This window comes from Gopherus flavomarginatus, chromosome 3 (genome assembly GCF_025201925.1).
Source record: "Gopherus flavomarginatus isolate rGopFla2 chromosome 3, rGopFla2.mat.asm, whole genome shotgun sequence".
Lineage (NCBI taxonomy): Eukaryota > Metazoa > Chordata > Testudines > Testudinidae > Gopherus > Gopherus flavomarginatus.
In genome coordinates this window covers 240,859,944-241,068,008 of record NC_066619.1, presented here as the reverse complement: position 1 = coordinate 241,068,008, position 208,065 = coordinate 240,859,944, and the positions used below count along the sequence as shown (strand labels likewise).

Below are 208,065 nucleotides of genomic sequence, written 5' to 3'. Positions count from 1 at the left end.
TAGAGACAACTGTGAGCATATCTCAAATGATAACCAGAGCAAAGTTTTTCAAGCATATAAGGGGATGGGATGGAATGGGGAGGGGGTGGTGAGAGAAGAAAAAAAAAAGGGGGGGGGGATTGCTTTACTTCATCACTGAAACAATTCCTCATCCTGGATTTTCTCCTGCTATTTCCTTCACCCAGTACCTCATTTTCTTTGCGATATTGCAGATTTGTCCTCCCAATACAGTTCTGTTCAGATGCCAGTGTGTCCTTTCTTTCCGCTCTCCCCTCCCATGCAGTTAGTAACTATGGTACTTGACTCAGTGCCAGCTTAGATGCTGGTAGCAAGGAAATGTGTTGATCTGGATGGGGAAGGAGAAGTGACCCAATATTAAGCAGACATTCATAACTTGAGGTCCCTATGAATTTGAATCCTTTGTAAGGAACATTTTTCTATCCTTGGGTAACTATCAGAGTTGAATATAAGGTTATGCTGTACCAGATTAGTGTAACTGCAGCCAGGGCTGAACCCTAGGAATCTCTTACTGTTTGGGTGTTTAACATAGTGACTTTGTAAAGACTAAATTGTAGTTAAGTTTTTTATAACTGAACATCTCTATATTCAGGGCCCTGTGCATTCATGACTCTGGCATTGCTATACAATCTACATCTGCTGCAGATTTGTACGGCACATTTACACTTAGTATAAAAATATATAGGCATTATGGCTACAAATAGTTTCCAAATGTAAATTGATGCCTTGTCGTCTTCCTTAGTCTGCAAGCAGACAGCTTAAAACAACTATGAAGTCTGAACAGTCCCATTTATCTCAATAGGTGTTAATGCTGTAACATAGTGACTATCTAAAAGTCAGCTAAATTTCATTGAACAGCATTTTATCAGCAACATCTAGTTAATGTAGTTTATCAATTGTTCTTGGATGTTGTTGGTGAACAAGAAATTCCAGTTTCTTCTTGCCCCTCACAAATTTTAAAATAGCCTCTGACCTTATTCGGAGGCAAAGAAAAGTTTCCTTTTCTATTGCCAATAGCTTCAACTCTCTCTCCTGGGTGCCAAAAGTTCCATTTATATCCCATCTAGTTGCCAAAACCCCCACAACTTAAGTTCTCAATACGACAAACTGATATATATTGGGGAAATTAAAACTTACGGATAATATAAAATTGATTTAATATAAAAGGGACACTACTGATGTTGCTTCATTTTCTGACTTACTTGGATTTGCTACAAATTTCCAGTCCCAGAGTACTGCCCAAACTTAGGGGCCTTATATCAGAATTTAGATCTAGCTTGACACACAATGCATGGAGCCTTGACTATAATCAGTCAGGCAGTATTTATTTATGGAATTAGGTACACAACTTTTTTCTTTCAAGTAAATTAGGATTGGGAGCCAAAAAGAGACTTATCTTGAAACAACAGATCTGCATTATGTGATGTGGATAATGGAAACACATAAACTATGCAAAATTAACCTTCATAAATCAGCTGGAAGTCAGTCCTGGCACGTGAGAGAGTACAGATCACTTCTTTAATGGAAAACAAATATGATTTCAAGTAAAAGCACTTGTTTACTGTGGTGGCTGTATACCATTAATGTGAGGAGGTCATTTTTCAGAGCAAGGGGAGGCTTAACTGTGTGCATACCCATTGCTTGCTTGCTTCCTATGGAAGCAACAAACAGAGCCCGGCTTATTGTTGGAGACAGGCCCAGGAAGAGCCAGTATTAAATACTTTCACTGCTAAAATATTTTAACACCTGTTCAAGGGGGACAAATGAGACCAGGAGTACTTTTGCTATATTTTGAATAGCTAGGTGGTTGTGATGTTAGAGTGGAAGGGCCTCTGAAACAAACATTTAGTTCTCAGCAAGCTGGGGTATAAAGCTATCCTGTACTAACAGTTGCTTACTCTGCTTTGAGTTACTTTGGGTATGTCTACATCTACAATTTTGCAGCGCTGGTTGTTACAGCTGTATTAGTACAGCTGTATAGGGCCAGCGCTGCAGAGTGGCCACACTTACAGCAACCAGCGCTGCAAGTGGTGTTAGATGTGGCCACACTGCAGCGCTGTTGGGCGGCTTCAAGGGGGGTTCGGGGAACGCAAGAGCAAACCGGGGAAGGAGACCAGCTTGCCCGCGGTTTGCTCTCGCGTTCCCCGAACCCCCGAGCAAGCAGGTCTCCTTCCCTGCGGTTTGCAGGGGGGTTCGGGGAACGCGAGAGCAAACCGGGGAAGGAGAGCAGCTTCGCCGCGGTTTGCTCTCGCGTTCCCCGAACCACCCTGCAAACCGCAAGGAAGGAGACCTGCTTGTACGGGGGTTTGGGGAACGCGAGAGCAAACCGGGAAAGGAGACCAGCTTCACCGCGGTTTGCTCTCGCGTTCCCCGAACCACCCTGCAAACCGCAGGGAAGGAGACCTGCTTGCACGGGGGTTCGGGGAACGCGAGAGCAAACCGGGGAAGGAGACCAGCTTCGCCGCGGTTTGCTCTCGCGTTCCCCGAACCCCCCTGCAAACGGCAGGGAAGGAGACCTGCTTGGTCGGGGTTCGGGGAACGCGAGAGCAAACGGGAAGGAGACCAGCTTGATTACCAGAGGCTTCCTCAGGTATGCTGGGATACCTGCTTATTCCACGGAGGTCAAGAAAAGCGCTGGTAAGTGTCTACACTTGATCACCAGCGCTGGATCCTCTACACCCGAGACAAAACGGGAGTACGGCCAGCGCTGCAAACAGGGAGTTGCAGCGCTGGTGATGCCCTGCAGATGTGTACACCTCCTAAGTTGCAGCGCTGTAACCCCCTCACCAGCGCTGCAACTTTGTGATGTAGACAAGCCCTTTGAGTTTCAAAGCAGCGTAGCTCCAAGTACCATAAGGAACTGTTAGTACAGGATAGCTTTATACCCCAGCTTGCTAAGAACTAAACATTTGGCTTTCTCTACACAAAGACTCTTAATGGATGTGATCATGGATGGTTTTGCAGAACATGTGAGAGCAATTGGCTAAGCAGAGGCTAGTTAAGAATTTTCATTTTTCCTTGCTTTTTACTGCAGCACAACAGTAAAACATGAAGTAAAGCTTTTCTGGGGAGAGCACAGAGATGTTTTCATTGTTAATAGCCTAATCTTCCAACAGAAAAGGGTTTATCATTTGTTAGTCTTCAATTAGATTGCTGATCCATATTAAACAAAACATATACTATGATTGTTACTGTTATAGCTTCATCAGCTGATATCATTAAATGTGCAAGCTATGTGTTGCTTCTCATTTGGGTATTTCAACTAAAAGTTGCTGAAGTTGCCTACAGAGCATTAACTTTTCAGATTTGTTACCAATGGACCAATTGTTGCAACTTATTTGCACTGTACTGTGATGTTCCCTCTTCTTACTCTTACCTGCTGGTGGGCAGCATGAAAAATAGCCAGCCAATTGCTTATGAGGCTGAACCATTCACTGAAAATGTAAGTTGAAATACCTAACTCTCAGATGAGGAAATGTATTATGAAAGTGCTGTATTATCCCTCTTAAAATTTGCAACAACTGCTGGTGCTGAAGGAGGCTGTTGTCATAGGAATGCTGATTTCAACTGTTGAAGAATCCCACTTGTCAGATAACTTAAAAAAAAAAAAAGTAAAGAATACTGGAGGAGGTTTGTTACTGAGCATTTAACTTCCTGTAAAGACGAAGTGGGAGTGGGAGTGGGCTGGAATGAAGCATCAGTGTTTTTTGTCTTGAGAATAAAAACTACACAACACTTTTGTACACAAATGATTTTTTAAATAAATACACATTTTAAAAGATGTTGATTTTTCACTGGGAATGCTTAACAATAAATGCATGTTTCCCTGAAAACAGTTTTCATCTGATTGCTGGTAACACTTCTTCCTCAATCTGAGATGGACTGGGAGGCAGTGCACCACTTAAAGAGGGAGAATGAAGTTCAAGGCAACTTTGATGTTGAACAAGAAATGTGTAAGCCTTTAAGAAAGATAAGTTAGTGTAATGAGGTGAAACCAGGATTAGGAAAAATGTGTGTACACTGCAGGTAGGACCTGATGAAGCCTAGAATACTATAGCTGTGGTAACTAAGTTTTTGACTTTCCTGCAACCATTCCATTAAAAACAGTGATGGCACATTGTTCTGGAGGAAGGATATAGCTAACTTGTCAAAAAAAAAGTTTCTGGGCTTTTTTCAGACTACTACTAATCTGTGATTTAGTTGTACATCATCTTATAGGTGGGTTGTTCAGTTTGGGTAACCTGTATTCAGTTCTTTACATGGAAAAATGTGACAGGCCCTCTACTAGCTACAACCATCCTCTACCTGCAGATGTTAGAGATGAAGGGCTGGCTGCTTCATCTTCCAGCTGTACAAAAGATCTGATGTACTTTTTTACTTTTCCAGTAAAAAAAACAAAAACTTTGTGAATTAACTCATATGTAACTGCAATGATATCAAGGAGTAAAACAGCCAGCCAATCACAAAAATAAAATAGAGCTCTTCCCCTCCCACCAAGTCAGTTCTGCATCACTGGTATACAAAGGCTAACCTAGTGCTAATGAACTCATGTATCTTGATTGTTCACATAGGTTTCTCTATCTGTCAGCCTGCTGTTCCTTTGTTACAGTGCCAAAAGTTAAGATAAACGGGTTTGGTCTTGTAAATTATTTCAAGATTCTGCACCAAGGGCTTGAGTTACTGTAGTTCTGGATTGGTAAAGTAATATTCTAGGAGTCTAATTCAAGTATTTAGTGCAAACAAGGTGGCTATACTGTCATATTTTGGTGTCTGAACAGGGTAGTAAAGCTGGCATGGAAGGGAAGAGTTTTGTTCCTTGTTGAGTGAAATGTCTGTTACACATCCAATCACACAGTTGCGGGTATTTAGCCATAGCTCTTGCCAGATGTGCTGTAAAGCACACTTCCGGGGTCACTGCTAATGCAAGATGCATAGTCTCACTATTGGAGCCGGATCCAAATTAAGTCATCTTTTATCCACTGGCTGTACCTACAGAGGATGATGGCATCGTTATGCAGAGAGGTGGAAGGATAAGGGGACACCATGACAACTATTCAACTCCTTCCCCCTTGAAGGAGCAAACAGAATCCGTCCCAGCCCTGTTGGAGGAAGAACAAGGGTAACATTTTTAAAAGCACCTCAGAAATACAGGATCTGAACTACATTTTCAAAAACAACATAGGCACTTGAGTCTGAAAGGCAATGGGACATGAGCTTTTGAAAAACTTATCCCAAGCCATTCTCATACAGCGACATCTCTCCCCCATCACTTCAAGCTAGACTGGTGTGGGCAAACTTATTGACTTGAGGGCCACAGCAGGGTTCTGAAACTGTATGAAGGGCTGGATAGGGAAGGCTGTGCCATTCCTGACTACTCCAGTCAGAATCCCTGACCCATCCAACCCCCCCGCTCCTTATCCTCTGACCACTCTGTCCTGGGATGTGGCCCACAGGCCCTAGTTTGTCCACCTCTGAGCTAGACCAATAATTTCCATTTAGGACACCATTCCCAAGCCAAGTACTGGTCCAGGCATTATGTAAGGAAGCCCTTTGAAATGAAAGTGAGTGCTTAGACCCAAAGTTTGCTGGAGATTGGAGAAGGATACTCTTTCTCCTTTTTATTATGCAGCATTCTGGAAATTGGCTCTGTCAGAGCACATGGATGCCATAGAACGGCCATACTGAGTCAGACCAAAGGTCCATCTAGCCCAGTATCCTGTCTTCCAATAGTGGCCAATGCCTGATGTCCCGGAGGGAATGAACATGTAATCATCAAGTGATCTCTCCCTCATTCCCAGTTTCTGGCAACAGAGGCTTGGGCCACCTGTCCATAGTTGTTCCTCACAGATCTACTGCAAACATAGTCAACAAGCTGCTCTTGTCATTTGCCTCTACTGCTGATCTGCTCCACATTGGCTGTTCTTTGGTCCTCAGAAAGTTATGCCCATCCTCAATGAAAATTACAAGAACAAAACTATTTAATTTACTGAAGTAGGCCACAGCTAATAATAATAATAATTGGAGGTATACCTATCTCCTAGAACTGGAAGGGACCTTGAAAGGTCATCAAGTCCAGCCCCCTGCCTTCACTAGCCTGACCAAGTACTGATTTTTGCCCCAGATCCCTGCGTGGCCTCCTGAAGGATTGAACTCTCAACCTGGGTTTAGCAGGCCAATGCTCAAACCACTGAGCTAGAAAGTCTCAGTACACAGCTGCTGTGTGATCATCAGTATGTTCAAAAACTGGGTATCGAGGTTTATATATAAGATCATAAACATATTCACATAAGTTATACTTACTGCTTTTTAATGTAAACTGGAAAACGTAGATATGTTGAACTTTGTACCTATACAATAGTCATGGCAAAATGATGGCTTATTATAAAGTAGAAATGCAGAAAAAATATCAAACACCTACTGGAGGTTAAGCTGTTGATGAATATAGCAAACAATAGAAAGGGATAACGCCAATATCATATGGAAACAAATGTCAATTTTTGTAAAGGATCACATCCTATTACAAAATTCAATGCGTCTACTCTATCAAAGCACTTCAAAATATACCCAAAGATTACTAAGGGAAAGTTACAAGTATTTTGTTTGCTAGAGTCCTCTCTTCTCCCAGCAGTATGGCTTTGCTGACCAGAAGCAAAGAGGCAAAAAAACATTTACCAAGGCTAATCTATAAATACTGATCCTCCCATTCTAATACAGAATAATAGATAAGAGAACAAATGTTAAGCCAAAAGCCTGAAGTGGAGGATGGATGAGGACTATGAGAGAATCATTACCAGTGAGTAATCTTCTAGTGTGATACATCCCTCTTCATCCATCCTCCCCAACAGCAGTAAGTACAGGTAGTGAATGAGCCAGACAAGATGGGCTTACCTTACCTTTGCACTGGGATTACTTCCCAGTCAAACAATGTCAACAAATCAGGATGAATCCAACTGATAATGCCATATTGAAAGTGTGAAAAGATAATAGGGCTATCAAATTAAGTTTGAGTTCTGTGCCCTGAAGTTGGCATGTGTCACGGAAAATGACATCTAGCAATTTTGGAGGTAGTGGTTTGGCCTGGTCATAGACTAATGGGGCACTAATCTAAACTTCTGTGGTCATGGTGGTCTTTGTTACATACTTTGAAGCAAACAAAACATAACTTTTTTAAAACTCCAAATGCGAGAGAGAAAATTTCATAACTCAACTGAATCCAGGCAGACACAGTTCCTGTGCTGTAATAGAGACTGGAACACAGAGTGAAAGAAACAACAGGTTAAATATGAAACTCCAATTGCATCGCTGGAATAAAACTCAAGGAGGCACCAACTAACCAACTTTGTCTTGAAAAAAACCAAAACAAATGACAAAACCAAAACTCCCAGCGGTAAAGGGCATTTGCAATTCCTGCACTCTACAAGCTCTTGTACCTGCTCTTGGAAAAAATCTATTTTAAGATAACTTACTGTCTCTTGCCAAGTGAGTGTACCTAGAGGTGGGTAGGGTGGTTCCCAGATTCTAGACTACATCCCTGGGACAACACCTTTGCCCCTGACTAAACCCAACCTCCTCCCCCTGCCCAGTGGAGAGGCAGGAGTTAACCCCTGGAATGAATACTGCCAACAACAACAAAGCAACACCTTTATCAGAGATGGGGCAAGACTGTCAGTATGAGGGCTGATTCCAGAAGAGCCCTAATGGCAGTTATACATACCATAGTACAGTGTACGTAGTGTCCAACATCTATATATACAGATGAATGCTCTATGACCTGGGAATCCAACCTCCAGTGTCTCAGTCCTGGACAAAAGTACTTTCCATCTCCACCATAGTCTCCGCTGTGAGCTCAGAGTGAGGAGTTCTTGTTGCTGGGTTTGTCTCAGCTTCCCAGTTGTGTTCTGTGGCTGTCATCCCTACTGTTCTCTGCCTGTTGCTTTTTCTCTTGTAGCACAAAGTGAAACTCCACACAGCCCCAATAGCTTTTTCCAGGCATCATCCCTCTGCCAACTGACTGGCCAAAAGCCAAGCAAGTGGTCACGATCCAAGTCTTTGTTTTGGAGTAACATTCCTCCCCTCTAGTGGTCAGCCTACCATGAGTTGCTTGTCTTTGTTCGGGAGTGACAGTCCTTCTCTCCACTGCAGAACATGCAGTCAATACTGGACCCAATAACAGTGAGAGGTGGGCTGGTGCTAGGAACCTAGTGGGAACATGCCCTCCCCACCAATCAGGGCTTTTCAGGAAGGCTTCACAGATCCTATCTAAGGTAGTTTGTAGTTTCAGAAGCTAGGAGGTTCTATTTTCCCTTGGAAACAAAGGATAGCTCCAACTTGACACTTGCTTGGTGTTCTGGTCTCTGCAAAAGAAGGGAACAAAGAATTACTTGGACATTGGTTTCCAGTCCTCTTTCTTTACTTTTGATTCTTAACAATGTAGGGCTGGAAGGGACTTTGACCACTGCACTGAGGAAGGACAAAGTAAACCTAGACCATCCCAGACAGGTGTTTGTCTAACCTATTCTTAAAAACCTCCAGTGACAGGAATGCTACAACCTCCCTTGGAAGCCTATTCTAGAAGTTAACTACCATTATAGTTAGAAAGTTTTTCTAGCATCTGACCTAAATCTCCCTTGCTGCAGATTAAGCCCATTACTTCTTGTCAGACCTTTAGTGGACATGGAGAACAACTGGTCACAATCCTCTTTATAACAGCCCTTAATATATTTAAAGACTTATCAGGTCCTCCCTAAGTCGTATTTTCTCAATGCTAAACATGCCCCCCCTTTTTTTTTTAAACCTTTCCTCATAGGTCAGATTTTCTAAACTTATCATTTTTATTGCTTTCCTCTGGACTCTCCCATTTATTCACATCTTTCTTCACGTGTGGTGCACAAAATTAGACACAATATTCCAGTATTGTCAGAGCCCAATAAAGCAGGACAATTATCTCCTATATCTTACATGTGACACTCCTGCTAATACACCCCAGAATTCTACAAGCCTTTTTTTGCAATGGCATCACTCTGATTCACGTTCAATTTGTGAGCTGTTATAACTCCCATATCCTTTTAGCAGTACTACCACCTACCCAGTTATTCCTGATTTTGTTGTTGTGCATTTGATTTTTTTCCTTCCTCCAGGCAAAGTACTACACTTATGTTTACTGAATACCATCTCATCCCTTTCAGACCAATTCTCTAATTTGTCAAGGTCATTTTGAATTCTAAATCTGTCCCCTCCAAAGTGGTTGCAACCTCTCGATTCCATTATCCAAGACATTAATGAAAATATTGAATAGTACTGGACCCAGGCCCCCTACATGCATCCACACCAGTTTGACAGCAAACCATTGATTACTCTTTGAGTACGGTCTTTCAACCAGTTTGCATCCATTTTATAGTAATTTAATCTAGACTGCATTTTCTGGACTGTGTCAAAAGCCTTACTCAAAATCAAGATATATTATGGTTTCTGCTTCCTCCCATCCACTTGGCCAGTAATCCTGTCAAAGAAGTAAATTAAGTTAGTTTGGCATGATTTGTTCTTGACAAGTCCATGCTGGGGATTACTTATTACCTCGTTACCCTGTAGATTCTTACAATCTTGTTTAATAATTTATTCCCGTATCTTTACAGGTGTTGAAGGTAGGCTGACTGGTCTATAATTCCCCAGTCCTCTCCCCCAACAACTTTTAAAGATAGATACTATGTTTGCCCATCTCCAGTCCTCCATAGTTCCTGAAGACAACTGCTATCAGTTCCAAGACTGCTTCAGCTGGTCCCATAAGTATTCTAAGATAGGGTCTGATGAAATTTATCAACTTGATAAAACCAGTTTATCTGAATACGTTTAACCTCTTCTTTCCCTATTTTGGCTTGCATTCCTTCCTGCTTGTTACTACCATTAGGGCTGTCAATTAATCGCAGTTAACTCATGCAATTAACTAAAAAAATTAATCGTGATTAATTGCACTGTTAAACAGTAGAATACCAATTGAAATTTACAAAATATTTTTGGATGTTTTTCTACTTTTTCAAATATATTGATTTCAATTACAACACAGAATACAAAGTATACAGTGCTCACTTTATATTATTTTTTATTGCAAATATTTGCACTGTAAAAACAATAAAAGAAATAGCATTTTTCAATTCACCTCATACAAGCACTGAAGTGCAATCTCTATCATGAAAGTGCAACTTACAAATGTAGAATTATGTACAAAAAAACCCTGCATTCCAAAATAAAACAATGTAAAATTTTAGTGCCTACGAGTCCAATCAGTCTACTTCCTGTTCAGCCAATCGCTCAAACAAGTTTGTTTACATTTGCAGAAGATAATTGCTGCCTGCTTATTGTTTACAATATCACCTGAAAGTGAGAACAGGCGTTTGCATGGCACTGTTGTAGTCAGCGTTGCAAGATATTTATGTGCCAGATGTACTTAAGATTCAGATGTTCCTTGATGCTTCAACCACCATTCCAGAGGACATGCATTCATGCTGATGACAGGTTCTGCTCGATAACAATCCAAAGCATTGTGGACCGACACATGTTCATTTTTATCATAATGAGTCAGATGCCACCAGCAGAAGGTTGATTTTCTTTTTTTGGTGGTTTAGATCCTGTAGTTTCTGCACTGGAGTGTTGCTCTTTTAAAACTTCTGAAAGCATGCTCCACACCTCATCCCTCTCAGATTTTGGAAGGCATGTCAGATTCTTAAATCTTGGGTCGAGTGCTGTAACTATCTTTAGAAATTTCACATGGGTATCTTCTTTGCATTTTGTCAAATTTGCAGTGAAAGTGTTCTTAAAATGAACAACATGTGAGACTGCTATAACGTGAAATAGATAGCAGAATGCAGGTAAAACCAAGCAGGAGACATACAATTCTCCCGAAGGAGTTCAGTCACAAATTTAATTAATGCATTGTTTTTTTAAAACAAGCATCATCAGCACGGAAACATGAAGAGACATATGAATCTTTAGCACATCTGGCATGTAAATATTCCTATTCTGTGTTGTAATTGAAATCAATATATTTGAAAATGTAGAAAACATCCAAAATTTAAATAAATGGTATTCTTTTATTATTTAACAGTGTGATTAATCACGATTCATTTTTTAATCACTTGACAGCCCTAGTTACCATTAATTGTGTTGATTCCCTGGTCACCATTAACCTTTTAAGTGATGGCTGAAGCAAATCAGGCATTGAATACCCCAGCCTTCTTGATGTCATCCATTTATTAGCTCTCCTTCCCCTTTAACTAGTGCACCCACACTTTCCTTTATCTTTCTCTTGCTCCTAATGTATTTAAAGGACCTCTTATTGCCTTTTATGGCCCTTGATAGCTGTAACTCATTTTGTGCCTTAGCCTTTCTGTCTTTGTCCCTATACACTTTTGCTTTTCTTTTGTACTCCTCTGTAGCAATGCATCCAAGCTTCCACTTTTTGTAGGATTCCTTTTTCATTTTCAGGGTACTAAAGAGCTCCTGATGGAGACATATTGGCTTCTTCCTGGATTTCCTTTTCACTGGGCTTGTTTTCAGTTGTGCCTTTGTCTCCTTGAGAAATGGCAGAGCTGAAGCATAGACTTGGAAATAATTGACTGAGGCACCTTTCTTGAATCAGACAAGAAGAAAAAGAAGCAGCAGCCTCAAGAAGCAAGAATGGACGTGGGGCTTCTTTGGAATGGCAATGGAAAAAAGTATCTCAAGTGTGGGAATAGCAAAAGAAATTGGCTGTGTCCTGCTGTGACAGTCAGCAATCATCTTGGAGAAAGCTTTGGTTAGGTACTTGCAGTGCTCGGGTTCCTCTGAGAGGCTGAAAGAAATTATTGCAGACTTTGGCTCTCCTGGGGATACAGCAGGCTATGTCATCTTCATCTTAAGGCAAAACTGCAAAGGTAATTCACTGAAATGATAAAATAATTTTCTTAATTTGCTACATTCTTCCAGAGTGTCTTTGGCCTTGCAAACTGGCTTGCCATTGGGTCATCTTACAAATTACCAGTTTCCCTGAAGTACTTAGAAACTCTGTTCATGCTTGTATAGAATAAAGTTCTTAGGCAGTCGTCAATCAGGGTATATGCTATAGGACTGTAATCCTAACCAATAGGCTAGACAACTTTGACATAATGCATGGATGGGCAAAGTCCAAATCTACACTGTTGGGCTCTGTGACTGGGATGGAGGACTCCTTTTCCAAGGAAGACTTGAAGTAGGGAATAGGTTCCAGAAGCTACAAAGTCCAGACTGACCTGAATGAGGAGGCAGAAATAGGAATGAGAACAAGACATCTCAGCCTGAAGTGCCCTTGTGAGAAGTCCAAAATTGAAATCCGTTAGAAATGCAGAGTCCAGCTACAACAAAGGGAAGACTCCCTCAAGCAGAGGGGAGGAGCTGAAATGAGGCTCAAAGTTAGAATCCTCCCCTTCCTCCATCTTACTCAAGAGACTAAACTAAAGCTGAGGAAAAAGACAAAGGGGAAAGCAGCTATCCCCAGGAACTTAACTCCCTATGACCAAGAGACTGAGTACTGCTCATCGGACAGTACGTAACTGCTTGTGACAGGGAGTGAAGTGTTTTGTTTTATTAAACACTTTGGTAACATCCGTAGCGTGACCTACTGGAAAGGAAACTTGGGGGACACCAGGACCTAAAATGCAAGGTAGAATAGTTTAAACTTGCAGAAGAGCCAGAAAAAGAGAGACACTGTTCTTCTAAATGTATAGCAGGAAACTGGGCAGAAGGAGACAGTAGTCAGAAGCTGTGCAGTGAAGCAGAGACAGAGTAGCTTCAGGGATAATACTGGTTTCCTTATTCAAATCAAATTCCTTGTTCATTGTTTTGAGGATAGAGACTCCGTTCCCCAGATAGAATCCTTGCAATTAGACTCATGGTACAGCAGCACCAGAAGTTATGTGCACCTGCAGAATTAGGTCATACAGAGTGAGAGAGGGTAGACAGAGGAATTGTTCTAGAACTAGAGGGACAGTGGTGTATCTCCCTGAATAGCCTGCGTGAGAGTCCCTCACCTCAATAGGTCCTTCTGGAATCCAATTTGAGTGACATAGTACCAGGCTACACAATCACAAAAGAAAACCAAGCCCTGCTCTACGTACTTCCCATCTTTTGTTTTTGGAAGCACCATGCTTCCGCAGCTTAGGTTTCTGTACCCTGAGCAGAATCTCTGTCCCTGTCCAGCAAGGGGGTGCCCTACCTCTCTCCCACTCCCTAAGCACACTCCTTCTGGTGCTGCATGATGTTGCTATGAACTGAATATGCTCTTGACCTACTGCAAAACAAAGACAAATTGGACATGGAGTCATCTTCAGAGAAAAAGGATAATTTGGAACAACCTCCTGTATTACTAGACTAACTTGATCAGCCCAGTAGCTGACTATAAAGTCTTCCCACTAGGTAAAAAGCGTCCTAGACTACCACATTTTCAAATGAGTTGGTGTTGCCAGATGAAAATTTAAATTGACCTGTTTGCATGACTGAGGATAATTTTTAAGGGTCTGGATGACTGAAAGGAACAAATGAGGGAATGTTTCCTAGCCACCCCCAAACCCTAAAGAATCATCCAATTAGCAGATAATACCCACTTGGGGTTTAGCCAGTTTCCTAAGATTCAATACATTAGTCAAATGTAAACACTTAGTTGCCTTACTTTAGGATTCCTGAAAACCACCACTGAAATCTAAAGCAACATCATAGTAAAAAGGGAAATTACTACTTGTGACTTTAACCACAGACGCTATCTCAGAACAACTTAACAATTTTTGTACTCTTCAGCTAGTCTATTTAAACATTCAGTAGAGGATATAGAGGGGAACGTACACATTATAAATTTAACATTTTGTTTTTCTAAAAGTTGATCTATAAAGGGCTAAAATCCGTACTGACACTGCCAAAATAAATAAGACCTTTCATATGTTCAGGAATCTGCACATGTACAAACAACAAAAAAACACAACCAATCCCAAATCAGCTTTGCATGATAACATCTGCTTTAGCCTTTGGTCAAGAAAAAGGAAAATTTACTTTTGAAAAGATTACATGTGTGCAAAAGAGGGAATTTTTTTTGTAAGCGGGAGTAAAATAAAATAGAGTTTCTCATGGGCTTTGTCTTTCAACCTTAACTCAGAGTCACTACGGTGTTTTTTATCCAACTCAAGATACACAAAGTATTTCAAACATCACAAGAACTGCAAACACAATGAGTGAAATATGGCAGTTACTTAGTGCACATCAACACTATCAGTCATCTAATGAAGTATTAACATTACTAATGAGGTGAATTAGCAACAATCTGGCATAAAGTGAAAGTGGTTTTTGATGCCTGTGGCAAAAGGTGTGAGATAGAAGTGTACGCACATCTGCATTTGTAGATACATGATATGGTTTCCTTTGGGACACTGATACTCAGACCTCAGTGCTTCAGGAGCCAAATTAGCAATTAACATTACCCAAAAGAGCCACGGTACCGTGAATTCATTGTTTCATTCACACACATATTATTCTCTCAGCAAAATGACTGACCAAATATTTTATCAACTACAGTTGGTTAACAATATAATAAAAGGGTTCAGAGTAGTAGCCGTATTAGTCTGTATTCGCAAAAAGAACAGGAGTACTTGTGGCACCTTACAGACTAACAAATTTATTGTAGCATAAGCTTTTGTGGGCTACCGCTCACTTCATCGGATGCATATAGTGGAAAATACAGAAGGAAGATATATATGTATATATATACACACACACACACACACACACACACACACACACACACACACACACACACAGAGGGAACATGAAACAATGGGTGTTATCATACACATTATAAGGAGATTTATCAGTTAAGGTGAGCTGTTGTCAGCAGGAGAGAAAATAATTGTTTGTGGTGGTAATGAAAATGGCCCATTTCCAGCACTTAACCAGGAGATATAAGGAACTGTAGGGTGGGAAAGATAAGCATAGGGAAATAATTTTACTTTGTGTAATGGCCCATCCACTCCCAGTCTTTATTCAAACCTAATTTAATGGTGTCAAATTTTCAAATTAATTCCAATTCAGCAGTTTCTTGTTGGAGTCTGTTTCTGAAGTTTTTTTGGTGTAATATTGCGACTGTTAGGTCTGTAATCAAGTGGCCAGGGAGGTTGAAGTGTTTGTTCTCCAACTGGTTTTTGAATGTGATAATTCTTGATATCTGATTTGTGTCCATTTATTCTTTTACATAGAGACTGTCCGGTCTGGCCAATGTACATGGCACATGACGACATATCACATTTGTAGATGTGCAGGTGAATGAGCCTCCGATAGTATGGCTGATATGATTAGGTCCTATGATAGTATCCCCTGAATAGATGTGGACAGAGTTGGAAACGGGCTTTGTTGCAAAGATAGGTTCCTGGGTTAGTGTTTTTGTTGTGTGGTGTGTGTGGTTGCTGATGGTTTGGGGGGTGTCCGTAAGCAAGGACTGGCCTGTCTCCCAAGATCTGAGAGAGTGATGGATCGTCCTTCAGGATAGGTTGTAGATCCTTGATGCGCTAGAGAGGTTTTAGTTGGGGGCTGTATGTGATGGCTACTGGAGTTCTGTTACTTTTTTTGTTGGGCCTGTCCTGTTGTAGGTGATTTTTGGGTACTCTTCTGGCTCTGTCAATCTGTTTCTTCACCTAAGCAGATGGATATTGTAGTTGTAAGAACACCTGATAGAGATCTTGTAGGTGTTTGTCTCTGTCTGAGGGGTTGGAGCAAATGCGATTGTATCGTAGAGCGTGGCTGTAGATAATGGATCGAGTGGTGTGGTCTAGATGAAATTTGGAGGCATGTAGGTAAGCATAGTGGTTGGTAGGTTTCTGGGATAGGGTGGTGTTTATTAATTTATTAGCACTGTAGTGTCCAGGAAGTGGATCTCTTGTGTGGACTGGTCCAGGCTGAGATTGATGGTGGGGTAGAAATTGTTGAAATCATGATGGAATTCCTCAAAGGTTTCTTTTCCATGGGTCCATATGATGATGTCATCAATGTAGCGCAAGAAGAGTAGGGGCGTTAGGGGACGAGAGCTGAGGAAGCGTTGTTCTAAGTCAGCCATAAAAACGTTGGCATACTGTGGGGCCATGTGGGTACCCATAGCAGTGCCGCTGATTTGAAGGTACACATTGTCCCCAAATGTGAAATAGTTATGGGTGAGGACAAAGTTACAAAGTTCAGCCACCAGGTTTGCTGTGACATTATCGGGGATACTGTTCCTGATGGCTTGTAGTCCATCTTTGTGTGGAATGTTGGTGTAGAGGGCTTCTACATTCATAGTGGCTAGGATGGTGTTTTCAGAAGATCACTAATGGACTGTAGTTTCCTCAGGAAGTCAGTGGTGTCTCGAAGATAGCTAGGAGTGCTGGTAGCTGTCCGAGACCAATACAGGTTCGAGTCAGTTTTTGATCAAGTGAGGAAAATCAAAATGTGACAGATTTAAAGTTCAAAACCACGTGATTAACTGCTCACCAGAAATTAGAGCAGATACACCAAACTGAGTAAACTATATACATTAACCAAATATTGTAAAGTACAACAATTAATCACAATAGCAATCAATACAACAATTTAACTTTCATAGACTATATACATAACTTGGTACTAAGTAAAAGAGGGGAAAAAGGACGAAGCTAAGCTGACAGAGTATTTACAGCAATTAGAATGCACATACCACACTCCAGGTGCAGCTGACCAGCAGTACAGACACCAAGGGCATGATGAATTGGCGGGAAATAATCCGTAACGACACAATCCGAGCCGTCTAAATCCGCAGGAGACCCTTCTGGTTGAAAGGGTGATCAGGCCTTCCAGCTAACATGCGGATACTCTTGCAGATTTTGGCATGAGACATGGTTTTATTCGAAGGCTCTTACTCTTGTCAGCATCTGATTGGTCCCTAGCTCCTTCGCCTTCCAGGCTCCAAGCTGGAGCCCTCCATGTAAACAGGATCTGCACACGGCAAACTACCCTTATGCACACGGCACGCTGGTATTTTTGCACAAGGTACTAGCCTGACCCCTAGGTGACCAGGCAAAAAGGGCGGGAAAATGCACACGGCACTATAATGTAGCACACCGCACTACGGTGTTGCACACGGTACCAATGTGACCTTTTGACCAACAATTGGCCAAACAGACGCCGTGTTTGAGCATAGGCTTTAGGGCTGCGACAGTAGCGTAGGGCCTGAGGATGGAGTCTACATAGCCAGACAATCCTGCTGTTAGGGTGCCAATGCCTGAGATGATGGGGCATCCAGGATTTCCAGGTTTATGGATCTTGGGTAGCAGATAGAACACCCCTGCTCGGAGTTCTAGGGGTGTGTCTGTTCGGATTTGCCCCTGAGCTTTTTCAGGGAGTTTTTTGAGTAGATGGTGTAGTTTCTTTTGGTAACCCTCAGTGGGATCCAGAGGGTAATGGCTTGTAGAATGTGGTGTTGGAGAGTTGCCTAGCAGCCTCTTGTTCATATTCCAACCTATTCATGATGACAACAGCACCTCCTTTGTCAGCCTTTTTGATTATGACGTCAGAGTTGTTTCTGAGGCTCTGGATGGCACTGTGTTCTGCACGGCTGAGGTTATGGGGCAGGTGATGCTGTTTTTCCACAATTTCAGCCTGTGAATGTCAGCGGAAGCACTCTATGTAGAAGTCCAGTCTGTTTTGACCTTCAAGAGGAGTCCACCTAGAATCCTTCTTTTTGTAGTGTTGGTAGGAAGGTTTCTGTGGCTTAGTATGTTGTTCAGAGGTGTTTTGGAAATATTCCTTGAGTTGGAGACGTCAAAAATAGGATTCTAGGTCAGCACAGAATTGTATCTTGTTTGTGGGGGTGGAAGGGCAAAAGGAGAGGTCCTGAGATAGGACAGATTCTTCTGCTGGACTAAGGGTATAGCTGGATAGATTAACAATATTGCTGGGTGGGTTAAAGGAACCACTGTTGTGGCCCCTTGTGGCATGTAGTAGTTTAGATAGTTTAGTGCATCTGAATATAGTAAAAGTATCTTATTGGTTAATAATTTAGACTAGTTCTTTAAATCAGTGTTTTAATATCATGTGCTGCAAAGAGCCAGAGGAGACACATTACAGAGCAACTTGTGGCGCTCAAGCCTCAATCTGAGCATCACTTCTTTAGAAGATGCAGCATACATTTGGGAATCTAACTGGGGAAATATTAGAGGTTTTATTAAGAATAAGATAAACAAATAGATCTTTCATAGGCAAGAGTCAAGTCTACACCTATATACAGATTAAGGCCTCTGAATCCCCACAGAATGAGAGCCCTAAATTCCAACCCACTCCCATCCGCAAGGCTTTTGAAAGGTCAGTTTTCACTGCAGAAGATCTTGAGGGAAGCAGTGGAATGACATTAGAAAGGCTTCTATATCCCCTCAGATATAAAGAGCTATAGCTTTGTACAAAAGTTACAAAATCTATTATCAGGTATGACTATCACATTGCCCCTTCTAAAGCACAGACATGTTTAGGAGGAACTTGTGCTGAATATCCATTCCACACTTGAAGAAAACAACAAACACTGAGTCCATTCCACCAGCGAAAGAGTAAGAAAGGATTTTATTCCATGTATTTCTGACACCAAAGAAAGGAGATTTAAGACCCTGTCTGGGTTTCAGAGATTTCAGTCAGTACTTAGCCAACAAAAAGGTCAAAGTGGGAGCAATTCTGCTTCTTTGGAAGGGACGTGACTGGCCATTTTTTCTTCTGCATTCTGTAAGGTCTAGATTCCTGATTGGGTAACAGCATTATTTTTTGCTGTGTCCCTTTTTGTCTGTCATCTGCAGTTTAAAAAATAATTTGTGATATCAACAGAGAATGTGAGTGAACTTGTTCTTCTATCTGGACAGATGGCAGAGGAAAGAGTACAACTTGGAAAGGAGTGAAGGTTTTGAATAGCTACAAGTTTCATGAAGCTCCATGTGACACTTTATGCAAGTTATTTAAATGAGCTAGTTTGCATATTTTCCATATTGCCATGTACCAATAAACTATCTTTTTTAAATTGTGTGGATTAATGCTGTTGAAAGGTGTTGGCATGAGAGCTGCAATGAATGAAGCCCTCTGTTTATCCACAGGACAGCAGCAGGGTAAAGAATGATTACTTACTCAAGAATAACTGTGGTTCTTAAATATTTGTTGTCTATATGAATTCCAGTCCAGGTGTGCATGGCCAGCAATGTCCACTGGGGCAATACCTGCATCCTAGATGTCTTCACAAATCTCCATCTGAGGTCAAAGGTGGAATGGGCCTAACTGTCCCTCGGTTCCTTCGCAATACAGAATTTCATTGGAGTAGGACTTGTAGCGGGAAGAAGGTCAGGTCATGGAACCCATGTCGACAATACATCTTGAAGAACCAGTTATTATTAGGTAACCATTCTTTCTTCTGTGACTGATTGTCCACATGGATTCTGCTCTTCATGACTAACAAGCATTGTCTGTCTGTGTGGAGGTGGGTACTAGGAGTCCTACTTAAACAATAATTGCAGGACAGCCTTATTTCAGGAAGAGACATTTTTCAAACAGGCAGCAGAGGCTGCTTGAGCTCTAGTGCAATTAACTTTAATGTGACTACGTGGAACTAACCTGGCAAACTCCTCCTTACAGAGCTGTCAATCTCTGTAAGGACATTGCCTGACCTTTAACCCTTTCAGCAAAGGCCACAAACAGTATAGGTGTATTCCTCCATTTTTGTACCTTTAAGGTAATTTAATAATGCTCTGACTGCATTGAGTGAGTTTAAAATTTAGCTTCCCCCAAGGGGTGAGTGAGGCTTGGGGAAAAAATGGTAGTTGAATTGGTTCATATGGAACTCAAACAATTCTGGGAAGTAACCTGGGATGAGGCTTGTCCATAAGTGTCCTAATGAAACATTGTTTAAGGGGAACCTGCCATGAGGGACTGAATCTCCCCTACCCTTTGAGCTGATGTTAACAATTACTACAAAGGCAGTCTTCATTGATACATGATATAGGGAACATGTTACACTGGGACCTTCTCCTTGCACTCTCATTCAGGAGGTATTTGCTCCTAGATTCTCTTGGCTTGGTCACACATAATTCTGATGTGAAAGTTCAACATTAACAGATTTTATGTCTGAACAGTGGATTAACTGTAGCATTGCTAGAACAATTGCCCTGAGCTGCAATCTGTTGCTGCTGTAGGGGGATTTTTGTGATGACCATGAGTCCTGTAAAGATATACTAACCTCCTGATGATGTTAAAAAACGGTGCTTATCAGGTCCACCCAGGACTCCCAGTTCCACCATGGCAGATTTTTTCCTACTTTTCTTGTTAGAGAGCAGTAATGTCTCTACATTTGTCTGCAGCAGTTCCTATTAAGAGATCAAGAATTTTTGTATAGGCTTGCAGGGGTACTTGCACAGCCATCACATCCTGTGGGGTACCCATATAATGAATGAATAACCCATCAAGTCCTGACTCTGGTGATCTCTCTCGGGAGAGGAAGCCTGCCTTTGTAAATTAATTTTTACTGCTCCCAGGTGTTATGGGGACTAAACAGGTATGAAGCTGCTTATTTTGTGACTTACTATGAAGCCGTGATTTGACAGTGCGCAGACTAGTTCCTCATTGAACTTGCCTTCTCAGGATGTCATTAGGTATTAGAAACAGCCAAGTCTCCCTTGTCTGGTGGCGTGCCATCTGTATCTTGGATGGATTCTTGTGATGGTTATACTTGAGAAGCAGGTGAGACCAGGAGGAATCTCTCTCACTTCTGCCATAAAAATGCTCTGGACCTTTATTGGTCATATCTTTGGGAGAAAATTTCCTCTCCTCAGCTATGAAAGTGTCTTTAATATAGGTTGCTGTGGTAGCATCCTCCTTCAACAACAAGACAGACAGCTTTGTTCCTTTGAAAGGTATAAAGCTTAACATATTGCCTATTGAGGTGACTGCTTTACAAAGCACTTAAAACCTCAGGACTGTCACCCAAGGACATATGGCAGAGGAAAATAACAGGGTCAAGAATCAAGACCTGATTACGGATGCTACAGACCAACCACCTGGATTTACCATGCCATTAAGATATGGATCACAATGAACTGTATTAGGACCTCACACAGGTGTTGCAATTACTACATAAAAGGAAAATGAAGGACAGCCAGATATGCGAATGTGAAGACATCCAAACCATGGAACACCTAGTGAACTGCTGCCCTCTAAGATCATTCTCCAGAGGGACAAGCCTTGATTCATTCTATGTCACTGGAAGCCACAGAGTGGACATCAACCTTTAATATTGCCTTTCAAGTTGCCATATGAAAGAAGAGGACAAATGCCACAAAAAGGGTGTACTTTTCAATACCCTGGAGGAAGTTGTGGTCAATAAGTACCACTTACAGAGTTTGACCTCTTCACTTTGCATAGGAATTTCTAAAGAACTATGATTCTACATGTGTTCATGGGAAAAAACATAGAGTCTGCTGGGTGGGAAGTCAGACACAGGAATTTTCCAGTCCCCTCAGAAAATGTCTGATACACACACTGGTAAACTGCCACTTACCACTCCCCTCCCCTAAAAAAGGTGAGTGAGAAGGAATGAGAAGTAGTTTTCCTTTTGTACTTAAGCTATTCAAAGATATCTGAATTTCCCTTTGTGGGAGAGAGAGGTCCCTTCGTCCTCCATCTTTGAAACTTCTGACTTGGATATCTGCTCCCAGTTCTCCAAGATTAGCCTCCTGTCGGTGTCATCCATACTGAATGGGGAGGGAGGCTGAGAAGTGCACTTCTTGAAGTGGAGCTGAGGTATGACCTACTGTTGGCCAGGGAGACTGGAAAGAAAAAGACAGGATTCTAGCTTTCTTCTCTAAGGCAGTCATGAACCATTTGAACACAGAAGCAAAAGAAAGTAAGCCTTTTATTCTTTAGAGATAAGGGGTAAGTCAAAACTCCCCCAATTATGCTTACATGTCATCATTGTACTCTGAAGTAAAGAGCTGCAGTCTGTTTCTAGCTGTGTCTCTGTGAATGCCAGTGGCTGGAGCTGGAATAGAAAATTAATTCTTTTTGTGGCTCACTTTGCGTAGAAGACTATCATCCTTCACCAGTGTGGGGCATAATACTAGGTTTGAAAGAGGAAGCTGTTGCAGCTTCAGTGATTTTGCTCTGATAGTATTCCTGGCTGCAGCAAAGAAGTGGAAAACCAAGTCCCGTCACATTTGGTCCCAGAGATTATAACATGGGATTTTTTACGTTTTAAAATAAATTTCTAAAGGCTCTTCAGGAAAAAAAAAATGCTGGTGTATCTCAAGGAAAAAGACACATAACACTGAGGCTACCCTTAATAAATCCTAGGCTATAACAGTTAAGATGTCTTCAATAAATAGTTGACAAAAGTTCAAGATTAGAGAAAATCAGGAACAAAACTGCAATTGCTTGATCAACAATCAAGTAAACTTAGCTTACTGTGTACAACAGTAAACGCAAAATTAATTTACAAAAATGTTCCCTTGACATACTAGTCCAGCACACTGAGTTTGCGAGTGGCTGTATACATTTACACTGAGCAAAAAGAACAGAGAAGTTTTATCATCCATTTTCTAAAATCTCTCAACTTTTCAGACTAATCATTTTGAATTACACATATATAGAAAGTTCTGATTCCAAATAACTGTAAAAGGGCACTATGTAGTTTACAACCAAAATATAGGTTTTGTAATTAAAAACAAAAAGTGTCCAAAACCTACTAGTTATAGAAATGTTTTAAATTGTAAACAAAAGTCACCCTAAAGAGTTTATTTGAACTTTAGAATGAGAACCCGAGTATAACTGACTAACATGTCAAAAGTAAACAGTATACATGCCGAAGAGTAGAACAGATTTCTAAAATTCTTTCAGTTTTAGACATCTAATGTCTGTTGATACAGGATAAATAAATGTTTAACAATTATATGACTTCTAGCTTGACAATGTCCCTTTAATATAATATGTTTATAAAACTCCTTTAATGCTGGAGGTTCTCTAGAAGCCCTAAGATGTAGCTATTGCTCTGTGTGAACGCAAACACAAAATTTTATCCACCAATGAAGCACTGCCACTCTGGGACTAGAAAAAGATAATATTTTAACAACATACAGCAACACTTCACCAATTTAGGACAGAAAGCATTCCTCAACCAGTGCATCAATAGCAAATAATATATTGTATACCTAGCTCTTATACTGTGTTTTTTCATCAGTACATCTCAGAACACTTACAAAAGAAGCAACACTATCCTCATTCTACAAATGAGGAAACTGAGGCACACAAGTGTGATGCGACTTCCTCAAGGTCACCCAGCAGGCCAATAGCTGAACCAGGAATAGAGCCCAGTTCTCCTGAGTTGCAGTTCAGTGCTTATCCCCTAGGCAGGAAAAATTAATTTACAAAAAAACCAAATCAAACAGTCTTTTCCGATGCAAATTTACTACCTACTTGCCAGCACACAGCCTATTTGCTCAAATGCAATGTTACTATGTACAGATACACAATAATTAGATTTAGGGGGAGTGAAAGAAGGACGACCATATGACACCTAGAAGCGTTTATTTTATGCAACAAACTTAAATATGATCACGTGTACATAAAAGTGTACACTGTATCTATGCTGAACGATGCCAGAGAACATAATATTGATGCAACAGTCTTCTAAAATAAACATTAAAAATGAGCCTGGGCAGGAAGACAAAATGCAAAACAGACTTACTTCCAATCAGCACAATGCTTAAAATTGAGAGCAATCCTAAACATTTCCAACTTTCCTTACAAAGCTGCCGAAGTCCAACTATTTTTAAAAATTGACTTTTTTACATCAATAATAAAAATCTGGTGACAAACATTATAAAATCAAATGCTGGACTGTCTTTACTCCTTTAAAATTTCGAATATTCCAACAGAACTGCTGGAGTAAAAACATTTAAAAGTGATATATGTTTTTATAAAACAAACATCAATATGTACATTTATTGCAAATTATATTAAACTAAAATGGAGGAAAAATTAAAAAATGAAATGTCTACTTGCAAATCAAGAATAATTTTAAGTGATTATTTTCCCACTCTGATAAAAATCAGAAAGCAACATTTATAAAATTGCCACCACATGACTTTTCATAGCCGGGAACTGAAATCTGTACATCTTATTTTTGCAGAAAAGTAGGCAGGCGGAAAGAATTATACATAAAACAGTCTCCAAAAGTAATGCAAAGAAATATTTCTTGTGATTTTCCTCTACTCTTGTTTCCATTCAGTAGACTTCTACTCTTTCTTGTGAAACATGGGAATAACCTGGCTCTAGGATCACAAATTTTTAATGTCAGTAAAAGGACTTCCTTTGACTTTCTTTAAAAAAAATGCAGCATGAAAATTAATGGAGTAAAACACTTTTAAACTCCAGATATGCAGAAACTGGAACCAAGTGTTAAGCAATTTGCTTAATTATTGACTTTTCATTAAAAAAAAGTCTCTGGGGAAATAAGTACAGATGCTTTTAGCCTCTTTCTCAAGAGTTTCTGCTTTTACATTTCCATTGAGAAGGATTAATTTCATGTAAAAGGGAAGCATAGTTTTCCTTCTGTTTTCAGAGCTGAAAGCTGTGTGTTTTGAAGTAATTTCAGTTCCTGTATAGGAAATTTCAGAATCTTAGTTTTTGCAGAAGCTTGGAGCTTGCCTTTGTTTGGCCTTCACTTCTTCCCTTTTCGAGTAAGCTTTCTTTTTACCTTATTGAGGAGAAAAGAAAAGAAGAGTTAAATATTTGGGTAAAGAAAATTCAGTTATTTCTGAACCATAAAAGTCGCCCTCACCAATGTGTACATTTAAGTTTCTACAATATGTTTGACTCTTCACTTGTGCTTTTAATCTTCCAGGATTATATTATATCTCTTTCTGAACTAGCTCAGCATGGTTCAATAAGTCTACATTTCCCTACTGGGTATTTTCATGTTTTAACCAAAAGCTATGCTACAGAAACCTGAATGAAGATAGATATATTCTTTCATTTCCATAATTGAATAGCATTTTCTCTTGTTGAATCAGATTGAATTAATGCAGTAGAATGGGGAGAGTAACTTAAAACAAATGCTTTAAGAATTCAAGCCTACAAAAGACTATCACTGAACTTTTATCTAAAAGCAAATACTTTTTCTGATATCCACAAATAATTACTTATAGTCTAAAAAGCTAAGATTTTGTAATATGTCTCACACTCAAAGGTGATTTTTATCGCAGGAAAATGGGATTTCTTGCTTCCCTACTGCACAAACTACAATAAAAATATAAAATAGCCCTGTATAAATCCCTGCTGCACCTTAAGGAAGCCTCCCTCTGCTAGCTCTGTATCCTCATTGTCTTCCTGGCTGCTCTCACAGGCTTTAAAATGATCCATATCATTTGATGAATATCCTGGACTTGATTCTATCTCCAACAGTGAATCTCCATCACTTCCCAGCACCTGGCTTCTGAAAAATGTTAACACTGTTTTGATATTCCTTTAGAAATCATTGAGTTTATACATACTGCATGGCTTGTTTAAGTATGTTCAAAATTAAATACCACAGAATTTTAAGGAAAAGTGTAAAATACATATTCTTTTTTACTGTATGCTAATATGACCCTTTGTGGGTTTGGGAGCCATTATCTGTCACTTCAAGCAGGTGTCTCAGTCTTGCTGTGAGATGGGAAGGCTGGGGAAGATCTCATTCTGTCACATTTAGACTGAATTTAGTTGAAAACTAGAAACGACAGTCTCAGTGGACAATTCCTTCACTTCCTAGGTTGATGCTGTCACAGACATGATTTTCTCTATTCTGAATGACATCTCATATCAATAACTATTACAATCATACCCCTGTGATTTTTGGACTGCTTTCAAGATGCAGCCTCTTCCTTATTAAAAATTAATTTCTTGCTCTATTTTTTCACTTATAAATTATTTTTAATCTATGATCTCTGCAAGCTCTTTAAAAAGAGCTTCTTGTGTAAATTACTAACAGACCTACTCAAATACTTATTTCAGGTTAAGTTGAGCGTTTTTTGAGCACATTAACTTACTTAGTATGTTTTTGCATTTTAAAGGTTCTCACATTTGAAATATGTTTGGAGATAGGCATCCAAGGTTGTGCTAAGCCAACTCTTCAATTTTTTTGAATGTTTAGTTCTGGTGTATCAAGTTTTGTTTCAAATGTAAAGACCATTCAGTGAATGCATAAATCAAAGCATGTGTACAGAGAATGAAAAAAGCCTATACCAAAGTCTAACAGCTGCTTGGTGAACGCACAGTTTCAATTTCTGTTATCCATTTGCTTTTTTATATTTTTAGACAAGTGATTGTTTCAAGAAAAGACATGGATTAAACAAGCAGCAAAACCCAAACTTTAAAAAAAAAATTATTTCATTCATCAAAGACACAGTGCTTTTAACTTTTGTTAGTCAACTGACCAGAGCAGGGTCTTGAGTTAGAGGACATGTATATTTGCATTAGTAAATAGTGTGAAAAATCCCAACTCCAACACTCTTAGCTCTTTGACATAGTGATGCTGATGATGCCAATGGAAGCACCACGTACAAGAAATAATATTGTACAAGAAGAGGATATGGTTTCTGGTCTGATATAGCATATTCAGTGATCTGAACCTTGTTCTCATAGCATATACATAGGTTTAGTCTTGAGATACACCAGGAAAAATATACACTTCTACCTCGATATAACACTGTCCTTGGGAGCCAAAAAATCTTACCGCGTTATAGGTGAAACCGTGTTATACTGAACTTGTTCTGATCCACCGGAGTGCGCAGCCTCCCCTCCCTTCCCCTCCCCGGAGCACTGCTTTACTGCGTTATATCCGGTGGCGTTATATCAAGGTAGCGGTATACTTCACAATGCAATGAGCTGAGCCATGATGCTGGTTATTAGTAAATGTTTTGGTTAGAACGTTTAACCATTTGTTGAACACATTACTTCTAAAGCTCAGGATATATCTTGGCGGTAGGAAAGATGCCATTTTTACCTTTGTAGATCAATTTGTCTCTGTGCTGGTGCTGCTTTTTTTGCTATGTCTTGCTGTTTTGGTGCTTTGGCATTACCTGCCTCTAAACTCCCTGAACTCTCTTGACTGACTGCTGCCCTTTTCCTTCCCCTGCCAGATGGCTTATTTGTTTCATCATTTTTTACTGTGGTGCCCTGAGATTCAGACTTTGGTGGACGCCCTCTCCTAGGTTTGGGAGGGGCTGGTGGTCCTGATTCATCTGCTTTTTTTTCTTCTGTTTTTTGATGAATGTTTTCTGATCCAGCTGCCACTGCCGTTCTTTTTTTTCCACGTTCAGTGCTAATGTTTCCTTGTGTAGCCTGATCAGAATGAATCTCCTGGAAAAGTAAAGAAAAATTCCTATTTAGCAAAAACAAGATCCCCAGAAGCCAAGCTGCAACTGTTATCTACCTCAGACAAAAGCAGAAATTTCTGAAGCAAATATGCAACAAATCATACAAACACCCACCCAACAGGTAGGCTTGGTTCTAGTGAAAAAAACATACCAAAATGGAACTTTTTGGCATAGTTTGCTTGCAATAAATTTAATACATTAAACTGATAATGTACGATACAGTGCACTTTCTTTCAGTCTCAGAGTAACTTCTTTGTATTTTGAAAGTAACTAAGATCATGGTAGAACTACAACACTCTCACTTCTCACTATGGCCCTAAGAGGCATGCTCCTTCACAGGCTCTTTGCCCATCAATAGAAGATCTACTAGAGGGGCAGTAAGCAATGTCTCTGGAAGCACTGAAAGACTTTAGTGCAGTAAAAAGGGGGTTTACTTTAGTAGATGGATTTCTGAGCCCAACCTCCAGTAAAGCTGTGATAGTAGTAGTAGTAGTAGCAGTAGTAATAAAATAAAGTAAAATAAATAAAACCCATTCCAGAACCCACTCCATGACAAAAAAAAACAACAAGAAGTTTTGGGGAAGCGAGAGGGATGGAAACTGGGTCATGGGGGGAATCTCCCATCCTCACGTCTTGCCAAGTTCCCTAGGAACAGGGAGCAATGTCTGTGTGCATGTGGGAATGGGAGGTATATTTTCTCTTACGTAGGGCAGGACTGTGCAATGGATCCATGGGTGAAGGGGACAGGTGATGAGTGGCCATCTAATCAGTGGCCTCTGGAACAGTTGCCAGCACTTCTCCAGCAAATCTCACATGGAGGAGGAGAGAGGGGTATTCAAGGAGCATACCTAAAATGATAACTGTTAACATCATGGCTCTACCATGGCAACAGACCCAATGAAAGTATTTACATTATTTCCTCTGTACCCTGAAAACTTGTAGTTATTCATATGGGTAAAAATACAAGTAGAGCTGAATGGTCCCTGTAGCTGGGGCTATTTTTATCAGATGGCTTATGAATAGAACACAAAAATCTAAACTTCAGATTAGCAAAATTATTGTGATGGTTTTGCATCTCCTTATTTATTCAGTACAATTCATTACTGAATACCTGAGACAAAAAGAAAAATTACTCAGATGTCACCAAGAGGGGAGGGCTAGCTCAGTGGTTTGAGCATTGGCCTGACAAACCCAGGGTTGTGAGTTCAATCCTTGAGGGGGCCATTTAGGGATCGGGGCAAAAATCTGTCTGGGTACTGGTCCTGCTTTGAGCAAGGGGTTGGACTAGATGACCTCCTCAGGTCCCTTCCAACCCTGGTATTCTATGATTCAGAACTTAAAATGTCACCTACAAAAGAACTTCATCACCAAGTTGATAATTCTACCACCATCTCTTTACTTTCCACTAAGTAATACAGATTATGTTTTTTGTGAATCTGTCACATATTAAATATAGCATTTTGAGTTCGCCAAAAGCTGTATAACACTATTTCATCTACAAAAGTTATAAACATGCTATTGGTTAAAAAAAAAAGGTTGTTCATCAGGAATGTACCTTAGATGCTTGTAAAATAACCATTATTAAAAGGTTGAACTATTGCCGTTTTAGGAAACGGACTTGGTCTATTGTTCAGCCAATCAGAAATCAGCCATTTAATTATTTTTAAATCAGAGCAACCATCTGGCTGTTTACTGGGCTGACATTGCTTCCATTTGATATTAATTTGGCATCATGAAGTATCTGTTAGTCTTTATTTTGCTATAGAGCAGTGGTTTTCAACCTTTTTTCATTTGCAGAAAGACCCCTAAAAATTTCTGAATTGAGGTGCAGATCCCTTTGGAAATCTGCAGACCCCAGGTTGAAAACCACTGCTATAGAGTAATAAAACTCATAAACCCATACATTTCCAAGGGATTTTCAGACACATGAAAACAATGCTAATTCCTCTGCCTCCTTTTTTTTTTTTTTTTTTAAAAGAATGAAAAATTAAAAGGTTTTTGTTTAGCTACTTAATAAAATTTATATATGGCATTTATCAATGTGGCACCTGATCATCTCATGTAATTTAAAACGCATTCATTAAAACCATTCACCATAAGATAGATGCGGTGTCTGAAACTAGGATTTTTCTCTTTTTAGAAGTTTCATTATTACTTAAAAAATGGCTAAACAAACTTCATGGTAAGAGTTTTTTCTACTTTTTCCTGTTTTTTTTTTTTAAATAGTCTTATAATGAGGCATTTGGTAGTGCCTGGGAAGAATTTTAATTTTCTATATTTTGGTCATAATGGTTATACACAAGTTGTTCTTGAAAGCTTCCTAAAAATTGCTAGGTAACAATAATTATATATAATTTATATTATATAGGGAAATAATTCAGCATGATTACAAATGATTCAAAATGTACTACCAGAAAGAAAGGGTAGAGATTAAACAGATTCTATAAAATGCATGTTTGAAAAAAAATACACATCTTGGGAACTATTTTTCCCCTTAGGCAATATTTTATTCTTAATGACCTTCAAGCTAGTCACTATTTGTATAATTTTGGGTAATCCCAGTTAGTTTTCCTTAGCAGTCAAGAGCTACACAGCTGAAACATTTTAAGGTCGAGCAACGGAGCACTGAGAATGGAAATCAGGTATTCTTGGCTATAAACCTACTCTTCCCTCCTCACACTTGTGTGTGGACGCAGGCTTCCTAGTGTATGTTTCTGTAAAATACATTCCTTACAGGTTAGGAAGCTAACTTTCAGTTGGTGTAGATCACTTCAATTAAAAAAATAGACATGTGGACACAGGATCACAAACGGTCTTTAATATTGTGTGCAGTTCTGGTCTCCCATGTTTAAGAAGGATGAACGCAAACTGGAACAGGTACAGAAAAGGCTACTAGGATGATCTGAGGAATGGAAAACCTGTCTTATGAAAGGAGACTCAAGGAGCTTGGCTTGTTTAGCCTAACCAAAAGAAGGCTGAGGGGAGATATGATTGCTCTTTATAAATATATCAGAGGGATAAATATCAGGGAGGGAGAGGAATTATTTAAGCTCAGTACCAATGTGGACACAAGAACAAATAGATATAAACTGGACGCTAGGAAGTTTAGATTTGAAATTAGATGAAGGTTTCTAACCATTAGAGGAGTGAAGTTCTGGAACAGCCTCCCAAGGGAAGTAGTGGGGGCAAAAGACATATCTGGCTTTAAGACTAAGCTTGATAAGTTTATGGAGGGGATGGTATGATGGGATAGCCTAATTCTCGCAATTAGTTGATCTTTGATTATTAGCAGGTAAATATGCCCAGTGGTCTGTGATGGGATGTTAGATGGGGTGGGATCTGCGTTACTACAAAGAATTCTTTCCGAGGTGCTGGCTTGTGAGTCTTGCCCACATGCTCAGGGTTTAACTGATCGCCATATTTGAGGTCGGGAACGAATTTTCCTCCAGGGCAGATTGGCAGAGGCCCTGGAGGTTTTTCGCCTTCCTCTGCAGCGTGGGGCACGAGTCACTTGCTGGAGGATTCTCTGCACCTTGAGGTCTTTAAACCATGATTTGAGGACTTCAATGACTCAGACATAGGTCAGGGGGTTGTTACAGGAGTGGGTGGGTGAGATTCTGTGGCCTGCGTTGTGCAGGAGGTCAGACTAGATCATCATAATGGTCCCTTCTGACCTTAAAGTCTGTGATATCAATAGGAGCGGTGTACCTAAATACTGTATAGCTTTGAAAAGCTCAAAGACATTTTTTCAAAAAGTGGGAACATTTACCTTTTTGAACTGTCATGTCTCACATATGCCTTGTCCAATTTGTCTCAAACTTTACAGAAAAATTCCACCCTGACAAAAACTTATGATTGTGAAATTTCAGAAAGGTTGTTTTCAGTTTTGGAGAAGGTGTGGGTAGGATGTCATAAATGATCTTACATGACAGTATCTTCAATCTTGTCTACATAAAGATTAGCCTCCTTGCACAATATGCACTAGAAATGCCTGCTTTCATCTTTACCTAAATAATTACTTAAGAGACTTGATAAATATATGTACTGCATCATAAAATTAGCACTATCCATTCCCTTCTCAATAATTACAAAAATGTAGTACTGACCTTAGATTTTTTTTTAAATTGTATTCTATGAGAGAGGTTTTTTCTTCTTTAAAAAAGCTCAAGGAAATAAAATATTAAAAAAATCAAAGTTTAAATACTATTTTGGTTGTGGCACAATCCAGTAGAAACAAAGACCTGTAATGAGGGGAGGAATACTCTTTATTTAACTCTTGTGCTGTTGTGCATATTCTTTTCTCCTCTCAACAATTGCTAATTGGGTGTTCTAGACTAAGCATCTTTACACCATCCATGACACATCATGTCTAGTGATTTTATTAAACTGAGTGCAATCTCTGACCACATACTTACCAGATCAGGCAGATCTATCAAATGTAAATAGTCAAACACACTGGCTATAACCTTAACTTAAAACATTAAAACCAGAAACAAACAGAAAAAAAGATGGAAAATGTGAAGGTTCCATTGTACTCCCTTCCACTCCCCCATTGGTATTTCATAAAATAGGAATAACTAGTCCATACTGTTTGACAATACATGCCATCTATCCATTTGTCTGAAAAAATCATTAGTAGTTCTGAAAATAAGCTGTCTTTCCATGATCTGACAAAGAAAATAAGATAATTACATTGAATGAGATGAGGCATCAATTCTTTCAGAGACAATCTAGGAAATGCTGGTATATACTAAATGAATTTCTATGCCAGATTAGCAATAAAGATAGTGTTCACTTTTAAAAATATGAAATCTACCTTGTTTTTCACAGGTTCTGTCTTTGTTGGCGTGACTGAAATAATCCTCACTGGATTTTCATCATTTTCGCTGACCCCAGTTTCTGATATATCTGAACTCTGTTCCCTATTAGAGGAATTAAAAACAAATCACGTATGCAACTATTTTTTTCTTCTTAACATTGCAGACAGGCAGGAGCACAGACTAAAGTAGAAAAAAAAATTACTTGCCTTTATGGAAAACATTCTGAGAAGGGGAATATAAAAGTGAAGGCAAGTATTAACTTTCATTCAAGTGTGATATCACCAGTTTGGAAGATAGGAACAAATCTATTAATCAGAACCAGGAACTTGCACACAGCCGTTCCAGGAGGGAAGATTTTTCACAAAACATACTGTAGTAAGAATATTCAGAGCCATTACTGTGTGTACTCCAGGACCACCCAAATTTTGCCCCAGCTGAGGGACACATTCCAAATTGATATAGAAGCGGTACTATACTTCATTTTATGAAACAACGGAACCTTTGGTTGTACTCGACTTTCTTTCTTTAACCATTTAGCCTATCAAGTTAATCAACCATGAAACAAGCTAAACTCAACCTTAAAATTTCAAAGTGCAAGCTCTCTCTCGGGCAGATTTTTAAAAATCAATGGAAGTTAGGCACTTCAATTCCTTTCAAAATCTGGCCCTATATACTTTAAAAAATAAAGCATTTTCCTGTTACATATTATAAGCAACATTTATTCATACCATGTCGTTTTAGCCTTCTATTAAATTACAGATCAACTTAAATGAGCTTAATCAGCAAAACTCTTTGTTTTAACTGGGACACTACAGTCATTAAAAGGTGAAGAGAAATTATATTTATTGTTTATTAAGCAACATGATTAATTTAATTCTTTCATATTAGAAACATATGGGCTGTAGAATCTAATTACACAATAATGTTCTTGTCAGTGGTTTATTAATATATTTTCAGACAGAAAAATAATAAAAACAAGTAGCTAGAGTGTTCAATCACATGATATCAGAATACATTTGAAATCCATCTGGATCTAAATTGTCTTTATTATAACTAATGCGCACAGCGTAAACAAGAAAGAAAATTCTCTTAAATTTAGTGACGTTGATAAGTGTTGTCTCGAGGTGCTCAGATTCCATGGTCACGTACATGGTACAAGGTCAATTATACAGAGATGCATCTGCGGTTTAGCTGATTGAAAGCAGGGCAGGGAGTTAACAGAGTTAGATTCTATTCTTGTCCATGCCACTGACTTGCTGTATGATCCTGCACAGTTCACAATCTCTCAATGTATCAATTATCCTGGCTATTTTAAAAAAGGGGATCACGAGGGTGCCTATAAAGAACCCTGGGTTATAGGAATAAAAAAAATGCGATGTATCATTTCCTGATTGTACTTTGTTGAATTTGAACAATGGCATACAAACAAAATACTCATTTCCCAAACACAGGAGTATATAGTGTTAAATGAAGTAAACAGCTGTACACGCACACACACTACCTTGATCTGTTTCCCGGAGGAGAGCTCAGCTCTGAGTTTACACTAATATTGCTTCCAGTCTCTGATCCTGTGCTTCTAATATAAGGTCTCCTTCCAGTTGCAGATAATGGTTTGTTTACTGCACCTAATACACCAGTTGGCTTTGGCTAAAACGGACAGAGATTTATTCAAGCTTTTATTAAAGGTATACAAACAAGAATTTTAAAAACACACTAACAAATTTTTAAAATATTTTCTATGGTATAGTGAGGATTAACTTCACAACTATTACACTAAATAACCCCTTCCACTTGCAGCTATAATTCCCATCATAACTAGCAACATGCAGTAAAAAGCATTTGTGGGAGGTCTTTCCTAATACAACAGCTGTCGTCAATTAATACGTTCCACTACACTTGATTTTATAAAAAAAAAATTATTATTCAGGGAACTTTGCATATCAGGCATGCAAATGGCCATTGACTGGGGGGCCCCAAAAAAACTTATGAAGGTGGCAGCATTCTCCAACAACTACCCAAACAAAGCAGAAGAAACTCGCAATCTGTAGATAAGTTGTGTGCAAATAAATACAAACTTTCCCAATACAAGGGTAGGATTACGTTCACTGTCCAAGAAAATGGGAAATCTGAACACTCCTAATTCAATGTAAGGGAATCTAATGTAAATATCAATTGCTCTATATCATGTCTTTTGGAGACTTCTGGTGCATGGTTGGTATTTTTGGTTTCGATGGGCCTGATGGTAATGTATTTGTTCAGGTGCTTAAATAGGAAAAGGAGGTGGTACTTTTCTTTGCATTTTCTTTGCTAGGGCATTTTCTTTATAGCATGCTTGGCATAAAGCTGCTTCTCCAGTTTTCAGGTTTCCTTCTAGACCACATTAAATAAAAATATTCTCGCCATACCGCTCTGGAGTTGAGGGTTAATTTTACAGGAAACCAAGCAGGAAAACCATGTCAAAGATGCTGGGCAGCCATCTGACCAGCAGAACTGTAGCTTCTAGTGGCAGGGAGGCAACTAAACTACTACAACCAGGGCAAAGCTGAAAGACAGGATGTTTATTTTTATACTGAGTGCATACATGACCAGTGGCTGAGACAATGGCATTATAACATGCTAATGTCCTGCATAAAAATTGCCTGTTACTAAGCACATGGTCTGGTAGTTACACTGCCCTGGAACAAACAGCACACTAAGTTTACTTGAAAGTTAGAGTTATGTCTTTTATTATAAAAAATAATATACCATTTATGTACTGTCTGGAATTTGAACTAAGAGAAAGTGAAATAAACTTGAACATTAAAATGTTAGGGCACTAAATAAATATTAATTTTTTCAGATGTTTGGTACAACAGCAATAGTTAAATAACTTAGGCAACAGAAAATAAACCAGGCCTACTACTGTGTTTAGAGCTACATTAGTGAGGAAAAATATGTACCCTATTTAGCAAGAGTTGCTAGCTACAATGCAGTTTCCAGAAGATTCAATTAGATGAATGACTACTATCAAAGAATTGAAAGGCTCAGTTTATACAACCAGTGAAAATTTGTTTCAAATATTAATATTTCAGTAAACAAATTTGAAAACTATTTAAGCTATTAATATTAGCAGTGTTTCATAACTATCATGTACACAAATACTATAAAACCATTGTTTTTGACTCTAAGCAAAATTTACAGTAAATTATGTAGTACTCTATAGCTAAATGGAAGAGAGTACGTAAAGTAGCAAATGCAAATGAAGTTTAAATAAGAAATGTGTGAACTATGCTGGTCTCAAGATCTTTGCATTTTACAAGGTTACAAAATCAAGCCCTCCTAGTAATTGCCAGAATTAAGCATTTTCAACCTTGCTTCTGCACCCTTGTGTGTACAAATTATGAGGCATCTTGTAATTATCTGATAAATTACTATTTTAACTCCCACAGATTTTTCTCAGTGCACAGGATGGACAATGCAAGGATAGTAAGCCCTGTCCCCTGCTCCTCTCTGAAAACAGTGTCATATTAAAGGCATTTGTTAGCCTTCTAGTAAAAGCAGTTTACAATTCTTGCACCTATATATAACTATTAATTAAAATTGCAAACAAACTTGATAATACACTTTTTGAACTGCTGTACTGAGTCTTATATTGATTTCTCTAAAAATGAAAAACCAGAATGCCTATTAATCACCATATATCATGTACAAAGTCATTACAATAAATTAACATACAGTACCTTTCCCGTTAAAAGAAGAACCCTTGTCTCTTCTGTAATATAATTCCTGTCATTACAGAAGTCCTGTGTGAAAAAAGGATAGTAATTAAATCTGCATTTGTCTTCTCTATTTTAATGTTTTATTTTTATGTCAGTGTGAATGATTTATTTTGTCACATAAGCTGCTATCAAACAGTCTTGAGGCCTTTCCAATTTTCAGAAACTATACTTAAGATTTTATATAGCTTCCTAGTGACAGATTTAATCTAATAAAGCACAAAAAAATTGTATTCAGAACTGCACAGTTTGTATTCAGCAGTCACGCACTTCAATTCCAGGTTCCCAATTTTTTGTATTAACTTGAAGGTAAGCAAAAGTGATTTCCCTGTTGTATACGTTGTGTCTAGCATTATTATTTGTTTTGGAAGACCAAAGAGAAGTGGTTTTTATAAACTGAAAGTTGTAATCTTATTTTATTTTGATTGTGAATATATAGGTATCAACCTGGTCAATCATAATGCAAATCTATCTATCTACATCAGAGGTGGGCAAACTACGGCCCCCGGGACCGTGCTGCTCGACCCCTGAGCTTCTCACCTGGGAGGCTAGCCCCGGCCCCTCCCCTGCTGTTCCCCCTCCCCAGCAGCCTCAGCTCGTTCGCTCTGCCGCCGGCGCAATCACAGAATCATAGAATATCAGGGTTGGAAGGGACCTCAGGAGGTCATCTAGTCCAACCCCCTGCTCAAAGCAGGACCAATCCCCAACTAAACCATCTGCTCAAAGCAGGACCAATCCCCAACTAAATCATCCAGTGCTCTGGGTGGCAGGCCTGTGAGCTCCTGGGGCAGGGCAGTGCAGTTGCAGAGCCTGGCCTGATCCGGTCTCCATGCTGCATGGTGGCGGCCGTGTGGCTGGCTCCAGCCGGGTGGCATGGCTTTAGCACTGCCTGCCACCCGTGCTCCAGGCAGCGCAGAAAGGGGGCACGGAGTGGGAGGGGGCAGAAAAGGGGTTGGATAGAGGGCAGGGGAGTTTGGGGTGGTGGTCAGGGTTCAGGGGTGTGGATGGGGGTAGGGGGGAACAGGGGATTGAATGGGGGTAGGGGTCTAGGGGGGCATCAGGAATGAGAGGAGGGGTTGGAAGGGAGGTGGGGGTCTGGGGGCGGTCAAGGGACAGGGAGTGGGGGTGTGGATGGAGCAGGGGTCCAGGGGGAGGGGGAGGGCCGTCAGGAAACAGGGGGGGTTGGATGGGGCAGGAGTCTTGGGAGGTGGGGCAGATCAGAGGTGGGGGTCGGCCCTCCCTACAATTTACAAAACCCAATGCAGCCCTCAGGCCCAAAAGTTTGCCCACCCCTGATCTACATATTCACTTGGCCTGCATCACTATAAATGATACACTATAATGATGCAAGTAAGATGCCAAGTTACATCATTTAACTTTTGAAATATCAGCCTCTGGAAGGGGTCTCTGTTTATGATACTGGAAATTTTTAGATGTATTCTCTTGCATAACCGGAAATTAAAATCTATCCTGTATAATTCATTTGGCTCTACTTTAGCAATTTATGTCCTGATTATAATAGTGTGATATGGGGTTCTACTGGTGACAATGAGGTTACCCAAGGAAATCTTAAATCCCAAGAGGTAACTATAACAGGACTGCTTGGAAATAGTGACCATAATACAATAGCATTCAACATCCCTGTGGTGGGAAAAACATCTCAACAGCCCAACACTGGCATTTAATTTCAAAAGAGAGAACTATGCAAAAATGAGGGGGCTAGTTAAACAACAAACTTAAAAGGTACAGTGACTAAAGTGAAATCCCTGCAAGCTGCATGGGCGCTTTTTAAAGACACCATAATAGAGGTCCAACTTCAATGCATACCCCAAATTAAAAAACACAGTAAAAGAACTAAAAAAGAGCCACCTTGGCTTAACCACCATGTAAAAGAAGCAGTGAGAGATAAAAAGACTTCCTTTAAAAAGTGGAAGTCAAATCCTAGTGAGGCAAATAGAAAGGAGCATAAACACTGCCAAATTAGGTGCAAGAGTGTAATAAGAAAAACCAAAAGAGAGTTTGAAGAATGGCTAGAGGGTCCCATATGAGGAAAGATTAAAGAGGCTAGGACTCTTCAGCCTGGAAAAGAGGAGTGTAAGGGGGGGGTATGATAGAGGTATATAAAATCATGAGTGATGTGGAGAAAGTGGATAAGGAAAAGTTATTTATTTATTCCCATAATACAAGAACTAGGGGTCACCAAATGAAATTAACAGGCAGCAGGTTTAAAACAAATAAAAGGAAGTTCTTCTTCACGCAGTGCACAGTCAACTTGTGGAACTCCTTACCTGAGGAGGTTGTGAAGGCTAGGACTATAACAGTGTTTAAAAGGGAACTGGATAAATTCATGGTGGTTAAGTCCATAAATGGCTATGGTGTCCCTAGCCTCTGTTTGTCAGAGGATGGAGATAGATGGCAGGAGAGAGATCACTTGATCATTGCCTGTTAGGTTCACTCCCACTGGGGCACGTGGCATTGGCCACTGTCGGTAGACAGGATACTGGGCTAGATGGACCTTTGGTCTGACCCGGTACGGCTGTTCTTATGTAAGAGGCTAAAGATTATATTAAAAGGATTTAAAAAAAATTAAATGCACTATGACAAACAATTATCAGAATTAAATATATGTAGGATGTTTTAAAATGTAATCACTAATCTATCAGTTTTCTCTCTATACTTTTTTGCCACCTTTTCATTCCATTTCTTTCTCTGCATGTTTTGGCTTTTTCATTTCTCCTTCCTGGCAGGAGCACAACTCCTTAATATAATGTTCTGTCAAAGTCAGTTAAAACATCAGTATTTTAAATAACTATCACTTGGTAACAAACAACTTTAGCTGCATCTGCTCAAGGTGGACAATGGCTTAGCATACAATTTGTGCTATATAAGCGGATACTTTTTATAATACACAACAAGCTTTTCTCCCAACTCTGTATTTTAGACTATGATATAGCCTTGAAAGTTAAGTCACAAAGTATTTGTATTACTCCTCCCAGAAAATGAATTAACAAAACTACCTTTTCAGGTTGCGTAAAAAATTTGGTTGGCAATACGGGGTCCTTTGGTGACTCTGCATTACATAAAGCACTCTTGCTGTTGATTACACACAGTGCTACATCACATACTGTATAGAGTTTCTGAGGGGAAAAAAAGAGAAAGTGTGTTTTAGATATTTATATTTTTTGTAAGAGTAGCAAGAATGTACTCTTAAAATGTATAATCAATGAGCAAAAAATAATTCTATATCGGCTATTAAGAACATATTAATTTACACTTAAACAATTAACAGCATGCTTCGCTCCTCATCACACCTTGCCCCTCTTTGTAGTTTCCAGTTTATTTTCTATAAAATACTTCTGAATAATGAAAAATACCTTAGACATATAAATGCACATCTGATGGCTGTTGCTCACTCAAACACACCAACCAGTTTCTTACTCCAATGCTAGACAGTCATAGTACTTATACATGTTAATAATTTCCCCAAAGAGAAGAAACTGTATAATATCTACATGCAACTAAAAGTTCAGGGCTGTAGTGAAACAATTAACACTGAATAGGAGACAATAATTAACAAATGCAATTTATTCAACTTAGCTGACTGCTGTGCACTGCTAAAATCAAGAGTTTTTTTCAAAGCTGGAGATAAGTAACATATGTACATTGCTTACAACTAAAGTTCTCTCTAGAGGACAATAAACATTTCTGGTTTTATGCTTTCTAACATTTTGTGTGTCTTGTTGTACATCTGACTGTGAAACCTTTCTGCTCTCAACAACCACTCCCCAAGTGAATCATATTTCTTACTTCATTGGCCTTAGGCTCATCAGGAGACTGAGCATCACGGGTAAGCTTGATGTTTTCTGCCATTTTTTTCATGAAGGCATGGCTGTTGTTCTCATTCTTTGTCATTAAAACTTCAAGCATGAACCACAGGCACCTAATGAAACACAAGTAACTAAATATCATGTTTGATATTGTGATCTCCATGTGTGGAGCAGGAATAGCAACATCTTTAAAAATGTTCTATTAGATCAATCAGCTATAACAGCAGAGTCTTAAGAAACTGTGGTTAAACCTTTATGTGTGTGTGGGGGGGGCACAGGGGTGTTTCAGTATAGTTTAAAGTAAACTTGACATATATGCCATTTACTGATTTTAAAATGTTTTAAATTCTGTGTGTGGTTCATGCTTCAATTTACAGGTCTTTTAATATCACCAACCCGGTTTAGAACACACATATATATATTTACAGATCTTAAAATGTCAAGTTAACTTGAAACTACACTGAAATACCTGTGCCACAAAATTAACTAACTATTCTGGATTGACTTTAATGGGCTTTGGATCAAGCCCTGAGTGAACTCTAGATTAAACAAGCCTGAAAAATTAATTTTATGGTAATTGTGTGGAAAAGACTCAATCAATGCCTATATAAAAAGTCCAATTCATTCACTTTCTCCTTACTTAGTTCACTTCCATGAGCTAACCTCACAAAATTAAAAAAAAAAAAAACAGAGCAAATGAAGGGAAGAAAGAAGATGGATTACTGACAATGTCTCCTTGTTGTATATATCCTTTTATTGCTATCATGCAAAAGAAAGGATATTTAACAGAGAGCTGACATAACAAGCAAACCATGGGCACTGGAACTACCAGTGCTGGAGGTCTGGCAGCAACTGGGCTTGAAGCAGTAATAGCAAACAAATACATGTTTTCATCATATTCAGGGTTTACAGTTCTATTCAATGGTTTTTAGCACTCTGACTCTAAAAACTGTTCCATCACCCCTGAAGAAGCTCCCAATAATGGAGACAGACACCAAGACAGATGTCTCACATTTTGGTTGAATCCAGCTGCCTGTTCCATTGTACCACAAACACAGGCAATATTCTACAGAGGTGACAGAGAGAGACTCTCCCACAAAGTACCCTAGGGAAAAGTGCACTGATCTGATAGCCAAGAAACCTTTCACAAGCCTTATTATTGAACAATGCCTCTTACTCCACTAGAAGGCAGGCAAGCACCAATGCCTCCCTCAGCAATTTAAAAATAAGTTAACCGAAGGGCTGCACAAGGTAACATCCGGAAGGGATGAAAATAGAATCTAGGTTTATAATTTGGTAGACCTAAGTCTCAGCCACATTGCCTTTCAGAATAAACCAGCCAAATTAGAGTGCTTGCCTATCCGGCTGGTAATCTCTGCATTAGCCACTATCCAACACTCCTCTACCACAGCCATGACTAGAACCCAGAATATATATATTTTTTAAAGTTACCATAGGAATAATTACTCCAGACAGGACAGATTAGGCATTTTAGAGCTCACTACTCAAATAATTACATTTAAGTGTAAGAGAAATAAAAATTATGAAATGCATAGACCAGTCAAAACACTAAAATAACACTTTAAAAGAATAAAATTACAGAGAATAGACATGAATTGCAGGAAGTACCAAAAAGTACCAACAATAATAATACAAGTATGTGTTGGGAGGTGAGTGTAAAGGAGATAGAGTGTGTGAGAGAGACATATACACGCACACACACAGACTCGCCCTATTCTTCCTAGACCTACTCTTGAACATTGAGCCTATCTTGCATATAGATGGAATGTGAGTATTCTCTAAGCAGTGACACAGTGAGAGTGGCTGTCACTAACTGGGAAAGACTCCAATCAAGTGAGGCAACATTTACACACTCAGAATTTAAGCAGGTCCTAAGGAAGAAAATGTACCTTCAAAGGGAAGGAGATAGCCTGGGTGGCTGATGAGGAGGAGAAAAGAAGAGATTAGGAGTTTTTTGGGGGGAAAACAAGACAACTAAAACAAAAAACAAAAATACCTTATTGCTAACCTAATTTAATTAACTAAAACTAAGAAAGAGTAAGCGACCTAAGAACCAGGCAACACTAGAGAGACACACTCTCTCAGGCTGAAGTAATTGAGAAGAACTGAGGGTGATTTGTCTGTCCCAGTCCTATATACCCTCGGTCCATGTATATAGCTAGGGCGCACATGCAGACCAAATGGGCACCGGTACCAAAAGTGTCCAATCAAAGGCAGGTGGGGAACATTCCCACCTTAAGTGGAGTACCCATAGGTACTCAAAGAAGAATGGAGTTTCTCTTTTTTTGGAGTGGTCACTTTTTTTGTTCAGCCACTCTGTGAAGAACTGTGTGGGAAGAGAATTCACGTAAGCGTGCTCCAAGAGGGAGTCCTAGAAAAGCTTTGTGCACTAAAAGTACTCCGCCAAGGGAGTATTAATTTAACAGCCAGTAATTGAAACCTTCACTATTATTCAGGATCTTTGGTGAGAAAGTACATTCCAGAAAGTGGGAGTGCTTTCAGCTACTGCCAGAAGCAGGCAAGTCTTGGATAAAAAGCAGAGCTTGTGGTAGGACAGTCTTCACCTGCCTCTGTTTTCTACATAGAAAGGAGTCAGGCAACTCAGAAGTCAGGTTTAGACTGAGGCACCCTACACATGTCTAGGTGAAAGATGCAAAAAAGACTGAAGAGGAAATGGGTGGATTGGGCTATTCAGACTAGCCATTTATTGCTTTTTATTATTTCTATAGCACCACATAGTTATACCATGCTTTACAGTAGAAGGTCAGTGCCAGAAAGATAACAGGCTTTTGTCCTAAAGGTCTTAAAGTCTCAAAGCACAAAATGAAAACACAAGGGGAAAGCAAAACGAACCCATAGGGGTGCGGGGAGCAGCCATTAGACAAGACGGTTACTCACCTTTGTAACTGTTGTTCTTCGAGATGTGTTGCTCATATCCATTCCAGGTAGGTGTACGCGCCGCGCGTGCACGTCTGCCGGAAACTTTTTACCCTAGCAACTCCAGTGGGCCGGCAGGTCGCCCCCTAGAGTGGCGCCACTATGGCACTAGATATATACCCCTGCCAGCCCGCCCGCTTCTCAGTTCCTTCTTGCCGGCTACTCCGACAGTGGGGAAGGAGGGCGGGGGTGGAATGGATATGAGCAACACATCTCGAAGAACAACAGTTACAAAGGTGAGTAACCGTCTTTTCTTCTTCGAGTGATTGCTCATATCCATTCCAGGTAGGTGATTCCCAAGCCTTACCTAGGCGGTGGGGTCGGAGTGAGAAGTCGCGGCCTGGAGCACTGCAGAACCAAAGGCCGCATCATCTCTGGACTGCTGGACCAGGGCGTAATGGGAAGCGAATGTATGGACCGATGACCAGGTCGCCGCCCTACAGATCTCTTGGATCGGGACGCGGGTGAGGAAAGCCAGCGATGATGCCTGTGCTCTGGTGGAGTGAGCAGTCACACGGCCCGTCGGAACTTGGGCCAGGTTGTAGCAGGTCCTGATGCAAGAGGTAACCCATGAAGATAATCTTTGGGAGGAAATCGGCAGCCCCTTGACCCAGTCCGCTACTGCCACAAATAACTGGGGGGACTTGCGGAAGGGTTTGGTCCTGTCCACATAAAATGCTAGTGCTCGTCGGACATCTAGCGAGTGGAGCTGCTGCTCCCTGCGGGACGAATGGGGCTTGGGAAAGAAGACTGGGAGGAAAATCTCTTGGTTCACATGGAAAGCTGAGACCACCTTGGGAAGAAAGGCAGGGTGAGGTCTCAGCTGTACCTTGTCTTTATGGAAGACGGTATACGGTGGGTCCACCGTGAGGGCCCTCAGCTCTGACACTCGTCTAGCTGAGGTAATGGCCACAAGGAAGGCGGTCTTCCACGAGAGGTAGAGCAGGGAGCAAGTAGCTAATGGCGCGAATGGAGGGGCCATGAGCCGAGTCAGGACCAGGTTGAGGTCCCATGAAGGGGCCGGAGGGCGAATTTGTGGATAGAGCCGCTCCAGCCCCTTCAGGAATCTCGCCACCATAGGGTGAGAGAAGACCGAACAGCCGTCCACTCCAGGATGAAACGCAGAGATGGCGGCTAGGTGTACTCGGAGGGACGACAGTGCCAGACCCTGGGTCTTAAGGGACCAGATATAGTCTAAAAGAGTGGTGACGGGAGTCTCCGTAGGACGAAGAGCTTTCTCTGAACACCAGCAGGAGAAACGCTTCCACTTAGCTGTGTAAGTCGCTCTGGTGGAAGGCTTCCTGCTGCCCATGAGAACCTCGTGAACCGGGGTGGAACATCGCAACTCAGAGTCTGTCAACCACGCAGGAGCCATGCCGTCAGGTGAAGAGACGGAAGGTCCAGGTGACAGAGCCTGCCGTGGTCCTGAGTGATCAGGTCCTGATGAAGGGGCAGGGTAACTGGGTTGGCTACTGAGAGGTCCAGCAACATGGGGTACCAGTGCTGTCTGGCCCATGCTGGAGCTATGAGAATCACCCAGGCTCTGTCTCTGCGCACCTTGATGAGAACTCTGTGAATCAACGGGATGGGCGGGAAAGCATAACACAGGTGGGCTGTCCATGGGATCAGGAATGCATCCGCTAGAGACCCTGGCTCCCGACCCTGGAAGGAGCAGAATGTTCGACACTTCCTGTTCACCCTGGACACGAAGAGGTCCATCCGGGGACGACCCCACCTCTGGAAGAGTGAGATGGCGACGTCCGGACGGAGGGACCACTCGTGCGAACGGAAGGATCTGCTCAGCCAATCCGCTAGGGTGTTCCGCACTCCCGGGAGATAGGAGGCGGACAGGTGAATCGAATGGGCTATGCAAAACTCCCAGAGACGTATTGCCTCGAGACAGAGTGGAGAGGACCTGGTGCCGCCCTGCTTGTTGATGTAAAACATGGTCGTTGTGTTGTCGGTGAAGACCGCGACACAATGACCTTGAAGGAGATGGACAAACGCTTGACAAGCAAGGCGGACCGCCCTCAACTCTCGTACATTGATATGGAGGTTGATCTCTTGTGGTGTCCACAAGCCCTGAGTTCTCTGGGTGCCGCAGTGAGCCCCCCATCCCAGATTGGAGGCGTCTGTGGTCAGGGATGCCGAAGGTTGGGGCGGATGGAACGGGAGCCCCGCACAGACTACCGATTGGTCCAGCCACCAGCGAAGAGTCCAGCACCCTCTGAGGGACGGTGACGACCGTGTCCAACGACTGTCTGGCCGGCCGATACTGCACAATGAGCCACGATTGAAGAGGTCTCATGCGGAGTCGGGCATATGCTGTTACAAACGTGCAGGCTGCCATGTGGCCTAGGAGGGCCAGGCACGTTCGTAGAGAGGTCAGCAGGGCCGCTCGCAAACGTAGAATGATGTCTGACAACGACTGGAACCTGGGCAAGGGTAACAAGGCCCTGGCCAGGGTAGAATCTAGAACGGCCCCGATAAACTCTATCCGCTGCGTGGGGAGTAGAGTAGACTTGTCCACATTGATTACGAGGCCCAAGGTCGCAAAGAGGGTGCTGATCCTGTCGACATGGTCGCGGACCTGCAGCTCCGACATGCCTCGGATCAGCCAGTCGTCCAAGTAGGGGAAGACGTGGATGCGGCAACGTCGAAGGTGTGCGACGACAACTGCCATGCATTTTGTAAACACTCTCGGGGCCGTAGAGAGGCCAAACGGAAGGACCGCAAATTGGTAATGTTGGCGGTCGGCCACGAAGCGGAGGAAACGCCTGTGTTGGGGGGCAATCGAGATGTGAAAGTAGGCGTCCTGCATATCGAGGGCGGCGTACCAGTCTCCGGGATCCAGGGAAGGGATGATGGTTCCAAGGGATACCATGCGGAATTTCAACTTCATGATATACTTGTTGAGTTCCCGCAGGTCGAGAATGGGCCTGAGGCCGCCCTTGGATTTGGGGATTAGAAAGTAACGGGAATAAAACCCCTTGCCCTTCTCGTTCCCGGAACCGCCTCTATGGCTCCCTTGGCAAGGAGCGCATGCACCTCCTGACGGAGGAATTGCTCGTGAGAGGGGTCCCTGAAGAGGGATGGGGAAGGTGGGTGGGAGGGTGGGGGCGAAGAAAACTGCAGGCGATAACCGGCCTGCACCGTACGCAAGACCCAACGGTCCGACGTTATTTGGGTCCACGCCGGGAGGAAAAAGGAAAGGCGGTTGGAAAACTGCGGGGAAGGATCCGGAGGGGAAACTGGTACTGCGCCCCCGGGCGCACCTTCAAAATGAAGGCTTAGGTCCTGGAGGGGCCTTGGTGGAGCCTTGGTTCTGCCCCGTTTGCCCACCAGACTGCCTGCGGCGGTTGTTCCTGCCTCGGCGCCTCGAAAGGTCCTGCCATGGGCGGAACTGAGAGTATGGCCGCCGCTGCTGCTGCTGGTTTTGCTGCCTGAACAGCCTACGTTGTGTCGCCGGCGTATGCATGCCCAGCGAGCTTATTATGACCCTGTTATATTTAAGATCCTTCATTCTAGGGTCTGTTTTTATCCGAAAACAGGCCCTGGCCTTCGAAGGGGAGGTCCTGGATTGTGTGCTGGAGCTCCGGCAGAAGGCCAGAGACCTGCAGCCAAGAAATCCGGCGCATTGTGAGCCCCGAAGCTAGGGTCCGAGCGGCCGAGTCGGCAGCATCAAGGGAAGCCTGTAGCGATGTTCTTGCTACTTTCTTGCCCTCGTCCAGGATGGTGGAAAATTCCTGGTGTGCATCCTGGGGCAAGAGCTCCACAAACTTCCCCGCCGCTACCCAGGAATTGAAGGAGTAGCGGCTGAGGAGGGCCTGTTGGTTTGAGACCCGGAGCTGCAGCGCCCCCGCCGAATAGACCTTGCGGCCCAGGAGGTCCATCCGCCTCACCTCCTTCGACTTGGGCGCTGGGGCCTCTTGCCCGTGGCGCTCCCTATCGTTCACTGACTGGACCACCAACGAGCAGGGGGTCGGGTGAACATATAAGTATTCATAGCCCTTTGAGGGGGCCATGTACTTTCGCTCCACTCCTCGAGCCGTCGGAGGGATGGAGGCCGGTGACTGCCAGATGTTAGTGGCATTAGTCTGGATCGTCTTTATGAAGGGCAGGGCCACTCTGGTGGGCGCATCGGATGAAAGGATGCTCACCACCGGGTCCTCAATTTCCGACACCTCCTCCGCCTGCAAGTTCAGGTTCTGTGCCACTCGGCGGAGGAGGTCCTGGTGTGCCCTCAAATCCAGTGGGGGGGGGGGCTGGAGGACGAGGTGCCCGCCACTGCCTCATTCGGAGACGAGGATGAGGAGACCCCCGGCAACAAGGTGTCCACGGGCGGTTCCGTGAGGGGCTGCACCTCCGTTTCCGGAGGGAGCTCTGGGTCCCGGTGAGTACCGTCCGTTTCCGGGGAGTGAGGGGGTCTAGACGCCGTCGCCTCCGGTGGTCTGCGCTCCGCCACAGGGCGGGGGGTAATGTGTTGCGGACCCTGGGCCTGAGAGTATGCCCATGGGGTCCAAAACCCCCACTGTGGAGGCCCTCGTTCTTGTGGCGGAGGGTCTTGGAATAGGGCCGCGTGCCTGTCCTGTACCATGTCATAGACACTGTCAGTGTGGGAGGAAACCGACGGCTCCCTAGAAGGCCAGGGGGGCGCTGAGCTTGGTTGATATGCAGCTCTATGCGCCGTGACTGACGCTCCCCTCGGTGCCGAGGCTCGGTGCCGCGACCCACATCGGTACCGGGAACGGCGTGATGATCTGTGCTGAGATCCCGACCGGGAGCGGGAGCGCGACCTTCTGTGAACGCAGTGCCGGGCCGGCAGCGGAGACCGGGACCTACCACCAGCACGGTGCCGGGAGGTCGACCGGGTTCGGGACCTGCCACCGGTTCGGTGCCGGGAGGTCGACCGCGGGGTCGAACGCTGAGGCGAACGGCTCCTGGAGTCTCGGTGCCGGTGGTGAGATGAGCCCGACCGGGACCGTGCGGATGGTGATCGGTGCCGCGAGTACGACCGGTACCGTCTGGGCGACCGGTGCCGGGACTCCGAGCAGCGCCCCGAGCGTGAGCATTCGCGCCTCCGGGGTGATCGGTGCCGGGACTCGGGAGACAGCGCTCGAAGCATCGGCTTACCCCTGGAAGTTATGCGTCCCGGGGGTGCCAGCTGAGGCTGATGGCTCCGTCAGTGCAATTAAGTCCCGAGCCGAGGCGAAGGTCTCCGGCGTCGATGGGACCATTAGCTCGACCCCTGATCTTACGGGGGAGCTAGGTGGAGCTGGACTCGACGGACCTTCTGGGCCCGGAGTCGACAGCAGTCCTGCAGGCAGTGCCGCGGCTAAGGTAGGTGCCGGGCGGTCCGCTCGGGCCTGCCTTGATGGTGTCGCAGACGCCGAGGGACGTAGATCTGCTCCCGGTGCCGGAGATGGTCGGTGCCGGGGAGTCTTGCCGGTGCCGGCGCGGTCCGGTGCCGGAGTAGAACTGGCTGACTGCGCCGCCGGTGCCGGAGACAGGGCAGCTTCCATGAGGAGAGCGCGAAGTCTTTGGTCTCTCTCCTTTTTAGTGCGAGGCTTAAAAGCCTTGCAAATGCGGCACTTGTCGCTAATGTGCGATTCCCCAAGGCACTTAAGGCACGCGTCGTGGGGATCGCTCGTAGGCATCAGCTTCTTGCACGCCGAGCACTGCTTGAAACCCGGTGAGCCAGGCATGGGCCCAGTGCCGGGGAGGGCAACGGCCCACCCACAGGCAACGTTCGATAACTATTTACAAGATTCTAACTAACTATTATACTAAAAGGCTATCTACTACTTAACTAAGAACTATCTATCTACAATCAAACGACGAAGATGAACAGGAGAGCTAGGGACGTGGAGGTCAGCAAGCTGCACTCCACAGTTCCAGCAACCGACACGGCGGTAAGAAGGAACTGAGGAGCAGGCGGGCCGGCAGGGGTATATATCTAGTGCCATAGTGGCGCCACTCTAGGGGGCGACCTGCCGGCCCACTGGAGTTGCTAGGGTAAAAAGTTTCCGGCAGACGTGCACGCGCGGCGCGTACACCTACCTGGAATGGATATGAGCAATCACTCGAAGAAGAACTGGAATATTTAATGGAATGTGTGTGTTTTGAAAAGTTCCTTGAAGAGAGACAGAGGAAGCATAGTGTATTTCAAGGATACAGGATATATTTCTGAAGAAACAGAAAGGCTATTTCAGGTATATGGGATGATGCAGAAGGTACAGAGTAGGAACCAGTGAAGATGATAATAAATGGGGTCATGAGGTATAACAAATTATGCTAACAATACTAAGATGCAGTCAGCCTGCTTACTTAAATACAGCAGGATTTTCAGGGCAATGGGTGATCCTACCATAACATGCTAGTAAGTTACACATAGACACACACAACTGTGTAAGTTAAGGATGAAGTAGCATCAATCTCCCAGTGTCATCATTTTTCTCAATGTAAGTGTCAGACACCTAGTAAAATAAATAATAATTTTGTATATACAATTAAAAAAATTGGTATTTCAAAAATTATAAATGTTTTCATGCACATTACATAGTAACTCTAATGGTGTCAACTTTTGGGGGAATATTACAAATACTCCTTTTTTGGGAATACTACAAATACTATGAAATAGAACTGAGAATCAGAACAAACAATGTCCTATCACAAAACATTCAGTTTCTACAAAGCAGAGTTCTTCAAGCAGCATAAAAAGTTATCTACAGTCTGTAACACTGAGCACTGGAGATGGCTGTGCTTGTATCATTTTCCAGGGATTAAATATGTCTGAGTGAGTGGATCTAAAATGATCAATTTCATTTAAAAAACCAAAAACATTTATTAATGTATTATACTTGTGAAGAAACGTCTTTTGCGATTTCAGCTTTCAGAGCACCGTGCTGAATAGATAGCTGTTGCTTTCATTCCAAGATCAGTTATTCGCTTCTAAGAAAACAGATCTATAGAATGCCTTTAATGATACTTCTCCTTCATAAGAGCGATGGCTTCATCTTCAAATTTTCAAACACAGAAAATTTATTCTAGTCTGAACTATTCTGGACTGACTTGACACTTACTCTTTGATATCACGAAGCTGATCGATATCCTGAGGTTTTGTGAAATCTGGATCGTGCGCCAGTAAATGAATCATATATGGTACCACATATTCAGGCAGCAGAGATAACAGCTTTTCTGGAATAATAAACATATAAGCAACTTTAATATACATGCAGAAAGAATAAGAATCCCAGAATTTCAGTTAATTTGTTTTTATATGAATATGCAATGCTAAGTTTTGATGCATCCACATATTAGCTTGCAAGTTTTAATGCATCAAGAATACTGTAAAGCTATTTCATCTTACTACAAAAAGAAAAACCAAACAAGTCAGAACTTGACAGTTTTATTTTTGTAGACAAAAAAACCTGATTTCCTGATTTGAACAGATATCTTAATAACTAAAAAGGTAACAACTTGTATTCGAAAATATAATTATTGGTAGAGTACAGAAAAATACTTTATAAGGAGGATAAGGGAACTGCTAGATAAAATAAGTTAATTACAGTTGTTGCTCTAGCTCCATAAGAACCAGAAAAAAAAAATCACTATGAAAACATACTTTTGTGCAAAATGCTAGACAAGATCATTTACTTAATTTTTTAAAAGCTTCTCATAAAGTTTAGTCTTCAAAGTTTACACTTTGAAAATATTTTACCACAGTACTCACCATTAGCCATAGGGTTCTGCTTAATATACTCTCTTCGTATACTGATATTTTTGAGCAAACACTGTCTGGCATGTGCTCTTCTCTCTTTCACAGGGTCTTTGGCACACAAGGCAAAGATTGCCATGTATTCCAATGGGAGCAGTAACTTCACAAGTGCCTTGTGCAGCTTCTGAGCAAATATCTGTCTCACTTGGTAACACTCATCCTGTAGTAGCAAAAACACAAAACCGTACAACTACAAAAATCTGAGTCCCTTAAACATAACAGAAAAATCTAAAACTGGGTAGTGAGGAGCATACTTTAAAAAGATGACTAGACATAATGTGATATTTGAAGTGTTCAGAACTTTTTTTTTAAAGCTGCACCGCAGAAAGGGAAACATCACAACTTAGCATCAGCAAGAGCTCTGTGGTGAGGATGCGATATAGTCTTGTTAACCATCACTTCATAAGTCAAGAGCAGTTACTTACATTAATGACAAGCGCACAGAGTTGGAACTGCTCTGGGGTAATTATTTCATGGTAACAAGGTTCCTGTGCAAGCTTCATTATGGCACTACCAGCAGCCAGTCGGAGACGAGACATATCTGATTTACTATACAAGCATAAAAGAAAAACCATTATACTCAAATTTTTTATGTATATTTTTTCCTTCTTTTACAAAACAACTCAATTAAAAAATTGTGAATAAGAGCCTCTGTAAACCAGCTGTCAGCAATATTTTTAGGCTTTTAATCTAAACTAACCTCGTTAGGAAGAAATCATATGAAGATGACTCTTTTCTCCTTAAAATATTATTTCAGCTTGATAAGAAGTTCCAAGAATCAATTAGTTTAAGTTTCTTTGATTTTCATGGCATCATCTGCAATACTGACTCCAAAAGACTGACACTGCAGGTTTCATTTTTATATTATTTTTTCCCACTGTGTAATATCTAGTATTTCAAGCTTATCATTGATATTGTCCAGGGTTTGTTTTTTTAGTTACTTGTTTGCTGTAACTTGCCAGAAGATTATATGCTCATAAGTAAAATATTCCTCTTTTCATCCTAGAACAATATTGGTTGATTATAGAGTTTAACAGTTCTTGCTCACACCTGCTGACAATTTTCACTTCCTTCAATTCTTTTCTTCCCTTGAATAATAAGAGGAAGCTCTCAGCAGAAAGTGGAGACTTGGACTACCATCAAAGGGAAGGAATTCCCAACAAAATTATCTGGTCACTGGCAAATTGATGGGCTCAGTAAAAATCAAAGAGGTTAGTCTGGACTGGTGGCTCTGAATCCCAGAACCAAATGATCAGATAAAAGTTTTCTATAACATACAACTTCTTCTTATCTAACATTAAATTCTACATTAAAAAGTTATAAATGTCTAGGCACACAATGTTCCAAATGCTCAAACTGTAAGTCTTTGGTTTCCACTTCAGTTCTGTAAAAGACTTGGGACTGCAATGATCCAGGGCAAACCTATCACTCTACAAGCTCCTGACGATGGCTTAGGTCCTGATCTTGGGGGGGAAATCATGAAGGTGGATTCCAATCTACTGAAGTCAATGGGGGTCTGTCAATGTAGATCTCCTGGCAAGATGGGGCCTTCTTTAACAGAAACTTCTAGCAACAGTAAAAAGTACATATATGGCTATCCTCTAGGCTGGAGGAAAGATACCACATTTGCAGTTTGTCACTTAGATTTCCAAATTTATGAATGTAAATGGTTTTATCCCATCTAGACTTTTATATAGAGCACGTAATCATGGTATCAGAGAGCCCCTCAAAATTACCATGTACATAGAAATGTATATTTAGGCTTTGAAATTAACTGAGGGGGTTAAACTAGCATTTTGTTGCTGCTGTCTGTCTGAATATTTATTTCTGCAAGGCTGGCTTAACGGAGAAGTAACTATCATAATTAAGATAGAACCCATGCACTGACACCATTTCCTATCTCTCCTATATTCTGGAAGAGTGGAATCTGTAATATTTTTGTTCCAGGGTTTTCCTTCCCTTTCCTCTGGTTCTCCATTTATGGTCTATGTGATTGGAGGTATGAAGTGATCCCATCCTTGGGAGCTCCAACAGAAGCTGCTGGGGTCTTAAACATATTAAAGCTGATCAATCAATCCTAATAATGGAAAGATGTTCCCAGAGGTCTTTTACTCCTTTTCTAATAAGCATTAAGATGGCTACAAGGTTCCAATTAGATTGCTATTAAATTTAGATTGGGGGTAGCAACACACATACTTTTTATATATATGCCATTCAGCAACTATAATTATACTCTCTGACCAGCTGTTTTACATTGCCCCATTATCCTGTTCTCTGCACACCTTGTAAAATCCTGCCAAAAATCCTCTCTCAGCTATTGAAAAAACCCTAAATTCCTAAAATTCACTGAAATTCTACAACAAAATAGATGGAAGAGTCTGAAAAAGAAAAAAACATAATTTGACCTGATTCTCTTCTGTTCTGTTAAGTCTCCTTCACTGACCAGCATAGCTGATAATAACCGGAGTGTTGAATTTGCAGATTTAGACTGGTTGTTTTTCATACCCAAGAGCCAGCGTACCAAAAGTTTAATTGCTTGCACCTATTAAAGATGAACACATGAGAACAAATTGATAATTTTAATAGCTACTAAGGTAAATAAAACACCAAAATCTACTGTAATCAAATTATAATCTGAATAGGCTACTGCTCAATAAAATGCAGACTTTAAAAAGGAAAAGAATGAAGTAGTAAACTTTTTATTCATCTGGAAAAGTGGATGTAGTTCCTTGCTTGAAAAAGAGTTTTAGAAGCAGGTATTTAAGCAAAGAATGGATAAACACATGGCATATCGGGATGGGGATGCAGTAAGGAAGAAAAAATAAGCTGAGAGAAGGATATATAGAGAGAAGACAGACAAGGGGATTGGGATAAGCAAAGAGACTTTGAAGTGGAACAGTAAGAAAGGAGAGATGTTCTGTAGACATTGGGAGAAATTTCCAAAGCCTTGGAGGTGAAGATGAAAAGGTTAGACTTGATACAGAAGTTGAGGGGAAATAAATGAAAAGGTGCAAAATGGTTTCTGGATGATTCTACTGAATATTTGATAACAGCAGCAAAAAGACGACAATCCTATAAAAGAGTAGAAGAAATCAGATGAATATAGATTATATTTTACTAAAGGAAAATGGAAAATATAGACACAGAGGTAGGGACTTCCTATACCTCAAAAAAGTCTACCAGTAAAAAAAAGTTGCTATCCATCAACCAGACATTCACCTCTGAAATGGTCATAATTAAAACTACGATTCTGTCAGAGAGCTCATGGACTCCATGACCTTCTGGGACTTCTTTCACAATGGCAGGGCTGGAGCAGCTATCAGGCCTCGGGCCGTCGGAGCAGTGGTCAGTCCCATGGTTGAAGCAGCAGCGAACCCCTGCCACAGAAGCAGCTGCCAGGGGTCAGCCCCAGGCAGCGCTCTGACTGTTAGTCTCTCTCCCACTCCCAGGTATTTTTAGTAAAAGTTGACTGGTCGTGGGCTTCTGTGCATTTTTTATTACCCACATGTCCCTGACTTATTACAAATACCCATGACAGAATCTTAACCTTAGACATAATTAGGTTCACACTAAATATCCTGTAAAGATGGGTGAAAGGAGTTCATCACACTCTGTTGTTATTTCAGCTTGGTCTGCCTATAGATTCAGTAATATGACAGTGCATCAGTTTACAGGATACCTTTAGAACCAGAAGAACTAGTAATTTGAATCTCTGCATAAAACAAAGTAAAGCTTAACATTCAGAATACTCAATACCCAGAAGATAGGACAGGACACCTAACCGCACAATTTCCACTGACATTGCAACAGTGTGTATTTCTATGGCCACATAAGCTACAATACTATAAGCAGTTACAAAGTTTTAGTTTTAAGAAGCAGTTGTTCTAGCTGTGTCAGTCCCAGGATATTAGAATGACAAGTGGGAGAGGAAATCTCTTTTCATTGGACCAACTTCTGTTGGTGAGAGAGACAAGTTTTCGAGCTACACAAAGCTCTTCTGGTTTGTGAAAGGTACTCAGAGTGTCATAGCTAAATACAAGATAAAACAGATAGTTTAGCCTAAGTAGCTAGCACATATTCCAACACAGCAGTTCTCAACCAGGGGAACATGAACCAGTTTCAGGGGGCCACAGGGCTGCACAGCTGAAGCTTGGCCCCCTGAGCCCCGGTGCACCTCCGGGGCTGAAACTGGAAGTGGAGAAGCGGGGAGCCCCAAACCCCAGCATTCACCCTAGGTCTAAAGCCCCGAGTCCCAGCTGAAGCCATAGCCTCAGTGCTCCCTGCTGGTTGAAGCCCTAATACCCAAGCCCCAGAGCAACCGGAGGGGGTGAAGACTGGAGCCCCAAGTCCCAGCGCTCCCTGCAGGGTTGAAGCTCAGAGCCCCAAGTCCCAGCACTCCCTGTGGGGCTGAAGCCAGCACCCTAAGCTCTGGTGCCCTGCAGGGCTGAAACTAGGAGCAGAGCCATAGAGAGCCCAGAACCCCAGTGCTCCCCCTAGGACTAATGCCCAGAGTCCTGGCACCCCTTGTGAGGCTGAAACCAGAGCCGTGGGGCTGAAGCCCAGAGCACTGGTGCTCCCTGCAGAGCTAAAGCCTGGAGCCCCGAGCCCTGGTGCTTGAAACCAGGAGCAGAGCCACAGGGAACCCCAAGCCCCAGCACTCCCACCCAGGCTAAAGCTTTGAGCCCCGGTGCACCCTGCAGGGCTGAAGCCTGGTGTACCAAGGCCCACCTCCCTCCCCCCCCTCCATAGCTGAAGCTGGATCACCAAACTCCACCTCACCCCCAGTGGCTGAAGCCCCAAGCCCCACCTGGTGGCTAAAGTTCAGAGCCCCAAGGCCTCCCCTCCACCTTTACGCCCTATGACTACAGAGGTGATAATGGGCCCCTTCACTTTGAATCGTCCCTTATAACAGGAGTAGTCTGTTTTTTGTCAAGTTCCAAATTTCTTGGTCAACGTATAATCAAGGCCAAGCTCACCTCCCACCCCAGTTTCCCTTCCCTAACTCCCCAATTGTCTCCCCAAGCTCCCACCCACCCTGCTCAGAGTTAGGTGACCTTATTTCCTTAAACTGAAATTGGGATGCACGGGGCTGGCTAGAGCCACTTGGAATTGCTATTTGTCCCCTGCAAACGTTTCTCTTTGTCCCCGTTTGAGTCAACCAGCAGAGATGGGACGGGGGAAGAGGAATGGGCATGGGCTGAGATCTGGGCAGCAAAGGAGGATGTGAGTGTGTGTGAGTATTTTTGAGCTCAGAGCCAGGAGGTGAAGCTGTTGGACTATGATCCAGGTAGCAGTGCAATGCCCCTTTGGGGGCTGAGATAGCAGAGGGGCAGGAAGGAGGCTCCGGTTAGCGGGAGGGACCAAGGAGACTCCAAATAACAGCCCTGGTGAGATGGAGGGAAGCTGCGATGTGGCAGAAGTGGGTGATCGGAGGTGGACTGGGTAGGGAAAGAGGCCGATTAGAGCAGGGAAGTGGGTGGATGAGGGGGCTGGAGAAGGCTCTGGGGACCGCTAGGAGGGAGGGAGGCTCCAGGGAGTGCACGGAAGTAGCATTCCCCCTGAGAGCAGCACTCTCCATGTGTCCCTGCAGTGTGGGGAGGGAGGAAGTAGCAGGGCGGCTGCCTAAGCTCTTCCTCCTCCTCTCAACATGAGACTGTTTTGCCTTCCCTGCTGATGGAGAGCACTGCTGCCAGGGGCAGGTGCTGCCTCCTAGCTTCTGGGCATATCCTCCACTGGCATCAGGAGAAATGGGGGGAAAGGATATGACCACACATCGCCTCTGCCCCTGTGATCCAGTGAAAAATGTCTGGCAGTCTGGATTTGGACCACGGTCTGCCTATTGACTATCCCTGCCTTAGAATATGTGCTAACTACTTATGCTAAACTATCTGTTTGACCTTGTATTTAGTTGTGACAATCATAGTACCTTTCCCAGACCTGAAGAAGCGCTCTGTTGAGCTTGAAAGCTTGCCTCTCTCTGACCAAAGGAAGTTAGTCCAATAAAAGATATGACCTCCCCCACCTTCTATCTCTCAATTTTAGTTTAGCGGAAATTAAGCTATTTAATACGTTTTTAGGCTATTCTGAAAGACAACTATAACCAAAATTAGTTGGTAATATTTCTTTTAACATTCTCTATTGGTAGTGTTTAGAGATGTCCATGATATGCTATCAAGTAACTAAACTCTTATTTCAAATATTGTGCACATCTTAATACAAAAAAAATATTCACCTTTGCTAGAACCTCTGGGGAAACTTCTTCATCTGGGGACCACAATTTCCCATTTTTCTCACCTGTTGACTACAGATATTTATACAAGTTTAAAGATGGATTCACAAACAAAAACATGTAAAAAATTAAAACAAAGACTGTAAAGATTAGATTAACTACCATATGTACCACCTTTTACATATGATATCAAATATTAGACATTTAGGATATGACTATACTGCAAAGAAAAACCCATAGCAGAAAGTGTCAGAGTCCTGGGCTCATGGGGATTGAACTGCGGGGCTAAAATGTTGCTGCTCAGGCTGGAGCCCAGGCTCCAAGACCCTCCCTGGTTGCTGGGTTTCGGAGTCCAGGCTCCAGACTGAGTGGGAAAGTCTACATTACTATTTTTAGACCCACAGTCTGAACCCCGTGACTCCGAGACTTGGTGCGGCAGGTTTTTTTGGCAGCATAGACGTATCCTTAGCCCTGGTCTACACTACGAGCTTAGGTCAAATTTAGCAGTGCTAGATCAATTTAACCGTGTACCCGTCCACACGATGAAGCTATTATTGTCGACTTAAAGGGCTCTTAAAATTGGTTTCTCTACACCTCTTCGATGAGGGGATTAGTGCTGAAATCAACCCCCCTGGGTCGAATTTGGGGTAGTGTGGACACAATTCTACAGTATTGGCCTCTGGGAGCTATCCCAGAGTGCTCCATTGTGACCGCTCTGGACAGCACTCTCAACTCAGATGCACTGGCCAGGGAACTTTTGAATTTCATTTCCTGTTTGGCCAGCATAGCGAGCTGATTAGCACAGGTGACCATGCAGAGCTCATCAGCACAGGTGACCATAGAGACCCAGAATCGCAAAAGAGCTCCAGCATGGACCGAACGGGAGGTACTGCATCTGATCACTCTATGGGGAGATGAATCCACGCTATTCGAACTCTGTTCCAAAAGACGAAATACCGGAATATTTGAAAAAATCTTCCAGAGCATGTAGGACAGAGGTTATAACGGGGACCTGCACCAGCGCCGAGTGAAGCCTACCAAAGAACCAGAGAGGCAAACAGCCGCTCCAGGTCAGAGCCCCAGACATGCTGCTTCTATGATGAGCTGCATGCCATTGTAGGGGGTGCCCCTACAACTACCCACCCGTGCTTACTTCCTCCCCCACCCCTCCCGGGCTACCTTGGCAGTTATACCCTCATTTGTGTGACAAATTAATAAAGAATGCATGAATTTGAAACAACAACAACTTCAATGCCTCTGCAAGTGGAGATCAAAGGGGGGAGTGGAGAGCGGTTGGCTTACAGGGAAGTGAAGTGAACCAAGGGGGCAGGTTTTCATCAGGGAGAAAGAACCAGAACTTTCACACCATAGACTGTCCAGTCATGAAACTGGTTTTTAAAGCTTCTCTGATGCACAGTGCACCCTGCTGTGCTCTTCTAACCGCCCTACTGTCTGGTTGCACATAATCAGCGGACAGGCGATTTTCCTCAACCTCCCACTCTGCCATAAACGTCTCCCTCTTACTCTCACAGATATTGTGGAGTACACAGCAAGCAGTAATAACGATGGGGATATTGGTTTCGCTAAGGTCTAGCCAAGTCTGTAAACTGCGCCAGCGAACTTTTAAACGTCCAAAGACACATTCTATCACCATTATGCACTTGCTCAGCCTATACTTGAACTGCTCCTTACTACTGTCCAGGCTTCATGAGCCACAGGAGCAAGGGGTAGGTGTGACCATGCGGTGCTGCCGACTGGGAGAGCAGCCTGAGGCAGAAGCCTCCAGCTGGCATGATATTCCAGGCAGGACTGAATCTCCATTAGACAAAATTTAAAGACGAGAATGACCTGGATTCATTCCCTTTTTTGCTCAGGCGTCCCTGACCGACCTCACTGAGGCCGGCCAGGAACACTCATGTCTGCCCAGGAGCCCACGACCAACCTAACTGAGGTCGGCCAGGAGCACCCACGGGACAATGACAACAGCTAGCAGTTGTATTGTACTGTCTGCCGTCCGCAAGGAAAGGCAAGGGGATGCTGCTGTGTAGCACTGCAGTATCGCGTCTGCCAGCAGCACCCAGGACACAGTGACAGTGAGCTGAGTGGGCTCCATGCTTGCCGTAGTATGTCGTCTGCATGAGTAACCCAGGAAAAAAGGCGAGAAACGATTTTTTGCTACTGCTTTCACAGAGGGAGGAAAGGAGGGGGCCTGATGACATGTACTCAGAACCACCGCAACATCAGGCATTGGGAGCTCAACTCAGAATTCCAATGGGTGGCAGAGACTGCGGGAATTGTGGGATAGCTACTACAGTGCAAAGCTCCGAAAGTCGATGCTAGCCTCGTTACTGTGGATGCACACCGCCGACTTAACGTGCTTAGTGGGGACACACACAATCAACTGTATCAAATTGATTTCTAAAAAAATCGACTTCTATTAAATTGACCTAATTTGGTAGTGTAGACATACCCTTAGATTAACATTAAGAGTTAATTGGCCTAATCACAAAAACTTAACAGCTGAATAGCCTACAGAGACTCAATCATAAGCAAAACAGAAAAGTAAGGACTTATAAAATAAATCTTACCCTATCATTCATGAGGAGATCTTTCACGATGAAGTTTGCAACCACAGATTTCATTGGAGAAGCAAACTGGTCTGGAGCTAACATAGAAATGTGGCCCAAAGAGACTAATGGAGTTATAAGTTGCTCTGGAACATCAGCATTCAAACTTCTACTAAGAGGCTGGGGGAAGAAAAATTTCTATTCAAAATGAATGATAAATTGTTGAGTGTGAATGCCTGAACAGCTTAATGAACTAATTTATTTCATTACTGGCCTGCGGATTAACTGCACTTGCCTCCCAAATGACATTTCATGAAACCAAGACAACTTTTTGTCTATAAAACATTTCCTGCTGTAATTTACAGGATAGTGAAAATAGCTATCTTAATTACAGAATTATGGTGTGTGAAATTATAGTAGTGATAAAAGGTTAGCTTTTTTTTTTTTTTTCTTTTTAAACACTAACTAGGGACCTGAGGGCTTGTATACACAGGGACACTCAGGAAAATTAATCTGAATTAACTTTAGATGTGAACTGAAAGTGCAGTAGTTAAACCACTGTAAACCCATGTGGACATGCTCTTTCAGAATTAAAATATCCTTATTTCAATTTATCTTTGGCGTGTTAAGCTAAACCAAATTAAGCATATTTCAGTTCTGAATAAGAGTGTCCACATGGGTTTAATGCAGCTTAAATAGTTATTAGTTAATTCAGGTTAACTTCCCTGAGTGTCCTTGTATAGACAAGACCTGATTCTGCATTTCTTGAAACTCAATGGAAGTTTTGTGCGTTACTATGAATGTCAGATCAGCAATAGAATTTTTCATAGCATCCCAAGTGAAATGACTCAGTAACATTCTTTTAGGCCCAAATTTTCAAATACTGGTACCAGAAGTTGTGTCTAATTAAGTAGCTTCATTTTCTAGAGGACCGAAGATCTCAAACTAGTAAATAGAAGCTCAGCACTCCTGTAAATTAGTCCACTTGTTTAGATGTTACAGTTCATATAGAACACACCTTGTTAGCAAGCTGGACTACACAAGACAAAAATGATTCCATTCTATTCTAACCTTTTCAGTAGAACTACTACTCAGACATTGAACATATTAGCTATTTTTAGGATGGGTGGCCTTGTGCAGTGGCTAAAGATCAAAAAAATCAGATAACTCAGCTATATGGAAACATAATATTTTAAAATTAATCCAGTTACACTGTGAACAGGAGTAACTAGCCTGATCACAATTAGGTGGAGAGCATTAGGAGGCAAAGCTAGAAAACATCTGTGAACAGAGCCTTCTATCAAAGCATAAATAACATGCATTTCCCTTTCATCTTAATAGCTGCCAGAATACTGAGAAGGGATATTTTCTCTGTGTATGCTAGAAGTGTTACTCAGTGTCCAGACAGTGTCACTGGGGGTAGGGTAAGAGCATGTATTTGCACTCTCTCCTAAGTATTACTAGAAACAGCTTAAGCACAGAGTTCCAGCACTAAGGGTTCAATTGAGTCTTTCAGATCCTGAATTATGCATGGATTCTACGGCAATCAAGAAGAAGTTAGTTTTCTTAATTGCAAATTTAAAAGTGAAGAGACGCAAATTATTTTAACAAAATTCAATAAAAACATTATACCACATTTGGCAAACATACCTCAAAGATCTGTGCAAGTTGCACTTCTTTATTTGAGAAAATGGCATGTATACAGTGGACAGCCTGTTTTGCTTGGTGAGGAGTACCTCTCTTTGCTTTCTGATGCAAAATAGGAATTAATGTCCTGGAAAAATTAAACAATATTTCAAAATAAAATATTTATAACGAACAAAACATTAATTCCAGTAATATTTGCTGGTTGAACTCTTCACCAATGCAGGTCCCTGATCACAGAATGAAAATCTTCAGCATCAAGCTCTCTTTTGAAAGCTGTTCAGGAAGGATAATAATGAGACAAATGCATGTAAACAAATGGCCCTCATCTAGAAATTGAATCATATGTTAAAAAAGGAAAGTTTATTGTAAGGCACAATATACTTCACCAGTAAATAGATTATTTGCCATCCACTTTTCACTAATAAAGTCCATACACTCTCTACAGAAGCAGAGGTAGCAAGAACAGATTGAAGCAGTGTTCAGAGCTGAACAATGAAGTCTCAGGTTTGTTTTTTTTTCCTTAAAGTAGGAAAACTGGAAGAATGCTAAAATACGTTAACAATGTTAGCAGAGTATTCCAAGCTGGTGATTTACAGATGTCTGTCTGAATGACTCTCTCTTAAGCAGCTACATCTTCCATGGTAGGTTTAATTACGTGACTAAGGAAACAAGATAGTGCAGGATTCAAATTAATTTTGAGCTCGCCAATATAAATGGGGATTACACCAGATTTCCAAGAAGGATGTATCAGATGGCTGTACTCTCTTGTGATAGTACTGAAATTATCAGTGGTCTTAGAAAAATCATGTTATTTAAATATTGATATAGCGCCATAACTTCATATTGTGCTTTACAGAAAATAGAGACCCTATCTCTGCCACAAAAAATTTACAATAGAAATCATATAATCTTTGGAAACAACAGTGAATAGATGAAAAAAGGGACAGACTAGTATTGCAACAAATGAAGTTCTGAAATACATGTTGATTAGAGATTGATTGTGTACAGCTAGATAAAAGTAGTGGGCTCTGAGTAAAGATTTTAAAGCTGAGACTGAGGACAACATTCACTGTCAAAGGGGGGTCATTCCACACAAAGAGCAGCATGAAACCAGGGCACAAAAATGAGTGGGAGAAGGAAACAAAGAGAACATCAAGGTGAGAAGAGTAGGCAGAGCATAAAGCACAATACGAGGAGGAGGGCTGAATCCAGAAAAGGGCCATGCAGTGCCTTGAAAGTGACTCTTGCCATTGTGGCCCCAACCCAATCTTGACAAGCAGGAGCTCCAGGAGAAAGCCTAGGCACCCTGCCCAGCTGAGACTCTGGGGTCAGGGAGCATGCAATTTGCTGATGAGGTAGATTGAAAATGTGTGCGTAGTGTGTGTGTTTGGTATGTGGCAAAGGTGACAATGCTGTGGAGGTGGGTAAAGAGTCCTTTGCCTTTTTCTGTAGCCACATGAGAAATAGGATTCTACTCTCTCTGATGAGAATGAGGGACTTGGCAGGGGGTAAGTTAGCTCCACCTTATGTGTGAGTCCAGAGATACCTTGCATATCAATGGTACAATGAAGTCCTTTTGGGATCTGCTGAGGTTCCTGACTATGGTGGCACTGGAATGGTCAAAGCCAATAGTGCCTGGTAACTTTAACATCCACAAAGACAATCAGTCATCTGAAAAATCCAGGATTTCATGGTCACCAAGGAGCTATCCCAGATGGTTCCGGGCACAAATTTTAGTTAGGCATATACTTAGTCTGGTGTTTAGGATTGCAGTGGAGGTGGAGATTCTCGACGTTATCCCCATGTCACAGACTGATCTTTGGCTCGTTTGATTTCGAGTTGGGGCGCACCTCCCTTGTCTGGACTAGGGACCTGTTTTGATAGTCTTCTCTCAGAAACTAGAGCAGGGGTTCTCAAACTGGGGGTTGGGACCCTCAGGGGTCATGAGGTTATTACATGGGGAGGGGGGTTACGAGCTGCCAGCCTCCACCCGAAACTGCACTTTGTATCCAGCATTTATAATGGTGTTAAATATATAAAAAAGTGTTTTAAATTTATATGGGGGGGTCGCACTCAGAAGCTTGCTATGTAAAAGGGGTCACCAGTATAAAAAAGTTTGAGAACTACTGAACTAGAGGGATCTGAGGAGTTCCAAAAGGGTCTGAGGGAGAACTCCTTACCTCAGATAGACTATTGATGGACTGGTGAATTATTGTAATACTCTGGTCCTCAATCATCAAATGAAGTGCCCTCTGGGACTCTTTTCCATAATTTCTGCCTCACAGGTCACCTTGATTTATAGAGGGCTTGCAACAACCAAAGCAAAAGAGAAGATGGCCAGGATGGCAATGATGCAAATCTAGACTCAAATCTGACAGATTGCAATAAAGATTTTTAAAACTCCTACTTGTGGTTGCGAGAGAGGCAAAGAAATGGTTCTTTGCTTCCACCATCATATCTGCAAAATCTTGTTTAATTTGCTTGGCTAATCTGAGGAATTTTTTGCTCAGTTGATGAATCAAGTATCTCCAGTAGAAGGAATTTCACCATGTCAGATAAAATTGCTCAAATTCAAGTCATAGCTATCTGCCTCAACGGGAGCACAGCATGTTCTGGAGGTGTCAAACCCTGAGGTGAGGTCTATACTAGGAGCACTCTGTCAGTATAGCTACACTGGTATACTATACTGGCAAAGCACGCCTAGTGTGGATACAGTTTATGCTGGCAAAACTGCTGGCATACCTTATTTCAGGCCCCTCGCTTTCCCCACTGCAGAATTTGGAGGCTAGAGTACGAGACAGCGTTTCCTCCCACAAGCACACAAAACCTATGCCTTATGTCAGGGGTAGGCAACCTATGGCATGTGTGCCAAAGACGGCAAGCGAGCTGATTTTCAGTGGCACTCACACTGCCCGGGTCCTGGCCACTGGTCTGGGGACTCTGCATTTTAATTTAATTTTAAATTAAGCTTCTTAAACATTTTAAAAATCTTATTTACTTTACATACAACAATAGTTTAGTTATATATTATAGACTTATAGAGAGAGACCTTCTAAAAATGTTAAAATGTATTACTGGCACATGAAACCTTAAATTAGAGTGAATAAGTGAAGACTTGGCACACCACTTCTGAAAGGTTGCCGATCCCTGCCTTATGATCTGCACTGGCTGCCTACTGATTTCCAGATTGATTTTAGGTGTTGGTTTTGATTTACAGAGCCCTATACAGCTTGAAAACTGCTGAAGAAATTGCTTCTCTTTCCCCTCATGTCTCAAGGCAGTTATAGTTAGCAGATGCACCTGAGATGGAACCCAGGACTGACAGATAGCAGGTGTTCTGTGTTGAAGAAATGTTTTTTTTTTACCCATGAAAGCTTATGCCCAAATAAATTTGTTAGTCTTTAAGGTGCCCCTGGACTCCTCATTGTTTGTGTTAGAATATCCCATATTTTTGGAAGCGGTTTCCAACTTGGTCCATAATAACCAGAGTTTTTAACCTTCGGGGTCATCTTTTCTCCATTTCTCAAAAAAAATGGGAGAGGCTGCATAAAGGAAAGCATTGGGTAGAAACAATGTTGGGGGATTAAATTAAATCTTTATGATATCTTTGTTGTTGCTGGTATTTTAAAATGGGAGGTAGACTAGATCCTGCTTTTTAAGTGTGTATTTTAAGGAGATTTTTTAAATAATGTGTTTATATTAAACCTACAACAAATACATAAAAATAAAGTGAGGACACGGAGTTTAAATGTGAAAAGAGACAGGGAACCAGTGAAGGGATCAAGGTGGTGGGGTAAAAGGCATACATGTTCACAGCAACAGGAAAGGAAGATTATTTTAGTAGCAACACGGTGAATATGTTAAAGGAGGGGACAGACTTTTAAGTGTTAAAGGCACTACCAGTATGTGAAGAAATACACTCACGATCTTATCTGCGGCAGGTCTGTTTCTATTTTGTGGCCTGTGTTTCTGAAAATCTGAATAGCTGCCTCAGCTACCTTATCATCTTCCATCCTGAGGCACTGCAGAAGAGACTCATATGTCTCTGCAGAGTGGAACGAGGTAGGATGTGTGAAAGACAAAACCTGTAGATACATAGCAAAACCAAAAAATGTTTTTGCACATGCATAATGGATTACCAACAAACAAAATGACTTCCACTTATGTTTCTTTATGAGAAATAACAGTAGCATGTTTATGCCATTTCATGTAAGGTGTTTCTTGTAACACATCTTAAGATGCATCTTAAAATACATTAACATTTTGTTTTTCAGGGGTCCCCATCCATTACTTTTTTAAAAAATTTGGATTTTTAAATATTTGAACATATTTATTTAAGATATTATTATAGTATTTAGAACTTGTTTTATAACTCAACCTATGTAAGCAACATTTTCCCCTCATTTTGAGAGATCTCAAAAGCATAATTTCTCCAGAATCTTAGATAATTGAGTAAAAAAAGAATGACCCGGTTTGAGGAATTTTATATATATAAAAATGCAACGTACAACTAAAAGACTTATAGTGCCATTTTAATCTAAACTACAAACATTCAAGCACATCTTGTGAAGGAATTACCCTAGCTAATAATTTTTTTCCAAACCTGCAGAGATTCAAAGCTGGCCACAGGGAGAACAAGTAGCTATTACAAGGCAAAACTACTCTAAGAATATAGGAATTCAGAAAACGTGTGTTAGGAAGGGGGAAAATAGTCAAATGGATGTCCAACAGGATGCAAGTACTGCATACCTTTGGATTAATCTGAGCTGGGCTTCAAGGATAAGAATTGCACACTACAGGACAGGCCCAACAAGGAAAATAACAGAACATCACTGGCCATCACGTACAGCCCCCAGCTAAAACCTCTCCAGCACATCATCAATGATTTACAACCTATTCTGGAAAACGATCTCTCACTCTCACAGATCTCTCACTGTCCTTGCTTACAGACAGCCCCCCAACCTGAAGCTCACCAGCAACTACACACCACACCACAGAAACACTAACGCAGGAACCAATCCCTGTAACAAACCCTGTTGCCTACTCTGTCCCTATATGTACTCTAGTGATACCATCAGAGGACCCAACCATGTGAGACACACCATCAGGGGCTCAGTCACCTGCACATCTACTAATGTGATATATGCCATCATGTGCCAGCAATGCCCCTCTGCCATGTACATTGACCAAACCGGGCAGTCTCTACATAAAAGAATAAATGGATACAAATCAGACATCAGGAATGGTAACATACAAAAGCCAGTAGGAGAACACTTCAATCTCCTTGGATATGCTATAACAGATTTAAAAGTAACCATACTTCAACAAAAAGACTTCAAAAACAGACTTCAAAGAGAAACTGTTGAGCTACAATTCATTTGCAAATTTAACACCATTAATTTGGGCTTGAATAGGGACTGGGAGTGGCTGGCTCACTACAAAAGCAATTTTCCCTCTCTTGGTATTGACACCTCCTCATCAATTATGGGAATGGACCACATCCACTCTGATTGAATTGGCCTTGTCAACACTAGTTCTCCACTTGTAAGATAACTCCTTTCTCTTCATGTGTCAGTATATTTATGCCTGCATCTGTAATTTTCACTCCATGTATCTGAAGAGGTGGGATTTTTTACCCACCGGACTCTTAGTTGTTTTTACACACATACAGACATCAGATGTGAAGAAATGAAAGAGTATCTTACCACAGAGGCAAGAAAGGAAAGGTTACTCACCTTGTGGTAAATGGAGTTCTTCGAGATTATGTTGTCCCTATGTGCAGTGCACTTCAGGTTGTGCATGTGCTCCACGTGCCCAGGACTTGCAACATTTTTCTAGCAGGGTCCATTCGGGCCACGCGAGAGTCCCTGCTCTCATCGTGCTCCACACTGAGGACTGATAGACTGCCGACATTTCAGTTCCTTCTCCTCCCATACCCCACAAAAGGACCCAAGGACACAGGAAAAAGGGGAGCTAGTGCACTATGCTTAGGAATAACACATCTCAAAGAACTCCAGTTACTACAAGGTGAATAACCTTTCCTTCTTTGAGTGCTTGCTCCTATAACTTACTGCACTTCAGGTGATACACAGGAAGTTTTCCTCCTCCAGAAGTGGTGGGTGTCCAGAGCCCTGTGCCATGCAGAACTGCCCTGCCTATGGAGGCCTTTGAGGCAGCTGATTTCCCCAGTGCATAATGTCTCATGAAGGTATGTACAGAGCTCCAGGTTGCTGCTCTGTAGGTGTTAATACAGACTTCCCTAAAGGAGGCTACTGAGCATGCCTGGCCTCGCGAGTGCGTTTTCACACTGCCTCCAAAGGAATACTGTTCAATTCATAACAGAGCACTATGCAGCCCGAGATCCACTTTGATGCCTCGTGACGAAAAGGCCTCTGTCATCCTCTCTGCAAACAAGAGGAAATGTCTAGGGGACTTCTGGAATGCCTTTATCCTTTGTAGATAAAAGGCAATGGCCCTACACACATCCAGACAGCACCACTTCGTCTCTTCTCTCCTGGCATCTGGCTTAGGGTATAATACAGGGAAGTAGGTGCTTTGATTGATGTGAAAGTCTGATACCACCTTACAGATAACCCTCGGGAGCAGTTTCAGGAACAACTTGTCCTTGTGGAAGATAATGTGTATCAATGATCTCCCATGAACTCCCCTAATTCATCTATCCTCCTGGCTGACATGATTATAATCAGGAATGCTACCTTCATGGAAAGGTGAAGCAAGGAGCAAGATGGCTCGGACAGTACCACTGTCAAAGTTGATAAGACCAAATTTAAGTCTCAGGCTGGCATGGGATTCACCATTGGAGGGAAGACCCTAAGCAAGCCCTTCAGGAACCAGGATGTGACTAGATATGAGAACACAGAGTAGGTGCCCCCTGGTGGGTGGAACACACTGATGGTTGCTAGGTGGACCCTAAGGTAGCTGAGAGAGACCCCCAAGGATTTTAAAGAGAATAGGTAGTCTACCACAACTGGCATCCCAGATCACAGAAGGAAAAGTCCCTATTGACCACACCAGATTGCAAACCTCTTCCATTCTGTGTAAGATGGCAGCATTCTTCCTACTGCGACTCAGTAGAGCCCTGAGAAGGCATTTCTAGGTTCAAAATCCATCCAAATACTATACCCTCATGTGTAGAGTGGATGAGTTGGGATGGCGAATCCTGCTGTAATCCTGTGCCAAGAGGTCTTGAACCAGGGAAGGCCAGGCTGATAGCTACAACGGTGTGGGTTACCAGAGCTGAGAGGCCCAAACCAGCCATATGAAAATAACCTGCGCCTTGTCCTTCCTGATCTTCCTTAGTAACCACGGAAACAAAGGGATTAGGGGAAACACACATCTCAGGATCACTGACCATTGCATGAAGAAGGTGTCACTCAGAGAGCCCGGTTGCAAACACTACTTCTGAGCACGACTCCTTTCACTTTTAGTTCACAATGGGAGAAACAAGCCTGTAATCACATAACCACAAAGGTCCCACTTGTCCTCTCTGGAGAAAGATCTCCTGATCTCCTGAGTCTGCCAGGGTGTTCTGAAGCCCTCGGAGATGGATGGCAATCAGGGCAATTTGCAGAGGTTTGCACAAGTTCCAGAGAGTGATGGCCTCTGTGCAGATTTGCAGGAAATATACCCCTCCCCTGCTTGCTGATGTAGTAGACTGCTATCATGTTATAGACAATACCTATAAAAGATATTACCTCACCCACCATGTCTCTCTGCCATCATGTTGTTTAACAGCACGTGGACTGACTGGCCATGAAGTGAGGAGGCAACAGGTGGCAGGTCAATTCCAGCAAATTGAGGTCAAGTGTAGAGGACAATGTTCCTTGGGCCACTTGCCCCCCTACCCCCCAACATACTAGGGATGTGTTTGTGGTCACAATCCTGGTTATGAGCAAGAAACTGAACAAGGTCCTCTTCCCACCCCACCCACTCACCTTTTTTCTGACCACCCACCAGCCCAGGGAGCCCAAAACCTTTGAGGAATTGAAACTAGAAAGTGGAGGCTGTGTCCGTCCAGAGCATAAACAGACTGTAGCCACATTTGCAGGTATCTGAGGTGGAGCCTTGTAAATGGGGTCCCATGACTACTTGCAGGAATATTACCCAACAGGGCCAGGCAAGACCACATGGACATCCTGGGGCTCATCCAGATTTGCTGTATAAGCCTGTCAATGGCTAAGAAACTGTTGTCTGGTAGGTATACCCTTGGTGACATCACATCCAGCCTTGCTCCAATAAACTTTACAGTTTGTTTGAATACCAGGATGGACTTGTCCTGTTTCACTCTGAGACCCAATCTCTCATACAGGTCCAGAAGTTTTAGTTAGGAAGTGAGGGTGTGTCTTGTCATGACAGAACACTGTGTAAAGTGGGTGAGGGCCACTAGCTCCCCTGTTCTCATGGCCAAAATGATGGCTATGAAGAACAAGAGCTAAAGGGACAAATGAAGGTGGGAAGTTTCCCATAGGTTCAAATAGGCGTTTCCTCGGAGCACTGAGCACTAAGTTGAGGTCTCATGGTGGAGTAGGTTCCTTGACAGGAAGAGAAAGGTTGAACAGACCTTTAATAAACCTTGCAGTGGTAGAGTGAGTCAAGTCTGAAAATCCCTTGATGGCGGGATGAATGGCTGTTAGAGCAGCTAGGTGAACCTTGATTGAGCTCATTGATAATCCTGCAGTTTTTAAATGTAGTGAGTAACTGAGAATGTGTGTGTCAGGCAGGACTTGAGAGGAGGCATAGATCAATGGTTATCGAGACATGGGCACCAGCTCTGGGAACGACACCTATCTCAGCCACTACAGTGCTATGAGGATGGCTACTTATATCTCCCGTTTCAATTTGTTTAGGACTTTAGGCAGTGAAGACATCCAAGGATAAGTGTATAGCAATACATGAGGCCAAGGGAAGACTAGGGCCTCACCAGTTGAGTTGCAGTCGTACTCTTCCCCTTGAACTGAACTGTCCACACTTTGTATTAGATTTCTTTGCAACACCATACGTCTCCAGATTACCCAAAAAAAGACACATCCTTTGGAATTCCTTGTTGTTTTGCTCAGCAGACATTTCTACCTGCAGGAGCTGGTCTGCCACTGTGTTCTGAAGTCCTTGAAATAAACCGCTGAGACCTGTATGGGGCGTGATATGCACCAGTTTTACAGTGTTACAGATAAGGACTGGGATCTTGCTCCTCCTTGTTGATTGATATAATATATTGCTGCGCTGCTGTCGAGCATTATTCTGATTGGGTGACCCCTGATGTGGGGTAGAAAGTGCTCATAAGCAGCAAGAACCACTCTCCGCTCTAGTATGTTGATGTGGAGGATCACCTCCTGAAGGGTCCATTTGCCTTGAGCTGTGAAGATCTGAAATTGTGCGCCCAAGCCTACCAGTCTTTAGTGATGATCCTTGTGGGAAGAGCCTGCAAGAATGGAACTCCCTCACATACTTTTTGTGGCTCCTTCCACCAACTTAGAGAATCAAGGACCCTCGGAGGTATGGACATCTGCTTTGATAAACTGTGCTTGTTGAGGGTGTAGATGGTTCTCAGCCAGGCCTGAAGACATTGGAATGTATCTTGCTAAGGGTGTCATAAATGTACAAGCTGCCCTACGGCCCAGGAATTGCAATCGGGTCCTTGCAGTGGTTGGCAGGCTCTGTTGTACTGTAGAAATGAGATTGGATATTAAAGCAAACCTTTCCATAGGTAAGTATGCTCTGGCAGTGAAGGAGTCCAGAGTAGCCCTGATGAAGTCTCCAAGTTGAGTGGACATGCGTGCACACTCTTCTTTATTCAGGAAGAGGCCTAGGGAACAGAACAGTGAAATGGCTGTGTGAGTTGTTATCTACACCTCAAGAAATGAGTGATCTTTCAGACCAATCATCCAAGTATTCCCATCTGGCGAAGATGGGCTGAGACTGCCAAGAGGACTTTGGTAAAAGACTCTTGGGACAGTGAAGAGGCCAAAGGGCAGAATGTGATACTGGTAGCAGTCCTTACCCACTACAAAAAGTAGGAAACAACCGTGGAGAGGTGGGTGGCTATATGAAAACAAACATCCTGAAGGTCAAGGGAGACAAACCAATCTCCTGAATCCAGGGAGGGAATTATTGCTGCTAGGGTTATCTTTCTGAACTGTTGAGGGTGGACAAAACTGTTTAAAGTCCCATGATCCAGAACCGGTTTCCATCCTCCATTTTCATTTGGGACCAAGAAGTACCAGAAACTGAACCCTTTCCTGACAAAGTCCAGTGGAACAGATTCAATCGCCCCCAGGCTTGGGAGGGATTCTTATCTCTTGCCTCAAGACACCCTCATGAGAGCAATCCCTAAAAATGGACAGGGAGAGGGTGGTATGAAGCTCCTCAACTGCATGGCATAACCCTTCGACAACTCCAGAATAATCTGTCTCAGGTTATGAGCTCCCAGGGACGCAGAAAATGGGAGAGATGATCCCCATAAAGGTGGAGGGGAGATAGGTACAGAGCAGGATCTGGAGCAAGAGAGAGCTCATGACCCTAAACCAACAAGTCAAAAAGGTTGTTTTGAGGATGTTGGCGATTTGGATGTCACTGCAGAGTTTATGGCCCTTTCTTAGCATACCTGAGCTTCTTTTGGGAAAGTTCAGCCAATCAGGTGGACTTGTAGAGGACTGGGTGAGAACATTGCACTGACTGTAATCTATTGTATTTTTTCTTTGACGCAGATGCTTACATGCAAAGGTTGTAGTGTCGCCCAGGAGTCCTCAAGTGAATGAAGGTATCAGTCTGTAGCAACACTGAACAATTTGGATCCCTCAAAGGAGAGGTCCCAAATAGTTTTATACCTCCCACTGGAGGTCAGAAAGACTGCAGACAAAAAGCTTGGTGCATTACCAGTTCCATAGCCATGGAACATGCAGCTGTACAGGCTGCATCAAGTGAGGCCTGGAGAGATGCTTTGGAAATTGCCTGGGTGTCTGTTATGAGAGCTTGAAATTGTTCCCTCTGGTCCTGTAGCAGATCAGAAAAAATCAGAACTTCAAATAGTTTATAAAACAGTATTTTGCCATCACAGCAGTTAGTAACTGGCTATTATAAATTACAAGGAGGCCGAATAGCAGCTCTTGCAGCTCAGAAGATCTAGCTATTTCAGCTCTGTGTCTGATGGTGCTGAATGGGATCAATGTTGCCTCTTTTGCTCATTAACAAGTTCAACCACTGGGATTTAGGTGTTGGGTAGTAGAAAAAATACTCCAAGCAGAATACAGTATTTTTTGTCAGTCTGTTTACACATAGGTAGTATAGTGGTTGAGGACTGATACTGGTTGATACCATACAGACTGGGGCCAGTAACATCATTGACAGCCAAGGCAATTTTGCCCTGAGGTGATACATAGAGGATGTCCAACAAGTCATGTTGGAGTTCCTGGATCAACTCTAACAGAATTTGCAAGGTTTCTGCTATCTGTTTTTTAAGATCTTGAAATTGTCAGTGTAAGATGGTGCAGGAGGCATAACAACTGCATCTGGCAAGGAGAAGGATTTGCACCAAGGTGGTGTTTCTTCTTCCTCTGCTTGCTTTTGTTCCTCTGCAGTTACTCCTGTGAAGCTGTTGCTTTTGACATGTCCTCTTAAGAGATGAATCCTGTAAAGCTGGTCACCACAAGGGGCCCCTGGGTTCCAATAAGCCCACTGAGATGGAAAGAGGAACGAGGAAGGACCACAGGGTTGTCCTTACCAGAGTTGCAGGGTGTGTGTCCTGCAGGGGCTTTCTCAGGGTGCACTGCAAGTAGGGGAGCCTTGTATGGACATCTCAGTCAGATGAGGTGTCACTCCCATGTCCATCCAAGGGGAAAACAGTGCAGTACTAGTGGTTGAGTGGGTACCGGAGGTCAAGTCTTGGTTAGATGGTATCAGAGGATATGTTGGAAATTCCTCTTGGTACCCTCAATGGATTTGTGAGAAACCAGTGACAGTGTTGGTACCAGACAGTACATCAATTCTGGAAGGTAAGTCTGTACTAGTGGGGAGTCTCTCTCAGTAACCTGGAGCAAAGATGACTCAGGTTTTTCAAGGATCTGAAGATCCTTATGGCAAAGGCGACTAGATGGTACCGAGGATTCCAAACACTGACTCTCAGGAGTTAGTATGTTGGGTGTTACTGGAGTGCGATCCCTTTACCTGTCTCTGCTGGCAGAGGAAGGTGGTACCGATGACTATTTCAGTTTAACCTTAAAGTCCTTGTGCTTCGGAGGCATTGGATCTGGTGCTGGCTTTGATGCCTCCATGGGTTAACAGACAGCTTCTTGGTACATTGTATAGTTTCCCTAGCCCGTGCCAGGGTCTCCGTACTGGAAGAGATGAGGACTTAGCAATAACCTGTGCACAGATGTGATGTCTCCTGAGATCCAGACCAAAAGGGTAACTTTCCCCTTCTCTTATCCTGTTCCAGGGAATGGGATCTCTTCTTTATTGGTGGTCTGGGAAGTTCTAAGGGGTCAGCAGCAGTAACAGTCCCCAAGAGCTCTATGAGTAACCAAATCAGATGCAGGGGCAGGGGAGAAGGGAGTGACTCAGACCCTGGAGATCTCAGAGAATGTTCCACATCAACAGGAGTTTTAGCCTGTCCTCCCTCAGTTTTTTAGATCTACTTTTAAATCCTGAGCAGATCTTACATTTGGAGGGGATATGAGTCTCTCCCAAGCAGCGGAGACAGCTCGAGCGTCCATCATGCAGAGAAAAGACCTGTGGCAGGTCTGACAGAGTTTGAAGCTTGGGGTCTTGGGTGTAACCCATAACTCAAGGACAGAGAAAAAACAAACGCCCAAATCAACCAAATGAAAGAAGGGAGTAAAGAAGAGGGAATTCCAATACTCAGTGCAAAGGAATACAAATATATTAAGCAAGAGAAGTACTTAGCTAACAGATGTTGTGACACACCATCTTAAGCCACAGTTGACAGAGAAGGAACTGGAGTGGCAGTGAGTCTACCACCCTCTTTCCCCATCCCCCTCGTATTAAAGCAAAGGAATATCCAGGGCACAAGCACAGACCTGTGGACATGGGTGACAAAAATCTCTGATCAAAAGTACACAGTGCACATACATAGAAACACAGAAGTGTAGAACTGGAAGGAACTTCAATAGTCATCTAGTCCAGTCCTCTGCATTCAAGGCAGGACTAAGTAATAACTAGACCATTCCTAACAGGTGCTTGTCTAATCTGTTCTTAAACACCTCCAATGAGGGCTGGTCTACACTTGGGGGTTCTAGGGGGAGAGCGATCTAAGATACGCATCTTCAGCTACGTGAATAGCATAGCTGAAGTCGAAGTATCTTAGATCGAGTTACCTACCGTCCTCACGGCACGGGATCGACGTCCGTGGCTTCCCCTGTCGACTCCGCTACTGCCGTTCGCGTTGGTGGAGTTCTGGAGTCGACAGGAGCACGTTCAGGGATCAATATATTGCGTCTAGATGAGACGCAATATATTGATCCTGGAGAAATCGATTGCTACCTGGCGATACGGCTGGTAGTGAAGACGTACGCTGACAGAGTTTCTACAACATCCCATGGTAATATGTTCCAGTGCTTAACTACCCTAACAGTTAGAAAGTTTTTCCTGATGTACAACCTAAACCTCTCTTGAGGCAATAGAAGCCCATTGCTTCTTGTCCTGAGGTGGAGCACCCAAAGGGACACTACTCAAAAAGAAACACTCTATTCTTGCTCTACAAACCTTGGCACTGGCTTATTTCTCTAGTGTTTCTTCAGCTATACACCATGTACCCCTCACTCCACATAAGCTGCATGACTAATTTCCCCATTGGTGTCCATCTCCTTGGGATTTCTTCCAGATGGCTCCCATATGCATTTATCTGTCATGCTACCACATTCTTCTTCGAGTCCTTCCTCAAAACTTTCTTCTTCTAAAAGAGACCTTTCCCTTGTTAGTCTCCTTCTCAGAGGAAAGTTAACACTCAACAACTTTATGTTGCATTAAACTGCATTAAGAAATAATCCAAAAGCGTAACTGTACAGGTGCATGCTAAAATTCTCTGTTCAGTCACAGTGCTATTGTCACCTACCATTCCCCATATTGTGTTAGATAATGTTAACAGACATTGTACAATCTAAATAGTAGTTAATTATATAACATTATCTGGTCCATATACAAGATGTTGGTTAATACTGTTAATTCCATATTAAGCAATGTACCTACATGTGCAAAGACTATGTAATTGTACAGTCTAATTGTAAATGACCCAAAATATGAATAAATAAAATATTTGCTCCCCTGCCCCCAAACCATATGAATACAGTAAACTTTTCAGTGAAATGTATGAGACAGGTTCTTACCTGCCTTACAAAGTGCTTACAACACTATTGGTGTTATATACATAATTAATATATTATTACAAAATATTGTGTGCCATAATGTTTTATAATAGCTGAAGTTGGAAAAAGTTGGTAAATATTGCTATCTTATTAAACAGAATGCAAAATCCTTCCCCTTAAAATCACGTTTCAGGTCTAAACTTCTGAAATTCAAAAGACTCCTTCAAAAATGAAATTTCTGAGTTTAATGAAGAACAAAATTCTACATTACATCATAACTCATGAATGCTAAATATAGAGCCAATTTGTATAATTTACAGATCTTCTAACACACCATCCAAGAAAATTCAGCAGCAACCTTTTTAGTGTCGAATTAGGTTTGCGCTTATAAAGTAGTATTGATATTCAAAATTCCTTTTCCTTAAGTCTTTCCCTCCCCGCTTAAAGGCACTTTTTGGGGGGTTTAAGATCTTTTGGGGTGCTTGGCTCCCTAATGTGAGGGGGAAACCAGAATGTGCCTCCATTCAGTTCCTCTCTTCTGCTTTTTTCCCCTCTGCTCATGCTTAGAGGGGAAATTTTGTTTTTGCTACTCTGGATAATTTCTCCCAGTGAGATCTTCCATCTGGCAAGCAGTCCTAGCAGCACAAAGGCTCCAGAAGAGATTAAGGAAACTGCAGTTCCAGCAGGAGGCTCCAGCAGGGCCCAGCTGCTGGTTCCAAGATTGTCTCCTCCAGCCAGGATTTTTCTTTATTCTGTTTAGGCATTGGTGTCCTGTTCATCACCACTATATTAGTATGCTGCCACCGGTTCCAGCAGTCCCTCCTGCCTAAACTTCTATATGGAACTATGACACCTGAGATCTTGGGGGAAGTCAGCTCTTACACAGGGTCAAGGGAATGTACCCATGTAGGTAACAAGAGGAATGGTAACCAGGCAGGATGCAGAAACACTTGTCTGATTTGAGCTACTGTAGGTGTAGAGCAGAGGTGGGCAAACTACGGCCCATGGGATCCTCCTGCCTGGCCCCTGAGCTCCTGGCTTGGCCCCTCCCTGGCAGCCACAGCTCACTGCATTGCTGGCGCAATACTCTGGGTGATGGGGCTGCAAGTTCTTGCCGGGCAGCACAGCTGCAGTCTGAGCTGGTGCTCTGGGCGGGCGTAGCTGAAGTGCTGCCAGCCACCAGTGCTCCAGGCAGCATGGTAAGGGGGCAGGGAATGGGAGGTTGAATAGAGGGCAGGGGGGAGTTCAGGGTGGTGGTCAAGGGGTGGGTGTGTGGATAGGGGTCGGAGCAGTCAGAGGGCGGGGAGCAGGGAGGTTGAATGGAGGCAGGATTTCCGGGGGGGGGAGGGGCAGTCAGGAAGGAGAAGGGGGATTGGATGGGGCAGCGGGGGACAGTCAGGCGCAGTGGTGTCGGAGGCAGTCAGGGAGAAGGGGTGGTTGGATGGGACACGGGTCACGGGAGGCAGTCAGGAATGAGAGGAGGGGTTGGATGGGGCAGTGAGGGGGTAGTCAGGGGACAGGGAGGGATGAATTGGGCAGGAGTTCCAGAAGGGCTGTCAGGGGACAATGAACAGAGGGGGTCAGATAGGGAGTGGGGGCCGGGCCATGCCTGGTTGTTTGGGGAGGCACAGGTTTCCCTAACCAGCCCCCCATACAATTTTGGAAACCCAATGTGACCCTCAAGCCAAAAAGTTTGCCCACCCCTGGTGTAGAGTCTGTTTGCATCAACTGGATCCATAGGGACTCCTGGTCACAACCAACAGCTGCAGTTTCTCTGCAGGTAGAAAATCTGAGGCCCCACTACAACTGACTGGTACACTATTTGCTACCTTAATGTGGGGTGCAATTGCAAAACTGTTCAGTGTCTTGTAGGCATTAGGGGATGCTTTAATGGATTAGACTAGTAAGTGCTGATGATAACACAGTGACTAACTCCTTTAGCATCTCTAGAAGTCACTGGAGGATGCAACTCTTTTTAATGATGGGAGAATTCAGGAGCAATCACATATAATCTTCATATTAAACAAATTTTGCTGTAATATTTACCATTTGCATTATGAAGACTGAAAATAGCTTTCGGGGAGAAAGGTGTGGAAGGGGAAAAGTATGTAACCAGAGGGGCAGGATTTTCCTGCTTCATCTCCCTTTTAGCAGGCGTTGGGATCTCTGCAGGCTGTTGCCGGTTGCTAACATACCAGATGTAGTTTATTAGATTCTGCTCTAAATATGAAGTAAATGTGAGCTTCCCTCTGTGGTAAGAAAGCTAAGGTCTGAGTCAGACAGGCCACCCTTAGAAAAGGGGCTTAGGCTGGAGATTAGATAATGATATTTTTGTATTACTCATTTTCTTAATAAAACCAAATTCCAAGATGTGGTGACTTTTTGACTGTTAACAAGAAATGGGTAATTTGTTGAAGCTGTTTGGGGACTCCATTACCATACAGTGTAAAAAAAAACTAATCTACAATGCTGTAGAATACCTTGAGAAGTTCAAGTCCTGCACGAATAGCAGTATCAGGACTTACACCCTCCTCTTCATCATCAGCTGTCCCCTCTATAGATTTATTCATCAGCTTTACTAGTGCGCTAAAATAAGAAACGTAAAATAAAGATATATGATTAAACTTGACTATCTGCATTAAAAGTGACACCATAGATTATTATGACAAAATATTTTCAGATTAGTTAGTTGCCAAAACTACATGAAGCTAGATTGGTCAGTTTTAAAATACTTTCACTTCCTGGTTCTCATGGACTAGTAAAAAGATGTTATGCTTATAGGTTCCTGACTTTGCTGGGGAATATTTTATTTAAAAAGCCATTTCAGTTAAATCAAAACAATATGAAAACACATATATAATAGTTTGGTAAATGATCCCACCCTTCCCTCAAGACACCTTTTCCCCAAAGCCTTTATTTTGGTGACAAACTGAGCTGGCAGTATTAGCTCAGTATGTAACTTCAGTTACATAATCAAGCTGCCAGGTAAGTCACAAAAGGAACCCCAAAATTCTACTCCGCAAACCCACAAAGATAAAGTAATTGATTCAATTATTAGGCAGCATTCTGTGTCCAGTGTTAGCCACATGGAAGTTACATATGCCTGTTATCCTCAAATAAGGCCTCCAAATAGTCAAGTTACTAATATTATCTTTTATATTAATGCTTCTAGAATTTGCACCACTAAGCCTTAAAACAAAAACAAAAAAACAAAAAAAAAAAGCAGAAATTCAGTCAAGTTTTCTAGACTGATGGAAATTAAGACAAGTATATAAACAATTTTTAAAAATGCAGATAGATACTTCTGTACCAGATGTAAATTAATATGGAAGATAATCCTAGTATAAACATCCACTTTAAAGTCAGTAATGGGTCAGTATGATCTTCCAGCCTACCTAATGGCTTCTGAGTCAATGTGCACCGGGGCAATTCTTTCCAAAAGAAATTTGACCATCTCCAGGAAAGGATTTGTTGGCTGCTTGGGATTTGCAAGCTTCCGGGCTATCTCCCGCTACAAAAAGAAATAAGTGTTATATTACAAGCAAATATCATTACACTAATTTTAATTATTTCTTAAGTATTATACAATTTGTATTTGTAGAAATAATGCTGAACAAAAGTCAATTCTACACAAACTAGCTTCACAGTTCATATAATCATTGAAAAGGATGGACTGTGGCTACCATGGACTTTTAATGGGAGTGATGTGAGTTAGGCATCTATGCACTTTTGTAATGCCACATAGGTTTCTATCTGCACCAGTAGGTGCCTAAATACCTTTATAAATCTGACCCAGTATCTTTTATGCAAATAACCAATGGCTTAAGTACTTCATCCAACTACCTAAGAAAAAACAGTTACTTACTGTGGCACTCTATACCTCAAAGAAACACCCTGGAACCCCATATTCTCCCGTCATATAATTATGATATATTTCATACAAAGTGTGCCATGTAAGATATCATACAAAAAGTCACAATCTGCTGAAACCCATCATTCTGTCAAAACATGTCTATCGTTAGTGTATATGAAATTAGGAGGTTTTGTTGTATGATTATTACTGAAATATATTTGCAAGTTTGAGAGTCTTCCAGTGCTAGATCTCCAGCAACAACAAAGGAGGTGATACTCTCTCAGGAGGGCATTAAACAACCCTTAATCAGCATGGGAGTGGTAAGCAAGGGACTTGAGCTTCACAAGCCTTACACAACAGGAGATTGCTCAACTCCATGCAGGGAGACTGGATGTCCTGATTTTATAAGAGCAGTCCCGATATTCAGGGCTTTTTCTTATATAGGTGCTTATTACCTCCCACCCCCGTCCCGATTTTTCACACTTGCTATCTTGTCACCCTAACTCCATGACTCAACAAAGCCAACCAGGACATGTTGGGGCTTATGTTTTCCAGGCACATGAACTGAGGCTATAAAATAGGGGACAGTGGCATCACGCTTTTGCCATTCTCCTCCCTACATAAGATGGGATGCTGGAAAACAAAGATTTGGACTGAGGATACTGGTCCAAAGCTTAAAGGGGAAGCCTGTGTACTGAGAACTGTAACCTACATGCAATATATAGTAGGGTGAGGAAAACTGCTTGATCCAAATATTGCCTAATCTAATAAGGTTTAAGATTTAGACTGCGTGCTTACCTTTTATTTTCTCTGGTAACTATCTCTGATCTTTTGCGCCTACCACTTATAATAATTTAAAATCTATCTTTCTGTAGTTAATAACTCTGTTTTATATTTTACCAAAAACAGTGTGTTTTGCTTGAAGGGTTTGGGAAATCTCAGCTCAGTTTACAAAGGCTAGTGTGCATTGTCTTCACATTGAGGAAGGGGCAGACTGGGTAATAAACTTACATTGGTCAGGTTTCAGACGGTATATTCCGGAGGTCCAAGGCTGGGGGCTTGGGAGATTCGCTGGTGCCTTTCTTTGTGTTATTCATGAGTGCCTCAGGGAGCGTTCACATAGTTTAGCTGAGTTTGGAGCTCCACATGCTGTTGTGCTAAGTGATAGTGCCTGGAAGGTTTCACTGCTTGTCACAAGCAAAGCATTGTGAGAGACAGCTCAGGCTGGAGAGTTAAGGGAGCACAAACAGATGGAAGTACAAGAAAACAATGCATATGTCCACACTGCAATTTAACACCAAAGGCTGTTCCATATCAGCTGACTTGGGCTCATGGAGCTCAGGCTGCATGGCTGTAAATTGCAGTATAGATGTTTGGGCTCAGGGACCCTTCTCCATCGTTGTGTCCCAGAGATCAGGCTTCAGCCTGAGCCAGATAGTCTACACAGCAATTTTATAGCCTGAGAACCCAAACAAGCTGACCTGGGCCAGTTGCAGGTGTTTAACTGCAGTGCAGACATACCCAAGGAGACAGTATTGCTCAGAATGGCAGGCAGTGGTCTCAGTACACCAGCTGCCTAACTGCTGTCAACTTTTTAGTAAGCATCACAGCAAAGAAGAATTTTAAGGAGGCATTTGAAGGAAGATAATGAGTTAGTTTTGCAGATGCTGCTGGGGAATTCCTTTAAAGTGTATGGGGCAGCATGGGAGAAAAAACAAAGGTGCTTGTTTGACTATTTAATTAATGGGACATGTAGGCTGGCATCTTGGGTCAACTGGAAGAGGAAGTTGACATCTTGACAGTGAATGAGAGGATAGATAGGGTGAGCACAGGCCATGAAAGGCACTAAAAGTGAAGAACAACAGCTTACGTTTGATGTGATAAAGACAAGGAGCCAGCAGAGGGATACAAGGATCCTAGTTTGGAGGGGGATCTTTAACTGGTGGGATAAGTACTGAGTAATCTCTTTAAAAATCTGGATATAGTCAGGTCAGAGAAAAAGCTTAATAAGATTACATGGAGGGAGGAAAGTGGCATGCTGAAACTGATGAAAGGTGGACTTTAATGGAACTGAACAAAATATAATCAAGGATTTTAGGTATAGGAGGCTCCAATGGGTCACGAGTGTGCTAGGCTGTCCACATTTAAGAATTCTATCAAACTCTTTCTACAACACTCTCGCACCAGCATCAACTTCCTGCAAACTATAATCAGCTTCAACAATGGAACCCTACGGATATAGGAGTGGTATTAGAATCATGTTTATCTTGGTGTTCTGATATCCCTTGTCTTGGTGAGGAGCAGCATCAGTTTTCAGTGCTGGCATTGTAGCCAGTACCGAGATAGTTTTTGCTGGTCTCAGATCCTTGTCCAACGGTGTCACAGTTCCTCTGCTGGTACTGCCCTTAGGTGCTGCATGCTGACTAACAGGGTCACTGGCTGATTAGGACTTAGAAGTGACTAGCTCAATTTTGGAGATTGATGCCTATTCTCCAGGGTCTGAAGTTCCTCTCCCTGACTGCTTAAGAAGGTAAAACTTCTGCTAAGGATCCCTGGATTTACGTATTCTTGTAGAAAAAAGTACAGCAAACCAAGCAGCAGTCCAGCACGTCTCTCATCTTTATGTAGCCTTTATAATAGTCTGTCAGAGGAATAAGTTTGTTACACGATGGACAGAGTTTGAAGCCTAAGGGCTTCAAATACACCACTTTAGGTTAATTTGTTAGGAAATTAACCTTAACTGCCTAATTGGAGGAGGAAATTGCAAAAAGAAAAATGTCACTGATGGCAGTAAGAAGGAACTGAGGGTTGGTTGTAGCCATTCTGCTTTTAATGCTCTCAGGTAGGGGAAGGACACAAGGACATGCCTGGTGCATGGGAGGCTAAACAAACAATGCTATTCAAAGAGTCTGATCTTGCACACAAGCTGAATGAGCACCTGGAGTGAGATCCACACAGACATATGCTCTCCTGATGAAATACTATCACAGCAGAGTCCAGTGGAGACACTTAAGTTTGATTCCTCTCTTGCAACAAGAGATAGGGGACAGAGAATAGGATGTTCTTCTGAGGGTCCTACGCTCTGGAACTTGATCTCTACTTTGTCTGACATAGCCTGAATTTGTTGATCTTCATATTTCACTGTAAAGTCTGAGGCTTTATTTGCGGGAAGACGGTGTTTTTATGAGGGAATAATTTTTTTGGTTGAGTAGGAATGTTTTTTTAAATTATTATTTAATTTATTTATTTATTTTTGCTGAAGTGGTATATACTGGCTGGTATGTTAATTTTCCAGGGCTGGTAGGTGATATTTCTGTGACTAAATTTAAATTACTGTTAGGATTGTAAGTTTAAGTACTATCAGTGAGCCTAGAGCTTGTGAGCATATAGCCATTCTCTTATACTTTAAATCAAGATAAATAAAATGTACACTTGAAACAGAATTGGCCAAAGTGTAGTCTACAGCAGAGGTTGGCAACCTATGGCACGCGTGCCAAAGACGGCACACGAGCCAATTTTTAATGACACACTGCGGCCGCCGCTGGCCCCGCTCAGCCCGCTGCTGAACCCTGGGTCTGCAGGCTGAGTGGGTCGACAGCCAGGACCCTGGCAGCATGCCATTAAAAATCCTGCCTGGCCCAGCCCTCTCTTCTCCGCCCCGCACTCACCACTCTCTCTGGTGGGGGCAGAAGAAAGCTTGGTCCTGCCAGCTGCTGCTGTAGGGCAGGCTCCGCTGGCAGCCAAGCTTCCCCTTCCCCCGCGTCTTCCCCCAGCGTGCTGCGTCATGCCCTGCCTCCTCTTCCTCCCTGCCGCCGATGGCCCTTGTGAGGGAAGGGAGAAGAGGAGCCCCAGAGCCCTCGCTGCTCAGACCAGGAAGGAGGCGGAGAAGAGGCAGGAGCGGGGCCCTTGGGAAGGGGAGTGGAATCAGGGCCTATCACTCCAGCCTCCTGCCGTGAGCCGCTCAAGGCAGAGGGCTGGGAGCACCCCCACGATCCCAGCCCATCCTCCAGCCCTCTACCCTGACCCCCCCTCACACCCTAGCTCCCTGCACACACATCCCCACAACCTCAGCCCTCATGCTGGCACCCTCCACACATGCCCAGCCCCCCACACCCCCTGCCCTGACTCCTGCACCCCCCTTACATGCCCCCTGCCCTGACTCCCCACACATACCCAGCCCCCCCACACCCCATGCCCTGGCTCTTGCACTCCTCACATCTCCACCCTCAACTCTGAGCACCAAATGGAAGCTCCTGCACACACACCCCCCACACATTCCCACCTGTACCCCTTGCACCAAATGGGAGCTGCCCAGGTAAGCACTCCACATCCAAAACCTCCTGCCCCAACCCTGCCAGCCTAGGTGAATGGAAGAGCAGCATTTTAAATGAAGCTTCTTAAAACATTTTGAAAACCTTGTTTACTTTAAATACAACAGTAGTTTAGTTATATAAGATATAGACTTATAGAGCGAGACCTTCTAAAAAGCGTTCAAGTGTATTACCGGCACGCGAAACCTTAAGTTAAAGTGCATAAATGGAGACTCAGCACATAATTCTGAAAGGTTGCCGACCCCTGGTCTACAGTTTCACAATCTGCTTTAAAAGTTCCCCCATCTTTAATATATATATATATATAGATATAGATATAGATATAGATATAGATATATAGATATAGATATAGATATATAGAGAGAGATATATACACACACGGCATACAGATAGTACAGCTCTCAGAATGTGACTGTTCCGAGCAATGGCATTTCTGTATTGAAAATAAACAGCTAGAGTTTGCTGCTGTTTAAAACAAAATCAGCAGAGGCCATCTGGCTCTAGACAAGTTGCCAACTTGGCCCTCAGGTGGATAAAATTTGGAGAGTCAAAATTTAAATATGGAAAACTTCCACATGATCAACTTCTTGGTACTATGTATCTAGCTCCTTAAAAATTATAAAAGCACTGTATCTAAGCTTCCTAAAAGTGTAAAAAAATTGCTGCTTCAGCGAACATGTCAAAGGAACCAGTGGGACTGAGGAAGCTTTCCTCTCTTGATACTCTGTTGTCCTTTATAACAACTAAGCTTTCAAACTGTCTGTGAGTATGTTGGGACTGAAGTGCATACTGAAAGTTTTTCTGTGTATGTTGGTATTGCCACTGACAACAAAAAATGAAACCTTCCTTTTAAATAAGATAACCTATTTATACAGGGCATCACCTGTCTTACTACTGAACAAATTAGGACCTTTGAGTGACAAATCCAACACTGCAAACCAATCACAAGAGGTCCAGGCAAATGTTCTTGACTAAAATGCCTCTGGTAAAAAATAATGGTCAAACCAGCAGACCCAAGAAATGGCATCTGACATCTAATTTATACTCGGACAATTATTATACATGAAACGATGACAAAGAACAGCAAAGAATCCTGTGGCACCTTATAGACTAACAGACGTTTTGGAGCATGAGCTTTCATGGGTGAATACTCACTTTGTCGTATTCACCCACGAAAGCTCATGCTCCAAAACGTCTGTTAGTCTATAAGGTGCCACAGGATTCTTTGCTGCTTTTACAGATCGAGACTAACACAGCTACCCCTCTGATACTTGACAAAGAACAGACACCTTTACAAAAACACATTGCAGAATACACATACAATCTTCAAAAGGAATGTTCTTGGAAGCCAAAAAAAATCTATAAGGTAGGTAAGGTTTTGTTATTCATAAAATGCTTCAGTAGAGTTGGAAGACAAAGTACAGGAGCTCTACATTAAACAAGACTTAGAAGAATTTCACAAAAAGACTATTATAGAGATCATGTTTGACTGCCATCACCCAAAGAAGGAACAATATTAAGTGAATAAATGTACTCTTAGTAACTGAGTTGTTGATTCTAAAGTTTATCTAGGAGCTCTCTATGCACGTTAGCTAAAAAGACATTTTATGTAACATGAAACTAAAGTGGTCACATAAAACTACATTAAGGGTATGTCTGTACTACCTGCCAGATCGGCAGCCAGCTATGGTCGATTTATTGCGTCTAGTCTAGATGCGGTAAATTGACCCCCGAGTCTTCTCCCATTGACTCTGGTACTCCACCAGGGTGAGAGGTGCATGCGGAGTCGACGGGGGAGCGTTAGCAGTCGACTCACCGAAGTGAAGACAGTGCAGTGAGTAGATCTAAGTACATCGACTTCAGCTAAGTGAATAAATTGCGTAACTTGGATCGATTCCGCCCCCCAGTGCAGACCAGGCCTAAGTTACTTTGAGAGGCCACCACCTCTGAATGGCTAGTTAAGCCCAAATATGTTACATATAAAATCCAGTTGTTCCATATCCTTACCACACAGACATCTGCCTGTTTACATGAACATGTAGGGCTGATTAACAACTCGAGCTGAGATCGAAGTTTCTCATCATCCCCAAGAACCTGATTGAATTTCTTCACAAAATCTTGTGCTTTTCCAGGATCTGGAAGGTTTTCTATATTATTAAATAAAATTGAAACATAAGATAAACCTACAACTTGTAACTCAGCACTATTTAATTATTTCAATATTTGTAATTATGCAAACTTCAGGTACACTATAACAACTATTTACAGAACAAATTAACACACTCACTTGCTATGGTCATCAGCTTTCCAAACATGGCACTACTATTTGCTTCCGACTGGGGGAGAGAGGAAAACAAACATCAGTGATGTTCCCTACAGATAATATGCTATATTACACGCTTCATTTAATCTGTCACTACTTTTGTTGCAGCCTTATCCATTCTAATTTTTTAGAGTAACAGACAAAAAAGAAAGACGATGGTATTAATAACAAGTGTTACACTAAAAAAACTGCAGAATTAATAGGTAGCATACAGTCTGCCTTTTGTAATAAGACAGAACTACAACAAGCCACTGAAACATGATAAACCAAACATAAATTTTCATCTACAGTTTCAGGATACAGCCTATACGGAGAATTCAAGCAACATCCTATCCTACTAAAATATCCTTTGAACTCTGCTTTAACATGAAGAAATTATAATTATTTTGATATTACAGCATTTTTCATTTAAGAATCTTAAAACACTTCATAGTGATTTAAGCAAAAGGTAGAAACTGACAATAAAATATTACATGTGACTTTTTGACTCCTTAAGAAGTTTTTAGTTGGTAACAGAAACTCATGATAAATCATGTAGATCCCTATAGGTGAGACAGTTACTTACAGAAAGTGATTTTTAAAATATCTGCTTTTTATTTCTACTTAATGAAAGACCAACATTTTGTGAGTGTAAACCAAAACAGCAAAATAACACATTAAGCAAAAAAAATTAGCTCTATGTAAATTAGCTCTAATGACAAAACAGTAAGTTTTTAAAAACCGTACAGTGGGCTGCTTATGCAAGTCCAATAATTCCCGTACATGACTCCTAAGCATATTCTGGCACTTCCACATCTCATTCAGTGCTCTGGAAGGGGAAGGAAAAAGAATGACAATCACGTTCCTTCAAATGCTGTAAGAATGTGCTAGTTTTATTGAGTTAGTAAAGCATATGCTTATTATTATTAGCTGAGCTTATATTTTTCACATCTACAACATCTGTCAGACACTAGAAAGGCGTTGTATCAAATGCTACACTAACTGGGGTTACAAGTTTCAAGCATAGTGGACTAGATTTTGTTTCATATATAACAACAACGTAATCCAGAACATCTCCATTGATTTCAGTGGAGCTGCTCAAGATTTATACTGGTGAAACTGAAACCAGAACCTGGTCCAATATCTTTGTCAGAGCTTTCAACTTCCACAAAGCCTTAAAAATCCACACCAAGGAAACTTCCCAACCTCAAAAACAAACATCACTCCCTCCCCCTCCCGCCCCAAAAAAACTAAAATAGAATTAAGTGTGTTTCTTATAAGAGAAATTTTTTTCAAAGAGAATATTTTAGTTAAAAATTGAAACCTCTAAAGTAGAAAACTTGAAGCTATGGTTCCTAAGCCCAATCCTAGCTCTGTCCCTCTACCTGAATTAATCCTTTAATCAATGTCCTCCCAAACATTTTTCCCTTCTAAGACAAATCAGTCGCACTATACTACAAAACTTGTCTACAAAAGACAAACTCACATCAGACTCAACCCTCCACTATATCACCCTCAGACTAATATACCAAGATTATAACATTTGGTATCAGTTACGACATACAAGCCAGAGACAACACCATCTCCCTACTGTCCATCCACCTATATCCAATCTGCTCTAGACAAGATATTACAGAATGTCCCATTCTCTCACACACAAAAAAAAACTGAAATAATATTCTCCACATTCACACAGGCCACAGATTCATTTGCATTCTGTTCAACTTACACATTGAATAGACAGAAGTCTCATAATACTAATTACCCATACCGAAAACCTTATAACTCTTTTAAAAGCCATACTGCAGCCCTAAAATTGTTACTAAATTGATGTTTTGAATTTTGTTCAACTACATCTTTCTTGCACATTACTTTCAATCTTGCAACCGGGTAACCAATCTTATTCAAAATAACTGAAGTCAGAGTTTGTTACTCTTGATTTAAAGTTTTCAGTGAATTTTACAATTGGATCAAAATACCCCCTAACATCAAGGGATCCTGTTTTATTGTAGTTATCCATCTGGAATCAGCATTTAAAAATATGTGTACTTAAAAATACTTTGAAACTATAGATGCAAACAATATTGGTAATTCTTTATTTATTATTGTATTGTTCATCTTGTGATAGTACAGTGCGGGATCTGGATGACAGATGCTGTACAAATACTATGGAGGACATGGTACCTGCACAGAGAAGTTTCCAATCTAAGAAACAGTTAAAAAATAAAAATCAGTTAATTTCACCAGCTATTAATGTCTAAATCCAGGAGAGTTAGTCAAGTAATTTGAGAACTCTAACAAGAACCTCAAGTCTTGTCATTACCAATACTTTGACTATGAGCTAGCAATAAAGACTGATCATTTTCTATCAAAAAGCATATGCTGGAAAAGACTCAAAAGAAAGATGTATTTTAAGAGCATCTAAGCAGCCTACTTTTCTACCTCTACTCACTTGACTGCATTTGGATCCAAGCTAGCATATAAATAGTATAAGCATTTCATTCTCTCTTCTGTTTCCAAATTGTGTGGGACAAGATACTGGGCAAAGATTTTCTCTACCAGTAACCTGCAGAAAAGAGAAAAAGTTAAAATAAATTTTTAATACCGTACATTTCCAATGTCATCCATAACGTTCAGATCAATTGTAAAACAAAAATCCTGACCTCCTGAGGTCCCTTGTAGCCCTATATTTCTATGATTTTAAGCTACACTGGCACTGGAACCTTTTCCAGCCTAAATGAGTGGAAGTAAGTAGTAACTATCTGCCTTCCACAGGTCTCCTTCTTACTGCTATTGGAAAGGTGTGAAAAATGCCCAGATAAACTCTCCTCCATTCCTTCAGATGCCAAGAAAAATGGGCCTTAATCCCTCAAGATTATTCTCCTTTCTCCCTCTAGATTTTTCTAATAACTAGTCTCAGGATCTATCCTTGTCACCATTCTCATTTAAAGGGGAACAGGAAGAGTATGCACACCCATAGAGTAAAAAACACAAAAGAAGAATACAATAAGAAGCTGAAGAAAAGGTAGAATTAGCAAAATGTCTCAAAAGGTAAGGATAGTATTTAAGAAACAGAAACATAATGTATTTAAAACTGCTGATATTTATATTAAAAAAACTGAGAACAAATAACACTGAAAAAGATGGAGGTAAGCATACACCAAGATATACTCGAGAAAAAAAAGAGTGAAGGGAAAACAAAGTTAAATTTCTCAACTTTTTTTTAATGGAAACTTTGATTAAAGAACTTCACAGTAAAGTAGTTGCAGTTTATATGATTATATGGAAATAAAATACAAAAACATGCACTGCACAACAGATAAGCTTTAATAATACAGTGATATAACTGCATACCAAAAAATACATTAAAAGAACATTTTTAGGGTTGCAAAGTCAAGCTTTAAAATGTTAGGCAGTGACAAAATTAAGGCTGTCTGTGTAACCTTCATTCTGCGTGTGTGTGATGATACACACATGATCACATATTATTTCTCTGTTCCCTCTCCAGTTTTATTCAGTGCACAGGATGGATAGTGCTCAAGGACTGAGATAGCTGTTCAATAACTCTTTTTATCCTCATCATTCAGTGTGGCCTGAGGATTTTCACAGAAGAGGAACAGAGTCACAGAGGAAATTACCAAAATTTGCATTTACACTAATCTGAGACACACAGGGCCTGATTTTCAGATGACATAGCATTTTAATAGTACTCTATAAGCTTAAAGCACTGTACAAGCATTAAGTCAAGCCCTGCAACACTAAATTTGAGGGTTATGGGTAAGTATTCTTAACATTCATTTACAGATGGGGAAACTGAAACAAGACAAACAAAATCATTTACCACACCACCAAACAGCAAGTCAGTTGCAGAGCTAGGATTGGAACTCAGTGCCTTTTCAGCCCCAGCACAGGTTCATCCCACCAAACCACACTGCTCTACTATCAGAGGGGATGAGAATTCACAGCTCTCATTGACTTCAGCACCTCTACAAATCAAGCCCCAATTTTTTTCCAAGTTGGGCACTCAGAAAATAAGGATCATACAACTAGTGGGCATCTGGAAAAATGTTGGTCTAAATGATTTGCCCAGCATCACAAAAGGAATCTATGGCAGGAACAGAAACCTAATCTCCTCAGTGGCATTCAGCTGCCTTAACCATGAGAAAATTCTGTGACAGACTGACAATATCCTATATTATCCTGAACAAACCTTACAGAATTAAAATAAACTTTACTGAATGAAGTTTAATCTTACTGAATTAGGATTAACACTTTTGGAGCTCATTGCATTGCAAATGCAAATGTTTATGTACTATTGTGAGAGTGTATCGAATTTAGCAGAAAAACAAGATTAACGAAATAAGTGGAAAGTATTAGGAAGTTCAAAGGTCTTTTTGGAACAATACACATGAAGTGGATTTCTTTCGGAAACACACTGAGGTGAGGGGAATGCAAATTCTCTCTCTCAAGCCAACCTTCTGAAGATATACACAGGGTCTCTCTCCCCAAGGTATACTACCTACCTGCTTCTGGAAACTCCAGTTCAAAGACCCCTGGGCTCTATAAAAAGGGAACTGAATATGTTATGAGGGTGCTTGTTCTGAGCTGAAGCCACAAGGATGCCCCTAGAATGAGGTATTAAAAGACTGCATTTGCCAGAGCCCATGTGAGAGTTACATGAACTCTGGTAAGCTTATTAGCATAGGTTTCAGAGTAGCAGCCATGTTAGTCTGTATCTGCAAAAAGAAAAGGAGTAAAGTGGAGTACTTTAAAGACTAAATTTATTTGAGCATAAGCTTTCATGGGCTACAGCCCACTTCATCGGATGCATGCAGTGGAAAATACAGTAGGAGGATATATATACACACAGAGAACATGAAACAATGGGTGTTACCATGCACACTCTAACAAGAGTGAGCAGTTAAGGTGACATACATCCGACGAAGTGGGTATTCACTCACGAAAACTCATGCTCCAATACATCTGACAAGGTGCCACAGGACTCTTTGCTGCTTTTACAGATCCAGACTAACACAGCTATACCTCTGACAGTTAAGGTGAGCTATTACCAGCAGGAGAGAAAAAAAACTTTTTGTAGTGGTAATCAAAATGGTCCATTTGCAGCAGTTGACAAGAAAGCGTGAGGAACAATAGGTGGGGGGGAAATAAAAATTAATTTGCAAAAAGCCAAGAGTGGGTGCCCTCGCTGAATCACTGATGGGAAAATACAGGTGCAGTTGCCATGACGTGACACACACTTTCTCCTCTTTCTGTTCCCTGCCTCATTCATTCTACAATTCTAATTTTTGCAACAAGTGAGGCAAGGTTTTTAAAGACAACCACCTCATTCACTAGGCAACACTGATTTATTCCCTGCACACTATCCATCTTGTGCACTGAAGGAGGGCATGGGTCCCGTAAAAAAAAAAAAAAAAAAGTACCTCATGTAATTAAAGACTGTATTATTATGCATACCTATGAAAGCAGAATTAAGGTTGCACAGAGAATGATGGATTTTAGCAGTCACTCTTAGCAACATTCACTGACCCAATCCCCCCCACAAAGAAACAAAAACTGAGTATAGGAGAAACAAAAAGTACCATAGTCTGTTTCTAAGCAGTAGTCAGTCAGTTTAAGAAAGAAAAAGCTAGCCATCATCTCAGATCCAGCTCCAAGTTTACAATTTAGGGCTAGATACAAAAAAACCTGATCATCCTAAATAGCTTAGAGCAAGTAATCACTAATCGGAGATGCTAGAGAAGGGAGTGTTGAATTAATTCCAAATCTATTTGCAACACTTGCAGCACTAATGAGGACATTAGTATCTTCTAACAACTTCCTTGGGATAACCGCACACTTTTGTTCTTTAGAATATTTCTTATAGCTATACAATTAAATTTATGAAGGCTTAAGTTGACTCACTTGTCATCAATGCTATTCTGATAATATATGTGCAAAAGTTTATCCTTTATCCAGCTCACTTTCTCTGCAGCATCTTTGCCAGCCTCAGCATGAAGACAATACTTCTTGTATAGCTGGGCAAGTCCCATCATAGCTTCTTTTCTTACTCGCCACTTAAAAGAAAAAAATGTTTATTAAATATCTATCACAAACACACAATATATACTCAATGCAATGAAGTGAGAGAGATAAAGTTAACAGACAGATGCAGCAAACACTCAACTTTAATTCATGTAAGCAAACAGAACAGAATAATGGTTCATTTACTTAGGTATTACTGTCTCCTACATAATGATCTACATTGGAAGCTTCAGAAGATCAAACTTTTCCTCTCCTTCCACCCCAAAGAAGTTCATAAAGCTTCAATTGTGTAATTTGTACTTTAGGAGAGAATTTCTTCCACATCTCAGCTAATCCCGAAGTATGAGAGAATTTATAGTGCTTGTGATAGACTGACAATATCCTGAATTTATTTTTACTGAATTACGTTAAACCTTGCTGAACTACGGTTAATACTTTGAGGGCATATTATATTAGAAATGCAAATATTTATGTACTATTGTGAGATTTATAGAAATTCTTTAGCAGAAAGATTAATGCAATCTCTGAAAGATATCCTGAAGTTCAAAGGTCTTTTTGGAACAATAGGTATAATAAGGATTCCTAGTAAGTGTCTTGCAGTGAGAGGGATGCAAATTCTTCCCTCAGAAGACAACCTTTTGAACATATGCCCTGAGAGAGACACTCATCGTGTACTAATTACCTGCATCTGGAAACTCCGGATCAAAGACCCTGAAAGTGGAAACTTAACAGGTTATGAGTACGACTGTTCTTAGCTCAAGCTGTGATAAACTGATAACCACAAGGACTCTCCAGGGTCAGGTTAAAGGACTTATCTTTCCAGAATCCATGTTAGGGCTGGGGTTAATTCTAGTAAGCTATTACCATATGGGAGCTTGGAGTCTGTTCCTTTGATTTCTCATCCCAAAGCCACTCACTAAAGCTGACTGACCCAAGAGTCTCTTCCTGAGGAAAGGAAAATTCCCTAGCTGGCCTAGATGTTTGGGCAAATGGGAACTTGAGCCAACTTTCAAAGCCTGTCCCAAAACTTTCCTTCAGTAAGCATCTTCCTAGAGAATTGAGATGAGAAGGCACCATTGAAGTTGGAGTCTCTAAGATAAAAAGTGAGCTGTTTCAACAAAAGAGGAAAGTATTTGAACCATTTCTGCAGTGTCCGTTTTACAAGCAGGCTGGGTCTTTAGAAAAAGAGCTCTCATGGAGGACTCTCATGGATCAGAAGCTTTTAGTTACCCTCTCCTGGAAGCACTAAGACAACTTATACCAATTAAACAGAACAAAGTCAGTAGTCTACAAAATCTATACTAGCTGAATAGCTGAATAAAAAGAGTGGCCAAAAAAGAATCAGGCCTGGTCTATACTACGTGTTTAATCCGATTTTAGCAGCGTTAAACCGATTTAACGCTGTACCCGTCCACACAACGAGGCCCTTTATATCGATATAAAGGGCTCTTTAAATGGTTTCTGTACTCCTCCGCAACGGGAGGAGTAGCGCTAAAATCGGTATTACCATATCGGAGTAGGGTTAATGTGGTCGCAAATCGACAGTATTGGCCTCTGGGCAGTATCCCACAGTGCACCATTGTGACCGCTCTGGACAGCAATCTCAACTCGGATTCACGGGCCAGGTATATAGGAAAAGCACCGCGAACTTTTGAATTTCATTTCCTGTTTGGCCAGCATGGAGCTCTGATCAGCACAGGTGACCACGCAGAGCTCATCAGCACAGGTAACAATGCAGTCTCCTGAGAATCGAAAAAGAGCTCCAGCATGGACCACACAGGAGGTACTGGAACTGATTGCTATATAGGGAGAGGATTCTGTGCTAACAGAACTCTGCTCCAAAAGACGAAATGAAAAAATATTTGAAAAAATGTCCAAGGCCATGACGGAGGAAGGCCACACCAGAGACTCAGTGCAGTGCAGACTGAAAGTTAAGGAGCTCGGACAAGCCTACCAGAAAATCAAAGAAGCAAATGAAAGGTCCGGGGCAGGGCCAAAAACATGCCGCTTCTATGCTGAGCTGCATGCAATTCTCAGGGGGTCCGCCACCACAACCCCACCCTTGTCCGTGGATTCAGAGGTGGGGGCGGTAATCTCAGCCACGGCTGAAGATTCTGCGGACGGGGAAGATAAGGAGGAGGAAGAGGAGGACGAGCTTGCACAGAGCACACAGCATTCCGTTATCCCCAAGAGACAGGAGCTTTTTCTCACCCAGATGGAATTACCCTCCCAAGCCACTAGCCCAGACAGTGAAGCCATGGAAGCCACCTCTGGTGAGTGTACCTTTGTAAATATAAAACATGGTTTAAAAGCAAGCGTTTTTTAATGATTGATTTGCCCTGAGGACTTGGGATGCATTCGCAGCCAGTACAGTTATTGGAAAAGTTTGTTAATATGTCTGGGGATGGAGCGGAAATCCTCCAGGGACATCTCCATGAAGTGCTCCTGGAGGTACTCCAAAAGCCTTTGCAGAAGGTTTCTGGGCAAGGCAGCCTTATTCCGTCCACCATGGTAGGACACTTTACCACGCCATGCATGTAGCAAGTAATCGGGCATCATTGCATGAGAAAGCATAGCTGCTTATGGTCCCAGTGATTGCTGGTATTCAAGAAACATCCGTTCTTTATCTCACTGTTATCCTCAGGAGAGTGATATCGTTCATGGTAACCTGGTTGAACTTCCGGAATTTAATTAACGGGACAGAGATGGCCATTCCTACTGGGCCGTTTGCCTGTTGCTTAAAAGAAATCCTTCCTTGCACGTAGCCAAGCAGGGGGAGGGGAATAGCGCGGAGCTTTTTCGCATTTGGCTATCAGGGATCTTCCCTGCTACCAGCCACGCGGTGGGGGGGGGTGGGGAAGGGAGGTGATTAGCAGTGATCTTCCACGATACTAGCCATGTGGTGGGGGGAGGGGTAAAGCGATCATCCTACAGAACTGGGGTGGGGGGGGAGCTGGCTTCTGCTGCTGCATGTTAACAGGAAAGAAGCATCACTGAACGGGATTTGCTTGGTTTTTGGGAAAGGAGGGCACTGTGTATATGAAGGCTGCAGAAGCCGAAAGACAATGGCTTACCAGGGCCGCATGCAAGCTGAATTCTGATGCCCAGATCTGCGTCTGTGAGATCTGTAACACCAGAGCCGCAGGCACTGAATATTAAGATGCAAAATGAGACCTTGCAGTGAAATCACATGTGCTATGTAAGGTGAATAGTGTTGTTCACTGTGAAAGAGTATAACCATTGTTCTGTAAAATGTATCTTTTTAAATACTTCTCTCCCTTTTTTCCCTCCCTCATGCAGCTGCACATTTTTCAAGTCTCCCTACTCCATCTCAGATAAGGCAGAGGAAAAAGAAGACGCGAGACGAAATGTTCTCGGAAATCATGGAAGTGACCCGCAATGAAAGAGCTCATCTGAATGAATGGAAGGACGTGGTATCAAATTACAGGAAAGATGCCAGTGAACGTGAGGACAGGAGGGGCACTCGAGATGAGAGGTGGCGCCAGGAAGATCAGAGGTGCAGGCAGGAAGATATGCGGTGGTGGGATGCAACGCTGGGGCTGCTGCGTGACCGAACTGATATCCTCCGATGTCTGGTGGAGCTTCAGGAAGAGCAGCGGGGTCACAGAGTGCCACTGCAGCCCCTGTGTAACCACCCTCACCACTCACCATGTTCCATATCTTCCTCACCCAAACGTGTAAGAACGCGTGGGAGAAGGATGCGTGCACCCGCCCACTCCACCCCCGTGGATAGCCCAACCAAAAGGCTGTTATTACATTGAAATGTTTTTAGTGGCCTTTTCCTTCCCTCCTATCCTCCTCCCAAACCACACCCGGGATACCTTGTCATTTCTCTCCCTCTTTTTATAATGACTTTTTAATAAAGAATACATGATTTTTAAACGATAGTGACTTTATTTCCTTAAACAAGCTGTAATCGAAGGGGGAGGATGGGTTCATCAAGGGGATGAGTCATTCGGGGGGGGGGGTCATCAAGGGGAAACAAACACAACAGTTACACCGTACCCTGGCCCGTGATGAAACTCGTTTTCAAAGCTTCTCTGATGCGCACCGCTTCCTGGTGTGTTCTTCAAATTGCCCTGGTGTCTGGCTGCGCGTCATCAGCAGCCAGGTGATTTGCCTCAGCCTCCCACCCCGCCATAAAGGTCTCCCCCTTACTCTCACACAGATTGTGGCGCACACAGCAAGCAGCAATAACAAAGGGGACATTGGTTTGGCTGAGGTCTGAGCGAGTCAGTAATGTGCGCCAGCATGCCTTTAAACGCACATTCTACCACCATTCTGCACTTGCTCAGCCTGTAGTTTAACAACTCCTGACTACTGTCCAGGCTGCCTGTGTATGGCCTCATGAGCCATGGCATCAAGTGGTAGGCTGGGTCATCCAGTATAACTACAGGCATTTCAACATCCCCAACTGTTATTTTCTGGTCTGGGAAGTAATTCCCTTGCTGCAGCCGTTTAAACAGAGTAGTGTTCCTGAAGACGCGAGCGTCATGAACCCTTCCTGGCCATCTCTCATGATGTTGGTGAAACGTCCCTTGTGATCCACCAGTGCTTGCAGCACCATTGAAAAGTTCCCCTTGCGGTTTATGTACTGGGTGCCCTGGTGCTCCGGTGCCAAGATAGGGATATGGGTTCCATCTATCGCCCCACCACAGTTAGGGAATCCCATTGCAGCAAAGCCATCCACTATGACCTGCACGTTTCCGAGAGTCACAACCTTTCATAGCAGCAGCTCAATGATTGCTTTGGCTACTTGCATCACAGCAGCCCCCACAGCAGATTTTCCCACTCCAAATTGATTCCCGACTGACCGGTAGCTGTCTGGCGTTGCAAGCTTCCCGAGGGCTATTGCCACTCGCTTCTCAACTGTGAGGGCTGCTCTCATCTTGGTATTATGGAGTTTCAGGAGAGGGGAAAGCAAGTCACAAAGTTCCATGAAAGTGCCCTTACGCATGCAAAAGTTTCGCAGCCACTGAGAATCGTCCCACACCTTCAAAACTATGCGGTCCCACCAGTCTGTGCTTGTTTCCTGGGCCCAAAATCAGCGTTCAATAGCTAGAACCTGCCCCATTACCAGCAGGATCTCCAAAGCACAGGGGCCCGCGGTTTGAGAGAATTCTGAGTCCATGTCCTCATCACTCTTGTCGCCGCTCTGCCGTAGCTGCTTCCTCCTCCTCGCCTGGCTTTGCAGGTCCCGGTTCAGCATAGACTGCACGAGAATGCGCGAGGTGTTTACAAAGTCCATGATTGCGGTATTGATCTGAGCAGGGTCCATGCTTGCTGCGCCATGGCGTCTGCACAGTTCACCCAGGAAAAAAGGTGCGAAATGGTTGTCTGCTGCTTTCAGTGAGGGAGGGGTGAGGCTGTACCCAGAACCACCCGTGACAATGTTTTTTGCCCCATTAGGCACTGGGATCTCAACCCAGCATTCCAAGGGATGAGGGAGACTGCGGGAACCCACAGCTACGGGATAGCTACTCACAGTGCAATGCTCCAGAAATTGATGCTAGCCTCGGACCATGGACGCACACCGCCGAATTAATGTGCCTAGTGTGGCCGCGTGCACTCGACTTTATACAATCTGTTTTACAAAACCGGTTTATGTAAAATTGAAATAATCCCGTAGTGTAGATGTACCCTCAGATGGAAGCAAATAGATGGACGTATGTCAAGAACAAGGGCTTGTCCAAGGGGAATAAGGCAAAAGCTGTACAAAAAAAATGCTGAGAGCTCACAAAAGTTATATGTCTCCCTACTCACTTTGAAAGACAACTAAAATACACAGAGTGAAAGCTTTTTAAAAACACCATGTTACACTACTGTTTACCTCAAATAGTTATGTGTGCATTGTAGCCATTTCGAGTCAACTGTCAATTTTTATTTCTCCCATAATTTAAGTCCATTAAGCTCTTTTCAGAGAGGAATCCCATAAAGAAACCACATCTAGAGCTGAAATTAGTCTTCACTGACAAGTTTCTGGGAGGGCGCCTGACTCCACACTGTCAGACTTCTGGCAAGTGAGGAACTGATGGTGAAATTTGCAACATTCCTGGCAGAATGATCTGATTTCCCTGATATATAGCCCCTGCTCAGACACACTGCCTGCATTTGAACAGTCTGCCTTCTAGTGAGAATTAATTTTGCCACTGCATTCTAATTAACTGCACAAAACTGTAACTCATATCCTCAATGCATAGAAGTTTCTGGTTTTGCCATTTTTTTCTTCATCAGTTGTATTTAAAGGTGGAGATTACTGCAACTGAAGTATTATACCTTACCCGTTTATCTAGTGTTCTTTCCCTTACAAAGCCCAGTAGCTGGTCATTGACTAAAGAAAGGTCTCTCTTCCCAGCCGTTATAATTGTAACAATGACATCATGTCGAATGGCTTCTTCTGGGTCATGTGATCTAACTTTCAAGTACTCTGTTACAAAAAAAAAAAAATCAACAATGGTAACCATGAAAAGTATACTCAAGTGCTTTTGTTGCAGATGCACAACAAATGACAGTTTATTAGGAAAATTAAAACTACACAAACCTCAGTCAAAATGTACAACTATATCGTCTACTACACATGAAACTGTATATAGTAATTCTCAGCCTCAAGATGTTTACAATATAAGTAATACATTTAAAATGTTGTAAATCATTAAAGGTTAGTTTGAGTCAGAAATGACAAAATTCCGAGTTAAGGTTGAAACTCAACTCACTGTGCTTCAATATTTTAGATTATGATGTTTGTAACATAGTGTTCTATAATGCCCTGAGGGAGCATTATTTCACAGAAGCATGATCCATCACAACAGACCAAATTAAGGATTTTATTTTAGTCATAGTGTAATCTTCTGTCAATTTAAATAGCATCATTAACATCTAAATATAGAAATTACCATCAAAATCCTATCTTTGCCTTAACACATTAATTTAAAAAATCTTGTAGAAAAGTCCTTTACAGTATATTTTTGAAAAAAATTCACAACACCATTCTGCAACAGCTCTGTGAGAGTTATGGTGTATCATACAGATACCAATTCTTCAATATACATATCAGAATCTTTAAAACTGTCTATTTAAACAGACTATACTGATTTTATAACTTTATAGTTACATACCTTTTAACAAGAATTTTTTTTTGCCATGTTCACTGTAATGATTACTTCAAAATTGTTACAGGGCCATTGTGTCATCAAGTATTCATGGACTACTTGAGTACATCAAATATAGACTCAACCTAGGCCACAACACAGCTCAAATTATGCAGTGTATGCGTGAAACTGGCCAATATCCAATAGAGACCCTAATGAGATCAAACTCATTTACAGTTACAACTTAAACCATTTCAGAACCAGAAAGTTTCCAAAGGTGAAAAGTTAGTATTCCCTAAACTACTAGCCAACCTATTAATTCCTTTAATCCCTTTTTTAATAAAATTCTAGAGAAACAGTGAATAGAAATTTAAGGATTTGCTTCCTGCCAATCACAATGCAAACTTAACTACGGAGTCACAACCGACATCTCTCTAATTAGACCACATATAAAGTTGAATAATTTTACCTTGAGACCCCCACTTATATTCTTCTACCTAAAATACTTTGAATACATCTTTCCAATGATTATTAATGAGGCCTGGTCTACATTCAAATCTTAGATCGACGGTGCTCAGGGCTATAGAAAATCCACATTTAAGCACCACAATTATGCTGATCTAATCCCTGGTGTAAATGAAGCTAGATCAACAGCAGCATTTCTCCGTCCAACCTAGTTACCATTGCTCAGGGAGGTGGAGTTCCTACAATAATGAAAATACCCCTTTCACTGCTGCAGTCTTTGTCTACACCACAAGATTAAAGTGGTAAAGCTATGGCACTGTAGCTATGCTACTATAGTTCCTGTAAGATGGATATAGCCCGAGAAAAGACCTGCTGAAGAATACAGACGTCTGAACAGCAAAACGTACACTACTGGCTAAATTGAGTCTTAGCAATAATGCTTTATTCCACATTTCCAAAATAAGGGAACCATTTTAAAAAACGGAAAATATAGACCTATTTGCCCACTTCGTAAAAATCTCATTCACCTTCAGCAATTATTCAAACATCACCTTCAGCAATTACTCAAAGTGTCCTGACTTTCAGTGGTGCTGAGCATTTAGTTCCTACTGAAGTCAGTGGGATCTATTGGTGCTCATCACCACTGAAAATGAGACAGAGAATGCTGAGCACATACCATATGATTATGGTATTAAAAAAAAAAAAAAAAAGGCAGGTGGGGCAAAGGGGGCTGAAAAATATTAAAATATGCCAAAGGATGTAACTGGTGTTTGTGTTATGTTCTTCTATCCCTACTTTCCAACTTTCACAATTTAAAACTGGCTGTAATGCTGGTCTGCAGGAGGAATTTAATCTTTAGATCATGGGTGGGATTTTGTAAATCAATGAAAGCAGAGTTAGGGAAATGCTAAGTACTTCTGAAAATCCCATTTCACATGCTCAATGGTTAACCTGCTCTGTCAGGGCCAAGATTCATCAAAATTTGAGATGATTAGGTTAAAACTAATTATATATAGGATAATTTCAGTTGGATCATCTTTGTTCTATAAAGCTGGCATCAAAATATACCCAGTGAGAAATGCCTACTTTTAAAAAACTCTCTCTTGCCTTCTACAGGAAAATCTAACTTAAATGAATGCCTTAGTTCTCCCCACCTAGCACAGGCAAGTCTGGTCTTAACATATTTCAGAACCATATTGCTATGTACTTGAAACAATTTCCTCCCTCATCCAAAAATTATTTTAAACTTTAAATTATGCATCTTACCAGTGAGGTCTTTTGCTAAATCCGGATGGTTCATTAAACAATGACTGGCAAATTTCACACTTTCTAATCTCACAGGGACATGGATATCATTAAATCTAGAGGGATGGAAAATGAAGCATGTTAAGTTTTTGGATTATCTTTAAAAATCAGTGTTTCTCTTTACATCGTCACATAAGTATGTTGAGAATGTGTTACTGTTACATCAACTGCATAAAAATCATTTTAGAGTACATAATAATACATAAAATAGAATTTGTCTTAATCTCCATTAGGTTTAAAAAAATGTAAAGCTCAAAATGCTTCTCATGGAAAAAAAGGGGGCAAAAAGTATCAGGATAGCAATAATACACTTAAATGGGGCCACGATTACACCCTTGAAGTGTTGAAAATAAGAATCCTCTAACATAATGCTGCACTTAAAATTGTTATTTACTTTAAAAAAACAAAGTAGTGGACATGCAAAAAATAAAAAAAAAACCCAACAAAAAACATATACAAATGTCTAGGGAGAGTGAAGTATTGTATAGGAGGTATTTAATAAATAAATTGAAAAGATGCTTTTAGGTATAACTTAATGCACCATCATAAACAAGGCTCTTATATTTTTGGATCTTTGAACACACAATCCCCGGTTTTAAGGCAATTATTTTTACAGTTTCATTATCTTTGTTTTAAAACATTTTAAATGGATCAAAGATTCCCTATTTTAAAACTCTATTTAATGCAAATCATAAGAACATAAGAACGACCATACTGGGTCAGACCAATGGTCCATTACTCCAATATCCTGTCTTTTAAAAGTGTCGAATGCCAGATGTTTAAAAGGGAATGAACAGAATAGGTGATCCACCCCCCCCGTTGTCCAGTCCTAGCATCTGGCAGTCAGAGGCTTAGGAACACTCAGAGCATGCAGCTGACCATCTTGGCTAATAGTCATTAATGGACCTATCCTCCAAGAACTTTTCTAATTCTTTTTTAAACCAAGGTACAGTTTTGGCCTTCACAACATCCCCTAGCAATGAGTTCCACAGGTTTACTGTACGTTGTGTGAAGAAGTACTTCCTTTTATTTGTTTTAAAATGCTGCCTATTAATTTTACTGGGTGACCCCTGTTTCTTGTGTTATGTCACTTTCTCCACACCATTCATGATTTTATATAGACCTCTATCATATCCCCTTTTCTCATCTCTTTTCCCAGTCTTTTTAATCTCTCCTCATATGGAAGCTGTTTCACACCCCTTCGCCTGATCATAGCAGAAATGGATACAAGAGATGATCCAAGATGAAATTCTCTGGACAGACACCAGACAACCCTTCATTCTATCTGCCACAGCAACAAACAACTGAGTCAATTTACAAAATGGCCTGGTCCTCTTGATGTAGAAGGCCAACACTCTCCTGATGTCCAGAGAATGCAATCTATGCTCCTCCTCAGACTTCTGAGGTTTTGGACAGGAGACTGGCAAGAATACATCCTGGCTCATGTGAAACTGGGAAACCACCCTGTGCAGAAAAGCCGGGTGTGGCCGCAGCTGAACCTTGTCCTTGAAGAACACTATATACAGCGGTTCTGAGGTAAGCGCCCTAATCTCGGAAACCCTCCATGCAGAAGTTATTGCCACCAACACCACCACCTTCCAGGAGAGCAAAAGAAGAGAACAGGATGCCAAGAGCTTGACGGGACCTTGCATGAGCTGCATAAGCACCAGGTTAAGGTCCCATGGAGGGACAGGATCCCAGGCTCAAGGCTAGTAGCTCCAGACTCTTCAGGAACCGGACCGTCATGCCATGCATGTAGACCGACCTTCCCTGGAACGGTCGGTGAAAGGCTGTTACAGCAGCCAAGTGAACCTTAACAGATGAAAGGAACAACCCCTGAAATTTAAGATGCATGAAGCAGTCCAGGATCAGCTGCAGCAAAGCCTGCGCAAGCCTAATCCCTCAGGTCAAAGCCCAGCACGTAAAATTTTCCATTTGGCAAGATAAGTGGCCCTAGTGGAGGGTTTCCTGCTTCCCAGGAGGACCTGCTGGACTCAGGTTGAGCACTCCTGCTCCTCAGAATTCAACCATGGAGCAACCGAGCTGTCAGGTGCCACACCACCAGGTTTTGGTGAAAGAGCCTGCCCTGATTCTGTGACAAGAGATCTCGCCAGTGGAGCAGCGGCATCGGGGCCAATACAGACAGGTCCAGGAGCATACTGAACCAATGCTGACGAGGCCAAGCCAGGGTGATGAGTATGACCTTGGCCCTGTCCTGCTTAACCTTCATGAGGTCCCTGTGGAGCAACAGTACCAGCAGGAAAGTGTACAACAGAGCTCCCACCATGGAAGCAGAAAGGCATCAGAGTGGGAATCCCTGTTGAGCCCCCACAATGAGCAGAACCGGTGGCACTTCATGTTCTGGCAAGTCACAAATAGGTCCACTTGGGAAGACCCTCACTTTCACAAAATCTTGTTGACCACCTTGGGGTGGAGAGACCACTCATGGCAAGACAAGAAGATCCTGCTGAGGTGATCCACCAAAACTTTCCTGGCTCCAGGGAGGTGTGCTGCCACAAGATGAATGACATGCTGCACACAGAAATCCCAGAGTTGGAGAGTTTTTTGGCAAAGGACTGAGAGCCTAGCTCCGCCTTACTTGTTGATATAAAACGTTGCAGTGGTGTTGTCCGTCAGGACATGAATCACCTTGCCTTGCACCTGGGATCAAAAAGCCTGGCAGGCCAGGCAAACCACCCTGAACTCCCTGAAAATTAAATGGAGGGAGCAGTTGACCCATTACCAGAGGTCTTGAGTACTGAGCTCTCCCAGGTGGGCTCCTCATCCAAAGTCCAAGGCATCAGACACCAGAGTCAGCGACAGGGATGGGGCCGCAAAGGGAAATCCCTGTAGGATCGGCGCAGGATCCAGCCACCACGCCAGGGATACTCGGATGGAGTCCAGCACCTTGACTACCAAGTCCAGGTTGTGTCTGTTGGGGATGCAGATCAATGCCAACCATCCTTGCAATAGGTGGAGGTGAAGCCAGGTGTGGCAGACCACGTATATGCAGGCCTCTACGTGACCTAACAACTTTAGGCAGGTGCAGGCGATGGTGAGCAGATGATCCATCACACGGGAGATTACTTCCGACATGACTCAGAAATGGGACTCTGGGAAGAATGCCGTTGGCCCTGTGGAGTCGAGAACTACCCTGATGAATTCTATCTATTGCACAGATACAAGGGTTGACTTCTTGTTTACTAACAGGCTTTGGTCACGGCACGTAGCACGCACCAGATCATGGCTGCTCTGCACGTGATCCTGTGATCTGCCCTTAATGAGCCAATCGTCGAGATAAGGATAGACGGGGACCCCCAAGTGTCTTAGGTAAGCGGCTATAGGGGCCATGCATTTTGTAAAGACTCTGGGGGCTGAGGACAGGCCAAAGGGGACCGCCATAAATTGAAAATGGCACTTGCCCACCATGAAGCATAGGAATGCCTGTGTCCTGGGAAAACAGAGGTATGGAAACAAGCATCTTCTGGCGTACCAGTCACCCAGATCTAGGGAGGGGATGGAGGCCAGGGATACCTTGCGAAACTTCAACTTCTTGAGGTATTTGTAGAGTCATCGCAGGTCCAGAATGAGATGCGAGCTCCCTTCCACCTTTTGGATTAGGAAACAGTGGGAGTAGACCCCTTTCCCTCTCATTTCCTGAGGAACATCCCCTCCTCCACAATCCCCAGCTGCAGTAGGTTGTCCTGAATGAGGAGTTGCTCATGAGAAGGGTCCCTGAAGAGGACGGGGAAGAGGTGGGATGAGAGGGAAGGGTAGCCATAAACCAGAAGGTGTAGCCTGATGACACTACATCTAACACCCAACAGTCCAAGATGACCCTCGATCAGGCCGAACGGAGGGGGGTGGAGGTGGTTCAGAACAGATCCAGGGAGGTGACAGGTGTGTCATTCGCGAGTGCATCCCCAAAATGAGCGCTTCTAGTTCTCATGGCGTTTTGCTGGGACAGTCTACGCCAGTGGGCTGGCCGATGAAGAGAGGCAGCAGTTAAACCCTGTGTCCCTTCTCCTCGCAAGCCCCTATCGAGGCTGCCACTGCCTTGGTGGCGGGCGAGGCCGGAACAGCTGCTGTGCAGGCTGTGGTGTATGCATCCCCATTGAACGGAGTGTAGCATGGGTGTCCTTTAGGCCATGCAGTCTTGCATCCATTTGGTCAGAAAACAGCCCTGTCTAACGGGAGGTCCTGAATAGAGGCCTGCATCTGCTGGGTCAGGCTGGCAGTCTGGAGCCTGGAACTGCGCCAGATGACCGCCACTGAGGCGACCACTCTGGTAGCTGAATTGGCCGCCCAGGCCATTTGGAGGGAGCACTGAGCTGCCACGGTACCTTCCTCCACCAGAACCCCAAATTCCTGGGCCGCCTCCTGGGACACAGAGTCCATAAAGTTAAGGGGAGAATCCCACAAGTTATAATTGTGACACCCCAAGAAGGCCTGATGGTTCACCACTCGAAACTGGAGACTGGCCATGGAATAAATCTGGCATCCAAACAGGTTCAATCTCTTGGTCTCTTTATTCTTGGGGGTGGAACTGGCCAGTCCGTTGTTCCTTTTCATTGTCTGCCGATATGACTGAGACCACGAGGGTGGGTGCGTGTGTAAGTATTCAAATCTCTTAGCGGGGACAAAATACTTCTTTTCCGCCCTCTTGGAAGTGGGCGAGATGGAAAACGGGGCAATATTTAGGACCCCCTCATGCACCAGGAACATGATCCTTGCTGGGGTGGATGCCGAGAGCAGGTTGAACAATATGCCCACCAGCTCTGCCATTTCCTCCGCTTTGAGCTCCAAGTTAGTGGCCACCTGGCAGAGCAGTGCCTGATGTTCCTTGAAGTCATCCAGTGGACTAGCCCTGGAGGGCCCCCACACCGCCTTGTCTGGAGAGGAGGAGGATGACTGGACCACCGGGGGAGAGCTTGGGGCATTGTCACTCACCAGGGAGGGAGGTCTCAGGGTGGACGCTGGTTCCTCCAGCACCATGCCCACTGGCACGTCCTGCACCGAGCCTGGTGCCCCGGTACCAACTTTGCTTTCACCACTGTGGTGACAGAGGACTGGTGGGACTGGGGCCATGGCATGACAGGTACGCCCCAGGCATTCCAACAGCACCATTGTGTCGGTCACTGGTCCTGATGCCAGGTAGACATCGCCACAGCAGATGCACCCTCTGGAGCCCAGTCATGCTGCTGCCTAGTCGAGGGGCTAAACTCCCTCTTTGTGCTGGAGAATTCCTCCTCCTCCTCTGATGACCAGCACAGGGCCATCGAGGCCTAGGTTTGGTGGCTAACTGTCGCCGCAGGTGACCAGTGCTGGGAACGGTCTGACCAGTTCCAGGAATAGGGGGAGCAGCGCTAAGCTGGGGAGCATCCCGAAGTCTTGGTGACACTGACCGTCGGCACGAAAACAATTGGATGTGACTGTGGGATGAGTGGTGTCTTTCTGGGCGAGTCCCTGCGCAAGGGTGAAGATTGGGAGCACAGCGTGAACGACCCATAACAGTGAACTGGTGATCTGTGCTGATGCAGAGATCAAAGGCATGGCAACACGGGGCTCTGCCTTGGTTGCAGACACCAACGGTGCTCGCTTGCCTTGTGCAAGGCTCTCATGGCAGGCTTGTCCTCACAGGGAGCCTTAGCAGGTTCCATCACCACACGCAGCACCAGTTGCGGTGAGAGTGCTTCTTGCTCTCCAGTCACCAGAAGTTGAGAGAGCGCGTCACCTGCACCATCAGTCTGGGTCCCCTACCACTCCCCAGAGTCGGTGACGGGTCCCTGCGGGAGGGTAATACTCCCTGGGAGAGAGCCCTGGTGCTGCTCTGATGCGGGCAGGCAGCCTGAGCAGGGTCCTTTGCCCAATGCCCCTTGATCTGGCTTGCTCAGTGTCATGTCCTCTTCTTAGATACCAGCGAAGGGGACCAGTGGCGGGACAGGACCAGTAGCGGGAGTGTGCTGTGCATCGAGGCTAAAGTACTGGGCATTGAATCCGTCCGGGCTGGCTCTGAGGCTGGACAAAGAGCGGTCTCCAAGAGGAGGGCCCTCAAGGGAATTTTGCATTCTCTGGAATGAAAGTTACGTATTGTATTTGAACTTTCAGAAAGCCTTTGCAAAGTCCCTAACTGAAGGATCTTAAACATACTAAGCTGTCATAGGATAATAGGGAAGGTCCTCTCTTGGATTAGTAACTGGTTCAAAGACAGGAAACAAAGGATAGGAATAAATGGTCAGTTTTCAGAATGGAGAGAAGTTAATAGCCGTGTTCTCCAGGGAGCAGTACTGGGACCAGTGCTGTTCAACATATAGTCATAGATAATCTGGAAAGAGGGGTAAATAGTGAGGTGTCAAATTTTACAGACATTACAAAATGACTCAAGATCATTAAGTCCAAAGCAGACTGTGAAAAGTTACAAATGGATTTCACAAAACTGGGTGACTGGATAATAAAATGGCAGATGAAATTCAGTGTTGATAAATGCAAAGTAATGCATGTTGGAAAACATAATTCCAACTATACATACAAAATAATGGGTCTAAATTAGCTGTTACCACTCAAGAAAGAGACCTGGGAATCATTGTGGCTAGTTCTCTGAAAGCATCTGTTCTTCTTCATGTGTTTGCTCATGTTGATTCCTTCTAGGTGTGTGTGTGCCCACATGCACAGTTGTTGGAGACTTTTGCCTAAGCAGAATCTGTAGGGACAGCTGTGGAACCCTATGGAGTGCTGCATTCATGCATCAGTATATCAGGTGCTGCCGGCCCTACGCCCTCCCAGTTCCTTAGTGGACAGTCGGAATACCTCTTTCCCTTGCTTCGCAAGTGGTCAGCATTTTTTTGCTCCTACTCTGAACTGTGTGTTCCAGCTGTAAATAGTTTGGTTTGTAGATAGTACTTAACAGGTACTTAACTAAACTGTTGTTAGTCAGTTAGGGTCTCGGTGAGGACTTTGCCCCAGTCTCCCAGTTTTAAGCCCTATTCTGACTGCAACAGGCCTATGCCTGTTAGTGATTCACATGGTAGCTGTTTAAAGTGTCTGGGGGAATCCGATATAAAAGAGAAGTGTTGCATCTGTACGAACAAATCTTCCCGCCCAAATAAATTAACTATAGCTTTTGAAAACAGAGAAATGCTGGAAAAAAGTGTTTCTTATTAATAGCACTATTAGGAATACTTAGCAATTGTAAAGAATACAAATTCTGAAGTTGGTCTGTATGTTTTCTCACCGTCCAAGAAAGCATTGCCAAAGAGGACGATTTTGTGTTGCCAGATCAGAATCTTTAGAGCCAAATAGTTTAGCTAGAAGTCGAACAACAGCCAAACGCTCTTCTCCATCATTACTCTAAAAACCAAAAAGAAATAGATAAAACATTAAATCATTAAATGTTTAAATGCAGCTATAAAGAAAATTATGACTTCTCATATTTGTACTGGTTACAATACAGAATTCCTCTTTCCCCTCACTCTTCCGTCTCCGCACGAGTTACCGTGTTAAAATATTTATTTTAATTAAATAAAATTTCTGATAACCTCCAACTCCTTAAATTTCATTTAACAGTGTTAAAATTAGGCACTAATCTGTTTTTCATTGTTAATATCACTTGGTTATTTTGTACTTTATGAAGATTTTAATAATATAGATTGTAGTAATGAATTACTGTTATAGGCTTATCATATAGCTGGAATCCAGACATCTCTGAATATGTCCTACACAATGACTATTTATATCAGTGTGAGTAATATACTCAGAAAGATCACACTTCAGTAAGGTACTTCAGCATATGCCTAACTTTAAGAATGAGTAGTCCTAATTACTTCAAATGGACTCCTTACATGCACAAAATAAGGCATGTGCTTAAGTACCTTCCTGAATCAGCGACAAAAAACAGTAAACAGATAACTGGTAGAGAACATTAAAAAAATTCAACAAATCTGTAATTTTTTTCTAAAAGTAGTATATTACATTTTTAAGCACTTTTTTTTTTTTAACCTGCACTTTTAGACTGGTATTACTCAATAGCAAAATTTGACAGATTATACAGCTCCACTAATGCTCTGGAGAGTCTCATCCAGTCAGCTTCAGCCATATGGATGGTAGCCATAAAGCAAGCAAGGTGACTTTCAATTATCTGAAATTGAAATTTGTTTTTCAAGCAAAAAAAAAAGATTGTATCTTTGCTCCATAATGGTACTCTGATTTTCTTTAACTCTAGTCACATAACATTAGGATCATCAGACAAAAATGACAGTAAACATACTGTTACCTATGAAACCAACATACAAAAGTCACTGGATGGATAGCTGTCCACTTCCAAACAAGTAATCTTTCAGTTAGAAAGAAAAATACACATGCAGTAATTTTAAATGTCCTTTTTACAGTCAATGATGTAGTTTATTTTTATTTTAAAATGTATTTTAAAAAATATAATGTGGGAAAGTTTGGAGACATTTATTAAGTTAAAAATGTTGACATGAAACAGAAGTTTATTATCAAAGCGGGAGATATTTAGGCTGCAATTTTCAAAGGGAAGTTAGATACCAAAATCCTATTGAAAATCATTAGAAGCTCACTGCTTATTCTCTGACAATCATTATTTAATGTTTATTTCTAGTTGTACCAACAATGGGGTAGGTGCTTTCCAAACACATAAAAGAAACCACACCACCTACCCTAAGGTGCTCACAATTTCAACACAGACAAATTTTATGTTAACAACTAAAAAAACAGGATAAATAAAGCTATTCCCCAGCTGCTACTCAGGATTTTCATGATAAGTCAGATAACTTTCTAACTGGTTATAAGACAGATAAGTAACTTAGATATACTTACCCTGCTACAAAAGTTTTGTTAACATACCATATACTTTATATCAGTTTTCCCTAGCCTTTGTCTACTTATCAGCCCACTTTCTCCACACTCTTTTCCTCCACATAGTAAAGTTAAACTGCAACTTCTTACTGACTATGCTAAATGAAAAGTCCTTGCTCACAAAGAGCAAATTCTCTACCTATCCAGTTAACAGAAAATTTTGTATACTGCTCTTGAAAAAGTCTTCTTATGCTCAGTTAGATAAAACAAAAAAATTAGTATTAACTAGCTAGACTATTATAGTTACTTACCTTATAGTAATGAGTTGTTTAAGATATGCAGTCCCTATCTGTATTCCACTCTGGGTACACATGCGTTCTATGACCCTAAGGCAGGAAGATTCTTGCTAGCACAATCCTTTGGTCTGTACCTGTGCTCTTCCTCTCCTCACGCTCCAATCCATGGGCAGAAGGGGTAGTGTGGACCAACCACCTCTCCAGTTCATTCTCTACTGCGAATTAAGTCTATGATCCGAAGCAGAAGGGGAAGGAGAGCAGGTAGTGGAATACAGATAAGAAACACACATCTCTAACAACTCCAATTACTACAAGGTAAGTAACCTTTCTTTCTTCTTCTAGTACTGGTCCCTATGTGGGTGACTGACAAGCAATACTCATGATGGAGGATAGATGACTACAGGAGCCAAAGGATGCATCAACTGAGGAGTCTTGCAGCAGGGCACTGTCTTGTGAAAGTCTGAATAGAACGACACATGGCTGTTTTATATATGTCAAGGTGAGGCACCTCCTGAAGCAAAGCTACCAAAGTGGCTTTTGCTCTGGAGGAATGGCTTGCTCCTCCACTGTACAGAGTGTATCAGATGTCCGGTAACAGAGCAAGATGCAGCCCAAAATCCACTCAGGTAACTCTTGTCCTTTCATGCATTCTGCCAGAACCACAAATAGCCTAGGTCATCTCCTAAAGGCTTTTCTTCTCTGAAGACAGAAAGCCAACGCCCAATGCATGTCCATATCTACTTCTCATTGGTGGTCTGAGGCTCAGGAAAAAACAAAAGCAAGCATACAGTCTGATCCATATAGAAGTCCAAGATTACACTGGTGATGAACTTAAGGTGCAGTCTCCATGAAACCTTATCCATATGGAAAATGGTACTTAGTGCATAGGCCACTAGGGCCACAGGTTCGCCTAGCCTTCTAGCCAAAGTGATGGCCACCAAGAAGGATACCTTCATAGATAAATGGGAAAGTAAGCAAGTTGCTAATGCTTCAAATGGTAGCTTAGTTAGAGCTGAAAGGACCAAGTTGAAATCTCATGTCAGAGCAGGTCTAGTTACTGGAGGGAAGGTTCTGAGCAAGCCTTTCAGGGAGCTAAGGGAAAGTAGAGAGGTTTTTTAGGTGAATAGTCAGTCTAAAATAGTGGGAATGTCCATTTCCTCTGAAGATATTTGGTGACACTGAGCCCAAATAGAGAATCTTTTCCACTCAGCTAAGTGATACCTTCTGGTGGATTCCTTCCTGTTGTTGTTAACCATGGCTTTAACAGCTGTTGGCTATTTCTGTTATAAGTTTGACACCCATCCACTAAGTCGTGGGTGGCTTCAGATTTGGATGCTTAATCTTGCCCTTGTCCTGTGTGAGATGGTCTGAGAAAGACTGGTGGACAGGATGAAAGACAGAGAAGGAGGGGGAACCAGAACTGTCTTGCGCACTTGGAAGTGATGAGGATAATCACTATTTTGTCCTGTAGGTTTTCCTGAGAATTTGAGATAAGAACGAGAGTGGGAAAATGGCTTATATCAAATTTCTCATCCCTTGGATTTCTGACTGTGTGTTCCCTGGAGCAGTACACTGTGCACTTCTAGTTCTGTAATGCAAACAGATTCAAAGATGGAGATATCCCCATTGCAGGAATATGTCTTTCACTACTGAGCTGTGGATCTCCCATTCATGTTCCATGGAGAATTATCTGTTGACACTGTCCGCTAGGGTATTCTGTATTCCCAGAAGATGAACTACTAATAAGGTAATCTGATGACAAACAACACCAGCTCCACAGGCCACTATGCCAAGTGGGATAGATCTTGATCCCCCTTGCTTGTTTACATGTAACACATTTGTCATATTGTCTGACAGCACCTGAATACGTGGGTATGAACGAATAATATTGCACCACTTGCAGGCCTTTCAGACTGCTCTCAGTTTCAGAAGATGTATGCATCCTGGACTTGCATGTTCCCTGAGCTGTGTGTTCATCCAGATGAGCACCACAGCCTCCAAGGGAGACATCCATAATTAACGTCTTCTCAGGAGGTGGTGGAGCAAAAGGAACTATACACACCTGTTCCCTGTCCTGTCACTAAGCTAGACAGTCTCATACCCTGGGAGGAAATAAATAATTTGTCCATACTGTGCCTGCTTGGCACGTATACCATTTTCTTGTAGACCGTCTTGTAGAAGTCTTGTAGAAGTCAGAGCCTCTTCAATGGTGTCATATAGATGCAAGAAGTTATGTGACCTGGAGAATAAGGCATGTCCGAACCCATGTTTGGGGGCTCTTTCTGAGCCAGTTGATCAGAATGTTCACAAATAGAAACCAGTCCACAGGGAGGTAAGTTCTGCCCATGATCACATGTACAGTATCTTTAATGAAATCTAATGGTCTGTATTGGCACAAAAATGGACTCTTCTACATTCACGCAGATTCCTAGTGATGTTCAAAGATTGATCAGAGATGAGGTTCATGCACTTCCCAATGAGACTTTCCCATCAGAAGTCAATAATCTATGTATGGACAGACTATAGAACTGTTGCATCAGAAGTGTGCTGCCATTACTGAAAGCACTTTTGTGAACATTTTAGGTGCTGCTGCCAGACCAAAGGGAAGCACTTTGTACTGATAGTGGTTTGCACCTATCATGGTGTAGAATTATAAAAAGAATTAAATTAGTTTGGCTAAAGAAAATACAAACTGCAAAGCATATATAAAATGTGTTTAGTAGTCATGGAAAGGCCCTGAAAGATGGCATGCTAAACTGAAAACACTGGATTTAATTGAAAAATTGGACCTGCAAGGTAACTGATAAGATAGGAGAAAAATCTTTGCGAAGAGACCCCAATTATATGAGGTGGTTATAAATAGTTTTAGCAAAAAAAGGAATTCACAAAGCAATGACTATAGCCTTGCAGGGTCCAACAGATAAGCTATAAAAGAGTAAGTTCTTAGATGGTTCAGAGCTAGTGTCTGCTTACCCCAGCTGAAGCCAATGATGACAGTCTTTCTTTCATATCAGAACAGCCCGATGAACAAAATGTGGGCTCCATCTCAAAGGTGGTGCCGTCAGAATCATCAATGAGGAAATAGCCCGACTGGTAGAGGGAGTAAGAGACTGGCTTCTTTCATGACCTTTGTGGACTGACAGTGTCTGGATTTTCCTTATAAAGACCGGTTCTGATAAGATGGGAGATTCCAGATCTGGCAGGATGGTGATGTCCTCCACAGTGGTACTATGTGGAGTTCTCTCTCTTGTCAATGCTGATGGTATATGGGATGGTCATCTGTCCTTCACCAGTAATGGAGGCATATTGGTCTAGGCTCATGCCTCTATTTGCACGTTAACAATGGGCCTGCTTCTGCCAATGGTGCCGAAGTGGAGATGATCCCAGTCTTTGAAGTCTGTGAGTTGGTGCCACAACCTCAATGAGCTTTCGAGCTTCCCAGCACTGGATCCTAAGAGTCATCTGATCTCAAGGGTGTAGGGCAGTGGTTTTCAACTGGGGGTCCACTGAACCCAGGGGGTCCACAGACTATGTCGAAGGGGTCCACATGCTCCAGGTGGTGTTTCCTAAATCTAAACTCCCATGCTTGATGGGTTCAGGGCACGAAGGAGCAACAGGTACTGCATTTAGAGGCCATAAGAGCTATTTCAAGGCACTAGAGGCACCTTTGGTGGACATCACTAACCAGGGGCAGGAGACACGATTCCTGAAGCCCAGAATCCTGGGCGTAACTGGAGTCTCAAACTAGGAAGGGAGGGATCCCCGGAGGTGGGGAAGAGGGTTGCCCAAAATCTAACTCAGTGGTTCCCAAACTTTTTCATGCCACAATCCCCTTTGGGCTCACCTCTGTTAATGGAACCACTCAGGCTCTGAGAGGTGGCAGATTTAACAGTACAAATGACCATTTTTAGATCATCCCATTACTTCGCACAAGGCAATAACAAGATCCTCAATTTATATTAAAAGTTATAAATAGAGTTGCCACCTCCAAGGCACAGAAAAACAGGCCACTGGTCATTCCTGTTACCCCCACTTAATCCCTCTCAGGTGCTTCCCAGCCACCAGCTGCATGCCCCCCAATCCATGAGCCCCTACAACCACTTCCTCCCAGAGGCCTGCTTGAGGGAGAGAGAGTCCCCTTGAAATCACCTAGAGACAGGAGTGTCTATCCTCTGTCTGCCCCCTCCCAACCATGAGCCTCTATACCCATGACTCTCCAACTAGCCGGAGCCTCAGAGCTTGAGGAAGTCTCCTCAAAGTCTGTCCCATCCCTTATACTCTCTAATCAGAACCTGAGGGGAGCAAGAGCACAGGCGTGGGGCAACAGACACCAGTAGCAAGAATCTTCTGGTCTGAAGTGCAATGAGCATTTCACCCACAATGAAATACAGACAGGGACCAACACTTAAAAAAGAACCCCAAAAACAAGTACTTATGACATTGACATCAATACCAAGCGAGTTCATCATTATTATTACAGTATACACAGAAGAAAATAATGTGGGTTTTGTTTTTTTGTTTGTTTAAAGAAAGACCTTCAGCTTTTCCATTTTAACAAGTCTGTTCATAATTCTATCTATGGCCTTTATTTGATCAAATTAAAATAACAGCAGTATAATGCAAAGTGTAAGAGCGCTGGTGTTCAAGTTATCAACTGAAATAATGAAATAGTTCTTAAATCTGTGGCTCCCAATGTCATACTCCTCATTTTCTTGTATTGAATTCAAGAACCTGACTGTATCTTACCTTCAGTTTGAACTCAAGCTGTGGCATGACAGATAGCAATAACTGAGGATCTATGGCAAACAGCTCCTGTATCAGATCAAATACGTGTTCTGACAAGTCACTTACTGAAGACTTTCCCAGTACCAGAACCTGGTTAAAAAACTAAAACACATACAAGCACAAAGAAACAAAAATGCTGTTACTCTTTGCAGACTTTTCCCATTCATGCAAGTATTGAAGTTTTATGTTTTTTAAAAGTATTCTACTGATCATGTACTACATACACTAATTCTAACACAATGGGACAATGCTCCCATTATTAAATCAATAGGCGTTTGCCTGCAATAGTACAGTTTTGGGTCCAGAAAGTCTACAAAAAAATCAATATTTGTATTACAATTTAATTTATCTGACTTACACAATTAATTAATTAATTCATGAGAATTTGGTACATTAAAAGCAAATACCTATGATAAAACAACCATAACATTCCATTACCTAATAAAACTAAAAATCAATATGCAGCTAAATAACTGATAACTTAAAATTCATGATCATCCATCAAAATTTCATTTAAAAAGGTTAAGGAAAGATCTGATGTAGTCGATTTTTTTTCCTTCCTAATTTTCATAGACAATCATGCAAAAGTACTCTAATGTACTGAAAGAAGCCAAAGGACTTTATCAGCCTCTACTTATTCTTAAAGAATTGCATGGGGTTATAGTGTTGTCAACACTCATGAGTTTATTGTAGGTCTTGTGATATTTGGTGTTTTTCTTAAACCCCACCTCCTGGAGTCAGGTCATGTAAGAATTTTGTTTTTAAATTTCTAGCCCTCATGATTGCTTGGGGAGGGGAAGGAAACTTGAACCTTAAGTGCTTAAAAACCAAGACACAAATAAAAAGAGCCCAAATTTTATTTATTTTTTTTCTTTAAAATGTTTGGGGTTGGTAATACTGATTACATAACCTTATTATATACATACTAAATAGAATTAACTGTTTTAGATTAAACCATAACTAATCAGAAAAAAATAGATATAAATCATTTAATTTCTCTGCCGCGGGTTCTACATCTGTAAAATGGGGCTAATGCTTACATACCTCACAGTGCTGCTACAGGATTAATCAATATTTGTAAAACACTCAGAAGGGGGGAAATTAGGGTTACCAGGCATCTGGTTTTCTACCAGAATACCCGATCGAAAAGCAGCTCCAGTCAGCACTGTTGACCGGGCAATTTAAAGTCCAGTCAGTGGCGCAGTGGGGCTCAGGCAGGCTCCCTGCTGCCCTGGCTCTATGCGGTTCCTTGAACCAGCTGGCAGGGTGACCACAGGCTCCACACGCTGCCCTCGCCCTGAGCACCGACTCTGCAGTTCCCAGCCAATGGGAGCTGCGGAGCCAGCACTCGGGGCAGGGGAAGCATGCAGAGCCTCTCTGGCTGCCCCAGCACCTAGGGGTCTGCAGGGACATGGCAGCCGCTGCAGGAGCCACCTGAGGTAAATGATGCTGCCAGCCCATGCCCCAACCTCCTGCCCCAGCCCTGAGTCCCCCACCCCCTCAGCATCGTGCACTCCCTCCCACACCCCAACTCCTTGCCCTAGCCATGAGCCCCCCTCCCATACCCAAAGCCTGCATCCTGCACCCCATCCTGTACTCTGAACCTCTTGGCCCCAGCCCAAAGCCCCTTCCTGCACCCCAAACCCTCATCCCCGGCCCCACCCCAGAGTCTGCACTCCCAGCAGCAGCCCTCACCTCCTCCTGCCACCCACCCCCTGCCCCAGCCCAGTGAAAATGAGCAAGTGAGCCAGGGTGGGCGACAGTGAGCAACGAAGGGGTGGGGCAAGGGTGTTCGGTTTTCTGAAATCAGAAAGTCAGCAACCCCACAGGAAATGCTGCAAGTGCTAATAAAGTACTTCTACTAAGAATAAAAAAAGACTGCCTAAACTGTGTTGCATTTCCCCAAACTTTTCTGAAGCATCAATATCTTAAACATGTACAGCATATTAAAATAAGTAAAGAAATCACATAGTTTTATACATTTAAGCCTAAAACTAGGCACTAAATTAAAAAAATCAGATTTTCCAAAAGGTATGGAGCATTTACAACTGCCTTGATTTAAATATAAGTCTTGGGTGCTTGGTACATATAAAAGTCAGGCCACTTATTTTTAACAATGTGGAGTTAGATGCTTAACTTTAGACCTACCTGCATAAAGTTAAGTGATTTCTTCACTTATTAGGCTTCTAAAAGCATCAAACTCCTGATCTGTTTCTTTAACATGGAAATTAATATATAGCAACTTTTTTTAAGATTTACCTTAATTTGAAAATAAGGATAATATTTTGTGATTGTGTTACAAAACGTACTTATTATAGTACTGACTGCTTCAAACAAACAATTACTAGGTAACTGGAGTTATATAGAGAGTATATTAACGTATATGTTACATACATTGGCAATACATGCTTCAATAGTCTGGACAGTCCTTTTCAACAAGACTTTTGCAAGATCAAATGCTTGTTTATTAAGGTTCTGGAATAAAGAAAGGAGAAAAATCAAACTTAAAAGAGATACAGTTTACTTTAAAAGGTATCTTTTAATTTTTTTTTCTTTTAACCAAAACCATGAATAAAAATGTTTTTAGAAAGGGGTCTTATAAAACCAACCTACTTATTCTCAAAACTACCAAAGCTCCATAATGTTAATTTAATTACACAGCTCCAGACTTAGAATATGCTAAAAACATTTTGAACACTTCATAACAGAACTAAACTGGAAGCTAAACACCCCTCACTCCTTCATTAAGAACTCGCCATACTTGTAATTGAGTGTAGTTGCCATGCTTAATATTGGATTAATTTTTTTTCCATTTCATGTTCTTCCCACTTTGGTAACTAACAAACACCAAATTAGCCATAAGGTGGAAATCTGTTCTAGCATAAAATCTTAAGGCTGTGTTTTGAGCACTTAATTTTCAAGTGCACACTTGTGGTGAAAATTTACCCTTGTGAAGAAGATCAGCCTTCTACAAGTCTTCTGCAGAGGGATAATTTTCAACCTTGTAAACCAGCAAGGATTTTTCTACAGGGCATGTTCCAAATTATTATAATTCTATAGTCAAAATATTTTCAAATTTAGCAAAGGCACTATACCCCTCAGTTTCCATGATAAGCTGGAATTTTCAAAGTTCTTTGAGCTGAGTTTAGGCTTGAAAAATTTCAGGCCCAAAGGAGACTATCTTGCAAAATTTTAAAAAGTGAGTAAAAACTTTTAACGTACCCAGACACCATACAAAGAGTTTTGTTAACTTCGATGTAAACGGATACTGTCTATATGAAAATCATTAGTCTGAAAATTATGACTTGTTACAAATAACACCTGTAACTGAAAGGCTTGGCAAAACACTATTTTACCCCTATTCTTTTACATTTGTTTACTGGGCATATGAAGTCAGTCTCTCCCTAACACAAGAAACCCTATAAAAATCAACAGGAGAGACAAAACACCCTTACATCTGTAAAGATTGTTTTTTAATCAAATTGATAGCATCCCTTCAACTGTAAGAACAGGGGGTAGGGGGACACGACAGACAACACACATGCACAACATTACATCACTTACAATGCCTCATTATTTCATAGTTTAGTGACAATCTTAGCATCCCTAGAGATTATACACTAGAGAGGGGAAAAGCAATATAAAACTTATTACTCAAAAATCTTACTTTATCAAAAAAACAAATTTCTATTATATACTTACATTACAAACTTAAAAATATATTGATCTGCTACACATTATACAGTCAAAATCATACTGTGTTTTTTCCTATTTTCAGAGCAACTGAATGTACGTGGGCCCAGTGTATACCACGTTAACAGTTAGTGAATCGCCATTAATGAGCAGCTTGATGTAAGAGCTCAGTTTAAAAAAAAAAAAAAGATTAATTACTTTGCACTCTTGAAATGATTTATCACATTTATATTTATTAAGCCTTCTTTACTGATTAAGGAAAAATAAAGCTGGAAGCAACGTAGAAATAACACTATACTTCACGCTCAGGTATAAATATATTTTTATCCCATTTTTTCTGCAGGGTTGCCCTATTTAAGTTATTTGCTTTTTAAGTGTGTGAATACTAAAGTTTTGAAACAAACAACTGATCTGCAAGTAGAATCTTATATCATGCAAACCAGCTTGTAACACATAGCAAAATGGGACATAACACAAGAAATATAAAATTTCTGCTCTCCGCACATGAGCAGAACTTCTATTAAAATAATAATAGTCTGGCCAATTTCAGTACCATTATTCTGTAGTAACAGAGAACTATTATTGTTCAGTTGCTTTGCATACATTTTGAAGTATTATAAAATGTTCTGTGCAAGAGAATAAAATACAATTTTTGTGCTAGTTTGCCTCTAATTTACATACCTATGGCCAGACAATTAATATAATCATGTGCAGAATTAGGGAATTCTCTGAAGGCAGAACATAATTACTTCAGTGAAGATCTAGATCAGAGAGAAGAATTTTAAAAATATACTGTAAACTACTGGATAAGCATCACCTATCTTCATAAGGCCTTTGATAATGTTTCCTGTGAGAAAAGTTGCACTACTGCTTAAAATATGCAGACTTTCTGACATACAGAATGTGTCTTGTAGCAACATTTATACAAGGTGTGGAAAAACAGCCATGTGACTCAGGAGTATCAAAAGCTAAAAGTATTGTAGAATTCTTTTTTCACAGAACAAATCATGGACAAAAATAAAGCTGGTTTCCTTGCATTGCTTAATAGGTAGATCTATTACCCATAGACAATTTCATAAATAAAAAGAAAACATTCAAATATCTTCTACAGAATATTAATGAATGTATGGCATTGACCCCAATTCTACTTTCCAATTTCTCTGAATGCCTTAAACTTCCATTTATTTTGACAACATGCAATAAGCATGCAGTTATGATTAATGCATAATTGTGTTTGTAGCCCCAGATTAGACTGAAATTACTTTTAAAATCATTAGGGGGAGAAAAATGAAAGAAATCTGATGTCACTACAGGACAGAGTTATGGTTGTTTAGGTGCCCTAACTGTACATTTCTATGTCTAAACATATTTTAATTTAAAATTAATTCTAAATTTCCTGGATTTGTAATGCTTAATTTGGGAATAATTAAAACATTCCAGTAATTATTTTTACCCTACATTACTCACACTACTCTTAGCTTTAACTCCATATCAATACAATTTTTACCTGGGAATTTCCTGGCTTTTTAAAAATTATTAATTTCATACATGAACAGTAAACAACAAACCCAACGAGACTGCTATCATGTATTACTACTACTGATTTGAAGGTATTTACTATCAACCTGAAATAAAGTATTTTATCTTTTAGGATCAGATTCACCAGTATACTCTGTCTACATTACTTAAGTCTGCACAAGCATTCCAAGCGTACTAGCCCCTCAAGTAAGATTTTGTACTGCTCTCTTGAGCAAACCAGCAGTGGTCAGGCAAAGTGTACACCCCAATTTCCCCCTACCGCCTGCTTTCCACATCCTGTTCCCCACATCCCCCTGCACCCTTCTCCCAGCTCTCCTTCATGAGTCACTCTGGCGCAAGCTGGTTTTTAAAAATATATACTTAGGATTGCCGTTTTTGCCGTTATTTTTCATAACTGAAACTTAATCTGTCAAGAGAGGATGGAAAACAAAATCTTCTTCAGACAAACTTATAAACACATGCCCACTTTCAAAATGGTTAACTCTTATTGTTCTGAATAAGACTGAGACCACAGGCCATCATCTCATTATTCTCCACGAGAATGAACCCACATGATGAGCACGTCTCATTATGCCTGAAGGAGTGAAGCCAAACTGCCCTCACAGAACATGGTAGCCACTCATGCAGTCATGAGGTGTAAAGGAGCACTGTGAAGAACAGATGAACAGCAGTGGCCATCTTTGGTAAATTTATTCTAGAGAAACAGTCCCAGTGAGAACAGATGGCAGCCATTTTAGAATAAGGCAGTTTTTTCTGGATTTCTCTGAAGAGAATTTTTCTTCACTTCGTTGCTGAAGAACACACAGGAAATTATGAAGAACAGCAGCAAAAAAATAATAATCTTAAAAAAAATCTTTAAATGTGGTCTATGCATAAGATTTCAGGGAGTTTTAACTATATAGGAAGTTTGAAGAGCCTCTTATTCTTTACTGAGATCATCTGGGAAAAAATAGGTCTGATACTGAAAGTCAGATTTCCTAAAATCATTAAATATGGCAATTTTAACTCATTAATGAATTAACAGATTTATTTATAAATTCTCTTTAAAAATTGTCATGTGAACAGAGACTAAGTGTTGTACATTTTGGGGAGAATGCTCTGTATTCCTTATGCATATGAAATCTCAACTCAACTTTAATTACAGAGCCACAGCTAGTGCCTCCAGAATTTCTGATTATTTGAATTTAACTAATCAATAACTGGCAATGGATGCCCAGCACTGATACAGCTCATTAGCTGCAGCTAATGGCTGAAATTTACAGATAAGAGCTATGGAAAGGAATGCAAAAGCACAGGCATTTCTTCAAGGTAATTGTATTGGTCAATGTAATAGGGGCATTGGCCCCAGAATACATGTGTATCCCAGTGTGCCTGTTCCAAGGCTGGCCTTATGCTCACCTGAACCTCATTTAGTTACCTTCCAGTCGATGGACATAAGAGTTCAAGTGGAGATCATGTGACTAGATTACAAATTATAAATTCAACCTGGAGATTAGGTAATAGTAAGAGTTCAGAGAGCCTGCTGGAGAGAGGACAAGTTTGTGATAATTCTGCAGAGCTCCCAAGCAGAGGGCCTGAGGACTGAGACCTGAAAGACAATAGGAGCCTGCTAGGAGGAGAAGCCTCACCTAAGACACCTGTAGGAAAGTAGGCCAAGAGGGGAAGAACCCTCCGCTGGGAAGGGCTTATATAAAGATTCTGAAGCATCAGAGGGAGGGCTACACAGACACCGAAGAACTGAAAGACTATTGAGCCCAGAGACGAGGCTGGAAAGAACTACTGGAACCATGGAAAAAGGTTGGAAGTCCTGCTGTGAGTTAAATGTTCTGTTAATAAACCAATATCCAGAAGGGAAGAGTTAATGGAAGATCATCCGCTGAGGAGAGTTTGACTGACAACGTAAACTAAGGCAAACAGCAGGTCCTGATGCCTGATAGGATACGCCCTGCTACTATCATTCACTTGCATAACAAATCAAAATATGCCAAATCTTTTCAATAAAAATAAAATATTAAAATATAAAAGTTTTAAAAATGATAGTTCAGCAAGCCTGCAAGAGATTTGTCTTAGTCTTGGTCTTCCAGAGCACAACTCTTGGGGTAGCATGTAGCCTAAGTCAGTCAGTGGTGAAAACTTTACATATAGTTTAGGAATGACATTAATGGGTTCCCAAAAGGAAGTTTTCAATCCTTTGCTGCAAGACTGTAAAAAAGACAGCTGTGACGGATGGTACAGAATGTCCGAAGACAGGGAAATGTAACAAGACAAAGGAAACAAAACAAATACCATGGTTGTGCTGAAACACATTTTTATATGTTGTCACTGTATTTTACTTTGCAGACCTTGTGTGCAGGAATGAGGTTAATGAGAATGGAGTCCAGGAGCTCTTGAGTTACTCCATCACCCTCCATGATGATAGAACTCATCAAATCCAGCATGTGCATTTGTACCTTCTGGTTGTGACTATTGCTAAAAAGATAAAAAAGGTGATTAAAATTAAACTTCCAGACACCCAAGTGGCCAAGAAAATTCATGTGCTAGCAGATTTTAAAGAATAAATGGATGAACAACTAAGATAGTTCACCTTTCACTGACCCATACTTTCCACATTTATGAATTCTGAATATATTACTTAAATTGGTCTGCCTCAGTCATATAAGTCTCAGAACACATACAAATTAAAGATAATTGAATCTGAGCAGGATATAATTATTTCTAGTGTCACTAAGTAATTTAGGCTTTTCAGACAGAGCACATGTATAATGAAATATTATAGATACTGTTCTACTATTTGCTGCTCACAAAATGTCCTTTTTGAAAACTAGTTCTATTATAAATCTATGTATTTATTTACATACTGAATGAAGAACTCATTCTACAGAGACAAAGTTTCAAAAACCAAGGATATTTTGATAATATATATTAAAATAATTCAACTTACTTGATGACTGAAAAAAGAGTCCTAAAAAGCTGAATAAAAATTTCATTGCAATCTTCCAACTCAAAGCAGATGTTGTAAGATTTAACCCAAGCTAAATTCTATAAAAACAAACATAATAATAAAACACTCACAATAATAAAATTACAATCTAAGTAACATATGTCTAAATTTTGCTAACTAAAATATAAAAGAAAAGTCACACTACACAACTTAGACTGCAAGCTCTTTGGGACGGGGACTGTCTCTATGTTTGTATTAGAGCCTAGCACAATGGGGCCCTATAATACAAATAAAAATAATAAATCATGATGAAAACTAATTAAGGACTGACCCGATTTCATATGTGCAAAAGCAGATTGATACAGCTTGTAAAGTCAGCTAGTATAGCCATGCTTGTAGGCTATCCATCTATGCTATCTTCTCTCTCAAGGCATGAAGCATTTTTTCATTTAAAGCTTTACAAAATGGTTTCTGCACACAGTCATGGCCTGATTGTATGTACAAGACATAACCATTTTAAAGACATTTTTGTCTTGCAAATAGATTTGTAAATCAGCTTAGCCAACATTTATATTCATTTCCCAATGACCAGCATAAACATATTTGCAGTTCAACCTGTGTTTGAAATAATTTCATAACATGGGAAAAACTGTTGTGCGAATGAAGCCTCGCAAATAACACACCTGAAAGAATCAAACCCTTGCTAATTTTTTATGTAAGCTCCTACGGACATGGCTAATCATGACTAAAAGTCAAAATTTAAAACAAGTACATCTCTACCCCGATATAACGCTGTCCTCAGGAGCCAAAATATCTTACTGTATTATAGGTGAAACCGCATTATATCAAACTTGCTTTGATCCTCCGGAGTGCACAGCCCCGCCCTGCCGGAGAGCTGCTTTACCATGTTATATCTGAATTCATGTTATATCGGGGTAGAGGTGCAATATTATCCTGCTTCTCAAACTATGGGCAACACTGTGCTTAGCACATAGTTAATAAGTCAAACTGAGCCATAACACAGGAGAAGCAATAATTAAACTTTTACCTGATTCATGATGATATAATTTCTACAGCATGTCAAAGAATTCCTAAACAGGCTGTCACATACAGGTAAAGTCTGATTACACTTCATAGGGTTATGGGGCAGACATGGTCTATTAAAAGTCCAATAATTATATTACCTCTAATAAGTAAAAGTATCGGTTAAATTGGGGGCTCTTAGTGTCCTCCAAGCCTTTTAACTGTCTTGTAATAAACAAGAATATGTCCTGTAAAACAAAAAGGATAAAATAAAATGTAAAAACATACATAATAATCCTCTGACATAGCTATTATGAGTTCATTCAAATTAATTTCATTGAATGTACTTAATTAACGTCTCTTTAATAAACCTAAGTGTCAGTATATTAAAAAACTCTAATATAATAAAATGTGTGATGGATCCTTTGATTGTATGTTCAACTGCAAGAGAATTAGATGGGGAAAAGGGCTTCTTTTAAAAGGATATTTTACCTTAAGTTTATCATGGGATGTATATGGCGCTTCTGGAGCATAGATTCGGAATATATCAGCCAAGCAACATGCTACAAGGAGACGCACATCTTTGTTGGGATTCCTGAGGAAGAATTCAGATGCAAGATGCAAGGCTAAAGGGAGATACTGCTGTTTCTCATCTTCTGAGTCCTGGTCCATGTCCATGAAGGTTTTTACTACCATCTAAGAGTTAAAGAAAAGGGGAAAAAAGACTTAATCCACTTTCTACTTTCATTCATAATTGTTAAATAATGCTTTCTAAAAGGAAGCAATACTATCCACAGTTATTTTACTGCCTAATTATTAGCATTAACATAACTTCCTGGTTAGGACATGTTGCAGAACAGACATATGACTTTTAAAGATATTTTGAACTTGATACTGTTAAGTTAACTCTTAAAAAGTCCTCACAAATACGGCCAAAAGCACAGAATAAACCTCAGGCTCAGCAAAAAATTTGTAGCCCAGGCAGAGGAGAGGCGTGCCTATGGTAGCTCTAAGCCACTTTTTCACTCTCCCAGTCCTGCTCCAGTGTAATTTAGGCAGCACTATTTTGCTGGGGTTGCCCTATAGGTTGAAGTGCTGTGGCTCCACCTCTGCCCACCCCCTATGCAAGGGTTAATGAAGAGGGCCCAAGACGGCAACCTTATGTTTGACTTCTGCAAAACCTACAGCAGAATCCTTCCCCAGCCAGATACGAGGTTTTTAAGGTTCCTTTACGCCACTCTGGCCCTTTTACTTAGTGTAAATGGGCCAGAGAGGGGATGAGGGTCTCAGCTTTGTGTCTGAGACTATTTACTCAACAGATCTGTAACTTGCATGTATTCAGAGTCATATCTGTTTACCTAAGTGACAAAAATAAATGTGCATTGCTTTTTATTCCTGTTAGCACAACTAGCAGAAACTGAGCTAGACACCATTCACTCTTGTGCATTGTAAACAAAATTTACTAAATTCCAATTTATTATGCCGGTGCAATCCTACTGAATGCAATGGAGTTGTACAGTTTTAAGTAAAGGCATAGTTTGGAGACAAAGATGTTGCAAAAGATGTAACCTTTGAGGAAGGGTGGTCCAGTGGCTATGACATTAGTCTAAGATACAGGTTCATTGCCACTCTGCCACAGATGTCCAGTGTGACCTTGGGCAAGTTAGTTACTCTGTGCTTAAATTCACTATCTTTAAAATGGGGATAACAGTTTTTCTCCACTTCACAGTGGTATTGTGAGGATAAACATATGAGAGTGTGAAGCACTCGGATACCACAGTAATAAAGGGCATATAACCCAGAAATAAAAATAGAAAGAAAGAACCATAGATCCTGAGGATATAATTTAGGCTACAGGACCTTTATTACTGGTAATGCACAAGAAGGAAAGAACCCCGCTTGACTTTCAAAGCCCAGACTGAGTTTACAAAGCTGACAATTAGAAATACATTTTTGTATTTAACTATATATAATTCTTTTGAAACTATGCCATTTTGAATGATAATGAAGTGGCTACTCAGTTATTAAATGTGCCACTGCTTAAAAAGGTGATATGAAAGTATTGCTGTTTCTTTTTCCTGAAACTGTGGAACCCAGCTTTAAGTGTAGCAGATAAAACAAATTTAAAAAAAATAAATCAGTTTGTCTACCAAGCCTCTCAGTATTATAATGATTCAGCCTCCTCTAATCTTCACAGAACTGCTAGCTAACTTCCCCATCAGCCAGCCCCTACTGCAGGGACTTTTGAAAGTTGTCAAATGCAAAAGGGAACCTAAAATTAGTCAAAAAGAGCTCTATGGTTGACCTCCATGAGAGCCCAAATTCTATTCATCACCTCCAGTTGATGAAAGCTTGTCTCTTGGCCTGTTTCCATAAATATACTCTGTAACTACCTTCAGAACCATCATTAAGACAAGCAAAACTCTCAACAAAAAAAACCTCCTCACATCCTATACTGACAACAGTCACTCTGGCATAGCATCACAAATCACTTGTCCTTCCCAGAAGCTGGAATAAAATTTTATTTATATAGATAACACAAAAGTAGCAGCAAGATCTAGTAAGTTAAAGTACAAGATTAAGTGTTTCTGGTCCTGCCTCTGCCACAAATCTGTTGTGATATCTTGGACAAATTACAAACGGTGGTTGTCTTCACTTTTCCCTGACCCCATCATTTTTAAAGAGGTAAAAATATGGGTCAATACTAACACAACATAGGGGCAAAGTTCTGGGGGGCGGGGGTTTGATAAAGCGGTAGGGAGTAATTTGACCTGCTTTCCCTGACAGATACAAGCCCTGGCTCTGCTATATCTGACAAGCTCCTATTTACTTTCCTCCCATGCCTTTCTTCAAGGCCTGTCTACACAGTAGTATAAAATGTGTATTTTTAAAATATGTTAGCCAATAGGTATTAACTACCTTGTTTTAAGACCCTAGGATAGAAGGATAAGTTGGATCCTCCTTATCCCCTACCTCCAACTTTTTGTGAAGAGTCCTTGGACTCTATCCTGGGTCCCCCTTCTCTTCTCACTCTACACCTTATCTTTGGATAATCTCATCAACAAACAAAAATTCAGCTAATTTATATATGCTGAAGACTCTCAGATCTCTCTTTATTCCAGACACGTCTCCTCCTGTCCACACTAAAGTTTGAGCCTGTATCTCTCCCATCCTCATGGATATCCTGCTGTCACTTCAAGCTCAACTTGGCTAAAATAGTGCTCTTAATCTTCCCTCCACATATCCCATACCTGCCACTTCCTATCTGTGGGCAGCACTGCCATCCTGCCTGTTTGTCAGACCATAACCTGGGCATGGCCTTTGACTTGGACCTCTTATGGATCTTTATATTCAGGCTACGTCTAAATCTTGTAGTGTCTCTGCATAACCTCTCTAAGATATGGACTTTCCTAGCCATTTACATAGTTAAAACTCTTGTCCAGTCTCCTCATCTTGTAGTCACTGACTACAACATTCTTTTTTTCACCCTGGACAAACAATTTCATTTGTTCTATCCATTTAGAAGGCTGCTGCAAAGACTATTTTCTTAACCCATCACCTTGGGCAGGTCACCCTTCCTTCTCTTTGCATGCCATCAGTGACTCCCCTTTTTCTACTACATTGAAGATAAGCTACTTGTCTTTACTTTCAACCCACCATTTCTCACTCAGTATCAAGAAGTCAATCCCCACCTCTGATCAGCCCATGAGACCAGCCTCCATTCCCACCTAGTAATTTTTCTAACAACTGCCTTCATGCTTTATCCAACATATTCCTTCAAATCCCTCCTTAAAACTCACCCTTTCCATGATGCCTATAATAAACACTGACAATGGCTAGGCCATTGGTATGCAGAGACCACTGCCAGCCATGCTGACCAAAACATTTTCCTTGTTGCCTTTTACTCCCCAATCTCTCTGCATCCATCTATTGTCTCTGGTCCTATACTTAGATTGCAATCTCTTTGAGACAGAAACCATCTTTTTGTTGTGTGTGTGTAAAGTGCGTAGCAAAACGAGGTCTTTGTCTATGAATAATGCTGTTAGGCTCTACTGTAATACAAACATATAAACGAGTACTTAATAATATGAGAAAACCCTCTATATTAATTCCAGATCAGAACATCACATACAAAGATAAACAGAATTATCATTAAGAAAGATTTATTTAAATCTAACTATATTCTATTTGATATAATCCAATAAATTAGTCCCATTTCTTTTACACAGATTTTAAATTTCAGTAATGCAAAAAACTACCTGGGGGGGGGAGGGAGAAGGGTGCACTCTATTGCGAAACACCCATTGTGGTTGATGGAGATATTGCATAAAATTATCTGTTTACTCCCTCTTGTTAATCTGTATGGCAGTTCCACTATTACAAATAGAACAATGGTTTTCTAACCATGTGACACAGAAGAAAAATTAGTTTTTAATTGCATTAAGATATTAAATACAACATAAGTTTAGCGACATATGTGTCATTTCTAATGAACAGAAGAAAGTCAAGAACCTATACAAATTTCATAAATTTTGAAAATTTACAGGACTGGGGCCCTGATATTGAATGTGGTCTTTGGGTACTACATGAACAGCTTGGTTGGATCTTTACATACATCAGTGAATACTTTGTAAAATCAGATATTCCACACAGATTATGATGATACAACTATCCACAATATCTGGGATCAGAATTAGACCACAAAACTATCAGACTCTCCAACAGTTCCTTACACAATATTTGTCTTACAGAGACACCAAAAATATTCCTTCACATTTAAGACTTGGATCCTGGAAATACTTAATACACCTCTGCCCTGATATAATGCGACCCGATATAACATGAATTCTGATATAATACAGTAAAGCAGCGCTCGAGGGGTGAGGGGAACTGTGCACTCCGGTGGATCAAAGCAAGTTCGATACTATACAGTTTCACCTATAATGCGGTAAGATTTTTTGGCTCCCAAGGACAGCGTTATATTGGGGTAGAGGTGTAGTGGAAATACTGAACTTTATGTATGAGAGTAATCTCACTGAAATTGATAGTTAACCACGTGTAATACTGTCTGCAGACTTATTTCATACTGTATTCACAGTACAAAATCTCTGCAAGTCTAAAAACTAGTATAAAATAATAATTTACATGCACAGTCACAGTGACCAGGAGAATCAAGTCTGCCTCAAAAGCAGGGCTTTGGAGCGGAGCCCAGAGCTGGAGCACGGAGCTCTGGAGCAGTGGAGCTGCAGGTTTTTGCCTGGAGCTGGAGTGGAGCCGGAGCTCAGCTCCAAAGCCCTGCTCGAAAGCTTGATTAAATCATAAGAAGAATCTTTAACAATGGATTTCCTATCTGAAAATTAACTGCTGACAATGGATATAATATGAACTTTCGGTATGAAAGGAATCAGACTAACCTAGAATAATTATTTCATTTTAACAATAGAAAGGGAAACATTTTAAAAATCTAAATAATTTAGTTTCCAAAAAGGTTTTTTAAAATTATTTTTCACACTAAAATATTTAGTGATTAATCGTGTTAATTATTGACACATATCAATCTAATAATGAAGTTTGACAAAGTAACAAAAGCCAAGAAATTCCAAACAAACACAAACACAACCACAACCACAACCACAACCACAACCACAACCACAACCACTTGTGGGGGGGGAGGGATAGCTCAGTGGTTTGAGCATTGGCCTTCTAAAGCCAAGGTTGTGAGTTCAATTCTTGAGGGGGCCACTTAGGGATCTGGGGCAAAATTAGTACTTGGTCCTGCTAGTGAAGGCAGGGGGCTGGACTCGATGACCCTTCGGGGTCCCTTCCAGTTCTAGGAGATATACCTATCTCCATTATATTAAAAAAAAAAAATTTCCAAGCAATCAGCTATGCTTTTTCAGGGGCTGGGGCGGAATCCGTGCTGCACACTTGAGGTCAGGTACTCAAGGGGTACCTCAGATACAGCCCCCACTCATCAAAAGGAGCTGCCCTAAAACACAAGTGCATAGGGAGATTGTTTTGAAAACTGGTATGCGCAAGCTATTCTCCAAGATAAATCTTTGCTTAGGAATGGGTTCACTGTCTTACCAGAGGCCTACTAGCCAGAAGTTGACATGAAAGATGACAGAGCAATTAGCACCTCTGAAGGGCAAAAGCAATAAACTGGTGAGAAGCTAACCTACCCTCATCAAGTTTCCTTGCTGTTAAAACAAAAGGTAGCCTTCCCTTTCTGATACTGTTAGCTACCAAATCAGAAGACTACTTTCCTGCCTGTGTCAACTGTAAGACAGAGAGCGCTCTAGTCAGGGTATGTCCACGCTATGAAATTAGGTCGCTTTAATACAGTCGATTGTGTGCGTCCCCACTACGCGCATTAAGTTGGCCTTGTGCATCCACAGTACTGAAGCTAGCATCGACTTTCAGAGCCTTGCACTGTCATAGCTATCCCACAGTTCCTGCAGTCGCCAACACCCACTGGAATTCTGGGCTGAGCTCCCAGTGCCTGATGCGGCAAAAACACTGTCGCGGGTGGTTCTGGGTACATGTCATCAGGCCCCCTCCCTGTCTCCCTCCATGAAAGCAACAGAAAAAAAATGTTCGTCTTTTTTCCTGGGTTACCCGTGCAGACGACATATCGCGGCAAGCATGGAGCCCACCCAGCTCACTGTCACTGTATGTCTCCTGGGTGCTGTTGGCAGACGCGGTACTGCAGTGTTACACAGCAGCGCTACACAGCAGCATCCCCTTGCCTTTCCTTGCGGATGGCAGATGGTACAATATGACTGCTAGTCGTCATCGTCGTCCCGTGGGTGCTCCTGGCCGACCTTGGTTAGGTTGGTCAGGGACGCCTGAGCAGACATGGGTGCTCCTGGCCAGCCTCGGTGAGGTCAATCGGGGGCGGCTGGACAAAAATGGTAATGAGTCCAGGTCATTCTTTTCTTTGAGTTTCATCTAAAGGACATTCAGTCCTGCCTGGAATATCACGCCAGCTGAAGGCTTCTGCCTCAGGCTGCTCTCCCAGTTGGCAGCACCGCCTGGTCGCAACTACCCTAGCCTACCCCTTGCTCCCATGGCTCATGAAGCCTGGACCGTAGTAAGGAGCAGTTCAACTATAGGCTGAGCAAGTGCATAACAGTGACAGAATGTGCCTTTGGACATTTAAAAGCTCACTGGCACAGTTTACTGACTCGGCTAGATCTTAGCGAAATCAATATTCCCATCGTTATTACTGCCTGCTGTGTGCTCCACAATATCTGTGAGAGTAAGGGGGAAGATATTTATGGCAGGGTGGGAGGTTGAGGAAAATCGCCTGGCCGCTGATTACGCGCAGCCAGACAGTAGGGTGGTTAGAAGAGCACAGCAAGGCATGCTCTGCATCAGAGAAGCTTTGAAAATCAGTTTCATGACTGATCAGGTTATGGTGTGAAAGTTCTGTTTCTTTCTCCTTGATGAAAACCTGCCCCCTTGGTTCACTCTACTTCCCTGTAAGCCAACCGCCCTCCCTTGCTTCTCCACTTTGATCTCCACTTGCAGAGGCAATAAAGTCATTGTTGTTTCAAATTCATGCATTCTTTATTAATTCGTCACACAAATGGGGGAAAAACTGCCAAGGTAGCCCGGGAGGGGTGGAGGAAGAGGGAAGCACAGGGGTGGGGTAGTTGTAGAGGCACCCCCTAGAATGGCATGCAGCTCATCATAGAAGCGGCATGTCTGGGGCTCTGATCTGGAGCAGCCGTTTGCCTCTCTGGTTCTTTGGTAGGCTTCACATGGCACTGGTGTGGGGTCCCTGTTATAACCTCTGTCCTTCATGCCCTTGGAGATTTTTTTAAAATATCCTGGCATTTCATCTTTTGGAATGGAGTTTGGACAGCACAGATTTGTCTCCCTATACAGCGATCAGTACCTCCCGTTCAGTCAATGCTGGAGCTCTTTTGCGATTCTGGGACTCCACAGTCACCTGTGCTGATGAGCTCTGCATGGTCATCTGTGCTAATCAGCTCACTACGCTGGCCAAACAGGAAATGAAATTCAAAAGTTCCTGGGCCTCTTCCTGTCTATGTAACTTTCTCTGGTTCCGAGAAAACACAAAAGGTCCCTGTGTTATCCCCTAAATACACAGAGAAAGGATTGAACAAGAAACTGCAGAATAAAGCTACAATAATTGATTGTAAGTTCTTGGAGCAGGCATAGCCTTTTTGTTCTGTGCTTGTGCAATACCTAGCATACCTGTTCCATGACTAGGGATCTTAGGCACTACTGTAATACAAATAATAATAGTAAACCTTCTGAGGAAACCACACCTGTCTGAACTACTGATCTACTTTGAGCTTTCAACAACACTATTCGTCTTACAAAGCAAACCATCTAATTGGCTATACTACTTTCCCTTTGGTCTAATCTACATAAACAGCTTTTCTTTGGAGACTTAACTGCTGAGTAGATCAGAACCAAACAAGTCTTAACATTAGTAATTTACACTGCTTTATTAGCTTCACTTTATTAAAAGCATATTATTAATTGAACTATTTGATTGTTTTACTTGCATTGACCTACTCTAATGAGAATCTCTCCTTTATCTAGAAACCTTGCTGTGATAAACACATTAGAGTACATGACTATTTCTTATGCTGAAACAGCATACAAGTGAATGAATGACTCAAGAATTATGGATGAGGACTTTTCTTGAGATGTTAATTCTTGATGTTTTAAACGTGCATTTAACTTTTTTAAAAGACAAGCAATTACAGACATACCTGAAATAACTGAAAATGGAATGTACAATCTTAATACTGTCATTACATTATGCACAATTAGAACTTCACACACCACACATACAGAGCATCTCAAATGGAATTCATACAAAGACTTCATTATAACAGAAAAAGCAGTGAAATAACAGAGAAATAACTAATCTCCAGGTTGAATTTTCATAAGAAACAAATCAGCAGAATTACTGTTATTTTTTCTACTGTAGATCTGCATGCACCCAAATGAGAACAAGTTAGAAGGATAAACTAATGAACATATGCTTTGACTCAAATTGTCTCATATCAGAACCTAAAACAAAATTAAGGAAATATTTGTCATCTAAAGTTTTGATGCACCTTCTCTACAAGGCCATCGCTGTGACAATTTTTTTTAACGTTAGACAGAGGTCTATGTTAAAAAATAGGAATTGGCAAGACATTTGAATCAGTGTCACAGTTAAGGAGCTACAAAGTCAGTTTATAAACTCAACCTAATCACAAGTTTGAATCTGACAGAGATTCTCAGTGATTAAACTGAAAATATTACATTCTAGACTTTCTGAAGATCACTGAATTTAAGGTGGTTTCTGAAACAGAACTGCATCCTTCCCAACTAAAGATATGGAATATTTTAAAGAGTGTACATTTAACAGAATTTTTTTTAATGTATCATATAGATTTGTTTTCTGAAAACACAAAAACAAACTACACGTTCTGGAATAAAAGCACACCATTTAATTACTGGTTTTATTATTTCTTTGTTGTAGTTGCCAGAATCTCATATCAAGGTTCTGGAACCATCATGCTAGGTATTGTACAAATGCGTAAAACAGATTATCAAGCCCAGAAACCTCAAAATCTAGGATTATTTGAAGATGCAAGAGGATAACCAAACAAGTGAGAGAGGGGCACAACAACAGGGACTGATATATTTGCATAAATTAGTCTTAGTGGGAACAGTAGTCACAGATGGACCCAATCTAATCAATACTAGATGACAACAATTCACAGGCACTGCAGCAGAGGAAGGTCATGAACACAACTATGGAGAAATGAGATTCCTGAAGTTCAGGGAAAGCATACTCAGCCCCAAAATTTCAGATAGTACGTAAGATTTTATTTTATTTTGACTAAGGCAATGTACATTGATAGTGTACTGTAATAAGGGTTTTAAAATTATTGAGAAAGGTTTTGTATGACCGTAACTCCTTCACTATTAAACACAAGTTTGATAATGCCATGTCTTTTTTCATAAAGCCAAAATGATAATTTAAAACCAACACTGTCTGTTTTGTTTCTAAGCAGGTATTACTGTACTATCCAAGCACCAAAGTTATTACTACAACAGGCAGTATAAACATGACATCTGCTTAGTACTCTATTTTATAGGACAGGAAGGAGAATTTTATCATCATCATCATCAACAAAATAGGAAAACTCTACCAAAAAGAGATGGTGGTTATATTTTGTTCTGAAGGCAACAAGATTTGAGGTTAAAGATACATACGTCAAAATCAGCTCTTGCCGAATGGAGTCCAGCATCAGTGGGCCAGCTGCAGAGAAGATTCTGACTCTTGTTCTCAAGTCTCATTCTGTCAAATGAAAGTTTCTTCTTTCTTGAGAATCACAGCAGTTGCAGGCAGACAGTCTTGATCATGTTAAGTGAGGTAGCTTTAGAGAGAGGCTAGACTCAAGCCCACTGAAGACTAAGACTATCAAGACCAAGATTTATATTTAAGTTTGAATTCAATGAGAGCCAGTACTGTGATGGGAGCACCCAGTTGTGCCCTCATTTTCCTGCCAGCTTAAATTTAGGTCTGTATCTCACTGTAGTGTAAAGAAAGTAAGGCCATGTCTACATCTAAAATTTTGCAGCGCTGGTTGTTACAGCTGTATTAGTACAGCTGTATAGGGCCAGCGCTGCAGAGTGGCCACACTTACAGCAACCAGCGCTGCAAGTGGTGTTAGATGTGGCCACACTGCAGCGCTGTTGGGCGGCTTCAAGGGGTTTCGGGGAACGCGAGAGCAAACCGGGAAAGGAGACCAGCTTCGCCGCGGTTTGCTCTCGCGTTCCGCGAACCACCCTGCAAACCGCAGGGAAGGAGACCTGCTTGCACGGGGGTTCGGGGAACGCGAGAGCAAACCGGGAAAGGAGACCAGCTTCGCCGCGGTTTGCTCTCGCGTTCCGCGAACCACCGTGCAAACCGCAGGGAAGGAGACCTGCTTGCTCGGGTTCGGGGAACGCGAGAGCAAACCGGGAAAGGAGACCAGCTTCGCCGCGGTTTGCTCTCGCGTTCCGCGAACCACCCTGCAAACCGCAGGGAAGGAGACCTGCTTGCTCGGGTTCGGGGAACGCGAGAGCAAACCGCGGCGAAGCTGGTCTCCTTCCCCGGTTTGCTCTCGCGTTCCCCGAACCGCCGAGCAAGCAGGTCTCCTTCCCTGCGGTTTGCAGGGTGGTTCGCGGAACGCGAGAGCAAACCGCGGCGAAGCTGGTCTCCTTCCCCGGTTTGCTCTCGCGTTCCCGGAACCACCCTGCAAACCGCAGGGAAGGAGACCTGCTTGCTCGGGGTTCGGGGAACGCGAGAGCAAGCCGGGGAAGGAGACCAGCTTGATTACCAGAGGCTTCCTCAGGTATGCTGGGATACCTGCTTATTCCACGGAGGTCAAGAAAAGCGCTGGTAAGTGTCTATACTTGATTACCAGCGCTGGATCACCAGCGCTGGATCCTCTACACCCGAGACAAAACGGGAGTACGGCCAGCGCTGCAAACAGGGAGTTGCAGCGCTGGTGGTGCCCTGCAGATGTGTACACCTCCTAAGTTGCAGCGCTGTAACTCCCTCACCAGCGCTGCAACTTTCTGATGTAGACAAGCCCTCAGATGTTGACCAATCACACACTAGCAGGAGACAGCACAGAACTGGATCAGACCTGAAGTCCCTCTGACAGCGGCCAGCATGAGATCATTTAGAGGCAAGTGCAAGAATTCTGCAATAAGCAGTTGTGGAATAAGAACACAAGAGTGGCCACTCCGGGTCCAACCAATGCTCCATTATGCTGTCCTCTCTAACAGTGGCCAGTGCCAGATGCTTCAGAGGGAAAGAAAAGAACATGGCAATTTTGAATGATCCAACCCATTGCCAAGTCCCAAGTTTCTGGCAATTGGAAGTTTAGGGAGACCCAGAACCAAACTCTCCCACCCCAATTAGGTCTCATCCTGCTTTCTAATAATTAGACATTGGCATAGTTCCAAAGCGTAAGGTTTAATATACGCTCCAAAATGTTTGTCGTCATTAGGTCAACTGTGGATATTCCAGATATCCATATGAATATTCAATCACTTTTTCAATTTTAAAGTTCTCAGCTCCAATAATTTCTTCTGGCAGCGAGTTCCACAATTTAAATTACTTGTGTGAAAATTTATCTTCTCTGCTTTAACTTTTCCACCTTTTAATTTCATTAACTTCCCCTTGTTCCTGTGTTATGATACAGTGAGAACAGAAGTTCCTGATCCACCTTCTCTATACCATCACTATTTTATATACTGTCATTACATCCCATCTTACTCATATCCTTTCTAAGCTAACCAATCCCTATTTTTTCAATCTCTCTCCATGTGAGTTTTTCCCATGTCCTTGCCTCCGAACCATTTCTACTTCTGTAATATCCTTTTTGAAGTGGGCCCCCAAGTACTATTACATAGTATTCAGATGAAGCCATACCATTTACTTATATACAGACAGTATAATATACACTATATTATTCACCATATCATTCCTTATGCAACCTAACTTTGTGTTTGTTTTATTGACCGTAGCTGCACTGAGCAGAGGCTCTCACTGAACTGCCTACAACGGTGCCTAGGTCCCTTCCTTGAGTTGATAGTTAATTTAGAACCTTGTAAAGTGTACAAGTTGTTTAAATTTTTCCTCCATTGTGTTAGTTTCAATAAATGCAAACTGACTTTAATTTGCCATTGTGTTGCCCATTCACCTAGCTTATTTGGATCTCTCTGGAGTTCCTCACAATCTTCACTGGCCCAGACTAAACTAAATAACTGTGTCATCTGCAAGTTTTGCTGCCTCACAATTCATCATCCTTTCCAGGTCATTAACAAATACATTAAACACCCCAGTGACCTCCATGAATTCAGCCATAGACGGGGAGCTTGGCAGGGGCCTCCCCCTCACCAGTAGCTCCCGGCCAGTGGGGGACCCAGGAGCTCTGGAACACCGAGGGCAGCAGGGCCACAGGAGTTCCAAGCCACCAGGAGCATCCCAGAGCTCTGAGTCAAGGGACCCTGGAGCTCCCAGCCCCTACATGCAGTGGTGGTCCCCAGAGCTCAGAGTAGCTCCTGCAGCTGCCCAACCTCTGCAGGCGGTGTGGGGACTCCACAGCTGGGCTCCCCATTTTGTCAGGGATATTTTTAGTAAAAAAGTCAGGGATAGATCAGGGGCGTCCGTGAATTTTTCTTTATTGCCCGTGATCTGTCTGTGACTTTTACCAAAAATATCCATGACAAAACCTTAGCCGTAACCACATATTTTTGAAATAATTTACACTGAATATAGTATGTGTGCGCCAAATAAACTAAGAAACTAAGAAATTTCAGTCATCACTTAACATCCTAAAAGATGGCAGTTTTCTTTGGTTTAGACACACAGGTATTCATGCATACGCAAATACTCATTAGGTACATGCAGCCACAGGAAAAACTGTATTCACAGTTAAACACACCAGTAAATGTACATACATACTTTTGAAAAAGTCTGGCCCATATGTCCAAATGTATGGAGAAAGACATTGAGAAAAATCTTGCAATGAAGCGTTTAGTTCATGTAGAAAAGTGCTTAATGAAAACGAAGATTTATTTAAAAGTCTTTTAAAGAACATCTTAATCTTGCCCTGCAATAGTAGCATCATTACTTAATGATTCATACCTACAACCAGCTCATTTTAGATCTGGTCACTCATTGCAGGCTGTTGTCAGATATTACACAATAGTGATGACAATATTAAGGCTTTGGGTTCCTTGACCATGGTGTTCTCAAGAGGCATATGCTAGAAAGAGATTGGGAGGAGGGGTGTCCATCTGATCAAGAGGAGGAAGAACCTCTTTGGATACCAACTCACCAACCTAGTGAGGAGGGCTTTAAATTAAGTTCAAAGGGAGCAGGTAATAAAGGCCTAAAGACAGATATAAAAAGAGGTGACCTTAACAGAGGGTTAAACGTTTGGGGCAGGGAGAGGGAATGGAAAATTGCAATAGGGTTATAGAAGCACCAACAGGGAAAAGGTTGGGTGATCTGTTCTCCACATTTTAGATATTTATTCCCCATACTCCTTGCATTCACATCCAAATAGGAAGAACTGGAATACATAAGCTAAATTATGACTTAACTGACATCAGTGAAACTTGGTGGGATAAATGCTATAACTGGAATATTGGTATACATAGTTATAGACTGTTCAGGAAGGAAACGGAAGGGAAAGAGGGAAGAGGTGTTGAATTATACATCAAGAATATGTACACCTGTTCCGAGGTTCAGAAGGAGATAAGACACACACCAGCTGAAAGTCTCTGGATGAAGATAAAAGGGGAGACAAACAGGGACAATGTCACTGTAGGGGTCTAATATAGACCACTAAATCAGGAGGAGGAAGTGGATGAGGCATTTTTAGAACAAATAATAGATATATCCAAAACAAAAGGCCTCGTAATAATGGGAAACTTTAACTATCCAGATATCTGTTTAAAAAGTAATATGGTAAAAGATAAATGTCTACATTCTTGGAATGTATTGGGACAACTTTTTGTTTCAGAAGGTGAAGAAGTAACAGGAGGCCAGCCATTTTAAATTTAGTTCTTACTAGCAGGGTAGAACTGGTTGAGAATCTGAAGATGGAAGTCAATTTGGGTGAAAGTGATCATGAAATGATAGATTTTATGATTCCAAGGAGTGAAAGCAGCAGAATAAAGACAATGGACTTCAAAAAAGCAGAATGCAACATACTCAGAGAACTGGTAGATAAAGGTGCCATGGGAAGAAAATTTAAGGGATAAATGAGTTCAGGAGAGCTGGCAGTTTCTCAGAGCGAAAATATGAAAAGCACAACAGCAAGCTATCCTAAGACAACGAAAAGATAGAAAAAACAGGATGAGGCCAATACAACCCCAACAGGAGTTCTTTAATGACCCCTTTCCCGCCCCCCCCCAAAAGAATCCTACAGAAAGTGCAAACATGGATAAATTCGTAAGAATGAATTCAAAAGAACAGCACAAGAATGTAGGGACAAAATCAGAAAGGTGAAGGCACAAAATGAGTTAACCTAGAAAGAGACATAAAAAGCAGTAAGAAGAGGTTCTTTAAATGCATTAGAAGCAAGAGAAAGATGAAGGAATGGGAGGAGAGGTTATAACTCATGACATCAAGAAGACTGAGGTGTTTAATACCTATTTTGCTTCAGTCTTCGCTAAAAAGGTTAATGGTGACCAGATTCTCAGCACAACTAATATTAACGAAGGTGAAGGAATGCAAAATCATAGGGACAGAACAGGCTAAATAATATTTAAAAGCTTAGATCAGTGGTCCCCAATCTTTTTTGTCTGGCGGGCGCCAACCGACAAGCTACAGAGGACTGTGGAGGCGGACGAGCATCCACCGAAATGCCGCTGACAAGCGGCAATGTCAATAGGTGTTGCCATCGAAATACCACCAACAAACAGCGTCATCCAGAGGCATCGCTGCCAAAATGCCACCATTCGGCAGCAATGCCTCTGGATGACGCTGTTTGTCGGTGGCATTTCGACGGATGCTCACCCACCTGCCAGTACATGGGCACACTTAGATGCCCTGGTGGGCGTCATGGCACCCACGGGCACCGCGTTGGGGACCCCTGGCTTAGATGTATTAAAGTCAGCAATGCTTGATGAAATCTACCCTAGGACACTTAAGGAACTAGCTGAAGCAATCACGGAACTGTTACTCATTATCAAGAGCTCATGAAGGACGGATGAGGTCTCAGACAATTGGAGAAGGGAAAGCATAATACACATCTTTAAAAAGGGGAACAAAGAGGACCAGGGAAATTATACACTAGACATCTTAAATTCATTACCTGGAAAGACACTGGAACAAATTATTAAGTGATCAATTTGTAAGCACCTAGAGAATATAACTGGTTGACTTTACTCAAAGAGCAGTTATCAATAGTTTGCTGTTAAATTGAGAGGACAGATCTAGTGGGGTCCCACAGGAGTCTGTCCTGGATCAAGTGCTATTAAATGATGATTTAGATAATGGAGTGCAGGCTTATAAAATATGTGGATGACACCAAACTGGGAGAGACTGCTAGCACTTTAAAAGACAGGATTCGAATTTTAAATGACCTTGACAAATTGGAGAACTGATCTGAATTCAACAGGATGAAATTCAATAAAAGACAAATGCAAAGTACTATACTTAGGAAGGAAAAATCCGATGGACAAATAAAAAATGGGGAGTAACTGCCTAAGTAGTAGTATTGCTGAAAAGGATCTGGAGCTATAATGGATCACAAATTGAATATGAAATCAACAATATAATGCAGGTGCAAAAATGGTTAATATCATTCTGGGATGTATTAATAAAAGTGTTATATATAAGAACATAAGAATGGCTGTACTGGGTCAGGACAAAGGTCCATCTAGCCCAGTATCCTGTCTACCAACAGTGGCCAATGTTAGGTGCCCCAGAGGGAGTGAACCTAACACATAATGATCAAGTGATCTCTCTCCTGCCATCCATCTCCATCCTCTGACAAACAGAGGCTAGGGACACCATTCCTTACCCACCCTGGCTAATAGCCATTAATTGACTTAACCTCCATGAATTTATCCAGTTCTCTTTTAAACTCTGTTATAGTCCTAGCCTTCACAACCTCCTCAGACAACGAATGTTGACAGTGTGCTGTGTGAAGAACTTCCTTTTATTTGTTTTAAACCTGCTGCCCATTAATTTCATTTGGTGGCCCCTAGTTCTTATATTATGAGAACAAGTAAATAACTTTTCCTTATTTACTTTCTCCACATCGTTCATGATTTTATATACCTCTATCATATCTCCCCTTAGTCTCCTCTTTTCTAAGCTGAAAAGTCCTAAGCCTCTTTAATCTCTCCTCATATGGGACCCGTTCCAACCCCTAATCATTTTAGTTGCCCTCCTCTGAACCTTTTCTAATATCAGACACAGGAGGTAACTATCCCGCTCTACTTAGCACTGGTGAGGCCTCAGCTGGAGTACTGTGTCCAATTCTGGGTAGCACACTTTAAGAAATAAATGGACAAATCTGAGACAGTCCAGAGGAGAGCAACAAAAACAATAAGAGGTTTAGAAAATCTGACCTATGAGGAAAGGTTAAAAAACTGGATATGTTTAGTCTTGAAGAAGGAAGTCTGAGGGGGCGGCTGACAACAGTCTTCAAATATGTTAAAGGTGGTTATAAAGAGGATGGTGATCAATCATTTTCCATGTCCACAGAAGGTAGGACAAGAACTCATCGGCTTCATCTGCAACAAGTTAGATTTAGGTTAGATATTAGGAAAAAACTTTCTAACTATAAGTACAGAGAACATGAAAAGGTGAAAGTATGCATACCAACAGGAAGAGTCTAATCAATTGAGATGAGCTATCATCAGCAGGAGAAAAAAAACTTTTGAAGTGATAATTAAGAAGACCCATAGAAGGTGTGAGGAGAACTTAACATAGAGAAATAGATTCAATTAGTGTAATGACCCAACCTGGAAATCCTGGACGCTCCATCATCTCAAGCATTGGCATCTTAACAGAAGGATTGTCTGGCTATGTGGACTCTCTCCTCAGGCCCTACGCTACCAGCACTCCCAGCTATCTTCGAGACACCAATGACTTCCTGAGGAAACTACAATCCATCGGTGATCTTCCAGAAAACACCATCCTGGCCACTATGGATGTGGAAGCCCTCTACACCAACATTCCACACAAAACTGGACTACAACCATCAGGAATAGTATCCCCAATAATATCACAGCTAACCTGGTGGCTGAACTTTGTGACGTTGTCCTCACCCACAACTATTTCACGTTTGGGGACAATATATACCTTCAAGTCAGCGGAGCTGCTATGGGTACCCTCATGGCCCCACAGTAAGCCAACATCTTTATGGCTAACTTAGAACGCTTCCTTAGCTCTCGTTCCCTAACGCCCCATCTCTACTTGCGCTACATTGATGACATCTTCATCATCTGGACTCACGGAAAAGAAGCCCTCGAGGAATTCCACCGTGATTTTAACAATTTCCATCCCACCATCAACCTCAGCCTAGACCAATCCACACAAGCGGTCCATTTCATCGACACTATTGTGCTAATAAGCGATGGTCACAAAAACACTACCCTATACCAGAAACCCACTGACCACTATACTTACCTACATGCCTCCAGCTTCCATCCAGGACACACCACACGATCCATTATCTACAGCCAAGCGCTAAGATACAACGTATTTGCTCCAATGCCTCAGACAGAGATAAACACCTACGAAATCTCTATCAAACATTCTTAAAACTACAATACCCACCTGCTGAAGTGAAAAAACAGATTGACAGAGCCAGAAGAGTACCCAGAAGCCACCAACTACAGGACAGGCCCAACAAAGAAAACAACAGAACGCCACTAGCCATCACCTACAGCCCCCAACTAAAACCTCTCCAGCGCATCATCAAAGATCTACAACCTATCCTTAAAGATGATCCCTCACTCTCACAGATCTTGGGAGACAGGCCAGTCCTCACCTATAGACAGCCTCCCAACCTGAAGCAAATACTCACCAGCAACCGCACACCATACAACATAAACACTAACCCAGGAACCTATCCTTACAACAAAGCCCGATGACAGCGCTGTTCACATATCTATTCAAGTGACACCATCATAGGACCTAATCACATCAGCCACGACACCGGGGATCTTTCACCCGCATATCTACCAACGTGATATATGGCATCATGTGCCAGCAATGCCCCTCTGCAATGTACCTTGGCCAATCCGGACAGTCTCTACGCAAAAGAATAAATGGACACAAATCTGACATCAGGAATTATAACATTCAAAAACCAGTGGGAGAACACTTCAACCTCTCTAACCACTCAGTGATAGACTTGAAGGTGGCAATCTTGCAACAAAAAAACTTCAAAAACAGACTCCAAAGAGAGACTGCTGAACTTGAATTAATATGCAAATTAGATACAATTAACTCAGGCTTAAACAGAGACTGGGAATGGTTGGGTTATTACACTAATTTAATCTATTTCGCTATGTTAAGTTCTCCTCACACCTATGGGTCATCTTAATTATCACTTCAAAAGTTTTTTTTTCTCCTGCTGATGACAGCTCATCTAAATTGATTAGACTCTTCCTGTTGGTATGCATACTTCCACCTTTTCATGTTCTCTGTATGTATAAATATCTCCTGTTTGTGTGTTCCATTCTATGCATCCAAAGAAGTGTGCTGTAGCTCACAAAAGCTCATGCTGAAATAAATTTGTTAGTCTCCAAGGTGCGACAAGTACTCCTGTTCTTTTTGCGGATACAGACTAACACGGCTGCTACTCTGAAATCTAACTATAAGGATATTTAAACATTGGAATAGGCTTTCAAGGGACATTGTGGGATTCCTGTCATGGGAGGTTTTTAAAAACAGGATAGACAAACACTAGCCAGGGATGGGCTAGGTGTACTTGAATCTGCTTCAGCGCAAGGGTCTGGACTTGACGATGTCTCGTGGTCCCTTCCTGCTCTACATTTCTATTATGACTCTAGTCCACTATCCCATCCCCTTTTTATTGTACAGGTTGAACCTCTCTAGTCTGGCACCCTCAGGACCTGACCAGGGAGAATTTGGTCAATATTGTAGCAAGCATGTCTCTTAATTTTTATCTCGCCGAGACAAATAAACAGAACGACACTTGCAACGCCGCCTAGCCAAGGCTTACTGGTTCTCCTCATAACAAAGTGTTAGTGTTGTTACACAATTTTACTGTATTGGCACAAGGAAATAAGTAGATCAAGCATAAAAAACATAAAATAAAATAACACCAAACCATGGATGTTGCTGGACCAGAGAGTGCCAGACTAGGAAGGTTCAACCTATAGTACTATCTGTGCAGTGATAGACGGGTGGAATTAATTTATATTCAAATACTTTAATATGGGAAAAATCATAGCAACACACAGGTGTGTCTCCATATTTTGAGACTGGCCTTAAGGTTTTTCCATTCTACTTATACTGTCTTCAGGGCCCCTCGTCATGAATTTACTTTGGTCATAAAGTCTTCCCTAAGCGGCTGCCATGCTCAGCGAATGGCATGAAGATCTCTGGCTACCAGGAAGGACAGGCAGAATGCACTAATCTTGCTCTGCTGGTTCTGTTTTACTACAAAGGAAACATTCCTGGGATTTCTGCTTAACTGAGCAAGAACCATCACACTTTGATAAGCTGCTATGTTTTACAGAGGAAAATAACCAAACAGACATCTCTCTCAGGTGAGGGTTTAAAAAAAAAAAAAAAAAAAAAAATTCCCTGACCCTCCTAGGTAAGTAGAGAGTATGGAGAGAAAGAACAGTTATCTGTTCTTACCTGAAATTTTCTTTTCTTCCACTAACAGTGTTCACATATCCTTTATTATGAGATTTCAGTATTTGCAATTTAGGGGACAAACTAATTTGTTAATCAGAGGCAGAAGGCATAAACTGGCTGGAGAGCAAAACAATGCAAAATAGTTTCTCCTGCGCTACCTCAATTTTGACATTTGGACTGCATGGTGTTTGTGAAGTTAACATAAGGAGGAAATTGAAGAGTTCCTATATGAAGTCTGCCCCATGGAAAGATTTTGATAGCTGGTCTATACTTAAAAATTAGATTAACCCTAGCTACACCACTCAGGGCTATGAAAAATTTTGGGCACTGTGTGACACAGTTAAACTGACCTAATCCATAGTGTAGATGCAGCTAGGTTGAGGGAAGAATTCTTCTGTTGACTAACTACTGCCTCTTAGAGAGGCGGATTAGCTATCTTGACAGAAAAAAAAAACCCTCTATCAATGTAGGAACTGTCTATACTTCTGCTTTACAGTGGTACAGCTGCAGTGCAGATATACCTTTATACACAATACCAGCATTCCACGAAGAGGCATTCAAATCTGAACCAAAGATTTTCTAGAATTCATGAACGCTTGAGCTGTGACCTTCATTTTCTCTGTCTGTTAAGAGGAAGACCACATAGTTTCTGAATATTTATTCAGACTCTAGTTGCATGATCCAATGTAGGGTATCATCTGGCTTCTCCATGATATACTCCTGGGGAATTCTGCTTACCCACAGAAAAATGACTTCTGATGGGGAAGCAAAGGAAAGCTGCAGAAGCAGTCATGTGCCCACTTCCTGGCCGTGCAGACAGGTCGGTATGGGCACCCAGAGCAGACAGGTCAGTTTCAGCACCTAGAGGCGTAAATCACCTCCGGGGGAGGGGACGAAGGGCAGGCCTAGGAAAGGTAATATATTTTATTGGTCCAACTTCTGCTGGTGCCACCGTGTTTCTTTAATATCCTGGGACCAACATAGCTACAATTACACTGAATACAACAGAGAAGATTTGGTTGGTCAGTCATTGATGACACTAGAAGGCCGGCAGTCTTTCAAAACCTGCATAAATTAAGTTTGCAGATGCTGATATGCCTAACTTTAGTGTCTGTGAGGAATCCAAGAGCGCTCCTAAAACTATATATTGAACTAACCAGCTGTCGTCGTCTACCTTGAACTAAATGACACTGCTCCACAGCTGCAAATTTTTCAAAATGCTTTCCTCTACCCACCATTATAACCTCTCTCTTGATTGGGTTCAGGGTTAAGCTTTGATCAGCTATTCTTCATCCATGAGCTGATCTCATCCAACCACTGGGCCATCTTGGTGGTAGTGATATGGTCATACATGGTGAAGAATAGGTAGAGCTGTGTGTCATCTGTATATTTCTGTCACTTGAATCCACGCTATCTGACCAGTTCACCTAATAATAATAAATATCATCGAGATCTTATATAGCGCTTTTCATTAGTACATCTCCAAGTGCCTTACAAAGGAGATCAGTATCATTAGATACAGCCATCTGTAAAATGGAGACTCTACCTAGCACCTGCACAAAAACGTTAAATAGGACCAGAGTGAGAACTGATCCTTGTGTGACTCCATAAGTTGGAGATCCAGGGGTAGATGTGGTTTTCCATCACTACTCATTGGCTGTATCCCTCCAGGAAGGTCTCATACCATTTTAGCACATTACCCTGGATTCCTGCCTCCCTTTTTCAGATGAGCCAACAGTATCTCATGGTGACAGTGTTGGATGCTATAGATGTGCCCAGGAGGATGAGAATGGATGCCTACCTTTCATCCATTGACAGCAGAAGATCATCCATCAGTGCCACTAAAGTGGCTTCTGTTCCATGTCCTGGCCCGAATCCAGATCAAAGTTACTATCCCAGACCTGGCACAATTAGGCCAATTTCAAGTTCATCTTTCTCCAGCTTCTCTAGGAGATTGCTCAGGAATGGAAGGTTTGACATTGGGTGGTAGTTGGCTAGAACCAATGTATCCCAGGTGGATTTCTGCAGCATTAGTCAGATTATTCAGTGTTTGAAGGAAGAAGTTGGATATTTCAGTCATGAGTGGCACCAGTTGCTTGTGACTCTCTTTTACAAGCTAGGAAGGACATGGGTTGGATTCACAGATTTTGGATCAAGACTCCTTTAGGTTGTACAGAACTTCTTAATCAGTGAATGTACTAAATACCAGGAACATAGGTAGGTTGTTGGTAGGTACAAGTGAGGCAGATCCAAGCTGTCTGAAAACTTTTCCACCAAAATGTCTGATGTGTGACCTTTTCAGCAAAGTAGGGTAATAGTTCTCTGCAGTACTTAATCCTCTGTTCTGATACAGGCTGTAGGCACTCAGGATTGAGGAAGCGATTTCCCACCCTGAACAGCAATTTGTGCCAGGATTTAGCAGATTCAGTGGAGGCTGAGAGGAAGGTTCTCTTGGCCTTTAATACACGCTCTGCACAGACTTGGAGAATTTGTCAAATTCCATCTTGTCTGCATCAGCTTCTTTCCCCCTACTATCAGCACTCAAGTTTTCTCACCACCCTTCATCTGACACCTGGTATCAGAAAACCAGGCAAACTGCATGGGTAATGGAGAGGAAGGGCCAATTGGAGGCCAGCATGTCAAGGATCAAGGTTAGCATAATGATGATTCACCAGACCCTCAATTCCTCAACCTGTGAAGTGCTGCTGTCCTTTAACACGCTTTGGAACTTGATGGAATCCATGAATCTTCATGGTCAAAAGAGGATCATGTTTTTTTCTTGCTAACTATCAAAATTGTGTGGGCAGTGAAACTATCAAAAGTTATGTTGATATCTCACTGCAACTGCTGCTTCAAAAGTTATGAGCAGCAGCAAGAATTTCAGTAATGAACCAGAGTGAATGACCAAAAAAAGGTAATGGAGGCTTAGAAATGGTATAATAGTGGAGACTCATTCTGATTCCCTCCTCAAAAGAGCCTTGAGGTTTGTAGGGGAAAGGGAGAAAAGACATAAATCTTCCTTTCCCTCCCAACAATTGGTGTGGTGTAGTGTGAAGATTCAATTTTACCGGACATCTATTAGCCCAAATCTGATATAGTAAAGGAGTCCCCGAACAGGGTCCCAGGACAGGACCCTGACAAATCACAGTACCCTTCCCAGAAGTTGGGGATAGTACTAGGTTGGTTTCTCACCTATACATCGCACCTGGATCTCAGACGTGGTCTTCTCACCCTTCCTATCTACTTCTAGCTTGTAGGTGTCTAGTAAATTTTAGTTTCTGCATAGTAAACTTCTCCCCCATTCCTCAAGTTAATGATGTATTATTAGTTGCACTTAATCTATTCTGAATTTTAAAAAAATATGATTTTTTAAGTGGAGCTAACATACTTTCTTGAGGGAATTTTAGGCTGCTCAGAAACTAATACCACCAAAAAAAGACCATAGATCGACCAATAAAACCAGACGTGAAAGCATTTTAGAGCAAGACTTTCTACATATCAAATAACCAACGCATCTTCACTCAGTGATTTCTGAACATCCCTACCTATCCCCATTTTCTTAACATTTTACATATGGTCACATTGTTAAAGAAAGAACAAACAAAAATCATTTCTACAGAAGCTGTTCATGAAATCTGAATACACAATCAAAAAAACAGACCTATGGGTGGGTAAGGGCATCACTGCAAAGAATATATGAAATACATTTGAACATTTTCCATGGCAACCTGTTCTTATTATCCAGGGACACTTAAAAATATATACTTTACATATGCTCAGGTCTTTATGTGACCATACAAAAAATCAGTTATGTGCCTAATGTTCTCATTTCAAAAAATATTCACGGAATAAGTAAGTTTTCCTTTTCCTAGAGTAATTATGGAACAGCAACATAACATGAAATAGTAAACTCATTTGTTCTATCCCTGCTACAAACCGTGTGAAATGTTACTAATATTGGCTTTACAATGACACAAAGGAACTGTGCCTCTTGTATTTTATTTTTATCAGCTCATGGCGGGAAAAAGCTATCAATAAAGATTATCTATGGGGTAGTAAGGTTCTTCTGAATGTGTAATTATCTGTAAACATTATGTTTTGAAAGTGTGTGTGCGCATCTCAGTGAGTCTTCATAAGCCTTTGTTAATGTTAAAGAACTAAACAGACCTAGTTTGACTGAGGAAAAACAGGAATTAGAGAAGGTACAGGGATAAATCTATTCATATACATTGGTTTCTAGTTTAGATCATATGTAGCACAAGAATAGTTTGGACTGGAAAACAGGAAAAGGCCTGTCTGAACATCAAAGGCTGCATCTCTCAAACTTCTAAACTGTTCTCAGATATTAATACAGAAATATTGAACCCCAAGTTCTAAAACACAAAGCCCTAATCTTTTGGCCTGCAGACAGCAACTCCCTAAACCAACATTTGTAGAAGTTTGGGAATGGAGGGAAACAAGTCTTCCTATAGCCAAATCATACATAAAATGTATGTAAGGTAAAAATGCTCAAGTCAATTCTGTGTTCCAACTAAAACCAAACTAATTTTAACAACTGTCATATTTTTGACATATGCAGTATTTTTGTAGCCATGTTGATCCCAGGATATTATGTGTCCAATATTGTTAATAGTAATTTATGGCTGCTTGTCAGTTAAGCCATAGGAAATGTCATTGTGGGTTGTATAATATTCAGTCTACTTCACTACTTTTCCAGCATCAGCAGGACCCCTATGCTTTAATTTGCACACAAACATGACTAATTCGAATTTGTCTGGCCAGAGAACACTTCTCTCTCTACCCATATATTCTCTTTCAAACAAGAGAGGGCAATTCATCATTATAGTCTCAGCTCTTTGGGGCAGAAACCATCATTTTGTAATGTATGTGTAAGCTGCCTATCTTAAAGGGGCCCCAATCATAGCACCCCCACAGTACCACAACACAACTAACAAAAATATAGTAGAGCAGTAGAGCATGCCTCAGGGTTTGACTCAGGATACTTTTTTTAGCTACTAGCTTAGTTAGTGATATCATCCCTTTCTCTTCCATTGCACCATTCCCCCCATTTTTTTCCATACTTCCCAATTTCTGTTTCTTTCAACTTCTCCTTCCAGACAGCTTCTAATTCCAGAAAATAAAATGCCAGTCAGTGGAACAGTAGATGCTGTCTAAATAGCAATGCTTTCATAACAACATTGGCAGCAGTAGCAGAGATTGAGGCTTTGTCTATGGTTAGAATGAATATCAATATAGCCATGTCAGTCAGGAGTGAGAAAAAAATAATCACACTGCTATGCTGAAAAAATCCCATGGTAGATGCAGCTATGCTAACAGAAGACTACCTCTGTCAGCATAGCTAGTGTTGGAGGGGTCTGGGGCGGGGGGGGGGGGGGCCAGGGGGAGACCCTCCGTCAGCGCAGGCTGCATCTACACTAGGGGTCTGTGCTGGCATAGCTATGCAAACATAGGCTTTGTAGTGTAGATGTAGTCTTTGAACTCAGAGATGATTAGAACTACAAATTTTCCAGGTTTGGTTGGTTTAAAAACAAAAGGTACACTTCAATAACCACACAAAAAAGGTATACTGTATATACTCAATCATAAGCCAGTTCGTTTATAAGCTGATCCCCCCAAGAAGGATAAGCAAAAATGGAAAATGTTTATAACCTGTTAATAAGCCGACCCTATAATTCAGTGGCCAGCAAACTCTGGCTCCTGGGCCATCAGGATAAGCTGGAAGGACGAGATGCTTTGTTTACCTCAACTGTCCGCAGGCACAGAGGTAAACCTAAGTAAACAAAGTGTCGCGGCGCACCAGCTGCTTACCCTGATGGGCTGAGACAGGGGGGGAGAAGCTGGGAGTCAGGGAAGTAACCCCCGTAACCACCCCCGACATGACCCCACCCCTAGCCCAGGACCCCCACACTCTCCTCATCCCATCCCTTCCCACCTTATCTGGGGAGGATGTCTCTGTCCTGGCTGGAGCTGCTCCGGCAGGCTGGGCAGCGTGGCTGCGGCCTGCTCTGGAAGGCCAGACCAGGCGGCGTGGCCGCAGCATGTTTCAACTGGCTGGGTCGGGCGGCACGGCTGCAGCGTGCTCCGGCAGGCTGGGGGGCATGGCCATAGCCTGCTCTGGGGGGCGGAGCCAAGCGGCACAGCTGCAGCCTGCCAGCTCTGGAGCTGCAGCCGTTTCAGAGGTTGTAGGGAGAGCAGCGTGGCCAGAAGTGGAGAGACTTTGGCCCCATCTCTTCCCTTCTGGCTCTGCTGCCTCTCCTTGCTTCCTCTGTTGGAGGGGCTATGTCCCACCTCATAAGCCAATCCCCTTCTTTGGTGCGTCCTCTTTTTTACTAAAAATATTTGGCTTATGAACGAGTATATACAGTAATTCCCACAATCCTTTCCCAAATTCAAAACCCTGGGGATGAAGCTCCAGGCATGAAGGCCTTATATTACCACCCATCTACTTCTATTCAACATTCCCCTGCTTATACATCCAAGGATCAAGCCAGATCCTCGGCTATCAGATTAATTAGGAACTTGTGTTCATTTTTTTATTTCACCATAACTCTCAAGTCCCTTTTAACGGCACAACTTTCCAAAACACACTCCACCATCCTGCAAACGTGAACTACATTCTCTTTGTTCCAAGATATATGACCTTGCATTTGGCTGTATTTAAACATGTTATTAGAGTGATTCAGATATCTCTGTAGAATTGACCTGTACATTTTACTCCTACTAATTTTTTGCATACTTTACCATCAGTTATTTTATATTTTTTTCCCATTGATAAAGATGTTGAACAGCTCCCAGCCAAAAATAGATTCCTGCAGGACCTCCACCTACAACCGCCCCATTGGTTGATAGGGCTAAACCCGAGTGGCAATGTGACCAGGTGCACTAGGTTGCATCTCCCAGAGTGGCAGACACAAGTGCCACTGCTGCCGGGTAAGGGCAAGGCAAGCTCCCTCTCAAATCCCAGGCTCAGCAGTTTCAGCCCATGCACTTCCCTGTTCCCTCTGTACTACCCCACCGCTGAGGGCCCACCCAGTCTTGGGCTCTCCACTGGAGGGGCAAGAACATGCTGGGACCTCTCCTCCCCTCCCTCCCAACCGAGAGGCTGGGATCTTGTCCCACTTCCAGAGGCAGCAGAACCAGGGTAGGAAGGGAGCACACTAGTGACCCAGCAATGAAAATGTTGGGAAAGGCTAATGTATATTTCCATCCTCCCCCACCCCGCCCCAATCTCTCAAGAGATGAATGCGGGACTCGATTATGTTTCCACTCTCATGCACGTGTACCAGGAGTAGGAGGGATGGGGCTCGAACAGGACCTGGAAGAAGGGATGGAGCGGCCACCACATTGCATGAGATTGGGCTGGCTGTCAGGCAGCAGGTATGAAATACCCAGTGCACAAAACACACAGCCCAAGGGAGGGGCACAAATTGGAGCATGTGCACTGATGGGGTGGGGGACAAGGCACCAGCTCCCAAGTGTGTGGGGGGTGGAGGGGCAGGCCATGCATACTCCTCCCCTCCAACTATGGCCAAGGAGGGGGGGTCCTCAGGTCCCCATACTTTTGAAGTGCCCTGGACCCACCTGGGCCCCTGAGCCCATACTGGTTACTGGAGGGATGTAAGTTACAGAATTTTCTAAAGTACTATATTCTAACTCAGGGGTCGGTAACCTTTCAGAAATGGTGTGCCAAGTCTTCATTTATTCACTGAAATTTAAAGTTTTGTGTGCCAGTAATACATTTTAAACACTTTTAGAAGGTCTCTCTCTATAAGTCTATATTATATAACTAAACTATTGTTGTATGTAAAGTAAACAAGGTTATTAAAATGTTTAAGAAACTTCATTTAAAATTAAATTAAAATGCAGATCTTATCAGTTTAGTGCAGTGGTTCTTAACCTGGGGTGCGAGATGCCCTTTCTGGGGGTGTGAGACATGCAAGATTTTTTTTAGAAGGTACATCATCGAAAACACCAATTAACCACAGGTACGTAAGTACAACCATTTTGTTTCATAAAACTTATGTATTTATTAACATTATACATTTTTAACGATTACTGTAATATACAAAGCGTTTAAGTTTTCAAGTTTTTAAGCTAATTATAGTGTAATTTTTTATGAGGAGTGTGAGAGTATATTTTGAGAACCAAAGAGGTGCAGGCTGCAGTAAAGGTTAAGAACCACTGGTTTAGTGTGATCCTTGCCCTTGCTTTTCCTTGCTGAGTTTTCCAATATCCGTCCAATAAGCTGCACACAGGCTTCTGAGTGATCAGGAGTTAACCAGCTCCGAGAGGGGGGCAGCTGCAGAGCGTTGGGCCCAGGCCAGAAGCAGAGCCCTGGGCTGGCTGCCGGTACCCCAGGCCAGTAGTGGGCTGAGCAGGGCCGGAGGCCCGGACCCCAGCTGGGAGGACACCGGGCGGCTGGAACCCCAGACCAGCAGCGAGCTGAGCGGGGCCAACGACTGGTATCACAGTCAGGCAGCGGGCTGAGTGGGGCCGATGGCTGGGACCCAGGCTGGCAAGGGGCTGGCGGCAGAACCCCAGACCATCAGTGGGCTAAGTGGGGCAGCAGACAGAACCCCAGATGGGCAGCGGACTGAGACACTCAGCCCACTGGAGGTCTGAGGTTCCACCAGCTCCTGCCAGCCAGGGTCCCGGCTACCAGCCCCACTCAGCCCACTGCTGGCCTGGGGTTCCGTTCACCCATACAGGCAGCAGGCTGAGTGGGGTTGGCGACTAAAACCCCAGCTGGAAAGAGGCTGATGACTGGAACCCCAGACTGGCAGCAGGCTGAACAGGGCTGGTGGATGGAACCCCAGACTGGTGGCAGGCTGAGCGACTCAGCCTGCTGCCAGTCTAGGGTTCCGTCCGCCAGCTCCTGTCAGCTGGGGTCCTGGCCACCAGCCCTGCTAAGTCCGCTGCCGGCCTGGGGTTCCATTCACTAAGGCAGGCAGCAGGCTAAGCGGGGCAGGCAGCCGGGACTCCGGCTGGCAGCAGAGTGCCAGTAAAAATTGGCACATGTGCCGCAGGTTGCTGACTCCTCTTCTAACAGCTCCAGGTAGACCCTGCTGATGCCAAACTAAAAAGTACCTAGTTTGCCAGCATGGTCTACATAAGCCAGCTAGAGCACAACACTTTAGAGCATTCTACAGTCACCACAGCCTATGGTATGGGTGGTAAATCCAGTGCCCCAAACCCCACAAGAAACCTCCATTGCTTTGCTTCCTCTGAGACCCTGACAGTGCAGCCTGAACATGAGCCACAGGTCGGTGAAAAATGTATGTAAAAATGTGTGCATCTGCCTACTTTGGTAGGGCAGTGCCAAAATCCTCTATACACAAGCCACCACTAGCGGAAGGCGATGCTGCAGGTGGTCACTTCCCCCTTGGCCAAATGAGGAAAAGGACGATGGCCTATTGCCTCCCCTCACACATGCACAAATCTGGACCCTGGTGGGTTGCAAAAAACACAGGCAACATTTGGTTGGTGGATCATCTTACCAAAGCATTTAGGAACCACTGGAATGAAGTAAATTGAACTTGACTACTAGAAAAACACGTTTTTCATAACTCCAGGAACTACGCAACAAATTCATTTATGTTACATAATTCACATAACTATTAAAAACACATCACATAATTTATGTTTCAGCTGCCTTTCTTAGCAACATTGTAAGCATACTGCTACACTGAAACACATAAAAGATTCAATCTACAGCTACGGTATCAATGACAAGTAAAATATCACTCAGTCACAAAGGGGTAATCTGCATGATCTCCCAAAAATATCTTCCATGAAAGTGGAGGTTTATTATTTTGTTCAGCATGAAACATACCAGTCGATTACAGTTGTAAGGCAAGCTGTAATGAACATTTGGATATAGCATCCCACAAACTTAAAAGTAGAGGCCTTGAAATCCAAAGGGGACAGAAGATAAAAAGTGCAAAAAACTGTCTCAGATGTTTGAGGTGGAAAAACTTCAAAGGTGGACAAAGCTTTTTCAGCCTACTGGGGCTTTCTGTACAGCAAATCTGACACTAAAAACCCTTGATAATGTAACCCTAAAAGGAGCATATAGAATTTAACCTGACAAATGTTGGAATGATAGCAAGTTTGAGCCACCTACAGCAATTCTATTTGCCAGAAGCATTTGAAAATCTTGTAAATGAAATTAAAAAAATCTGACGACATGTGATGGGATCAGCATTGCCACCAACAAGATCACGGATGCAGAAAATAGATAGGTTCTATATTGGCTCTTTTAAACAAACCACAATGTGTGCATGAAATGAAATTAAATGCACTTCTGTTGGACTGTGTGGTATTGGACTCAGAACTTTAAGATTGGTAGCCAAGAAATATTGGGAAACATTGGATAAATACGTTTCCTTTTACTGGATCACACTCTTACTTCAGAGAACACAACATATATGAAACAACAAGGACTCCGGTGGCACCTTAAAGACTAACAGATTTATTTGGGCACCTTAATCTTTAAGGTGCCACCAGACTTCTTGTTTTTGTAGATACAGACTAACACAGCTACCTCCTGATACTTAACGTATATTGAAAACGCCTGGGAGCAGTGCACGAAGCTGTTGTTTCAGAATGTTGTGCGTGCAATATGTGCTGCTCACCTGTTAAACATTGGTTGCTGTGGAGTAAAATCCCTGAAAAAGTAAATGACCTGCTCTGCACATAAAGTTAATTTCCATATGCACTTAGGGGACAAAGAAAAAAGTCCAAGTATTCTACTCGTTCCAGTTACAATGTGCTGAAATAGATGGTTTAATGCTGCTTTATTTCACTTAGCCCACGCAGAGGACTACATTTCGTTTTTTGAAGAGAGGGATCGCTCTGTACATTATAAATGTCATCCATTTGTGCCAGTCATTGAAAGTCCTTGATCAGCTGAAACATCTTGCAGAAGTATGCACCTCCTATCATGAATACAAAGAAATCCATGATACTTTCACATGTTGTGACCAATGACTTGTGTGACATCATAGTGTGCGCAAGGAGCAGTGACTACCAATGTGGGCATGCAGTGGACAAAGAAGCATTCCTTAGCAGTGCTGTAAAAATTGAGATATACATACTACTCTGCTGCCAGATTTTGTCAGCGGTATTTTCCAACCTTATGGGGTATTTGAACTAAATCAAGCAAAACTCTCTCATTATTCCTGAGAGAGAAGTGTTTCAGGTTATTCCACTTTTTGAAGATAAACATCATAACACAAAAGTGAATACTATACTTACATCTATGAAATGCAGTGCTACGTTTACCAGTTTCAGAGAAACCTGAAAATGAGTTTCTCAGCACTTGCTGTAATTACCACTCAGTGCTTTACGGTGCCCGTAAATAGTATTGATGCAGACTGATCATTTTATGTATACAAAAGTGTACTTTGGGATGATCAGTGCTCCATCAAGGCATCAAACCATTCTACATGCAACATCTTGTGCTAGAATAAACCTTAGAATAATAACAACTGTAGCAAACCAGATGCCTATCATTTTCTCTGGTTCTATATTTAAAAATTTATCATTTCACATCATTAAGACAAGAGGTATAGATAACGAATTTTCATATGCATAACTTTACACACCATTTCCCGCTAAACCCATGACTTTACTAAGGTTACCATGACTGCTGTGTGATTTTTTTATAAGAAATGCTGTCACAATTCAGGGCAGCACCTGTATTCCCCCATGCCCCACCCCCATGGTCCAGCAAGGACAAGAATTTTAGGCTGCCACAACCCTGGCCATCACCTCTTTTCGGTGGAGAGAGGTCTCTCTCCCTCCTGACTGGGTTTTTTCCATGCTCCCTATACTATGTTATTCCCAGCAAAGTCAGACTGCCTAACCAGGCCAATCTGGACTTTTCTTACTCTTTAGAGGTTATACACAGCATTACTACCCACAGTAATAAGTTTCATGTAGCCCTTTCTAAGCAAGCACATTTATTCTCAAGGTGAAAGCCTTACGGAGAAAACATATTAGAAACAATAAAAGAACCTACACGCATGCTAATAAGCTTATCAGAGATAACCCTCAACTCCAGAAAGGGTTCTGATAGGTAGTCACTCCTTCAAAGTTCACCAAGCGGTTTTTCTGTGGTCACAAGTTCATAACAGCTTTTGCTCAGAACAAGCAAATATAGGCATGTTTGCCTTTCCTTTATACAGCTTGAGTCTTTGATATTCAGAGACAGTGATCAGGTAATCAGTTAGACAATGATTCTCTCCTCAGGGTTTGGAGGTGGGAAGTTGCATTCCTTCCCCTCCTCTGCAGTATTTCGTAGGAAAGCCACTTAACTTTGACCCACAAGTTCCTTCCTGTCTGTTACATTGTTTAAAATAGTCCTTTGAAGCTTAAAACATTCCCCAAGATTTACACTAGCCACGTCTCCCCTAGATAAGTTACATACAATCTCACAATAATACATGAACTTTATAATACAATGGACTCCAAAGCTATTTAAACTTAATTTTCAGTAAGATCTCAAGATACTGCACAAAACTGCCCTGTTACAAATGACATAACAAATCTGCAGCCCTGCTTACTGAGTTTTAACTGACCTACTTCTTGATGTATATGGCACAGCTTAATATGTAAAGGTATAATTAGGTACTTCATGAACTGCTCTGGAAAGGGGAGACAAGTCTAGGGTAGTGTAATTCACCAGCTCCAAGTAGACACAAAGCTGAAATCTTATTTCCAAGTTTTCTGAGGTTTGGAACTACAAAAGCTATCCTCACGTTCAAATCCTACATATATTTTTTAAAATAAATAGCTTATCTAACAGCTCACAAATGCATACCCTAGATCTTCTTTTACTGCTCTCACAGAACTATCTGAAGAATACTAAGGCCTGGTCTACACCCAAAACTTAGGTCAACCAGCTATGTTTCATAAGGCCATATGAATTTTTTCATCCTGAGAACTGCAGTTAGGTCAAGCTAATCCCTAGTGTAGATCTCTTAGAGAAGCGGATTAGCTACATCAGTGAAAAATCTCTTCCCTCAACATCAGAAGTATTTGTGCTACAGCAGCATAGCTGCAGCTGTGCCACAGTACTGTAGACATACCCTAAAACTGAGAAAAATAGGATCTATTTTTCACTGACAGTAGAGCTTCACCAGCGGTAGCAAAAGTGGAAGGTGCAGAGGAGATAGGCCTAGGTATTTTTATCACGTTTGCCAATGCAGAAGCAGCCATGGATGGCACTGGACCTGCTGCCAAGCCAAATTCATTTTACAAATAAATCTAAATGTGATGTTTAAATAACTGCAGATGTTAACAAGACCTCTTTTTTTTCCTTTCCTCTCTCCCCCCCCCCTTTTTTTTTTTTTTTGTTAAATATGGGCATATATTCCTCTTGTAAAAATTCAGATTGTGTCCTTTGAGCATTACTGCTCCTGAAACAACAAAAATGAGTGCAAGGGAATATGTTACCTCTCCAAAACAAACATTTTGAGGGGAAAAGGGTACCCTCCTGCAACAGCAACACTTAAACTCTGTCTTAAACTATCAGGAGTAAGGAAAATCCACTCCTAATTCACTTCATTTTGTTTAATTACTGCAGCTTTTCAGGTATAAAACATCTCTCCTTTCCTGAAATTCACCAGTGCTGTATGACAGGCAAAGCAGGAGCTGGACTGTTGAACAACTTCTATTCAACTTTCTCATTTAAACTGATTCCAAAATGTTTTAAAAAATTATCCTTGCAACTGACTTAATATTAGAATTGACTCTTTCGGAGCACAACACAGTATGAATGGTAAGTTTATAATGATTTTATTCATCAAATTTTATTTTTGCTTTGTATATTTATTGGCAACCATTTAAGTAGTTCCTCAAGAACTGTTACTATAATTTGATTAACTTTCAGTAGCAAGGCAAATTTGTGCACTGTTGTCAAAGTGCTATTATATTTTGGACATTTGAATTCAGATTGTGTGTATGCTGTCAATGCAAAGAATAAAACACATTAAGTCAAATGGATATGGACACACTCACCTATAACTGGAGGTTCTTCGAGATGTGTGGTCCCTATCTGTATTCCACGTGGGATATGCATGTACACCATGTGCCTGAGTTTCTTGCAAGTGGTGTCTGTTGGCCCTCTTATGCACCGTAACTCCCCTTGTGCTCCCAACCAAGGGCACAAAGGATAGTGCGGCTGGCAACTCTCCCATTTCCCATTCTTACTGCAATGTAACCAATCCACAGCAGAGGGCACAGATGGTGGGTAATGGAATACAGATAGGGATCTCACATCTCAAAGAACCGCCAGTTACAGGTAAGTAACCCTCATTTCTTCAAGTGATGATCCCCATGAGTATTTCACACTATGGGAGATGAACAAGCAGTAGCCAAACAGGTGGGTGCAAGGATGCAGAAGTGATAGCTGACTATAATACTGCTGTCTCCACATCTGTATCCGCAGCTGACAACTGTGCCAGGGCATAATGTCTTGTATGCAAAGAGCTCCAATTAGCTACCCTATATATCAATAGTATAGGTACGTCCCTAAGATGCAGCTGAAGTTGCTTGTCCCCTGGTGCAATGAGCCTTTATCCCTTCTTGGGGGCAGAGGGCATGCCAGCTAGTTCGTAACAAAGGGTAATACAACCCAGATCCATTTTGATAGTCTCTGACCTGATATAGGTTGACCTCTTGAGCGCTCTGCTATGGGAACAAATAGTTAAGGTGTCTTTCTAACATCTTTTGTTCATTGCAGATAAAAGGGCCAACACCCTCTGGATGTCCAGAGAATGCAGTCTTCTCTTCCAAGGCATACAATTTTGGGGAAAAAAAAAATACAAGTAAGCAGATGATCTGACACTCATGAAATTCAGAAAATACCTTGGGTATGAATCTGGGGTGGGGACATAGCAAGACCTTTTCTTTACAGACGTTTGCATATGGTGAGCCCACAGTAAGTGCTCCCAGTTCACTGCCTCTTCTGGCCGACATTACAGCTATCAGACAGGCCACTTCAATGGAAAGATGGATCAGGAGCACGTGGCCAGCAGCTCAAAGGGAGTTTTAGTGAGAGACGATAGGACAAAATTTGAGGTCCCACTGAGGTGTGAATTCCACCATTGTTGGAAAGAATCTAACAATCCCCTTCAAAAATCTAGTTGTGACTGGATGCATGAAGATCATGTGGTTATCCACTGGAGGATGGAAAGCACTAATTGCTGCTAAATGAACCCGCAGGGAACTGAATGAAACTCTTGAGAAGATTACTCACCTTGTGCAGTAACTGAGGTTCTTCAAGATATAGCTGGTCTGATGAAGGTATATGTAACCAGAGATTTCATTCAGTTGAATAAAATCTCTAGAAATGACATATCATAGGTGTTGTAATGATAGTCAAATTCTTATGTTAAATAGAGAGTTCTGATAAAGACATTATACAGGAATATCTTTAAGTAAAAGCTTACTGTTGTAATAATTATTTTTTGTTCCTCATATTTACATGGCAAGGATTTGGAAACCTGTTAATACTTCCAAAATAAACAAACAGTTAAAACAATTGAAAATATGAAGACAGGAAAACTCAAGCAGCTCATTACTTAAAGAATGCTAATCTATTTGCAAAAAGCCTCCCACTCATATACGGAACGAAGAAAGCCCAAACATAGAGACTAGTCTGCAACCCTCATTCATGTTGACTGAGTACTACTCAACACAAGTAAAGGCTGCAGAATCACATCCAGAATTAGCAAGCATTGCAAAGTAATTTTTGGATAGGTAATCTGCAAACAAATTTAAGTACAAAAAGAGAGTGACCTCCATGTAACTGTTCACTTCCTGCACTCGCCAAGCCATCCTAGCATGCTCTGGACAGAATACTTTCTCTGCCTGAGGATGTGGCAAGTCCAATCTTATTTAATGCTGAGTGCCTCCCAGAAATACAACTTTAGTTTACATTACCCCACAGATAAACTCTGCTCTAATGTTAACAGTATCATCATGAGCCTGAATCCTAGTACAAAAAAGAAACAACAAGAAATAACTCTGGGGAGCAACAGAAACAAAGAAAAGATTAAACATTTAACTGAAATGCTCAGTAATAATGTTTTCAGGCATTTTAACTACTTGTTAGAGCTTTTTAGTTAAACAGTAAATTCACCTTATGGTTACACAAAGTAAAATTTAAAAAATGCATGTTTTCTCTAATCTTTCAGTTTAATAATCCTAAGTGATTACTTACAACAGAAAGTAACAGTATTTTTTAAATTGAGACGTTAAAGTAGTTCTTGTAATTATTTACATAACGTTGTGTGTAATAATTAGTAAACCAACCAATATCATATTGGGTTGGGGTTTTTTTGGTTTGACAGGTTTAAATAGATATCATTTCTATATAGGGTGGATACAAATTGATGATTAAAAAAATAAAAAAAATCAGATATTTATTTAAATTAGATTTTTTTTTTTATAAAATGCTTTTTGAGGAAAAAACCTATCTAAAGATGTTTTAATTAGGATACATTATAGCTCAAAGATATCTCATTATGGAATAGGGATTATAAATTCTAATTCTATAGGATGAGACAATATATTCATGTAATGTTTTAGGTCTCCCATGTTTAAGAAGGATGAATTCAAACTTGAAGAGGTTCAGAGAAGGGCTAGTAGGATGATCCGAGTAATGGAAAACCTGTCATATGAAAAGAGACTCAAAGAGCTTGGCTTGTTTAGCCTAACCAAAAGAAGGCTGAGGGGAGATATGATTGCTCTCTATAAATATATCAGAGGAATAAATACCAGGGAGGGAGAGAAATTATTTAAGCTCAGTACCAATGTGGACACAAGAACAAATGGATATAAACTGGCCATCAGGAAGTTTAGACTTGAAATTAGATGAAGGTTTCTAACCATCAGAGGAGTGAAGTTCTGGAACACCCTTTAAAGGGGAGTAGTGGGGGCAAAAGACATATCTCGCCTCAAGGCTAAGCTTGATAAGTTTATGGACGGGATGGTATAATGAGATAGCCTAATTTTGGCAATTAATTCGTCTTTGACTACTAGCACTAAATATGCCCAATGTCTTGTGATGGGATGTTAGATGGGGTGGGATCTGAGTTAATACAGAGATATCTTTCCTGGGTGTCTGGCTGGTGAGTCCTGCCCACATGCTCAGGGTTTAGCTGATCGCCATATTTGGAGTCGGCAAAGAATTTTCCTCCAGGGCAGACTGGCAGAACCCCTGGAGGTTTTTCACCTTCCTCTGCAGCGTGGGGCACGGGTCACTTGCTGGAAGGTTCTCTGCACCTTAAAGTCTTTACACCATGATTTGAGGACTTCAATGGCTCAGACACATGTTTGATACAGGAGTGGGTGGGCGAGATTCTGTGGCGTGCATTATGCAGGTCAGACTAAATGATCATAATGGTCCCTTCTGACCTTAAAATCTGTGATTCTAATGAAAAAGTTTTGTAAATGAATTTCAATAGTTCATGGATTAGAGCCCAATCTTATAGGGTTCCACAGGCTTCTATATAGATTATTTAGGTTAATCTTTCTATTTACCCAATGGGACTCAGCACTCAGTCTAGAAGATACCATCAGAGATGCTTTGGGCTTGGCTACACTGGAGAGTTGCAGCACTGGTAGTGGCTTTACAGCGCTGCAACTCACTCACCGTCCACACTTGCAAGGCCCATACAGCACTGTATCTCCCTGGCTACAGCGCTGGTTGTACACCACCTCAGCCTTGGGAATAATGACTACAGCGCTGCTGATGCAGCGCTGCTCCGCCAGCGTGGCCACCAAAAGCGCTGTTATTGGCCTCCAGAGGTATTCGGAAGTATCCCAGAATGCCTGTTCAGCCACTCTGCTCATCAATTCGAACTCTACTGCCCTGGCCTCAGGTGACCCGCCCTTTAAATGCCCCGGGAATTTTAAAAATCCCCTTCCTGTTTGCTCAGCCAGGTGTGGAGTGCAATCAGTGAATCTTTCCAGGTGACCATGGCTCCACATGGCAAACGAGCCCCAGCATGGAGCAATGGCGAGTTGCTGGACCTCATCAGTGTTTGCAGGGAGGAAGCTGTGCAGTTCCAGCTGCGCTGCAGCCGTAGGAATTACGATACCTTTGGGAAGATATCAAGGGCCATGCTGGAAAGAGGCCAAGACTGGGACGTGCTGCAGTGCAGGGTTAAAGTGAAGGAGCTGCGGAGTACCTATTGCAAAGCCCGCGAGGGAAACCGCTGCTCCGGCACTGCCCCCCCCGACTTGCCATTTTTACCAAGAGCTGGACGTGATACTTGGGGGTGACCCCACCACCACTCCGAGGACCACGAGGGACACTTCAGAGTGGGGGGAGGAGGAGGAAAGCGAGAGTGAGGGTACTGGGGCATGGGAAGACACCCCGGAGTCCCTGGAGGCATGCAGCCAGGAGCTCTTCTCAAGCCAGGAAGAAGGTAGCCAGTCGCAGCAGCCGGTACTTGGTGGAGGACAAACAGAGGAGCGGGTTCCCGGTAAGCAGCTTTTATTTTAATGATGGAAATTTTTCGGGAGAGGAGGGAGGATTAAGGCTGCATGTAGGCATGCCTAGATGCGGAATAGCGCATTGATGTGGTCTATCATGTCACGGTATTCGGCCTTGGTAATCTCTTCAAAAGTTTCAGCCAGAACGTGGGCAATGCGCTTGCGCAAGTTTATTGGGAGAGCCACTGTGGTCCATGTCCCAGTCAGGTTAACACGTCCGCGCCACTGTGCCGCGAGGGGTGGGGGGGACCATTGCTGCACACAGGCAAGCTGCATAGGGGCCAGGGCGGAATCCGCATTGCTATAGAAGACCCTCCCGCGCTTCCCAAGTGACCCGTAGCAGCGAGATATCTTCCAGGATCAACTCCTGTGGAAAATGTTGGGATAGTGTTCAGTGTAGTTGCCCTCTGCAGCTGTTCACTTTCCCCAAAGCACAGAAACCCTGAGGACAGTACAGCCCTGAAGCAATCAGTCCCCCTTACTCACCATTTCGGGGCTCCTGTGGGTTATGTGCACTCTCTTTGGGATGGGAAAATTATGCTATTGTGAAGACTGTTAAAGAGTGTAACTGTGTGGGAATAACTGTCTGGTACAAACAATGCTGCTTCTGTTAAATGTTGCATTTTTTGCCTTTACAGAAGCAACCTCGAGATCTCGGCTGCCCGTGTTATCAACGTCTCAAAGACTACAAAACCTCCGGAAGAAGCTGCGAAAAAGAAAAGAAGATGTGCTGCGAGCAGTTATGCAGCACTCTGTCACGGAGAATCAAAAAGTGCAGGACTGGAGGGAAAGGGAAAGCAGGATCCGCCAGAAAACCACAGCGGACAGGAAGAAAAGCACAAGGCAGCTGATAAGCATCCTGGCGCGCCAAGCGGTCTCTATCCAGGTGCTCGCAGCCATGCAGGCAGAGCACTACCGTCCCTCTCCCCTCCCCAAGCTCTTTCCCTTGTTCCCCAATGTCAGCTCAAAACCCACTTCCCCAGCATCCAGGTTCTTACCACCACCAGCTGCCTCCAACACCTGTACATTCACCAACCAACCCTGAGAACTACGACCCTTACCCTCTGCACTCAACCCCCATCACCATGCAGTATAGCCATCTTGAAGTGCAGTAATCATTGCACAACACTCCAGACAGGACATATTCAAACCTGTGACTGTACAGTTCCCCACCCCATCCCCCTGCCCTTTTAGGTTCCCAAAAAGTTGTGTGTCCGTCAATAAAGTAATTTTCAATAAATGAATTTTGGCTTTGAAAACAGCCTTTTTTTTAATTGCAGAAAGTCAAAGATACCTTAGCCCAGGAAAGAAACAGGCACTGCAAATCAGCTTGGGAAACACACATTCCTACTAACATTGTAATCACTGCACTTCACTCTCGTGCAAGGCACCAAACATTACTGTTGGTTTTCAGCCTCAAATTCCTCCCTCCAGGCATCCCTAATCCTTGCAGCCCTGTGCTGGGTCTCTCTAGTAGCCCTGCTCTCTGGCTGTGCAAATTCAGCCTCCAGGCGTTAAACCTCGGAGGTCCATGCCTGACTGAATCTTTCACCCTTCCCTTCCCAAATATTATGGAGGATACAGCATGCGGATATAACTGTGGGGATGCTGCTTTCCCCCAAGTCTAGCTTCCCATACAGAGATCACCAGCGCCCTTTTAAACGGCCAAAAGCACACTCCGCAGTCATTCGGCACCAGCTCAGCCTGTTGTTGAACCGGTCCTTGCTCCTGTCAAGCTTCCCTGTATATAGTTTCATGAGCCACGGCATTAACGCATGAGCAGGGTCTCCAAGGATCACAATGGGCATTTCGACATCCCCTACTGTGATCTTCCGGTCTGGGAAAAAAGTCCCGGCCTGCAGCTTCCTGAAGAGGCCAGTGTTGCGAAAGATGCGTGCATCATGCACCTTTCCGGGCCAGCCTGTGTTAATGTCAATGAAACGCCCACGGTGAACCACAAGTGCCTGGAGAACCATGGAGAAAAACCCCTTCCGATTAACATACTCGGACGCTAGGTGGGGTGGTGCCAGAATAGGAATATGCGTCCTATCTATCGCCCCTCCACAGCTAGGGAAACCCATTTGTGCAAAGCCATCCACAATGTCCTGCATGTTCCCCAGAGTCACGGTTCTTCTTAGCAGGATGCAATTAATGGCCCTGCAAACTTGCATCAACACGATTCCAACGGTCAACCTTCCCACTCCAAACTGGTTCCCGAGTAATCGGTAGCTGTCTGGAGTTGCCAACTTCCAGATTGCAATAGCCACCCGCTTCTCCACCCGCAGGGCAGCTCTCAATCTCGTGTCCTTGCGCTGCAGAGTGGGGGCGAGCTCCTCACACAGTCCCATGAAAGTGGCTTTTCTCATCCAAAAGTTCTGCAGCCACTGCTCATAATCCCAGACTTCCATGATGATGTGATCCTACCACTCAGTGCTTGTTTCCCAAAAGCGGCATTCCAAGGTGCTGAGCATTTCCGTGAATGCTACAAGCAATTTTGTGTCGTACGCGTCACGCGACTCGCTATCATCATCGGACTCCTCATCACTTTGGATCTTAAGGAATAGTTCAACTGCCAAACGTGATGTGCTGGCGAGACTCGTCAGCATATTCCTCAGCAGATCAGGTTCCATTTCCCAAAGAAATCACGCTGCACAGAAACTGTTCAGAGAGTCAAGATGGTGCCAAACGTGGACAGAAAAACAGGGATTGCTGGGATGTGAAGCGATGCATCACGGGGTGTTGGGACAGGAAGCAGAATGACTCGCACCCTCCGCCCCCTTCCCACAACCCACAGCGCCAGAATGGGAAGAGGTGCTCTGTGGGACAGCTGCCCATAATGCACCACTCCCAACAGCGCTGCAAATGCGGCCACACTGCAGTGCTGGTAGCTGTCAGTGAAGCCACACTGCAGCGCTTTCCCTACACAGCTGTACGAAGACAGCTTCAACTCCTAGTGCTGCACACCTGCAAGTGTAGCCAAACCCTTAGTTTTGCAGTTCTCAAACTGTGGATTTGTGTCTCCAGAGGTAACATACTTGTTAACAGCAAAAATGTTTTAAAATAAATAAACAGATATATAGAGAGAGATGAGGAATAACAGACCTCAACTCTACTGCCCCTCTGCAAATTTGTGAACATAGAGTCAATCCTTTACCTCTCTCTAAAAGTGCAAAGTTTCATAAAGTTCAATGAATAGAAGATTGTTGGGGGCAGAATAGATCTGGACAAAGAGAAGAAGTCTGGAGATAAATGTGAGAAGCAAGGGACATATAATATTTTAACAAAACAAGCATATGTTTGCTGTTGAAGAAAAAAATCCAGACTACTTAACATTGTTGTTTTAGTTAAATAAAACAATTTAAAGGTCTGTCTGGTGATGTTCTCCTCCTAATATAGCATGGCAAGAAAATCCTCCAAATATTAATGATTAACTTGTCGAATTCAAGATATCTTAGTGAGGTCAGAACATGTAGGGATAAAGTGAGAAAGGCTAAAAGCCAAGTAGAGTTGAACCTTGCAAAGGGAATTAAAACCAATGGTAAAAGGTTCTATAGCCATATAAATAAGAAGAAAACGAAGAAAGAAGAAGTGGGACCGCTACACACTGAGGATGGAAAGGAGGTTAAGGATAACCTAGGCATGGCCCAATATCTAAATAAAAACTTTGCCTCAGTCTTTAATAAGGCTAATGGGGAGCTTAGGGGTAATGGAAGGATGACAAATGGGAATGAGGATATGGAGGTGGATATTACCACATCTGAGGTAGAAGCCATACTTGAACAGCTTAATGGGACAAAATCAGAGGGCCCGGACAATCTTCATCCGAGAATATTAAAGGAACTGGCGCATGAAATTGCAAGCCCGTTAGCGAGAATTTTTAATGAATCAGTAAACTCAGGGGTTGTACCGTATGACTGGAGAATTGATAACATAGTTATCTTTAAGAAAGGGAGAAAGAGTGATCCGAGTAACTATAGGCCTGTTAGTTTGACATCTGTAGTATGTAAGGTCTTGGAAAAAATTCTGAAGGAGAAAGTAGTTAAGAACATTGAGGTCAATGGTAATTGGGACAAAGTACAACATGGTTTTACTAAAGGTAGATCGTGCCAAACCAACCTGATCTCCTTCTTTGAGAAGGTGACAGACTATTTAGACAAAGGAAATGCGGTAGACCTAATTTACCTCGATTTCAGTAAGTCATTTGACACGGTTCCACATGCGGAATTATTAGTCAAATTGGAAAAGATGGGGATCAATATGAGAATTGAAAGGTGGATAAGGAACTGGTTAAAGGGGAGACTACAACGGGTCGTACTGAAGGGTGAACTGTCAGGCTGGAAGGAGGTTACTAGTGGAGTTCCTCAAGGATCGGTTCTGGGACCAATCTTATTTAACCTTTTTATTACCGACCTTGGCACAAAAAGCGGGAATGTGCTAATAAAGTTCACGGATGACACAAAGTTGGGGGGTATTGCTAACACGGAGAAGGACCGGGATATCATACAGGAAGATCTGGACGACCTTGTAAACTGGAGTAATAGTAATAGGATGAAATTTAATAGTGAAAAGTGCAAGGTCATGCACTTAAGGATTAATAATAAGAACTTTAGATATAGATTGGGGATGCATCAGTTGGAAGCAACAGAGGAGGAGAAGGACCTTGGGGTATTGGTAAATCACAGGATGACCATGAGCCGCCAATGTGATATGGCCATGAAAAAAGCTAATGCGGTTTTAGGATGCATCAGGCGAGGTATTTCCAGCAAAGATAAGGAGGTGTTAGTACCGTTATATAAGGCGCTGGTGAGATTCCCACCTGGAATACTGTGTGCACTTCTGGTCTCCCATGTTTAAGAAGGATGAATTCAAACTGGAACAGGTTCAGAGACGGGCCACTAGGATGATCCGAGGAATGGAAAACCTGTCATATGAAAGGAGACTCAAAGAGCTTGGCTTGTTCAGTCTAGCCAAAAGAAGGCTGAGGGGGGATATGCTTGCTCTTTATAAATATATCAGAGGGATTAATATTAGGGAGGGAGAGGAATTATTTAAGCTTAGTACCAATGTAGATACCAGAACGAATGGATATAAACTGGACACTAGGAAGTTTAGACTTGAAATTAGACGAAGGTTTCTAACCATTAGAGGAGTGAAGTTCTGGAACAGCCTTCCAAGGGGAGTAGTGGGGGCAAAAGACATATCTGGCTTTAAGATTAAGCTTGATAAGTTTATGGAAGGGATGGTATGATGGGAGAGCCTAATTTTGGCAACTGATCTTTGATTATCACCAGATAAGTATGCCCAGTGGTTGGTGATGGGATGTTGGATGGGATGGAATCTGAGTTACTGCAGAGAATTCTTTTCTGAGTGCTGGCTGGTGAGTCTTGCCCACATGCTCAGGGTTTAGCTGATCGCCAAATTTGGGGTTGGGAAGGAATTTTCGTCCAAGGCAGATTGGCAGAGGCCCTGGAGGTTTTTCGCCTTCCCCTGCAGCGTGGGGCATGGGTCACTTGCTGGTGGATTCTCTGCAGCTTGAGGTCTTCAAACCACAATTTGAAGACTTCAATAACTCAGGCATAGGTTAGGGGTTTGTTATAGAAGTGGATGGGTAGGGTTCTGTAGCCTGCTTTGTGCAGGGGGTCGGACTAGATGATCACATTGGTCCCTTCTGACTCTGGAATCTATGAATATTTATGAAGTCAGTGGGAGATGAACTATCTGCTTCAATTACTTTGGTAAATGAAATAACCAAACAACCATTCATTTTCTGATATAGCTGTAAAACTAATCTGAAAACTTTTCAAAATAAATCACTGTTTTAAAAATGTATAGTGTGTACCTTCTAAAAATAAAAACCTGTATCTCTGAGTTGTGAAGAATAAGTACTAAGGTTATAAAGACCAAAAAGAATGCACTCTTACGTAGAAACCATGATTAAATCGAGTCTTCCTGACTAGTGATTTAAATCAACTCCACCCTGTTTCTATATAAAAATTAAAGCCACCTAGCTTTTAAAAAATATTTCCACAAGAACAGGGTTTATTTGATTAATGCCACCTGCAATTAAGTCCTAATACCCAACCCAAACTTAAAAAGGAAGAGTGGATATTTTTCACGTTCTAAAGCCAACATAAAACAAAACCCTCAATATTTTTCATCCAAATCCTGTTTATAATATTCTCAATAGATATTTCTCTCTATCTTCATTATCTTTTCAAACCTCTTGACTATCAACTGATACTGAAATTATTTATACTAATTGTTTTACCAAAAAAGTACTAAATACTATTTCAAAACACCTTCATAAATATTGAAAGTGAATTTACAAACATTCCCCTCTGCTTGAACAGCTTCACGAGTCACATTTTAAAAAACCCACATGTACACACGAGTCCCACGGGACAGACATCATACACATCTTACCTCCACATGCAACAGTACAACCCAAACACAATATAATATAGGAGACTCCACTTAAAATAGGTGAAATCAGCTGTAATAGATAGGGTTGTGAAAAACGTGTCACCAACCGTGAAGTTAGCCCTTCCGCATGAAATCTGATCTCCTCATTGCTACTGGGTATGTGAACAATTAAGCATGTCCCTGTCAAATTGCGGAGGGATAGGACTTGCCCTTTCCCTGCAGGGTCGCTCTCAGGAGGTGGGGAGATAAGACCCACCTCCCAGTGCCTCTCTCTGCGGCAGGAAGCTCCACTGCTGGGCAGCAGCCCTAGAGGTTCCTACAGCAGGAGGCGGCTTGTGGAGGTGGGTCCAATCTCCCCTTGCAGCTGGGAACTTCCCAGACAAGGCGCTCCTAGCTGCAAGTCCCCGCCAGGCTGGGGAGGTACAGGACTTGTCCTTCTCCGGCAGGGCTGTTGGTGAGCAGAGGAGGGAAGTAACAGAATAATAGAATATTAGGTTTGGAAGAGACCTCAGGAGGTCATCCAGTCCAATCCCCTGCTCAAAGCAGGACCAACACCAGCTAAATCATCCCAGCCAAGACTTTGTCAAGCCAGGCCTTAAAAACCTCTAAAATGGAGATTCCACCACCTCCCTAGGTAACCCATTCCAGTGCTTCACCACCCTCCTAGTGAAACAGTGTTTCTTAATATCCAACCTAGACCTTCCCCACTGCAACTTGAGACCATTGCTTCTTCTTCTGTCATATGCCACCACTAAGAACAGCCTAGCTCCATCCTCTATGGAACCCTGCTTCAGGTAGTTGAAGGCTGCTATCAAATCCCCCCTCACTCTTCTTTTCTGCAGACTAAATAACCTCAGTTCCCAAAGCCTCTCCTCGTAAGTCATGTGCCCCAGCCCTCTAATCACTTTAGTTGCACTCCACTGGACTCTCTGCAATTTGTCCACATCCCTTCTGTAGTGGAGGGTCCAAAACTGGACACAATACTCCAAGTCTGGCCTCAGCAGTGTCAAATAGAGGGGAATAATCACTTCCCTCAATCTGCTGGCAATGCTCCGACTAATATAGCCCAATATGCCATTGGCCTTCTTGGCAATGAGGGCACATTGCTGACTCATATCCAGCTTCTCATCCACTCTAATCGCCAGGTCCTTTTCAGATCCACCTCTGGTTACCTTTTGGGTTGTAACTGTGAAGGTCCCAACACTGTGAAATTTCAGATGTAAATATCTGAAAATGTGAAATTGACCAATTTAAAAACTCTCTGGCTGTGAAATTGATCAAAATGGACCATGAATTTAGTACTGCACTGGTAAAAGAACACTATACTGTATTATACTGATCAGCCACTAGGTGGCGCTGTGTGAAAATGCCTTATTTACACTACACTCTCTTAGCCATACCTGGCAGAGCATTAAAGGATCTTACCATGCACAAGAGTACAGGGTGTCAGAAGTACACTAGTGCCAGATGTGAACAAACAAAAGGAACAAAGCAACAAAGGTGGAAGACAGAAGAAACAAAGCAACAAAGGTTGTAGGATTATCAACATGTCACTCCTCAATGTCCCACAAAACTTCAGTTTTGACAGACTTTTACAATGGATGACTAGAACCAGTATTTTGCAAGATTCTGAGGCCATGTCTACATCTAAAGTTTTGCAGCGCTGGTTGTTACAGCTGTATTAGTACAGCTGTATAGGGCCAGCGCTGCAGAGTGGCCACACTTACAGCAACCAGCGCTGCAAGTGGTGTTAGATGTGGCCACACTGCAGCGCTGTTGGGCGGCTTCAAGGGGGGTTCCGGGAACGCGAGAGCAAACCGGGAAAGGAGACCCGCTTCGCCGCGGTTTGCTCTCTCGTTCCCGGAGCCACCCAGCAAACCGCAGGGAAGGAGACCTGCTTGCTCTGGGCTCCGGGAACGCGAGAGCAAACCGGGAAAGGAGACCCGCTTCGCCGCGGTTTGCTCTCTCGTTCCCGGAGCCACCCAGCAAACCGCAGGGAAGGAGACCTGCTTGCTCTGGGCTCCGGGAACGAGAGAGCAAACCGGGAAAGGAGACCCGCTTCGCCGCGGTTTGCTCTCTCGTTCCCGGAGCCACCCAGCAAACCGCAGGGAAGGAGACCTGCTTGCTCTGGGCTCCGGGAACGAGAGAGCAAACCGGGAAAGGAGACCCGCTTCGCCGCGGTTTGCTCTCTCGTTCCCGGAGCCACCCAGCAAACCGCAGGGAAGGAGACCTGCTTGCTCTGGGCTCCGGGAACGAGAGAGCAAACCGGGAAAGGAGACCCGCTTCGCCGCGGTTTGCTCTCTCGTTCCCGGAGCCACCCAGCAAACCGCAGGGAAGGAGACCTGCTTGCTCTGGGCTCCGGGAAAGGAGACCCGCTTCGCCGCGGTTTGCTCTCTCGTTCCCAGAGCCACCCAGCAAACCGCAGGGAAGGAGACCTGCTTGCTCTGGGCTCCGGGAACGAGAGAGCAAACCGGGAAAGGAGACCAGCTTGATTACCAGAGGCTTCCTCCTTCCACGGAGGTCAAGAAAAGCGCTGGTAAGTGTCTACATTGGATTACCAGCGCTGGATCACCAGCGCTGGATCCTCTACACCCGAGACAAAACGGGAGTACGGCCAGCGCTGCAAACAGGGAGTTGCAGCGCTGGTGGTGCCCTGCAGATGTGTACACCTTCAAAGTTGCAGCGCTGTAACTCCCTCACCAGCGCTGCAACTTTCTGATGTAGACAAGCCCTGAATTGCTAAAAAGCTCCACCAGGAAACTGGAGATATTCAGGTCTTTAATGCATGCTAGAGGGAAGCAGGAAGAGCGTATCTTTAAATCCTTTGACTTTACTGAAGACAGTCACAAATATGACCATGAAAGGATTCTGGCTATGTTTGATGCATACTTTACACCTCAGAAAAATGTGGTTTATGAAAGGGCATGTTTTTACCTGTGAATTCAAGAACTGGGGGGAAATGTTTTATAAAAGCTCTGCATGAATTGGCTGAAAACTATGATTTTGGAACTGTCAAACATAAAAATATCAGACAGGCTGGTGATTGGGTTAACAGAAAAATCTTTCAACAGCAGCTACAATTGAAGCCAGACTTAAATCTGGACAGATCTATACAAATATACAAAGCAGTTTGAACTAGTCAAACAGAAGAAGAGGCTGGAGCAACTTAAAAAGCCTGGAACTAGCTTAGAATTTGTAAACAGACACTTGAGTGCTAAAAGTAAGAGTCCTAAAACCCCTGAGGCAAGAAGAGAAAACTCCCAGCTAAGAGGGACAAATTCCAATTTACATACACAAGATATGGAAAAAGTTATATCCCAAGAGATGACTATGTCCAGCCAGAGGCACAGTACATGCAGAAAATATGGACATTTTGCAGCTGTTTGCTGCACCAAAACAGTTAGGGAGTTGACTCGTTAAGGACAAAGGCAATTGTTCCTGGGAGTCTACCACTTGTGATGACAAAAGCCTGTCTGGAGTGTGAAACTGAATATTCATGAAAGACTATTGACTTTCAATTTGACTCAGGTGCTGATGTCACTGTCATCTCAAAAGGTACTTACAATCATCTTCAACTCCTCCCAGAGCTAAGGTCACCTGACACAGCTCTGACTAGCCCCTGGAGGTATTCTGAACTGCATGGGACAGCTCATCACAGAAACAACTTGTAAAGACAAAAGCTAGGCATTCAGAGGGTATGTGATCAAAGGACCACAGGCCAACAACTTTCTAGCCATAGTGTGGAAATCATGATAGGCCTAGTGAGAAAGATGGAAAAACCTGATGGAATATTTGGACATTTGAAAGGAGATCCAGTATAAATAACTAAGAGACAATACTGAGCCATAAGCATACATATACCTATCCCATTACTTCTTAAAGTGGAAACTGAGTTAAGAGAATGGAGTGGATTGGAATAATTAAAAAAAAAAATCACTGAGCCAACAGCAAAATGTGCCCCAATCATGCCAGTTACAAAGAAAAATATGCATCCATGTGGATCTTAAAAGAGTTAATGAAACAACTGTAAGAGAAAAATTTGGCCCCCCAACACTGAATGACTTCCTCCCCAAAGTGAAAGGAGCTACAATATTCTCCAAACTGGATGCCTCAAGTGCATAAAAATTCCTTTAACCAAAGAAAGTGCTTAACTGACCATATTTATCACATTCCTTGGAAGATTTGGCTTTTAAAAATTACTTTTTGGGTACCTGAAATTAAAAAAAAAAAATAAAGAAAAGAAGAAAATAGTTGAAATGTTAATGAACACAAATGGGGTTGCAGTTTTTATAAATTTTTTGATACATGGGTCTTTGATGGAAGAACACAACAAAATCCTCAATGAAGTTCTAAGCCTAATCATTGAGTCTGCACTAATCAGTCCTAGCCCTGAGAAAGTAAAAACAAAATTCAAAAACTGAACACAGAAAACAATGTATCAGAAGTGAGCTACAGACTAGGGACAGTAAATTACCTTGGCCAATACATAGGCTGCCTTTCTACAGTGACAAAACCACTGAATGAACTATTAAAATCCAATGCATCTTGTATATATAGGGGTCAAATCAAGTAATTGCCTTAAAAAGGTAAAAAAATCATAACAGCTCTAGTTTTCAAGTACTCTGACATGAACAAACCCCCAGGGTCAGTATGGACTCAAGGAGCTTGGCCTACATGGTATTCTGTTGTAACAACATGGCTCTGAGTCAGAGTGAGCAAACTTTTTGGCCTGAGGGACACATCTGGTATAGAAATGGTATGGCGGGCCACAAATGCTCACAAAATTGGGGGTTGGAGTGCGGGAGGGGGTGAGGGCTCTGGGATGGGGCCAGAAATGAGGAGTTCAGGGTGTGAGAGGGGGCTCTGGACTAAGGAAGGGGGCTGGGTGCGGGGGGAACGGTGAGGGCTCCAGCTGAGGGTGCAGGATCTGGGGTGGGGCTATGGATGCAGGGTTTGGGGTGCAGGAGGGTGCACCGGGCTGGGAATGAAGGGTTTGGAAAGTGGGAGGAGGATCAGGGCTGGGGCAGTGGGTTAGGATGCAGAGGGGGTTGAGGGCTCCGGCTGGGGGTGCAGATGATGAGGGGTTTGGGGCGCAGGTGGGTGCTCCAGGCTATGACCAAGGGGTTTGGAGGGCGGGTCAGGGTCAGGGTCAGGGCTAGGGCCAGGGCCAGGGGTGCAGGCTCCAGGTGGTACTTACTGGAAGCAGCAGCTCTTACCCCTCCGGCTCTTACATGGAGCTGCAGTCAGGTGGATCAGCGCACTGCCCCATCTGTAGGCGCTGCCCCTGCAGCTCCCATTGGCCATGGTTCTAGCCCTGGCTGCCCCTACACATAGGAGCCGGAGGGGGGACATGCCACTACTTCTGGGAGCTGCGCTAAAAGCTCCAGACCCTGCTTGCCAGCTGGAGCATGGCAAGCCCCTGACCCTGCTCTCCGGCAGGAGCTCAAAGGGCGGATAAAAAAGTCCAACAACCCAGACATATCCCACAGGCCATACAGTTTGTCCACCTCTGCATTTTGCTTTCGCACACTCATAGAAGCAGAAAATATGCACCAACTGGCAAAGAGGACCTGGCAAGTATGTGGGCATTTGAGAACTTTTAAAGGTATCTGTGTGGATTGGATTTCGTTACACTGATAACAGAACATAAACCTCTTTTAACCCTGATCCACAGGAAAAAAAAACCTGGATCAGACACTGCTGGAATGCCAATGTCTACTGCTAAGGTTAATGCAGTTTAACCAATTGCTAAATACGTTCATCAAAAAAATCTAGCAGTAGCAGACACTGTCACAGAGCCCAGCATTCAACTACCTGCGAGCATGAAGAGGACATAATGGCATATGTGGATATATAAAGACTAGTGTTAGAGAGACTGCATCAGCTACAAAAACCTCAACAGACACACAACTTCAAGTAGTTTTAAGTTACATTAGGGCCGGCTGGGCCCAAGTATCTAAAGGACATTAAGGAAGTAACAGGAGACTACTTTGTGGCATGTGGACAATTAAGCAGGTCAAAAAAAGTCATGATTAAAAAGGCAACTGCATTGAGAATTCCAGACAAAATGAGAGGAGAAATCCTAAACCTAAACCACAAAGGACACCAAGGATTAACTAAATGCCATGAACTGTCATCCAGTATGGTGGCTGAGCATCAGCATGGACAAACAAACAATAAAGTACTACATATGAACACTTCAGAACTAACAGACCAAACACAACACAAGGAAACTTTAACAACCACCCTATCAAACAGGCCTTGGAAGAGACTAGCTGCAGATTTATGTGAATTTAGAGGACATCGTTACCTGGTCATAATGACTATTTTTCCAGGTATACAGAAATAATGTACCCTTTTACAACAGACATCACTCAAAGAACTGCTGGGTCTACAATGTGGTGATCGTGTTTGTGTCAAATTGGATAGAGAAAAACTATGGATCACTCCAGCTGTTATAAAGAAAAGGAATTCAGCACCAAGATCATATGTGATTGAGATCAACAGGGGAGAGTTTAACAAAAACCGTTGACATCTACAGGTTTTTCCACAAAGAACAATCAACCAAGCAAACTCTAGAGATGGTGGGTACAGAACAAGGTGACTCAGATTCTACACCAACCACAGCCACTTGTTGCAACTAATGGACAGCCAGATGACCAAGTTGTTACATGTTTGGGTTGTGTAATTAGAAAGCTAGTATGATTAACTCATACTTAACAGATGGGTATACACTGAACTTCAAAGATAGTGTGATAGTGTATATTTTGTAAATGGTAGGAATGTACAGCTGAAAGGGGGAGATATAATGGAATGCTAAACTGTATTATACTGTTCAGCCACTAAGTGGTTCTGTGTGTAAAATACCTTATTTAAGCTAACCTTTGCCACACCTGGAAGAGCATTAAAGGATCTTACAGTGAACACATCTGGAATGTATCTCTCTAAGGCCACGTCCAGACTAGGTATTAAAATCGATTTTAGATACGCAACTTCAGCTACGGGAATAACGTAGCTGAAGTCGAATTTCTAAAATCGAGGTACTCACCCGTCTGGACGGCACGGCACTCGATGTCCGCGGCTCTCCGTGTCGATTCCGGAACTCCGTTCGGATTGATGGAGTTCCGGAATCGATGTAAGCGCGCTCGGGGATCGATACATCACGTCCAGACTAGACGCGATATATCGATCCCCGAGCAATCGATTTTAACCCGCCGATGCCACGGGTTAGTCTGGACGTGCGCTAAGAAGTAAGCTCTGCAGTCAGGCTATATCTGATACATAAGCCTGACCTGCTAGTAGCAGCCCTGCAACATACATGACATACAAGTAGTACATGACAACGCTGAGCAGTTGCTCTGTTTGAGTAAACGGTCAGAGTCTGAAAATTATTCATAGAAGCAGACAGAATACAGTTAAGATTCGATGATATGACAAAACACTATAACATTGACAGTTTAAATATAACCAATGTCATGCTAAATTTTAATTGGTGTAACTTAAATTTGGCAATATAGCCACAAAAGTGAGCCCAACATTGTAGTTCTAAGATCTGTGTTAGGTAAGCGCACTCATGTCATCTGCCTCACGCAAATAAAATATGCATTTAAAACTTGGTGAGACATTTAAGGACACAAATTTTCAATCTTTGTGGCTACGCAGGCACACATTTTGGACCAATACTATCTTTGTTTACCTGCAACAGTAAAGCAGACATCTTTACAGCAGCCAATGACTAACATCAGCATAGCCTCAGGAATAGTGTTCATGAGGGCTTGTCTACATCACAAAGTTGCAGCGCTGGTGAGGGGGTTACAGCGCTGCAACTTAGGAGGTGTACACATCTGCAGGGCATCACCAGTGCTGCAACTCCCTGTTTGCAGCGCTGGCCGTACTCCCGTTTTGTCTCGGGTGTAGAGGATCCAGCGCTGGTGATCCAGCGCTGGTAATCAAGTGTAGACACTTACCAGCGTTTTTCTTGACCTCCGTGGAATAAGCAGGTATCGCAGCATACCTGAGGAAGCCTCTCTGGTAATCAAGCAGGTCTCCTTCCCCGGTTTGCTCTCGCGTTCCCCGAACCCCCGTGCAAGCAGGTCTCCTTCCCTGTGGTTTGCAGGGGGGTTCGGGGAACGCGAGAGCAAACCGCGGGGAAGCAGGTCTCCTTCCCCGGTTTGCTCTCGCGTTCCCCGAACCCCCGTGCAAGCAGGTCTCCTTCCCTGCGGTTTGCTCTCGCGTTCCCCGAACCCCCCTTGAAGCCGCCTAACAGCGCTGCAGTGTGGCCACATCTAACACCACTTGCAGCACTGGTTGCTGTAAGTGTGGCCACTCTGCAGCGCTGGCCCTATACAGCTGTACTAATACAGCTGTAACAACCAGCGCTGCAAAATTGTAGATGTAGACATACCCTTAGTTAACTGCAGCTGCAGAGCCAGCAATCATACACTGTTTTGAGTGACACTAACAATAAGCATGTGTTTTAAATTCTTAGGTAACAATGGTAATTAAGATAGTTACAGTCTGGAAGACTTTCAGACACTTGGGCCTGGTCTACCCTAGTCTGTTGTTTCAGAATTAGCCGAGATAATTTAAAAAAAAAAAAAATGATTCCGTCCACATGACCAAACTGGCTTTTTCGATTTAAAGGGCTCTTTAAATCGATTTCTGTGCTACTCCACCTCGGCAAGTGGAGTAGCACTTAAATCAAGATTGCAATCCTGGGTTAAAGGTATTGTGGACGCAACTCAACATTATTGGCCTTTGGGAGCTATCCCAGAATGCTTCCTTGTGACCGCTCTGGATGACACTCTCAGCTCCAATGTACTAGCCAGGTGGGCAGGAAAAGCCCCGGGAACTTTTGAATGTCATTTCCTGTTTGGTCACCATCAGCACAGGTGACCATCAGCACAGTCCACATCACAGGCAACCACGCAGAGTCCACCATCACAAGAGATCACGCAGTCCCAGATTTGGAGACGAGCTCCAGCATGGTCCGAATGGGAGGTACAGGATCTTATCGCATGTTGGGGAGACGAGTCTGTTGTGGCAGAACTACATTCCAAAAAAAGGAACGCAAATACATACACTATTGTCTCCAGGACCATGACGGAAAGAGGCTATTCCAGAGACACAGAGCAGTGTTGTACAAAAATCAAGGAGCTCAGGCAAGCATACCAAAAAGCCAGGGAGGCAAATGGGCACTCTGGGTCACAGCCCCATACATTCTGCTTTTACCTTGAGCTCCATGAAGTTATGGGGGCTGATGCCACCACTACCCGACCACTGTCCGTGGACACCTGCAAGAGGGGAGTTGCATGGAGCAAGGGTCATTGGAGGAGGAAAAGGAGGAGGACAGTGCACTGGCAGCAAATGGGGAATCCATTTCCCCCGCAGCCAGGAACTATGCTTAACGCTGGAGTTAATAGCCTCCCTCAATTCCCAATACGGGCTCCCAGATCATGACCCTGGAGAAGATAATTCTGGTGAGGGAGAGCCTGATTGGAGCCACGTGGTGGGGGGCAGGAGGATAACCCCGCCGCGCTGGGCTGTTCGCATATAGTTTAGAGGACTCATCCTTGCTCAGGGCCTCATCAGAGCCACGCAATGGGTGCGGAGGGTGTTGGGTGAAGTGATCATCCCGGAGAGCCCGCAGGCCCTCCTTTATGGCAAACCCACCAGGCATTGCTTGCTATGGGAAAGGGGTCCCAGCAGTTTGAAAACACTGAAATGAATGTAGAAGAAGTAGAACCCCGCGTGCCCCTAGGCTGCCTGCAAGCTGAATTCTGTTGCCTGCCTGTGTGTGATGGCTTACTCATAGCAAAATGTCCCTTTTGTTCTCTGAAATGTATATTTTAAAATACTACCCTTCCTTTTTCTCCTCTCGCAGGTGCAAATGTTTCAACGCGGCCCCCATCTACTCCGTTCCAGAGGCTGGTCCAGATTAGAAGGCGGAAAAAACTAGCTCGGGAAGACATGATTGCCGAGCTCATGCAGTCATCCCGCACTGATAGGGCTCAGCTGAATGCGTAGAGGCAAACAATTGCTGAGTCCCGTAAAGCATTACAGGAACATGAAGAGAGGAACGAAGCACGCGATGCGAGCAGGCAGGATTCTATGGTCATGGGGGAGCAAACTGACATGCTCCGCTGCATAGTGGAGCTAATGTGGGAAAGGTGGGAAAGGCAGCAAGACCAAAGACTGCTGCTGCAGCCCCTGTATAACCGTCCTCCCTCCTCCCCAAGTTCCATAGCCTTCTCACTCAGACGCCCAAGAACACAAGGGGGGAGACTACGGGGACCCACACACTCAACCCCAGAGGATCGCCCAAGCACCAGAAAGCTGGCATATGCGAACTTCTGATTTGCTTTCTTGACTTGTCCTTCCCTCCTCCTCCACCGCTGTAACCCAACCCTCTCCCCCGCCCCAGTCCGCCTTGTGATTTCTCTCAATGTGTTGTGCAACAAATAATAAAGAACAGTTTTTAAACAATTTTGACTTTATTTCCTTTCATATATATAGGGGGCGGGTAACTTCAAGAGAAACAAACACAACTGTCACACTGTACCCTGGCCAATCATGAAACTGGCTTTCAAAGCTTCTCTGATGCGCAGCGCGCCCTGCTGTACTCTTCTAATTGCCCTGTTGTCTGGCTGTGTGAAATTGGCAGCCAGGCGAGTTGCCTCAACCTCCCACCTCACCATAAACATCTTCCCCTTACTCTCACAGAGATTGTGGAGCACACAACAAGCAGCAATTACAATTGGAATACTGGTTGTGCTGAGATCTAACTGAGTCAGTAAACCGCACCAGCGTGCTTTCAAACGTCCAAAAGCACATTCTATCACCATTCTGCACTTGTTCAGCCTATAGTTGAACTGCTCCTTACCACTGTCCAGGGTGCCTGTGTACAGCTTCATGAGCCATGGCATTAAGGGGTAGGCTTGGTCCCCAAGGATAACTATAGGCATTTCAACATCCCCAACAGTAATTTTCTGGTCTGGGAAGTAAGTCCCTTCCTGCAGCTGTTCAAAGAGACCAGAATTCCTGAAGACGCAAGCGTCATGCACCTTTCCTGGCCATCCCACGATGATGTCAGTGAAAAGTCCCTTGTGATCCACTAGTGCTTGCAGCACCATGGAAAAGTACTCCTTGCGGTTTATGTACTGGCTGCCCTGATGTGCTGGGTCCAAGACAGAGATATGCGTTCTATCGCTCCGCTGCAGTTAGGGAACCCCAGCATATTAAAGCCATCCACAATGGTCTGCACATTTCCCAGAGTCACTACCCTTGACAGTAGTTAGTCAATGATTGCATTGGCTACTTGCAACACTGCAGCCCCCACAGTAGATTTGCCCACTCCAAACTGATTCCCGACTGACCGCGAGCTTAACCCACAATTCCAATGGGCGGCAGAGACTGCAGGAACTGTGGGATAGCTACCTGAGTGCACCACTCCGACATTCGATGCTAGCTTCGGTACTGTGGACGCACTCTGACAAATTCATGTGCTTTAGTGGGGACACACAACACCAAATGTATAAAATCGCTTCCGAAAATTGGAATAAAATAAGTTTGAATTAATTTCGTACTGTAGACGTAACCTAAGAATGTTTACATTGGTCAGAGTCTGGAGCAAAGTTTGATTTTTAAATACCAAGGCGGCTTTAGTATACATTGTGAACTAATGCTCTGTTAACTATTTTGTACCTACTGCTCATTTAAAAACTATATTTTGCTTTCTGGTGGAAGACAAGCATACGTAGCGTTATGCGGATAAAACTACAAGGAATGATTCAAGATAGTGTTCTGAGGGAGGTTGTTAATGTTGTGGAGTTTCTGGAGGAAATCTGTTGTGTCATGAAGGAAGCTGGCCCTTTGTGTGGTAAGTGGTTTCAGGATAGTTTCTATAAGCCCTGATAACTCCTTCAGTAAAAGTGTCATGGCCAAATATGGGTCTGTCTGGATTCCCTGATTTGTGTATCTTGGAAAACATGTATAAAGTCCCTGGGCTGGGTTCATGGAGGATAAGGTTGTAGAGTTTCCCCCAAATACCCAGAGAGAACTTGCTAAACTAGCTGTTTCACCTTGTACTCAGAATGTCATAGCTAAATACATTTTCCAGACCTGAAGAAGAGCTCGGCGTAAGCTCAAAAGATTGTCTCTTTCCCCAACATAAGTTGGCCTCGTAAAAGATATTACCTCACCCATCTTCTCTCTCTAATATCCTGGGACCAATATACTACACCACCACTGCATATCACAGGACTGTTGTGAGGAGTACTGTTTATATAGCACTTTGAACACGTGAAGTTTTAAGTATATTCTGTTTTCCAGATCTTTAATCCACCATGTGTTCTAACTCTTGGAATTTAGTGGTATATCATGTACTTAGGCCCAAATTTTTTTTTTAAAATACTTTGAATCTGAGAGGATAAAGTCTTCCAGACTTGAAGGAGATTGGCCGTGTGATTAAGGGATGCTCCTAAGACTCAAGAGATCTGAGTTCAATACCTGCTCTGCCACAGATTTCCTTTGTGATCCTTAACTTCTCTGTGCCCCACTTTTCCATCTGTAAAATGGGAATAATACTTCTTGTGACAAGTCTCTCTCCCCGCCCCAGGTGCCATTTGGGACTGGGGTACCACTGAGCCCACTTGACCCATCAACTTGGGTTCCCTTCACACTATACTGCTATGCAGCCTATCAAATCCTTCCCCGGGCTTCAGACTGCACTTTACCAGCACAAATCCAGCTGTAGCAACACACACAGATGCTGATATCAGCTCTGCATGGGAAGGCTCAGCTTAGGAACTGCCCAGTCACTCAAGTGCACACCCCCTTCTGGAGTATAAACTCAAAATTACATCGCCTTGTGCTGCACAGAGATCCGTTCAGAGTAAGTTCGTGAAATTCGCCCCCTCCCTCAATGTGGAGAGGAATATACACAGCTTTCTACCCCAAGTAATGATTTCTACACACTGGTTTTAGACAAAAACAAGTTTATTACTACAAAAGACAGATTTTAAGTGATTATAAGGGCTAGCAAACAGATGAAAGCAGATTACCTAGCAAATAAAACAAACAGGCAATCTAAGCTTAATATACTAAAGAAATTGGATATGTGTAGCAAATTCTCACCCTAAATGTTGTTTTAGGCAGATTGCAGAGATTTTTGAAGGCAAACTGCACTTGTTTGTGTCAAACAGACAGTAAAGGGTTAACAAGTCCAGTAAACCTGACTAACACCTGACCAGAGGACCAATCAGGAGACAAGACACTTTAAAATCTCAGTGGAGGAAAGTCTTTGTTTTGTGCTGTTTTTTTTTGTTCTCGGTTCTCTCAGGGATCTAAGAGGGACCAGTTAGGTATACAGACTCTCCAATCTTCTGTTCAATTTAGTAAATACCAGTTAGAAAGGCGGTTTAGTCTTTTTTGTTTGTTTGTTTTCTTTATTTGCAAATGTGTATTTTGCTGGAAGGATTGTATCTCTGTTGCAACTTGTATTTGTGCTGGGGGGAGGATTCTCCCTGGTGTCTATAAGCTGAAAGACCCTGTAACATTTTCCATCTTGATTTTACAGATACAACTTTTACTTTTCTTTCTTTTATTAAAAGCTTTTCTTTTTAAGAACCTGACTGATTTTTTGGTTATCTTGTGTAAGACCCAAGGGGAGGGAGTCTGCACTCACCAGGGAATTGGTGGGAGGAAGGAGAGAAGTGGGGAGGAAAAGCCTGATTTCTCTCTGTGTTAAGATTACTCTCTCTCTCTCAGGGAGAGTCTGGGAGGGGGAGAGAAAGGGGGAGGGAAGGTGAATTTCCTCTCTGTTTTAAGATTCAAGGAGTTGAATCACAGGGATCTCCCAGTGTTACCCAGGGAGGGGAGAATCTGGGAGGAAGAAAGGAGGGGGGAATGGTTTATTTCCCTTTGTTGTGAGACCCAAGGGGTTTTGGGACCAGAAAGTGCCCCAAAACACTATATTTTTGGGTGGTGGCAGCTCTATCATTTCTAAGCTAGTAATTAAGCTTAGAGGAATTCATGCTGGTACCCATCTTTTGGACGCTAAGGTTCAGAGTAGGGGTTCATACCATGACAGCTTGCAGCTTAAAACTTCAATTATTCCTTTCACAGGCTAGGCAACCCTCTAGCCTGGGTTCAGTCCTTCTCCTCTATATCAGTCTTTTTGTTTCTCAAGTGTTTCCAGCAGTCTTCTTTCTTTGACAGGGAGTCAGTGAAGAATGACCCATGATGTTGTCACTCCTCTGCCTTAAATAGTTCTTGCAATATGGTGGGAATCCTTTGTCTCTCAGTTTGATTCCTACGCCCAGTCAGTGGAAAACCACTAGTATTATCATGGAGTCCAGTATCAGGAGACTTGGTCACATGTTCCTGGTGGTCTCCAACCTTTTTATGCTCAAGATCACTTTTTGAATTTAAGGGCAACACAGGATCTACCCTGCCCTTTCCCTGAGGACCCGCCCCATGCAAACCAACCCCCCCACCCACCCTCACAAACTTTCACCGGACTGGGGTAGGGGTTCAGGAGGGGGTGCGGGCTCAGGGCTAGGGCCAAGGGGTTTGCAGTGTGGGAGGATGAACCTTGGACGGGGGTTGAGGTGCAGGAAGGGGTGAGGGGTGCAAGCTCTGGGAAGGAGTGCAGGAGGGGATGTGGGAGGGGGCTCCGGGCTGGGGCAGTATTGGAGTACAAGAACGGGTACAGGGTGCTGGCTCCGGATGTAGGGGGTCAGAGGAGCGGTACAGGGTGCTGATTCTGCAAAGGGGATCAGGGCTGGGACTTGGGGTGCAGGAGGAGGTATGGGGAGCTGGATCTGGGAGGGGGCTCAGGGCTGGGGTGCGGCCTCCCACTGGGCAGTGGCTCCTGGTCAGCAGTGTAGCGTGGCTGCCACTAAGGTAGGCTCCCTGCCTACCCCGGCCTCACGCTGCTCCTGGAAGCGGCCAATGCGTCGCAGCAACCCCTGAGGAAGGAGGGTAGATGACTCTCCGTGCTGCCCCTCTCTGCAAGCACCATCCCCACAGCTCCTATTGGCCACAGTGCTCCATTCTCGGCCAATGGGAGGTGTGGGGACGGTGCTTGCAGACAGGAGCAGCGCACAGTGGCAGACCCCTTCCCCCTCCCCACCCAGCATCCCTGGGGCTGCACTGGCAGCTTCTGGGCATGGCGTGAGGCTGGGATAGGCAACAGCACTGAAGATCGTGATTGACTGGGAGATCCTCTAAGGTCGACCAGTTGATCGTGATCGACCGGCTGGTGACCACTGCTGAAGAGCCACTGCAGCCATGACTCAGAGACTCTTTCCAGTGTTCCCAGGAAAGCTTCCCAGGAAGGCTCCCCAGTGGGAGATTAGTATCGTATAAGAGCTATTGTTCTCCCTAATTGCCCTTCCAGCTAGCCATCTAAATTCACTGCATTCTGTCTAGTGGCATTCCCCAAGTGTAAAAAATTGCAACAGATGCATAGATAATATTCTTAACTTCAGATACAAAAATTATATATGCATACAAGTAGGATAATCATATTCAATAAATCATAACCTTTCCAATGATATCTCACATACCTTATCTTGTACAAAATACATCATGATTACGTCATACTCATAATAATATTGCTATGAAGACTACAGATGCGTAATGCCACACTTCTCTTCTCTCATCATTCATCTGCCTTGTCTTTTTAGGCGGTAAACTCTTCTAGGCGGGGACTGTCTTTTACCATGTGTTTGTAATCTTATACAATGTGGATCTGATCTCAGCTGAAGCCTCTAGGCCAGTGGTCACCAACAGGTTGATAGCGGTCGACTGGTCAATCCTAGAGGATCTCCCAGTCAATTACGATCTCCGGCAGTGCAATGTGACTGCTTCTAAGACAGACTTCCTGCTTATTCTGGCCCCATACCTCTCCTGGAAGTGGCCAGTGCGGCCATGGGAGGACAATGGTCTCCCTCCACATGCTGCTCCTGCCTGCAAGCACCGCCCCCACAGCTCCCATTGGTCTAGAGACCTGCAGGGGCGGTGCTTGCAGAGAGGGTCAACACGCAGAACCACGTGCCCCTCGCCCTCTCCCAGGAGCCACAGGGGCGTGTTGGCCCTTACGGGAGCGGTGTGGGGCCAGGGTGCCTTAGCCTTGCTGCGTCTGCCGCAGACCAGGAGCCACCGGAGGTAAGTATTGTGTGGCCTCCTGCTGGGCCCCAACCCCCAGCCCCTCCCAGAGCCAGCACCCTATACCCTCTCCTGCACCCAACTCCCTCTTAGAGCTTGCACACTTCATCCCCTCATCCACGCCAATCCCAGAATCCCCTTCCACACTGTGAACCCCTCGGCCCCAGCCCAGGGCCCACACCCCCTCCCAAATCTCTACCCCAGCCCGGTGAAAGTGACAGAGTGTGGGGGAGAGCAAGCAACAGAGAGAGGCAGGAATGAAGCTAGTAGGGTGGGGCTTTGGAGAAGAGGCAGGATAGATCCTGGGTTGCCCTTAGATTCAAAAAGTGATTTTGGGCATAAAAAGGTTGGAGACCACTGCTCTAGGCATTATCCCAATACAAAAAATAATAATTAACGTTTCATCTTATACAAAGTAAAATACAAATTGGTATGTGCTGGCATAAAAGTTTCCTAAGCACAAGTTTGGAACAAATACATTAGGAATGTACGAGCTGCGATTCTAGATCACACCCAAGGTCCATTTAGTCCAGGGGTTCTCAAACTGAGGGTCTGGACCCCCCCAGAGGTTGCGAGCTGTCAGCCTCCACCCTAAACCCAGCTTTACCTCCAGCATTTATAATGGTGTTAAATATATAAAAAAGTGTTTTTCACTTATGGGGGCGGGGGTCGCACTCAGAGGCTTGGTATGTGAAAAGGGTCACCAGTACAAAAGTCTGAGAACCACTGATGTAGTCTTAATGAGTTCAGACGAAGATACAAGAATTCAGGAGTAGGCAGATGTGCATCTAGGGGTGCAGATATCTCACACACACACCACATTAGCTCTAATCTTGATCTCCAATAGTTGGTGGTTGGCTTAAGCCGTGAAGCACAAGGTTTAATATCCCTTCCACAAAACTTGTTATAATTAATTATGAAAATTATTGATACTCCATCTAAAGTCCTGTCCCTTTTAGAATCTTCTTAAGACCTTGGCCTCAATTATTTCCTGTGGCAGCAAGCTCCACAGCTTAATTACACACTGTATGAATTTCCCACGTTTTAATTTTATCAAATGTCCCCTTGTTCTTATGTTATGAGACAGGCACAACAGAAGTTTCCAGTCTACCTTCCCTATACCATTCAACCAAGGGGGAGGGACCACTGAGCCCAAGCCACAAATGATTTCTTGGGACAATGAATGAGAAAAAAAGGAATAGTTGTGAAGGTCAAAGATTAAAAATCAGAAGAGGACACTGAGCAGAGGACCCCCAAAAGAGCCCCCTGCTCCTCTTAACGATTTCTAAGAATTTAACCCAGGTTTCTCAAACACCCTAATCATTGGACCATCTTTCCTCTCCCTTTGAAGGTGTGCAGTGAATAAAGCAGTAAGAGAAAAAATGGTCTCATGGTTAAAGCAGTTGAATGCTGCCCTGGAGAACTAGATTCTATCCCTGTGACACAATTCCTATTCCAATGGTAGTCAAGTCACTTAAATAAATAAATATATGGAGATATACATCTCATAGGAACTGGAAGGGACCCTGAAAGGTCATTGAGTCCAGCCCCCTGCCTTCACTAGCAGGACCAAGTACTGATTTTTGCCCCAGATCCCTAAGTGGCACCCTCAAGGACTGAACTTACAACCCTGGGTTTAGCAGGCCATTGCTCAAGCCACTGAGCTATCCCTCCCCCCACTTAAAACTAAAAACTTTCCATAGATGGTCATTCATTGTGTGTTCCTTATTTTCTAGGTGCCCAACTTGAGACCCTGGGGACTGATTTCCAGGAGCGCTGAGCACTCACAGCTGTAACTGAAGTCAATGGGAGCTGTACTTTGAGCATATTAAGCGATATACACAATGCTTACTACTTTAAAAAAAAACAGGTCCTAGGCATCTCAAATTGAGCACCCAAAATAAATTAGCACTTTTGACCGTAATCTCTCTGTGCTTCAGTTCCCCACCTGTAAAATGGGGACAGTAAATCCCCTCATTTCACAAAGGGGTGTTATGAAGATTAACTCATGTGTGTTTGTGAAGCACTCCGATTCCACAGCAGGGAGCACCATAGAAAAGTCCATGAGAAAATTAATAATTCTTTATTCAGAGTAGGCCTTCAATAGTGTCCATTAAAGAATGCGTAAGGCAAAGTACTATAAGGGGTTATTGACTAGACTGACTATAAAACTAGGCAAACTACACCAGGGCTGATGCACACATTTGATCATTGGGAACCCTCTTGTTTTAATAAACTTACCCTCTTGTTGCCAGGAGACCACCACAGTAATTCTGGAGATGTGAGTTTGCCATTAGTAGTTGCTGCACTTATGAAGTACTTTATTCCTTTATTTTCCAATGGACCAATAATATTTGGGTGAGTTGGAAGCCTACATAAGGTGAATGCTTTAGGATTACTAAAGTCAGAGAGCTTGCAAAACATACATACACCTCTACCTCGATATAATGCGACCCAATATAACACGAATTCGGATATAACGCAGTAAAGCAGTGCTCCGGGGGGGCAGGACTGTGCACTCCAGTAGATCAAAGCAAGTTCAATATAATGTGATTTCACCTATAACAGGGTAAAAATTTTTGGCTCCCGAGAACAGCGTTATATCGAGGTAGAGGTGTGTACTTGCATTCTGGTTTGCTCTTGTTTTAATAAAAAGAAAGCCAGACTATGATTTCTTATACACTGACTAGTGATCTGTCCTAGTTAATGAGAAACTTGACTGTTACAACCGTAAAACTAATTGAAAGAATTAGACCAAGTAAACTAAAAAATAGGAATTTGGCCCTACGCTTGTGTACCCACAATAGCTCAAGAACATTTGCTCAGTTTGCCACTGCAACTATAAGTACAATTAATCAAAGTTTTTGAAGTGCTAGAATAATTATTTATGGATCTCTATAATAACCAGGTTACTCTTTTCCTGTAAGCCTCAAATCCTGCAAACACTTAGAGCATGTGCTTAATTTTACATACCTGAGTAATCCCACAAGCCTCAAGACTACTCATATGCATAAAGATAAGGAGAGAAGTAAGTGTTTGCAGGATTGGGGCCCTCAGTCATGAAACTACTGAAAAGAACTGAAATTTCAGATATGTTATTGGAAAAAACAGCATTATTAAGTACTAGTTCGCTACAATTATCAATGAAGGTACTAAATACAGATACTTTTTTCTCAAAAAGTAACACACACACAAAAATCTCCAACACATTAATGTTCAATACTAGTTACCAGATTCTCTCTATAGATAACACACCAATTCATATCTTTCAGGTACTCTCAACATAACTACTTCCATATGTTTAGAGAACTTTAGAGAGCTTCTTCCTTTGCTCTAAGCACCCAGTCCATAAATTAACAAACATAATATACAATATATTGTATTATTAAAAGTAATTATTTCCAATAGCACATTCAAAGCAGAACAAAAGCCCTGCTCCAAGGAGCTCATAATATAAAACTAGACAAGACAGGCAAACAGGGAAGTGGAAAGGAACTGCTCATCCTATGTTGACACAAGTATCTATCAGCTAATATGTGGATAAATAAAGTCTATCCAAACTCCTCCAGCCATCAAGCCATGCCCTAACCAAAGTCCTGGGGAAAAGCAACTTCCAAATATGCTGCAAATGCTAACTAATCCAGGTATTAATGGACCAGGTCCTAGAGAAGGCAAGATAGTGAGTTCCAAAATGAAGGAACCATCACAGTAAACACTCTGCCAGTACCTCTCTCCCCCTTACATGAAGAAAAGTAGTATGTCTAATTAACTGATCACAAGGGAGAGAAAAAAAACTTCAAAATTCTAATCTCATCTCTGTTAGACAGTTACAGTAACTCTGTTAGACAGTTACATGGCCTGAGACAAGTCAATCTCCACAGATCTCCATTCTCACATATAAAATAGGTTAACAAACCTACCTCAAAAAGGATGTTGCAAGGCTTTGTTGAAATTTGTACTCTGCAAATGTATCCCCCTCTCTCCTCTCCTTCAAAAAAAACCTCTAACAGTTCCATTAAGTATTCAGTATATAATGCACTTTTTACTGTTCTATATTTTTTCTGTACTGTATGGTACCTATTGTGAGCCTCTGACTAAATCCCTTGAGGTAGGTACCGGTTAGACATTTGGTACATTTTATATAGAGCCATTAGCGTAAACAATACTGTACAGTACCACCTATGGGTACTATACAGTACTGTTTACACTAATGGCTCTATATAAAAACAAACACTGAAGTGCCTTTCTCCCCCAGCCTTGTCACAAACTTAAACTTCCCAAACTGCATAGTGAATGGTGCAAAACTGTGTTTGAGCTGGTCACATTTTATGCTCTCTTTTAACTAAAAAAAAAAAAAAAAAAAAAAAAAAAAAATCAACAGGTAGATAAATGGTAAGGAGTGGTACAAAAGATGCATACAGCATAACGATCTCAGACAGTATTGCACCGCTCATTATGTAAACATTTGCTATAATTTTGACTTAATAATAGCATTTTAAGTAAGTCTATCATTAAGTTACTAGTGAATAATATTGATGATAATTATATCAGTTTATATGCAACTACATTAAAGTTTTCCCATGTGACCGATGAAGTTATATCAGAGATTTTTGTTTACGTTGCCAGGAATAACCAAGTACGGACTTTGAAAAGACATTTAGAAATATCAGCGCTAACGGAAGCACAGGATCCGGTCCAAGAACTAATATAGCTGAACTGCTTGGTAACAGCGACTATAACATAATTACATTTAACAACCTTGTAGGGGGAGAAAAATACCATAATAGCACTTAACTTCAAAAAGGGGAACTACAAAAAATGAGGAAGCTAGTTAAAAAGAAATTAAAAGGAACAGTTACAAAGGTGAAACGCCTGCAAGCTGCATGGTACCTATTTAAAACCACCATAATATAGACTCCAACTAAATGTATACCCCAAATAAAAAACAAATAGGAAGACAACAAAAAAAAAATGCCACTATGGCTAAACAGCTGAATAAAAGAGGTGGTTAGAGGCAAGCAGCACCCTTTAAAAAATGGAAGTCAAATCCTACCAAGGAAAATAAAAACGTGCATAAACTCTGGCAAGTCAAGTGTAAAAGTATAATTAGGCAGGCCAAAAAGAATTTGAAGAGCAACGGGCAAAAGACACACAAACAGCAAATAATTTTTTTAAGCAAAACAGAAGCAGAAAGCCTGATGCACAATCAGTGGGGTGCCACTGGATGATCACACCGCTAAAGGAACACTCAAGGAAGACAAGGTTGTTCCACAGAAGCTAAATGAATTTTCTGCATCAGTTTTCACTGCAAAGGATGTGAGAGAGATCCCCGCACCTTGCCACTCTTTTTATGTGGCAAATCTGAGGGACTTTTCCAGATTGAGGTGTCAGTAGAGGAGGCTTTGGAATAAAAGTGATAAATTAAACAGTAATAAAGCACCTAAGAGTTCTGAAGGAACTCAAATATGAAATTCTAGAACCACTAACTCTGGTATGTAACTTATTGCTTAAATCAGCCTCTATATCAGATGACTGGCTGATAACTAATGTGCCGCCAACATTTTTTAAAAGCCCCAAAGGCGATCTCGGCAATTACACCCCGCTAAGCCTAACTTTAGTACCATGCAAACTGTTTGAAATGCCAGAACAGAATAGAACTATCAGACATGTAGATGAACATATGTTGGGGAAGAGTCAACACGGCTTTTATAAAGGAAAATCATGCCTCAGCACTCTATTAGAATTCTTTAATAGTATCAACAAAAGAGCAGACAAGCTGATATAACATACTTGGACTTTCAGAACACCTTTGACAAGATCCAACACCAGAGGTCCTTAAGCAAAGTAAGCAGTCATGACATAAGAGGGAAGGTCTTCTCATAACTGGGTAAAAGATAAGAAACAAAATGCTGGAATACATGGGGAGAGAGATAAATATTTGTGTCCCCCAGGGATCTTTACTATAAGGTGACCAGATGTCCTGATCTTATAGGGACAGTCCCGATAGTTGGGGCTTTTTCTTATATAGGCACCTATTTTCCCCCACCCCCGGTCCCGATTTTTCACACTTACTATCTGGTCACCCTACTTTACTAGGACAGGTGCTGTTCAACAAATTCATAAATTATCTAGAAAAGGGGGTGAACAGTGAGGTGGAAAAGTTTACAGATTATACAAAATCACTTAAGATAGTTAAGTCCAAAGCTGACTGCAAAGAGTTACAAAGCAATCTCACAAAACTGGGTGACTGGACAAAATGGCAGATGAAAGGCAATGTTGATAAGTGAAAAATAATAGATATTGGAAAAAATAATCCCAAATCTAAAAGTACAAAATGGTGGGATCTAAATTAGCTGTTACCTCCCAAGAAAAATCTTGAAGCCATAGTGGATACATCTGTTCAATGAGCAACGGCAGTCAAAAAGCCAACAGAATGTTAGGTACCATTAAAAAGGGATAGATGATAAAAACAGTAAAATATCATAATGCTACTATATAAATCCATGGTATGCCAACACTTTGAATACTGCATGCAGTTCTGGTCACCCCATCCCAAAATAGATGCATTAGAACTGGAAAAGGTCCAGCGATGGTCAACAAAAATTACTAGGGATATGCAGCAGCTTCCATATGAGAAGAGATTAAAAAGACTGGGATTGTTCAATTTAGAAAAATGACAACTAAGGAAAGATATGATAGAGGGCTATAATCACGAATGGTATGGAGAAAGTGAATAAGGAAGTGTTATATAACCCTTCACATTAACACAAGAACCAGGGTTCACCTAATGAAATTAACAGACAACTGGTTTAAAATAAGCATAAGTATGAGCTTCTTTACACAATGCCCAGTCAACCTGTGAATTTTATTAGCAGGGGATGTTGTGAAAGCCAAAACTATAACTGGGCTCAAAAAAGAATTAGGTAAGTTAATGAAGGACAATCCATCAGTGGCTATCAGCCAGGATAGTCAGGGATGCAATCCTATGCTCCAGGTGTCCCTAAACCGCTACCTTCGAGAAGCTGGGAATGGACAGCAGGGGATCACTTGATAATTGCACTGCTCTATTCATTTCCTCTGAACAATCTAGCATTGACCACTGTCAGAAGACAGTATGACCAGTCTTGTGTTTTTATTTAACTATGGACAATTTAAAAAACTATTTTAATAAGTTAATCTACAACAGAGCCAAATGTGAATTTATAAAACAACTTCCATGCTTAAGTTATCCCAAAGCACTTTACAAAGTAAAGAATTAAATACTGATCATGTAGTGACAGTGTAAGTAAACTGACATTTTTATCTAGGATAATTCACTTAACTTTGGAATTTGTTTGTAGAACAGAACGGGATGAAAACCACGATCATATAGCAACTTTTTACAGTGTCTTTAATCAGTTAGAGGCACATCTGGCTTAAAACACAGTTTATATCCACACAATACATAGTTAATATATGAATCTTAACTGTCCACCACGTGTCAGCTATCTAGTGTGGCACACTCTTTAGTTTAACCAATTAGGCACACAGTTCTGCAGTGTGGACATACCTCCAACCATGGCACTAGCAATTAAAACTAGTTCTCCAATAACCGTGAAGTTAAGACATCCAAAATGAACTTTACCCATGTCACAAGGGTACCAATTTATGGGTCTAATCCAATACACACTGAAGTCAATGCAATTCATTAAGAGCCTGATTCTATTCCTTATGCCTATGCTACCCTTGAGGGCCTTCCTCGCTACATCATCCAGAAGATGCAGGCCGATTCAGAATTCTCATCACTTTATTTTGCAGGATGTAGTGCTCACAACATTGTCCAGATTTTGAACAGTTGTAAGCAGCAGATCAGCCTCATTCACCACCCGTAATCATAGGCAGAAAGAGGGAGTGGGGGAAGAAAACTTTTAAAAACAAAAACAAAAACACGAGTCCTGGGTGAGACTGCTGCTGTTGATGCAAAATGGGACAGGTTTCCAGAATGACCCAAGCTGCAATAATAAAAAATTGAAAATAGTAATAAATAAATAAATTAATAATAGCAGCACATTATTACAAGTATTAGGTCTAGATGACAAAATTCAGTTTTGATGGCAGAAAGCTGTACAGACACAAATCAAATAATGGTTTTGTGATCAGTTAAGTTGACTGTGGCTTTCACTGGTTAGACTAGAATCAAAAACTGTGTGGACAGGCCCAAAGATGGCCAAAACACAGTCATATTCTAATTTTTCCAAAGAGAGCCATGGCATCTCTAGTTTACTCACGGGCAGCCACCAGAGGCTGGCAGAGACCTCAGCTTCAAGGTATACTGTCCGGTTAATTTATGCCTAACTTGTAAAGGTTTGTTTTTTCAAAACCTACAAACTAACTTTTTAAAACTCCATTAGAAACAAGTATATGTTTGTTTTTAAAAGAGCATGCTTTCTTACAGAAAAGAGGAGAAAAAAACCCTCTTCCATCTGCTACTGACCAGAAAATTATGTCGTATCTCATCTTATAGACTTGGACACAGTAATCTATATATTCATGGACTTCCAGACTTGATATTACAAATATCTAGGAATGGCACTTTACCCATGTTCTCCACACCACACTAGCTCCCCATTCTCTATAGACTCCAATTCAAGATCTCTAAAACCCTTTGGAGATAGTCAGCCAGAGCCAGTCCGGAGACATTTCCTCTACAATTATGACCCCTCACAATTATGTTCCACTGGAATAATGAAAAAAATTAACTTTTGGTGAGGCTCATGAGTGCAAGAGATAGAGCTTTCACAAGAGATGGAACCACACTATGGAACTCACTTATGCAAGAGATAACCACAGGTTTTGGCACTTCCAAAATTAAATGCAAAAAACTTATTTCTCAAATATATTTTTTAATGTATACAGAGGAACATTTTTTCCCATCACCTATAAAACTAATCAAATTACTTCTTCTAGGGGATTAAAGAATAATTTGTTTGTTCTGTTTTTCAATACTTGTGAGACACCCAGCTACTACAGTGATGAGAGCCATATAATCAGATTAGACAGCCAGAAACCTTCTAGTCCTACATAGTACACCATCCATCCTGAGCATGGACCCAAATCCTAGCTTAAGACTTGAATCTTCAACTCTCTGGCCCAAAGACCACAATACTACCAATTGAGTGACTCTGATATTTAATCAATACCTTTCTTTATCCTCTACTTTCAGCGTACATTTAAAAATAATATGCCATGGCACAGAAGTTAACAAGGCAAATCTGAATGTACTGTATTGGAAAAAAATTGATTTAAAGCCATCTGTAAACCTCAGAGTCCACAAAACAAAAAAAGGAGAGAAAAATACTTGTAACAATCCCTTTTACTTATGAAAGTTTAACAACTTTGTGACTTTATTTACACTATGGGCTTATCTACACATGAAATTATTCCAGAACAGCTATTTCACTCTAAATCCACATGCTACCTTGATCTGAATTAACTCTCAAGTGTAGACAAGCCCTGAATAGTCCAAACACAAAACTTTAAAATCTTTATAATTCAGTAGCAGTGTGTGCACAAAGAAGAAGTCTAATTGTGAAACTCTAGAAATACAGCTTCTACGTTTGTAACGTGCTACAAATTAATGACAGGTAACTTTATAATCAATAATAGCCAACTTTCTAAACTACGATTACTTGTGTGTAATATAATCAACTCCCATCATGCCATGCTTGGACTATGACATATCTTTCAAAACCCTGGAACTCTCAATAATCGTCACATTTAAAAACAAATTTAGCTTCCTGTAATCCATATTTGCAATTCCACTTCTGACCCTTTGTGGGTAGTTTAATTTATTTCATGTCAAATTAAAATATTAGCTTACAAAACACACAAATTAGTACACTGATGATTCAACCTCTCACCGCTTTAGGTGAATACATAAAAGCAGACATGGCAATATGGTACCAAAGTGACAAAAGTAAATCATAGACCTTTGAAAAAGAAATAATACAAATTTTGCCAGGAGGATCTGGAGGTAAGTGATATGCATGTCAAGTACATCAAAAAACTCTGGAGTTCCCAAGGGAGAGATGAAAACGTTTGTTTAGTTGGGTAGTGCTTAAAGGGGCAAATGCTGAGAGGTGAGGAGAAGAGACACTTACCTTCAACCGTTTGACCACCTCATCGTTCGTAATTTTGTCTGTTATCTCCTTTACTCCGGGAGGATAGTAGATGATCTTGCCATCGGCAGGAGGTTTTGGTTGGGTAGCAGGAAAGTCCATTCTGGTGCCACTGGTTATAAACTTTCCTTCTCCACAGTCCTCTACCGGCCTCTATCGGTCAGAAAACAAAAGTTCAGCGGAACAGAGACGACTTTCAGCCCTCTTTTTCCATTTCTAAACCTCAATTCACAGAAGGCCCCACTTAATATCATGAGGGCAAAAATCCTGCACTCCAACCCCTTGGGGAGGACTTCACTGATGCCCCTCACAAAGCCACCTCTCTCCCCCAAACTGCTGCCTTTCCAACCTCCTCCAGCGCCTCCTTTCAGTGCGAGGCTTCTCCAGTCCAACATTATTAGTTTGCAGCCTCATATTTTACAATGAAATTTTAACCCGGATCAAAGGATGCCCCAAGTTTAAAGCCCATTATAGCCAAAGGGGGGGTCGGGGAGGGCCAAATCCTGGCCCCAGCGGGTCTCTGGGGCCGTCACAGAAGCCTCAGAGCTGGGAGACGAGGCCTAAGCAGTTAGGCCTCAAAACTATCAGGAGGCAAAGAGACCAACGGGGGAGGGAGGAAGGAGGTGGCTGGGATCCCAAACAAAACCCCGCTGCCGGCCAGCCAGCCCCGCGCAGCTAAGTGCTGAGCCCCACACCTGGCCCCTACCTCCCCCCGGAGAAGGGGGGCAGCCCCCCCGGGAGGGGACCAGGCCACTCTCCACTTTTCATTTGTTCCTTCAACTTCAAGTGCCCTCAGCCCCAGGCCCCCTCCCCGCCCCTGAGCCCCTCACCCAACTAGCTCTGCGAAGCCTACAAAGAGCCTCCCTCCCCCAGTGCTGCCGCGGGGCGGGGAGGAGGGAAGCGGGACCCAGAGCCGCCTTTACCTCATGCAGCTCCGGAAGGTGCAGCATTGAGTAGCCTCCGTGCCGGGTGGGTGCTGCAGCTGCTCCGTCACCGCCGGCCGGCCGGCGCCCTGCTTGCTCCCGCTGCCTCCTTGCTCCGCGGTGCGACGGCGGCTCCTGCCCCGGGAGAGGTGAGGGGAGGAGGCTGCTCGGCGGCGGCAGGAGCGGGGGTGAGAGGGGGAGGCTCAGGCGGAGCGTGCGCCGCGCCGCGGGGACACAGTGCCGCTCTCCGTCCGGCCGGGGAAGAACAGCCCAGGAGGAGGCTCCGCGCTACTCTTCCCCCCACCCCCCGGGGCCTGGCCCAGCAGCGCCGCCCAGCCGGGATCCCCGCCCCAGCCTGGCAATAAAGCCCGCGCCCCGGCTCGTCTCTCTCGCGCCTTGTGCCTAGCGCTGGCAGGGCTGGCAGTACTGGGCAGCACCGCAGCAGCGCCGCCTCCCGCTTGGCGCCAAAACCAACAGCGGTCCCGAGCTGACCGGCGGCGGGGGCTGGCCGATCCCGACGGGCCAGGAAGAAGCGGGGGATGAGGGGACAGCCAGGGGCTGCTCATCACCGTGTCCCCTGCATAGCAGCTTGAGCACGGTCGGGGTCTCAGGGCGAGTGTGACAGGCGGACGGGAGAGAACCCCCTGTTCGGGCACTGCCCGCTCCAGCAGGGCTGAGCTGCCCCCGGGGCTTAGGGGGTCACTGCAGGGCGAGCTGGGAGCAGAAGAGGAAACCCGCGGGAATCCTGCAGAGGTGGGGCGTCCCTCCGCGTGAGTCAGGAAAATGCCTTTGCCTTCTGGCTCTGCTCTGAGCCCCGAGGCCGCGCTAGGCCACTCACTGCTAGCTTCTCCTGTGAGCAGGTGCTACCTGGCTTGCTGGAGTGGCACCAGCGGCTTCCCGCGATTCCAGTTGTTTTGTTCCCCAAGGTTCTAGCCATTACTCTGGTTATCAACTTCCCTGGTGTATTAATCCTTTGCCTGTCCTACCTTTGTTCTGTTCTCCTTGCAGGTTGCCCCAGAAAGAAGTGCAATTAATTTTGCTGAGCTGCATTTTTCTTCATATCTCAACTAGCTTTTGAACATTCATGTTTGCTTTTGACTTTAACTTTTCTTGCTGCTGTTAAGCTCTGATCAGTGCAATGATTTTTCCCATGTTTTATTTATTTCCAGTGGCACCCATTGCTTTCTAATCAGAGAAGAAGCCTATGTCCAAGTAACCCCCAAGCTAAGGATAAACAAGGGAAGTAACAGAGATTGGATAGGAGAAGGGGATCAACATCTGTACATGTACATGTATAAACTTGTAACCAAGTTATTTGTCAAACATGACATTGTCAGCTAACAAGTTTCTCAGGTATCCCCACAGATGCAAGTCTTCAGGAGGATCTTGACTATACAGAGAGAATGAGAGCTTGTGAATGAGCTGAGGAAGGCCCTTACATGCAAAAACCATAGCTGTTTAATAGTCTTTCATCTGTTCTTTCCTAGAAATTGAACACATTTGGTTAGGTCTGTGACAGAATGGGATATGTCTTTGTCAAATTATGAATTCCATTTTGTACTGTGTATTGACATGTCTAAACTATCCCAGTTCTTATACTGTTGCCCTTCTAGGCAAAGGTTCTTGACATTTTGTTGAGAGCCTATCACTAAAAAGCAGTCAACCCTGCAATCCCCATGAATAAAGGACTTTTTTTATTTGGTGCCCTACAAGTGGGGTGGGGAAAGCAAAACTGGAGTGGGGCTGGAGATTCTCTGTGAAGTACATGGCAGAGAAACAGAGGTCTACTTAAGAACAGGCTGCTCTGTGCAAGCAGGGGTTAAAGGGGCACAATCCCTCAGCCCTTCTTACATGGGGTATCAGGAAGCACTCTGTCTAATCTGAATTGCTGACAAACTTCTGAATTGGAAAAAGTGGTGAGCTCAGACTAGGGGACGATGCAACCTAAGACTTGTTTTTAAAGATCTGTAACTCAAGTGTTCAAGAGTAAAGTCATGTGATTAAGATATTTCTTTGCTAAGCCTCTGATTCTTGCTTGCCTTCCACGTTGGCTCTGAAGGGATTAAACGAGCAGCCACAAGTGCCTATGGCCTAGATGGAGCCATTGGGGATGCCATGTAGACAATGGAAGATAGGGGGCTTGGGAAGTCTCTGACACTAATTTTTGGGGTCTAGAGCAGCTAGATGGCAACATCCTATGTCCCAAAGAAGGGTGTCAAACAAGAGGCCTGAACAAGTGTAGTCCCAAAGCCAGAAACACTGACTAGACTCCACCCAGACCAATTTGGCTTGGAAGCACCCAGACTGCAGCAATTGGGTCCAGTTGTAACAGACTGGTGTCCACACAGTGGACTAGAGGGCCAACTTTTAACAAGGTCATCCCAAACAAATCAATACAATGTACTTTGTTTTTACTCAAATCAAACTTCAGAGGTACCTTTAGAGCTTGCTAGACCATAGCTAATACTGTTGGACACACTGTAGTGGGATACATTCCAGCAGTGAAATTTCACTGATAGTAATAAGATACAAAAATATGGTCACAATTAACTAATGGACATGGAGAAAGATGACTTATGTTTTTTAAATATTTTTTGAGTTCTTTATTTCCATTTCTGCTTCTTATAGTTTGCTTCCCAAATTAGAGGGGCAAATCAGGCTTACCCATTTCATTATTTTTGTAGCCGGTGTTGCGAGATATTTATGTGCCAGATATGCTAAACATTCGTACACCCCTTCATGCTTTGGCCACCATTCCATAAAACATGCTTCTATGCTGATGATGCTTGTTAAAAAAATGCTTTAATTAAATTTGTGACTTAATTAAGTTTGGGAGGAGGGATAACTCAGTGGTTTGAGCATTAGCTTACTAAACCCAGGGTTGTGAGTTAAATCCTCAAGGGGGCTATTTAGGGATCTGGGACAAAAATCTGTCTGGGGATTAGTCCTGCTTTGAGCAGCAGTGTAGACTAGATGACCTCCTAGGGTTCTATGACTGAACTCCTTGGAGGAGAATTGTGTGTTTCCTGTTCTGTTTTACCCACATCCTGCCATATATTTTATGTTATAGCAGTCTTGGATGATGACCCAGCACATTTGTTTTAAGAACATTTTCACAGCAGATTTGACAGAACACAAAGAAAGTACCAATGTGAGATTTCTAAAAATACCTACAGCACTCAACCCAGGGTTTAAGAATCTGAAGTGCCATCCAAAATCTGAGAGGAACAAGGTGTGGAGCATGCTTTCAAAAGTCTTAAAAGAGCAAAACTCAATTGCAGAAACTACAGAATCCAAACCACCCAAAAAGAAAATCAGCCTTCTGCTGGTGGCATCTGACTCAGATAATGAAAATGAACATATATTGGTCCACTCTGCTTTGGCTCATTATCAAGCAGAACCCGTCATCAGCATGGATGCATGTCCTCTGGATTGGTGGTTGAAGCTTGAAGAGACATATGAATCTTGTAACGCATCTGGCACATAAATATCTTGCAACGCCAGCTACAACAGTGCCATGCAAACATCTGTTCTCACTTTCAGGTGACATTGTAAACAAGAAGTGCTCAGCATTATCTCCTACAAATTGTAACCAAACTTGTTTGTCTGAGCGATTGGCTGAAGTAGTACTGAATGGACTTGTAGGCTCTAAAGTTTTACATTGTTTTATTTTTGAATGCATAATTCTACATTTGTAAGTTCAACTTTCATGATAAAGAGCTTGCATTACAGTACTTGTATTAGGTTAATTGAAAAATTCTATTTTGTTTTTTACAATGCAAATATATTTGTAATAAAAAAAGTAAGCATTGTACACTTTGTATTCTATGTTGTAATTAAAATCAATATATTTGAAAATGTAAAAAACATCCAAAAAGAGTTAAACATGTGGTATTAATAGCACAATTAATGTGATTATTTTTTTAATTGTGTGATTAATCACAATACTTTTAATTGCTTGATAGCCCTAGTTTTTAGCATGTTTTGGTTGATGTAGCATAATTACATTAACCAATTACAAATAAATAAATAAATAGTACTTTAACTTAGAACACATCTGGTTTCTCACAATCAAAGGGAAGCTGCAGTTTCTGGCTCAGTGAAGCCAATGGTGTAATGGAAGTACATTCTCACCTACATTCAGCTTTCATTGAATAGCTTTGAAGCATCCTGTTTCCTGTAAGTAATTTCTTTTAATTATATATTACTGTTTATACTGTGATTTATTTTGTTAGATATGATTAGAATAGTGTGCACTACATTTTATTTTTCCTTTAAAAAGCATTTTTAATCTCACAATTTTTTACAAAAGTGCGTTAGACCCCAATCCTGTAAACATTACACAAATTTTATTTTAACCACTACGCTAATTCCATTCAGTTCAATGAGATTATTTGTGAGGGTGAAGTTAAGCATATGCATTGCAGCACTGGGGGTTCTTAATCTCTGAGCAGGTTTTTCTTTCCTACAAAGAGTTTTGCTCACCAGTCTTGGGATAAATGTTATGAACTGTGATCATATAGAATTTAATGAGCTGCAGAGTCAAACAGGAATCGATGCCTGCCCTGCTGTATGCCATGGAAAGAAATAATTCCCTGATTTCTTTTGGCATTCATGGAGCAGCAGCACATGGTGAATTATTGCTATCAGGCTTGGAAAGTAAGCAGAGTGGTTGAATTGCATTGTTATGTAGATATGGGATGATGACCAGTGGCTGCAGAACTTTTGGATGCACAAAGCCACCTTCCTGGAACTGTATGTGGAGATTGCCTCTGCCCTGTGGTAGAAGGACACCAAAATGAACACTGCCTTCTCAGTGAAGAAGTGTGTGGTAGCTAGCAACTCTAGACTGCTACCACTTAGTTGTGAATCAATTTTGAGTCAGGAAGTATACTGACAGGGTTGTGTTCATGCAAGTGTGCAGGGCTGTTAGTCACATCATGCTGAGGAGGACTATGACTCTGGGAAGCATGTCTGAAGTACCGGATCGCTTTGCAGCAATAGGATTCCCTAACTGTGGTGGAGTGATAGACAGCACACACATCCCAATTTTGACCCCAGACCAGCTTGTGACAGTACATCAATAGAAAGGGCTATTTTATGTTACAGCAGGTGTTTGTGGATCACAGGGGCCCTTTCACAGATAATGCACATTTTCAGGAACGGGCCTGTATAGAAAGTTGCAAGCAAGGACCTTTCTGGACCAGAAAATTCCAAGGGGGATAATTGAAATGCCTATAGTGAGAGCAAATGTCCCCTTACTCTATGTCTCATGCAGCCTTACACTGGAAACATTGAAGTGCTCCTTGCTGCTGCCGCCACCAACAAGTGGAGTAGGTGCAGAATGCAGGCACTGTTTTTATGGTAGGTTAGAGCTCAATGAGGAAAATATTCCTATAGTTAAAGCCTGCTAGATGTGGCATAATATTTGTGAAGGTAAGGGAGAAAGTTTCCCCAAGCATGGAGCATTAAGGTTAAGTGCCTGGCAGCTAATTTTGAGCAGTCAGAAAGCAGGGTTACTAGAGTGGCTCAAAGGGGAGCTAGTCAAATCAGGGAGGCTTTGAAGTAGCATTTTGACAATGAGCCCCAGTAATGTGTCTTTATGAAATGCATTCAGCCAGACTTTATTTACTTGCCAACTGGAATAACCCTTCTAATGATTGCTTCCTGAGTGTGGTTTGTAATCTGCAAACATGCCAATTGCCACTCTGTGAATTTCAGCAGCAACTAGTGCGTGTAGGAGAAAAAGACAATGAATCTATAAGTGCATTTTTATTAAACAGCAATATCCAATACACAGAATTTGATTTCTTCCAAGGGACATGGCACTAAAGAGCACTCTTTTACTGGAGGCTCTCATAGCTGGAATTATCTCAGGTGTCATTAGGGAACCTGCCCAAAGAGGTGGAGAGAGGGACATTGGAGCCAATCTCACGCTTGAGGGTGACCCCTTGCATCCTTATTTATCTTCTGCATGTGTGCTGCTTCAGACTGGGTCCCTATGCTGCTTGCCTGTGTGCCACTTTGACACAGCAAAGTTTCCTACCAGGGGGGTGGGGGAGCAGTTCTGCCAAGGAACCTTTGTCAGAGGGTACCACTAGGAAAGTTTCCTAGAAATCTCTCTGGAGGATTCCCATGAAATCTTGGTGTGTATTAACACTGTTCCACCCCACTGTGTAGCTGCACAGGGGAATGGGAAGAAGATGCAAACACTGCTAGTCTTGTACATTTCTATCCCTTAACCCATTTCTAGCATACTATGAAACAAAGGATAGCTCTACCTCATGTAACGGAGCTGTATCAAATAAAAAATGAACACTTACTAGAGCTCCCCTTTCCTGCATCATGCACAGCAGAGCCAGAGTGTTAGGACTGGCTTGAACCTACCTAGGTCAAGATGTCCTGGCTTGTCATACTACAGGATGACCATGGTGCCTGTCCCACCTCATCCTCCAACTCAACTTTCTCATCCACCACTTTATCCATGGGGTTGAGTCTGGAGGCTGCTGTCTCTTGGCAGCAGAGGTGGGGTCACTGCAGAAGATGGCATCCAGCTCCTTGTAGCAGCGACAAGTCCTCATCACTCTGATGCTGTGCTAGTTTCCCTCCCTTGTGTTTAGCATGCCTGCCTCAGCTCCTTTATCTTTGCACAGTACTGATGCAAGTCCTATTTGTGGCCTTTCTCCAACATGCCACAAGAAATCTGCCTATAGGTACAAAGTTCCTATGGCTGGAGTGGAGCTGGAACTACATAGCCTCATCTCCCCACAGACCCAACAACTCCAGCATGCTCCAAGCAGAAGAGCATGTGCAGCACAGAGCTGCCATGGTCAGCTGGGAAGATAAGATATGAGCAGTCCACACTGAGCAAACAGGAAGTGGAATTTCAAGAATTCCTTTAAAGCAGGAGGGGCAGATGCCTGTCTGCTACTCTGCAGCCAGGTAGAGTTCCAGAGAGTCAGGATGGGAATTGTGGGCAGGGCCGGTGCAACCATTTAGGCAACCTAGGTGGTCACCTAGGGTGCTAGGATTTGGGGGAGCGGCATTTTCTTCCAGCTGCTTTGGTCGCTGCTGATCTTTGGCCACCCCGGTCGCCGCCTGCATTTAGGCAGAGGGAGCTGGGGTAGGGGAGCACGGGGAGGGCCACCTGCAGCAGGTAAGGCTGGGGGTGCAGCGTGCAGCGACAGTGTGCTCGGGGAGGAGGCGGGGCAGGGGTGAGCTGCTTCACTTCTCCTGCCTCCCAGATTTGTGGTGCCAAACAGCTTAGGCGCTGCAAGCCTGGGAGGCAGGAGAAGTGAAGCAGTGATGGCTTGCTTCGGGTGGAGGTGGAGCAGGGGTGGGGATGGGTGCCTCAAGGCAGAGGGTGGGGAGCGGCCTCAGGGCAGGGGGAAGAACGCAAGGTGGAAGTTTTGCCTAGGGCACGAAACATCCGTGCGCCAGCCCTGATTGTGGGATACCTGCTGGATGCCATTTATAGCAACAAATCCAAGCAGTGTCTATATATAGACACTGTCAATTTGTTGCAAAAAGCTCTACGCCTCTTAAAGGTGGTTTTATTTTGTTGGCAGGAGGAGTATTGTGTGTGTGTGCACCTCCACATTTCATCAACAAAACTGACTTGACAAAACTAGTGCAGACAAGACCGAAGAATCACTCTTGGATCCTTTAGTAAGCATGCACAAGAATGATAAGAATGATTTGGAGATTGTCTAGTGTAGTCTCAGGGTTAGCCTCTCTACATTGACACAGCTGCACTAGTGTAGTCATCTGGTGAAGGTGCTCTATGCCAACAGGAGAGAGCTCTCTAGTTGGCATAATAAACCCACCTTCACTATGTTGACAGGAAAAGCACACTGGCATTTACTTTGGCATAACTTACATTGCTCAGGGGTGTGAATAAGCCACCCCCCTAAGCAACACAAGTTACACTAAAGTAGTAGCATAGGCCTGACCCTAGTGAGAAATCTGTCACCGAGGGTGAACAAGTCACACTCAAATAAGGGGTGAGCCAGAGAGGGTGGGAGCAAGACAATTCACATTGCTATGGGTGCCAGGTTTCTATAACTTTTGCTGGTGCCCAGCATAGGTCCAAGTCCCACCCCCCCACCATGGGAGTGAGGCCATGGTTCTGGGAAGGGTTAGGTAGACAGAGGTAGGGGGCTGAGGCTGGGAATGTGTGTGGGCAGCAGAGACCCAAACATTTGTGGAGCTGGGCCCATGTTCCTGAATATTGGTGAAGCATGGGCACTATGGGCCTATTAACTTGGGGCCTATGCACATTGCCATGACAAAAGTAAAAAGTCTCCAGAATATATACAACTATGGCTAAATCATATGATCAGATTAATGCAGCCCATTTCTTAAGTTATTTGCAGTAGTATTAATAAATCCACATAGGACTAAGGCTGCAAAGGGGTCAATGCTCAGTCCTGGAGACAAGGACTAAAGTATCCCACCTTGCAAGGTAAACCAAAAAACGTGATATGAAGTCAGGGAAGCAGGCTTTAGATAATTCCTCTGACGAAAGGAATAAGATACATCCTTAGAAGGTCAGATGGAACTTGAGTCAGCCACACTAGAGACAGCAGTCAGTTTTGTAAAACAAGTGGCTTCTTTAGGGAAAAGACAACTATTTGATCTCATGGAATGGGAAACAGCAACCAAGTATTTGAGGAAGAGGAAAGCCTAGTTATAGCCTCTCTCTGGAACTAACCACAGACCCTATAAAAATTTAGACAGTGGTATTTTGATGACTGTTTTGAGTAAAGGTTTTTCCCAAACACCTCCTGGAAATATTCTATTTATAATCACTTGCAATGACACCTGCACAGCACTAAAAAAGTGTGCTATGACCAAATTCAGAGGTAACAGTACATTACATGTTAAGCAGGTGAAACAAGTGTATGCTGGTGTAATTTACACATTGTATTGAAGAGAAGCAATTAATAGTAGGCAGTTCAGTGGAGTACATGCACTTGTTTGCAAGTGACACCGATGACCTTCTGCAAATGTGAATAGCGGTGCTAGATGTCAGTATCTCTCTGATTTTGGCTCTTCAGCTCCAGCATACACTGTAGATTTAGTAGGGTACTTGACACCTATCTCATTACCTACAATGCTCTGTACATTGACTCCAAGCAGGGGCAGCTCCAGGCCCCAGCACATCAAGCACGTGCTTGGGCAGCAAGCCGCAGGGGGCGCTCTGCCAGTGCCACGAAGGCAGTAGGCAGTCTGCCCTCTGTGGCTTGCCTGTGGAGGGTCCCCTGGTCCCGCGGATTTGGCAGACCTCCCGCAGGCATGCCTGCAGAGGGTCTGCCAAAGCCGTGGGACCAGCCGACCCTCCAGAGGTACGCCTGCAGGAGGCAGCCTGCTTGCCCTGCTTGGGGCAGCAAAATTCCTAGAGCCGCCCCTGACTTCAGGGCGCCAAACTAACTATACATTGGTCTGGGTAAGCAGGTTCTAAAGTACTAAGCTTCCTTTACCTAGATCTGAAGCCATTAATGCATATCAAGAGTCAGGCAGGCATTGTGCCTGCTCAAGGGTTGTATTCAAGCTGAAAAGATCTAAATCACTATCACTGACCAAACATTATTTGAAATATATATTGTTACTGAGCACCCTTTGAAGGAGGTCCAAAGATAAATACTAAGGCTGTCAAGAGGTTAATTGCACTGTTAAACAATAGAATGCCACCTACATATTTTTGGACATGTTCTACACTTTCAATTACATTGATTTCTATTACAACACAGAATACAAAGTGTACAGTGGTCACTATTATTACAAATTTACATTGTACAAATGATAAAAATAGTATTTCAATTCCTCATACAAGAGGTGACTGGGAGTTGCAATTTACACAAAACAGGTCTTGGCCTCCCTTCCACCCTCAGAAAAATTTTAAAAAATTGATGAAGCACACTTCAAAATGATCAGGACATCTTATTTAATTCTTTTCAATAGCGGTGGGGAGTTGATGGTTAAGAGTTTTTTTGGGTAGACCCAAGAGCAACACCAAATAGGATCAGAAGCTTTTCCTCCTCTGTGCATATACTTGCCTGCTGCTCCTACTTCAGTTTTGCTGTTACTATTGTTAGCAAATATCCTCTTGCAAAGCCTGGGGAAGAACATGCATGTGACAGACACCCTGAGCAGTGCATGAGTGTGATGCAACTGGCCAGTTAGAAAAGTTATTCTTCTGTTTAGGAAGTTTTCTGTCAAATGCACAAAGTAAACAAACTGGACAAAAAGTGTTGCTCTCATTTTGGTTTTAATCATTTTAGGGACTACAAAATGAGGTTTAAAAAGCAAATGTGATTATTTTTAGTTTACATCCATCTAATCACTTCTGCTTTTAGAAAGTCATTAGCCAATGGACTACTTAAGGTCCTGAAGAGCATTAATGTTAGAATTAGACATACAAGAGAGAATAGTACTAAAGAAAAGCACTCTAGATGGGGTGACATGTACAAGATGTTTAGTTTCCATAAATTTAATGTTATTCTCTTCAAATTACTGCTCTTCTATGGATCAAATGCATAGCAAGCAGTAAGTTTATTTCTTCGTGCCTGGGAAATGCCATTTTTGTTGAACTTGGTCAATACCAGAAAATTCCACATTAAGAATTCTTATGCTTTCTACCCCATCCACTTGCTACAATGCAATAATTCCAATTGTCCATGGATGATTGTACTTACATATTTGTTTCTTCAAACTTGAATGCTGTTTCTTCTGGTTTTTTTATTTAACCAGAAATAAAGCAATTCAGAGTTTACTGGCTTATTTGAACCATGCTAAAGCAATTTTTATGCAAGCCTTATCAGCTTTAAAAATAAAGAAATCTATGAGAGATGAGCCCAGATTCAAATTACAACACCTCTTCTCCATCCCAAATTTTATGGGTGGGCTAGATCTGGATTCTGATATGAATCAGAATTTTATGGGTTTGGTTGAATCTGGATTAAGATCTGGAACTCCCTGTGCAGGCTGCTTGGATTCAGATGTCATTTTACAGCTCCAGTTTAATTTTTACCTAGTTCCAAATAAAATGGAAGTTGAAGGCTGTCTTATTGCTATAAATTATTCTCTTGTTCATATACTCAGCCGCACACAGTTCTAAATATTTCCTTAGTGGATATTAAGTGTGAAAGAATGTGGCTCTAGTTCTAGTGACATAGTATAGAGCTGTGGTTTGATCTTCTCATTTGCAGACACCTAAAAATTTCAAATGGAGGTGCAGGAACCCCTTTGGAAATCTTAGTCTGCAGACCCTGGGGGAAAGCCACTGGTATAGAATGTTTAAAAACAGATGCAATTAGGGTTGTCAACTTTCTAACTGACTAAAACTGAACATCCTTGTCCCATCCCTTCCCTGAGGCCCTGCCACTTTGAGGCCTCACCCCCACTCACTCCAGCCCCTCTCCCTCCATTGCTTGCTCTCCCCTACACTCACTCACTTTCACTGGGCTGGGACAGGAGGTTGGGATGCAGGAAGGGGTGAGGGCTCCAGAGTGGGGCCAGAAATTAGAGGTTCAGGGTATGGGAGGGGGCTCTGGGAGGGTGTTTGGGTGCAGGAGGATGTTCCAAACTGGGGCAGGGGGTTCAGGGTG

General features: G+C 42.5%; 1 protein-coding gene across 4 annotated transcripts; it reads right to left on the bottom strand.

Moving 5' to 3' along the window:
• Positions 1 to 23,596: 23,596 nt before the first annotated feature.
• PDS5A (PDS5 cohesin associated factor A) lies at positions 23,597 to 196,616 on the bottom strand. Of its 4 annotated transcripts, none has more exons than XM_050947358.1 (33): positions 196,457 to 196,615; positions 195,516 to 195,686; positions 124,350 to 124,553; positions 124,019 to 124,105; positions 122,835 to 122,932; positions 122,236 to 122,362; positions 117,056 to 117,136; positions 114,623 to 114,763; positions 107,998 to 108,113; positions 100,728 to 100,822; positions 98,190 to 98,335; positions 91,768 to 91,919; positions 88,298 to 88,411; positions 86,593 to 86,674; positions 85,831 to 85,879; positions 85,551 to 85,690; positions 78,755 to 78,870; positions 77,840 to 77,945; positions 64,948 to 65,108; positions 61,027 to 61,150; positions 59,398 to 59,556; positions 56,813 to 56,881; positions 52,986 to 53,122; positions 51,006 to 51,129; positions 50,536 to 50,740; positions 49,886 to 50,000; positions 39,826 to 39,958; positions 39,036 to 39,155; positions 35,983 to 36,045; positions 33,765 to 33,910; positions 32,260 to 32,365; positions 27,071 to 27,426; positions 23,597 to 24,784 (listed from the first exon to the last, which is right to left on the bottom strand). In XM_050947358.1, exons 1-33 carry the CDS (start codon positions 196,481 to 196,483, stop codon positions 24,781 to 24,783), a joined length of 4,074 nt encoding a protein of 1,357 aa, XP_050803315.1. In that variant the 5' UTR covers positions 196,484 to 196,615; the 3' UTR covers positions 23,597 to 24,780. The 4 variants fall into 4 exon arrangements, with proteins under 4 accessions (XP_050803315.1, XP_050803316.1, XP_050803317.1 ...); XM_050947359.1 differs by lacking the exon at positions 196,457 to 196,615 and adding an exon at positions 196,364 to 196,434; XM_050947361.1 differs by lacking the exon at positions 23,597 to 24,784 and adding an exon at positions 24,843 to 25,522 and having other exon boundaries at positions 196,457 to 196,616.
• Between the last annotated feature and the right edge of the window lie 11,449 nt (positions 196,617 to 208,065).

What these genes read in the sequence shown, in the direction of transcription:
- PDS5A (XM_050947361.1), bottom strand. Translation starts at nt 196,483, where the DNA reads ATGCTGCACCTTCCGGAGCTGCATGAG. An exon ending in TTTTTACGCAACCTGAAAAG is followed by an intron (nt 36,046 to 39,035) that starts GTAGTTTTGTTA and finishes TTTTTCACACAG; the next exon opens with GACTTCTGTAATGACAGGAA. An exon ending in AGACAAATTGATCTACAAAG is followed by an intron (nt 25,523 to 27,070) that starts GTAAAAATGGCA and finishes AACATTTTTCAG; the next exon opens with AAGCCAGGTGCTGGGAAGTG.